Source organism: Parambassis ranga, chromosome 2, assembly GCF_900634625.1.
Source record: "Parambassis ranga chromosome 2, fParRan2.1, whole genome shotgun sequence".
Classification (NCBI taxonomy): domain Eukaryota; kingdom Metazoa; phylum Chordata; class Actinopteri; family Ambassidae; genus Parambassis; species Parambassis ranga.
Window position 1 is genome coordinate 43,186,836 of NC_041023.1, and position 288,358 is coordinate 43,475,193.

Genomic DNA, 288,358 nt, shown 5'->3' on the forward strand with positions numbered 1-288,358 from the left:
GAAAAGAACTTTTTTTTTTTTTCTTCTGCTGTTCTTCTTCGGGTGGATCTTATTTAGAGAACGACGGAGCAGAAATAGTCTCAAATCAATATCCGGAAACACTGTTGAAGAATCTGAATTTGGTGTGCCTGTCAGTTTGACGGGCAGTGAATATGGCTGTCGACATAAAGAGCCATGCTCTCATTTCACGTTGAGAGGAGCGTGCGCTGTTGCATTAAGTAGGCCACCGACACAAAACAGAGACCACGTAAACCCCCCTGACATGTCCCTCGGACCAAAATACAAGTGTTTATTTTTGATAGTAAGTGAGGGGGGGGTTGGGATTCAGTGAAGGAAAGTGGGCAGACCTTACCTTTGGAATTGGTATTTGTGGATTGGAGGATTGCTGCCAGTCCTTCAGCTTTTAAGGTTGAGTTCCATGGTTAAAAAATGATTCTTGAAATTCATTTAAAGATTTATTATCCTGTCCCTCGTGGCCAGAGATAGGAAAATGTTCAATCAGCCATTTGCACCTCTTGATCTCTGTTTTGCATCTTTATCAAGGAGCTATTTTCAGCGGAATGTGTTTCCTGTTTGAGGGTCAGGACCCAAATCAATGCTGCTTGTAGTGGGCATGTGCAGTGGAACCTTATTAGAGATTTCACTCTTCCTCTCACAGCGTATCGGTACTCATGGGTTCGTCAAAATATCCCGAGACAATTTATTTCCTGTCTATAGCCTTGTCAGATGAAGTGATTGGCATTCACAGCGTGCCTTGTGCTATCCTTTAAGGAGACATGAAAAAGAGCTACAAGGAAGCAGTAATCAGTGGAAACAAAATGTCCCATTCGAGCACAATAATGTAGCTGGATGTTGTCCCCATGTAGACAAAAAAAAGTATTTTCCAGCCAGTTAAACTGACTTAAGGTGTCTTAGTTCATCTTGTTTGCAAGTGGAGTCTTTGCACTTGTTCAAAGTGGGAAGATGTCAGCAGATTCTTCAGCGTTCACACCTCAGTATACAAAGAAACATCTTCTGCTTGTCAAAATAAAGGATTTTATGGTATTTATTCCCAAATGGGATGCAGTTTGAACCGGCACGCAAAGCAGAGAGGATTTTAAGTATAGATGTGCTGTAGTAAAAACAACAAGAAAAGGAAGTGGTGAAGAGTGAGATGTGACTCGAACTGTCAAAACAGTGTTGTTATCATGCTTCTTTAATAATGAATGTTTTTAATTATGGTCATTAGAGCCTTGAACCTGCCCTTCTTGGCACAAGATGTGCACCATAGGCTGGGTTGATCCTTTCAAAAGAGCAGGAAAAGACTCTCATATGACACTTGGTGTGAAAGAGCTGCTTTCAGTGCTATTGTGGTGTAAGATCATTAAAAGCCTGAAGTGGCCAGCCTTCAGACTGCATACACCTGTCACTGAAGGGCTGTGATTGTTCCAGTGAAAAGCCTAAAGGGGGGGAGAACTGCTTTCAACATGTGCACTCGCGCTGTAGGTTTTTTTATGTAAGACACAGAACAACATGAGAGAATTAGAAAGGTGGTTACCAGCTGCTTGTTTACCGCTAATTAGCTTAGTAACCACAGCACAAACACAGACAGAGTAAGCCTTACAGGCTCAGAGCTATCTGCCCAATTACTGAGTGAGAAAAGCCCATTGTAGCCAGAGCTATTCCCACTGAGTGCAGCACTGCAAAGCATGCTTTATTATTATTATTGTATGCAGCATGATTCTATTGAGAAGAGTAGACACGGTCACAACAAGCAAAAATGAGAGAAGGTTGTCAGTGGTTTAGCCAGTGAGTAGTTTTATAGCTCATAATAATCCGGCTCGCCTCCTATTAGAGAATGCCCAACGTCTACTTCAGTCTGTTTATCCTGCTCACTGCTCATAATTACATACCCCTGTCTACCTAAATATTACAGCCTAGCATCTACCCTGGAATCTGTGGAATTCTTTCATTACAGCGGTAGCATCTACTCACCTTATGCTCCCCTTAAACAGCATTGTTTTTTTGTCAATCACTTTTACAACCAGGGCCGAGCAGTGAATAACACCCACACTGTATGATAGGAGTATAAGCACAGTGCGTCTGCGTGCCGCCAGATGTTGCAGCCTGCAGCTGCTGCAAGATTGATTAAGCTTCTTAACATAAGCAGATGAATCGTAGTGAAAGTAAAATACAGCAAGACGTTGTTTAACTTGTGCTATTTCCCCAGCGTCGATCTGTTCCTCCCACCTCAGTAACACAGACGGTTATATTATTATATAGTTACATTTAATGCAGCATCTCCTGATCAGCATTGAGAATACACACAGGGGCAATCCCATGCATTGTTATTGCAATCACTGATCCCTTAATCGTGTCAAAAACAAACCCTCAGACATTTTGGTTTACATGCCTGGTCCTAAAATAACATGGAGATATATATATATATATATGTATATATATATATGTATATATATATATGTATATATGTATGTATATATATATATATTTCTCTCCTCTCCAGCTGACTTTTTTTTTGTGGATGGGCATGCTGCCGTAGTCAGAGATCAGAGTGCGTTTGGTGAACCTCGGCTGCCTTTTTGTAGCTGTACTCCTGCCCGTGAGAGAGAGAGAGAGAGAGAGAGGGAGAGAACAGGTTGTGGGTGTTTTTGATTTGCATCAGGCGCTTACTTGTTACTGAAACCCTATGGAGACTCTGAGCCGTCGACGTGACCTTCAGGAGTCATTTTTTTCTCATACTTCTAAAATTGATTTTTACTGTAAGCAAAGCGATTTAATTAGCAGACCTGTTTTCTGGTTTTGAGGTTGAGCAGTAATCACAAAGTGGTTCCAGCTATCAGGGCTGCCACAAATCAGACTTAATGAGAACACAAATGGTTGATAACACCCTTCTGCGTTCAACTGTCTGTCTACACAGAAATAAAAGGAGCATTATTTATTTATTTTAGAGGAGGCTACACAGCCAGGAAAAAAAAGAAGTTTACTTTGTTGTTTAAATATTACATGAGTGCTCCCACGCAGCTTAGTAGAAGATCCACAGAATTTTGTGAGTCGCCTGCTGTTTTCCATCACTTTCACTCAATGTTTGGTGTAAGCTACAAAACTGCTCTGCAGGAGACCGCCTGGGTCACGATTCCTGCCCCAGCAGACTGGCGAGAGATAGCTCAGAGCTGTTAGTCCCGGCTCCTGATGCTATCAGGAAGGGCAATTAGGCTTCCAGGTCTGGGCATTTAAATGACGGCAGCCCTCTCCTGCACTCTGTGCATTTCACATATGCTGCCACATGCAGGCAGACACCGTCACCTGCGCTCAATATGTGCATCCAGCCTCCACGATAAAGCATCATACTGACCAGAACTTTTAAAAAGAAGGTTACCAACCTGCTCAAGCATGGGAAAAATAATGAGATTAAAGTGTCGGTGAAGGAAAAGGAAGGAGAATATAAAAGCTACAAATCCAAAAATACTGAAGGTCAGTGTGAAAGTAGAACGATTACAAACCATTCTGCCTGACTGAGCTCTGCTGAAACATTATAAAACAAGCAGCATGAAAGATTTACTAATTGGTATCCTGTGCAGAATGACAGCTGTCTGCGTGGTCATTCTAGAGTAGACGTCCAGGTTGTGTTCTGATTGTATTTCTCCCCTCCCTGTATTAAATCCTATTCTGCTCTCAGCACTTTTCTGATTCATTTCAAGATACAGTGGGTGTTACTCATGAGCTCCGTCTCCGTGGCCCTAGGCAGAAGTCATCCAAGCTACAAACGAGCCAAACCAGCCCACAACTTGATTTAACCCCGACACTCAATTTCACTATCGGCTAATCTGTGGAGTCAGGCGATGATGGGGACCTCAATCTTGTGAAGCAACGCGCTTAATGGGACATCTCGCCGTCGCCGAGGTGACCTCAGGGTGATCAGAGAAGTCATGAAAAGGGAGAAAATCAGAGGAATACACGTAAAGGATATAAAGCATGTTGTGTACATGCAAGTCCTTCTCTGTCTTATTCCTGGTCCCAGCAAGCACCACCACTGACGGAGGCTGCAGCGCGGCAGCCACCTTTTAAATAAGTGGAATGCTTTCAATTAAAGTGTGCTTTAGAGCTGCCTAAGTGGGATTTATGCTTCCGGGGCTTCATCAGTTTGTGTGCATGTGTGTGTTTGTGTGTGTGCTCCAGGAAGGATTAAAGCCCATAGCACAGTTTTAATCTCAGATACAGATTATGACTTCTACGAAAGGCTTCACTACAGTCAGATACAGTATCAGTGGTAGGAAGATGTTAGCTCGGCGTGCATACCTTTCATTTTTCTGCTGCTGCTTTTTTTTTTCACAATACAAAGCAGGAGTGAAAGTGACAACTCTTATTCAACCCCTATTAACACGTTCTTGTTAACATGCTCTTGTAGCTTCGGGAAAGATTTTCACACATTCATACACTCACTGCTACTACTTGTCTGTAAAACTGAAGTAGCTCTGAGGAAACTTTCCATTTCATGTTATTGATATATATACTCAGCAGCAGCTGATACTCTGCATTCATGCCACCTGCTAAGGTTTTCCTCCCCACCCTGGAGCTTCAGGCTACAGCAATTGTCCTGTCACAAGCCCACTTTTTGAAACCCCCCCAGCTCCCAAGTCACGGTCTATTTCCTGACCGCTTATAGAGATTTGCTGGTTGGATGGAAATGTACTCAACAGGCTTTCAGTGCAGGCTGACCTACTGGCTGCCATGGCATGTGGAGGAAGCTTAGCTGTCTGATTGCTAAGCCGAATTTCCCCTACCTACACTGGATTTGGGTGCACAGGAGCATTGCTTGTGTGTGTTTTGGTTGTAGTTTTAATGGATGGTAGTGTCATCTGTTTTGTCCACATACATAAAGTTCAATCGCTTCACAGATTTGAACACATTTCTGTTTCTTGATGTGTTTATTCTACCCACTCCTACACATGTACAGACACATTTATCAATTTTATCTCAATTCACCAAGCAAAAAAAAAAAAAATGGCTTTGAAATTGATAAATCTGTCCAAAATAATTTGTCCCAGGCAACACTCCACATATCTGCAGTGTATATATGTACACACTGGATCCAGGAGTGCACATGACGAGCAATAATCTGTCTGCGATCATCACTGTCATCTATGCTGTAGAATCCCTCTGGGGCCGCACACACACACATGTGCACACACACACCAAAAGGCACAGGGGATGAGTGACACAGCTGCTTGGGAGAGGCAGGGATTATGCGTGTGTGTGTGTGTGTCTGAAGAATGGATGTATTTACCCCAATATAAAGATTTGTTGTTTTTCCCCCTTCTCGCATGTGTGTGTGTGTGTGTGTGTGAGACCTTGACCTGTTAGGATAATGTGTGTTCTCTTAGCCCATCCATCATGATATTTACAGCATGGCTCTTCAGATAAACACCTGATGAGATGAAATATTGATTTTTTTCCCTGCTCACACACACACAGCGACTCCCACCTAATAAAACTAACCCCGCAGCCTATGTCACAGCCTCTGTTTACTTAGGAGTCACGGAGGATGCAGTTTAAATGATTTGTGTGCGTCGGCTGCACTAATTCATCACTGGTTTATTTTCAATATTTCTCATACAACAAACTGGAAGATACTTTACTCGGGCAGTTTCTAAAACTTTACACAGTCAGTTTCTGTGTATTTAAGGACACCTGATGTGTCTTAAGAGAGTGTAGACTGCCAGGAGCCCTTGGCATGCGGAAAAATCTAATTTAAGGTGGCATTCAAATCATACAAAAGGTACATCTGGGGTCCGGAAAGGCTCCAGTTTACTGACATTATAGGCTGTATCTGACACTGTCCTTCTGGCACCAGTGAAGCGGATTTGTTGATGTGAGCTGGAACATTTGTGTGGATGTGGATCAGCACCTCCAGGCCTGTGGTTCTGGTTTAGTCTCCTCCAGATGTCACTATCATCGTGGCTATAGTCCAAAAGACAAGGGATGTCTGAGCAGACAGCTAGCCTTTAATTACACAGTACTTGTTCATTTTAAAGCTGTTCAGTTCAGATTTTTATAGGCCAATACCTGCTCACCATCACATTTTTGCATATAGATGTATACCTGAGCTACATACACAGCCCACATGCTGGTTATATGACGCCTCTTTATCCCCTCATCTCCTGCTCCAACCGTAGATTGCAGCATCTTGCTAATATGAAAATGACTCATTCGCCCTTCATTCACATCTCCTCGCAAACAACAGGTTGTACAAATATAGACCTGTTTAATCTGTGTTATTAGCTTAGCAATGCTAGTGTTGCAAATTGTTTTGCACTTTAAAGAAAGCCCACTGAGACCACCAGTCCTTCCATTTCCTGGTGAGGCATGTGCATCATTGTAATTGCGGCAGTTTGTGTGAGTAACAATGCACTCGGAGGAATTCACATGCTAAATATTATAGCGATGAGCAGCAGGCCCACCATTAAGATGTCACTGTTTAAGTTCTGTTTTTTTTTCTCTCTTCAGTTTGGTTAAGCTAGGTGTGAGAACCATGATGCTAAAAAGCTCAGATGTGTGTGTGTGTGTGTGTGTGTGTGGATGCCGTTGTGTGATAAGGTGATAGATGCATTTAATTGAGCATGTAATCAGGTCATTTGGAGCTTTTTGAACATGCAACAGTCAGAGAGAGTGACTTTACCTCAACAATCATGATGATGATGTCTGTGATCAGAGCACAGAACAACATGCAAATCCTACCAGAACCTTTTCCCTCATGTGAATAAATGTATATAGTGTGAAGAGGATCATGGTGTTTGGGGTGTGAGCTCTCCAAGGTGTTGCTTTGTGACACCAATAAGGCAGACTGTGGCTCTGTAATGAGCTGAGAAATGGCATCCCACTCCTTGGCTCTCTGGTGGTTGGAGTGTAGCAGGACTCGTGCTATTTTCTGACTGGAACTGACAATACATGTCCATTCTGCTAAGGGAGGAAGGGAGGGGACGGCAGAGACTGTGTGCTGGTAGCTGGGGCTTGGTGTTTTCTCAGACAAACACTGCCTGTGGACATTTGGTTTATTTGCAGGCATGACAAATATAACCACTCGCTGTTTACTCTCTTGTATATCTAATAATGCATTATTGTTTGGTGGTTTGAGCAGCAACAAGTCAATTACCTTGAAGTGGTCTTGAAAGTGCTAGGTGCGTCATGTTACTCCTATTTGCTATAGAACAGGATGTATATTTATTGTAAATGCACTCTGTGTCTATACACAAGTATGTTCTCTGTCCTCCACTCATCATCGTGTTTGATAGATAGGGTTTGACTTCAGGTTTACACAAACAGAGCGCTGTCTAGTTGCTCCTGCAGAGGCGATGCTCTCCGTGCAGACTGCAGTCTGTCTTGTCAGTGTTGCCGGTTGGCTACAGATCAGCCGGGTCGTGGCGGCTTGCTGTTGTGGGCGAGTGAAACTCAACAGCTGATGTTTTTTTATGATGCAACCGCAGCATAAAGTGGGAAAGCACATCGTGAGCCACTCAACAGTCTCTTTCATTTAGTTATTATTTACTCAGCAGTTCAGCCTGTGGGTGCATGTGCATGACTTCGCGCTGTTCAAATTTGATCTGCACAGGCGTTCAAAACTGTCATCTCTAGTAAAATACAGTTCTACACTGAGAAAGTCCCAGCAGCACAAAAAGAAGAACATTTTGTTTTTATTGAGATAAAACCCTGAAACAATCGGCTGCTGCGTTCTCTGTTTACTTGTATTGGGTGGTAGCTGTTGCCCTTCGTTTTAGTCTATGTTTTATTTATTCCTAACAAACCACAAATGTAAAATGCATCACTTCCTGTAAGCTGAAGGACCCGTTCCTGGGAAATGACCCAACCATTCCACTGTCGGGGAGTGCAGAAGCTTTTATGAACCTGGATATGGACTGTATCATTATTGTTTTATATCAGAGGGCAGAAAAAGACAGAGGGCCAAGTGAAAAAGTTAAAGATTCTGGTTTACAGTGACACCTGTGTCCAGTGGGGGAGCTGCAGTTAGCCACAAATAAAGCACAAACAAGTAGCTCCGTGTTTTGGCTCAGTCTCACCGGCCTTCAGGTCATTGTTAGTTAAATTAATGGAACAATTAGCAGCAAAGTAACATTGATGTTTTGAGGCAAAGTTACCAGAAACCAAACTTATTGAAAAAAAGTTGTGTGGGAAACAAAAGCAAGTCATACTCTGTCAAATCCATAGAAATTCTGGGTCAGTCCTTTAAAAAAAATACAGAACAACAAGCTTCAGGAAAGCCAAGAGAAAAATAAATTAATTGGCATTTACTTCTCCCCGAGCACCAAAGCAGCATATGACAAAAACACAGAGTGCACCCAGTCATAGCACCGTATTCCGAAGGTTTCCAACTGGCATTTTGATTTGCATGCTTCCTCCTGCCAACAAGAATGAGCAATTAAGGCACGTTGCACTCAAGGAAGACGGGCGGCGCTTGGTGAAAATCACACACTGTGGCTCAAACTGGGAAAAAAAAAAGGCAATTAACACCTGCTCCCCCCACCCTCACTCACTCACCCCTCCTGGCTCTCAGTAATTATTTGCAAACCTCTCACACTACCCCGTTAAATCCCAAAACTCAAGCATGTGTACATCATGTATGACTATGTCTCTTGAAAAAAGAGAGAACTGGTCATATGCTGGCAGAGTTTAAAGGGCCAGCATTGCAGAATATTAGCTATATGGTCTGCCCTTGTTTTATTTATAGAGTCTCAAACAGACACACAGCCACAGTGTGGGAAGGCCTCTTAGCTATTCCTGCTTCTTCCATTACGCAGCGGCTACATAGTCCATTTGCTGATGCACTACACTTAGAGGCAGAAAGGTATATGCTGGCTCTGTTTCAAGCAGTCAGACGAAGACATGGACTCACAAAGTGAGTGATGTAAGAGTCTACAAAGGAGATGAGCATACATTTTTCTTACCTATTTGTCATCAATACACCATGCGTATCGGTAATATGAAGCTGCAGACTGTATGTTTTCTGTGCATTTCCTAATAGTTCATTCTTTTTTTAAAGAAGAATTTACAGCTAATCTGTAGATTATTGTGTTTTTCCAGTGTCAGGCATGGAACCACTTTGGCCCCGTTCACACTGGAGAAAGTCATTCCAGCTAGAGTAGGATTGAGCCCAGACAGCCTTTAAGCTGGATGCGTTCAGACCTATTTTCAAATCTGGCTAGCACACACTTGTGTCCGCACTCAATCCGGCTTCATCCAGCATGTTTGCTGTCCTCCAAACCACTAGGTGGCGCCTCGTAATATACAGAGTCCGATCATGCCGCGGCAGGACCGTGTGTGCGCATGCGTCATGCGTTTTTTTGTCCCGTGTCACGCCCTGTGAACCGGAAGTAGCATGTCGCTAGCCGGATTCACTCGCCACATTTGCGTTCACACCTGAGCCACATTTGAGCCAATCCAAATTGAAATCAAACTGGATACAGCCAGATTCGAGGTGTTCACACTCAGAAAAAAACACATCTGGATTGATCAGGATGCGGCCGAATCCTGCTTAAGCCACATTTTTTTCCCCAGTGTGAACGGGGTATTAGACTTCAGCACTCTAGCTGCTCTATCAGTTGTGTTTCGGTGATGTTTTGTGCAGCTTGTTTGCTGGCGCTCTGTTACATTTCTTCTCCTCCGCTGGGAGAGTAAACAGAGATAGCAAGGAAGGGAGGAAGAGGAGGTGGAGTAGGAAGAGGAATTATCCCATACTTTTGTCTCTGCTGTGAGGCATTAAGCAGCAATGAGTTGATGTGGCTTCAGCTGATAGATATAACTATAAAGAGAGAGAGAGAGAGAGAGGCAGAGAGAGAGTCTGAGCAAGGACTTCCTTTCTGTGCCCAGCTGAAGCTTGGGAAATAGCACAGAGCCTTTCAGAGCAGATATAATTTATTTAAACCCGTTTACATCAGGGAGCAACATCACGCAGTCCACCACTCTTCTAATTCTACTTTTTTTTATTTAAAAAAAAAAAATGCTCCAAAAAAAGATGCACTAGCCTCACTTTCATTTTTATCTGCCCTGCTCTGCTGCCTCAGAAAATGAGTTTTGTTTCAGTCGTCATGCATGATTGAATTAAGCCAGACAATAAAAAAACAACAAGCGCAACAACATGCAGAAAAACATGGCAAAAGTTGTTCAAGCTGGTTGATGATTGATGCTGTGAATGATTGCTTATCTGGTCCACTTTGCTGCTGTGTGTGCTGAAACACACCTGCAGTAAAAGTGTAAGGTTTTTTGGGTGTCACTCCTCAGAGAAGGCAAACATACCAATTTCTCCACTGTCAGCTCTCAGTCAAGTGTTGAGTGCACAGCCAGAGTCAAGGGTAGTTATTTGTTTTAGGGGCTCGACCCACCATGCACACCTTTTTATTGATGCTGCTAATACAGTGGTTGGAGTCTGCAGGTGGATGCATAGACTATTACTGTCAGGGGGAAGCCACGCAGGAACGAGGACAGACTGGTGATGTTGAGTTTCTCTCTGACGCGCCTGCGAACAGACAAACATGTAAACACACACACAACAGGCTTTCCCACTAATTGCCCTCTTTTTGTATCAATAGCACTTTGAAGCCAAGCCTGATCACACCGCTGCATGATGAATGCCCCTGTCTAAACTGCTCCTGCTCCTCTAAACAATTGCGTTGTGGTATGTCTTCACTAAGCTAAAGCTGCTTCAGTTCCTTAAATTCTGTGTTGTCTTTGTCAACCAATCAGTCTGCAAAGCTGAATTTAAACAGCAATTATGAAACCTCTCTAGTAGGGCCGAACGATGTATCGTTTTAGACCGAAAATCGCGATCTCAGACAACGTGATTTTGAGATCGTCAAAGCCACGTTTTTTTTGCACTGCTCCTAACTGAATCAGGTTTTGTTTTGTCAAATGCTACGGCTGAAAACGAAAAGAAAACGGATGAACTGGTCCCTAAAATGAACTCCACCTTTATGTTCGGTACTGTTTTTGCGTCTTCTATTTGCGTCTTTATTTTGTTCTGTAATTGTTTTCTGTAATTTTCATGTTTATTGAAAACTAATACTGAGTGCACGTTATCAGAGTTTACTTTTAGATCTACTGATAGTTTTTGAGAGGTGACAGAGTAGGCTACCTGAAGTCATTTACACAGAAACATGCAAATTAGTGTCAATGTAAAAACAAATCGTGATAAAATCGTGATCGTGATTTTATCATTAAAGAATCGTGATATCAAATTTTTGCCATATCACCCACCCCTACTCTCTAGGAAAACAACCTCTTCTCCTTGTGTTTTTATACCTTTCTAACTTTTTTCAAACTGTTTATTTTAAAGTTTCATACACACGTTTAAACTTTTTGTTGTTGTTGTTGTTTCCATTCCGGCTGCTTTATGTGAAAATTCCCAATAAGCATGAAAACAGATAGCTGGAAACCTTTTTTGATGTCAGGCCATCACAAATGGCTTCCCGCTGGGCTAAAGGGGGTAATCAAGACTGCTCAACCACATTAATCTGTCAACTTCTTTGATGAACAGCTAAGAGGGGATAACATCTTTTATCTTTTAGTGACTAGATTTGAAAATGCATGGGAGGAAATAGCTGTCTCTGAAAGGCTTTCATTGCTGGTTGAAATCCAATAGGAGGACAGAATGCACCTTTGAATGATAGTAGATTTAATTCTTTCAGAAATAATTCCCCCAAGCAGGGGGAGTTTCTGTGTTTAGACATGCTTTCCTCCAGCTATCCACATCAGCAGGCTGCCCCTGTTAACCGCCAGTCCTTATCGCTCTCTTTGTGTCCTTCCTCCTCTCTCCATCTCCTCCCGCCTCCCCCTCCTCCCCTGCCTTATCTCCCACTAAGACTTTTCTCCCCTTGCCATCTCTCCCGTCTCCCCCGCTACTCTCTTCCGCTCTATTTCAGCTCCCTCACCCGTCTAGCTTCTTCCCACTTCCCGCAGCATCTCACTTTCACCTCAGTCCCCCTATTTTAGCCTCTCATTTAACCCCTAACTCTCCATCTACACCCTCCTCAATCACATCCTCCATATACACTGTATCTCCATTGTGTCATCTGTCAGTCACAGCGGGAAATGTTTGATCTGACTTTCACTGTTCCGCCCCCCAAACTTTCTGACATCTCAGTTTCAATGATAGGGTAGGAAGCCTCCAATTCTTCAGATATAATAAAAGATCCTCGTTGTCTATGTAAATGACTTGGTACTGTCTGTAATTAATTACAGAAACGTCATGCTGTTTCCGTCAATCAAAGGGAAAGCGACTTAGTTTGGAGTAGAGAATATCAGACAGGAAATCTCTCTATTTATCAAACATGTACATACAGTAGCTTAGTTTTCACCTCTGTCCAGTGCAGCTCATATCTAAAGCACAACACTCCATCACAGTCTGTGCTGTGTTGTTTCCTGTTGTCCTCTCCAATGTTTCTGTTTGTCTTCTGGAAAATGACACCATAAAACATAACTTCACTGTGGGGACAGAGGCTTCCATATATATTGGCTGCATTTTGAGGTCGACCTTCAGTGAAGCAAGCTGTATCCCCTGGAGGATCTCAGCTTGGTGTGAAAAAAAAAAGAGTCTAAACTAAAAAGACAGCTTTTCTCATTCTCTTACTCAGGGGTGGTAGCCAGCTCTGCTATCAAGCAGGAAAAATGAGCAGATAGTGAAGAGGAGGAGACGTGCTGAAGATTAAACTGCAAGTCCTGTGAGAGTAATCAGCCTTTAGAAGGCAGTTTAACAGCTCCCTCCTTGAATGGAAAAGAAAAAGCAGTTACACAGGCTAGATGGACGGTATCCAGCATTAAATGATGATTTAGTCCCTGCAGGCTACAGTTTTTTGCACTCATACACGTAAGTGCAAAGGAGGGCCATCGCAAGCATAGCAATAAAAATAGCAGAGAAGTTTGTGGCACATGGGAGAAGTGTGTAACTAGGCCGTTTTGAAATAATTTGAAGGAGCGTTTGTCGGTCAAAGGAGCCGGAGTGGTCCGCATCCTGTAACAGCAGTACTGTCAAAGCAGTGACTTACAGATCGCATGAATTATAGATGGAGGAGTCTGATGGAAATGAGGGTTGTCTTTTTTTTTTCTTTTTCTTTTTCTTTGCCAAAGGTTCAGTGAGCTTGTGTAGCGTTGAAAAATGGCACAGTAGAAATACACAGGATTTGTGTGCTTTATGTTATATTACAGGTTGAGTGTGATTATATGTTACTTTCCCACAAGTTATACTGAACATTTTGTGCCCTTGGGCAGATTTGTGCACTCAATTCTTGGTGGAGTTTGTGCAAAACATGGCCGTTCAGCACTGATGATTAAATGGAAAAAGCTTCTCCAGTCCCGGCAGAAAGTCTTTGACCTTTGCCGTATGTCATCTGTTTCATCTCCCAGCTTGTCTGGCACCATCAGAAATGCAAAGACTATTAAAATATTCAACATTCAAACAAGCACCGTCCCCTTCAAGAGCTCATCCTATTGGTCCTGAATATAAAACAGTTTAGAAGACATCCCTGGCTGTTTTTTTTTTTTAATTTTTAATTTTCATAATTTCGATTTTTTGTTTGTCAAGTACAGTACAGCCAATTTCAGCCAGTGGTCTGTTTTCCTGCACGTCCTCCTGCCTCATTCAATTTTAATTACAGCTCCTAGGATTTATACCAGCCTCTGTCCCTCAGATCAGCCGTAGCACCTTGTTTACGGCCGTATTTTTAGATGTTGCCGGATGGAAATTACAACGCAAGCCATAAACAACGTTCTGTCATGTAATTTGAAGGATTTAACTGCAGCAAACGAGAACTTTCTCTCTCTCACATACAGCACAGTGTTTCTGAGATAGTTAATCACAGAGAGAGGTGCAGGAACGCACCGTCCCATTCTCCATGCAGCGCTTCTCACAGGGGTGTCCACATTATGTGAGGCTCACAAATCAGAGCGTGATTGATGTGAGGCTTGCTTGTGCAGGAACTAAAGCATTTGATTGATGTAGCATGCCAAAGAGGTGCCAGCAGGGTGTTGACGAGGTGTGTCAACAGCACTGAATTTTGTTGTCATAAAATTATAAAAAAAAAAGAAAAAAGGACAGCTCTGCATCAGGCAGGAGCTGGGGGAAGAGTTTTTCTGTTCTGTTTGGTTGAAATTCTGGAGTCTGCAGAAATAGAGTGCAATTTTTTTTTCATCCCTGCAATTTCCCCCGGCTGTGACACCAGTATTTACATGTAATAATAGGGCCATTAGCCACCGCTGATGACAGTGGTCAACCTTGATGCATGGCTTTCACCATGTAAAGTCCACTTTCCTACCTCTTTCCCTCTCCATCCTCCTGCTATCGATGTATTAAATGCGTCAGATCTATGGAGAGGCGAGCCACTCTCCCTGCCATTTGTAGTTTACAGATGATCACAGATCTGTGCTGAACAACTCTTCAGTGAAGAGGGATGTTTCCCATGAAGCAGGTGCACACTCGACCAGCATCAGGCTCCTCTAATCCATGGACTACCAACCCAAAACTCATTTAGATGAAAGGAAGTCATCTTTTTATTCTGCCTTTGCGAACATTTCTGATGTTGCCTGTGTGGGCTTTGTGTCATTACATAATATTTTTTTTATAATTTACTCTTTGCTATATAAATAATATTAATCGTCCAGGCAGCAGACTGATAGTATGTTGTTCCTGCCCTCTAGTTAGTTATTGTTTAGCTTTGTCAAACTCTACTGAGAATGAAAGCTTGGGAGGATATTCATCCCCCGTCGTCCCTCTGTGTTTACTTCCAGCGTAGGTACATGACTTCACTCGTCAGCTTCAACATCACTGATGATCAGACGCACACACACCTGCTAGTTCCAGTCACCTAGCACTGACAAAATAAATAGCAACACTGGCGCTCAGTTCCTCGGGAAATAACATGCATCTAACAAGATTTCACCTCAATGTCTGCCATCTGGAATTACACATCTTGACTTGACAATGCTGATTAGTGGCTGAAAGAGCTGTACAATGCCACGTGCATACGTGTGTGTGTGGTTAATAAACTTAGAGGTTTGATGTGATCAGGATTACCACCTGCGGCACACTCAGGACATATACACACACATACATGTTGACATGGCTAACATGGATCTCACGTGATGACATGTTGATTTAGAAGGTTTTAACATTCATACAGAAGCAAAGGCAGAAACAGTGGAACAAGAAGAAAAGGCTGAATACCCATCTGATTGGGTTATAAATACTCTCAATGGGGTCTCTGCCTCATAAAGATTATCTGTAGCACACAGAGCACACAGGCAAACAGTGTATGTTTGAGGCATTGGAGAGGGGGGTTTGAGTGTGTGTGTGTGTGTGTGTGTGTAAGAAGGGGGAGAGAGAGTGTGCATTCAGAAAAATTCCATCCGGAGTGTCTTCTGCTTGGAGGGATGAAGCCTGAATATTTTATTTGACTCGAGCAAGTGCAAAAGTAGACACGCAAAAATTGTATTTTTTTTTATTATTTTTTTTTTTAAAAGACACCGGCTTCTAAACGAGTCGAGTGTCTGAAGGTGCTCCACTTCACATGATTGAACCCTTCACACATCTTCTCCTCTATATAGGTTTTATGGCATGGGCCCAATGATGCAATCATTTGCTTGGAATGAAAGCTTTAAAGGGCACTCCAATCAATATTGAGCGACATTTCAGCCCAAAGCGTCACAAACTAAAATGTTTCTTGTGGCCAACAAAGCAGCGTCAGAGCCACAGAGGGACATGTTGGCTATGATACAAGGGCAGGTACATACCACTGGTCCCTGAGAGCTTTGTCTTAGGACGTGTCCCACTAGGACTGTGATACAACTTCCATATACACCTCATCTTCCTACATGTGAGCTCCTTCCCATTCATGCTGGGAAAAGCTCTCAACCCCCCGAGCAGCCCTGAAAATGATCAAGCTTATAGGTATTTCTGTGGTTCACATCATATTCTAAAGCCTGAAAATGTTTTTTCTCCTTCTAAATTCCTGCGGTTAGACGAAAACTGTGCCACATGGGACTAAAGACTGTCCATAAAAGCATCAAGCTCGCAGAGCATCCAGGTGCATTTCACAAAAAGCCACACTCTGGCCCAGTTACTCCTCATCTGAACATTGCGTCGCTGCACGCCGTCTTTGTCTCAGGCCTCTCCTCTGGCATTTGGCCTCGTCCTCGCCTGAATCCAATGAGAGCACTCTGCACGGTAGCAGCTGCCAGAAGATTGGTGTTGATTCAGCCTCGGGTTTTTTTTTTTTTTATCGCAGTTTGCTATTTCAAATGCAAATAAAAACCCTCGGCGTACTCCTGTAGATTGCCTTTCCGCCTGACTTGGTGCATTACATGTATGTGTTTATGTGGAAGCATGTAGCGGAGGTCAGATATAAGCACATTTCTGTTCCATTAAGACACCCCCTGGACTTGCTTGTGTGCTGTTTTTATCAGGCTCCGAAGCGAAATCACATGTGTGCATTTTAAATCCTTTCGTTCTATAAAAAAAACATGAAATGAGTGAATAGATGCAGGTCAAGCCAAAGTGGGACAGTGATCACAGTTTGTTTTTGGCTGCTGATTTTTAATCCGCCTTTGAACAGCCAGTTGGGATGTGACTTTGTGAAAGCCTATAGGATTGCATTCCTATTATTCTACAAGATGGTTGCAATCCTGCCAGCTTGGAACTGCGTTAAACTTGAAGCCACAGGCGTTAAAATGTTAGACTAACAATGTTAAAACACATAGTGTTTGTGTGACTCAAAATAATAATCACAATGGCCGTCCTCTGGGGGGGGTGTGAACGCCCGGCGGTGACAGCTGGTGTGCATGATGACTTTGACTCAGGTTCCCCCCCTCACAGGATCCAAAAAAGGCTAACAGGAGCTGTCACAGATGTTTGGATGGCGGCTGCTCATTTCTCTTAATCACTCCCCTGTAATGACGGTGATGGTCAGAGGATTTCCCCTGAGCCGCCATGAAAGGAGAGATCAAACAGAGGAGAGGCCAAAATATAAAAGAGAATGATCCGACAGGTTAGAACTTCTGGTTTAGTGGAGTTTAGTCTGCTAACCTGCCATATGATCAAAATTATAATAGCAGTGGGTTCATGGCTTTGAAATGCACACATGTAGTCTTGATTTGATGACAGCTCCTTGAAACATGAGGGCGTTTTTGGTCAGATTTCCCCCGAGCTCCTATTTGTTACTGTGGGCACCTAAGACAGAAACAGGATGCATCTTTAATCAAGTCGTCAGTGGTGGGCATCGTAAGATGAGGCCCACTCACTCACTCACACACATATCCCCACTTCCTCTCACCATTGCTCACTTTCTGCATATGGCTGAAAGTCAGACAAACCTCGCCAACAAACAGATTTCCCTTGAGTTTCCATTAATGAAAACCCTCAGATGAGGCCCAAATGTTGCGCGAGTTGTCGGCGTTGTGTTTGTGTTTGTGCATGCAGCACATGCCTTCATTCCACTCTCCAATTTGCCACTGTAATGAATCCGATACTCTGTTTTTATTTTTAAGCTCCTCAGAATATCAGATTGCTTTATTTAGACAGACAGGGTTCCTTGATCCTTGAATCACAAACATGAGACCTGAGATGATGGTATTGAACTGCAAACTCACATTAACGTTGATGTCTTTGACTTTCATGCTTACCCTCTATTAACAATTAAATATTCTCCGCTGGTCTTTGAAGCAACAATTTTCTGCTTCTGTAGCCCTCAGGCTCTTGCTACCCAACCATCCAGCGTTGATTGTTTTTTTTTTTTTTTTTTTTTTTTTTAGGATTATTTTAGCACCAGACGGCGTAAATGATTCACAATAAGTGTGCCAGATACCTCAGCCCATGCAGACAGTGTCCCCGATGCTGCCATCTGAATCCTTTTTAATGACATTCAACCTTCTCAGACACCTTGAGGGCAGACATATTGTTACAGAATTGCTCTGAAATGTCCACTAATGCCTGTAGACACAATGAACAACCATTCATAAGACTGTTCCTTTATCTGTAGTCATGCAAAACACGGTGGAACACAGAAATCTACCATTACAGCTTATTCAAAGTTTAATATTACAACTTGTAATATTAAATACATCCTCTTCCTCATGGCAGCTGATGAATGAATATCTTGTTGAATTCATTTAATACTGTCGCTGATCACGACTCAATCTCAATTCAGCGTTGCGTGACTGTAATTTTGTTGCCAACAAACGAGATTGCAGGCACAGATTTGTAATATTTTGACTATAAGTCGTCCAGATCTTGGATAAAATGAGCAAAAAGTGGCCGTTTTTACTGACCCTAAGAATTTACCATGCTGTTCTTTAAAATCTTCTATCATCAATATGAACACTGAGAAAATGTTCACTGCTGCTCCTACTGCTGGGGAAGTAAAATCGTATGGTTAAATTGATCGTGTCTCCTTCCTATTACCAGCAGGAAGGATCACATCACCCCCATCATGATTCTGGGCAACCAGCAGTGTGCACTTCGTCTAGTTACCATGAACAGCAGACAGGCGTCTCTGTAATATATTGCACAGCTTCCATTTTTCTTTTGCAGTCATATAAATATTTCTTTGACCTCCGACAGAAATCTATTGACGTGGCGATGAAAACTCATTAGGACTTGTGTGTGCCTTTAGAAAAGTAAAGTACATAAATGAAAGCAAGGAGACAAATAATGAAACCTTACATTTCGAAGCCTGACATTCATAAACGTCTCATATAAGCCTCTTCTGCAGACATCTACGACAAAAGACATAAAACCTTGTGAACTTTAAAGTTCAGTTTACATTTTTGCTCTCTATCTGCTAAATGTTGGCTTTTCAACCTGGCTATTTGTCAGCGTCGTGGCCTAAAATGATGATTTAATAACTGTGTTTTGAAAGCACAGCACTATGCTGTAACAATCCTGCTGTTTTTGTCATACATACACATTTTGACCTCAGCACTAATTTAGCTTTCAGTCTCTGTGTACTGGAACTCATTCAAAGTCCGCCCACCCTCTTCAGTGGTCCTTAAAACCTTCCAGCTGACCATTTCTGCGCCTGTGATAGCAAACACTTTTACTATGATTGGAATGGAGAATTGATCTAAATGCTTGTAAACGGATGAATTTACACCAAGAAATACAGCAACCCCCATCTGAGATGAATATTTAGGAATGCAATCAGCTCCTCACAGAAGCTATTTCCCAAGATGTGGCCCTGCTGGAGGAAGCATCGCTACAGCTGAAAGCCCTCTATTATCACAGTGACTGTGACACCTCCGCCACATCCCGGAATTCCCAGAAGTGTGGGTGCTTCCAAGACATTTGGTCGAAGCAGGCAATAAAATGCTCAATCTTCCATCAGCTTAACACTGTTGCATCGATGTATTAAGGAGTTCCCTCGTTCCCTTCTTATTGCACCATGAGATCAATATGCATGAAGGCTGCACGCGTGCAAACCTGCCAGTGTTTATTCATACGTCTGTCACACCTGCTCAGATCCGCTCAGGATCATCGATCGAAGTGGAGTCAAGTGGGTCAAAGGTTAGCTTGTACCCTGTATGAATGTGAGAGAAAGTGCCATAGATTTGAATTATTTGCAGCCCTTTGTATGGACACACACTGAGCTAACATGAACATACACATACCAAAAAGAGTTTCCTCTTACTGTGACACCAATGCAGCTGTGCATGAATACATATACACATCACACACATGCATAATATGCATTAATCCCCAGTAGCGCACTCTCACTTCATCTCGCAGGCAAAGCTGTCACTTTACAGGCAAGTTCATGAGTTCAATCCACACTCCGCTCAGTTATCTGAATGCTTTTCTCTGCATATATCTCCTGCATGCCATCATACGTCGCCTAGGTAGCAGGAGCTCTTTCCAGTTCCGACGGAGGAGGAGCTCCGCGCTGTAACGTGCACCCTTTGACTCCACTTGTCTGCCTCTTGCTTGTACTTTACTCATGCCGCTTGCTGCAAACTGGGTCACCAAACTCGGGGTAAAGCAGTGATGTGCTCACGCATCTGTCACTGGATATTAGGCTGGCAGGCTGCCTTAGGACAATTGTAATTGTATCACTCATTCTATTGTCTGCAGAGAGCTTAATTTGTCGGCTTTCTCGGCCAAATATTTTTTTTTTTTGTAAAATTTGAGTCATTTTAAGATGATACTGCCTAGAGTGTGTATCTGATTAAACTGCCTCATACTTACTAATTATGAGAAGATGGAGCAGTAGCCATGAAGGTGATGGTCAGCAACAATATTTAGATAAACTTTAGAGGCCCAAAATGTGCCAACAAATCATTCCCCACACTATTACATCACCACCCCAAGCAGCTGCTTGGACTGCTGACACAAGACGTGCTGGCTCCATGAATCTATGCTGCTGTTGCCAAATTCGGGGACGACCATCTGCAGCTTCAAAAGGCCATGTTTTCCCAGTCTTCAACTGTCCGGTGCCCACTGCAGCCTCACATTTCTGGATGTGTTCTCATGCTGTTTTGCGACTAAGCTTCCTTTAAGGTTAGACGCGTCGTGCGTGCTGATATCCGTGTTTTTTTTTGTACTATATTGTGTAAACTCTAGAGACAGCCGAACTTGACAATCCCATGAGATCAGAAATTTCAGAAACGATCAATCCAGCCTCGATGAAGTCTCTTTTTTGCCCCCTTCTGAACAAGAACTGAAGCTGCTGTGTTTATCTGTGCTGTGCTGATTTGCGAATATAGTTGCATATTCCTCTGTGTATTCAAGCAGAAATCCATGTCCTACCTCTCATGCTCCCCTGTTTGTCTTTGTTAAAGCTGTTTTTTCATGCACTAATCATCTCACTATCGCAGACAGTATGTGAGGTGGCCATTTTGGCAAGAGTCAGTATCAAAAGCCTTTTAAATCCTGTTCAAATGAGGAAAGGATCAGAACCGAGGAGGCTCTGAAGTCAAGAGAAAGGATATTATGAAGGATATTGACTAGATACACTTGTGTGACGGAGAAGTAAACCCCCTCAAATGATGGAATTTCCCGCAGAATAATAGTGTTGTGTCCCAAAACCCTTTCGGATCAATTGCTCAACACCACATACCGGAGCTCTGAAGCAATTCACCAGAGGCTCATTGCAAGGTAACCTACAATTTATCCCTCTGAGTTTCATTTTTTTTCAAACAAAAAGACTTCACAGTAGCACTTGACCAAAACTTTATTTATTAATATAAGCAATGAACCACGCACTAGAAAAAAGATACCTATTCTTACTTTAGATCCTGTTTTCATAAAATAGTTCCCCTCGGAGTGCTGATCCAAGATCAGAGTGGCGTCTTTTTTTTTTTTACCAGCCCGCCCTCGAGAGGTCTCTCTGACAATCAAAACAGAATTGGTTTGAGTAATACCCGATGTTCTGACCCATTCTCTGCTTTTCACTACAAGCCGGGAAACTTTAATGGGGGTGATGAGGTCTCCGGAAGAGACTCTCAAACATCTTCATTATGCTCGCCAGAGCTGATCCTGGGTTAGTACTCTGATATCAAAGAGGCTTTATAAACACAGGTCCCAGTCAGTTGAAACACACAGGTGATTTCATTAAGACGTAGAAAATAGTGATTTTGTTTTATTGAAGTATCTCAACGGACTAAGACACTTATAAAGTGTAGTAGAAATATCAGAGGTGAGGAGAGTTTACTGCGGTGTTGGCCAAGCTCTGGTCAATTCAGTCAGTTCTCGGGTTAGATAGATACACAGATAGATAGATAGGTTGAATACTAATGATGCTTCACTGTCCCCTACAAGCTAATGGGTTAAATCAGTAAGTAATGGTCCACAGGGTAAGGGCCCTTCTGTTGTTCCTCTAGCATCACTTGAGGCAATTTGATTTGTAATTACAAACCTCTGGGCAGGCCTTATGAATATGTAGGACCCCTAAATATAAACTCATTTTATGCAGCTTGAACTGACTGAACTGGACCCAGATCGACTCCGGCCTCGCTACTGGCCTAACATACATTCCATATATAACGGTATGAAAATAGAAACATTAATTAGATACATCTTACATAAAAGCTTTTCTCTCAACATACAAATACCAGGGAAAAGTGTGTGTGTGTTGGAGGAGGAGGAGGAGGAGGAGGAGGAGGAGGAGGAAAGGGGTTGATTGTTCTACAAAGCCAAACGACTGCATAAAACACCATAGAACAGTAAACAAAACCGAAACGCTATTAGTACCGTCCATGTGTTTTTTCCAACGTGTGTGTGTGTGTGTGTGTACACCCTTATATACGGCATCAATTTTACATGTTTGACCCCATCAAGAGTCATCAACAAGAATCATGTTTCATCCATTTTTCAGCGCTGCTCTATGTACTGTAAATGTATATATATGTGTGTGTGTGTGTGTGTGTGTGGAGTATAAGAATATATAGAACCTATTTGTGACAATGTGCCTTGAGTCCCTGTGTGTGGCAGGATATCAAATATTTCTTTCATTTTTCATCAAGAAGCTAAATTGGAGGCAATAATTCTATGTTTGTACTTTACTGGATGGCATAACTATGCAGTATATGCATGTTTCTATGTGCTTTAGAGTCAAGTGGACCAGAAGTAATACTTCTGCAGCTGAGTTTCTTTGGGGTTACTATATGTTATGCTTTAAAGTTCCCAGCCATCCATCCCATGGGGAAAGTTTGCTTTACATTTAGAGAAGTTCTCTTTGGAGTGGATGGCAACATCTGAATCATCCAAACTCCCAGGGCTGATATAGCCACTGATTTGGCTGGTTTTCAAATTACTAGTCCAACAATCTGGCATCTGTTAATGAAGAATATACATTTCCCAAAATGTCCATCTTTTCTTTCAAACAAAACAATATTTATTAAAATAAGAGTAAACTAAAATGTGAATCTGTTTTCTGTTCTCAGGGGGACATCAGTAGCCTAATTTGCCCTATCCATGTACATAATAATCTCGGGTAAGACATTTGCATGTTTAGTGTTATATTGGTATGTATTTATGAAGTTGGTGGTACATTTGTTGTGTAGGAATGTAAACCAGTATTCATGGAAAACACCCAGATCTTCTTGGCATCTACTGTAAACTGGCACCGCCTGGTCATAAAGCGTAATGAACAAAAGCTCACTGACTCAATAAACAAGATTTTACCAGACAACCACGGCCCCTGACACTAACCCATATTTAACAATTAACAGCTGATGTGTGAGCTAGTTGACTTGCTGTGAAAGAACAACCAATTCTAATAATAAGAAGAAGAATAATAATAAGAAGAAGAACAAGAAAACATTACAACTTTTAGAAAAGAGAACTAATCCTAGGGTACAACTAAAACTAATGTGCTACAAAATGAACGGTGAGTGTTAGTTTCTAACATCTCCAGTGGTGAGAGTGATGTTCTGGGTTTGTTTCTTCAAAGAATAAACAGCTCAGCATGCGGCGGTTTGATGGATGAGGTAATAAAGATAATGGAGGGAACTCTGAAGCTGCTTCTGTCAGTGCCGCACCCTTTCTAAAGAAGGCACTATGGGTGCTTCGCCATCTCGACGGCCAAGATTCAGCTATGCAACCCCCGTCCCCGACCGCCTCTGCAGTCACAGCTGTCTGTTGTTTGGCTTCACAGAGGGGTCAGTTAATGCCGGCGGCCTGTTGTTCTACTGCTGAGCGGCTTATTCACCATGGAGCAAAGTATCATGGCCTTTACACGTGTTGTTTCACATGTCACTCCGTCCTTCACAGTTCCCACCGAGTGGATCCGCCACATTTCCTTCTCTACGCTCTAGCTTTGACCTTGAATCTCGAGCCGCAGTGCAGAGTGGCGGGGGGCCATCAGTTCCATCAGGGCCCACAGATCACGCCCCCTGACTAGAGGTAGAGGTAGCTGACCCAGTAGACGATGTTAAAGAGCAAGAAGGACGTGGGGAAAAAAACCCGGGAGTAGGAATCCAGCTCGCGGATGTTGACGTGGATGCGTCCTCTCCTCCAGCCGCCTTCTTTACACTCCTCGTAGCAGCAGAAGAAACTCTTGCAGTCTTTCCCGTCCAGGCACTCGTACAGGCAGTTGTCATCGTAGTCGTGCCAGAACAGGGAGTTGCCCATTGGCATCATAGTGCGGGGGGTGCGGCCCATGTTGAACGACGAGTAGGCCTGCAGGATGTAAAAAGAGAGTCATGATGACTGAATTTTCCTTAGCTAGATTTAAACACTGAGGACAAACTGTGTCTCCAAGATGATCGTTATGATTGATTATTCTGTGTAAAATGGTGAGTCTGTAAAGACACCTAGCCCTGACGTGTGTTATTGATGTTTTTGAAAAGGAGAAAACACAATCAAACTGCACCACTGACGTGCTGAAAGTGGCGGGTCGTTCTTTGGGTGTGTCCCGTGTGAGTTACCAGCATGTTGCTCTGATAGACTGGCCATTGATTATTGTTGCTTATTGTTTTATTGATTTAATTCAACATATTGCAGCTAAAGCCGACATTTTTAGAGCACAGTGCTGAATAAGTTTCTCCTGAAAATGAATTGTGTGACATCCCTCCCTGATTTATAAAATCACATGGACAACCTAATTGGAAGAGTGGTAGGCGACAGAAAGAAAGAGAGAGAGAGAGACTTAGATGTGTCATGTAGAGTAAGAGAATTGACTTGAGTGGGCGGCACAGTGAAGCCACATGGATGGCGAGGAGAGTGAGGAGGGGTACGAGGCTTCCCCATAGACAGAGCTGTAGCCAAAGTACAGCAGAGAGCCACAAACGCAGAGGAAGGGGACCGAATGTAACGCAACTTAATTGTTCCACCAGAGCTGACAGTCTTTTTTTTTTTTTTAGCCCTGAGACACATTCAGCAGAACTCCTCTACACTGGGAGGAAATAATGAATAAGGAGGGGGGGGAAATGACAGCAGCAGAGGCTGACTCAGTCTTCGGAGATGTGTGCCACCGCCATTAAAGCATTGGCGCCAGGTGCAGTCTTGAGAACGCCCACACAGAGCATTAGGCTCTCGCACAGGAGCGACTGCAGGAGAAGAAATGTTTTCAACTGCACACATGTGCTCATAAAGGACCGTCAGGCTCCTGGGAAGACATTGTGCACTGTATGCTGTATATATGTTGGCTTTCCTGTGGATACAGTCAATAGCAGCTTCTGAAGGCTGATGTTATTAGGATGAGGGTACGAAAAGCAGAGAATGTAGTTAGTGCCCATTTCATTTCTGATAATATGACACCAATAAGACAGCCATTTGCCTCCTTGTGTGGTGTTTTCTCTGTCTGGACAACAAGATAAGCGTCACAGGAGCTGATCCCATGGGGTCCTGATAGTCCCCCCCAAGGTTGCCATGGCACCCGTGAACTTAATCTAATGAGATATTTGTCTAAAGCCGCGGGTTGTCGTGCCGACCGCGGAAACAAGATTTTACCCTCATGTCAGTTTTTAATTTATCATTATTGATACAATAGTGTACATGTGAGCCTCTGGGCACAGACAGAAAGACACACACACACACATGCCTCAGCTGTTGTGTGTAGCTTTCCTTTGTGGTCTTCTTTATAGTCCCTTACTTTCTGTGTGTACAGTTGTTTTGCATCTCTTTGTGATAATTTTGCCGTTGCTCTGCAGATGTTTTGTGCATCCTTTGCATCTTTTTGTGGGTAATTTATGTCTGACTGTGTTATGTTTCATTTCTCTGTGTGTCTTCTTTGTGATAGTTTGCATTAGCTGTAGCTGTTATTAGATCTGTGCTTGTTGTGTTCTTTGTGTCCGAGTTGTTCAGTAGTCTCACTGCATTTAATGCTCTTACTAAGAGCATTAAATGATAGACGGCGTTGCTTCAGGAGCTCTTTTTATGTAGCCGTCCTCAAAGAAGAACATTGGATGTAGCAAAGGTGGATTTAATGTAGACAAAGGGCAAACACAGAGCTAATATATAATTCCAACCCCACAGGCCCCGCTCATGCACCACAGGCTTACCATTCTCTGGGTCTTGGGAGGAGGTTTGTGCATACTGTAGGAGTAGTAATTGAGCATGGCGTACTCAATCATGGCAGCGAAGACGAACAGGAAACAGACGGTGACAAACAAATCCATGGCGGTGACGTAGGACACTCTGGGTAGCGAGTTTCTGGCCACTGTGCTCAGGGTGGTCATGGTCAGCACCGTGGTGATACCTGTGGAGGAAATGCATACTATATGAATGCTGGGCATAGAGAGTCTAATGTGACTGTGTGATGAATAGCTGGTCAGCAGCGGGGTGACCCATGTGTCAGTGATTATATAACATGTGGGCAGAGGTTTATTAATCAGCATTAATAATGCATATAGGGTGTATTCTGGGTAGATCTCCCTGCTCCTGCATCAGTCCTGTCTGCTATTAAACACCCATAATGCGGTGCAGAAGAATTATTAAAAGATAAAAGCTCATTTTCGATTATACAGCAGAGACACATCAGTGTTATGAAGCCTCATGACTCATTCGTTCAATTGCCGTATATCTGTGCAGGAAAAACCATGAGAGTAAGGAGTTATACAGTGTATTTTTTGGACATATTTTAGTGACTTTAGTGCGACCAAAGTGGAGGAAGAATTATACTGTAATTACTTTTAGAGGTTTGGTACTGCCGCTGCTACGCGGAGGCTGCAGATAGATGATAGAAGGACACTCTGCTGGAGGCTGACTGACTCTCGCTGTCATGCAACCTGTTGGCTGCCGCTTCTGCAGCCCCGGGGATCGTTTGCTCACACATTGCTATGCGATCAAACCACAACAGGGGGGGGGGGTGTATGATGTACACAAGTACACAGGTGCTTCAAAGTCATTTTACTGTACTGTTTTTTTTTGGACATCGTGTTGACATACTGACTGACGTACAGACTGCAGTCATTAGGTGGCCTCTTGAGAGGTAAGGCTTTCATTAGTCCACTTGTCTTTTAATGGCACTGATGAATGATGGAAAGGAGCCTTGAACAGCTTGACCTCTCCAGTGAACACTCACATTGAGCTGAAAAGCCAAGTTCCCTGACAATCACCTGTCACCTGCTTGTTTATGAACGTTTTTTTTCCCAAATAATTATGCTGAAAATGACCCGTCATGGTGTTAAGTAGCCTAAGTTATAATTGCAGATAAGTTTTAATTGTATATCATTGTGTCATCAGTGGCATTGTTTGAGAAAATGACTCCCCGTGGTGTCCCCTAACAGAGAACACTGCGTTCGCTTGGTGAAATGAAATCAATTCTTTCAGCGAGAGATGAACCCAGTGACAGCAATGCCCACTGGGGGCATCGATATCCACCGCTGTGGCACACACACACATCATTCTCGTAAGCGCTGCATCTTCCCCTCTCATCCTCCCCTCTTTCTCTTCATGCTGTGTCTCACTCGTCTCCTCCCTTCTCTCCGTCCCTTTCTCTCTCTCTCTCTCCCCCCTCTCTCTCTCTCTCTCTCTCTCTCCTCTCAGTCTCTTTCATCCTCATCTCCTACATGTCTTTCATGGCAGTGTGTGCCACTGTTTTCGCCTGTGGTTTCCATAGAGACGAGTTGCTCCCATCTATTTCAAGCTACCTCTTCTGGTCTAGTGCTCGTCTAGACTTTCTCTTTTTCTGCGCTCATTAGATTTAAGCGCCAGTCTAAGTACATGAACTCTCTGCTGCTAATACGTTAAATCTTACTATGCTCTCTAATCTTAGTTTACTGCAAACATCGTGATGTCAATGTAACAGATAGTGCACACCCTTTTTCTTTGTATTTCTTTTTTTTTATTTCATCACAACTCCCTGCTATTTCGAATCAAGGTCATGTGTTTTCCCCCTGCACCGTTTAATTCAGTCTGTGAAAACTGTTGCTACATGGTGCCATAGCAACCGGGTGATTCCTGTCTGTGCAGGCGATCTAAACCACACAAAGTCTCACATCTACCGACAGAAAACAAGGGGACTGCCACATCCAAGTGAGAAAAGCTCCAGTGCATATGCCTGTTTGAGGCCAACATGCTCCAGAGTGCAAAATAATCTCCATGGTGTGATCACAGCAGCAACAAAAACAGATTTCCTGTTTTTCTACGTGTTGTTTTTTTTTTATTAGTTTGCATAAAACAATTTTATATGTGTGTAGTTGTGATTGAGCGTTGCCACAATATGTTAACAAAGACCAGAAACTGACCTTTGTTATGAGTCCAGAGGTAAATCAGGTGGAACAGACCACAGCTCGTGTCTATAAATAGCACTGAGGACTACCAGTCAAGGTTCGGTGGCCAGGGCACCAGGCAGCATGGATCTCACTACAGGCTGGATGACTGTTTGTGAGGCTGTATTGATACATTTGCTTTGGTTCATCTTCCACCATAACTGCAGGCACATGGCATGCATTATGGACTAACACGTCCTCATCTTTTTTTTTTTTTTTGGAGCTATGCTATTCCACTAGCTGACAGTAGGGGGCAGTGTTAGTAACATACATTGCCAAGCCAATGAATTTTTGCAAATTTTGCATATTTCCCATAATCTCGTTTAACCGCACCATTTGAATAAATGATGCCAATGTTTCAGTATATTTTTTTTTTCCAATAGCAAGAGAAAGGATTAAGACTCACAGCAGCGTAAATGTGTTGTGAAGCTAAATTGAAATTATGCAGTTAAATGAGTTGAAGTGTGTATTATTTGTAGAAATGAAGCCATTTCTGTATTGGAGCTGTGAAGCAATCCTCCCCCCCACCACATCAACACTCAACGTAAAATGTCAATAAGAGCTGACAGTCTCCTCGGCAAGAGCCGTGTTTGTTTATAATAATTATGCTGATGTTTTCAAATTAGTGTGCTGGTGATTGAGGTTAAAGTGCTACACGTGGCAACTTCAATCTAATCTGATTAAAGGTGTTTCACGCGTTGGTGAGGGCCTCGACTTAAAGCCGCGTCGTGTGCATGTAATCAGTCAGATGGCCCTACATGAGTCCCCTCTGACCAAGGAGACACTCGGGACTAAAGAGCCTGAAGCGAGTCTGCTCTCTTATTTATTTACTCAGCCACACATTTTCTAGCATAAAGAAGTTTAATTACAGTAAAGTTCCTGAAACATTAGAGCACATCCATGACCTTGTCTTTATTCTCTGCAGAGAATGAAAATCATGAGCCCCATGATTTAGATTCCTCCGTCTCTTCACAGCACATTTCAAGGGAGTGATGTCTCTGTACCTGCACCTATCTTTAACTCGCTGCCTCCTCGGTGGAGCTCTCCCATGAGGAGTGTTGTCAGCTTTTATACCTAAGCTGACATATTATCATTGACAAGCTTTTGTGGGAAGCCTTTTAAATGCTATCTCTCTTATTTATTTATTTTTTTTGCTGACCACACCCATAAAATGAGGAATAAGCTGCAAGCCAGGATGTAGTATTTGAGACAGTTAATGAAAACCTTTCCACAGTGGGTCTGTGGGTAATTGAGGCTGCCCAAGTGAGAAAAATAACAGTATGAGCTGCATTAGTAAATGCCTGAAAAATGACAAATGCTCTTGTTCTAGTGACAGATTCTCTAGTGGTTGTATGAATTATGACTATTTTATTAATATTTTCCATCGGGAGCAAAAAGGAGGAAATAGTGTGACATTGACATAGAGGCACAAAGTCTGCAGAGGGGTTGTGGTGGATGGATGGGCCATCAAAATGCTGGTCAGCATGGCTTATTTTAGCCATGGCCACAGTACGTTTTTGTTGTAATTTTTACTGCAGCATTGTAAAAACGGATAAATCTGTGCAGTCAGATTTTCCAGATTTTTTGATGTTGGACACAGAGATTTTCACCCCTAACTAACCTCCAACCATGGACCTTTGTTGTATTATACAGCTCTGTAGGGTGATGATGGGGCTTCCACCAGAGCCACAGTTCTTTTTTTGCACTTTCAAACTCTACATTCACAACTTCTGCCTCGGCAACAGCCCCCTGTATCTCCATCAAGATCCATGCGAGGTCTAATTGAGGTCTAATGGGAATCAACCTAAGCTAAGCTCTCTTACTTCTAACCCGCTGCTATCCCAACCTGCTGCTGAGGTAGTAGCGGGGTGAGTGACAGCTCTTTGGAAATGCCACCTGGAACATGTTAGCAACTTGTCAAGGCACACAGCAGTGAGCGGGTGGGTTGGAGGGTCTGGTGGCAGCAGCAGCATCACCTGCCTTTTACAACCTTTCAGTGATCCGACTTGGTCCTGTGACATTTTCTCCCTGCCAGAGGCCTTCACTTTGCTTTACACTTTGGTTTTTGTCCCTTTCTTGTGGCCAGCTTTACCTCCTCTTATCTCTCCTCTTGCCTTTCAGCCTTAGGATGAGGTCTCAGACAGACTATAAAACAGAGGTGATGTACTATAAGAAAGGCTAAATCACTTTGTGCTGTTGGGCTGAATGTGGATGTTTAATAGGAGTTGCTTCTTTGCAGTACCTGTTGTGAGAGGGCGATCGCACTGCCACCCACATACTGTAAGCCTTGATTGTTTCTTACTGTATGCCAGGTGCAGACAGGCCACGCAATAAATAGCAGCAGCAATTGTATGGATGAAGTAAAGCCTCACACACACACACACACACATATATATATATATATATATATATATATATATATATTGATTGACTAGATCTAAGACATTTGGTAAACAAAAAATCAAAGAAATAAGCAAAAAACAAATCCATACTTTTTAAGCTGGATCTCCTACAAATACACTGTGAAAATAAGCCTTCATGTTGTTGTGCCTCTTCTGATCTCATCTGCTTCACACTGTTTTGATGTTCAACTGTCATCGTGTCAACTTTCATCAGCCTAAGAGCAAGAAGTAAGCAGAGCCGATCACAATCTCTCATTATGATCAGCTTTCATGAGGAAATGCTCCAATAATAAGACCAGCTTATTACTGAATTCAACACAAGACGACTTCTACCGGTTTTTTTCTTTGGACTCGATAATGAATAGGGAGGAATAGAACTCCAATATAACTTCTTTATTACCGCAGAGACGTTGCGGATGACCTTCTGTGATATTGGCTTGACTAGCTGGCTGATGAAGGGCAGGAGGGACTGCGTGGAATTAAAGTTCTTCAGATTTGTGTGTGCAGGTGACAGCTGAGGTGAAGGTGGCTGGAGGTTGGAGAGGCTGTATGGGGGTCAGGTGAGAAAATTTGGGTGCTGTAGGTTAATTAGTTACAGTGGAACCTCCTTCAACAGGTATGACCAAAGTGCCAGAGAGCAAGGCAGTTTAGACTCAGGTACTGGAAGTTACATTTGTAGAGGAAAATGAGTGTGAAGTCAAACGCACTTACCTTCAGCACCTTGCACAACATCATCATCATCATCATCAGCATCCACAGGAAAGCACATAAACTAGTGGTCGGCATGCAGTGGAGAGGAAAATAATTCAACACAGATGTCAACTCATGCAAAGAAAAAGTATGAAACAAGCAACACTGATGGCTTAATGCACACTTTAGCACAGACACACACAGTATAATCTTCTTTCACTCCGAAACAATGGTGAGTGATGCAAGTATTACAGTGATGGAAAAGCTTTTGTCGGTGACAAAGACTCAGTTATAATAGTGCAATTACAAAAATCAGAGTGCAAACACAATTACCAGTTATTAGCAACAATAAAAAAAAAAATTTGTATCACTGTTGTGTACCTAGGGCCGTCCTCGCAGGTGTGGCGTCGCTCTTAATCCAGAAGGAGACCCAGGAAAGAACCACAGTCAGGATGCAGGGGATGTAGGTCTGAATGGTGAAGTAGCCCATTCTCCTGCTGAGGTCAAAGTAAACTGTCATCAACACGTAGTCGCCTGTAGAGGGAGGAAGAAAAAAAGAGTCCGTTAACCATCTAAGTGCTCCCTTACCTTTGTGCATGGCCCCTTTTTTAATTCAAACACTGCACTTCAAGTTTGATTATGTTGTCTAAGTGACCCTGCTGTTTTTAAGTTTATACACTTTATAATACACTCGTAAACTACAGATCATCCTCCCCGAGGATCCTGAGCAGCACACAGGCTCAGGAGTAATTAAAAAGGTCTGCTGTGCAGCTGGGATCTGCATCATGCTGATCTCTTATCTTCATCTTCGTCATCAAAACTGGGGACTGAGCCGCATTTTGCTGAGAGATTGTTAACAGCAGGCAGACTAGAGTAGATTTGTCTATGAACTGACAGGATCTAGGTGAAGCAGCCAGGGGCTCATGTATAAGCCCTGGGGAACACCAGCACCCAACAATGAGGCATTTCTGTCATGTGGGGTTTATCTGAAAGAGTGAGTGATATCAGCCCAGTGATCTAATGGGATCGTCAGAAGTGCTGAAGGGCTCTGTGAAGACCTAAGACCCCTTCTGTGCAGCAAAAGACTTCACTGGAATCTGTCAGAATTGTTATTATTGGTCACACAAGAACAGGATATAATTGCTTGTAATCTGTGTAAAATGGAAAAGGGAGGCGGACAGAAAGATAGCTGGAAAAAATAGACAAAGGAGATTTATCAAGTGGACAGAAAGAGAGCAGAAAATGGAAACAAAACAAAAAAAAAACGAAGTCTTCAATGGCTCTGTGAGGCAGAGAAAAACAAGGAGAAGGACAATAGTCCAGCTACAGCAGGATGCTTGTTTTTCCAGCCGTTAATTGTCACCAGCCGGGAGATATAGAGCCACAACTTTCGGTGAACAAAAAGCCATTGTTCCGTAACCTTGACAAAGTTCTCCGAATCAGAGGAGCATTACCTCAGATATGACAGAAGAATGCTTTTTTGATAATCTGCTGCTGCCACTCAGGCATTTCCATGAAAACCATGTCAGATTGAATAAAACATGTGTAGAAGGAGACCTTTTGTCCTCTTCACTCGCAGCTGAATCTCACCTCAGAATGAGAATTTAATCGCAGGTGGAGTGAATAAAGAGAACGTGGTGACACTGGTGCAGAGGAGTGTTTATCGCTTGCACGCCTCCTCCAACACCTATACAAGTACAAAACAGTTATCTGCTCTGCCCTTTTCCAAAGTTCTGCCTTTTTTACTTTTGCACAGTTATGCCTGCAAATGTTTGACTATGTGGAGGACACCCACATCCCTGTGTATCGCTGCAGTGTGGTGACGTCTGCTGTGCATCGTAGGATACAACCCCTGTGTTTACATTTTGTTAGGACAGGAACAACCCCTCTGTTTACACACTCGCGCAGAATACTTATTAGTCCGAGTCGCCTGCTCTACACTTGCCTGCAGAGACTGTAATGCCATCCAGGCAGCTCAGGAAAATCTTTGCTTTGTGAAAACAACATGTATACGAGTGCAAATTGTCCATGAATTTATGAAGAAGTTAATAATTTAGTGATGGATTGCACCGTCAGTGCAGTTTTTTTTTTTTTTTTTTTTTTTTTTACATATGTCTGTTTCACATGCAGCAACACTTCAATTACGGCTGCATGATTTCCAGCTGAGATTTTATGTGACAGTGGTCAGCCTCAGGTTAATGAGCATCTCTTGAACAAGTGCAGCATCAAATGGAAATATCAGAATTGAGAGGCATGGGATGGCAGGCCTGGGATTTCTAGCTATTTCTCCAGAGATGGAAGACTCTATTCAAAAAAACAGGAACGACATGTAAAGCGAGAACAGGAGGAACATCAGCAGTTTTTACAGTGTTACACCAGAAAGTGGCATAATGGAAGCTTTCGGGGAATTTGCAGTGGGATGGGAGAACAAAGCACTGAAGTGTTTAGGACTCCACATCAGGGCTTTTTTGAAGAGGACGTCGCTGAATTGATAACGACGGTGGATTTGTGGAGAAGGGGGGTCCCCAGCGGCATCGTGGCCGGGAATCTGTCCACTCTGTCCTCATTAAAACAGCCCCCATACCTCATGTGTTTATGAGAGATGAAGTATAAAGCGAGCAGAGGGAGAGGCAGAAATAAGACGAGAGAGAGAGAGAGAAAGAGAGGAAGAGAAACACAGCACTTTGGAAGTTTGTCATGATATAAATTAATGATAGGTATTTTTAGCCGGAGATCTAATCATCATGCGTGTGGAGATGGAGCTCCGGCAAGTGAAACAGGAAAAAAGAAACGAGGTAATAAATGAGAAACGGCTAATTTTCTTGAACAGCATGAGGTAGATGTGTAGGTTTGCCGTTTGCTTTTGAGCATCTCAGCAGAAAATTAGTTTGGCTGTGTTTTTTGACGATGCAGCGGGAGTCCAGGAAAACGTATAATTTAGAAGGCCGTCAGCATGACTCGGGATGAGAGTTCTTTTTTTTCTTTTCTTTTTTTATCAGAACCATAAAGATGCAACGACAATTCCTCATTATATATAAACAGGATGCTTGATCAGTATTCCCAGTGGGGGATATAGTTAAACAAACAAACAGGGCAAGTTGTTGGCTGCAGAATGGAAGAGGAAGGCTACAATGAAGCTGTGAAACTAATTCAGACTGAGCTGTTTAAAAAATGGGATGCCACTCCCTGTTATTCCTCTCCTAATCACACTCCTGTTCCTCGAATATTCATGAACGGGAGGTTCAGCTCTTAGAAAGCTGAATCAGGTCACATTATGCAGATCTGATCACGTCTCTTCAAAGACAAAAGACCGTATGGCGCAAACTAAAAGGAAACTCATAAACAAGGTTAAGAGGGGTTAACCATCACTGCATCTCTCTCTCTCTCTCTCTCTCTCTCTGCATTCATTATGCTTCACTGTTACAGCCATTACACTCTGTTTCTATCTTCAAGGGTCACGTGGAGGCATTAAAAATGGATTAGTCAAATGGACTTGTCAAACCCTGTGCCAGTTGAATATAATTACCGACACCTGTTGGGGCAACAGCTTCCCAAACAACAGCCGTACATCAAATCCTCAAAATACACAAAGCCGTGCTGAAAGCAGGAGAAGAGAGCGAAGGAAGAGAAGTGAATAATTAAACGTCTTTTTAATCTTTAATCTTGGTGATTAATGTCAGTGGAAAAACCTATTTGCCCTCACACCTGAGGGGAATACTTATGAGCTTTGAGCTTGTAATTGTATGATTACATTTATGGGCACGGTGCTAATGTTACCCTGGTCCAAACCTTCCGCCCAGCTCCAGCTAACAGTGTCACGACCTGGTGTTTATTTATGGTTTTGTTTTCCTTGTTTTGGGTTTTTAGTTTGATCTGTGTTTAGTTATTGTTATTTTCCTGTAGTCCTGGTGTTTTGTTTCCCTGGGTTTGTGTTTAGTTGTCTTGTCTTGTCTTGTGTTTCCTGTTTTACTTTGGTAGTCCTGTCCTCCCTGTGTATTGTCTTGAGTTTTGCTTCCTGTGTTTTCCCTGCTTGTTGATTACCAGCCCTGCCCTCATGTGTGTCACCTGTGTCTCGTTGTCTTCCCTGGTCCCTGTGTATTTAGTCTTTGTCTTCCCTGCACTCTCTGCCAGTTTGTCTCATCGTCACTCCTGGGGTTTGTTCTCGTCGCTCACAGATGTCTGGACACTTAGCCACCGTCTTGTCTCCAGGTTATGCCATGTGTTTTGACCTTGTTAGCCTTTTTCCTGATTTTTGACCTAGTCTTGCCTCAGGATCTAGTTTATTCTTGTTTTGCCATGCCATGTCGTTTTTTCCACAATTAGTGTGAATTTTAGTTTTGGACCTTTTGCTTTGTGCCCTCCTGGCCTTTAAATAAAGGACTGCTTATGATTTTTAAACCGCTCTGCTATCTGCAACTGTGTCCTCCCACACCACAAACCCTGACAAACATAAAGTTTTATATCCTTTTTTGTCATGTTGTTTGACTCAGGTTGTCGACCTTTCGTCGACCTTTCCGTGGCATTTTACCTACCTGCTGTGGTGGTGAGCACATCCGTGGAGTTTCGGAGCCCCATAAAGTCAAACTGGTAAAGCCTCCAGTATTTCTGATTCGACGTCTCCACTGAGTTTCGTTTCCACTTGTACACAATCTCGTCTCGGGGGTAGCCATCTAGAAAACAGCATGGGGAGGTTTGTTATGTGTGAAAGAAAGAGAGGAATAAAAAGTTGAAGGCAGAGAATACAGGAAGGATTAATGCAGCGATGCAGTTTTTATTGTATGCATGATTTATACCTGAGCTATGCATCATTTATTCAGATTTATACAGTAGGTTTTTTCGTTCAAAGGACCGCAGACCAGATGAGCAATTACTGCTCACTTGTTTGGCTGTATCAATGACAAATATTTATATTTTCAGCAGAGGATCTTCACCAGTTTCACCAGGACAGATTTATTGCTGCAGCCACACTCCCACCTCTGTGACACTCTCTCACACCTTTAGCACAGTTTTTCAACTTGCAAGGCAGCAGTTAAAGCCCCTAAGCGAAGGATTCATTACTGCAACAGATTAAAAAAAATAGAGGGCCAATGTATGATAAGAAAAGGCTGCATTTTGTGCCTAACTGAGCTGCAACTGAAAGCAAGATGCTATTGTCACCTAGCAACCACAACTAGGAAAAAAAAAAACAGGGTTTCAGTGTGCCCAGGAAAGTGCAGCCTGGGATCTTTTGCCATGATGGAAGCCATCCTAAGAGAGTGATTGCGGTCACACATGGAGCTCCAGCGGCTGGTGATTAGCTTACACTTGTACCGACTGCAGCAGCCAAGGTTGTAAAGGCCAGAAAGTGGAGGGTGGTGCAGTCCCACACACACACGCCTGTGCTTCCACATGGGAATCAAACTCCTGCACCAGAGCGCATATTGGACATGGTCATTTCCATAAGAGCTGATACGTGAGTCAATGAAGATGAGCTCCTGTGACAAGTTGAAGCCATTTTACAATGAAATATGAGTGACAGCAATAATGAGCAGAGTGGCGAGCCTTGTTGTGCCCTGTAGTGGAAAGCAGACTAATTATGTAAATGACTTCATTTGGAGGAAAACCATTTATAACCAAGAGGAGCAGCATCACCATGATGCAAGAGGAGTTTTCTTTTTTCGAATATTAACATAGTTGGCGCATGTTATTGCTGTGACATTTCTGCAGACAGTGTTACCAGTGTTCATAGCTACAAAATGTGTTGTGCCTTTAAAGGCCGCCTGAAGCCACATGTTCTCTCACACTGATATAAATCACACCCTTCTGTGGACTTTTCCACCATGATGCCCCATTTTACATTAAATAAGGCCATTTTTTTGTGTCCACTCATCTCTATCTGAGACATTTCCGCATTTTTCCCCAAGCATATTATTTTATTATCTTAATTGTGTTAAATGTGCTTATCTGTCTACAGTATATGCATGCATATGTGAGCGGAAAAAAATCCTCCTCCTCGCCTTGCCTACGGTGTGCCTAGTAAAGATAAGTTATGATAAAGTAAGGGAACAGAAAACAGCTGACTGCAAGCACATTTTTTTCCTACACATACCTGACAGCCATACCTGTATGAAAGGCCAGTAACAGTTTCTCTCCACTGTCAGCTGCTTTGGGAACGAGTTTAATGTGTAAGCATTTAGGATGATTTCCCTTGTTCTCGTAGTTACACGCAGAAGCTTTTTGATGAGGTTTTCAGACTGCGACAACTTGTGTTGCCTGACTGCTCGTGAACCCCTGCAGAGGGTTTTTAAATAAAGCCCGCTGGCAGCCATGATGGAGGTCCTGTGCTTATCTGGGCGAGAGGGAGTGAGAACTGCTGATTAGTACTGAAGCATTTCAAGACCGTTAGCAGTGTAGCTTTGGGACTCCTCGGTATATTATCTGATTAACGTGTCAAAAAATACGTTTTAATAACCATTTCAAGTGGAAAAGGCTCCGTTTCCTGCGCAGAGCCTTCCGTCATGTCCGGCAGCTGTAAGCATTGTGTGGTTAAAATGTAAATATCCTACCAATATGGCAGCACAGAGGGTGGCCTTTAAGGGCTATGATTGCAGCATGTCAGTACTGTAGATAACCACATGAGTGCTAAGTGCTTGTAATCATAGTTGAGGCTTTTCATGACTTTTTATTCTGAGCTCGTTAGAAATTAGATGCTTTAAAGAGAGACATGGTGGCTTGAAAGCTTCTTTGTCAGAGGACTCTGGCTGCTAATTCAAAGCATGTTTGTAAGGTGTCAGATTGCTTGCATAAATGTCTGCCAAGAACACATCTGCTAACAAAAAATGTGCAGAATTAATAGGAAAGATTAGCAAGACCATCAACGCATTCATCAAGTTTATAATGCCCTAACTCAATAAATGGAGAAGTGAAGTGATTGCAGCCATAATAGGGGAGGCTTCTAAATTGCCTCGTGATGAAGAGGGAATATTTTTAAAGCCTGCCACAGTATTAAAATGCATTTACAACCAGGCAGCTTAAGTGGTTAAGAAAGACATGCAGGTGGGTTAGATAGCATTATGTGTTTGGACTGTGAGGGCCAAATATCAGATGTCATGTGTACACCAACCCCCTCCTCCTCCTCCTCTACATCTCGCCGACCATCTGCTGTGGAATATGCCGCTCATGGGCTGGCAGCACATTTATGCAAGACAACCCTGTAAGAAACGCTTTGCTGCTCAGTTAGTTTTAGACTGACTGTGGAGCAGCTTTACATTTTCCAAAACACTTGACTCATACATGCAGACGTGGCCTGTCTGCAAAATACGATACAAAGCACACATACGTAGAGCAGATGTTATGAAACTTTGTTTTCTTCAACCTAGAAGGCTTTGGTACACTCTGAAGTGTACTTAAACCTCTTAAACTCCGGCACAGTGGCCATTTTGAGCTTGTCATTTCCGTTGTTCCTTAATTATCAAGAGATCCTGCACAGATCAAAAAAACCTGAGTGAAGCAGTGAAATGTGAATTTTACCTGAGAAAGGGGGTTGATTGGACTTTATTTGAAAAGACAGCCTCATTTCTGCAGAGACAGAAGTCTGAGCTGAGAGGCCACGTTTTAAAAACACACACCCTGAAATGATGCAGTGATTTGTTTTTTGGTGTAAAAACAGATCTATTGCTGCAAATCTGTTCAGTGAGAGCAGAGACATAATGGAAGCCTATTTACAGTCAATACTTTACTTTTCTTCACTAACTACAGTACTGTAACATAAAGCCTCATCGCACTGGGAACAAATATCACATATGTTTCAGTAGTCAATGGATTCTCTGAATATAATGCTCGAGCGGAGGTTTAATAATGGTCAGTGACACATGCTGCTATCTGTGCTCCCATCAGGTAATGATTACTGATGAAATTAAATCATATCTCACAGAATGGGATGTCTGAGACAACAAAATGACCTCCACACAAAAACCAAATGTAATTTTGATGCTTTTTAGGTGGTGACTAACCTAATAAGGTGATGATGAGGCTAATTTCACAGCAGCAATAAGACATTTGTAGTTTATAATATCGTTTTCACCAGCTGACCCCCCCCCCCATCCTTACAGCCTCTCTGTCATCTAAATCTGCCAGAATGTAAAAACCTGTTTTGCTTATTCTCAGGTGGCTGCAGCCTAAACACTTCCTGCCGCTTCCTTTTTTAGTATTTGTAATTTGATTTTATGGTTTTAATAGGTTTTCCTTATCTGATGACTTCCTTTCTCATGCATGAATATCTGTGTGTGTGTGTGTGTGTGTCAATATTCACAGCTGGAGAAGACGAGGGGACAGGAGTGTTCGTCCATTGGGAAATTATGGAGCTGCAGCTGGCATTCTGCGTTGATGGTCATCCTGCAGAGAGACAGAGAGACATTGTAGAAGGCGCGCTGAAAACGCTTCACATCTTCATTTCTCGGACCACGAAGCACACAGTATTCATCGCTGCTTATATCACACAATATGGCTTTAAAACCAGATGGTGCGGGATCACACTCCATTGCCTGGTTGATGTGTGAAATCCCTTAAAAATGACAGAACTGTTTCATCATCAGCGTCCTGTTTTTTGTTTTTTGTTTTTTTTTACAGTCGGGTCAGGGCCCAGAGGCACGTCCGCCTCTAAAAACAGGACTGTTTAGCTCTGATCACTGGACAAGTCAATACACCAGCTGTTTCAGAGCAGGCATCACAGAGGCACGGGGGGATTCGCTTTGCATGTAAAATCTTAACTTGGTTGTGCTGCTTTAATATTTCATCCTAAAATTCATTCTCAGTGGATAAGGCCTGCGAAAATGTGACTGTCATGAAAAGTGGCTGTTTTTCCTCCGAGTTGTTGTCGCGTCTTTGTCTCTTGCTACAATTTCTCATTAATTGACTGACTTAGAGCACAAAAGAGGAGGCTGGGAGGAAGCGGGAGGAGGCCTGTCTCACTCGTCTTGTCTGTAGGTGAACAAAGTGCAGATGATGTACAGTTCCAATTTGCATAACACGCTCGCTTCCATCCCTGTCAAGAGCCGGGAAATCCAAATTTGGACGAGAGAGAGGTGAAAAGAGCGAGCAGCAACAAACACAGGAGAGATGTGAGCATGAGAGAGAGAGAGAGGAGGCAAATATGCCCCCGAAACATAGGCCTCTTTAAGACCTCATACCCTTTTAATGAAACAATAATTTATCACAGAAACACGCATTAGCAGAAGTGAAATTAGCGAATAAAATCCAAATATTTTGGGGCAACTTTAAGACTGCAAATAGATTCTATTCTCTGTATGTTGGCTCCTTTCTCTTTACACATAATCATTAGGCCCGTTGTTAATATAAAAACAATTATTAGTACAGCTCTGAACTGTTTAAGTACAGATAACAGGCATATTTAAGGCTCAACCATTACAATCATTCCCCTACAATTACGGGTTAGGGTGGAGGTAATAATTAGAACATTTTACGGAAGCCTCCCCTTCCTAAATTAAGAAATAAAAGCTGGCTGTCTGAACAGCCACACTCCTCCCTTCTGTGTATTTGGACATCAGGCAGGCATCACAAGCAACTCAGACAGACCTGAAATTTGCCAGTCAAGACAAATACAATGTAATGCTGGAGTCTGATTTATTTGCCTCTTCATGACAGAGATGCCCTGATGCAGCAGGAGCGGAGCGTCTGGCCTAAAAAACAAGCACTCAGTGCTTTTTTGCTATTTGGCCGAGCTCTAGCTGGATACTCAGGTGAAATTGTATTCAGAAGACAGAAAAAGCCGATGTCAGAGCTTGAGGATTCATAAACCCAGATGCCACTCAGATTTAAAAATGTCCACTGTGGCTTTTTTTCAGTTTTTCTTGTTTTTATTTTGTCATAAGAACGCTCACATGAATGCAAACACACACACACACACGTTGTCTGTTCCACTGAGAAGCTGTCAGAAGGAAAAGAACCAAATGAACAGAAACTGACATGTTGGCACGCAGGATGTCCAATTTTGATCCTGTTGTGCCAAGGGTGAGTCAGGTTTTGTTGCTTTGTGCACATTTTTCCTGCATAAGGGTGGATGTTATTCTAAATAAACGTTGCTCCATTCACACATGTATGCAACCAGTGGGTAGCTATTAACACATTATGCAGTCATTCACTTTTTCTGTTTTCAATAACTTCCAAGCGGAAACCATCTACAGTGCAAGACCAGACTATGGTCTGTCATTATGATTTCAGTTTAGTTCTTTTTTTACCTCAGCGTGTAAAGTATTTTTCCATTGTTCCAGATCCGCAGCAGCTGATTGGGCGTCGTTATCCAGTGAGAATCGGCGTTCTTGGAGTTTCTAAAGATGGTGTCGGGCAGCCAGATCAGGCCGACCATATTGCTGGTTGTACAAGAGGGAGACATAAAGAGAGAACGAGAGGGAAATTGCAGAAAGGTAAGACGTGACTGCTGTGGCATTTCTTCACATTTCTGCAGAATGCACGGCGCTGCGCCCCTTCCCAATAAGAGGATAATAAAATACTCGTGCGATTTGGGAGAAAACAAAGCACATCAATCAATTTGTTCCATTAATTACAGGCCTCTTCCCGAGAGAGAGATGAATATTGTTCTCAAATGAGATATTCACACTGTGAAAATGTTCAAACACAATAGTTGCTTCGGTGGAAAGAAAGACGGGAGTCACAGCAGTGTCTTGGAGCTACAGCATTTCATTTAAACATGGCAAACGCTGTAATTATCGGCAGTGTGTCTTCAGCGTACCTGTTAAGGGTTAGAATCCGCATGCTGCTGCTGTTATAGCGCAGACGGGTGTCCACCCAAGTCTGGGCGAAGATTATATCGATCTGGTACTCCTGGGGAGAGAAAGTAGAGTCAATATACTGATCTGACAACCCTTTTTAGAGACAGAGAGAGAGATGTGCAGTCTGTGTGCTGAGCAGTCTGCGCCTGGTCCTTCTGGAGGAGCTGATAATGTGTTTGTTTGAACACAAATGTGTCCACATCAAAGCAGGTACTAAAGCAGCACAGGCACTCGCTGAAACATTCAGATACATATTATGCTTTTGATATGGAAATTATATGGACTCCATCTCACAGACTGTTTACCTCAGCACATTTTCCTCACCTCAGCAATGACCTCTCTTCTTCTAATTGTGAGATGTTTCAGCGTGAGAACACTGAATCTGAGTTTTCCCACTTAGCAGGTAAAGTGAGTCAAAGAATTTGCCTTGCTGGCATCGTTAGAAGTTTCTTTATAAAACGCCATATTTCCCCAAAGTGAGTGTATGTCAGAATCAGCTGGTAAAAAAAAAAAAAAAATACTTCAATCAAGCCTGAAGCATCGCATAAAAAAGTGTAAAACTCTGTCGCAGAGATTTTGGCAACGCACGTGGAACGGAGCCCGCGCAGATCCCTCTGGAGAGTTCGCATCCAAATATAACCGGGCAAAATATAGCTGACAAAGGCTGTCAGTCACTGATCTTTGCTGTCTTTGAGGCTCTAATTAAAAGCATCTGGAATACCGGTATATATGGGTGGAGCTGACGGCACACACAGCACGATGGCTACAGATGGTGCAAACCCATGTGGCTGCAGACATAAAATCTTAGGCAAAGTGTACTTACAGGAAGTGATGCTAAGGTACATGTGCTCTGTGGGGTGTGGGGAGAGAAGCTCTAAACTCCTTGCTTAAAGATTGGATTGTTCCACTGGAATAATACCCCCTCAAATAAAAAAAATAATATCTTCCCAAAGATTTTAACTCATTTTAATCCCCTTGAGCCTCACAGTGAAAAAAACACGAGCGGCTTCCCATCGCTGAGGTGCTGAGGACCTCCAGCATGGCCAGCAGAAGGTCAGTACATCAGCTGGAAGTCCTCTATAGAATGTAAACAAGGCGGGCACTTCACTAATAAGGTCAGACAGTGAGAACTCCTGAGAAGCCATTCACAATCCGCTGCTGATAGAAAAATGGGGGAAAATATAATATTGGCATCTAACTGTCTGTTTTGTTAGAGCGTCTCCATCTTCTGTAGGTTTAAAGTCAAGGCGTCTAATCAAAGGAGGATTTTCTGCTCAGGCTGGTTTTGCATTTTGAAACTTTTGTCTTTCCCAAAAGTTTGTAAGGTGGCAAAAAGAGATTTTCTGGCACCATATGTTTTACAAGACCCTCAACATCCCCGTTTCACACATACTGTCAGTCACTCTCTGACTTTGGCAACCTTTCCCACAAACAAACAGATGAGACCTGAGCTTAGTGCGTCTGTCACCAGAATCCCTATCGTTAGCGGTGCCGCCACGCATGACCTTTGCCGGGTAAAAAAAGAGGAGATGTGACGCAGCTGTAATTCAAACAGGAAAGTGTCGCTTTGTGATGGCTGATGGCAAACCCCAAATGGGATCTACTACTTTGAGAGGACTGTACCTACAGGTCCGGAGACTGAAGCGTGTCGTAATAATCATGGACAGAAACAAATGAAGCAAAGACCTGTAGACAAGCTAATCAAAGGTGTGTAGCCTCTGCTGGGAGAAGATAGTGTAAAAAAAATCACAGGCTGGAAGTTCATTATTTAGGGCATTAATATTTAAAGATTGTAGGTGTTAAAATATTCAGTGTGATAAACTATTTCCCTCCTGTCCCTGACTAAGTTTTACACAGCAGGCAATAGGTACAGGAAGTACCGGGAATGCCGCACAACATGAAAAATTCATTTTTTTTCCGTGTGAGTTGTGGTGCGTCCATGCTCTTCTTTCACACATAAAGTCCTCGTCTGTGTGACACAGATCAAGGACTCCGATTGTTGAGGTTTGAAAAGAATGTGTACTTAGCTCACAAATAACATTTTGTACCTGCAAGGACAAGAGGACATACAGGCATGTATACTGAAGCAAAAAACTCCCAACCTCACCATTCAAGCCTGCCACACCGCATGCAGGAAAAGTGTGTATACATAGTCCCACTGCTTAATTATGGTGTGCTGCATGGTGAGGTTCTTGTGGTGTAGGTTAACAGAGTTCTTGAAACGAGCTTTGCAAGCTTAAAGAAAGGCTTCAGTTCAACAATAAGAGCAGTAATCTGGCTTTAAATCTGCCAATTTACATCTAACACTACCAGCTTTACATTGCTGAAAGCAGCTGTTAACATGACTGCAGCTTGGCTGTGGCTCAAAGAGTCAAAGGATCTCCTCGAAACTAAAAAGAAAACCCGCTGCAGTCGTCTCAAAATCCAATAAAACCGAAAGAAAGATGGCATTTGCACAATCTGGACATCACCAAACAATAAACTAAGGTGGTTAAAAATAAACAACTGTGGCCCTGCTCTCTTCAGGAATGCAAATATCAGTCAGAATCTGATTACATAAAATCCATTATTAAAGCCAGAGGATGTTGACAGCAAAGCACGTCTGACTGAAATTAATTAGCTTGACTTTAACAAATAGCTTCCTCCTTATCCAGCCGCATCATTTTTTGCATGGAGGCGACTCGCTCCTCAGCAATTACAGATGTCTTTCAGCCATATTTTTCCACATTCACGTAGCAAAACATGTTCCCCCCGAAAGGGCAGATATACTATCTTTATGAAGGTGTGTTTAGTCACAGCAGCAGCCTGAAAGTTTGCCACACCACAGACTGAAGAAGTGTAGATCTGGATTAACACTTTTCAAATCAGTAATTACGGTGACTCATCCATTGTTTACCTCATAATGCTTTATTCATTACCTGATGTGAGGTGAGAATGAAAATTTAAAACGGGAAAAATATGTTACAGACTAGACTAGAGTCATTTTCCTCCTTCGCTGAGCAGACACGGTCCCCTCCAAAGGTTAAACTGCGGGCTGACACCTCCCTGCATGCATTACATGCTTCACATTATAACACCTTCTCATTAATGAATGCATGTTTACAAAGAGAAAGGGGTCCGTGCACCTCCACCCCCCCCCCGATGACACACTCGCCTCTGGTTTTCTTAATGAACCAAAAAAACTCAGTTTAGCCTGCCATAAATATTTCACCATCACAGCTCACTCATATGGCCTCTACTCCGCTCCACTGCTGATCAAGTACAATCCACTGGCCTCTGAAATATACTGTCTTGCACTTTATTATATTACGCTGCGCAGAGAGGGGGGATCGCAAACTTAAGCACAGATCACTGACTAATGTGTTTCTTCAGGCAAAACCGATGCCGCATAGTTGGTATAAATATTTATAAGTGAAATATTTATATCTCCCAGACCTTGGAAAATTGGTCGTTGGACTACATTTTCAATCCCTCAAGAAGAAGAAGAAGAAGAAGAAGAAAGATAAACACGGGCAGCGTTCGATTTCTCTGAGTCATGTGTCCACTTGCTGTGCTTCATCATCATCATCATCATCATCATCACAGGTGATAAATATTCATTTTTCTCTCCTCCTCCTCAGAGATTTTTCATCTGCACCACCCACAAATAAACACTTTCACCCAGAATGCATTGCAGGCAACGGAAATAACAGGGACCATTCAACCACTGCTTAGGGGTGATGATGAACTTCTGTCACGTGTGTAATAATAAACAAAACTGTGCAGTACCTGCGGATATGAGTGGCATTTTAAAGATTGCTTGTGTGTGTGTGTGTGTGTGTGTGGAGCTAATTTCACAAACATGCTTTTGTCTTGTTTATTCCAGAGAATCAAATGGAAAGACCTTTGAAAGAAACAAAAGAAAGTCATTTGCATACCTGGCTGTTCACTTGAAGTGTGTGTGTGAGAGTGTAGGAGGCACACTGAAAAATGAAGCAGACTGCCGGCTGTGCTTCACTGAACACTGATCAGGCCTGAGGTCCAGACCACACCTGTGTTTCTTTGTCTAAGACGGATGATGCACTTGTGTTCGGCCCGCACTTCGCAACCCTTGCCGAGCAGCGGCATTTGTGTCCAGAAGCAGTAAAGTCACAAGGATTGCGGTGCATTAACCTCTGCCCTCTGCATGAAGAGTGCAGTGATTATATAATTAGCAAAATATTAGCATAAAGCGGCTAGTGTTAGCTGCTTTCCTGTAACTCCTGGAGAAGATGGCACCAACCATGAGCTGGAGCTACCTCGCCAAGTTTTCATTATGAGTGCCTGTGAGGCAGCAGATTATGACTGAATTATTATTATATCTTAACTTCTATATCCTATACTATATAACTATATCCTAACTTCTTAATTTTCAAATATACCTTTTATAGATATTGGCAAACTGCCCCTCAGCGGCCCCCTCACTCCAGGAGTCCAGTTTATGATGTGTAGATGCAAAAAAAAAAGAGGAGCTGCCCACTTAAAAGTTATAATTTACAGACTTCTCTATGTTGGTTCCTTGAGCCTTTTTCTAAGTTTGGGAAAGTGATCTTTTAAAAAACATAAACATTACATAATTCATTTATGATGGTAGCTTCAGACGATACATTTCTTCATGCATTGACTCTGAGTGGAAAACGAGCAGAAGGAAAAAAAAGGAGAATTGAATTAGAGAGTAAACAGAGGAAGCTAATGAAATCTAATGAGGGCCAGCGCCAGGGAAAATGATGGGGGGGGGGGGGGGGGGATTTAAGAGGAAACAAGAACATGTTGATGGAGTAGGGAGGGGGGCACAGACAGGAGAGGATTCAGTGAGCCTGCACTTATTGCTAATCAATATCTGCTGACTCCCAAAAGATGTATGTATAGATAGATATTAATATATATATACAGGTGACAGCTCATGTGTGCTCACCAACAGAATACATTGACAATTGTAATGCCACACACCACTGTTGTGTGATTTTACAAATCCCCGGATTACACCGATAATTACCAACAAATGTGTGAAACCATTTAAGCACAACAAACAACATGCACACAAGCACGACTTATCACACGGCTTTAGTTTGTAGATTCACACTGAGCTGAGGTGAATGGTGTCGGATGTGTGACTGTTTTTACATGCAGGTGTGTCACGTCTATTAGGTGTAGCTGTGTAGCTTGCATGCAGAGTGTTCCTCCTCCTTCTCGGCTGTGCTCTGGTATCAGAAAAAATCAACTGGTAGTGCAAAAGCCTGCTGCTTATCTCAGCAAAAATATTGACAATATTGCACAGTTAAAGCGAGCCGAGCCGCCAATTGATTTATTTCATGGTTCAGTTGGAGAAAATGCAGCCTCTCTGGCCTCGGTGCTGCTTTGCTGTGGGCAAGGAAACAATAACACAAAGCGTGGAGCGACTCTGGAGCTGGATGTTCCCCTGCAGTTTCAACAGGTGTCAGCCATTTTGAAAGGTCACTTATGACAGTTGTGTAAGACAAAAATGACTTTTAATTTCATTACTACTCTTAGCAGGCGACAGAGGCGTCTCGTCTGGCTGGAAGAACGTAATTAAGCGCAGTGAATGCCATTTCATTTTTACTAAATGAACTGGTGGAGCTGTCTTAATGCCGTCTTGGTGCAGAAGGCGCAGAACGCCGACCTTCTGCTCTGCTATCAGATAACCTTTTCTTATGAATTTTCAGTCTCACTCTCCCACCACCTAAATATGAGTCACATCACTGAAGGTCAAGGATGGAAAAGCTACAAAAAAAAACGTACACACAAAATCTTTACAAGCACTCCCACGCACTGAGACGACTTTAATAGGCGCTTGAAAGTGACGTTTGACACAAATTCTCAACTTTACATGGTACAAAGAGTGCTTATTTTCATGTGAGTGCTTAACTCTGCTGCTGCTGTCTGCCGGCAGAAATGAGTGAGGGAAGCAGCACCAGGGGGAAATGCACTGGAAGATAAATCAGATCCTATAGATGTGTGATTTCAGGAATTAAGGGGGCTTGAAGAAGTGCTTTTAGTTCTTTATAGTTAGTGGGTGTAGAGCATCATCAAATAAACACAGCGACTCTGTAGTCATCTTGAAGCTCCTTGACACTGTGTCCTGAATTGATTCACCCTCTTACTGATGTTAAAATGATTACAGTGCCATGGAGGTGTGGGGACGCTGACTGAGACAGTTTATAGTGTCATTTTCTTGTATTATTTGTCATACAAATATTGATTGCTCTGCTTTCAGCTCTCCAACCCTGCCCTGGTCACATGACCCCCACTCCTGCTCACCTGTGCCTGCTTCCTCTAATTACCCAGCCCTGCACACCTGTCCTGTAATCAGCTCACACTGCACAGGACAAGCACAGGAAATCCAGTGGAGGAAGGTTTTCAGGTATAATAACAAAAAAAAACTTAAATGTAAAGTTTTCTTCTGCTGTCCTGACGGATATAAACATTCAGTTTTTTTCAGAACTTGCTCCTCAAGTTCATCTTAAGCCTGCATGCATGCATGGGCCTGCTAGCCTCCGGGACAGCTCAGCCTTCGTGGTCGTCAGTCTGAACTGCTGCAGTATGTAGGTATATCAGCCATTTTCTCTGGTGTGTCTGGATACTGAGTGTCTCTGGTTTATTTCATTCCTGCTATCTTGCTTGTGCCGCATGTACTTGACTTCCTGTACGTTTTAATAAAAGCCTGGCTGCCTTTCTGCCTCACAGTTTATTGTTTACATGCACGCTATTATTCCACTAGCATTGGCCAGCTTGAATTTGTACAGTAAGTAGAGTATGTCATGTGTGTTCTCTTGAGTTTTTACCACTGAATCTTGTCTGTTTTGTCCTTCAGCTTCATTAGCTTCATCATCTGGAAGGAATATTGTGTGCATGTACATGTGAGGCAGTGACAGGTGCAGGTGAAATAACAGGACAGTTAACTTTAAAAGTAGAAAAACGGCAGCAAACACTTTGAAAATGCATCTTTTTGTGACAGCAGAGCAGCCACCCTGCTCACTCTGTAAAGCTCAGTGCCGGTGGATATACAGTAGATGACATCACTGAGGTCATTATATGCAGCGTGGCTGTCATTGTCTGTCAGTGACTAGCCAATGGTAAACATTATACTTGCTAAAAAGGGTCAGAATGGTCACAATGATATGGAGTGTAGCTTACGGCGCAGCCTGTTATCTTACTGCTAGCAAATCAAATCATATTAAAGAACTCACACGGACGTGTCCAGTCAAAGAGGGAGGGGAGGTTATTGTACAGTTAGCTCCTTAGCTTAGCTTCCACTTCATCACGTTGTCTAGTTGCCATTATAAGGAGGGCGTTTGACATGGTGTGTGCCAACCTGTGGTCATGTGAGTGTGCTGCACGTTGAATGTGCCGGTCAGGGCTGGTCTTCACTTTGTAACCATGGTAACAGTGATGGAAAAGCTTGCCTTCCGTATGAGGATGTGTTGCTTTAAAGTCCAAATTGTGCTTTTATGCTGGTACATTTCCTTTTTTAGAAGAAGACTCTTGGTTAGGTAAAAAAAAAAGATACTAGTGTCTTTCAATGAATCCCCACTCTAGAATCCTACTTTATTTCAACACAAAGATTCAGCTAAATAACCCCTAACAGATTTATAAACATTATCAATAGTGCATAAAGCAAATATGAGCAGCGGCTATTGAACAGAAAATGAAAGGAGAAGCAGAGGGAGGGACGCACAATGTTCCTTTTTAAGTGAAGAGTCTCTTCAGAGGAGGGCCGGATCCTTTGATGTATGTTGCATTCGTGTGTTTATCATGAATGGATTGGTACCGTAGCGTGCGCATCTGCTTTAGTGCGTGTGTGTGCACGCTTGTTGTGTTCCTTGTAAGTGTCACAAAAATAGCCTCTTCTGTCTTTTCAGAGAGGAGGGTCAAAAGTCCTTCATTCTCTATGGACTCAATTATTCAGTGACTACGTCCTCAGCTGCAGGTTGTAACAAGAGTACACGCTTACTTCCATTCTGACGAGGTTTAAGTGCAGGTTGAGTTCGTTTGTTGGGGGGGAGAAAAAAAAGTTACAAGGGGAGACTCACTGACTCCCTGAAGGGTCCAGTGCGCACTTCTTTCTTCTTCTTCTTCTTCTTTCCCCTCCCATTCATAATTCTGCCTGTGATTCAAAATAGGGGGGGGGGGGCGGCATTCAGGTCCCTTTGCTGATTTACCTTTATTAGCATGCAGTGAGCAGGCTTTTATGCAAAAACACACCTGTTTTTATCAGCCTTGATCACATAAGTGGAGCTGCAGGATGTGGAGCGTCCCATCACCGCTGATTGAGATGTCAAGCTATCTGCCAAAATTAGACTCAGGTCTCCATTTGGAGGAGGGATTTAAGAAACACTATAAAACAATCAGGTTAGATTCACTCCAATTGTCATGACAGCCTGTCTATAAGCTGTCATAGTCACACAAATCATCCTCAAACTGGACTGTTAAAATACTTACTCACAGTTTTGCATAAAAGTACTGTAAACAGGCTGACTGTATTGGGCTGAGCTGTGTTGCAGTGCCCTGCTGTGTGTTTTAGGTCAGTCATAACATTTTTTAAACACGCGTGCTGACTAATAGATGCGAGATCTCTGTGCCAAGAAGACTGAGGGCTGTGCTAGATTGATGGCATGCCAATGAGAATAATAATCTGTCCTCTCCGTCTGTGAGTCACTGTCCCTCTTTGTCTCTCTTTTTCTTTTAATTATAGAATGATAAATGTGTTCGCCGTCAATATGCCGGGGACTCGAGTATCGGCTAATTTGGTTGGTTGGTAATTTGGTTAGCTCATCATTTTTTGGAAAAGGACGCCCTTGATCTCAGACCTGGATGAGTGAGGATTTGTGAAAACAATAAATGGAAATGAGTTCTGAGCCCCCAACCGACGGCACAAAGTGAAAGTAGAACAAAAAAGATGCAGAAGTGATCAAAGCAGAGGGAACGGAAGCACACTCGCACAGAACTTCACTGGGCACAATACAAAAGCAAAGAAAAAAACATGTTCACACTCACGTGCAAGGCACACACGTGCACACTGCTGTTTTTTTTGTGTCTCTGACACACACACACACACAGAGCTGCTTTGAAATATTGCATCTGTCAAACAGGAACATTTTCTCAGCTCAAAATGACGTCTCTTCAAAGATTATTCATGTAAACAGCTTTATCTGGACTAATGTGGACGGCTGTCTGTAGTGAATGTATCAATCCCTCTCCACTCACCAGAGACCAATTTGGACTGACATGAAGACACAACAATAACAACAACAAACGGGATACTCATACAGTAACTGGAGCTTTGTCTTATTTGAGTCCTGTAGTTAGCTCTCTTTGTCTATTAGCATTCATAACATACAGTAAACTGCAGCACTTGTAATGATTTTTTTTGTGTTTTCTGTTAGGATCTGATTTCCTCCCCCTAGTTGGCTGACACAAACAAGACATCCTTTTTAGGGAAGTCTGTTTATTGCCATCCACACCCTTAATGTTGTGGAATAGTATTTCCATATTTTGCCCCTCGTTCGTACGTTCCTCTTTAATTAGTTGTTGTCTCCTTGCATTTATATGAGCCTTTGGCCTCTGGTGCATGCGGCTCTTCATATACTCCGTCAGCTGTGGGCTCCCAGCCATCCGTGTCACCTCTGAAAAAAGGGTCATAGCACATTTTTACATCATTAAACCCTCACTGAATAAAGCCCAGACATCGAGTATGTAGTCAGACCAATCAGGCCTCCAGCACCTTCCAGTGTCTATATAAAATTATGGTATGTTTTTTTTTTTTTTTTTTTTGTTCTTTTCATAAAAGCCGAGCTGTGACAACACGCTGACACCTTAAATAGCAGGCTGCCACATCCACATAGGTGAAAATGATCTGCTTTGACACTTCAGTCAGATGTGAGCGATGAAGAGTTCCTTTATGGCTGATGCTAACAATGGATGCCCAGGATAGGCAGAGCAGATGTACCTGCGACGAACTCAGTCTGTTTCATGGCGGTGCTGATAACTCTCCGCTGATATGCAGATTTTTGTTTTTTATTTAAGGTGCCACCCACAGACCACAGGAACATAGTGTCGGTGTCATCGGGTGTCCATCTTTGTCAGTTCATTTGCTGCCTGTGTATATGTATATGTATATGTATATGTATCTGCCTGTGACTCTCCCAGCACCAGCTATAAAAGGCCAGCACTTTCGCTTGACTTTAATGCAGCTAATGCCATTTAATCACTCAACCGTTCATCACAGTATGTCCTAAATTACTATCGGCTTCATTTGGCGTTGCATCATCCCAGCCAGTGCCCATTACCATCAGAGCAAATGAGGAAAGATAATGTGTTTTGTTCAAAAGCAGATGAGGAGCTTCCTGGAGTTTGGTCGCCGGCTACTTGGAGAGAGTCATGTCTGTCTGTCTGTGGATCATGAATTTAATAGACCCTGGAGCTTTGACCTGTTTTTTTCAAGTGAAAGTCCCAAAGAGTGCAGGGAAGGTCTCAGGACACATGATGGATTGGAGTCAGGCAAGAGGAAGAGTGCAGTGTAGTGTGAAAGAAAACACAAGGCCAAGCTGAAGAAATCAGTTTTCAGAGAGGAGAATGGGAATAAAAGAGTTGTGATTTTGCACTAATTTCAGTCCGGTCAGCCCCGCGGGCAGCCGGGGACTCATGTTCGACTGACCAGCATCCATCAGCCCTGACAGAGTATAATAGGGACGAGTTAACACTTCTTCGACAGCATTCCTTCATTATAATGCAGCTTTGTTGTGGTTTTGGTTGTGAAGGTAATCTGAGGTTTTTCTTGTGACATTTAGCCACAAGCGTCTGTTCTGTTTGGTGGATTCACCTCAGCCGCACGCTCCCATCCTGCACGACACGTTTTAGCGGTTTATCAGCAGTGTCAGTTGATTGATGTCTTTTGTAAGCAGCCATGTAATAAGCAGAATCCTGTGGGGGAATGAAGACATCATGGTGGAAATAAGCCCCTCCAGTCTTATCTGGAGCCTCAGAACTGCTGAATCACCCTGCAGGAGCTTCGGTTGGAATAATCACCAGTTTGCTATACATTATTCCTTTAATGTGCAAATCACAACATATATGGGGGCGGATTCAATAAAAGCACCAATGTAGTACAATCAGATACAACACGTAGCTCTGCAGCTGATTGTGTCTTTGTCAAGATTATCTTCTCGCTGAACATGTTTACATATTTAGTGAGTTATAATCCACCTAACTCTATCAGATATCACTATTGATGGCAAATGTCATTGAGGAACTTTCCTTTGGTTCTTCGATAGGTGACGGGATTCTGTAATCTCGCGAGGGATTTAAGGGGAATTATTAAGATGTAGATCGCTGTTTGAGTGTTTTCTCACTGTTTTTTTTTATCATAACATCATACGAAGCGTGTGATATGGTGTTTAATGGCTTTCTCTGGTAATTACAGTGAGCAGTGTTTGCCTGTGCCTGTAAAATCTTGCTGTCCCGGCCGGAGTTGGGTTCATTTGTGGTTGAAAAAAATGGCCGACAAACCTGCTGCAGATGAGAGGAATTTCTTTAGTACACACTCAGACTATTAAAGATTGTGTTGTAGTAAAACTTTAGTAAAGACACCTGCTTTATTTCAGTGGCTTCATGATTGGTTTTCAGTCGGGTCACAGCTTAGTAATCTTCATAATAGGTCTGGATATTATTTTCATCTACCATGATAACCGAGCTCTTGGTGTTTATCATCATAACTGTGCTTTACCGGCTGCTCAGAGTCCAGAGTGCAAGATTGACTTAATGAACCGTGAGTTCAACTGCAGTATTTTGGCATCTCAAATTAAATATAGGAGGGAATGTCCTCTGCAGAAGGACTGGCACTTAATTAAAAGGGTACCTTTTTCAGATGACTTCCTGGATTTTAAATGTATTCCACTACATTTTAATTCATTCCTGCCAATAGCATTAATAATAATATCGCATTGCAAAGACGTGCACAGAATTCCACATTATGTGGTTAAATGGCAGTCAGTGCTAAATGTGCCGATGGTATCTTAACTAATATACACAGTAAGCCGCTGCTGACAGTGAAGGAAACTGCAAATACTTAATGTTGCCAGGCAACGGCTGCAAATCCACATTTGTTTCAGAGATAAAACACTTTCATTATAGTTAATATTTGCACAGCAATGCATTTATGATGTTGTGAGGGAGCATTTTTAAACGGGAAAAAATAAATATCACATTCGACTGTATTGACAGGAACTGAAGAAACCCTGTGCAGCATGAATAATGGAAGGATGCATCCATTTAGTTACTGTGCTCCACTCGAGGCCAAACCACAGTCTGCTTATGCTCTCAGTTGTCTGAGATGTAGCTATTTTCTCATTACCGCTCATCAAGCTTTCAATTTTTGGCTTTTCATATGTTATATTGCAACTCATCAGCCTCTCCATAATGAAATATGCATTGATCCACATCCTGTTCTTTTTCCAAAAAACAGTTTTCAGCCTGCTTCCACTCAAACTTTGTTCTTGTAATTTTTATGCTGGTGCAAAAGATCCAGTTACTAAATAAAGAAAACATGGCTGCTCTCCTCTCCGCAGAGACACACACTGCTGTTTAACTCAATAGCAAAGAGCTTTCATAGCATGATTTCTATGGCTGTTGTGGGTTTTGTTTTTTTTTTAAATTCACTCATTTGCTTAATCCGAGCTGATCCACAGCAAGTGAACAAAGAGCATCCACACCTGTCTTTCTTGGCTTCCGCTGCCACAGAAACAGCTGTGGCAGCCCGCATGACCTCCAAATACAGCATGAGAGATGACAGCGTTCATGTTTCATGGGCAAATGGGCGCGAATAAGGATAGAGATATAACAGCACAACTCACCATGTCGATGGATGAAACAGGCCCGATGCTGTTGACATATATGCCCACATCGATGACTGTTGGCTTCTCTGCAAGAGTCAGAAGGAAGAACAGTGAGCACATGGTGTAGGTGGGGGACACATGAGACTTATTCGTCTTGATGTTTTCATCCTGCAGCATGTCCAGACCCTCCCCTCCAAAAATCTAATAAACAATCAAGTTAAAAACAGTGGTTATCATCATTCACAGTGTCACCTTGGCAAATAAAAGGAACTTATTTCCTTCCCAATGAAGGCAGAGCCATCAATCCTCCCGCGGAGGAAAGATTTACGCTTTCGAAATCTAAAAAAAAAAAAAACTCTGCCGTGCTTCCTGGAGCAGTTCCGGTGTTGCCATAGCAACTAATAGCATTTCCCGTCAGTGTGTATGTAAGATCTTGGCAACAACATTACAGTTGGTTCTGCAAAGTAGAAACCGGAGCGTCAGAAACGTGGAAGAGCAGCAGACCTAAATGCAGCAATTATGTGTCTGACAATGTGGGGGAAAAAATTACAATAAACAAAAAACGCCATGTCCTTGAATTATTTCTGAACACCAACTAATATTTTCTGGGACTGAACGTCCCTCAACAGGTTTTGATGTGCTCAGCTTGACCCCGGACTGTCTTCTTTTGTCATTGTGCTGTATTTTTTTTTTTTTTTTTTGCACTGTATCTCTAGGGAACGCACACAGACACACAAGCCTCTGGGGGGGGGGGTGCTTAGCATGACCATTGTTTCAATGTTTTGTGCTGACATTCATGGTACCCAGATGCTGAATCCTCCTCCCTTGACTTGTGAATCACCTCACAGTCGCTATGCTATATGCAGATCAACACACAATTTTCTGCCTCCTGAGTGCTATTGAATGTGGCCTCTTTTCTGACAATAACCACAGTTGAAACTGTTTTGGTCGCAACACCTATTATAAGGTTAAATATAGAGCGTGTGTGAGAGCCCTTGTACATAGAAAACCAGTGAGATGCTATAATAGTTGTTGTTATTTTCGCAGGTCGGTCCAACATATCAGATTCGTCTGGAACATTTGGGCCTGGCCGGAAGATTAACTCTAAAGTAAGTGCTTCTATAACTTCCTCTATAAGTGCAAATTTGTGTGAGTACAATATCAGCTGTAAGTGGTGCTGCTTCCTCCATTCAGTGGCCTTGTCTGTAGAGGTACTTCGTTTCATTATATTAAAAGCTTGCATCATCAAATCACTTCTATTCTGTCTGTGTTCCAAGTGATAAGCGGAAAAAAAAAAACCTCAAGCAAAGTACAGTATAAAGGCTGCAATTGAGCAGCCAATATGAATATGTTGAGTTTAATAAAACAGAACAACAAATATACAAAGCCTGCAATTTCTTCTGCAGAGCTGGATGGAGAACGTTCTCCACAGAGAATAATGGAGCAGAAAAGCTGAACCCCTAAAGCAGACTGCAGAGGAGTCATGGTCACAGAATGACACTCAGACAAGTAAGTTCAACAACAACTCTGATTATTTTCCTTTTTATAAATTACATCTGCTTCCTGCTCACAGCAGAATAGCAGCACAAATGTCCACCTTATAGAAATTGTACACACTGCTCTTTCGATTCTTAGTCACATGCACTTGCCAGACTTTTCTGAACTGTTTAAGAGCAGAAACATCTTCTTTGGTACCTTTTTCTTGTACTGCACGATTCAATGATGGACGTTTTCCATACTGCCACGCTTGAAGCATTGTTGAATTTATTTAAAATAAAAAATAATAATAGAACGTCACCAAGCTCAGCTTTGCATGTTTCCAGAAGGAAAGGTGCCTTTAAGCCTTGATCAGACATGCTGCTCACAATCTGACAAGAGTCTGTTTAGCTGAGCAGCTTCCAGGTGTGAGCCATAATGAGTATGAAGCAGGCGGATGCTGAGAAATAACAACTATTCCAAGATATTCTCCTCAAGCTGATGAGAAAAGAATGGATAAAGGAGCTTGCTGCTTTTTTTTAAAGAAGTAGGTTTTAATTGGTAGCTTTTAGTCTCACTCTACATATCTTCAGACAGTAGTGCTATCAATTAAGAGCACTAAACAGATGGCGGTTTGTGTGTGTAATCTAATAATGTCAGTTGTCACGTCGCTGAAAGTGCTACTTAATGAATCCTCGACCTGCATCACGCTCATTTCAGTTGTTCTTTATGGTTCGCCAACGCTTTATTGTTAGGTTAGCAGCGTCTTTGCAGTCATGTGGCTTTTGTGTCTTCTTTCTCTTGTTGATATGAGGAATGGAGTTGAAGTGTGTGTGTGTGTTCATGTGTGCACATCTGTGTCCCTGAGGACCTGCCGTGCTGGTCCACTGACGCACACTGTTTCGGTGGGTGACGGCCCGCTGGGAGGCTTTGATTCTATTCCTGCAGCATGTTCTGCTCCACCAACTGGACAATGAGGGATAACGATGCTGTAGCTACTGAAATTAGTCATTTTTTTTGAGGGAGGGGGCTGCAATTAAGCAGCTGCTCACACTGAAATATCTCTGTTTCCAGAGACTATATTGTAGATGTGTTGTTGCCACTGACAGGAGGTTTTCTGGTGTATTTATATGATTGTATGAGAGGAAATTCTCTGCTTGTGCTTTGTATGACCACTTCACTTGCTTCCATCAGAAACCCACTGAAACCTGGTGTCTTTAGTGGAAAACAAGCATTTGACCCTGTAAATACTTTGAAGTGTTCTGCTTTGAAGTCCCTGCAGGGTTTCCCGCTGGCCAGCATCCCGAACCCTCTTTTCAATATTATCTGGAGCTATTACTGGGCATCAAGCCCGGGTTCAGTCTCAGAATCAAATCTTTATCGTCCATTTGGAGGACCTGGCATTGGAAAGCATGCAGAACAATACACAATCGCAGCGTACAAATCGTAGAGGAATGGTGTGCTCTCATTGTTCGTTCAGGATAATCAGAATGTGTAACAGCATGCATTGGGGGAAACCCCAGGACAGGCTGCCAGTCAGACAGAGATAAACCACATACACCACATCCAGCAGTGAAAACCTGATCAGGCTTGACCAAACTAAAGGAATCTGTCCTCTATCTACAGCTCAGTGGATGACGATGATAAAGGTAGATCTATATGATGTGCTTTAAATATGAAAGTGCTGCGGTCCAGTGCTTTCTGCCTCTTTTATTTCTGAGTGCACCTGACAACTGTCCAAATAACGCATGCCAGACTCATGTGTGATGGTGCACACTGTTGTTTATTTCTTGTTTTGCTCAATTTTCAATCTCTTTTCACTAATGTGAGATTAAAAAAAAAACACCCACACGTCCATCCATCCATCCATCCATCTATCTGCTTGTGTGTCCCTAACACCAGTTTTTTTTTTTACTCCTAATGGAGAAACCATGATCCACAGAGGCCAGATGATTCTTCTTCGTCCTCTTCATGTTGCTCATCCTCCTCCTACTTGTCTTGCTTTTCAGAAAAGCATGACAGGCCCCATCTGTATTACCAAATTACCCTGTGGGCCTTGATTAAGAAGAAAAGGCTTTTATGCCTGCTTTGCCTGGCTGCCATGACAAATGCATTACGCATTGTCAGCCCGGGCAAACACTCTTATGTGTACATGCAGAGGCACATATCCCAGCTGGCCATTCAGCTCCCATATGTTCAGTATCTAAGGAGCACTGTACTGGGAATAGTGCCGGCCTCAGTGGGCTGTCACATGCACTCCTGAGCTTCATATCATACTTTGAAAATAAATTAGTTGTAAAATAATTAATCACGTCCTGTTAAAAGTCATCTACAGTGTCGTGCCTTTGAGGCTACTCACCTCAGATGTCTGCATCAGAAAACACTTCTAAGAAAGGCTTGAAATAGTGTTTGTCTCATGGTCAGGTGGTGGCTAATTATTATGAAAGAAAAAGAAGGAGACAGGAGGGATGACTGGATGAAACAACATTTAGTCTGAACAAAAAAAAAATCAATGTTGCTTCTCACCATGACCGCTCCATAACCTAACACTCTTTGTTTGGTAAAAAATATTTCATGTAAGTTCAAATAGAGGAGAAAAACAGTTAAAAGCACTTTTCCGGGAACAGAAGGAGTCAGCACGTTCCTGCAGCCTTCTGTTAATTTATCCCTTCACATCAGTTATGGCACATATTGTTCAGGTCAATTATGGATCCACACACACTGCCATCCATCAGTCCATGCTGCACTGGTGCAGCCATGTCATCCACAGCGATCGCACATCACATAACGCTTGACCTCCCTGTCTCCCTTGTTGGTATGTGTAAAGCCCTACAGCCCACATTGCCTTTAGTTTGCACGGGTTGCAAGATGTTACAGTGCTACATGACTACAGTCCACCAGGGGTGAACATACAGTCTCAGTGGCTTTAGTTTAATATTAATGAATGGTATGAATTGCTTGTCTAAAGTTTTGCTGACAGTTGGATGTGGGAAGTTTTCTGGCTTTAAAGTGCAGGTAGATGTGGTCTCAGTGTCACTCTTTGACTTTGACACAAGAGTGAAAAGTGTATTTTTCATCCTATACCCCTGCTTTGACGCCTGTAGTCATCAATTAGTGTTGTAATTTATAGCCACGTTTGTCACAACAGAACTCATGTAAATAAGAGCTGACAGCAGGAATATTTGTGTCAGCCCTGTAGTGGTGATCACAACTAGGCCATGCAGTCCTTCTGTAGGGTCCCCTTTGGCATTACGATTGATTGATGTCAATCAGTGAGTCCTCCTCAAAGGATGATTACAAAATAAACTACAGTACTAATGTGGTCATTCAAGTTAAACAAACAGGAATCGTCTAATAGAGAGCCAGAAGTAAACAACATAATAAGCGTGCAGCACTAAAACTGAGTTATCGTTATCAGGGCTGGATGTGGTGGAGGGGGCTGGAGGGGGGGGTTGCACAGTGCCACCTAATCTTTATGTATGTGACTGCAGCAGTTCCACTTCCAAAGAAACTTCTCTCTGCTGTCTACTCGAGCACTTCTCAGGGCTCACCTACATAGTGCTGCACCACACTGCAAGTTTTACAGAACACACACGCACACGCACGGAATGCTGATTCCCAAAACAGAAAGCACAAACGGAGGTAATAACAGACTTGATTTAGATAAAACGCTCTCTAAACCAAGTCTTAATGGAATTGATCCAGTGAATTTGTAAGATAATGGATTTATTTACTTAACATTTGAGCCAAATGTCAGCTCTCTTCATTTCAGAGTTTTCCTCTTGCTGGTGGAGAAGCACAACATAATCAGAGGGAGGACAAACTGCTATTTCTGTTTTGTGTGCAGACTTATAATCTGCATTTAATAGAAATAAATTCCAGTCTAATGGAAATTCTCTTTGCGTCCCTAACATGAGCTGCTCCGTTTCTTGCCTACTGTAAAAAAAAAAAAAAAAATAAAGATTTCAGGTTTTGATACCATAAAAAATAATAAGTCTGACAGGTGTTTCTGCACTTGTTGAGGAAAAGTTACTACATCTGAAGTTTTAGCCTATAGACTGTTTATTTATGTTTTGGCAAATCTGCATCATGATGCTGCTTCTATACTAGCTGTTCCAGCTCGCACTGTAACCATGGAAACAGACGGCAGCCTGAACCAAGATCTAAAGTTAAATGGGCACTTTTTCCCTATTATGTCTGATTGGATTACCTTTATAACTTTATAGTGACCGCCATGTTGGCCACGCCTGGAAACCTGGCAGACATGATCTAATTGGCCATCCAGACTGCTTTATCTTTGTTCTTATTTTGCCTTCAAGACATTTTTACATAGCTAAAATGGCGTGGTACATGTGATGAAGATGAACAGCGGCCATCTGGTTCTACCAAGCAGGAAGAAAATTACTGGCAAACGCTATTTGACCCACATCTGTAACATTTCAACAGCTCACTCCAAGGACGGGCTGCAGCGAGCCATCTGCACTGCTGAGAGGGACATCAGCTGCAATCACCCGACCACTGTGAAACTGCTGTCCTTCAAAAGTAGGCGATGGCGATGCTACAGCCTCACCTCTGGCAGAGCGTACAGGTCCAGCAGTAGCAGCTAATTTGTCTTAAGTTGGCCTGCTGTAGATTTCTAAAAGACAGCTGGAGTGTGAGTCCGGCCTAATTTGACAAATTTGATGCTCCACAGCAAAGAGGAAAGACGTCGGGAGGTGTCTCGATTGTCTGTGTGTCTAAACCTGTAAGTTCAGTCATTTAAGCATCCAAAACACTTTCATGAAGTTTTTTGTAAATGAAGCGTAGCTTGTTAAGTACGCCCTCCATTATAATAGTTTTCTGTTCAGCTTCATTGCGCTGTGTGAAAACAAGAAGAGCCTGACATTTTGGAAAGCAGCCTTACTTCCCCGTCCTGCTGAGAGTGAAGGGAGAAGATTGATATCTTTAATATTTGTGTTACAGGCAGCCAGTTAGCTTAGCATAAACAGCTAAATGTGGCTGCTCACTAGCTGTGAATAAATGTAGAACCGACAAATCGTCCCGATATTATTTAAATGGACGAGCACAGCTTCACCGGGTGACCCTCCAGAGAGTGTTTTATGAGACGCGGTCGGCAAATATGTCGCAGGAACACTTGTTCATTTCAGAGATAAACATCAGGTGCTCCGTGGATTTGGTAAAATCTCATATATTCCCTTTATGAATGCGTAAATGAGAAAAACAAAAGTCTTAATGAGAAGTCTGTGCTATCAGACAGATATTGACTGGCTGCGTGGGTGTGTATACAGTGCTGGTGTGTTTGTGGTTAGTACATGTAGGTGTGTGTGTGTGTGTGGGGGGGGGCGGCCTAAGCGAGCACATACTGTACTGTGTTAGATTGTATTGTGCTCCCTGAACCGAATATAATAGATCTGGGAAGCAGAGGTATTTCTCTCTCCTTCAGAGGTTTAATGAGAACCAAGCAAAGGGAGAGATCTCACTGTTTATGAATCGCCGCCAGGCAATAACTCAGCAAAATAAGGGAAGGGGTCGGGGATGCTTGTTACGCACACACACACACAATGAGGAGGGCGTTTTGTTAATTATCTCTAAATGTAATGCTGACGCTAATGATGATGATAAAATAATCACAACAACCTTTGGTACCTGGTATCACCAGCACACCAGTTGTACGTTAGACCTTTATTGTATTCATTATTTGGTGAATAGTGACTCACAAGCCATCACTTTGTTCACACAGTGTTAAAGATTATGGTGCAAACAGGAAGCTTTTTGGACCCACTCATGCTAATCCCAGAGCACTGTGTGAAAACGGAATAAATTTATAATTATGCTAATAGGGCTTGGACGCCTGCCACAACAGAGGTTAATGCTATAATCTCTTTGATTGGGGGGGGGGGGTGTTAGATGCTATACTGCTGAACTGACATAAGATTGGTAGAAGAGGGAAGAGAGGGAAGGTCCTTGCCGAGCAGCAGAGCGACTTTTCCACAAGCAACTTTGTCACTTTAACTTGAAGCAGCGAAAAACCAGAGACACCCGTCACAGCTGGAGACATTCTGCAGATTTAATTAGAGTTTGTGTCCATCAGGTAAACAATGAATTATGCATTATTTTTTTTTAGCTTCCCCTGGCGGAATCACAACAATACAGACTGCCTGATACCAAATGTGCAGGGAGGGAGATCCACATCAGTGAAGCCTAAACATACAGTGAATAGGGTTAACACAAGACGTATGTCCAACACAGCTTCGCAGCGTCATTTGGAGGAGGCTGACAGTAGCAGATATGAAAGACAGATTAAAGTAACCTGTTAATACTGAATGATATTGGAGAGGCTTGAGAAATAAACAGGCAAAATGGAAATACGAACCACACAGATGCAAAAGCCGTCCCTCCTTTCTCTTCCTGCATTTTCAAAGTCTGTCCACACCTCCCCAAATCCCTGGCTAACCAGCCGGTGCTTTGGCTTGGAGTGGAGCAGACATGGGAGACACAGATGGAAATCGATTTAATGGTTAGAGCTCACAGGGATAGGAAATGTGTCAGCCATGATCCGAACCCAGCTTGGTCTTATTACCACCTAATGCACTCCACTGTGGTATCAGCCCAGCGCTTTAAAGCTGTACATTGGCCGGCCCTTCCTTTGTGGTTTCTCATTAACTCAGGAAACGCTGAAGGAATGAAAGGTGAGGTTTTACCGTCCCCACTGTGGAGATGAATTAAACATTTAAAAAAGAAGCTAAATTCCCGGTCAAGGCCCTCTTGTTTGCCTCTGCAGACACTGTACACGTTTATTAAAAATAGCACAGGAGGCTGCATTAATTTGCAAATATTTGTGTCGGTACACTTGGCAGGTAGCTCACTATTTTAAGCATTAAAGAGGCAAAAGTCTGAAATAACACCCCCTTATTAATTTGCTAATTTATGCATTAAGATCTAATAAGATCATCTTATCTGTAAGTACAAGTTATGATCGCAAAGCCTGCCAACACACAGGCAGACATCACCATGGCGACACAATGTCCCACATGCAGTGTACCATAGTGGCAGATGACAATGCACGACATGATATGGGTATCAGTGAAAGAATGTCTCCAGCATCTCATGTGCTTGGATGATGATGATGATGATGTCTGTTTTACACCCTAGTTTAAAGATGCAGAATTCGAAGAAGAATTTATTTACCGACAAATAACCTCAACTGATTGTTAGCAGTCTGGTTGCATTGTGGGTAATGTAGGCACTTGAGGACTAGTACACTGGTGATTGTAAACAAGCTGAAAAGTTAAACACACGCACACAGAGCAGACATTTGCATCTTAGAGCTTATAAAAGGTTACAACATCTGCAGGTGTGTGTGTGTGTGTGTGTGTGTGTGTGTGTGTGTGTGTGTGTGTGTGTGTGTGTGTAGCTGCAGCACCTCCTTCCCGCAGGTGACTGTCAGCTCGGCTAACCTGGCAGCATCTAAGATGTGAGGAGAAGCATTTGCCAGGACTCTAAACTCCTCTTCATCTAACGAAATGTCAGTGGACTTGAAATATTGAGGAGGCTCATGTGAGAATTGTCCTTTCAGCTGGTGAGGTGTCACCGCTGTGCCAAATGTCAGCTCTGTGAAGATCAAGGAGAAGATGGCTGCCAGGGCCTGAGTCAGTCTCAAAGCCAACAAAGATCTGAGCCCCGAGGTCCAAAGACCAACTATCTCTCTCTCTGAGGAAATGCTGTAGTTTTGCAGTTACTCCATTATGCAGCTGTTTTAATGTTGCCGCTGACAGAGAGGTAAACAAAGTTGTGTAGCTTTTGTGAACAGGATTTTAAGGGTGTGACAGTTGGAGCAGCGTTTTGCCTGGAGTTGCTTTTTAGGGATGCTAAGCCATGCTAGCAGCTCAGCTAGCTGTTTGTGTTTTAGACTCTCTGAATGGGCCTCGCTGCCGTCACTTGCTGCTACACTCAATCAGTTGCTCATTAACGATATGGATTAAGGTTAATCAGCGGTGACCACGTCAGGAGCCGCCATGTTGGGTTTGATTTTAATTGCTACAGCTATTAGTTTGAAATTCCTCCCCACTCTTTGTCGCTGATTTTGATCCAGCTGGGTAGTCACAATGATGAAAATGATACTCTGTTAAGGGAATATTAAACCAATTTAATTAACTCTATCCAATCATTTGAATGTAATGCTGTTAAAGGGCATTTCAATCAGAAAATTGGCAATTACCAAAGAGGGCCACTGAGTTTTTGTAGACTGAGCATGCATTGTTTCTATCTTTTAAATCTGGATTAAGCTAAATGTGTCTTTTATAAATTGTAGATCCTTTGCTGGAAAGTGAAAAATAACATGTCAGGGTCCTGACTGACACATGTTACTTCAAGCTTTTAAAGAGCATTTCTCCTTACTCGGGGCATGACTTCACCTTTACCCTGTCCATTACACCAGCACACACCAGGGTCAGGGATTGAATTGCTATCCTCATATTTGGCAGGCAACCAGTCTACCAGCTGAGCCGCAGCCGCCCAGCGGTGTCTCAGTTTCCCAGAGTACTGGTTGTTCTGCTGTTGCAGGCACAAAAACACATTGAAGAGTTTGAGTGCCAGGACTAATAGGATGTCATAGTGACGGTGTGCTTGGAGGAAGACCATTAAAAGGGGATGAACTGTGTCATTCCTGCAGTCTTATGATGTCAGGAGTTTGTGTGGTGTGTGGCTTGATGGTGTTATTCACTTCCCTAGTTCTCATCAGATTCAGACTTAAACGTGTCCAGATGTATTTTAGAACTTCACACAGTGAGGAAAAGATAAGACAAGAAGAGACGGGAGCTGTAAAACATGTAAATATATGCTAGCAGAGCATCCACACATCTAATTTCCTGAAATATAGGTTACTTCATGCAACAGGTTTCCATTATGTCTGAGCTAATGTGAGGAAATAACTCCCACAAGCTGGGGGAAACAGTTCTATCTGCAGATTTTAGAAGTTTGTGAAATGTGTCCAAGTCCAGAGATTGTTGTTTTGTTTGATATTTTTTATTGTGTGGCTGATTGTCTCTGCGTCCTGCGCCCTGATGTGATTATCCTCTCCTGGGAGTGCATTCATGTCAGTCAGTCAAAACTACTTGTAGAATGTGGAGACTTGAGCTGGCTTACAGCACACAGCGCTCCTGACTCCCACTTCAGGGATCACTGGTTCTATCCTGATACTATGACCCACATGTACGCTCCCTAAGCTCCCTGCCTGAAGGGTTGGTTTTATTTCTGACAGGACACACAATAATGCAGAGCGAATAAAAATCAAGCAAGGTCAGTAGTAGAGATGCAGGCTGTATGTGTGAAGAAGTTTTTCATTTGTCATCCCTATTCCCTGATTTTCACACTTGATATCGTACAGAGCAGGTTTATACACAGCTTGTATCTAATATAATGGCTGCTGAGATATTTCGGTCCAATCAGAATATAAACTCAGCCTGAACCTTATTAGCAAATAATGTTCTTATCTGACATCTACTAGATTTATGCAGGAGTGTGGATACAGTGTAGTGCGCTAAATTGTTGCAGTGCCTCCATCCCCTCCGTCCTCTGCACTTCTTCCGGAGTGATTGAATCTGACACGACTTCTGAATTGGATCTATGAGATTTTAATGTGCGATCAAAAGTGGGTCAAACTTCCACCGGGATCCTTAAAAATTCTGGAGCGTTAGCATGGACGTAAATTACACAGCAGCATAAAGTAATTGATAGTAAGCAGGCAGGAGAGGCGATTGAATGAATGAGAGTGAGAGACAGATGGAGAGAGACAGGAAACAGCTGCAAACCAACAATGTCTGAGTGGCTTCGGTTTCTATTTCTGACACACACACCTGGCTTTTATCCGCATCCTTCTGAAGTCCTTCTCTGTAGTGACACACACACACATTTAGCTCACGTGTTAAGAAAGCCAAAAAAGAAACGAAACTAGCGCTCACACACGGTAACCTGATATTTATATGCACATGCAGTACTTTGCTTTCCACTCCTACTCGCAGACTTAATTGTATGTGCCAGACATATTCAGGGAGGCAATAATGGTGGGTATGATTGCAGCGACCTGGTCGGTCAGTGTGAGATCAATAGCTTGTTATCTATGGACAATTACAGCCTTCAGTCACAGTCGACGCCCGCGATCGCACACACAAGCTGCAACTGGATTAGCTGCCCGGCTATATTGAAAATCTGTCAGTTTGGCTGTGTTTTCGTGCAGGCTGACACTGAACGCTGCACACGATGTGAGTGTGAAAAGCAGCCAGTACAGCGGCGCGTTTAGAATTAACTTCTAGATGGGAAATCAGGATTTCTCTCAAGTTGAATCTGATAAGGTTGCATTGTTTTGCAGTGGTTTCTGAACAGACTGAGAGTTTCTTGCAGTGGTAATGACCTAATCAGATGTATTGTCTCCACACTATGTGCTGCCAAGCAGTAATTTCTCTTGACATCAGCACTGCGACTTCTTATTAGTTTGATTGCCATGGCAATCAAACTCTTGTTCTTCTACGTCTTTATTATTAGTTTGATTGCCGTTGCTAGGCAATCAAACTCTTGTTCTTCTGCGTCTTTATTAGTTTGATTGCAGAGCAATCAAACTTTAGTTCTTCTACTTCTTTATTTTTATTATTATTATTATTATTATTATTATTATTATTATTATATTTTCTTCCGTACACTTTTTGGCTCAGCGTATCTTGGGCATACTTTGTGCTATTGAAACCGTTCAAATGTCAAAATGTTCAGCTTATTGAGGACATGATGGGTCAACTTTTAGTTTTTTTCAGCTATTTATAGTTTTTAAAATATTAAGCGTTTTATAAAATTAATTTAACATTAAAGTCAATGAGAGATTTTTCAACTTTTAAAAGCTTTCAGCGTTGGCATACTTTCAGCTACAGAAACCATTCAAAGATCAAAATGTTCAGCTTTTTCAGGTCTTTTCAGCTATTACTTTTCAGAGTTCAGCTATTTATAGTTTTTAAAATATTAAGCGTTTTATAAAATTAATTTAACATTGAAGTCTATGAGAGAGCCCTTCAGAGTCTTCAACTTTTAAAAGTTTTCAGCGCCTGCATACTTTCAGCTACAGAAACCATTCAAAGATCAAAATGTTCAGCTTCTTCTGCTCTTTTCAGCTATTACTTTTCAGAGTTCTCCTGTTTCTAGTTTTCAAATGGTTAACAGTTTTATACCAAGTGGTTTTGAGGTCTCCTCTGAGTTTAACATTAGTGTGTATTGCGTGGGGACTTCAAAGGTAGAGTGGGTGATGTCATCGCTTAGAGTGCGGGAGGGAAAAAAATTAAACCAGTTTCTGCGTTTCTATCCTGCTGCCATGTCTGCACCTTTTATCTGACAGGGATAATTTGGCCACCAGTTCGAAGGAAAAATGGTCTGGGTTCTGATGGTGTCACTCTTAAAACTCAACACCAAACAGTTTTGCCTGTAGATCGAGCTGATCGGGGGGAGTGCCGGTCATTCTTCCATTAAGACATAATGTAAAACCAAAAACAGAGAAGCAGAGCTGCCATATTTTCTAACTCGCCGCCATCTCCACATCTTCGACATCCCAGACATAAAAATCGTACCAGTTGTAGAGCAACTTCTTGGAATTCTGACGGTGTTCTTATTTTTTGTCTAAAGTCTTCGGTTTGGAGACACCGAGGCGTTGTTCGGAGGGTGCAACCCCCATTAAAATACATGGGATCTGCCTGAGAGGAGTAAAAGGAGAACCACACAGGTGTCTTAAAGAGGGCTTAATTAGGCAGGCAGGGCTGTTACCATGGTGACAGGCTGACACACAGAATTGGCATACAAAGCAGCCATATTTGTAGTCTTTATCCATCATTACGCATGATATGTGCCATATTCATTGCTATGGAGCTGTTTGCTATATATCTACATCAAAATCATTTAGTCTCCCTAAGCCTCAGCTATTATTCCAAGATCAGACAATTCATCTGCTGTTCAAAGCAATTATTCAGCTCCTATTCAGATTAATTCAGCTGTTTTATGACTGCTTCAGATATTATTTAGATTAATTCAGCTGTTACATGCAGATTTCTTATTCTCAAAGAGTTCAAAGCAATCGTTCAAATAAGCGTTCAAAGCAATGCTTCAGCTTCTGCAATCAAACTTGCATTTTCTTCAGGAAATGCTTTTTCTAGTTATTAGTTTGATTGCAGAGCAATCAAACTTTAGTTCTTCTACTTCTTTATTTTTATTATATTTTCTTCCGTACACTTTTTGGCTCAGCGTATCTTGGGCATACTTTGTGCTATTGAAACCGTTCAAATGTCAAAATGTTCAGCTTATTGAGGACATGATGGGTCAACTTTTAGTTTTTTTCAGCTATTTATAGTTTTTAAAATATTAAGCATTTTATAAAATTAATTTAACATTGAAGTCTATGAGAGAGCCCTTCAGAGTCTTCAACTTTTAAAAGTTTTCAGCGCCTGCATACTTTCAGCTACAGAAACCATTCAAAGATCAAAATGTTCAGCTTCTTCTGCTCTTTTCAGCTATTACTTTTCAGAGTTCTCCTGTTTCTAGTTTTCAAATGGTTAACAGTTTTATACCAAGTGGTTTTGAGGTCTCCTCTGAGTTTAACATTAGTGTGTATTGCGTGGAGACTTCAAAGGCAGAGTGGGTGATGTCATCGCTCAGAGTGCGGGAGGGAAAAAAATTAAACCAGTTTCTGCGTTTCTATCCTGCTGCTATGTCTGCACCTTTTATCTGACAGGGATAATTTGGCCACCAGTTCGAAGGAAAAATGGTTTGGGTTCTGATGGTGTCACTCTTAAAACTCAACACCAAACAGTTTTGCCTGTAGATCGAGCTGTTCGGGGGGAGTGCCGGTCATTCTTCCATTAAGACATAATGTAAAACCAAAAACAGAGAAGCAGAGCTGCCATATTTTCTAACTCGCCGCCATCTCCACATCTTCGACATCCCAGACATAAAAATCGTACCAGTTGTAGAGCAACTTCTTGGGATTCTGACGGTGTTCTTATTTTTTGTCTAAAGTCTTCGGTTTGGAGAATACGAGACGTTGTTCGGAGGGTGCAACCCCCATTAAAATACATGGGATCTGCCTGAGAGGAGTAAAAGGAGAACCACACAGGTGTCTTAAATAGGGCTTAATTAGGTAGGCAGGGCTGTTACCATGGTGACAGGCTGACACACAGAACTGGCATACAAAGCAGCCATATTTGTAGTCTTTATCCATCATTACGCATGATATGTGCCATATTCATTGCTATGGAGCTGTTTGCTATATATCTACATCAAAATCATTTATTCTCCCTAAGCCTAAGCTATTATTCCAAGATCAGACAATTCACCTGCTGTTCAAAGCAATTATTCAGCTCCTGTTCAGATTAATTCAGCTGTTTTATGACTGCTTCAGATATTATTTAGATTAATTCAGCTGTTACATGCAGATTTCTTATTCTCAAAGAGTTCAAAGCAATCGTTCAAATAAGCGTTCAAAGCAATGCTTCAGCTTCTGCAATCAAACTTGCATTTTCTTCAGGAAATGCTTTTTCTAGTTATTATTATTATTATTATTATTCTTCCGTACGTTTTTTGGCTCAGCATATCTTCAAAATGCATGGGCCGATTCAAACCATTCAAACATCAAAAGATTCAGCTCATTAAGGACATTCCCGGAAACCTTCAATAATAATTACAAATATTATAATATTAAAAATATTTAACATTTTCCACCCTCAAATTAACATTGGAGTCAATGGGAGAGCCCTTCAAACCATGCATTTTGCAAAATGCTACTGCTCCTACAAATATTAAGTTAGAGAAACCATTCGAGGCTTAAAATACTTCCAACGTCTTGGTCTTCAAAAGTTGTATTCAGAATTTGGAAGTTCAGCTCCGTCTTCAAATGATAGGGGATTAAAGATGAAGTGGTTTTTGAGGTCTCTTCTGAGTTTAACATTAGTGTGTATTGCGTGGAATGTTGGGAGCTAGAGTGGGTGAGTCATCGCTCAGAGTGCGGGAGGGAAAAAAATTAAACCAGTTTCTGCGTTTCTATCCTGCTGTCACGTCTGCACCTTTTATCTGACAGGGATAATTTGGCCACCAGTTCGAAGGAAAAATGGTCTGGGTTCTGATGGTGTCACTCTTAAAACTCAACACCAAACAGTTTTGCCTGTAGATCGAGCTGTTCGGGGAGAGTGCCGGTCATTCCTCCATTAAGACATAATGTAAAACCAAAAACAGAGAAGCAGAGCTGCCATATTTTCTAACTCGCCGCCATCTCCACATCTTCGACATCCCAGACATAAAAATCGTACCAGTTGTAGAGCAACTTCTTGGGATTCTGACGGTGTTCTTATTTTTTGTCTAAAGTCTTCGGTTTGGAGAATATGAGACGTTGTTCGGAGGGTGGTTTTACATAGGAAATGCATTAGGAGGGGGAAAGAGAGCTGCAGTTAGGGGCAGCTCATAAACATTCCGGTTGCCATGGATGCAGGCAGGCAGGCAGGCAGGCAGGGCTGTTACCATGGTGACATGCTGACACACTAGAAGCATACAAAGCGGCCATATTTGTAGTCTTTATCAGACTTTAAGCATTATATCTGTCATATTGATCATCCTTCAGCTGTATACTACTTTTCCACTTTCAAATCACACAGCCTGAGCTTCTTATAGTCTTATGGTATTATTCCACCCTCAGACCTTTCATATGGTATATTCACAGGCTATTCTTTAAGGTCGTGACTTCATACTGTTCTTGTCTTCAGCTGTTTCTCTTTCATATCTTCATAATATTAAAACATTTTCTACTTTTCCAGATAAGAGCTTCATCTTTCTAAATTCTTAACTGTGTTTCAGCAAATTAAGTTCAGATTGCAGATTCTCCAGCAATTCAGAGCAATCACTCACATCAGCGTTCAAAGCAATGCTTCAGCTGCGGCAATCAAACTTGCATTTTCTTCAGGAAATGCTTTTCTAGTTATTTCTTTGTGAGACTTTTTTTGTCAACGGGGCTAATTTTGGCTTTTTCAGACGAGCTAATCTCTCTTTGAAACTTTCCCACATTCGGTGCCAGCAACAGATGCACCGTCACGGCTCAGGCCAGGCGAGAGGAAGCAAGTTCACTTCCATTATTTGCTCCAATTATCAACAGGCTTAACAACTGCTGGTGTCTAATTCAGCATGCTTTTAAAAAGGGCCATTTGCCAGAGTGCAAACAAACAGTGGTGTGTTTGTAGGAAACTGTTTTCAGTCATTGATTAATACTCTCCTGTGTAACAGTTTTTGAGCACATGCCTTTCAAAGCCTCCCTCAGGTGGTTCTCTATGAGCTCAGTTCTCACTGGCACAAAGACTTGAATCTGTCTTGAATGTGTCTTATCCAAGCGGCAACCTTCGGGGCTCAGACTTGAAGCCCATGCGGAAGTGTCAAAACTTGTAATTCACGCCGCAACCACGGGGGGCTGGCTCCAAAAGCGAGTGATTTCCCATAGACTCCCATGTTAAAATGGCCGACTTCACAGCAGAAAAGAACATGTTTACAGCCTGGTACAAAAAAACCACTCTGGTCTCAGATGATAGGTTCTCTTCTAGTGTTGATTGTACGTGGGTGAATTTTTTTACAACTCACTCGTTTCAATTGTATTCGGACTTAAAATTACGCATAATTATGGGCGTTGCTGCTTGAGTGACAGACAGTTGACGTGTCACAGCGTGAGTTTCCTCGCTCGTGCTCCCCCTCTTTGTTCATATTTGGAGTTTTGGCGGACGTGACGCTGCCAACATGGCGGCGGTCATCACGTCCCGGAACCTCCCACTGAGCCTCAGAACGGCTCTTCAGAAACAAACGGGTGACGTCACGGAAGCTCTGTCCATAGTTTTTACTGTCAATGGTCTTATCATTTGTTGGGAGAACTGGTTTATTTTCAGACCTAACTTTAATTGAACTCTCTGAATCATCCCTGACTCCTGAAGTCTGAAATGTGCATGGCTGCTAAAGCGCTGGCAGCATACAAAGCTTTTCACTCCAGCCCTCTTTGTCCTCGATTCCCTGGTGAGCACTGACACATACACCCATGCACGTCTTTGCACAGTACACGAGGATCACCCAGATCTCACACAGCGATCACACTCTGAATCCAAAAGGACAGTGACACAATAGGGACACAAATGCATCTCATCTCCATCTAAGGCAAACTGCTTCTTATCAGTTATGGTGAGGCTCAGCACTTGTTCTGCTCGGGGGAAATGTGGGTCGCCAAGTGGACCGGTCACCCACTTTATATGAAGATTAGGCTGCCGCTGACTTCACAAGACTAGAAGAGACAGGAGGAAAACAAACAGGGCAACTAAGATAATAACGCCGTTCCACTGTGCTATCTTGAATTTCTTGAGTTTCACTTCACTGCCGAGGAACTGAATTGTACTTTTCAAAGATCCCCAACTGAAACAACTTAATAATTAAACAGATAAAGGCAGCGCAGCACTGGTGCCTTTTTTTTGGCAGAGTGAATGCACAGATAATGGATTGCACAAAATGTGAGGAGTTCAAGGGAAGACTGCAGCAAACGAGCATTCGAAATCTCACTTGATTTCATATGTATAGCTAGTTGTCATTTTACCAGCCTGTACGATCTGAAAGCTATACGCTAAGCTAATGAGACAGTAAAGAATATCAAACAGTGTTTGATTTCAGTTGGTTAAATGTTATTTTGGCAGCATTCTCCACTGTATTTTAGCCTCGAGAGTTTGTGTTTTTCACTTGTGAGATACAAACACACACATTTTAAATTAAAGGCCAATTAATCCTGGAGTCTCCTCCCTGCCTGCTTAAAACAATGTTATGTACTGTGGCTGGTTCCACAGCCAGCAGCATATAAACAAGCTCAAGTACTGAAGAGAAGTCGCTCGCATTTAAAAAAAAGAGGCAAACTGAAAAGCATTGTTTGATACTGTGTGTGTGTGTGTGTGTGTGAAAGAGGATGACTTTGATTTAGACTAAATCCAGGTGTATCTGGGAAATGAGCCACACTGCTCTGACTTCAGTAGCTGCCTGTCTGTGTGAGTGCACTTGTTATCCTGTGTGTGCATGTGTGTGTGTGTGTTTCTCAGAGATTCATTGCAGTTCTCAACTGAACCCACTCTTTTTTTTTCTTCTTTTTTTTTTTTACAATGACTTAAATGTCCCAGATCTGTCTTTGACTCAGCGTCATCTCAGAGTATGTTCCTCTTCCAATACACACACAGCCGCGTGTTTCCGCTGCCTCACATTATCCTGCTAAGACATTAACATTTCATAGACGACACTGAGGTTTGTCAACTGGATCTCATCAAAATTTCATCCCCAATTAGAGAAGCAGAGCTGGAGGGAGATTCCCCGTCCGCGAGGTGAAATGCCAAACTGAATTGAGCCCGGTGAGCCGCGAGCGAGAAAAAAACATCTCACTTGGTTGTTTTAAATATCCCAAGGAGCACAAATAATAATTATTATTATTATTATCAAGGATCTGGAAACAAGTGTAATTCAATGCCCAAAAGTTTGATCGCCCCCTGGTGGTTGGTTGCAGCATAGGTCATAAACCAGTCCCCCTTCATGTTAGCAGTTAGGCTAAAAAGGAAGATTATCAAGTGAGTTCCTATATTTATCTAGACCTAACTATGGAGTCTTGTTGCCTGTTGTGGATGTGTTGGTGGTGTCTTAAACGACTGTAGATACTGGACTTAATTTAGTGTGAGACTTGTATTTTATAGTATTTCTGTTTTTGTCTAGTTATGAAAAAGAAAGAAAGAAAGAAAATGTTCCTGTGTCTAGACCAAAGGCACCAAACTTCTAATTCATTGAATGCTGCTGCAGCTTTAGTGAGGTTAATCACTGATGATCATTTTGTGTGTTTCCTGTTTTAACATGTCAGTGAATTGGGACCTGCGTCCACATACTTCTGTCCAAATAGTGTGTTTTTTAGCCCAAAGCTGGGAACATGCAGCCCTACAAGAGTCATATGTTGTCTCATTACTTTATATAACAGTCACAGAACAGTCTACTTTGGTTGGTGAAAAATGTCTTCCCTCTCCTCATGTTGGCCTAACCGCTAAGAAAAACATGGAATATTTCAGGGACCATTTACCTTTCTGTAGTGGAAGAAGGGAAAAGAAGAAAATATCACAGCGAGCTGCAGGAAGCAAAGCAACGACAAATGCAGGAAAGAAATAGAGTAGAGCAGTTCCCACATGTATTGCTGATTGAGAATGCAAAAACTGAGTCAGGGGAAAGAAAACAAAGAAAAAAATGGTACAACGTACACAGACAGGCTCCAACGGTATAGAGCCAGAATATCACTAGTAACCACACTCTGCAAAATATGCTGCCTTGATTTCTCCAAAATCACTAACAATAAGTGGGACTTGCATAATGATGCATCACAAGGAAACTTTTTTTAAATTCTTTTTTCAGTCGGCAGCCCACCGGTGAGAACGCTGTGGGGATCAAAGCAGTAACCTTTTGATTAGAGGCCTCGGTGAAGAGGCATATCCAAGAAGCTCCGAGCTTTGATTGCACCGTGAGCATAGCCAGAAGTAACCTGAGTGCAATCAGAGGGAGGGTTTGGCGTCGAGCTCCCACCTTCAGCCTCTTCCTTGCTCTCACTCACATGACTTCCACCTGTGAGGACCTCCACTCCTGTTTTTTATCTATATTAAAAGTGTGTACTAGTCATCGTATGAGGATTTCCGATCCAAGATTAGTTCATTTTGTTTCTCTAAATGTTAATAATCTAAAAAAATGTACTGGTTTTTGGGTTCTGAGTCTGAATCAGGCTCCTGCAGGCACAGCTTATAAAATCCTCTGTGCATTCTTTTCATGTAATAATAAGAATAATGATTAGTACAGCTGCCTGTTTCTTTGTTTGTAAGAAAAAATGAATAATTACTTTTACTAAATGTGTGTTCTTAGAGCTTAATGTGGTTAACATCAGGACCCTTTAGGACAAGATCAATCCATAGTTGCCCTCAGTCATCAGGTGCACTTCCTGTGAGGATTTGTTGCTGTTGTTTTAGCTTTCTGCATAAGTAATCTGAATATGTAGCCTTGGATACTGTATTGTCTCCACAAAACAAGCAGCTAATCAGCATAAACAAAAACACTCATTAGTCGCAGGCCTAGCTTGTGCGTAATCACACAGCCACACTCTCAGTAGCCTGTATTGTTCCATTACACAGAACTTAAACGCAGAAAATGCTGCACAAGTTTGAATCTATATCAGACACGCTATGAAAAAAAGCTTCACTGCTGCTGTGTTAGAGGGGCTGGGGAGGGATTCCTCCTCCTCCTCCTCCTCCTCCTCTTCCCCATCCTCCAAACGCGTCACCAGGTTTAGCACCGCGGACAGGCTCCGGCACCGAGCCAGCGTCCATCCATCAGCAGCACAAGTTTCCCAACTCATCAGTGCGCTCTGATCTTACCTCCGATGTCTGGCCGCAGCGTCTTGTCATATTCCTTCAGCAGATTGTTGAGTATAAGTGTGGCATCCTCCTGGTGCGACCTGGGCACCAGCATTTGATTGACAGTGGTATCGTGGTGATCTTCTTCGTCGTCGCCATATTCCAGTAGATCAGAACTGGAGGGGGGTGGGTGAAAAGAAAGGACACACGGGGGTTGATAATAGGCTGTTTTTATCTGTCATAAAAAACTTTGTCGCAGCAGCAAAATCTGCCAGGAAGCAGTGATGCATGCGGCTCATATTTGACTGTCAGACTGTGGATTTTGGGCGCAGCTGTAAATGGTTGCTGTCATTTGTGTGTGTGTGTAGGAGTGTGTGTTTGGGGAAAACCCTCAGGAAAAAAAAACTGAACATGCATTATCCCTCATATAAAATGCGTAATTCTTTTATGTATCCAACTTTTAAAGCGTCATAAAACACCTCTGAGCTGTTGATCATGCCAATAACAAACAAAAAGCTGCCAGTCAGACTCACCGAGCACCCCCAGCCAGCAGAAGTAAGAGGATGACCACAAACTTGATTGTCATTTTCCCATGCGCGGATCACCTCTGCTCACTGGAACTGGTGGACGGAGCTGCTGCCGCTGCTGCGATCAAGTGCCAGTACAGTAGGTGTGTAACCATCAATCCGAGCTCTGAACTTCCTCATCCGCCCACACGCACTTTCTTTTGCGCGTCATGTGCGGCCAACAAAACAGCGGTCTTCCCCCCCTCTCGGTCCTCCTCGCACCCTTCAGCAGGAGGGCTTTCCTCCGAGAAGGCACCCGACGATCAATCAGTGTGATCAGTCCGGCGGATGGGCTGGGAGAAGGGGGTGTGTATATGTGTGTGTGTGTGTGTGTGTGTGTGTGATGGAGGTGGGGAGTCGGGATCCAGCGGCGCCTCCCTCCTCCCTCTGTAACGCCTGTGTGGGCAACAGTGTTTGCCGTCTGCTGCTAGTGGAGGTGGTGAACCTTCAAAGTGTGACTCATACACCTGGATCGCAACTGCACATTACCCCCAAATGGAGAAGACATGCAAACACCCCCTCTTTTTTTTGCGTCATTATTTATTTATTTCATTTGCATCTGCCGCACGTGTAAACATCCAAATCTGCGCAGGAAGAAGAAAACTCCAGTTTTACAGCGTGCTCCCTTAAAAAAAAAGTGTCTAATATATGCATAAAAACAGCAGGACGTCAGTTGTAGTGAGTGATTCTTGTGTGTGTGTGTTTGATGATGATCACCACTGGAAGTCGTATTTAGACTTTACACACCCGTTTATGTACCACAGAGTCGCAGCCAGCCTCCGCTCCGCACTCGGAACAAGTCATTTTTTTGAACAATAGGGCAGCCCAGCGCTCAGCCAGACTTTCATCCACACACCACCACCACCACCACGAGCAGCAGCTGCTGTTGGAGACTGTGTGCGAGAGGAGAGGCTTCACTGCCCCCTGATGGCGGTGGTGGGTAATACAAGAGAGCGAAAACAAGCAGGGCTGTTGATGCAGAGTCACAGCCAAAGCTATTAACCTCCTGACCAGCAGTGACCTGCAGGCTCAACTCAATATTAATGATGCATTTAGAAACAAATCATTAAGGAGCTGCAGTTTTTCCCAAAAAATAATGAAAAATTCTTGGTAAATATGTTGCAAAAAACATCATTTTTTTTACCTTTTGTATGATTTATGTGTACATTAAGTTGGAAAGTGAAAGTAGAAGTAGCACAGACTGAATTATTTCAAACTTGTATGTGTTAGGTTAAAGTATTTTATTTTTTCCATCAAATACAGAAGAGAAAACTTGCTCTGAATGAGCAGAGAAATGAGTGGCTGTAACTGTCTGCGACAGAAATACAGTATAATGTTGTATCCACTGAAGTGTCAGGGTCAGTTAGCATCGTCCTTTTATTTGATCGTTTTAATACACAAAACAGGTTCAGTACATAAAACAAAGAATGTGTGACACAGACACATGGTTAAGCTGCTCCATAGCTACAATGGCTGTGCTGGATTTCTGCAAAAATTGAAAAAAAGTTTAATTATTCCTCCGAAAATGAAAATAGAAAAGAATCATGCATTTGAATAGCCTTCCTGCACACAACTGTTGCAGCCTCCCTAAGCCTAAGACTGCTGGATGTGCATTACATTCCCCAGTTGAAAAACTTCAGTCAGCTTCACTGGCCATGAGCTAGCTTTGGATCAAGTACACATAATCAATCCTAAATTTGTCTCCAACACGCAGCAGCCACAGCTGTGCAGACACTGAGGAAAAAAACAAGTGTTTGTCATTGGGCTGGGCCAGTCGCGGCTTAAATTGGAGGGAAGCGCTTTGCTGTAAGGGGCCCCCCTGAACGGGTGAAAGCAACTTAAGCGGAACTAAATCCCTTTTCTAACAGATGTATGGCAGATGAGTCTGTCACAGTGGCTGAAGGAGGGAGGGGTGGAGGGCTGCCGTTTCTTGGCTGGTAATAGAGAGAGATGGTTACATGGATGGATGGAGGGGCACTCGATTCTTGGATGTCAGGAAAAGCTGTACGTGGTCGGGAGGGAGTCTACCAAGTTTTAGCAGCACAAAGGGCATCAAAAAATGACAGCTGCTGTGAACAGACACTTCAAGGGGCTTTTCAGCGCCTGCTTTAGCACGTTAGCATCATTGTTGTGTGAGTTAGGGATGCAACAGAACATTGTTGACGTTCAGTTTTTTTCACTTCTTCACTCCCCCTCACCAGAGAGGTGATGTCATTTGTTGATGTAAGTGTTTTTGACTGCTGCTGGCCATCAATAGACTGACACAGCACGGCCACATTTGCAGTGAGTTTTAATATAAATAGGCTAACAGCTGCTTCATCAAGCCTTACATTCAGCTTCAACAGATAGGACTACATTTTAAAGGACTCGGAGCATGTGCAGGCTTATCTGATGATGTGAATAAGCAGCAGAAACAAACAGGAAGTGCAGACGCAGACAGAGAGGTGGGAGGTTGTTAACAGGGGAAGGAGTGTCCGGTCTGGTAATCTGCACTCGGCTGCCATGTTGACCCTGCACAGACAGATGTATTGCCTTTTAACTGCACTTCATTGGGCTTCCTTTTACACTGCCGCTGCGCTATAACAAGCACGCAAACATCATCTTAGCTGACAGATAACGGCACTGTAGATTCCCCTAAACAAAGCTTCAGCATCAATTAAAACCAGCACAAAAATACTACAACATAAACACGGATATCTTAAAGCAGATATAGCAGCAGCTGATTTTTTATTTACATGTTTTGTTTTGTCAACCAACATCTGCTCAGCGGCCTAAAGTTATCCAGGACAGCACTCCCAGCAGCAGGTGAGACAGACCTACACTGTGATTAAAGGAGCAGTGACTCTTCTGCTGGGAGCCTGGGTCCTTTTTGTTCCTGAGTATGTCTCACCATAGAGCAACAAGTCACACGTGCTGTGCTACGGTGGGCTCGAGCCATAATGCCATCACATGTGCTCATTGCTTTCAGTTTAATTAAGTCAGTGTAGAAAGGAATTACAAATCAGATTCAGTTCAAAGATCAAGTTTGATCAGATGTAAGCTCTTCAACAAGCGACAAGAACACAAGAGGCTAACACATGTACACAAGCATTAGGCAAAAGATATTAGACACAATAAGTTTTTTTTTTTCTTCTAAACAAAAAGATGCTCCAACATCGTCTTCTTTTCTGTGTCAAAGTACAGCTGGAAAATAAAAAGGCTATTTACATGATTCCCTTATGACACTCGGCCTAATTTCCCAAAATCTGTGCAGCTTAAAGGCCTCATTCAAAATGGAGGAAATTCTTAGAAAAATCAATACAATCCAATAACAAGTGGTGTGGGGTGAAGTGAACCATGCAAGTCTACCCCGAAATTATAGGCCATCATGAGAGGACTGGAAAAGGAGTCCAAAATATCTCAGTTTAAGGCTAATTAGTTCAACTTCAGTCAGTAGAAGCTGTGCAGAGGATGAAACAGAGGACGCCTTTCTGCATTGACAGGGTGGATGTTTGCCTAAACAGTGATTTGACCTCCCAGTCACCACACTGAGTGACAGTCTCCAAGCTCTCCACATCAGTCTGCTCATTTCTGTGTGACGGTGTGCGTCTCAAGCACCGGTCTGTGTATATTAGTTTCTAGGCCGAGCGACCCAACTCTAAATTCAGTTAAATGACTTATATCCAGTCCCAAACATCACTCACAGCTGTCCTGTGGGCCGTTTATTTCAATTTTATTGTCAGCAAGCTGTCCTAAATGATGACTTCTTAATTTGAACATATCAGGATGATAATGTAATAATTTCAGACAAGGCCACTAAGTCAAGCTCAGGGTAAAAATCCTGCTGGTGGCTCAGCTCTGCCTGGTCAGTTCTGCACCCTGAGGGCTCCTTGCTGCTGCTCTCCCTGCCTTAGGCTTTCCACACATGCACCCCAGTACATCAGAGCCAACTTGATGGAAACTGACCTTTTCCTCCTTGACTGAAGTGGCCCTGACTGAAATTCTCTGTCATTTTTCCTTCAGACTCTGACTGCCACTTCTTTTGGGAAACCAGGCCTGCAGCAGCAGGCTTTGAATCTTCAAGTAAAGACATGACACAAAAGCATCCACAGCAATAGGCGAGGAAAAAAAAGCAACTTCTTAAAAAAGAGACATAAATTATTAATACACTTGCAGCATTAATCCAGAGAGATGTTCATCCACATGGTGTGGAATTCGGTACATTTTTCTATTTTTCAAATGCGTGTTAGAGTTCTTTTTTTTTTTTATAGCATAAGCCCAGTGCCTGCATGGTAAGAATATGAAGCGTTTAGATGTAGGGAAAATTGTACATTAAATTCGAAACAATTCATCGTAGCGGTGGTGAGGACTTGGGTTCTCTGTTAAGGTATGTGGCCCAGTAGACGAGGTTAAAGGTTCCAAACAGGACGGGGAACACTATCCGGGACACTTTGTCGATCTTGCTAACGCTGTTGTACGTCTTCTTGGGGTCAGCCATCTTGGTCTCTGAGGCGCGCACTTGCACCGACGTCATGTTGGAGATGGTGGAGATGGACACGTCCTTAGTGAGGTTGGGGGTGTAGTTGACGCTGGCCGAGCACACGTTGTTGGGCTTTTTAGAGAGCACCATGGGGTCCCGTTTCTACAGCAGGACAGGATGCAGTCGGTCAATTTTTCAGAGCCGTATGTGACGGCATGCAAAAAAAGAGCAGCAAACATGTATTCAGATATGTTACCTTAGGGTGCTGAGCTTCAAGGGCTTTCTTGCCATCCCAGGCCCAGCTCCTCTTGGTGAAGTAGTTCACTGTGGCGAACTCAATAAGAGCAGAAAACACAAACGCATAGCAGACGGCAATGAACCAGTCCATGGCTGTAGCGTAGGCCACTTTGGGGAGCGAGTTCCTGGCGCTGATGCTGAGGGTGGTCATGGTCAGCACAGTGGTCACCCCTGAGTGCAGACAAAGGCCGGGAAGTTTAAATTGAGTTTTTGCCCTCACTCAACAAAGGTGGACACTTAAATAACTGGCAGATACTTCAGTCCTGCTCTTAATATTTTCCCTGGTGGGATTGTACATGACGGGAATATTACAAAGATAAATAAATAAGTTACCAAAGACAGTCCTCGCAGGAACTGACTCTCTGTTTAGCCAAAATGACACCTGGGACAGGATTACAGTCATGAAGCACGGCATATACATCTGGATGACAAAATATCCGATCTTCCTCTTCAGGTAGAAGTTTGCCATCATCACTGTGTACTTTCCTTTAGGGGGGGAGAGGGACATAAAAAGAATATAAAGTTAGACAGGTGCAGTAATGACACAGAGCAGACACACCAGAGTCAATGTGACCTCCTTACCACACAAAAGACTTTTGTGAGGCAAAGAATACTCAGATGGTGTCTAAAATTCGCTCAATAGCAGAATAAAACGGCTACAGTGTGTCTTTTGAAAATGGTTGTAAACTCTGTTCACACCTTCCTCCAGCTAATATGTCCCCTCCTTCCTCCCATTTCACTAATGAAATAATCAGCGGTGGTGGAAAGTGCAGAACAGGAAGCGACGGAGGTGGAACAGTTAAAAATGAAGCCAGGAGAAAGAGAACATTTCATATTCAGCTGAACATAAGAGCCAAACGAACCTGACTTCAAATATATTATTAAACTGAAAAATGAGCATGAGCGGCGTTAATTATTGCAAGAACACCACAATAGATTATTACGCACTTAATGCCTGGGATTCGACAATGGGCGACGGCAGCAGGAAGTGAATTCAGAGACACAGAGTGTGGTGAGAGAGAGACAGAGAGAGAGTGAGAGGGAGGACACAATATTCAGTTAAACTACTGAAGATTGCATTTGAGGCTTTAAAAAAATCCTCTCGCCAGCAGCCGTTTGTGACTGCAGCCGCTGGTAAACTATAAAAAAAATCCACTGACTATATTCCACACACTAAGGCACATGTACACAAGCAGCTCTCTCTCTCTCTCACACACACACACACACACAAACACACAAACACACATGCACACACTCAGAGTAATACACAAGGCTTTCTCCGGGCAAAATCGGATTTTTGAACCTCCCTAATCCCTGGTTACAATCTGCATCCTGCCATCAGAGAGAGAGAGAGAGAGAGAGGGAGAGAGGGCGAGCGAGGGAAGGAGGGGGTGGGGTAGTGTGAGGCTTCCTGTCCTGGGATCCTCACAGAGCCCCGCCCATTCCAGCCTGCCAATCGAGGCACACACATACACACACAGTGGACACACACTTTAGGCATGATTTCTAACTGTTGACACACACCTCAGCACACACTCTAAGCCACAGAGAGGGACACTCACTGCTGCTAATCACTGGTGGGATGGAGGGGGGATAGCTGCGTGGACATTTCCTCTCTTTTCCTTTGGATTTTGTGGGGTTTTTTGTTTTTTTTTGGTGGAATAATGATCAGACATTTTTGATGGGACTGGCTGGCATGAGACAAGTGACAGCTGGCTGAGAGTCAAGGGAATCTGTGTGTCTTTGCAGGCGCTCTGTGCTGATCATCAACGTCACTGCCACTGCCATGCATCGATCAGGAGATCCCCTGCACCTCCACTTCTCACTGCGACCCCATCTCCCGGGCCCTCTGACGCCCTCATGACTCCAGCCCGCCTGGCCCACAGCTACCCTGTCGACTTCTCCTGCTGTCGGAAACATCCGGACACATCTCGGCCCCTCTGACCTGGGACCAAAACCCAGGGTCTCCTTTGCCCTCTATGCATGGATCCCGACAGGACCGGGGGCAGAGGAATGAGCAGGAACATGATCCTCAGGTGGATTTTACTACTCTTCTCCCAAGGATTTGTCTTTCACTACGTCCAGGGAGAACTTCCTTTCATGTCTGGGAACAATGCTGCCATGCTGGTCAACTGGTGAGTAAGCTAAAGAAGCCAATGTATATTTCATTGTCTCTTCTACTTTTAGTCTTCAAGAAGTTATTTAAGGAAGGATAGTGCTGTCCACGACATGACCTTAAAGAAGAGAAACTTATGTCCTCCTCCAGATCCTAAAATGGGAGCTTTGTCTTAGATTAGATCTGCTAATTAAAGACTCACAACCATCCAGCATCTTAAGCTATGGACACGTGAGGCTTTAACATTTTTGTTAGAGATCTAATCAAACAGAAAAATATCATTCAAACTGATGAGTTGGCGAAGTAAAAGAAGCAAAGTTGTGCACCGTTTTGGCCTCTGCAGCGAGAGCTTGGAGACAGATTGTTACTGCACAAGAAAGGCCAGACCATCATTAACTGAGCTGTTTTGAATTTTGGGGTTGCAAGTGCTTCATTAGTTTGTCTAGACCCCAAAAAAAACTGCAGGAGATTGCCAGGCTTCTTTTTAATCAAGCAGAGAGATGACCCAGCAGCGACTGTCCTTCCCTGTCTGAAGATGGGGGACAGACAACCTTTGTGTTGCACAAACCACTGCTCACATCTGCTAACATGCTAACACCTGGTGCAGTCCTGGTGTGTCTGCAGGTGTCATATTCAGTCTGCAGAAGTTATTAGTGAGCGAGTCAAACACACACACACACACACACAGTAAATTAGCCTACTGGACTGAAAGTGACCTCAGAGCTCAAACTCATCAGCGATCTCCACCACTGATTTGGACAGTTTCCAGACAGAAGCTTTGAGCTGCATGAATGATGATTTTCTGCTCAGTGGAATCCTCAGATTGTGTGTTTGTTGTAATAGTTAAAGCAAACAAGCTAAACATACAAATACAGACACAATGACCTTTATAATGTTAACTGGTGGTATTTATGTGTATGTGAATGTGTTGGTGCCAGATTTGGTAGAATGAGGCTGAAAGCTTGAAGCCGTGTGTCTTGTGTTTTTGTTATGATTTTGGCGTCTTGGCGTGCTCCTGTTCATGGCCATTACAGCGATGACTTATTTCTGGTAGCTCTGGAAGTCTGTGTTTTCAATGCCAGTTAAAAATAAGAATAATAGAGCTGGGAATACCTAGTACCTAGTAGTGTCGATTTGTTTGTATTCTCTTTTTCAGCTATTCCTTTTAAAATGCAAAGAAGAAGAAGAAGACTGCTAGCTAACAAACACCGATGTAAACAATGCATTATTGATATTGAACAAAAACCTGTTTTGCACGTGTCTTATGGGTACAACACGGAACCAGACAGCTCTAATGTTCAGTACGCTACAGTTTATTTCAGCAATTTGAACGGCCGGCCAGCCAATCTTTGATCAACCAGTCAGCTAACAAGCAAATTGGTCAATTTGTCAAACCAATCAATCACACAGGCAGTCTTCGGGGCCAGACGGCAAACCCTTTAACCCTTTGCTTAAAGCACCGAGTCATCCGCCAAAGATGAGGTTTCTGCTGTGTCGAGCAAAATGAAAAAAAAAAAAAAAAAATCAGGGGAAATCCACACTTTTAATAATGATTCTACTAGAAACCAGAGGGAAGTGTATTACAGTTCAGATTTACATAAGAGTATTAAGCAGATGCCTTTCAACGCCCCCTCCCTCCCCCTGCCCCCCCACCCCCCCACTCCACACGTCAGAGCGAGGCCGTCCAATCCCAACAGACACACACTTTTCTAGTCCTTTCAACCACAGCTCTGCTTCCTTTATGCTAAACGACCTTAAATCAGATCCATGAAGTCCACCTTTTACTTCAAGGCTAACAACAGAAGCACCTCCAGATCAGTGTCTTAGTGTGTCTGTAGTCTCTATTGTGAGGACATTCTGCACTCACTAAGACACATACCCTGCAAACACACAGATACACTCAGTGACAGCCACCCAACCAATCCCTCACTGATCTGTGATGTCATCTTCTTATGCAAAAGCTGATGGGTGGTTGGATGGAGGGGGGGGGGGGGGGGGGGATTAACCCGAGGTCTCAGGTCTCTCTCTAGCGCGATGCGTGTGTGTGTGTGTGTGTTTGCGTGCACGCGCACATAGGCTCATGCAGGGATAAGTGTTGTTTGACAGGCCTGTCCGGGCCTGTAGACAGCTGGTTGTGTGAGGGATAGGCTACTCTCCTCCACTAGCCTCCACTCATTGACTCTGATCTCCCGATAATGTTTCCCACATTTACTCTGCGCCTCGCATGCCCGTCTTTCCTAATCTAGAATTAGTTACATCACGTTTTTTGGTATTAGAGTTACCATGAATCACATCCAGTATGAATTTATAAGGGGAAGAGTTAAGCTTGATAATTCTGCTGGAAGGGTCCTGGTCTTTCAGCTTGAAGCTTCTTTGGGTAATTGAAAAAAGGATTGTGGAAGTTTTTAAACGGTAAATAAGTTGCACAGCTTTTTTAGTTAACTGGAAACAGGGAGGAATTTATTGACCTGCTCTAAGTTTTCTGACTCACACACAGACCTCTGCTTGTGTCAATGTCCTCTGTGCCGGCCGTTTGCCCGATGAGGTGGTACTGGTTGAGCCTGGAGCCGTCCTCTGCCACCACCACAGACGTGGCGGCACCTTGAGTCCACTTGTAGACCACCTCTGACACAGGATAGGCATCTGAGTGACAGGAAAGGGAGGGAGACGAGACTTCAGAATGACATGTGCTCACTTCATTTTCAGTTTTGTTTTGACATGTTCGCTCACATTATGTGCTGCTGCCTGCTGTGTGTAGTTTTGAGTCTTTGTAGCACTTTTTGATTAGACTGCAGGCTTTAAGCCTTCTTGCATGTCTGCCTGTGTGTAGATATTTGAGTGTGTTTTTGTTTAGACCACACTTGTAGGTCAGAGGTGAGCTCCCCTGTCAGCAGGAACCAGACTGAGTCAGATTAACTAAAAATGTGTTGCATCACACTTATGATGAAAAACAGCACACACTGCGTGGTCTCTCCTGTGCTGTGATTTATTCATGCTGAATACTGGGCCCACACTGGACAGTGATCCATCAGCTGCTCCCTTCTGGGCGCTGAAATGTGGAAAGATGGAAATTGTAACTGGCAAGGAGAGAAGGATTCATCTCTGAGCGCGTTTATAAGAATGCAGATTTACATACACTCATAGAGGAGAGAATGCAAATATTGTCACAGGCACAAAACAAATGAAGATGGAAAATATGATTTAATATTGAAAAAGGAGAGGGCTTTTTAGAGTAGCTGCTCACATTCATGCAATGTTTGTCTTTTTTTGTTAAAGGCTGATATTTGATACAGAAGATGGAATTTCTTCCGCAGCTCTCGCCTCAATTTCTGCAGCACAGTTTATTAAGACAACCCAGCACCCAGCTGAAACTGCATTTTGCTGACTGTCACAAGCAGTATTTAAAGCTTGAATTGTTCTTGTGTAACAGGTCTGCCATTGTTTATTTCTGGCCTAAAGGATAAGTTCTTAACCTGTCATCCTGGGGCGCTCACTTGGCAGCTGGATACCGGTGTCACTGTATGAGGTGGTTAAATTTGGATGCTGTGAGGCCAAGGGCCAGGGCCTTAATTGGAGGGTAGTTCGATTGCAATAAGGGGTTATTATTACGCAGAGGAAGAGCTGAAGACTCACTGGCAGCAGAGACAGTGCACCTGTGCCTACTTTTCAACACTTAATGGTTTGCTGCTTCTGACTAGAGTGTGAGCTACAACTCAGCCAAACTCATCAGTTTCTAGTTCAAGAGTGCAGGTGTCTGAAATATTACAGGGAATAAATGTGGAGCAATTCATGCGTCAGACCTGTATTTGCAGCAGTTTGAGTCAGATGCTGTCCACACTTGATTTAGGCATGCGTGAGCCTTCTCTAGCCACAACTATGCCACTAAAAATGACATCCGATAGCTGCCATGTTTTGTCCTGACTCAGTCAGCAATGAGTCTTGCTGGCCTATCTGCCACCCAGATAATCACAGGCACGATTCGGTTACTGAGTTCAAACAAGTAATGTAGACATTCATATTTCACAATATGACCAAAGAAAGGCTCCAACAGTCATAATGTGAGTCACCGCTACATATGTTCTGCAGGATCATTGTGGGTAGAAGGCAAGACAGACTGAGAGATGAGTCATTAGACCATGCTTGATTGTTTTCTCTCCGCTCAGGGGCCATGTTCACACCCTCATCTGCATCGTTATGCTCGTTTTTGGAAATTGTGGTTTAACAGTGGGTATTGAATGACTAGTTCTTTTGTTACAGGTGTCAGTAATGGTAATCATGCAGCAATTTCTGAGGTAGTAGTTTTCTTTGTGTGTGTGTGTGTGTGAGCATGCTCCGTTCATTGATGCAGATGTGATAGTTGCCATGGAGTTTTTTCACGGACAGCATGTGAGTCTGGTGCACAGACTGTAGTAGTCACTTCAAATTCAGCCTGGAATACAGTACAGTTCCAACACTACATGTGACCGGGCTCACTGATCACTACAGTAGGGTAACTCCTCAGTGTATATTTGAGAACCGTTGGGCCGAAGGCCAGCAGCTAAATTGGCCAGAATAAGGGATTAGTTGCCCTTTACCTGGGCCTACTTTACAGCAGGCCTTCATGCTTTAATTGCATAATAAATCACTGCTCTGTCACCCAAGTGTGGATACATGAAAGATGGCTGCATATATTTTTGACCTTCATAGCTGGGCCTGTGCTTAAAGTTAACTTAATTATGGCTGAAAACTGAAACTAATGTCACAGAAAAGAGCAAAAAGCTGAACCAAATGCATCCTGCTCTGAAGCTTTACAGTCGACAAGACAGCTGAAGCTGCAGTAGATCAACTGAAAGCTGGTGGGTGAGAGGAACGACTGTTATCTGTGATTGAAAAGTGTCCATAAAGCTACATTTTGTTGGTTACAAAACTGAATATGTAGTAAATCGCAGTCCTGCCAAAGGTGACTGCATTTCTTTCACCTTACAGTCAAAATACTGACTGATGACACAGACGGCTCTGTCAGGATTGCCCTGTCTGGAAACATGGTGTCATGTTGTAGTAATGACTAATGGAGGTCAGGTCAAACAGTGAGGTCACAGAGAAGACACCTACAGCTCTTTTTTTGTAGTGAAAAACATCAGTCAGTGTCGCCATCGACATTTGATTTCTATTATACACCATCACCTTTCACCTGCAGGGCAATGCACTGAGGCGATTAGATCAGAGCTCGCCATGGGAAGACATCCTTACACTGTAATTGGATTGCAGTCAAATGTGCTGCTTTTATATAGTGAGTGTAGGCAGGCTGTGTCTCACTGAAATCTGGGGATAAGAGCATCATCCTATTAGCCTTACAGGCTCCCAAGGTGTGGCACTTGGCCAGATCGCTCTTTAAATAACCCCAGGGACAGTTTCTATACATGTCCTCCCTGGTAGGACACACACACAAAGCCATCCTCTGAAGAAGGCAGTGGGAACCACCCTTCTGTTCACTGGCCTAATTAACTCTTGGAACATCCTCTCTTCTTCTTACGTTTTTACTAGTTTGATCACAGAAGGAGGGGCCTACGTCATATATCATGAAAATCAGATCACAACAGAGGTTCTACTCACAGCTGCCAAACTTGAGAGGGCAGGCATGCGCGTCCATGGGGAAGTCCTCCAGCTGCATGGGGCATTCTGCAGAAATGGTCAATCTGAGACGAAACAACACAATATGGCTATTAATTAACAAAGGCTTTCTTTAGCAATAATTCATTCTAACAACACAAAAATGCTCCATTTTCTCTTACTGGTTAAAATTAAACTGAGCTTAGCTGTGCGAGCAGCTACAGCTGCTACATCACCATAATTATAGTAACTACAAGGAAAATGGTGGCTCTACTGGCCTTATAATAACATTAATTTTAGGTTTCTGGTTAAAAAGAATACATTAGAACAAAGAAGAATCTAGAAACAAATGCTCTAAAGCCTTCCTGTAATGACTCATCCAGAGATATAATTAACAAACATCCAAAATATTACATTAAAGCAGTAAAGTTTTCAGTGTTGCATGCCTTGTAGTAATACTGAAGTAACAACACTACCACCTGGTGGTCACAGGACGTCTCTGCTATTTGTCCATCCAGAAAATGATGTAACTTCATCTTAAACCTCTGTCTCATAGCGACCATCATTTGATTTGTGTATGGACATTTGTCTGCCTTGTTTAGATTGATCTAATCGTCTCTATATTTGATGTCAGTGATTCGTCCTCATCACAACAGCATGATGATGATGATGAAGTAAACCAGGGATGCAGACATCATAATTATTCGTGTTCTCTGTCCTAGATTGAATCAAATCCCATTGGGTTTTTTTGCTCCTTGCATGATATGCAGTGATATGATGATGATGTGAACTTAATGGGCTGGATGAAGAATAATGTCCTCATAAGGTTTTGCTGGTTACCTATGTTGTTTTTTTTTCCCTCTTAAGAGAGCTATATTATAATCTTACTGACAACTCTGTCACCGAGGATGTGACCACCCGGGACATGTTTTTTTTTTCTTATGCTCAAGTAAATACATACTGTATCTACTGCATGGAGGATTCCCAGTTGTATCATGAGGATGAATGAAGCATAAAAAGTGGGATAAGAGGCCACTTCTGGTCCCCCACAGAGACCACTGTCTGGGGCTCAGCTTGCTTTCCACATCAGTGCAGTATTATCCAATTGTGTCTAAACAGCTCAAGGATTTAGTGTGGAGGAGAGGAAAAAGTGTCTCTGGGATAAATAAATGAGAACATGGCTGTCGGCGATTATACCATGTTCTAATTATTCCTGTTAGCATAGAGAGAGAGTCGGTAACCTTAAAGTCACATTCTATCAGTGTCATGCAAAGCCCCAGAAACAAAGAAACAAAGGGAAGTCTGAAGTTTTAACAACGCCTGGCAGTGCAGAAATGTTCACCACTTCAGAATCCACTGACGCACACTCCTGGTATTTATTGGGTTAAGGTGTGAAACAAGGTGCAGTTTATCCCATTTGTGTGTGATTGCACATCTATAGTAGCATGAGCTTGTGCAAAGCACTAACAATACAGAGGTCTGTCTGCTATCCGGCTGTAATGGCCGCCATCGAGCCTGCTTGCATTAAGCTTGTGGTGTGTGGTGAAAAGTGGCATTTTATGAATTATCCATGGAGACAAATGCACAGAAATTTGCTCTTTTAAAACCAAAGCGCCTCGACTCTGAGTAATGGTTTTCAAATCAAGTGATGCAGCAGTCGTATTTACTGGAGACGAGGTTACACGCAGACATGATGTAGAAGATTGGTTGTAATGGCTGTCCTGTGCACTTTAGTGAGTGTGTGAATGTGCCGTGTCTACATGGCGACTAGCTTGTTTAATCCATTGAGAGTGCATGCCATACAGTGTGCAAGTTGTGTGTGTGTATCTTTATTGTAGATGAGTCTGTGTCCTCTTCTGATTACACTGTTGTGCATTTTTTTAAAAGGTCAGAAAAAAAGACACAATCTGTGCACGTTTGTCTTATTTCCACGACAAACTCGTGCACCAAGATAAACAGAAATGCACTGCTGTTAGCTGTGACCTGCAAGCACCCAGATGGTGGATGTGTGTGCAGTTGTGCGTCTGTGTGTGTGTGTGTGTGTGTGTGGGGAAACGACATCAGCGCTGCCTGTGGTTAAGCTCTGCTGGTAATGACAAGCACAGTACTGTAACAATCAGACGATTAAAAGCAACCTACTGCTGCTTCGTTTCTACTGTGGCAGAGGCTCTGATGCCATTTTTAGATTGTGAGAACTCTCCCTTTCTCTCTCACATACACAGTTGCATATTTTTTTGTATGTAAACACGCATAGATTGAGACAAATTTACACAATCCCTGATTTGTTAAGCCGTGAGGTCAAAGGTTAGTGTCACTATAAGTGATTAGGGCGGAAAATATGCTCGACACACACACCCTATGTGTATGGTCTGTGTGTGTTTGACACATGTCACACAGAGGTGCTTATAAATACGGCCTGCGTTGGATACGTATATATATGTCAGGGTGGTTGCATGTGGATAATCTGCCCTCTCCACCCAGCATTATTCTCCCTGTGGGTGGCATTGCTATCAGATAGAGTGCTCTCAGCCGTGATACAGTCGCCGTTAGCCCCGCAGCTACAGCATCTCCTGAGGATAAGCACAGAATTATTCTAATTCTGTGGTCGAAAGGTCGCTCCGAGATCTGGTGGTTACACTCAGAACAAAAACAGTGATTTAACAGTCTGTCAGAGTGCCACTTTGAGGACTCATTTAATAGCATTCTTCCGGTTTTTAATGCCGTGTTTGTGTGGTGTAGTTTGTAAAAATCGCCATCTGGAGATCATAGCTGGCCTATTTCTTTTCTTAGTTCACAGCGAGGTTGCTCTTCATAATAAATGATCTGCAGCTTTCTTCAAATTTAAAGAGACATGTCATTGGTTTTATACTGCACAGTATCTAGATATACATTAAAAAAAACAAGGAGTATGTGTTCTTTCTCTATGTACAGGCTTTCCCTTAATGAAGTACCTCTGATGGCCTCTGGGCGTCACTATTATCCTGCAGTCTGACTTCCTTTAACTGTATTTTCTCCCTGGATTCTTGGCTGCATTGTTCTGCTGTGGCCTTGCTGTCTCTCCTTGTGTTTCTCGTTTCTTCTTTTCTGCATTCCATCACCAATGCACCAGGACTGATAAATGGAAGGTATTCACACAGAGGTGCTTCACCTTGAACCTTCGCTCCTCTGTGATGTGTGAAATGTTTCTAAATGTACGCCACCCATGGATACAAACAGGCTTTTAATTAGGCTTGCTGCAGAACAAAGTTTGTCAATACAAGCCAAAGGCAAACACCCTCCTCTGTACCTCTTACCTCATGGTGTACAGCAATGTGCCGTCATCCTTCAGTCTCAGCAGCTTGTTGGGCGTGGTCATGTTGTGAGCAATAGACTTCTTGCCATTAAGGAAGAAGGTATCAGGGGTCCAGATGTTGCTGGCCAGCAGGTTGTTTAAAGGCAGCATCTCCATGGGCCCTTTGAAACACAGGCGCTCATCCTTCCAGCTCTGACGGAAGAACACGTCTATGGTGTACTCCTGAGCAGAAGAAAGAAAGCTTTAAATTTCCTGTATGTTTAAATGGGAGCTTTTTAGTTTGCATCAACTTGTTTTAGTTCTAGTACGTGTGTTTATTGGTGTCAGTAAGCAGCTCCCATCTGTCTGCTCTGTGATCCCAAAAGAAGCTGAAGGCGAATGATCTCCCTCTGGCTGCATTTTGAGAGATAGCTGTCGATTTCACTGCAGCGTCTTCTACTTATATGGGGTAGCTTTTTATTATCATGGTTAAACCTGAAAATTAGCTTGTTGACAGTGAACTAAACTGCACCGTTCCTCCTATATGTCCCTATAAATCAGCATAAAATATACAGATACAGTGATTAAACATCCATCATAAATTAGCTCATGTGTGAAATATCGACTGGCTTCCACCGCAGAAAAAACAAATGACCGAGAAACATATACAGTACACCAGCCCACAGAACAATGATGCTGTTAGCAGAGTGACATATAAGGGTTTATGGACCGCAGAAACATTCAAGCCTCTTGCCACCATTCATTTATCAATCGTGCTTTCCTGACGATGCCTTCTTTCGTGTCGATTATCACACAAGTGGCAAGTTTGGTCACTGCTGTGTCACTGAGTGTGCCCGGGACATGGCAGGGTGTAATAGAAGATTTAATGAAAGAGGAGAGGATTTAATGCATTGCAGGTAGAACCTCATACTTCATCAGAGATGAATCATTTGGAACAAGTTAGAACAGGGCAGCCACGTTGCATTAAATCTGGAAAGTTTAAGTCATCCACGTTCATTTCGTCTCATTTGCAAGCAGCCAAAAAAAAAAAAAAATCTTCAAAGACGCAACTAGGACACGAGTCTTCTACCAGAGAACAGCAGGAGCAGTGGTAGCAGGCTCATGAAATGTAAATATAATGCTTCCATCTAAAAATTACAGCTGGTTGTCTGGACAGGCTTGGGTTTGTCCAGCTTAGCTGATCTTTCTCTGCGTGTCTCCGGTGTTTGCAGCGGATGAACTCACCATCTCTGTGTCAGACACGGGGCCAAAGCTGGTGACAAAAATGTTCGTCTTGATCTCTGTGACATTCTCTGTTAAGAGAGAGAACATTTTAAGATTAGTTTGTCAGCTGAATCCTTTTCATGTTCATCAGGGCTAAATCTGGCCCCCTCCCTGCAATGGTCTTTGAATGCATCACAGGTGGCACTGGGAAAATAATCGTTTGCACTAACAAGATGATGTAAAATAACAAAAGAAAGTAGGAGAAGGATGCATCAGTGTCCTCCTAATAGACTGCTACTGGATACTGTGATTTCTGTCACTCAACCCACAGATGATGTGACCGAGGTAGCATCTTATTTCTGTCATCTGTCGCAGCCAAATTACCAACCACAGACCTCTATGAATATAAATCTGCTTCTGGGTAGTGGGGATGGGTCGCTCTGTGGAGAGCAGCTTGTTGAATGGCGAATGAAGGCCTTGAATGTTTTTCTGGTATATATTTATAGGCCCTCTTGTCAAGGGTAGCAACCGTTACCAGGTTGTGAGAGCTGGCTGTGGCCATGACACATCAGGCATTCGGGTATGAAAAAACAAAAAAACCTTGTTTCTTCCTATTATGGGGCAAGTACTGCACGTACATGGCAAAACAAAGTGGATCAGTGTCATGAGGAAAAAATGCAGTAAGTGTTATTAGAGAAGGAGCAAATTAAAAGAAACACATCTCCATTTTTGAGTAGCAATTTGTCGGCTCTCAAAGTTATCTCCTGTTGCCAGGGTGAAGAGCGAGAATTAAACACCACAGCACGCTGATATCAGGCTGTGCTGAGGATGGCTTGATTGAATCTCTCGCTCTCCTTAAGACTGTGTATTTAAGGTCCTCGCCCTGTTACAAAACAAAAACAACATGTGTGTGCCTTCACCTCAGCTGACATGGGAGCCAAGAACACATCTGGTCCCACCGTTTTTACTCCTAGTCTGCCAGCATCATCCCCCCCCCCATGAATCAGTGCATGAAATCGCAGCAGGAACCCAGGCCTCCCATGGCAGAGTTCACGTTAGCATGCTGGGAGGCTCGTGTGGTAATAAAATTTTTGAATTAAAATGTTTTCAAACCTCCGAGGCCTGGCCGGAGCCTGTTGTCGTAACCGTCCAGGAGTCCGTCCAGGATCCTGGTGAACACTGTGCTGTTGTCATTGCCGCCCGTCTCCTTCTGAGCCTCTGAGGAAGTCTGGCAGAGGCTGGAGGAAAGAAGAAGAAGAGAGGAAGTAAAGGAATAGAGAAAAAAAAGCCATCCTGGCATTAGTTAAGTTGCAGGATGTCAAACATGATATTATTGTGATTAATTAGCTTGCTGCAATAAGGACACGCTTGTTGTGATTAATTATTAAACATAAGTAGTTCTTACAACTACCAGTAGAGATAATTAAGACTTTGACATGTGATCCAAATACAAACAAATGAGTTCTTCCTCTAAATATTACAAGAAGCACGGTGTTATGCTTCAGGAAGAGCACAATGGAAATAAGAACGCTGTGTTCAAGCACAGAAACAAAGGTTAGGAACTTAACATGTGAAGTAAAAGCCATTGATCTACTCAGATGAGAGTGGACTATTCCAATGATTTACTGACATCTTTGCCAAAGATCTGTTCTCCTTCTTTTTTTCTTGAGTGCAGGACAGCCACTTAAGCAGTGCTGTAGCAGAGTGCAGCTCAGATATGCGATCAATCAGACAGGATGGCAGAGCTGGCAGCCACAGCAAAAGACATATAAAATTCCAGGAGTTTCATTTACAAAATGAGACGATAAAGCAGTCAGAATCGGCGACAACACCACTGAAAATTAAGCTTGTGATATGTTTTCATCGTAGCAAAGTTTATATAGCACATAAATAGGTGTAGGTATCTCCGAGTTTACCTTTTGTGGCTTCCACACAGGAGCAGGAGGGAAAGGATGAGCCGAGCCATGGCTGAAATTCTGCTCACTTTGTTGTTAAAAGCTGTAACGCACATCCACATACAATAAAAGGCCACAAACAACACAAAGCAAATGTTCTGTCAGGCACCAAAGACCCATATAAGCAAACTCTTTGCCTTGGTGCAAACAGAGGTGGACCATTACAGGAGCCACTAAATCAAGCAGCGGGACCATTTCTGCAGTGTATAACTCTCCAACAGGCAAAACACCACAGAGGCAAAGACAAACTGACAATTCAACAACACAAAGAATAAACAGGCTAATAGTTTCTGCAGTGAGATTCCCATTGTGTAAAGCTTTCATTGTATCCAGTGCATCACAATTCATATGCCACCTCCCCCCCTTCTTACCCTCTCCTCTCCACCATCATCACCTTTTTCCATTCTCTCCATCACCACATCAAACTGGATCTTATCCCTGTTTGTGACGCTGACAAATTATTTCTTAAAACATAATTTAAAAAAACAGCAGGAGGAACAAATATGGGCTGACTACCTGCACGCAGATCCATCTCCAACAAGGCTTTTCCTCCTTACAGAGAGCGGCTGGAGGCTGGTGCTGAAACTGGACGATGGAGGGTTCAATCACCTAATTCCCGTGCTTGTCGGTTGTCTCCCCTCCTCCTGTTTAGCTTCTCCACCATGGGCTCTCTCTCTCTCTCTCTCTCTCCCTCTCTCTCTCTCTCTCCCTCTCTCTCTCCCTCCCCCTATCTCTCTCTCTCTCTCTCTCAGTCAGCGGTGTTGTAGTAGTCTGTCTGCTCCTCTCTCCTCCTATAAGCTTCGCCGTCTTGCTTCTTTAGTGCCTGCTGCACCGCGTCCCCCGCATCGCCTCCAGAGGTGTTGCAGCAGCAGCAGCATCACTCGGGCTGCCTCCTCGGTCTCGTCCGCCAGCCTCGGATTCAGTCCACATTTTTCCCCGTCTCTTTTGCGCTACCGCCTACTGCCGGTGCGAGAGAATGAAGTGCTGCAACAGAGGCTAATCATGTTTTAAAATTGGTGCTCTCCATTGGTGGGCTGAGAGGAGGAGGAGGAGGCGCACTGGCAGGGCAGCTGATGTTAATAAAATCAGGTGCGGGTGTTTTTTAACCCTGTCTCTGAATTCGGGGGCAACAATGATATTTAATCCACGGCTGAGTCTGTTAGAGGCTGTGTGTGTGTAAGCTGTATAGATCTTTTGTCTAATTACATGAGACGCTGGAAATAAAAGTACAGTTGATTGGCTTCTACGGAGGCCGAGAGGTTTGAGGGAAGAAATTACTTTTGCGCACGAATCCTCCTGTTGAAGCCGTGACTGACACACTGTGTGTGTGTGTGTGTGTGTGTGTGTGTGTAGAGAGAAGGCTTATTTTAAAAAAAGGGGGGGAAAACGGGGGCGTAAAACAATGAAGAAAGTGTCTTTATTTAGCTGTTCTAAAAACAAGAGCTCCTCAAAGTCCTGGTGGTTGCCATAAGAGGGTAGCCGAGCTCCATGTTTCGTAATTAGTGTGTGACGTTCAGCCTTCCTCCACTTTATTTAAATCTGTGTGGAGATGGAAGTGTGCGCAATGTAAAGGAGCAGTCTGCGCCCACGGGAGCCTGATTTCAGCACCACGCCTGGTGCGGACAGCTCCCGCGGAGTGTGTGTGTGTGTGTGTGTGTGTCTGTGTGTGTGTGTGTGTGGAATATTTGCCCTGCAGGCAATTCCCCCTTTTTAAGATCCCTGCTTTTCCTGCAGGCTTCCACACAGATCAATCATCTAAAAATAACAATAATAAACTTATAGATCTAATAAACAGGAAGTCTGGTGGCTGCGTGTGTTCATTGGCTGAAAGCTCTTTTATAATGAATGATGTCATCACTCTTTTTCTTTCAGGAATGCTGTTGACGGAAACAAGAAGTTGTTCGCCATCTATGAGACCAGGTAAACGTCCTCACCACCAACACACACACACACACACACACACACACACTGCGTGATTCCCTAATGAGCCTCTCCCCACTGCCGGGTGCACGCGCACACGCGCTTGCGCGCTCCCAATTACCCACGGAATTTCTAAAGCTCGACTTCAACATTATTTCTCAAGCTCTAAATAATGGATGGTGTACAGCCCTACTTTTTTTTAAAATCCAAGAAATAGACCATTATAGGCGATTAACAGGCTAATCAATCACAAGCATCGATTAATAGGTTGATAAATGCAGCCTGTCTGCATTCGATAGTGTTCAGGTCCCGCCATTTTTATAGGAAACACAAGGGAAAGGGGATTGGCACGGATGGTGCGGGGAGCACTGTAAAAAATGTCCATTTCTATAAGGGAAGTGTGTGCAGTGCTCGTCTCAATATTAAACTGTTTACATTAAAATACGGTCCTGGAAGTGACGTCATGTCACAAAATAAACTCTGTTGCATTAAAGGAATCTGGATTACAAATTTAAATTAGAAAATGTCCCAGTTTCTCTGTTTTTGTTCATTTCAAATATTTTAGTTTTGCACCTTAATAAAGAAGCCTTTCTAAAAATCAGCTGGAGTGGTCATTTATACATCAACTCTACCAATGTAGCTTAAATAAGGATAATTAAAGGGCAAATTAAAGAGCCCCATATTGGCCGTTTCACAGACTGCAGCTACTGGTGGCTGTTTTTTTTTACAGTGTGTTAAGTGTTGGTCTTCGTCTCTCATTTGAACAAGCCGAGTGCCTTCACCGCCACCAGCAGCAGCAGCAGCATCCCCTGCATGTACCCTCCTCATCAATATGCGCTTCAGCTCCTGAATGTAACAGCCTCTCGCACTGTCAGAGACGGCAAAGAAAAGCGGAGCCAGTGTTGACGCTGGGGAGGCGATGTCAGCCCATGTTCCACATCTGACTCCATCCACAGCGAGCTGCTGACTTTCCCGAGCCTCAGTCCACTTTCTGCTCTGTGATTTGTTTGAGCAATCAATGGATTTACTTTGGATTTGAGGAGCGTCCGGAACGACTGTTGATTTAAAGGTGGTGGGGTTGGGGGGGACATTGCTGCTGTGCGTGTAAACAACGGAGACACACAGTAAATTAAAAACAGAAAAAAGGGGGTGATGTTTGCTCTGCAGAGGGTTCGTCAATTGCGCGTCTTTTCCGCACTGGTTGTCGGTTCGATTGTGTGTTGCGCAAAAAGGTGAGTGCTTTTTGTCATTTTTGACAAGTCAAGGTTATTGGCCGGGCTGATTGGTACAGGAGCCAAGGTGATGGTTTCTCTTCTGTCATTTCAGCGTCAATGAACCGGGCAACATGTCTTTCGTGAAGGAGACGGTGGATAAACTACTGAAGGGATATGACATCCGACTGAGGCCGGACTTTGGAGGTATGTGCAGCATTTTTTTTCACCCCCAATATATTAATCCCCAGCTTTATTTTTGGCGCCATTCACAGTGTTGTGGTCAGGTGTAGAGGTGTAGGCCTATATGCATAATCAGCTGTTTAACCTCTTCCAGGGCCTCCTGTTGCAGTGGGCATGAGCATAGACGTGGCGAGCATAGACATGGTGTCAGAAGTCAACATGGTGAGTGGATTTACATCAATTCTGTGTGTTTACTCAGCCGCATAATGCAGGATACATCCATCAGGATTCCCCCCTTCGCTGTTATAGCAGCAGGCATGCTCTTCTCCTCTCAGGCCATTAGGTGATGGTCTGATGGATGGGGCTGGGTTTCCTGCAAGCAATAAAAGGTCTTTATCGCACACACTGCCAGCACCTTACATACACAGAAGAACAACAGGGATTAAAGCTGCAGACATGGTTCTAAAAAGTCTCCTTTATCCTGAAAATCCTGTGCTCTCCCTCTGCTTTGCTTGTTAACCTCTGGTGCCAGCGTCCTCCCAGGAGGCTCTCTGAGCAGAGAGAAGACTCTGGTTGGATTTGCTAATTCTTGAGCTGCATGCTTTTTTTTTTCTTTTTGTTGACACGTGTACCCGCATGCAGGGAAGTAACTTCAGGCTATTCTATCTTAAAATATCAGCTGACGATGACCCAAATTGCAATGAGAGAGGAGCCGCTCCGCATTGCCTGCCGGGCGGCTGTGTGTTCAGACTCCAGCTCCAGATTGAATGGCGAACAATGTTTGTAATCGTTATAGATCTGTGCTGCCTGATTCCCGAATAACACCTCTGCTCTGACATGATTCACAGGCCACCGCCTGTGCAAGGTGTGACCATTGTGACTTTCTATTAGAAGTGATGGCTGCTGAGCCTGTTGTGCACTCTCAACAAAGTCAGGTCAGGTCAGTTCAAACTTCAGCTTCTGTAATATGTGCACATCATCAAATGTTATGACAGCATACAGGATGTTCGGATAACTGCTCTGCTGCACCTTAGAAAACTGCCATTATTTAGTGGGAGGTGTGTGAGGGTGGTGAAGATCAATACTAATGACTTGGTGATTACTTCACCAGGTGACTCCTGCACACCTCAGAAGACTCTTTGTTTGCAACAAACACCTGGTCACAGAAGGATTACTTTTCTTCTTATGTATTAAAGAAGTGTGATTGTCCAGGGTTAATTAACAGCAGATATTATGATGATTGACTGACTTATGATGATTTAGAGGTTAATTTTGTCCTGGTTCCACCTCTAACTTGTGTGTTAAAAGTAGGAGGATTTAAGCACATCTCTCGAGCTGGTATAAGACATTTATGTTTAGGAATTTTGTTCTATTGTCTGAGTTTTGTGTGGTCAATTCTCCTCAGGTGCCTGTCCTGTGTGCAGGTTATCACCTCCGCTCTCTCTCACCTTTTGTGAAATAAAAATAAATGATTGAATGAGTTCATTTTAATTGACTTACTTATCCATCCCTGACTTTATAATCCCCAAGTAGCTGCTCTCTTGGCCGATACACTCCAGAGGTTTTTGAAGTTAGTGTCCCTCTGTAGTAAGTAAGAAAGTGAAAACATAAAGCAAAAGTCCTCCTTATGTGACAGAACAGCTCTTTTCATAGCAGATCTTGTTCTTTTAGCCGAGTCTGTATGACCCCTGATTGCCAACTGCTAACGTTAGCTAGCTGGCCAAGCAGGCAATTCTCCACAGAGCAGATGAAGGCAGCTGATCAACGAGGGAGTTAGACAGCTGAGATCACACTTAAACTGATAATTAATTAGGTCCATGTCTCATTGCCACCAATTCACAGAGGGACTGCATCTGTGCTCGGTAAATGGACAATTCCTGGCTCTTATCCTGCGTTGAAGCCAAAACAAGACCGGTCAAGCTGTTTGTTATTTTCAGTGCTTGACATTTGGTGGATGACTTTCATCCAGTGCTGGGACCGTCTGTGATTTTCAGCCAGGGGGGGGAACGTTGCTCCTCAGAGAACTGGATAATGAAGGCTTTTGTCCTGACCATTGATCAACACTAAGCAGCACAGCCCAGATAATTGCAGCTCTCTCTGTTTTGTTTTTGTTGGAAGTGGGGAAATATGTTGAAAAGCTCCATTCTGCATTCATTTTAAAAACATTTCAGCTACGGAATCAACTCCACCAGCTGAGAGGAACACCCCACGGGCATAATTGTGGGGGGACTAGTCTTGAAAGTTGAGGGCTTATTGAGAGAAGGAGTGCTGGCTCTGCTGAAATGAGGCTCTGCGTGTTCTACAAGGAGAGCAGATTTGCAGATGAATGTGGAAAAACAATACCTTTATATTTCAGGCTTGTGGCGTTTTCTCTCCTGTGCAGAGACAAAAAGAGTGCGCAGTGAAACAAACACGGAGAGAGCCTAAGGTTTTGGCAGATCGAGAGTAAAGGTTCTCTTCTTGCAGCTCGAACGTGGGCAGGTGAGATGCAGGGACTTCTTGTAGAAAACTGACACTCCTCTAAAGAGATATACCCTTCTCAATGTTTAATGTTCAAGTCAAAGAGCACTGCAGGTTAACAGAGTTGCTGATAAATCAAAGGGTTATGTTCAGGGCATTGAATGTGAGGGGAAGAGTCAATAAAATGTTCTCTAATGTGTATCAGGTATAAGACAGGCTGATATTTGCTTCTAAATCTTACATGACTACCTGTGTTTGCTTTCTATGAAGCTTCCCCAGCCTCCTGTACACAGCTCCACTCATTTTATTTGATGTTGAAGGAGAGTTCATTTCATCAGCCCAGTCCAGGGAGGTCTGTGCAGGGCTATGAGCCCTCGGGAATCTGCAAGACACAACACACACACACACAGGCAGTCTGCACATCAAGAGTCAGACGAGAGGAGAGCTCCAGGAGCTAAAGATTTATTGAGTGACGGAGCGAAACAGAAAGGAGCAGAGAAAGCGAGGGATCAAAGATGTGAGAAAGGCAGAGAGAGAGAGAGAGAGAGAGGAGGTGGTAGCTGATGGAAACACAGCACCACGGTGTGAACATGGCATCTGGTTTGTCCACAAATCCACCTGGAAGGGCAGGTCAGCCAAGTCAGTCTCTGCTAGTCTGAAGTCTTAGCGGAGCGCAGGATCGTGCACTAGCAGATGCTAAAGTGTTTGAGAAAAGCACACTAATTACCTCTGAGGTTTGTTTGTGGTGTGCCGGGGGCCTCGACTGATGAGAAACACATACTAGGACAAGATCAGAGCGAGTCAAAACAGATTATGTGTGCTGAGGCAGTGCTTACTTTGAAACCAGTGCTACACTTATGGCTTGAAAACGCATCATTTGGGTCTTTTTGTTTTGGTGCAGCATTGTTTGTCTAATGTGGGGATGAGATGAGATCAGTGTTTGCATTTAAATGTCCTCAAGCTTGCTGTTATTAAGAAAGTTTATTTGCAAAATAACGGCGCGGTGCGTAGGTGTGTTTTTATCATCACGACCTTCTCTTGCAGCGGCGGACAATCAGGTGTGATTCTCTCTGGCAGTAACAGCCATCAAGGCCATTATCATCCGTGCCTTATGAGAGTCATCATAATTTTAGGAAATTAAAGAGCCCCTCACACAGGCAAATGGTCAAAGTCTGCAGCGGAGTTGCAGTAACAGGCTGAAAGAGCTAGTCATCCATACACCCACGGCTGTGTGTGGGTGTCAGAAAGAGAAAAAAACTGTCATTATGGAGAGGTGAAAAGATCTCCCTCTCCAGCTCTGCTCCTCCAAATGTTCCTGCTGCCTGGTTTGTTTTGTACGTTCTTTGTAGCGGCTCCCAAAAGATAGCACTCATTTGTTTACCTGAATTTTGTTCCCCTCTGGTGTGTGTGTGCGTCCTCTGAATAGTGCAGTGTTGTTGGGGTTAATTAAATACACAGCCTGGTGTGAGGCTGGTTATGCAACAATCAGCAGCCTCATCCGTATACTGTATGCTTAAAAATGCATCTTGGAATCAGATGTTGCCAATGCACTAACTATGTCACCCTAATTATCTTATATAGGTCTATGCAAAAAGAGCACATCTTTTCTCTGTGCTTCGAGTGTGGCTTAATATACCCTCATGTCTTTTATCCGGCATCCGGCTTCCTGCCTGATGGAATGTAATTGGCCTCAGGAGAGAGCACGCTGTAGGATGAAGTGATGATCACTAAGATTTAGAACGAGCCCGCTTCCAGGTTCGCAGTGCCCATTGAAAGATGATCAGGTGCCACAGTCCCTCTGTGATAATAGAGTTACTTAGAGCAGCGTGCACCTTTAAGATACTACTAAGTATTGTCTTGGGGTATGTATAAACTGACAGGCGCCGGCCTCATTTCCTTTCTCTGTGCCAGTCAGGCAGTCGTTATGTTGTGGCAAATAAAAAAAAAAAGGGGCAGGAAAACTATAATGCAGGGGGGCGCTTACTGCAAAGGTCATCACTCAACGCTGTGGTTCTAATAGATTTACAGGTTTGGTGCAGGAGTAGAGACGTCTGCTGAAATATAGTGCAGGAAATCAATGTGAGTGATTTAGTGATATTTTAACTTATTCAACACTTGAAAAAAAGCGTCTTGTGCCAGCAACCCCAATAAAACAAGAGCAGACGAAGTCATAACGCTGTTCACGGAAGAGAGAAGTGTTTGTACGTTATGTGTTCCCCATCGTTCCTCCCTCTGTGCTCGCCCTCCTTCCTTGTTATGAGGTAATACATCATAAAATATTAGACAGTGAGGAAATTATCCAATATATCGAAGGCCGACACTGTCACTTAGAGGAAAAAGCCCAATTCAATCACTTCCCCCGCGTTTGCTCTCAATAAGGGACAGTGCTATTTTTACCTATCTATAGCAGCAGCAGGAGGTGGGTGGGTGGGTGGGGGCAGAAACCCACCCAGGGATTCCCCTGCAGTGCGGTGATATACCGCCTCAGGGCCATCCCAAGGGAGAGCTCTGAAATTACACTGATGTGACTCAAATTGCTTTACAGAACAGGGGGGGGGTTCATATGGAGAACACTGTTATTACATAGCATATCATCACCCCCCCTCATTAGCGTTAACATGTGAAGTTACGCCAAGGAACTTGTAGAGCGGCGGCCATTTATTTTTTATGAGAATCATGTCAGATGTGGTAATGACTCCTCAGTTTATCCTCTGTTCTGTTGTGCTGGTCAGAAAACAGGATATTTCCTCCATACTGGTGGAAGCTGCTCTATACTGCAGAGAGAGAGAGAGAGAGAGATTAAAATGAATGTGGGTCAGTTCACAGCCAAAACTCTGCTTATCTGAGTTCTTGCACACCCTGAATGGAAGTGATTATCCAGTGGAGTTAATTGAATAATTGAGGCTTTCTGGCAGTCGTTTCCACTGGTCAGTGTCATTATCTCCACTGAAAACATATGCTAATTACCAAACAAACACTCAGTGCAGTGGGAATTGGTGTGTTGTGGGACAAGTGGTCAATAATTCATAACACACAGTCCTAGTTTGTAGAAAATCAGAACCCACCTCCCTAAAAACAACACACAACAACACACAGTTCCAGGGCAGGTAATGCAAACCCGCGCTCGTCCTCATCTGAAATTCATTTTGATTGTCTCCATGCAAGATTGATGAGGATTCCTTGGCCGCGTGTTTGCACAAGGCTACGTGGTTGATTTCAATTATTTATGTCTTACGAGGCGCTCGCTGGGCTGCCCACCTGCTGACACTCCACAAAGCATGATAGTGCTGGAGGAGGAGATAAAAACATTAGTCATTTATATAGGGAGTGATGGAGAGTAAAGTTACAGTAGTAATGGAGGAGAGGGGAGGGGAGGGGGGGTATACAGTACTGATTCATACAGCAAATTAAATTTCCACCCCATGCTGGGATCAATCCATGTTTTATTGCAGCTATGACTGATTGCATTCCTAGACAATGGCAAAGATTTGTTCTCCTGTCACTTAAAGCAGCGTAAGAAGCATATCACTGGGAGGATCAGTGTATTAGTCTCGTGTACAGGATGTCATGTCTGGGTCAGCCCGTACCACATGAGCACATATCGCAGCACTAATGATTTCCTCACCTCTGAATGAGAACATGAATAATTCTATGTCATATTATTAGATTATAGTTAATGGTAATAGAAGACAAGTGCGACCAGATTCTTGGCCCATGTTTTCGGGTGCTGCAGGCAACCAAACAAGCCGTGGTTCCGCCACCATACATTGATGGCGGTGTGCCAGTGCTTCCTTGTCATGCTGTGTGACCAATCTGGATCCTGTGCTGACTAAGATCTTCCATTTCACATCTCTGTGTGCTAACCAAACCGTGGACCATATATCGGCTCAATTATTAGCAAAACAGAAAAGGACCCTTTAATACTCTGTGTTTGTGAGTTTGCACGGTGTTGTGTTTTCGTGTGCTCTTTGGTAACACAATGTTTTTTAGGTTGTGCACAGAGACAAATAACTACTTTGGTTACGTAACAGTTCTGTCACAGATGAACATTTTTTGGGAAGCCGTGCTCATTGCAGTGGTCTTTTTTTTAATCTCTCTTTTGTTTCTGAACCTAAAAAAAAAAAAAACTACCGCACCATACGGACATGCATGCGCCTCCACCAGCACCAGCTTGGTGCAGGCTGGTTTCATTTCAACACCACAGCGGGCAGGGGGGGGGGAGATCATGGCATCGCCCCTAAAGAGAGAGAGAGGGAGGGGAAGAGAGAGAGAGAGAGAGAGAGAGAGAGGTGCAGACAGACAGAAAAACAGAAATAGAGGAAAGAGACTTTTAGCTTGGGTAAGTGGATTATATGATATGGATGGAGGGAGGGAGGGGCTCTGTCCTCCATGGCTGCTGCTGCTTCTTCTGCACTGGTCAAAAACTACTTGAATCCAATCAAAACAAAAACCCTGAAAATGTTGGTCAGTGCCCTCATGACCTCACTACTTCTTTGACTTAACACTCATAATCTTTTTAACATCCCACTTTAACAAGCCTGCTAATACAGCAAAGCCTGCCTTCACAAGAGGAGGTGAAAGAACTGCAAGGCTCTCACAAACTGCAGCAGAGCCCCTGAGATGAAGTCCTTTTGATTTTGATTGCATTTGGGTAATGGGGGAAATACCTATTAGACTTAACAAATTAGGTATGACCTCAGAGGAGAGCACAATAAAGTGTTACTTAAAGCATGTATTTCCATCTCAGTTCCCTATGGAGAGGAAGTAAGCGCAGCTTGACTTTAAAAAAAAAAAAAACAAGCTGCCCTTGGAGTGGAATCATTCACAGTACTCTGAGTTAAACGGACATATGTTTGAAAAACCTTTGGGCGGCTTTACTTTGCAGCACTGTGAATCACAGAGTCTATGGAGGGAGAGACATTTGTTGAATATCAGGTAAAATCCTCTATGGAGATGTTTTCGCTCACGCCGCAGCTCCGTGAGTCAGCCTTCCCACGCGCGCCGGCGTACAATGCCACAGCACTGTACGGGTTACTGTTTTCCAAAAGGGAGGGCAAAGACACTTGTGAGGATTTGGCTGCAGTGTGTGAACCAGTTGGCCCACACTCCATCAAGCTTGTGGGATGCTGCGTCATGTCATGTAAATATTAAGAGCACCAACAGCAGGGGATATTTCAAAGCTTTTTTTTAATGAGGGTGAAATGAAAGACGTCTCACTGCATGTTGTTTTTGTTTCCTCTGTGTCCACAGGACTATACGCTGACCATGTATTTCCAACAGTACTGGAGGGACAAGCGTCTAGCCTACGTCGGAATCCCCCTCAACCTGACTCTAGACAACAGGGTCGCGGACCAGCTCTGGGTCCCCGACACCTACTTCCTAAACGACAAGAAGTCTTTCGTCCATGGAGTCACGGTCAAGAACAGAATGATCCGCCTGCACCCGGATGGAACTGTTCTGTACGGACTCAGGTGTGTGTTTACTCCTGGTTCTTGTGCAGCTCCAGTATCTCTTCCTCTGTTCCCTAACAACACCTTCACACACACACACCTCTTCCCACGTGCCCAAAGTTTGGAGCAACAAAAAAAAAAATGACTCATTTTTTCCAGCCTGCTTTGACCAAGAGTAGAGGTCAGATGAGCAGATGAGTTTATTTGTGTTGCCGTGCAAATAAACAAGGCTTCACAAAAATGTTCTCGGATGTTTCCCAGTCTATGTGTTTTATTATGATGCCCCGGCTGAGCAACTGCCCGCCGCTCAGCCGAAGCAGTGTTTGTCAGGCTTTAAGGGCACGCCAGCGTTTGATTTTGAGTGGAGTTGCGGTCTGAGATGATTCATGAGAAGATGTATGAACAGGATAAGCATGATGCAAAGTGCAGCTGCTGTTTGATATTTGCCTCACGAAAGCCCTTGTTTTGAATTTCCATTCATCTTTTCCACAGGCAGGTTCGCGGTGTGACCTATAAATATGGATGCAGAGCAGAAACCGTGTGTGTGTGTGTGTGTGTGTGTGCATACTTGTGTTTGCATCTGTCAGTGTTTATACTCAAACAGCCATGGTTGATTATGCAAGTGGAGTCCATAGCATTTAGCCTTGTGGGCTACTTCAACATGCTTTCAGGAGATCAAAGGGCGAGGGAGCTGTGTGACCTGGTGTGTGTGATACGACTGTCAGCTGAAGCTGATGCTGAATGCAGATTAAAGACCGCACACTTTGTCCTCTCATCGAGGCTAAAACAAATGAATTACGATGGCGTCGGTACGCTGCAGACCCTGTGTCGATTTGCTGTAATTTTAGCTGTATAATATCACCTAATGGGTTTCCACAGTCTTAACTGAATGAAGACATCCAGTGGCTGAGTGCCAGGCAGCCGGCTTTTTAATCAGGACAGACTTATTCTGCGTTTCACTTTGCTGTCTTGATGATCAGCCGTTTGAGCTCGCACATCCCATAAACAATACCTCCTCATGACCCACTTCAGATGAGCTGTGCCAAAAACACCTTGGTATCATTTTGATTTTCACCGCTCTATCACCGGATGGAGGGCAGCCTGCTTTCAGCCAAGGCGACCGACAGCTACTCACTGGACTGTGATCTATAGTGTAATTATGTATACAGTTACAGAGTCAGCATTTTAACGTGGAGGCGGCGCAATAATCTTATTTTAAGATGACAGTAGTCTCCTGTAATACGAAGCCAGCTGAGGAACTTGGTGAAAAGACAAATGGACATTTAGTTTCCTTCAAAGATGACGGGCAAAGTCAAGTGCTATCACCTTAATGCTTTAATCTGATTATATTCCCGCAGTCCCTTCTGTTGTTAGGTAACTGTGAGCATCCCTGACTTCCTCACTCCCTCCCTTCAACATAATTTGTGTAAATCACATACAGTGTCTAAAATACACTCTCCATCCCTGTCTTCTTTCCCAGGATAACCACAACAGCAGCCTGCATGATGGATCTCAGGAGGTATCCCCTGGATGAACAGAACTGCACTCTGGAGATAGAGAGCTGTGAGTAGACGGAGAGAGAGAGAGAGCTCTAATGGCTTCAGGGCCGGCCGCGCTGCACAGCACACTGACTGAAGGTCTCGTGTGTAAAATGTTACAGCTTAAATAAAGCAATATGAGACGTGCTGCTGCTTCTTTCTGCAGACAGCAGAGAGTTTTTTCCATTTTACAAGAAGCTGTGATAACCCTAATGACACCACCAGGGTTGGTTTTTGTCAGAAGACCTCATATAACAGGATTTGCTCATTCATAAATTCACCATCCATCAACCTCACTGGTTCTTTCTGTTCTAATTAGCAGCACTACATCAAAAACATATCACATGACGCTCTTCAGCTCCTCAGCTCCTTTTGTATTTTTTTTGTGGCTGTAAACAAGAATGAATGAAGGATGCTAAAACGCCATACAGACGTTCCTCATGAGCATTTTAAGGTAAAGCCAATGACCTCTTCAGAGCTCTGCCCCGTCTCCTTTTTAGCCTTCTAATCAGGCACTGATTTATACCTGGCATGCCAGCTATATGTGAGGATAGAAAACAAGGATTAGGATTATCAGGGACACATGTAGGTTCAGCTGAGCTGCAGCCAAAGAGAGTGAGAACGCAAACACGTTTTCGTTGCAAAAATTACACCGTCTGATGTCCAAAAATAACGCAAGAGCAAAACAGTGGAAATGTCAACTATTTTTGAATCTTCCGACATTTTTATGAACTCGATCAAACCTGACTTGCTTCTCAAAGCAGCGTCTGGTTGGAAACAACTTCAAACATGTTTTTTTTTTTTTCTTTCCTTCCCAAATGACAGCCCAGTTGGATGATCAGCAACACTGCATATCTTGGTCTCCAGTGATGCTTTGACAGATGGTTACACCTTGTTGTGTGTGTGTGTGTGTGTGTGTGTTCTTCTACAGATGGCTACACCACAGATGACATTGAGTTCTACTGGAAAGGAGGCGAGACGGCGGTAACGGGGGTGACACGGATCGAGCTGCCTCAGTTCTCCATTGTCGACTACAAGCTGGTGTCCAGAAACGTAGTCTTTTCCACAGGTATGCTGCGTATGTGCTGCATCTTAGATGATACTGCTCATGTCAAGCATTTGGCCTGTTTTCAAGCTGGTTAGTTCATCAATTTCTGCAAACAGATCTGTGCCAAAGCTTGATCTGTTGATCTTAAATCCTCCGAGTCAAAGTTATGTTTGCCAGTGCTTCTAATTGGGTTGAAATGAGGAAAAGCGCAGCCTTTGAAGTATCCCTCAAGTAGCAGCGACTGATGCAAGCAGGCTGGAGTGGTGCTTAGCCAAAACACGCCGTAAATTAGGCAGCAGATGACGCCCCCCGTCAGGTGCTTTGTGGCCCTGAGAGGTGACTTTTTATGGATTCATTTGAGTTATTGTGCTGACGGAGACAAAATGCTAAGGACCTAATCAATACAATCAATCAGTGCGGCAGCAGGAGTGGGACCTTTAAGGCACTAAAAACTTGGCTTCAAACTTATGTATTATTGTCTAATGGAGACTACAACCACCACACAACTGTCCCCCAAACCTCTAATGTAATGTGAGAGCCCAGGAAACAGGGAAGCGGTGCACAGACGTTGGCGTTGTCATTAACTGGTGTTGCAAAACACATCAATCAAGTCTTATTTATAGGCTCACAACAGCCAATTTCTGTGGAGCGTTTCACCTCTCAGGGGCTCTCGGGGTATTTAGAAGACATGGTGTCATGTTAAGTCCATTTGTGTGTACGTGGCGAAAACATTTCCCATATCACATGTCATGTTGTGATTAATTGGTGTTGGAGCAGTGATGAAGAGTAATTCAGCCCTCCTTATTTCCCACGGGGGTGTTTTAATATACGCCCTGATCTTCGGTGTTTAATGCGTCGCACACCGAGGTTCTACATTTATCAGATTTTAATGTGTTTACGCTGAGATTCAGAACTTTATTGACGCTCCCTAAACCAACGACCACATAATCTGGTCTGCAGGGACAACTTCTCCGGAGCTGCAGCGGGAAAATGAAATCTGTGTGACATTTAGTAATAACTAATTTCTCACAAAAGTTATGCTCATGAGGAAGAGCATCGCCTGGTCTGAAAAGGACAAAGTAAATCTCTTGTTTTTGCTTTCTGGGTATTTTTAACATCTGTATTGTCTCAGTGTGGTTTACCGTTTCCTGTATTTGCTGTGTGTGTGTGCTGGAATGTGTTTACCATAACTCATGTTGTGTGTACAGTGCGCTGTCTCCTTCGCTGTGGATACTGTGTGAATGTGCTGCAGAATCAGAGCGCACTTGTTTGTGAGAAGCGGCTTGTCCCCTGCGGGTGGCGACTATTAAAGTTTAGTGTCCAGTAGTCTGCTGCTGTGCTCTTGGCAGGATGTGTGAAGCACATCAAAGGGTCCCTGCAAGGCTGGCTAATGACCAGGTTTCCTTCATCACATGTACCACTAGCCAGCCTTTTACTCCCGTCCCCCTTTTTTCTCTCTTCTGTCCCTCTTTTCTGTCTTTGTCACTTCCACTACTTGTATTTTCCAACCTTGTTTAATATGCTTTCCGTCCCGCTTATAAAAGGCAGTGGATGCCAATTACCCTGCTGTCTGACAGTCTGAAACAGCCCACAGGTTCAGGGCATATATATATATATATATATATATATATATATATATATATATATATATATATATTTATATTATATATATATATATATATATATATATTTATATTATATATATATATATATATATATATATAGCCCTTTCTGCTGAATATGTTAACATTATGTGTTGTAGATAAGCAGCCATTTTGCTTGTGTTTGTCTTCATTCTGAGGAATACATTTTAACCCTCATGCACTGTTCGGGACATTTTTGTCCTCTGAGAGAAATTTTTCTGTTTATTTTGGCCATAACTTTGTCAATATGTGCGCAAATTGAATCATTTTTGCTCAACAAGCTTAATTTTACATACATTTTGTTAATATGATTTTAAAATTTTTCATAGGTCAACAGTACACTGTGGGCAAATTTTACCCCCTTATGTGTTGTTCGGGACAAAAACGTCCCCTAACTTTAACGGTTTTAAAAATATATCAGATAAATATTTTTTTGAAATTTTTTTGCATAGACCTTTTAATTAACTTCAGTTCTAATCAACAGTAGTGAAAAAATCATTTTCCCCCAGGAATGGTCATTAAGTTGTTAACTGTAAAAATCACATATTTTACCTCCTACCAACAGGGTAAACCACCAACAATCAAGAATGCATGATTATGTAGTGCCATGGCTGTGCAGTCAAAAAATGTGGTTATAATGGAAGTCTATGGGACAAAATGGGAGAAAAAATGAAAATCCAGTGCTGTGCAAAAACTAATAATGCAATAAAGTCAGTTTTTTTACTGATGTTTGACATGACCAAGACTGTAATAAAGGTTTAAAAAAATCCAGTCCACATTCACCTTTTCTATTAAAAATGAGCCATTTTGTGTGTTTTTTTCCAATTTTCAGCACCACCCCTTATAAAATTGGTGATTAAAGGGTTAAAATCCTGGGAAATGATTTTTTCACTACTGTTGATCAGAACTGAAGTTAATTAAAAGGTCTATGCAAAAAAAATTCAAAAAAATATTTATCTGATATATTTTTAAAACCGTTAAAGTTAGGGGACGTTTTTGTCCCGAACAACACATAAGGGTAGTGTTTGCGAACAGTCCATGAGGGCTAATAAAAAAAATATCTATCTCAAAATCTCCTAAAAAAGAGTAGCCACTTCGTAATGGAAACAGCTTATATTGGATCAATGGATTCATAACATTTATTGTTGGCTCATCCAGAGCACCGTCCCAGGTTGCCTGCACCCCTGACAAAAGACACAGAAAAGCAAGACACCGACATTTCGGTGCTGCCATTCCAAACCGTCCCCTTAGACTCTATTAGTAGTGCTGTCATCATCAGCACAACTTTCCCCCCTCTTCATCTTCTCTTCTTCCTCTCCTCCATGGCCTCACACATGGTGTGCCTCCCACTCGCGGATGTTGTTTGGTGTAGCAGTTACAGCCAGTCCAGTTCTACACCCACACACAAGTAAACCTCGGCCTCCTCCTTCCTTAAGCCAGCTCTGCATCTGTGGAGATACTCAGTTTTGATTTAGGCAGGAGGAGCTGCCGTTACGGATGCATCAAAAGAGGAGTGAATGGGCTATTTTAGGAAGTGCGACAGTCTGTTCCCATATTCACCCTGTAATGAAGCGTACTGTATGTTCAGCATGTGTCGAGTACTGGTGCCAGAACTGTTTTATCATCAGCCAAATATAGGAGGATCCATCTCATGAGATATAAAAAGAATCCTTTATGTATTTATTGGAGTGTTTGAAAATGTGTTATATATGTCTTTAATACAGTTTCCTGTCAATGGAAACAGGTTTTTTTGTTAGGCCGATACGTCTTAGTATGTCTAAAACATGGAAAAGAAGACAACAATATAGGAGTAAGTTCAGTTTTATTTTTATACCGTAATTTAAGACAACAAACAAATGTCTCTCTCTAGTCATTTTACAAAAGACAGCAAACACTTGGCAGGTCATAATAGAGACAGATGAGAGAAACAGAAAAAGAGAAGGCTTCAAAGCTCATTAGATGTCCTCCCCAAATAAGGCTAGAAAAATGACATCATCCAGTGGAAAAAATACATGACATTTGTCAATGTTGTATTGCAGAAATGTCAAAAGCACTATATATTTCCACAAATTTTTTTTTTTTGGGGGGGGGCAATAAAAATCAAGTTTTTATACACCATAAAATCATATGGTTACTATATATTTGTACATCAGTGTGTGCATCTTAATGATGATGATGGTTTTTAAATAGAAACCTAGTGGAGTGATTCAATCTACATCTCTATTGGAGGTCCATGCACACACACACACAGTGTGTGTTAGAAAGCAAGTTGGAGTGTGCTTGTGAGTGTGCTGAAGGAGATGCTTGTTACCATGGCAATAGATGCAGCCCATGCTGCCTGGGTTGTCATGGAAACTGAAACAAAAACACAAGGTGTCCCTGCATGTCTGTCAGTATAACCGAGTTAAAGACTTTTTAACTGGTCGAAACACGACACCCTTCATCGGTTTCACTTTGCTTCCTCCTTCCTCAGGTGCCTACCCTCGACTGTCTCTGAGCTTCAAGCTGAAGAGGAACATCGGCTACTTCATCTTGCAGACATACATGCCATCCATCCTGATTACCATCCTCTCCTGGGTCTCCTTTTGGATAAACTATGACGCGTCAGCAGCCAGAGTGGCTTTAGGTAAGAAGCATAACCACTGTGAGAGATGGGGCTTCCTGAATTTTGTAGAGGAGTGGAGCTGGGCCTTTTTCTGCTGGGGCAGCATACAGGACAACAGTAGGTCATACCTTGTGTTTGTAGTTGTTGTGGTCAATGAGAGGCCTTGAGGAGCTACGAATACATCACATCCCTAATGAGCATTAATTCACCTGTCATTGAAGAGTGCTTACCGCGGGGCCACTGTGAGAAGTAAACAAGTCTGAGACAGACACAGCAGTCTGCTGGATTCTGCACCATGTGTAATATGAAACAAAATCCTGATGAATGAGAGAATAATGCTTATGATTCTGTAGCTGTGGCTTTAATTTATGCAGCAGCAAATGAATTTTAACGATCATAAGAGGAGCGACTTATAATAGGGATGATTTCATGTCCATCCCTCCTATGATGCCCATTAAATAGCTGACTGATGATTATTTCTGCTAACTACTGACCATAGCTTTGATGGTGGAGAGCATCTCTGTGTGTGTGCACATTCTTTGACGTCACTTTCATTAAGGCATTTATGCAATATCCGGTCATTATCGGATGCCTCGGAGCTGCTGCTGTTTGTGACCTCGCTGCAATATCCGGTGCAGCTTCTCTAAAGCCAGAGTTCCATTCTCTCCACCCTGATGGACCATTTTGAGCTTTCAAGCAGGTATCTCTCTTGCACAAATGTGTGTGTGGGGGGGGGGCTGCTCCTTTGTGTGTCCGAACCTGCCAGTAAGAGCAGTGTTATGATCAGTAGGAAATCAATTCCAGGAGGCAGGAGGCAAACAATTGAATTGTTTGAAGCAGAGCAATTTTAAAGGCCTGCATAGTTACACATTACCTGCTGGTGTCCTAATCTGGTTGCAGCCCATATCCCCCAGTCATTCCCTTCATTTATAATTGTATTATCTGAACAGTCAAAGTGTGGGCATTAGCTGGTAGAGGAGCACTTTCAGTGTAATAGTACACACACCTTGAAAAGCTTCAAACAGAGTGCATGCTAACTAGATAGCTGACAGTTTGAGCTGTCTGCAAGTGATGGATTGAAGTGTTCAATTAGCACAGCTTTGATGCTTCCTGTCTCACAGTTAACATCCATTGCCATTCCACGCACGTTATTGCATCCTACATGATACCTTTTCCTTTTTATAGTGCTGAGCAGTGTTGCTAATGGTCTGTTGGCTTGTGATTAGAGGAGATTTGATTGCTGTGCGCCTTTGTTCTAGCTGTTAAGGTGGAAAAGAGACTCCGGGACATAGGAACAAGAGGAAAAAACGGGGGAGGGGAGGGGATGGAAAGAGGGAGACCACTGCTAAATGATGGTGAAATCTGGTTGAGGTAAAAAAGCGTGAGGGACAGAGATAACGAGGAAGAAGCCGAGAACAATGAGGGAACAGACAGAGAGTGGGGGTGAGGGAGAGCAGAAGAGATAGAGAGGCTATGAAACTGTATTTTTCCCCAGAGAGGGAACAGTGTGATGAAAAAGGAGGGAGGCCCATGGGCGAACGGCCCCTTTGATTAAATTGTCCGAACAGCGAGTGAGGGAGTGAAGCAGGAGAGAGAGAGAGAGAGAGAAAGAGAGAGAGGGGGGATGAAGGATGGAGAGTAATGGTGCACCTATAAAGAACAGGGCTGTCGGTAAAAAAAAAAAAAAAAGATTGCAGCATCCAGCAGGGGCGGAGACAGGGAGCATGTGCACGTGTGGGTCACACCTGAAACACACATACACGAGTGTTGTTAGCCTTGTAATGTGCCAATAAATCACACTAAGAGCTACACTGACCTTAGCTATCCTGCTCCCTCCTTCCAGCCGCAGACGGCTCCTTGTCTTCTCACTGTACTTTATGACACACACACACACACCGAAAGCATCGCCTGTGTGTGTTATGTGAGCATCCCAGCTACTGATAGGCTCCATTTATTTCCAACGCTGGCAGACAAAGAAGTACAGATGCTGTGTGTCTGCTGTGTATCTGTGATGAGATAAGATAGAGCATTATTGCACCGCAGGAGGTCAGGATTTGCATATATATGAGGCTCATCTATTTGCAAGGCATTTCTATAGAGAGGTGGTCAATGGTGAGAGATAATTTGGTGTTCAATTGTGTCATTAATTACTGAACCAAATGGGAGGTCACCCTGTTTGAAAGATAGCATGTTAGCAGTTCATGTTTGCTATCTTTTGTGAGGACATTATGCACTTTTAGTCCAAATAAATAGAGAAGAAGCATGACTACAAGAGGTTTCAATTGTTGACCATTGTGAACCCTTTCAAGCCCACACAGGTATGGATGAACAAACAGTTCATGTAGAATGTTATGAGTTGTCTCTCACTGTCGGCACACAAGGTGTGAAGGTGCCTTTCCTGGAAAAGCGAATAACCACACCATTCATTAGACCTAGTGGTTAAGGTTACCAAGAGCTGGGGGCTAGATACATGCAGCATTATTCTAATGAGTTATTTCTGCTTGATGACCAAGGGCCCGTTGGATGTTTTGAGGCAGACATTTGAATTTCAATGAAGCAGAGGTTACGCAGCTCCTGCGCGTATAGGTGTAATAGGTGTGTGTGTATGTGTTTCTTCATCACTTCAGGATGGCAGTCCTGGTAGTCATTTTTTCATACACTGGGTCAATCCTGTTCTGAACTAGTAGAAGAAGCAGCTGCAGTGCAAACAAGGCTTCTGCATAAGTATCTCTGTTTCTATGGTAACGTCTAAGACATCTGTTGGAGTTGTGTGGCCATCAGGTTAGAAAAGAGATGGGAGCATCTGCCTAAAAATGGTTTCGGTTTTCCTGGAAGACAGACTCAGGTTATGATCAGGGCACCGTACCAAACTAATTGCCAAGACACTTGACATATATGTATCCTTGATTATCTGACCTGGGTCGTATTCTCTGCAGCTTTGTCTATGTGCAGTAATTGACAGGATGCAGACGAGACATGAGATATTTCCCCACTGCTGGAATGTGCATGTTCTTGGCAATTTGGTGATCGATGAGTTGTTCTTTTCCAAAGGAATCACCACGGTGCTGACCATGACCACTATAAACACCCACTTGAGGGAGACGCTTCCCAAGATCCCCTACGTTAAGGCCATCGACATGTACTTGATGGGCTGCTTCGTCATGGTCTTCCTGGCTCTGCTCGAGTACGCTTTCGTCAACTACATCTTCTTCGGGAGGGGTCCTCAGATGCAAAAGAAGCTGGCAGAGAAGGCAGAGAAGGCCAACAACGAGAGGGCTGCCAAGTACGACGCTGCACGGGTGAGACTGAACTTGACCTTCATTCACTGCTTAGGTGTACTATTTTTATACAGAGTGTACAATTGGCCATAGTTTTTATTGTTACTCAGTCAGGTACTGGAAGGAAGTTGTGCTGAAGAAATAACCCTAAATAGGTTGAACCTGGTTAGACACTAGGTTCTACCCAGACCTTAATGGCTAACCCGAACCTGTAGAACCTGCAGGTTCCATCTACAGTGAACCACCTGTAGAACTAGAAGGTTCCATTGACTAGACTAGCATAGATGTATGTAGCCTGTTTAATGTAAACACAAAGTGTAAAGTGTAGTGCAGCACTGATGTGGCTCTCTAGCTGTCCTTAATGGTTGTAGCTAACGCAAAGAGTTATGGCCAGTTAATGACTGTCTTCATTCCCTCAGGAGGCAGGTAGTAGGACTGCGTCCCTAAAGCGGTCCAATCAGGTTAAAGGTCTTCGACACTCACGTTCGGTGAGTCTGTTCCGTGAGACAACTTCGCGTTTTCGCCATCAGTTAACATGGATGTGTCGGATTGAGCAACTTCAAGCATCTCCATGGCATTGCTACATATACAGGCTGAATGCATGCTGTCTGCATCTCATCGATGAAATCATTCCTCTCATAGCGCATGTCAGGATGTGTTGAACCGGTCTTAGTAGTCACTGCACAGTCCCCATCATACATCTGCATACACTGTGAGGGTGCCATTACAGTGCCTGATTAATGTAATGCATCATTACGTTATTCAGGATGCCACAGCCCCAGTCTACCCCTAACAGACCAGGTAACAGCAGTCTGAAGAGCTCAACACACTAAAACCTGTACAATAACTACACACACCTGTTTAATAGTGCACTTGCTCCTCATTGGTCAGATGTCAGCCTCGTGGCTTCATGACCCCTTAGCCTGGATTATTTAAGGCAAAGAAACGATCATGATGCTAAGAAGACTTAGATCATTCGCCACCGATGAGTTGCAAACATCTAAAGTAGTCAACATGCACACACTGATGTCAGCTCAGATGATAATCAGCCAGCTCTGTTTAGTCAATGGGATCAGAGGTGTGTCGAGAAAAGTAAGAAAACTTGGCCTTTGCAGCAGGTTGAGCTGCAACATGTCACTGTTACAACTATCTGAGCTACACAAACACAACAACCAAACCACTCCTGCAGCTGAAGGAACACGATGTTTGTCAGGACTGTGTCCGTGTCAGAGGTCTGTGCTGCAGAAGAAGCACAACACGGGAAGCCATTAATGACCTGTTAATGCATTACTGCACCAAATGACACCAAAAGTAGTTGAAGGGGAATGTGGGACTTCCACAGTTGCTACATGTGCATGAATAATCGCTACCTATCATCCATGTTGAGTTGTGTCGTGGATACACATCATAAGCATGGATTATGATGTATCACATCCTCAGTGTGTGATTCAAATGTTAGTTTAATGTGATGAAGGACTAGAGTTACATGTATGACCACCAAACAAACAAACACCAGGCTAATGTTGTGCGCAATTACGCACAACATTAGCCTGGTTGCGCCAACTTATCCCAACGTGGAGACGGGCTCGAACAACAAACGACCCTCACGTCACAAACCAAACATGACATCACAGCAAAGTGAGACAGATCTCAGGTTTCGCCGTGTTCTTATTAAAGATGTCTCCGAGTCTTTCTGCTGTGACTTCCGAGGTGATTGACTGCAGCGTTTTCTCATAATTAGACACCAAAGTCCCAGCAGTCTCTAAAGGCATGCATTCAAAGTCCAGAAGAGCATCCCCAAAGGTGGTGTTGCGCATGCTCAGTCTGTCTGTCTTTGGTGTTTTGTGGCAGCTGGTGTTGCATTACTGCCCTCTGCTGGCTAGATGTAAGCACCAGGCTTCATCAGGAAGATATCATAAAACATCTCGTTGATTATTTTTGATTGTTTTAAATATGTTTTCTCTTCTTTATGCTTTTACAGGCGGAACCACACGGCCATGGCAACATCCTGCTGACCACCCTGGAGATTCACAACGAGGTGGCAGGAGGCGAGATCACCACCAGCGTGGCGGACATTAGGAACTCTCAGTCCATGGTGCAGTTGGACAGCACGGCCTCATCCCACATCCAGTACCGCAAGCAGAGCGGCGGGGTCGGCCCGCGCTCCACCAGCCGCCACTCCTTGGACCGGTCTACCCAGATGAAACGCAGCCGTCTGCGGAGGCGGTCCTCCCAGCTCAAAATCAAAATCCCTGACCTGACGGATGTGAACGCCATCGACCGCTGGTCACGGATCATCTTCCCCTCTGTTTTCTCACTGTTCAACCTCATCTACTGGCTCTACTACGTCTGATCGGACTGTTCTGTTGCAGTGTTTGTTGTTGTTCTGTTTGACTGTTTTTCATTTTGTTTTTCTTCCTGTTCTTTTTATACATGTCGGAGTCTGACTGCAACACTTCACCACAAAAAGACTGAGAAAAGACTACGTAGTTCTGGACCAAGTTCTCATCACATTGTTTTTATATTTGCGGTCTTGGATCCTTAGTGCTGAGCTCTTTTTATTTTCTTAAGTACGTACTGTAATTGGGACTTGTGGCCGTCATTTCCCAACATTTGCCCTCTCAGTCATGTGTAAATAGCAAGATCCAAAGCCAGCAATTGAATAAATAATACAGTGTTTGCAAAAAAAAAAACAACAAAAAAACAACACAGAGTGAAGGCAGAGACTTTTCTAAACAAACAATAATTCTTTATACTACAGAGACGTCCTAAAAACACTGGTACCCTATGCACTATTAGTATACTGATGATCCGCTGCCTGCACAGCTGTATTTATCAATAAACCCTCTAACTGCAGCACATTATGCATTGATCCGTGACCCAAACAGTACAATAACTTAAATCTGTCCTCCGTTCAGGATGATTGTGACTCAGGTTGTGAACCTTTTCGGCGTCTTTTTTTCACTAAACGTTTTAGTCATTTGTTAAAAAAGGAGGAGGAGGAAAACAAAAGAAGCACAACTATGAATAAAAAACTGCCATTTTTTTCCACGTCTACCGCCAAGCAGCAAGAGCGCTTGGAGTGACAGCACCACAGAATTGCACTCAAAATTTAGCAAAGTTCCTGTGCTTTTATTTCAAACTACTGCCAAGGGCCTTTTGGGCGACAGTTCCTACTTAACCCGTGAAATATTCCAATATTTTTGTACTCCGTGTCTTCAGGTATTCATTTAGTTTCCTATACTTGTCCTTGTTTTTCTTCTGTTTGGCACCGACTCTGTCATAGTGATAGAAAGGAGGAGGATGTTTTTGTACATACGTGTGTATATACATAAATGTATATATCTATATATGTAGATATATATACTGTGTGTACAACCCAAAAATGAGAATGATCATTTTGTGATTGTCATACAACCCGTCAGATTATTTAGAGAAAACACACACACACACACACACATAGAGAGACAGGATTAAACTAAGAGGCCAAGCATCTTTTGGGTTTTGGAGCACTTTGTGGGGCACTCTGAATACATTCCTACTCCACCACCCCTGACACTGTATGTATGTTCAGCTGCTGTACACACAGCGACAAAGTGATGCAAATGGATTTCACAGATGGAGCCTGATAACCGGTCTGTCCAGTAGTTATAAGCACATACTAGCCATTGAATGTATCAGATCCATTCTTCAGGGAGAGGATAATGAGCCATGGTCATCATTTCCCCACCAGAATGTAACACCACCCATTCTTTAAAAAGGTTACAGAGAGAGGGAGAGAGGAGGGGTGTGCGCATGTGCATGGATAAGGCGCTCTTGATAGAGTGAAGGGCGTCGGCAAAGCAATTTATTTTCCGTGCTGCTTGCTCGATTACCGACAAATGTCAACGTTTAATAGTTTTGTGGATAAAAATATTCGTCCCCCACCTTCCTTTGACAAAATGTGTGCCATTCCACCTAAGGTCACGGAGCGATCAGCCATCTTCTTGTGTATGAGAATACATGTAGAGAAAAAACACACAGCACTGACATCTGGGAGATAAATGACTAAAGAACTGAATGTACTGTACTTGGGATTGTCGCTGCACAGATTTGCTCAGCCCTGTTTAACGTAAGGGCTCCACATTCAAGTGGCCCCCTGAGTCTTATTTTCTACTGTGTAGACTGGAAAGCTGCAGAGGACTGCGAGGGCCACTGTGAGCGTGGAGGTTTTCGTGGCCCTGATCCTCTTCTGTGAAGGTGTGCTCAGACATGAGCTCGCCCCTGAATCTGCACAATTTTTATAGACTCCCCATCTAACTGGCTTCGCCCTGACGTTGCACGATCGCAGCACCTCCTTAAAGTAACTTTGGATTCTGGAAGCAAGTCTGTCCAAAGACCTTTATTTGTACTTATGAAATGTAAAAAGTTTGATCCTCCTGACTTACTGGTTCATGTGGTGACATTTAAAATCAGTGAATCATTGTATGAATGATTTTTTTTTTTAAATTTTATTTAATTCAACTACAAAGTGCAGTTGAAAAGTGAAGTGAGGGCGAAAGCAACTGTTACAAACTCTAGCTACTTGTTGATCATGCATGCAACTACAGATTCGGGAGATTTTTTTTATGAATATTATCATTATTATTTACTTATGAGAGCTGCCAACCGCTCATCTTAGAAATGACTCTATGCCATGTGAGCCTATGTAAAGAAAAAAATATCTTAAAAAAAAAACAAAAAAAACAAAACAAAAAAAGACTTCAGGTGTTGTATGGCCTTGGTCCCATAATGGAATGTGAAATGTTCTGTGCTGCCACAACAATGTATTTAGGCTTAGATTTCTACTGTATATCTCTGTATGTTTCTCTTCCTTTTTCAATAGATTACCATGTTAATCCATCAAATAAATGATATTACATTGTATTGGTGTACTACTCGTGTTGCCAGCATGCGTGTACACGCTTGGTGTACATGATCACGCCCTCCAGCGCAGCACCTGACCCCCGTCTCCTTCCGCTGCAGCTAGTCCAACATGCTACACATGTTACTGTACTTGGCAACTCCCACTTGAATTACTTTATGTGTGTGAAATGAATGTGTGACAGAGTGATGGTGTATACGAGTATAACAGTAGCTCCCTGGATAAATAAAGGCTGGGATGTAAAAGACACTGTGGAGGTGGAGGTTATTTTTCAGCTTTGATGATGCTTCGCTCCTCTCTTCAGAGTGACATGTGAACCTATTGTTTTGTTCTGTGCTGCTAATTGTGCAGATGAAGCGCAAGCTACAGGCCGTCAGTGAGCCACGCTAACACACCGAGAACAAGATAATGTGTATTTACAGAGGCAGGTTTCCTGCTTTAATGCTAATGATCATAATTAGGCCGTTAGAAGGAGGTCGGGGCCGCTGAAGGGACCTACACAGCCTGCACACAATACTCACCTGCAGGGAGGAATGCAGTGTGTGTCTGTCACAACAGGATCATCATCACCTCCCCCTTCATTTCAAGAGGCAGCACAATATTAATGCAAAATGCTGAGCTTGGATTTTCAGTCCTGAGGTGGACTCCCATGGGGGTCGTCGGCCAAAGCCCAAGATGCACTGCTCAGTCTATCATTAAACGAATCATTAGGGAGCTGACAGAGGGGACGAGCGGGCCTGGTCCTATCACACCAGGTCCCCTGAAAACACTCTTCAACTTTGTCAGCTGCTCTTGGAAGCAAAATGTCTAAACAGATAAACCCAGCGAGAAAGACGGACAGATATTGTGATGGACGACCTCGAAGCAAAGCAGATGTCTCTCTCTGTCTCTGCTGCTATCACTCACTTTGATCTGGATCCTGATGCTTTAAAAATGAACAAGCTGTTCACACATCAGACATCATCAGCTGGAGGATGTGGATCGCTGTGCCTCGAAGAAAAGCTGAGAAAGCGAGCCGGAGAAGGAGCCGGAATGACCTGCAGCATTTGCTGCAAGCCTGCAAGTTTATCTGCCCAGCAGCAGTCAGAAGTTTGATGGAAGTTTGTTCACTGCTGGCAGGCCTTTCAGCAGCCGTGCAGCAACAGCCGTCCACATGTTTGTGTGGACGGATCCAGGTGCGTTTCCAACCCTGACCCAGAAAAGTCTCGCTGAGAACTCGCTGAATGAATTCTTTCTGATGTCTTCTTGGGTTCTTCTCTCCCCTCCCTGCCTGCCAGCTGACACACTTTCTTCTAATTCATCAGCAGAGAGAGCGTGGGAGAAGGGATGGATGGAGAGAGAAAGAAAGTCTGTTCAAGCATCAAAAGACTTGTCTTGGAGACTTGGGGGAATACATTGACTCTTGATGATGCTTTTCTGTTTTATGAGCTCAATGATACACAGCAGCAGCAGCAGCAGCAGCAGCAGCCTACTTCTCCTTTCTGTCTCGCCCGCTCGTCTTGATACACTCTGTTGCTCGTTACTCCCTCTCTTACCTCCTCTCATCATAACCTGGCATCACTTGCACTGCACTAAACAGCCCTATGATGATGCTGGTGACGCTGCCACGCTCCCCAGACGATCAACTTTTCTTCAAGAGGCTACTGCAGCTCCCTAAAATCATTAAACATTTAAAGGGCTAATTCCCCCAAGTGTTCAATACCACAGAGAGTAACACACACACACCATGACCCAGAAACGACTCACTCATATCTCCAGTCACATCAGCTCACTGCAATAATTATTATGAAAAAAAAACAAGCTCTTTGGAGACACATTAAAGAGGCTTGTTCTCATCATGATACAGTGGAAGAGCTCCACATTAGTGGCAATGATGGAAACCTGATTTATGTTAGCTTTAATTGAACATGACTGCATCTCTGCATCAGTCCTTGTTCGGCTAATTGAATGAAACACGTCTTGCAAAAAAAACACAGGCTTTACAGCAGCTGTCTTTCAGGAATCATTTACATAAATGTGGTAAATTGGTGAAACCGTCACTGTCGGCGCGAGTGTTGATCCTCTTATCTCATCGCCAAGCATCAGTGGGATGATGTTGTGTTTTAGGTTTGACCTCCTGTTGAATTTTAACGCTCCTTCCTCCTTGGCTGCAAGTACAAAATAATTTAACATGATTTAAAAAACTATTTAGAAATGATTATTTCAGGAAAAAAAGCCTGCAGTTCATCCAAAAGCTTGGAGTGTTTTTTGTGAAGTGATTGTTGGTCCCAAGTGAGTCGCTCATATGTCACTAACTGCGTAGAGGAGTGCAGAATTTTTTGTTTTTTTCGTAATATTTTTACAGCAAACGGCTTATTTCTGAGCCCGTTTTTAATTTGGAGCTTCATTTGAATGTTGCAGTCTATTAAGTAGTGCAAGTTTCAGTCATTATGCAAACTTCTCACACTGCCAAAAATGACCATCCCATATTCAGCTCTGCCAGATGCAGAGGAATAATTTAAGTCTTTCCACTGCTCTCTCTCTCTCTCTCTCATTCATCAGCGTCTGGTGGCAGATTCTGCCTCAAAATAACTTTACATCTTTCATGAAATCTCCATTTTTATGACACAGATTTATGTGCCTGTTGTTTATTACTTTATCAGCTGCAATCCACACACTCTCACTATGGTGGCCTGTACACACAAAGGCTTTTTTTGCATTTTAAATGTCACCGTCCATCTCCTGGAAGTCTGTTTTATGGCCGTTGGTTGGGTCAGCTGCAGACTGAGGCTCTGCCTGACGCAAGGGACGTGTCTTGTCTTGTCTTTCCTGCACTCTGCTGGACGCTTTGAGCATAAACTGAACACATGCACTGATTTCACCACGTTCACACGCCCACGCACTCATCCGCAGACACAAACAGAGGCGTGTACATGTGATTAATGCTCTTCGTTTTCACATTTCTTGCTAATTAGCAGCTCCTTGCAGCTCACAGTGACGCTTATTTAAAAGGCATTTTTTTCATTACAGACGCCATAATTATACATTTAATCACTTGGTACAGTGCAGGGGCCAATTTCATGAGCAGAGTTCCTGTTTATAGCCAACTCTCTGTTGATTTAAAGGCAATACGGCTGTATGTAATATGCTAGAGAGAGTATTACTGAGCCACACAGTGAGGAATGTAAAATGTAATTTAACATATACAGATAGATTCATCAGTTATATACACATGAGTGATAGAAGTCAGTAGCCTATATGTTGACCTCTTGCTGGTAGATGAATGGTTGTGTGTCCTCACCATGGCAACCCAGAAAATGTAGGAACGGAAGCATGACTGTAGGGCCATTCAATGGATTAATATGCAGGTGACACATGGATCTGAAGCAGCTCATTGAGCAGAAAATCTGTCAGAGAAGCCGACGTGTTGTAGCTCGCGGCTTGTATCCGTGCAGAAGTGACGATTGATTCCATCAGCTTCTAAGAGAGCGCTCACCTCCAGTCAAACAGCGACGGCGTCACAGCATCAGAATGAGTCTGCCTGGCTGGAAAGCTGCAGCAGCTGACAGAGACGCACACTGTTTCTTTATATAAGGCCTTTTTATAGCACCTATTTACCTTGAAATGATGTTGCCAAGTAACAACATCCCACTTCTGTGTGTGTGTGTGTGTGTCAGTGATGGATGTCCTAAAGTGCCATTATTGGCTCTAAAAGTGGGTTCTCACAGCAGCTTTGTTACTCTGGTCTGCAGCTTTAGAGAAGGTGCAGGCAGAGACTCGTCCATCATGGCTGCACCTTCATCCTTAATGTCTTGCACACATGCAGCAAACTGCAAAATGCAGCATAAGGTTGCTGTTATGTTTTGATATTTTCCTGTAACCTCCTTCACTCCCTCCATCCCCTTCCTTCTCCGTGTGAGCTGCTTAACTGATACATGTACTACAGTAATCCTCTTCTTAGTGAATGGGATTAATATTTAATTCAAGAAGAGCCTTTTATCAATACTTCACTCTGTTTAGGGTGGGTCTCTGCACATTCTGGCAAACTGCAGGATTAATGTGATGGATCAGGGCAGATCGGAGTGTATATGGGGTCGCTTCTTTTCAGCAAAGTGGGGTTAAAAATGATAAAAGTCCTTCCTACGTCACCCTGCTGTGCTGCCTGCTCATATACATGTCTAAAAAAACACCATATTATCCCTTTAAAGTCAACAGTTTCTGAGCCTCTTTGTGCTTTATCCTTGAAACTCCCATTCAGAGCCTATTATGCACTGATCCACTGCAGTGCTGATGACTTCAGACCTGCAGACATCATTGAAAATGTATGTTATGATCAATACACTGATCTGCCTCTGAGGAGGTGGAACACGCTGCAATAAGACATTGAATACAGAAACACCTCTGAAAACATGTTCTTCAAAATGCACCTGGTGAACATTCTGAGTAATGATTACACTGCAGCACAGCACCCCCTGGTGACCACAGTGAGTAACACCACTGCTTTATGTGTTCTGATGGGAGCTCAACCCCAAACTCTGCCCTCCTGTGGACCGACCCAGCATTGCAGCCTCTAGTTCTGGTTCATATTGCTCTCTCCTCAGCTTTCAGCAGCACATCCTCACACACGTGTTCAAATCAAATATTTAGGTTTTTATATTTAAATTTACAATGAATGAGGACAGAGTGAAATATTATCAACGTATGAGCCTTGGTGTAAAGTATGAAGTGTGTATTTCAGCAGCGTGAAGAGTAGGTCTGCGCAGGCTGTCACAGAAGTGCAATGTTCGGGTTTGTCCACTAGATGGTGCTAACATACATACTAAAATAAAATCAGCACAAGTAAGCAGTGCTGACAGTTATCGTTTGCTTGTTTTAGGTTACAGTGAAGAAGAGGAAATGAAGATGAAGATGATTTAACAGTTTTTTCTTGTTTATTCAGTAACAATAGCATTTTAGTGCTTCCACACTGAGAGTGAATGACTGCAGATTATGATTACAGAGATGAAAATAAGAAGCAGTGTTGATTCCTCTGTTTGTCCTACACATGGTGCAGTTGATAATAAAAAGTCTCTTAAATGAAAATGCTTCATAAATATCAGTGTAAAGTGAATGCTTCCCAACTAAGAACGTTTGTTGCCATCTAGTGGTGAACAGGGGAAACTTGCAGGCACAAGTTCCAGAGACACACCTGAAAGCAGTGATAATCAGACACAGCTGAAAGCAGTGATAATCAGAGCACATGGCACAGAGCTCAGGAACAATGCACAGACTGCAGAGGTGGGTCCAGGCTGTGTGAAGACAGGTACTGTCTGCTTTGTTTTAAAAAGCTGCATGTAGTGACTTTATCATGTTTGATGTTTGTCCTAGTCAGGCCTGGAAGGCCTTCGTTGGTGCTTTCTCAGAATTAGAATCAGAATCAGAATCATGTTTATTGCCATGTAAGTGAAGGGGGTTCACATTACTAGGAATTTGCCTTAGTGATTGGTGCATACAAAGAACATATAACAATTAACATGAAATAAGATAAAAACTAAGATAAAATTAAGTAAATAAACTAAAGTAAGGCTAAATTTACATGACATAACAGACATGGCATAACAGACATACACTGAACAGAACATAAAATGAATGGCGCATGTAATGGTACATAGACCCTTATATGAACGAATGGAACAGTGTAATGATGTAGTAATGTAACGGGTACCACATGGATCGGTGAGGTGGTACTAGTGTGCAAGTAGTGCAAGATGGAGTAAACAGTGCAAATAGTCATCATTGTGCAGTGACTATACTAAAGTGTCCTTGTGCAGAGCAGTGCATTAATTACAGTTTAACAGTCCAACAGCAGAGGGGAAGAAGCTGTTCTTGTGGCGTGAGGTTCTGGTCCGAATGGACTGTAACTTCCTGCCTGAGGGGAGTGGCTCAAAGAGTCCGTGTCCAGGGTGAGAAGGGTCAGCTGTGATCCGACCTGCACGCCTCAGAGTCCTGGAGATGTACAGGTCCTTGATAGATGGCAGGCTGCAGCCGAGCCCCAGCGTACCACACTGTGATGGAGGAGGTGAGGATGGACTCAATGATGGCCGTGTAGAACTGAACCATCATTCTGGCTGGCACCTTGAGTTTCCTCAGCTGCCGCAGGAAGTACATCCTCTGCTCTGGGCCTTTTTGATGAGGGAGCTGATGGGCTTCTGGGCTTCTGGGAGAAGCTGCAGTAAGGTGAGCTTGACAAGGGGAGTGGATGTCTCCTGGCAGGTAGGACACACCAACCTGAAGAATGTGCCGTTTGTCTTTCAGCTACTGTCCTGTGAGGAGATCAGCCAGAGGTCCCTGACCCCCAAACTGCTCCAGGCCCTCCTCGGTGATGACGGGTGAGTGCAGTCAGACAGCAGGAGGCGGGCTGTGGGTGATGTTTTGGGTGTAATGGTGGAGGACTTCAGGCAGGGATGGAGGACGGGTCGAACATTGGGCAACACATGACCCTCGTCTGTCTTGTTCTCCACAGCTCACGGCCACCTGCCTGCGGTCTGAGGGGACGACATCTCCACGCTGGACTATGTCAAGCTATGTTTTTTAATACATTTCTTTATGGCTTATGTTTTTTTTAAATGATTTTCACCCCTTAACCTGTAGGTTAAGCAGCGGGTAAGCCTTTCTTTCATGTCTTTCTGGCAGCAGTTACATTTTATATATATATATATTATCTCACCAAATAATTACAAATATGTAGGTCAGGACTAGTTTAAATCCTGTCAGTTTAACCATGCAAGTTCACGATTATTGTAATTGGTAATAGGAAAGCCTGAATAATAAAACTTAGATGTTGTGTATCAACGGTAGAACTAATAACAAACAAAATAAAGAATAATAATAAAAGTAGTTCAGGTTGTTATGAGATCTAAATCTTGCGAAGCGGGGTTGTTATGACGATAGCAGCGGGATTATGTCACCTGATAAGAAATATGGCAATAATACCTAAAACATGATAATGACTTTAAAGTTAGTAATAGATCAGTTGATGTTAAAACAAGTTAGACTTTAGTGTTTTGCAGGATTTACTGTAGGCGGCGGTGGTGGAGGAGGCTGTGGGTGTGGTTGATGTTTAGGATGTGGGGATGCCGGCATCTTGTCTTAGTGTTGTGGTTTTGTGGTAGAGAGCTGTTGGTTGGTTTGTGGTTGTGTCTTATCATGAGTTGCTTTTTTTGGTGGTTTTGGGATTGATTGATTGATTGGGTTTGAATCTGACTGCGCAACATAAAAATGAGTAATAAAGGAAGTGAACCACTACAAAAGTGGCACCCTGGACCCGTTCATAATCCAATCAAAACAGCAAAGGACACCTCAGAAGGAATCCACGTGGACGGATCCTCTAACGGCAAAGGATGCTCATGGAATGGAGCAGCTCACAGCTGCTGAAAAAGGAGTTTGAACTCCGAAGGGTTGAAGACTGAAAACACCAACGTATGAAGGCTCAATGAAGGCTCAATGAAGGCTCAATGAAGGCTCAATGAAGGCTCAATGAAGGCTCAATGCATTTAGCAACTGTCTGAAACTGAACCACAGACTCGGTTTGTGGCACATCAACGCTGCTTTCTTGGCTGTTGAAGAAGCCAATCTTCCATTCAATCAGCAATCAATAATGAAACCCTGAAGGCTTGGAGTCCATTTGTCAGGAAATGAGGCCTGAAACAGAGGAGCAGGGACTGCTGCTCCTGGACTGCTGCTCCTGGACTGCTTCAGGAGTTCCTGGAGGTGTCGGAGTCTTTGGCGAGGGTATAAAATAGGACGATGTATGTATATTAGCTGAGGTGTTAGAACTTAAAATTAAATATTTAGTTTAGAATTTATATTTAGTGTATAAACTTAACAGGTGACATAACTTGTGTCGTTACTATGGCGTAAATCTAGGCGTCAGGTTTTGATGTGATGGAGGGAATAAAATGTAGAATAGAAAAACTGACAGTTAAAGGGATCTTCTCCCAGCAGGCCCCAGGTTGTAGTCCAACTTATATCAGTTCTTTAAAAAACATAGCTACAATATAAACATAGGACATAGAGCAGTTAGTCATTTTGTAATTTAATGCACTTCTTCCTCCTTTTAATCTCTAAAACCTGTCTCTGTCCAGTCCTCGGTCACCATGGGTGCCTTTTAAATAGCATAAATAGGCTTTTTTCCTGTTTCCTGTCTGAGCACTGGAGGGCCTTTACAGAACAGGGGGTTGTTTGAGCCAATGTGTGTGTGTTCATGGCTGTTTTCATCTTCACAGGACCGCAGATTCGTCACTTTGAAGGCTGGGTTTCTGCAACTAAGGTAACATGTCTGCAGCTCACCTTAACCCATGCTTCCAGTGAAGATACTTGCTTACCACTCTGTGACTTTATTGCTCTGCAGAAGCTGCTGAGTTGACACCTGGACTCCTGCGAGTGAGGTAGTATGTCTGCACCTTAACACATCCTCCCAGTGAAGACGCTTACCATGCCGTTGTGACTGTTTTGCTCCTCAGAGCCGCTGGGGGTTGGCGCCATGAAGCCTGGACTTCTGCGAGTGAGGTTGTATATGTGTAGGACTCACAGATCCTACCTGAGCAGCTTACTCACCATGGTGCTGTGTGACCTTTTGCCCCGCAGGCCTCCAGGAAGTTGTGATGGACTCGGTGGCTGATGCAGCGTTTTCAACCAGGTGCAGTGAACCCTGTGATGCACATTGTCACCAATGGCAACACAGAAAGGAATGTCATCGTGTTAAAATTGTGTCCTCTCCTCCTCCTCCTCAGGTGACGATCGCATCGACGCCATCGTCGCCTCCTCCGGGTCGTCGAACAGCCACCAGGATGCGACCTTCGGGCATATTGTCAGTAGGGCTTGTTTCTTTTTACTATTTCGTCTCGGCGGTCAAGGTAACGTGACACCTTTTGAACCTTCCGTTCTCGTGTAACTTATGTTGTCGTGGGTTCGTTTTAATGTAGAAATTTTCATTCGTTCGGCCCCGTCTCTGGAACTGCGGCGTGCGGAATTTCAAACAACCAATCGACCATCTCCTTTGGAAATCTCAGCAGGAATACCGGACGGATTGGGCATGCACCAGACCCTGACTGACCATCTGACTGACTGAGGCCCTGGGTGGCATTGTTGTACTCTTTATAGTCTTTAAATGGTAGAATGCCGGCATGTTAGGTAGTTTGGGTTGAGCCTGTGAGGGTTTGTAGGTTGTCAAGTTTGTGTTTTTCTGGTGGTTTAGGGTTATTTTGTATGGGGATTTGACTGGGACTGACACACAACAACCAAAAGGAACAAGCAAAACCAAATGTGCTGCCAAACTGCCACAGACAATTTCTCAACGCAACATTCAAGTGGAGCCCATTTTCAATAAAATAACATAAAAACATGGAACAGCGACAGCAAAAGGAGACGTTGTGGACAATCAAACGGAAACTGACCCAAAGTGGGAGTTGACGCGGAGCATGAAATGCACAGTTCAATGAAAATGGTCTTAAAGGACACCCCAACACATGCAACTACATCCACACCTGGATCAAAGTCATGATGACTGGAGAATCATTTGTAGCATTTCAAAGCAACGATCAATATTTCATTCAATCATGTACCTGCAGGAATTTGAAACAAGAACTATGAAACGTTCAAATACAATCTGTGTGTTTGGGAATTTCATCAAAAATGCGCTTGCTGCTTTTCACCTGGACAGGTGAGAGGCAAAGCGAGCCTCTTCCGGTCCCGCCTCTTCCGGTCCCGCCCCTTGCATCATTGCATCGCTACGTCACGTCTTGGCTCATGTTTCAAATAACCTGCCGCCATCCTAACACCACAGGAGTCAAGGCCACTAAACTTTTCCTTCCTACATAAGCCATTCTAATATAATAAGTCTGTTTCCTTTGCTGAAAAGTCCAGTTACAGTGTTTCAATGTGTAAAATTAAACCGATCCTTTTCCCTCAGTAGCTGCAGCAGTGACCAGAATTTGTCTTTGCGGTGTGAAGCGCTGCTGAGTTTACAGACTGAGGTCTTTCACAGGGAATGGTGAGTGCAGCCTTTTAAAACACAGTCTCTGTTTTGACTTATTAACTGATGCTGTATTTAACCTTTTGTTTCCTTCATCTCTTCCAGGTGTTCCAGGGCCCTTTCGGTGACGTCACGCCACGGTGTCATCGTGTACCAGCCAACGAAACTTTCCTTTTGTACTAATGTCATGTTGTGAAATAACACATTAAAACTGTGTTATGAAAATTTCAGTTTGGTCTTGTTTGTACATTTAAACCTTGTGTGTTAAAATTAGATTTTAAAGTAAAGTATGTGAACATGTCTCTTAAGGACTTTGGCTTGAGGACCAAGATGCAAAACAATTGCTTGCTTTCTTCTCTGCTAATGTAGAAAAGAAGGAAGGTAAAGGTTGAGTGTTTTAATATTGGAGAAAATGTTAAATCTATAAAGTAACAATTTCCTCCTCTTTGGTATTAAAGTATATCTAAGCAGAATGATCAGGGCTGGTTTGGTTGTCAGTAATAAACAGTAGTCAAACAGTCTATATGTGATTAAATACATGTATATGCAGTTTAAACATTAGTTTATATTCATTGTCTGTCTAATGTGTTATCAGCCAAAGCCAAAAATCAGTGTGGAGTGACAAACAAATTAAAATTAAAGCTCGTATTTAGAAATGATCCAAACCCAAACGGGTGCACCTGCTGGAAAGATGATTAGGTTAAAGTCTTTTAGGCCATGTCACGATACACAAAAAATATATATATATATATATATATAGCTCAATATGTTTAACAGTTTGATGCAAAAGTGAGCAAACATCAGGCAGAAAGGATGAGAGCAGAGACACGGTCTGTGGTCAGAACCACAGAACCTCTCCTTTATTTATTTATTTATAGGGGCTGTCTTGATAACTGCCGCATTTCCACCATTCCATTCCATTTGCACAACCTAAATCCAATCGAGCACATCCATCCACTAACTGCTGAGCCTCATTCTGACTTGTCTTGAGAAACTTCCACTACAGTTCTATCAGCCTGTAATGTTGTTTTCCACTTTTACTTTGAGTATGGTTCCAAATCCAGACCTCCATGGGTTAATAATTTAGATTTACATTGATCATTTTAATGTTATTTGGTTCTCACTATGTAATGAATGAAGATTCACCCTTTACTTCTTTGAGCAGTGTTTGTTGTGTTGTCTTAAAGAACGGAACGAGGCGATTTACTTTAAACACGTAAAAGGAAATATATTTTTTTTTAAAAATGAAATAACAAAAAAAGAACAACATTTCATACAGAAGAGCTGCTTTTGTCATTTGCAGAGGTAATTTACACAGGACTTGAAATGAAAACACTTCACTCAAAGTGGCACAACAGCAGCCTCACCACAGGTTCAAAGATTTATTGTCTGAAGCCTTTATCAGATGTGGAGCACGCTGCAGGAGGGGAGAGTGTTGTGCCTCTTGTAGTCAAGTGTCAAGAGGTTATGTCACATACTGAGCTTCTTTTTAAGGGTTAATATACACTGGCTCTTGGTATTTCACTCGTATGACGTACGCACCATTGAAACATTTACACACAAAATTTTGTTATTTTTCTCTCCTCCAAAACAAGAATACTCCTTATATTTTTAAAGACAACAGTTAACAGTTCCAAAATGGTGGCTCTAGGATTGGATTCATCCCACCTACGTGAGGCCCTACCCTTCCACACAAACATTCCTATAAACACTTTCATTTTAACAAGCATGGCTCACTGTCTGAGGAGAAGAGAATGGTCGTCGTGGCGTCTGCCTGGCAGAATCCAGGGGTGTGCATAGGTGTTACCGACTTCTTCCCCCGAGGCTCTGAAAAGGCAGTTTTTCTCCTTTGTGTTTTTTTTTTCCATTTTTTTTTTTGTAATCCAGTTCAGGAGCCATGTTTAGTGGTGGGCGTCAGTGCTTTTTTTTTTCATAGCAAGAACGATGTTCCTGGTCAGTTGATTAGCATTTCATGTATGAGGGGGAGGGGGGGAGGGTAAAAAGACAGCCAGAGAGAGGAGGCCAGACACGATGAAACCCGAGGCGACACGATGCGTTTTCTTCATTGTCCATTTCTGTGCAAACTGAGATGTAAACAAAGACCATCAGAGGTTGGAAAGAACAACAGGCTACAGCAACACAGGGAAAGACAGCATAGAGGGATGCAGTGTGCTCCTTCAACAAACTGAAAGGCACAGAGGGCCGGTGAAATAAATAACAGCAGGGAGGGAGAAAGAAACTGCCAAGTTTCCTGTGCTTTTTGCTTCTCTCAAACTTGCATCTGGAGCTGAGGGAGTTACTTGTCGCCACTATAGCAGCTTCTAATGTGCTTCAAAGTTCGGCCTGTTTGTCACAGGAGCCGAGGAGTTTGGGGGGGAAGTCGGAGAGGAGGACACAGAGTACCACAAGAAGTGCCTTATAAGGGTCAACACACACAGGCACCCCCATAAGACTGTATTACGGTCATGCTCGCTATTGCCTTTCCAATAGTACCATCCATCCATCATTTACAAAAGAAAAGTACAAAATATCTACTACACTGCCCCGACACTCCTCACTCGTCAACTATATGAGGACAGAACCATATTCACTTAGTTTTTTTTTCATTTATATATATATATGTATATATGTACACAACAATATGCCTTTGAGGCTGTTGAGAAAAAGGGGTGGGGGCAGGATGAGTCTTCATTTCCCTCTTTTTCAACAGTTTATCTACAGAAACGTGATCCTGATGAGAGACGTGATTCCACAAAGTTTAGATTCTGCGTTAGCTCGGAGACGGATGGTTCTGGATGATGAGCTCATTGCTGTTGATTGTATGTCAGTAGACCCAGGAGACAGGGACCCACTGAGGAGTGGTGGACACAAGGTCAACGGCCTCCTCCAGCAGGCGAATAGTGTCGTCGATCTCATTGTTGATGATGGTCTGGTCGAAATAGTGAGCGTAGGTCCTCTGCAGCATCTCGGATTCTTTCTGCAGCCGCTGAAGAGACTCGTCCTTGTGGTGCGTTGGAAACAAAAACAGTGGATTTAGTGATGGGTTACGATAGGTAGGAGGTAGGAGAGATGTTGGCACAAAATGCGAAAGAACAAGGGGGAAACACAGACGCCACAGACATGCTTCTCTACCATCTGCAACTATGAGCGGTGAAATTAGTACTTACAGGCAGTTTCCTGCACCACTTTGGGATCTTGGGTGCAAATGAAAACAGGCATGCCAAAGAAAATAAAAAACAGGCTTAAAGCAAACAGGGCACGTGCAGTGAGAGAAACAGAGAGGATGACACAAAAACACATTAAGGCAATTCAGACGTCATGCAATTACAAAAAAAAATGAGCTTGGAAAAGACGTCACCAATTAGCCAATGTGACTATTAGTGTGGAGTTAGTAAGTAAGAAAGTAGAAATAAAGTGAACCTGAACCAATAGAATGAGCGGGAGAGGAAGCAGAGTGTGTGGGACTGTACCTCAGTCATGCCAGGGGTGATGGTGGGAGCTGCGATGAAGACAACATAGGGGGCAAACTCAGCCGTCCTGAGGATCTTCAGTGCCTGGAGGATATAAACTCAATAAGGTGATGCCACTTAAGGCTGTTCCAAAAAGAAGAAAAAGTTCTTTTCGGCACGGAGGTACCATACTCCGCGAGACGTGTGTGTGCAGAACTCCTCATACGGCCCTCCTACGCAGCGCACATCACACACAAAAGGATGACAATGCAATTGTATTGCAAATTGTGAGCACAGTCGTGGTTACCTGGCCTAACGAGCTGATAATGTTCAGGGAAGAGGGCGCACAGCATGACAATAGATAGAAGATCAGTGTAGCTGACTGTAGCAGACCTCTGGTCTGTGTGAGTTTAACTCTGTGAACGTGTGGATGACTGTCTGCAATAATACATCCCGCCTCCTGGTGTTTAATGTGCGCGAGCCACTGTAACGCCGTGATCGATACTGGGATTAGTTTTTATATCGCCACCTTTTGGACAGACGCTCTCCTCTGTGCGCCGTGTTTCTCCTTCCAGGAGCTGTTTGCCAGCTGCTCATCTAAACTGTCCATCGTCGCTGTACTTCCTCCTTCTGTCTGTGTGTTCTGCACCTGAAACCCTTGCGCTTCTCCACATTCATCACGCCCACAATAAATTCCGACCAATCACAGCATGGTTGCCGCACAGCCTTGAAAGAAAAAGTTCGGCCCGGACCCTGTGCACAAGAGTGCGGAACAGCGGGCGGTCAGAGACAAAAAATGACGTCATTTTGTGGGCGTAACGTCTGCACGGGGGAGAAAGTTCTTTGTCTCGCGGAGTATGGATCCAGCTTTAGACAAACTGTTACTGTACTAACCAATTACCAAAATTAGGTACAGCTTCCTTTTACCTGTGGTTCCACGTCTAGGATGGAGATCATTCCCTGGACATGAATCTGCCTGATAGTCTCCAGCCTGGTTCCGTACATGGCGTCTTCATGGCTGCCATACTCAAGGTAGTCGTTGTTACTGATGTCCTGCATCATCTGGTCATGAGACACAAAGTAATAGTTCTTCCCGTTCTCCTCATCTTTCTTCGGAGGCCGAGTTGTGTCTGTGCAGACAGACAGACAGACGAGGATTAGGGATGTTATGTAATCAATCGAATGAAAGAGTCTGCTTTGGCTACTTGTGTGTGTGTTCTTACGAGGGATGGGGTAGGCAAAGCGGTCAGGATGTTTGGTGATGAGTGTGTTCTTGATGTGCCTCCTACCAACTCCATGTGCGCCTGCATGAAAGCGGACAACATGTCAGTCCAGCAGTAAAAACACGGAGACATATCCGTGTTCTATACCAAAACGAAAGTGTCCTAGTGTAGTATGTGTTGGAAAAAAAAAACCCTGTGAGGATAACAACAATAAATCGAACCCTGCACAACCCTGAACTTCACTTTTCATGTGGTCATTACCCAGCAAAACCAGCGTTTTCCTCTTGAATGACGGGACTTTGACCACTTCCTCGTAGGTCACCAGATCTAGTTGGTCAAACACTGCATGACAAGAGTAAACACAGAATTAGCACCATAAAAATCACAGTGGGTGACATCTATTCTATCTTGAAGCATGATTTATTTACAAAATAAATAGAGCATCAGAGGCTAAGCAGGCAATGCTAATGCTGAGGTTAACATTAATTCCAATGTTTTGTCCCTGTGGCTTAAATCAAGCCTAGAATTCTCAGGCATTAAAGTTTGGAGCTGAATTATTCAAATAATGTATGGCAACTGCTAGTTCAAGCAAGCACAGAGAAGACCCGATGAAGGCCAAACGCCTTAAGAAAGCATTGAGCCTTCTTATTTGCACTGACCTTGGTCAGACAGAATCAAGCTGACAAGCATCTTGTTCCATTTGAATTACATTGTTAGTAACAAACCAGAGCAAAGCGGCTCATAATGAAGACTCTAACAAAGCGGCCGTCATTCACAAGTCAAGGAGACGTTGAGGAGGACGACAGAGGCAGAAAAAAAGGAGATAAGGATAAAACACAGAAGCTGAAAGCCAGCTCTCTGGAGTTACTTACATGCAGCCATGTCAGTGGGTAAGAGACAGCATGAAATATGGACAAAGGGCAGGAGCGGAAGGGTTAATAAAAACACACCATAGAAGAAGACAAATTCAACAAAAAATAAGAGAACAGTACAAAAACTTGTTAAAGCCCAAAAGCTGTTAGTCACTGAAATAAACTGAGACAGTGGTCTGTCTGAGGGAGAACACACAACATGCAACAGTTAGATCAGATCATGAATATTTATCCTGAACGTCTTACACTGTTTAGCATTAGTGGCTGTGGTTAGCGCATCTCTGCTCTCCGTCAGCATGCGGCAGTGTGTGCTGCCTTACCTGCGTTGTGCTTGGCCAGGTATTTGTCTTTGTACTGCTTCTTCTTCTTGCCAAACCAGGTACAGCTGGCCTGCTGTTCCTGTTTGGTCTTCTCCATTGCTATACATGCCACACGCCTGAAGATGTCACACACGGTGTGTTACATCACAGATGGAACTGATGTTTTCTGTCATTTAAAAAAAAAAAAAAAAAACTCACCACTCCTGCAGCTCAGGTGAAGGGATGAGGCCCGCAGTGCCGTTCTTGGTGTTCTCCAACTTTCCCTGCCACCAGTTGTGGTCGTCTTTAGAGATGATCTGAATGATGTCACCCACCCGGAAGCGAATGCCTGCCTCCTTACATGGGATGAGGTCATCCTTTGCCGGGTCATACTCAAACTGAGCGCGGACATAAATCTGAAAGAGCAGGAACATGACACAGAATATTTATAGGTGCTGACTCGGTGGCACAGGATTTTGCTGTGGCCATGAGAAGAGGCATCATCAAGACCCCAAGGCACACAAAAAAAAACTCATTTAGGTTGATAAGCAGGAGGATGATAAGTGTCTGTATTCTGTCTGTGTCTGTGTTTTATTGACACATTTTTTGTTCCCCTTTATGTGCACTGGTGAGCCAGTATGAGTGCTAAGATCTGATAGTTGAGATGGGAACTAAAAACCACTAAGATGAGGAACTGAACTTTTGCAATGGCAGGGTTGGGAGGAATTGGGAATCTACTTGTAAATAGGGGGCCACTTGGATACATCTTACCTTAATGAACAATTTGTCTTTGATAGCAGGTCTGGAGATCTATGGGGTTGAGAGCATCACACACATACACACATATATATCATGCAGTAGAAAATGTAGGGGGGTATAAACAAAGGAAATGTGATGAGGGACCCGTATCTGGATGCTGGAGTAATTATACAATGTCTGCATTTCATGTGTGTGTGTGAGATGTTGGAGCATGATTAACACATCATGCAGCAGACAGAAATCTGTTCGCCCGTCATTATTTACCATTGAATCACAAGGCCCTGCTATGGTGGGTTAATACTGGATGTAAATAATACAAACAGAATAGCGAAAGTACATACACGTCATACAGACATGCAGACCTGACTTGTAGGGATGACCGCAGCAAAATTTTCGAGCAAAGGAAACAGCAGACACTTAAAAGTTGGTGGAGTGAGGAGCTGGGGGTTCTTACCTGGCGGCCTTTGGGCTGGATCGTGGAAGGCAGGTCCTAAAAGGGACCACAAAAACATCTTTTCAGATAGTGTAGGGTTTTTATTTTGATGGTTACACATCTCTATCTCGCTAGCTTGCTGTTATGTCTTTGTCAGGTGAAGCAGAAACATACCAGGATGGAGCTGGTGACACTAGCGTGACCATTTGCAGGCGACTGTCGAGACACATCCGGTGACTCCTTCTGCAAAAGGAAACACAAAATAAACACTTTATAGTCCAAACAGAATATGAGGAAAAAAAGCCAAACGTTTGGTGACGGGTTCCCACCTCGCAAGACATCGACTGGGATCGGTAACTGGGTACAATCTTGAAGGTGATGCTTCCTCTCATCTCCCTCTGTCGTGAAAAGGGGAAACAACGTATGAATTATGACTGAAAAAACTCACATCTAATAAAAAACTGAGAGACTTACCAGCATCTTCTGAAGCTGTTCTACTGTCTGATTAGCAACACTGATGCCATTAATCTCTCGAATCTCATCTCCTACATGCAGAGTCCCTGGAGTGGGGAAATAATGAATTAATAAAGGCTACAAATGAGGTTCATGGGTGTTCAAACATTAATTCTTCACAAAGAAATAGGCGCCAACGAGCTGCTGAGATGTCATCCTTCTGAATTCATTATTGTGTGTGCAATCGCTCTGCGTGCCTCCCTCTAGATGCGTACCTTGTCTATGAATCATGCCACCGTGCATGATACGGGCCACAATGCAGTGGTTGAGGTCGTTCATTTTCAGGGTAATGCCCTGGAACAGACAGAAGGTCAGATTATAACAGCATGTTTACAACAGAATCTTGTGTGTGTGTGTGTTTGCCTGTTACACACCATAGGCTCGTCTGTGTTCTTCTGAAACTGGACAAGGCGGACCCTGGTGACGTTCTCCAGGTCCATGTCTCCGTTGGTGCTGTCCGGGGAGTCTCCGTTCAGGTATGGCGAAGTAGGTGGAGGGGTGACCCTCAATGCTTCGTCGCTGTAGACCTCATGGGCCACCACATCATGGGTCTGCAGTAGAGCCTGGATGTGCATAGTCAGCCATCACAGAGCATGTCAATGTCATCTTGCGCATGCATGACAATGTTTTCAGAGTTGTAAACATTGGCTGCGGGTTGTCGGAAATCCGACTTGTGAATGGAATCCCAAGTTGGCCTGTGTTAGCCTAGAAAACTCGCCTGTGTGTATAACCCGTAAATACTATCAAATCCCACTCGAGTGGAAGAAGATTCCACACAGTGTCACTGTGTGTGTGTGTGTGTGTGTGTGGGGATAGTGTTACAAAGAGTGTGGCTTACACTAATCCTCTTTGGGCAGTAATCATGACACACAACGTGTTTTTACAAACACACAAAAATGAACTTGTCAAATGATCACATCTGCTCATCATGACAACAACCTGCACAAACTGGGAATATCTGTCACTAAAGATGCATGGCAAACATATGTGTGGTGATACAGTACACAGTCAAGGCTGGAATACTTCCCCCCTGGGTGCTACTATGCTAAACCCCTCGACAGGCATTCTGCTAGCAGCAGCGTTAACTGTCTGGCAGCGTGGAATTTCCAGCCGGTCAGGTCAGAGAGCGCGGCGGGCTAATTGGATTGAATCAAACAGAAGGCGTGACAGCCTCAGTATGTGTCACAGCCTGAATCAGCAGCACCTCCACTTCTTGTGTTACTAACCCAGCTAAATGATGCCAGTATCAAAATGACTCTCAATAAATCAAAGCAGTAGAGCTACAGCCAAAATAAGCAGTTCATACAGAAACACAATTTAAACAATATTATACCTTTTCACGAAAGCCACCACTGATTCATCCAACTTCAGGTCTTCAGGTCTGTCAATAGTATCCCTCTCCATCTGTTCGTCTACTACACTCTACCTGATCAACATGGAGGTTTATGCATCCATGCTGCTCTGATGCTCCTGCCTCTTGACTGGTTTTTCCTGCATGTGCCTAACCCTGGCTGTTGGCTTGCCAAGCTCAGGTGCTAAGCAGCTTTGTGGCCAAGCAAGTTACGTGGGACTGTCAAAGGAACCCTGCTTCTGACGTAGTTAATTATACTTACTCACATAATCCCAATTTAAAACCAAAAGTGTGTGTTGTGCTGTAATATCTCACCATAAAGTGCGGCTGTGTGAGGATCCTCCTGAGCTCCTTGGCCTCCATGTTCTCTGGGTAGCAGGCGATGGTTTCCAGTACCTGGTGAGGAAAATATTATAGGTGTCGTAGAACTGTTTCTTTCTTTGGTCATAGATCCGCTGAGCGACATTTTCCCCCCCTCACCTCTTTGGCTCTCTGCACTCCATCGCTGGGAGGATTTCTGATCTGAGGGGATGACCTGGTGTTGATTTTGTCATAAAGCTGAAACATAAAACATTTGTTTATTAATAACATGGTTTTGTCATGACATCTGCTGGATACTTTCTGCATGGCAGGTAGCCCTGTGGTCTACTCACGTCTAACAAGGTGTGGAGGTGCTGATCCTGAAAGACACTGTGCAAAAAGTCCATGTCTTTCTCACTGCAGTCTGTCAACGCATGGATCTCCTCTAGACTATCCAAAACCTGCGATACTGCCCCTACACACACACACACACATGTGAATTATACACACATAGATGTAATCATAAAAAAAAACATTAACAAGCATACCAAGCAGTGCTACACAAAATGCAAACACAGTACGAACTTTTCCCACAGACACATCCACAAACAGGCAAAAAGGAAAGAAACATCACACAAAAAAAATCACAAACACAATAAAAAGACACACACAAACACTCAGAACTATTATTTAACCCCAAAGTACCTGCTGCATCGCCCACACATGCAGCAAAACCAGAGAAACAGCGGTACATGGTATCAATACAGCAGAAAGTCAGAAGAAAGTCATTTCAGAAAATCACAGTGTGGAAGATGGGTTAAGAGCAGTACACCCCAGAACAATGCAATCAAAATGTAAATATGATATATGAAGTTAAGGTGCTGTATGGTCAGACTTTTACTCTCTGAGGCTGAGATGTAGGCAGCAAGTGGATCAACAATGTTGCTCATTTAGGGCCCAAGCTAGGTTAGGTTAGCTTTTATCCCACAGACAGTTTGAGTAATCGTTCAAGCTGTCAGAAAGGGGAAACAAACAGTCTGCAGTCTGTGTAGTTTGCATGAAGAAAATGAGCTTTAGCCCATAAACCCTGATGAGTCAGCATGCTCTGTGAGTAAGAATTGTACCCTATGCATACTGAGCTTTGTGGTTTTTAGTACATGTAATAGATTATCATGTTCACAGGTTAAAAGGAAGCATACACATCAAATAAAAAAGGGTTTCTTAAAAGAGAGACAGAGTTAGATTAGCACCCACGCTAAAAAGCAACTAAAGAGCAAGTGACGTCATGACAATGATATTACATATCAGAAATCTATGCGTGGGGCAAGGGATACGTACTTTCAGCAGCTAGCAGTCCTAGAGACAGCAGAGCAGAAGAAAAACAGCACAAAAGAAAGAGATGCTGAGATTAGAAGAGGTTTACAGCAACTACAGATTTAACACCTCAGAGTGAGAGAGAGAAAAAAACGAGAGAACAAGGAGTAAGAAGGCCAGCAGTGAAGGAAGGCATACAGGCAGGCAGGCAGTAAAAGGACAAGGAGGGGAAATAAAGAAAGAGCAGCAACAGAGACAAAGTCAGCAACTAAAGCTAGACCTGAGACTGATGAGGTCTACTACACTACTGTAAAGTCAATGACAGCAGCATGTCTGAAGTGCAAAAATAAACCAGGAAGCATGACTGCAAGAGACTGCCAGCTTCAGCAAAAGTACATACACAAAAAAAAAGTCTGGCCGCAGCCGCTGCATATAAAAGCAAACACAAAGTGTGAAAAGCCACTTGCTAAAATGCACTGCGTACAATTGTTAATGACAGGTACACAGAGTGGTGTTTATATGCTAATAGGTGTTGACAGCTACAGCCTGTGGTCTTCTTATCACAGGAAATGAAAGTATATGATTGAGACAGGGAAGTGAGCCTGTTGGGCAACATCTGTCTTCGTTTAAAGAGGGGAAGTTCTGCACCGACAGCTGCTGTTACACTGACACACTGAATCATAACCCATTAGAGATGGAACATCCTGGTTGTGCTCTTTGCCACATCAACCCTGTACTTACATTAATATTAATACTAAACGGGTCATATTTAATTTACACGTTTGTTTACTTTGCTAAAACATTTTGAAGTAAAACGTGTTGTGTCACTTACCTGAGGAGGTGGGGTCATCTGAGAAGTCATGGAGCTCCTCGGGAGGGTCGCCGTAATAGGAATTAAACTTGTGGCTGGAAACAGCAGCCAGCACGGCACCCTGGGATACAAAGCAGAGAGGTGTGTGTATAAGTCTGTGGAGCCTCAAGAGGACAGGCCGCGCTCTCTCCACAAATGGATCTAGGTCATCAGAAAGGATTGTACAGAGCGATAGGAGTGAATGTGAATCAACACTGTGCTGACCTTCAGCTTCCTCCTGGCGTTGAACTTCCTCAGCTGTTCGACAGTTTCGGGCAGGTGGATCTTATAGGCATACCTGTCCCTCTCCTGCAGTTGTTGAAATTATATACACAAAACATAAGGAGACATAAGCATGTGTGCACACAAACACACACACACACACACACACCATAAAGCAGTAGTTGAGCGGATGTGAAAGTGGCGCTGTGGTTTCAAGCACAAGGAAGTGTGTTAGTGTCAGCATCAGTGGTCTAAAGGTGACTTTGGGCTGTCAAATATGAAGCCTTTTTTCATATCTAAAAAAGACAAGTTGAAGTAAGAGCTCCTAACTTGTACTTAAAGGTAGGGTAGGAGATTTTATTCTGATGCACTTTTTGTTAAATTAGTGTAACTTCTCTTTACAATCCGATAGCAATCGATTAGTTCGGCAGTTTCGCTTCAAAACGAAGAATATTAATCATCTGTGGAAGCTATAAAACACTAAAAACATCAGCCAATCCTCCGGGTGGACCCTGCGTGGAGTATTGGCTGGTTGTCACTCTCTTCCTACTCTGCGTGCACCAGAGAGGTACGTGCATGATGGTCGAAGTCACAGACGAAGTCGCAGCTCGTCTTCAGGTAATGTGCGGCGTCCATGTGATTGGGAGGCGTGGCTTCGGGGTGAGCTCCGAGAGAAAGGGGCGTGTGTTTACTTTCCAAATCTGGCTGACTCTCACTGAGTTTTCAAAATCTCCTGCCCTACCTTTAACATACTAACACCATGTACATTTGTGTTTCTGTGATCTTGCCTTCAGCCAGGGATGGTTGAGGGCCTCGTAAACGGTGATTCTCTCAGCAGGGTCCAGCATCAGCATACGTCTCACCAGATCCTTGGCACTCTCTGAGATGTGGGCCCACTGCCGTGGGTTCATCTGGACACACACACACACAGGAGGAAAGTTAACTAAACTAAACCAAAGTAAGGTTGTACTTACATAGAGAGAGACAAAACATTGGTATAGAGAAGACAAGAAGAATAAAAAAAAGCAGCTAATTGATGCAAGATAACTACTGCTCACTGTGTCAGCACACAAAGCAGGAAATTAATACTGAAGACGCTTGACATTTGTCTTCATTCATCACCTCACTGACATTTGACTGATTGTCAAAAGAGAGAAAAAGAACAGTCACGCCATGATTCCTTTTGTCTCTTTTGTCACTGACACACATTGTAAAACCTCACTTTGTATTTCCCCTTAATGATGGCCTCAAATAAGCGCTCCTTGGTGCCATAGAAGGGTAAGCAGCCAGACAGGAGAATAAACAGGATGACACCACATCCCCACACATCCACCGGTTTTCCGTATGGCTCCCTCTTGACAACCTCTGGGGCCATGAAGTGGGGAGTACCGACTCGACCTGAAGACAAAATAGGTACATGCTTATTCTATAAAATACCAGGAAGTGGTGAAAAGTGTTTGTGGTCCCTTTTCTCTGGTCACCATAAATGAACGTATAATCTACTTTTTGGTTTTCTTAAGTTTCATGAAGCAAATGCCTTGATGTACCTCCAGCTACTAAACCAGACTCTCCCAGCTGGATTGCCACTCCGAAACCTCCCAGCTTCACTGGAGCAGAGTTCTCCTTCGAGGCCAACAGCACACAATGAGGCTGGAAGAGAATAACACATATGTAATGAATGAAATCAGTCAGGTAAATGAAGAACTATTCCCTAAATCACAAAAAAATGACTGATGACTGAAAAAAAGTGCAAAGCAATTGCTTTGCTATGTGTGTGTGTGCAAAAGTGCAAGAACCCACATGTGGAACCGCTGATTAGTGCAGTGCTTTCACAATGAGAAGAGAACTTGCACAAAGCTAACCACAATTTTATTATGATGATGATGACAAACAGGAACTTACCATGTACATGCAGGGTCATTAAGCACTGTGGGAGATGCATGATGTTAGAATGTCATTGCTTTTACAGCATCTTTGTGCTACTGTGTAATCGAATCACATTATCTGGAGTTTATGTAAATATATCAAAGTCTGCATGTGGTTGAGAGTGTGTCTGCTTACGCTGCTTTCACAACCTATTTATACAGGATTAATATCGCAGTGTGTATTTACGCTTGCAGTTGTTGGTGTTTAGGTTGTAAGGAGAAAATTACAGTTCAGACATGGTTAACTTTACACTCATTTGAACTTTGATCCAAATGATACAAACAGAGGAAACTTGGAAGGGTTTAAATTATGCAACCCACTAAAAGGATATATATATAGTTTTTACGTGCAAAGTTCGAAATGTCAAGTTCTTATTTCTGAAGACAAATGTGCTGCAAAAAATAGAAGAAGTCAAGTTGTCTAAAAGAAAGTCTAATGACAGAATATCAGAAACTTGATGAGTAGCGATGCTTGGTTGTGGTGGGCACATTTCCTGTCTTCACATTTTTGAACTTCTCGTAACTAGAACGTAGGGGTGTTGACTGAGATGGGGAGAGAGGGTGAGATAGAGAGAGAGAACAAGAGGCAGAGCCAAGAGCAGTGACAAACAAGACTATCTATGGGAAGGCAAGAGTGAAGACTGAAGGCAAGCTGCGAGCTAAGAGCTGGACTGGGAGGAGTGCTAAAAAAAAAAAGACGAGCCTGCAGGATTTATGAGTCATTCTGAGACGGCAGGGAAGGTGAAGATAGCAACAAAAAAAAAAAGATTTTAGTTTTATTGTTTATGCCTCTTAAGTCTATGTAATTCAAAAGGTCTTTGCATAGACTGGATGGAGGAGAATACACTCTGGACTCCTGAGTTCTCACTTCTCGTTCCACATTCCTAAACATCGAAAGCGCAGCTGTGCCGAGTCTCGTACGGAAGAAATATTGAGGGTAAGTCTCCTGCCTTAATCCAAACATCTGTGCGTAGCAGTCGGCTGCAAACTCACAGCCCCAGGCTCTATTGCAATACGATGAAATCAGAATTAATGTGGAAGCATTGGACGTTTGTGGAGTTAAAATGATTCAAGCTCTCTCATAAAGTTGGGGAAAATGAGTTTTGTACAGACATCATGGAGTAACACAAACTACGGTGTTTCCATTTCACAGAAATGAGAATTATGCATGTGACCTTTAAACGTGCAGCCTACATATTACTCACCTGTCTGTGCATTTCTAGCCTACATTCAGTGTCTTTAATTCAGCCTTTTTTTAATCAAATTTTGAATCATTTAGTAACAAGGTTTTTTCTCTTTTTCCCTGCAGAGATTCCTCTGACGTCATCAAGCCTTTGCCACAATGACTATGTTCCCTTCTGCTTCTCCTTTCACGCAAACTTTTTCAGCTTCCAACTCCTCATATCCTACTTTTGCTTCTACGCCTTTTCTGTCCTCTCTTACTCCTTCTCCCTCTGCCTTAACAACAGGCAACAACGGGACAGACTGTCTACAAAGGCTGGATGACAGCTCCCTCCGCCTGCCACTGGCATTATTCTACTCCCTGTTCTTCGTCTTTGGGCTTGTGGGTAACCTCTTTGCTCTGTGGGTCTTCTTTTTTCTGCATTCTAGCCGGAACTCAGTGAGGGTGTTTCTCATCAACTGTGCAGTGGCGGATCTGGTCCTCCTGGCTTGCCTGCCCTTCAGAGTGTTCTACCATATCAATGAAAACAAGTGGGAGCTGGGAGCTGTCGCCTGCAAAGTTGTGGGGAATTTATTCTACATGAACATGTATATCAGCATTGCCTTACTGGGTTTCATTAGCTTAGACAGGTATTTGAGGTTGAAGGGGAAAGGCAGAACACGGAGAGGCATGAGGATGAGACTGTGGGGGCACAGTCAGCCATGGAGCTGGGTGGCCTGTGGCACTCTGTGGGGTCTGTCGCTGATGGGGCTGGTGCCTATGATCGCCACAGCAGAGGACAAAGAGGATGTTAACCAGTGCTTCCAGTACAAGCGGAGACTCAAAGCCACAGGAAAAGCCTACTTCAATGCAGTGCTAGTGGTGTTCTTCTGGTTTGTCTTCATCATGCTGGTCGTCTCATATGCCAAAATTGCCTCTCAGTTGCTGAGGGTGTCCCGGGACAAACCTGACCTCCCTAACTCGCAGAAGTACAATCGCACCGCCAAGAAGTCCTTCTTCGTCCTCTTTCTGTTCACCGTCTGCTTCGGGCCTTACCACGCTTTTCGCCCCATCTACATCTTCACCCAAATCAGCGACTCGGTGCGGTGTGAGACCCTTCAGCAGGTGGACACCATCAATGAGGTGATGCTGCTATTCTCTGCCTTTAACAGCTGTTTGGATCCCATTATGTACTTTCTGTTATCTGGCTCTGTGCGCAAAACTGCCCTTCAAGCACTTGGACACCGGCTCGGCCACCGCTTTCCCTTCCTCAATGACGCAACATCGAACAGCTCGACGATGGACTCCAGACGGCAGTCTGTGCCAATGGCTTTGCCTGACCTTAACAACCCTTCACTCACCCCACGAACCAGTATCTGCGTCATCAACTCCAACCTCCGCCGCATAGAACTGACCACACTGCCACCTACTGGCAAACAATGAACACAGGCCTGTCTTACTGACTACAAATCAAGTTAGCACGAAGAGTGTAAAAATACATATTTGTGTCTTTTATAAACACTGTAAAAATGTATTTTTTGTTTAACTTTTGCATAAAAAAATAAGTAGTTTGTACTGTACTACCTAAGACAAAGAAAAGTAAATGTGTATATTTTTTTTTATTATTAATTGTGTGTTAAATAGTTCAAATCTCTCCCTCTGACACTCAAAAGGTTTGACACACACGGCTACATTTGCACTTTTCTGCTGCAAATGTAGCTGTGTTGGATCAAAAGCCTGGTTCAGGACTCCATCTGGCCTGGTTGTGTGTCACCTGTGTTGGATGGCTAATCCTGTTGGGAGTCACTGGTTGATAATCTGGCCATAAAACCCCCTAACAAAACCAGATGGCTGCTCAAATCTTTCAGAGACACCTAATTGCAAACCACAAGTTGGTTTGCAGAGGGTGAAAAAAGGCTATACAGTGAATACCAAAGATGTCAACAGAGAGTTTCTTGGTATGTTGTTTGACCTTTATATCACTCCATTGATGCTGTAGATAACCACCTTCTCAGAATGAAAGGCAATTACTGTGGTATAGGCGGATTTATGTCTATACAGCCCCCTGGTGTGAGCTCAGTGAAACATTTGGAAGGTTCAGTGCAGAGTCTCACCTTTACATCACGGTGAATCACATTGTTGTCGTGGCAGTACCTAAGAGCCTCCAAAATTTGCCTCATATAATGACTGGATGGACAGAATGCAGAAACAGGAAGATCACTTAGTACATCTGCAAGCTTCATTAATATCCAAACACGTTCCCAGAGTGCGTGTCCTACCTGGCCACTGCTTCACTGTAGACAAACCCAGCATCAGCTCTCTTGACAATTTCGAAACACAGGTCTGCTCCATCCATACTGAGAGGAAGAGGAGGAAGAGAGGGCGTGTCTACTTATAATACAGAGCGGTTTTTACCAAAAACAATGAGCCAGCAATTCAGAAAATACTCTTTAACACTGTGAGCATAAAACGTCACTCATCAGGGAGCAATTTTATGACCTGCTATCACTTGCGTAAACAGAGGAAATGCATTTTCATTATAGCACTTTTCAGCCTTTTCATCCCTGTGGAGGCTTTCAGAGGGAGAGAGGAAGATTTACAACATAAAATTCCACACTGAGGTACACAAATTAACCAGGCAATTTAATTCAGAAATATATATAAAAAGACGGGGGAGTAGAAGGCTATCACCTAAACGTAATGTGTCCTTTTTTAATATATATAAAACGTACATACTTTACATTGTAGGTGCACAATAACAAGGGAACTGTCAAATTTTTGTAAAATCTGGATCCATGGTGCACAATAATCTGTTTAGTTAGTATATGCATGATAATACACCTAGCTAAATCTTCAAATATATAGTTATCGCACATATTTTGTTTCTGTCAATTACACTAATAAGTCTGCAACCACCCCAACAAGTGGGTGTATAATGCTGGCGTGTGAAATTAGCAGTAAGAGCCATCTGCGAATCTGTGGCTGGTTATTTGTCTACTTTCCGGCAGGTAACCACAGAGTGTCTATTTTCTCATCTATTCTTGAAAGCAGCTTTAGTATCGTTGAATTGATCAGCAGCTGTAGTGGTGGTGGTGTTTCCTGCTGTGCCTTTTACTCGCATATACAACATATCAAACCCTGGTTGTGTAATGTGTGGTGCACACTTACAATTCAAAGACCATGTAGAGCATGCCATCGGAGCTGTAGGTCTCCAGCAGCTCCACGATGTGGGGGTGTTTCAGCATGTGGCAGATACTGGCCTCTCGTTTCAGATCTGGCAGAACAACATTACATTGGTTAGTGCACCACAGTACAATTACAAGTTTGTGAGGTTTGTGAGGTGTGAACATAAAAAAGGCAATTTTTGCACACAGGGCTATTTGTACTTTATTCTACTGCCAAAAAAAGTGTAGAGTAGTATAATGAAAATATTTATTTTTTAACTAAAATTGACCAAACTGCACATTGTGGTTGTGTTTAGTGTTCAGTTTAGTACTGTGCACGTGAGCCTCTGTTTTTTGCCACCAGGGGGAGTTACAGAGCGGTTCATTCAGGGAGAGGAATCCCCTTCTCGGTAGAGTGCAGGGAGTTTTCACATGTTGAGCTGACAGATAAACAAGCTAACAAGCTGGTTTTCAACATAAATACAAGCATCAGCAGATGGTAGCACTAGACTACAATTTTAAATGCACATTTAAATGCACATCTGGCTTACTCTCACCAACATCATCCCCTCTCATTATCACAGCATCCAGATCATGCTGCAAATACAATTAACTATACAACTCTGTGGAACTCCTGATGTTTTGACTGCCTCATTAAATATAACAATAGTGATGGGAAAAGACTGCTATGGCCTTCTTTCTTAAAAATTGAGATTGCTGAATCAAGCTGCCACACGTAATGTGCTGCTGTTGAGCTCCTCGGCCCATGAAAACCTCATTTATACACTCCACTCCCCATCTCCAAGTCGACTGATCTTGAGTGTGTGTGCATGCTCTTTGTGTCGTGACAGACCAGTATCATTATGCAACAGAGAGAAATGACGCTGTGTCCCCGCTACAGAGCCCCCTATTCTCTTGTCCCTTTGCTTCCATTATTTCTCTCCTCTCCTCTGTACACTCGTCCTAACTCGTCTCATCGAGTATCTGTTCTTGAGCTCGACAATGCTGCCCAGTGTCCTCACACTGACGAGGAAACCACTCAGACAGAGGGAGGGAGGGAGGCAAGAGAGACTTGGAACAGTGTGAATGAAACCAAAGCCGTTTACTGTGCCTACTCCAAATCAATTGTTACAATGAAGGCTCGACTAGGCTGTGTGATGTAATGTGAAATAATTTCACCCAGAACTTTGTTAGGGGGTTCAAACGGCACAACAGCAGTCACTTTGTCTGACGTACAGATAAATCACATTTTCCATTATTTTTCATTACCTAAACTTTCAATACACATCTAACCGATAATATCGCAAATTGCACTATTGCATTTTTCCCTGAGACTCAATACATTGGTGATTTAGGGTTCGTGCTAGTTCATGCTTGACATTCATCAACAATGTACAAACTCTCACCCATTTTGCTTTTTGCTCAATGCTCCTAAATTCTTAATTACACTATTAATCTTCCATCCACTCTCTCAGACAGATCTCCAAATGTTAGCCTGCCAGCTTGTAGCTTGGCCCAGCCTGGCGCTCCGTCTCCTTCTCACTCACGTTATGCTGATACAGATTTTTTTCTTTAATAAGCGAAGGTATGTGGTCTCAGAAAACCGCTCTCTCAATCTGGCAGGGTTCCAGTTCTCTGCGAGAGGCCAACTTGCTTACTGTACCTTTTTAAAATGGGTGAAATGTTCACCATGATGCACTTCAGGACTTTTAAATATTGGCCATGGCATGCTTTAAAAAGAATATGCAATTAGCAGGTTATATAACGATGGTAAGACTGCATATGTTATTATTATTATTATTATTATTATTATTATTGACACTGTCTATTTTAAGCCTTCCACACCTACTCATTATCACAAAGTGTGGAAAAGCTAAATGTTCTGGGTGACCACAGGGGACGAATGCCTGAAGTGGTTCAGATATTTCTGAGGTAAGAACAACCCTTTAATGTAGGTGGTTTATTTGTCCATGTGAATAAATTTAGCACCAAAATTAGCCGGGCTGCAGACTTTGGTTTGGGAAACACTGGTGTAGAGCTCCTCTCTTTCTGTTTTTCCTCCCTTGGGTCACTTCCTCGTCTTGCTGTTATTGGCTGCCAGGCTAATCTCTGACTGGGGTGTCACAGATGGCACAGAGTGAACGCCAACACCACCACCACCACCAACACACACACACACACCTATGAGCTCTTTTTCCTTTTAAACTCACAGCCCTCAGCATGACAAAGCACGAAACCACACGGTGAGACATGGCACGCAACAACAACACACATATCTACCATGACAAGCCAACCACCACATACTGACACGCGCACACACACAGACAAACACATGCAGTTCCAACATATTACTCATCTGGGTACAGTTTGTGTGACATTATGCCTCATTTATTTATCAAACACTCCGTGTGGCTTGGTGTTTGATATCCGAGCCAAACTGTATTTGCAGATCATTCTTCACATTTGTTTTAACCCATGAGATGGGTGAGCTTTACATAACAGCAAAAGTCTGTTATCCTTTCCAATGTACAGCAGTTTGCATGTGTAATTCCCTGTGACAGAGATGCTCTCCTGCCCTGATTCTGTTAACCCCACCCATATGGTGTCCCAAGTGCACAACAACACAAGAATTAGCCGCTGCCACTGTGAAAAGCAGGTCTGCCGTGTTTCTCACCTTCTGTGCTGAGGCCAGGGCTGGAGGTGAAGCTGGCCACATCCACGATCTTTACAGCAAATTGCTGGCCAGTGTCCCTGTTGATGCAGCGTCTCACCACGCTGAAGGGACCTCTGTAACACACACAGACACACACAAGCCAAGTTTGACACAGACTCTTACAAAATCACATAAACACAGGAATCGTTGTGAGTTCATTTAGCACTTAGTGTAGAGACATGTACACATAATAATGGACACACTCCAGCCAAGTGCAATGAGCAGACATAGCGTTGTTTCTGAGAATATTCTGGATTTACAGTGGGTGGTTAGCTACGCTTCGTAGCATTCATGCTCGTGCCAGTGGGAATTACAGAGCAGTGTGGTGCAGCGCAGCTGTAAAAGCTAAAATAAAAGCTTTAATATACAGACCTGTGCAAGTGAGATCTACCCTACACAGTTTATTTCTGGCAAAGGAGGTGGCATATACTGAAAATGTGTGTCTCCTTATGTAGCTGCACTGTGGCTCACGTATAGAAGTCGTGTTTTCCACCCATGTTTCCAGCAGTAACTCTATCAAAGGTTCATATCAATGATGTATAGAGTAGCCCTTAATAAATTGGTTTAGTGCAACAATTCTTAGACATAGATTCATTTTTTTTCCAATATTAAAAGCAAATATAGAATAAATGCTGAACAAATGCTGGACAGTAACCAATGATTTTTTACATTTTGCCTGACGATGTCTTTTGTTAAGTCTCACAGAACTTTATGGCAATGCCGAGTAATTAAACTTTATTAAATCGGTGGCAGGAAGAGGCACAGAAAGTCGAGACATTCACACACTTTATGTCTCCTGGCCCACTGAGAGACACACACCCCTGCTGTGTTACAGCTGTCTCTACATCGCTTTGTTCTACAGTCCTCAGTGTTACAACCAATGCTACTGGAGACGTCACACCAATTTTCTGAAGCAAAGCGGCGGTCATTACCGGGCATTACTTTAACTGAATTAGCAAATTAACTTCCCTCACAAAGGCAGTGTTTAAAAACACAGTAAAAGCGTTGCAGTTCGAGTGTCTGCGCATGTGGCGGGAATTGTTGCCAATTTGTTGTGCACATCTGTTGCAATGATTAGCCCATCCACACAAACACAACCAGCATGTGCACACTGGGTAAAACTGCAAAATCACAACACTCTTCCCTTCAGAGTCCACAGGAATCCTGCGGATAATGTCATCACCCCGCTGACCTTTGCCCTCCAAAGGCTGACGTGCTGTAGCAGCTGTGTTTGTACGTTAAATATGGGAGGTGTGGGTGGTGCTGCTTGAGAGGCATGATGGAGCTTCTGACACCCCCAGTTCTAACCCTACAATCTTTCCAGATCTGTGCTTGAAGGGTGGAAGTTCAGGTGAGGGAAATCAAGAGGCTGCAACCACATGAATACAAATGATGGAGTGTGGTTAGGGCTATATTAGCACTGATCTAATGTCTGTCAATAAAAGTCGCTACCACCATTAAGCAATGAGGTAGGGTTGGGTAAACCTGTCAGATTTTATGCATCAACTTCATCTGTAATCTTGGCTGTCTATTCAACTGAGCTGAACTGAGAATTGATTCCTGAAATGTTTTTTTTAATATTAGGTTGGTTGCAAGGGGAAAAAGTTTGCAGCTGTGATTTAATTTAATGAAACAGAATGAAAGTCATCTTATCGAGTGGAATAAAAAACTCATTTTATGCCAATTTATCCATGCAGAATAGATATAGCAGGGGCATTAAAAGAGAGCGATTAACTGTAAGTGACAAGAGACAATGTGGGTGAGGACATTTTGCCCAATTAATTCTTTCTGACACTTTTTATCTGAGATCTCAGATTTCATTTTAAGGTTGTGGTTCGGCAGGGGCTCAGGGATGCATTCAAGTCAAGGAGTGTCCTCACAAAGACAGTAGAAACGTCTGTGTGCACTCGCTTGAGTGTGAAGGGGAAGGGAGGCCACATGCCATACTGACATCACCGCAGCTGTGCTGAGTGGGCTCATACAAAACGCCCACACATGGCTCACATCCGACAGCAGCAGTCATCAAACATTAGCCCGAAGTGGCAATCTTTACAGACTGCTCCTTAGATCATCTCAGCTCCCTGCTGTATGTAAATCAAATGCTGAGTGTAAGGTACATTTTAACATCAAATCTGGCTCTGAGGTGTCCTTTTTTCCCCCTCCCCCCCCCCCCCAAAAAACAGGGACAGAACACATCTGTAGGTGCCGACTCCATATCATCACAAGTACTGCTCTCCTGAGAGCAACAATCTTTGCTTGAAGCAGCATTTTGCTCTTAGACCATATATCTCTGTTAGCTTGTCCTTAAATTTGGAAAATAAGTACAGGATGGCTTACTCTTGGTGCTGGTCAGGCCTAGGCTCTAATACCCAGGCAGGTAAATTGCATCTTAGCTGGTTCTGGTAATCATCATCATCATCATCAACAAGTCTGCACTTCTAATTTTCTCCACACCATCACGCCTCAGTGCAGTGAATACAAAACAACAAATGGCGGCCTAAAAAGGTGATTCTTAAATAGTGTCAACAAAGTTTTTACTGATACTAAAAGACACACACAGATCAAAAATGATCTATTTATATATTTCCACAGTTTTATGCTCTCAACTTAATATTAATAGTTATGATTGAAATATCATGTTCAACCATAATCTGTGTGTGTCTTAGCATCAATTATCCAGCGTGCTTCCATGTGCAAAAATGGTGAAACAACCGTAAATATTAGCACGAGTAATAACAAACTGAAATTCACAGCAGGGATAACCTCAAGAGGTTTAAACACAGAGAATCCTTTTCCTTCACATAAGCATAGAAGAGGATCCAGGATTGTTGTAACCTCCCCCCGTAGAGTCTGCACTGTAGTCTCAAAGAAAGCTTTACTTTACACTATCCATTCACAACTATTGATCTGCTGTGTGTGTGGGCAGCTATGAGGAGAATACTTAACAGTACTGAACATTAAGAGGATGATCTAATGTAGACACAAAGGAATACTCATGCTCTAATAAAAACAAAAAAACACTACAAAGAAGAAGCGCAAACATTTTACGTTCAAGCGTTCAAGCGTTTAACGGCAAAAATGTCTCTGAACAGCTGATGGCTACATGACATACTGTAATGTGATACCTTATTGATCCCTGCAGGAACTGCAGCAGTGTCCAGTTTCAGGACAATGAAGTGGTTGCTTCCTACCGATTCATAAAATTTATGACATACTAGTAAAAGTTATTTTAATTTACTGCAAATTTTATGCATTTAGAAACAACAATATTCAACAATATTAACTGATGTTGCACATTACACCTGATTTAGACCTGATAGGTAGACAATATGGCCTTCCTGTGGCAAATTACTCTGGTTTGCATGCCAAAAGTTGCATCTGTTTGTGGGCGAATCATCATTAGACCACTGAGAACTATACAGCAATCAATGAAAATTTAAGATCTAAATGTTGCCCAAGCAATTTAATTATCCAACTCAAAACAAGCCAGAGGACAGATCACTTCACTGGTTTAGCGTGAGTCTCACATCCCAATATCCTTGGCTCTAATGAGCACCCCAGGGCTGAAATAAAGAGTGCTGTGACTCCACACTGCTACTCGACAGCCAAACTCCTATTCAAACTGAATGTCTGCAGACAGAACTGGATTAAATCGCCAGAGTGAAAGGTTTCTGTGTTATGTTCATCACATGTCCATAGTGTAAACTACAACCAATGAACACATAAAGCACCGAGTGGAAGTGCCTGTTTAACAGCCTGTGTCATTTTTCACCGCAGTTAATCTAGTCAGAAGTTAAACTGACACCTGACCTGTCTCTGCTGAAATACGTCTAGTATAATCACAGTAGAGCTGAATGAACATTTACATGCATGAGCTGTAAAAAAAATTGTCTCTGTGTCTTTATAGGAAGTCGACACACACATATGTGGCTCTTACTGTTGCCATGCAACAACATACCCTGATGAATTAGAGGTCTAAAAGTTGGAATATTTTTTGACTTCTTGTACTTTGGCTCTCAGTTCTAAAACCTTTATAAGCAGAAACTACTGTCTACTAACTGTCTTTCGGAGGAAATCAAGGTAAACATGGCTCTTTACACAACCTGCATTTAGAGGAGATGATTGGACAGTGATGGCCTCCCTGGTGCTCTCAATCCCACCCAACCAGACGGCTCTTATCAGACACAAGCTGATCAGGGGACAATAATAGACGACTTCTCTGCACACACAATAGAAGTCTTATAGGCGGTGGGCTGGTTAAAAGGGTTTATGTACAAGTTCGAAGGGAGGTGAGGTCAAAGGTCCTTAAGAGACACGCGTGTATACAACAGTAGCAAGCTCAGCCAATGAAGTGAGACCAATCACCATGACAACTCTTACATCATATAGCCGGAGAAGATCAGGGATGAATTGTTATTAGGGATCAGTTCATTTCACCCACTCATACTTCTAGGGATGTCCCGATCCGATCACATGATCGGAAATCGGGGATCGGAATTGGACATTACCTCCCGATCAGGACTCGAATATATTTATTAGGACTCTCAAAGTTAACGCCTTCTGTGCAGGGTGGCTCTGTGTCCTGTAGTGTAGGGGTATGACAGTCGCTTTTGGCGCGTGAGGTCCTGGTTCGAGACCTCGATGAGCCGCTGGGTGTGTGAAATCTCGCGCTCTAGACACACACACACACGTTTTGCTAGGATCGGATCGGGACTCGGTATCGGCAGATACTCAAAATTAAAATCACTCGGACTCGGACTCGAGGGCAAAAAAACCTGATCCTACATAATTCCATAATTTTACCTCAAACACTTTTGATAAATCATGTTGATTGGACGAAGGAATAGAAAAAAAAAATCCAGGATATAATTTTGCTGCAATTTGTTTGGCAGCTATGACTCACCCGCTAATTGTAAAAATATTTGTTTGATCTACAGCCCATCATCATCCTGTTGTGTCCTTGGCCAAGACACTTAACTGGGCCAGACATTTGAAAGGAATGTGTGCTATGAAAGCTAGAAGGTGTTTCACTTAATACTAAAAAAAATTCTGCTTTCCATTATGGAAGCAATTTTTAATTAATTACTGTGCTCAGGTTTCAGCTGTAGGCCATGCTGCCCACTGCCTACAGTAGAGTTGACAATAAAACACAAGGTTAAAAACAAAAGTGGGAGATGGCAGACTGCTGCAGTCAATGTCTGCCGGCATTATTTATATCCATAGCCTCAGGGCCATCACATTCCCAACTCCACTTGTCTCCATTGATCTGCTTCAGCCTTCCGTCCTCTCCCACTCCAGGGTTGAGGAAAAATTATACCCCCCCCCCTTCTTCTTCCCGCAACACATCCCAAGACACCAGGACTCAACACACTTGATCCATCAACTGCAGTCTTACAAAAGAACTAGCTGGATAACAGGGATTTTCTGTTGTTGTTTTGTGTAACATAAATTGCATTGCACTTCTTTACAACAGCTTAAAATAAACCCTCAACTATTGTTTGCTCATTTTTTTTACCGGACTGTGTGACCATGCCTGCACAACTGCCCGCCACTGCTTTTAACTCTTGATAGAGGTTATTATAATGTAATTATTTACCTGTATGTGTGTGTAGACTACAAATATTGATAATAAAATAGAGTAAGCCACACAAATGTATGATCTGCATCCCTAAAACTCTCTCCTGGGACTCCCAAGGTAGAAGTCCTGGTCCAACCATCAATTAGTAACCAAGGCAACAAGAAAACTCCGGATAAAGAACAGGGCCTGAGGGTCTGGAGAGTGTGTGTGTGTCTCTTTTCCCTTCAACAAACTTAATGGACCCTCAGACCTCCTCAGTAAGGGAGGCTTTGCAGGGGGGAGGGGACTGACGGGTAGCACAGGCATGTAGCCTTCCCGCCTCACATCCAGGAGAGTGTGAAAGGGCCATGTCTGAACACACAGATGTATCACACATCTGTGTGTTCAGACATGGCCCCTGGACGTTATGTGCAAGCACCACACCTGAACAAAACACCACAGACAGAGGGCTTTGCCCGACAGTGTGTCTGCAATTATATACCATTTGGCTACAGTTAAACAGGAGAATTTAGGGGAAGGGAGGTCCTGCCTGCTGTACATTTTTGAACATGCAGCCTGATGATTATTCCACATGTCCTGCTTCCAGCTCACTATCAGCACAATCTGGCATCGGTGTGCACAAGCAGCAGATGTTTTAAGCAGATCACATTTTAACTTGTCATCAGGAATATGTTAGGACTCATTTATTAACTTCTCTGCACAGAGGCCATGATGTCAATACAGTCTGTGTCTCTGTCATTAAAAATACAGGTTAGTAACAGCCTCACTTCATCCATAAACATAGGGACATCTAAACGTTTACAGCTGTGATGTGTGTGGAAAATGGGATGATAAAAAAAAAAATATGCATACCCTGCCCAAAACAATAAAAGACACGATACTTACTTGCCAATAACCTCGCATAACTCGTAGACATCCTCGAACAGCACGTCGTCGTCCGCCATAGTCATACAGGTAAGGGAGGATGCTCTCCTCAAGATAGCCCACTTACACAGGAATCAATGACAACCTATATTGTGGCTAAATGGGGTTACTATTCAGCCGCACTATGCACTACTGGTAATTAAAAAAAACTAATGTCAGGAAAGGAAAAAACCAGTGGCCACTCAAGAGTCCCAAGTTAGCCGGCTAGCCACATTAGCTAGTGTCCAAAACTGTCACTCTGCGGCCCCACCTTCTCTTGAGCGACTCCTGGAAGGCTAGCTAGCCAGAAAGCTAGCTAAATAGTAACCACAGAGCAGACCCCAGGGCGTGGAGATTTCCTCGCTCGTTTGCTGAAAAACACCCCCCCTTGCATGCCTCGGGTTTGAATCTCACTGCTGGATATTGTCTGGTGTGGGTCTCCCTCAGCAGCATCCACGGACACACTTCCCGCAACGATAAAGATGCTCCTTTCACCGCAAGCTAACGGGTCTCTCGAAAATGGTTGGCTAGCTGGGATAATATGTGCTAGCTATCGATGGAATCACCGGTTGGCTCTCGCCGTTATTGCGCTGTGCACACCCAGTGTATCACAGATGGCTTATCCCACCGAAATAACGTAATGTGACCGGGGCTGCAATATGCTTCAGCTTAGCGAGCCCAAATGGAAGACCTTCACGCTCATGTCCACAGCGGCTCTGTTGCATCCACCCGTCTGTGCGTGAGAATATTGAAATTATATCCAAACACAAGCCGAGTCTTCGTCCACCGTTGCTCCAGTTCTTTACGCTGGCTCAGATGCTGGCTGGCTCTGACTGGCTGTTTCTCCGACTTCCAGAAATGCCCAAAGCTCCTCCCTCTATCGTCCAGGAAACTGCTCCAGCCTGGATCCGAAATGGCCATGGACGGGACCGAGGGGGCTCCGATTCCTGAGAGTTGCGGTGCTTGAACCAAGATGGCGTTCAGTGGGGGTCCGATTTAGGCGCAGTTTCCTAATCTCCTCCAACCGTTGCATCCAGTGAATTCCGCGCGCAGGCGTCAACCATCCCAGCCTCATCACCTTACGTCAGCCTTTTCCTTCTTATCTTTATCATTTTAACATGCACTTTATTTCATTCTGACATTAATAACAAGTTATTCCTCTTATATTGACAGCCAGCCATAAAAAGAGTGAAATAAAATGAGTCATTACACAACATAACACAACATAACACTGCAGTTATTCCCAAATTCCCATGAGTCCTTAGGGACTCCTTCGAATTTGGAACAATTTGATTTATTAATATATATATATATATATATATATATATATATTACTTCAACAGCATTAATAGTGGCACAGCTGTGTCCATCAGGGTGTTAAAATTAAAATTTCCCCAGTGGAATTTGTATCATCTAGCAAATCTAAAACCCTTTTATGGCTTGAAATGTGTAACATTTTGGCAAAACACCCTGGAGACGTTTAGAGATGTAATTACGTTGGGATTAAGGCTCATTTCCATTTATGTAATCCTTTTGCAGGTGTAGGAGTTTCTCTGGTGCAGGTGCTAGGTGCAGCAGACCGTGACACAGGTGGAGTTTCTTTAGGTGTGGAGAAACTAGCGACATCACCGACAACTAGATGATGTGTCGGTGATGTGATGCCCCCTGGAGGTGATGAAAGGGATCGTATATCTCCCATTGCTCCATTTTGAGTATTCTCCAAGGAATTGATAATACACTTGAGAGATAAACAAATAATTATAAAGATCCAAGTGAGATTGTAATGTAGAAAAAGATCATATATCAATAGTGTTAATATCCGTGTTTACCATATTAGTGTGAACACATTGGCCAATAGATTCCACAGCATTCATCAGTCACATAACCTGAATTAAATATTATGTGTTCCCCTACAAACTTATAAATGTTATTATTATTACAAGTAAAAAAAAACTGATAAATAGTTAGCAAAGGATATACAGAAGGAGGGTGGACTCAGCCATGCAGGCGAGGATAAACAAAAGGCATCTGGCGCCACTAGAGTGCGCTCTTCTGACAGAGCACTCTGCAGTCTCCATGGCACTGCACCCCCTTCTCCTTTCACATCATCTGCAAGCATCCCCCATTGGTTGAAGCCCACCAGCAGCTACTGATCATGTGATTGGCTGTTGATGTGGTCATCATACTGTCTTCTTATTGAACAGCTCTCCATGCAATACTTGCACGCGCACACACACACACACACACACACCACACATATACACACACGCTCGCACAGGTTTGTGATTTGAGCAAATTAGAAGCAGTAAATGTTCCTAATATTGCTTATGGTATAAAAGAATGAATGACAATAAGATGGGAAAATGGAAAAGTAGTAGAAGCTAAAAGAAAAGAGCGCTGTTTCCATGGTAACAGGGAGGGGAATGGTTTTAGTGGTTGCATGTGAAACAGGCAGCTACAGCGAAATATGTGCACACACTAATATACAACACATACATATTTGTTTTTATCTGCGGAGTCTGAATAATGTAAAGGGGAAACTAAGGTTGTAGCAGTTAACTCTGTGTTTTAACAGAAAACTGTTATATAAACAGCTATTTAGCATTTACGTATATATTTATAACCAGACATGTCGCAGATTACTAGAAAAGCATAAACAGCTATTTAAAAAATCTTGAGTCTTAATCGTTGTATCTTCCTTCTCTCTTATTTTTTCATTTTTGGATATTGCATATTTTATTGTAAATTCGTATTTTAATTAATAACGTGTGTATGTTTGAACACTGATTTATTGATTGTTTATTAATTATAACTGTAAAAAAAAATAGCGAAAAGATCACTTCCTGTTTGGGTTGCGGTGATTGGCTAATCCTACCCGCGCTGACTCCTGGGAAAGCGCGATGTTCAAATTTGTTTCCGGTTTCCTTAAATCGTTCTGTACGCTGGACATGGAGCAACATCAAAAGAGGTACAACTGTATTTTACTTTATTACAAACTAAGTATATCATTCAACACAGAATTTAAATTTTCGCGGCAACAAAAACTGTATATTTAAAAAAAAATGTCGGCTCACGGCGTTGTCCGTATGTCGAGACGATCATGCATTGCCAAATGTCTTTCAGTAATGAGCTATTTTAACGTTACTTTGCTAAAATTAAATGTGTAAGACCTATATATTGATGTTTAAGAATATTACGAATGGTTGGCTTCCATTATTCAATTCTGCTTACATCCAATTCCCAAGAATCACTGTGCTAAATTTCAATTTAACATTTTAGTTTGATTACGCACATTGATGATATATCTGATATGTTAAATGCCACTTTATGCTATCTATAAAGGTAATCATCAGAAGAAACTTATGATGTGTTTGTTTTTTTTAGTGTGGCGAGGACTCCTCCCACCAGTACTATAGCTCAGAGGAAAAGCAAAAGCATAGGCTACCGGCAGTCCTATCACAGCTGCTTGAGTGCTACATCAAGGCTCGGCCTAACTTCAGCATTGACTGTCCGGAGGCTCAACACCACAAGAAGAACTCCAAAGTCGCACAATATCACTGTGAGTCTCTGCATACTGATCATCACATATTCATTTTTAGATCTGATGGTCATCTTTTCCATTCTTTTCTTTCCTTGACAAAGGATAAGGTGAATCCGGAGCACCTGTCCTTGCTGGTGAAAACAGAGTGGCAGCTGTCATATGTCACTCCTCTCTACCAGTTTAGACACACCCAACTCAGGAGTTACTCCAGGCAGCTCTCTGCATTTATCGCTGCAGAAAAGCAGCAAGGTTTGGCAGTGGAGGTGGAGGGACTGCACAGCAGTTTCAGAGTGTTATTCTCTGTGGTGCAGGGGTTATCAGAGTCTGATGATGACCCCGAGACTGTCCTGATACAGGTAAGCATAGGGATCTGTAGAAGCAGAGAATGTTTGGTGTTTTCTGTTTGACTGACACTCGTCAAACTGTTTGACATGATAACATGTGACATCTTTGCCCTCACAGATCCATTCAAAGCCATTATTTGGTAAGCAGGATGAACCTCAAAAGCCTATATGGAGTGGCTGGCTAACCTGCATCAATGGCAACTCTGAATACCTGCGCTCCCTTCCTGAAGATTTCACCTGTCTGCCCCTCTTTGGAAGTAATGGGTCAGAGGATCTCACCTCTGCGGTCAAGTCCTGGTTCAAGCAGACCTTTGATTGCTGCTTTGGCCCCCTGGAAATCAGCAACACAAACCTGCAATGGCTTGTAGCATTATGGACTAACTGCCACAGAGAGTACGACATCCAGTACCTCAAGATGATTTGGACTCTTCCAGTTGTGCCACCACTACAGGTCAGCTACACTGTTAACTCCACAGATGCATGGGATCTATGGAACAGTGTGAGACAAGAGATGAGGGCAGGAGAAGACGAGGCCGAGAATGTTAATAGTATTGATATTGAAGAAGTGATCCATTTCTTTGAGGGGCTGAAGAACCATTTTTACAGACACTTCAGACTGGACCTGTCAGGTGGAAGTCTAAACCACATCTCCAGCGCACTAGGATCAGCCAAACTTAGTGGGAGGATCAAGGTATTAAAGCGTTTGTCTCATGAGATTAGGCAACACAAAAGGAAAACTTCACATCACTAATTATTGTCTCCTTTCCCTCTTTCAGATTGCCTATAGCAGATACATGATCACCACCCTGACACTGCTGACAGAATGTGCTCTCCTCAAAATGCCCGTCTAGAGTTTTCAGCAACAAGGAAACATTTTAGTTTGTTATGAAATTAGGATGTCATGCCCCCCACAAGATGAGTTGCCAACATTGTATATACACCATTTTGTCAAGATTTATATATATATATATATATATATGTGCATGTCCGTTTTTTCCTATAGTTTGTTCATTTATAGTTGTAAATAAAAGCTGATGAATCGATCAAGCATTTATTAATTTTCTACTATGGAAAAGGGGTTTAGACGGTCTCAAAATGTGTGAGCTTGTGGGTTTTTATTAACTTGTTCACAAAAAAATATAGTCTTTGATTCACACAAAGTATTTTATTTTCGCTTAAAAGCAGTCAACTTTCATCCAAAAGAAACTTAAACCAAAACACAGTTTAAATAAGTGTTATCAAAACAATATTAAGGAAATATGAGAATACAAAACAGCAGCTGGAGACATACAACACATCTGAAATCTTTCTGTATATTGCACTCGTAGAAAAAAATAAAAATAAAACAAGCAACTTGTGATCAGTTCAAGTCCAGTGATTGAATGTGCTATTTTAAAAAAATTAACATAACACATGAGTTGGCAGCGATGTTGTTTTGTTATTGCTACACTGACACTAGTAAATGCATGTTGACAATAGTAATGGCGTAGGAGTCCCAATCTCTGCTCTGTTAATGCCCCTTAATGACCAGACTGGTGTCTCTTTTGGTGTATAGCTAGCGATGGTGTGTGTAATTAGTGTGCAGCAGATGCTCTTCCTGTCATTAAAGGGCATTGTGGAGCTGAGAATGCAGCATTAAATGATCTTTATTTATCCAATACTTTTGTGGTCTGTAAAGCAGAGTCACTTAAGTTAACTTTCTCGTGACATGTCTTGTATATTAATTAGGGTAGAGTAGGAAAGTGGTTTTGATCTCCCAGCCAATGTGACACCTTTTTAAAACTAAAAATGTATACATGCTTTGAATGGCATGTAAACTTGGCCAACTTCACAGTGACATAAAAATGTACCTCTAGCCATTGTACTGGGGCTGGCATTTAACTTCCATGTTGTTTAAATAATATTTCATCTTGTGTGAGTATTTACAGCTCTGTGACATATTTACAATGGCACCCACACATTCCAACTTACTTCGGAGTTCATAATCCTTCAGGCAAGAACATGGGACAATCTAGCAATCTAGACAAAAAGCTAGTTTGTTGAAGCTTGACGTATTTAGTAGTCAGGAAATGATTCATGGCAAGTCCCACAGAAACGTCCTTCACAGTACAATCTTAGTTCTCAACCAAACCACCACCACCACACAGTCTTTTCAGAATGTGCACTCAAACTAAAATAATGAAGGGGAGAGTAGAACAATGTTAATACCACTGTCACAACAGATCATGCTTTAAATGTTCAACAGCCCCCATCCTTTTTTGTTGATAGATGAATCAATAGACACATGTGGCCAGGAACTAAACAATGGCACGAAGAGTGACCTATGTAGAGCTTCACAGTAAGAGGAGGTAAGCTTTAGGAGGCCAGTCCCAGAAAGAAGCCACCAACGAATCCACTGGACAACACTATGTTCCTCTTTATAAAGTCTGTGGCCTGTAAATGATAGAATAAATAAAGAAGAAGAGATGTCAGTCAAACCACAACATTCTGCATTAACCTTTTAACACGTGTGTAAATGATAACACAAAAACAGTTGCACTAGTTTCAAATCTGCCCTGCCTTTCGAACTGTTGGGTGCGGTTCCACAAACACTACACTAGAGGGCACTGTTGGCTTGTGGATAAAAATTAAGCTCCCCAGCCCTTTTCAGAAAACAAGCAAAATACTGCTTAAATTCATGTTGGGTGTGGTGATTTTTTTTTCCAGGAGAATATTATAAAACTTTAGAAACCAAAAATAAGCAAAAGCATGAAACAAAGGCAAGCGTTGTCACAGGTACCTTTACCTCCTCAATGAATGTGTTTATTTCAGGGGCCGCTTTGTTTGCTTTTTTCTTTAGGTGCTTCTTTGCTTTGTTTACATCCTTCTCGACCTTCTTCCAATCCACCTGCACGTAGCCACTGTGATTAGCTATCTGGAAAAAAATAGATGATTATTTAGATTGGATACATGCTTTAATATTGTGATGCCCCTGCTTACTGTCATTTATATATTTTAATGAAGGAAACAGTTGTATAATGCTGCAGCAGCCAACACCAACATGTTCTGACCATGATGAAAAACTTGATATAACCTTCATAAAAACACATATCATCTCATTGAAAAAAAACTGCATCCAGATGGCAACAGACACACAATGCTTTCTATGCCTGAGAAGGACACCAGCTGAGGTTCATGCCGTGCAGCTTGTCAATGTAACTTGCAAAATGTGGATCTCACACACTTCTTTTTAACAACATAGATGTAGTAATTATTTATTGCTGTAGCTGTTATTACCTGCAAAAGGAGGAAACCTCCACCAACTGCGGTAGCTGCTATCTTCCCCACTCTTTGGAAGACATACCCAGCACACCTATCCAAGGAGAAAGAATGAATCCTTAGAGGCAAATGATATGCACATTATTTTAGGATGTTTACATTATAATTATTTATTATCAGTCACATCAATAGTCTTGTGTGTAACCAGTAGATGGATCCCCAGTCCTTACCATCCCGTCACCCCTCCCATCATGATTTGAGTAGCCACAGAATACTTCTCAGCAATCGGGCCGGAGTTGTTCCCAAACACCCTGCTCCACCACTGGTGTCTCCGGGCGTACTCTGTCAAGTCCACAACCTCATAAACTTCATCTTCACTCTCTGCGTCGTCCTGACCTGCTATGAGACAAGAATATAAACAAAAGGAGTGTGTTACAATAAATGAACTTCTCTTCTTCTCTTCCTCCTATACACTCAAGGAGTGTTTACATCATTACTAGACTTAGTTATTTAAAGCCAACAGGGACCCTGCACATCCACCTCACAGTAAAGGCTGCTATCCTGCTTTGGAGACACTTCTATTGTAGATGAAGCTAATATTAGCTTCATAGCGTCAAATGCCTCCTAATGCAATGCCGTGCACAATATTTACTCTTTTTCTTTAATGCCGTGGCGTAACTACTATATTTTATTATAATTACTGGAAGAAAGTAAATCATAATACTGTTTTGGGTAATAACTCCAGTGTTTTTTTTTACCGAAAAGAATCACCTACCTTCCCTCTGCTCCGCCGTCGCCATTTTGGACAAACCAGTTATGTCACCAGGATGTTGACAATGCTAAGCCACGCCCATACTATGATGCTTTTGCCACGTCAGTCAAAAATGCTCTCATCTATTTTGATTAGGTTCAGCAATTTTGCAACTTTTATCATGAAAATCTTTTCTTTCTTTGCAGGCAGATGTAACATAATTCAGACCGGGGCTTAGGAGGATGCATAAGAGTTTTTGCATGTTGTGAAAAGTTCTAAAGAGACGATGGACTGCAGTCACTATTCTCTCAAACGAAACTGACTCCCATGTGTGAAATAATAATTGCTGCATGAGTTCTTTTACAGTGTGGGGATTATTACGTCTTTTTAAGGAAATAAAGCTTCTGTTAATGCAGAAAATAATACTTAAGGGGAAATGGAGAATTTTATGTTTCCAGGATATTCGGCAAATTCAAAACTAGGTGGTTTTCAAGGAGAAATATGAATATTTAGGATAAAATAATGATATAGCAGGGAAGTCATATGGTAAGATTGCGGGGATCCTATTGGCTAAAGAGGGAGGAGAGGGCGTGGCTTGAGCGGCGCGTGGGTTCGCTTGGGTGACATTATAACAACTTTATCTTCGCGGCCGAAACGCGTTTTATTGTGAAATTCTCACATCTTGGATATTATACTCAGTTATTCGCATTCAGACAGCGACACAATATCACTTTGTGATGAAAAATGTGACGTTTGAGGAGCTACCCGGAGAGCGCTTCTGTCCCCCCCGAAAGGATTTACTATATCGAATCGCATCTTTTCATCCTGGGAAAAAGTTTTTGATCGTTTAGTTTTCTTCGGTTTTTCTTCTTTGATTCGGCGGAGCAACCCGTTTGTCCCCCCGTCGCGATTTTCCATGCAATCGTGCGGTGTGTCTCTCGCCGTTGCTGCCTGCGCTGCTGCTCGGAGTCTCGGCTCGGCTTCTTCTAGTGGTGATGAGGGAAAGAAAATGGCGGCGGGAAAAGCGAGTGAAACAGAGGAGGACTTTCCGACACTGACAGCCCAGGAGAGGGACAGTTTGGTCGGGATCGACAGGTCGGAATAGCAACCCTGTGCACTCACACACACGCACACGTTTGAAAAATGATTGTTTTCTTTCTTAGCATGTCGAAAATGTCCCTGATCGCCCCCCTGCAAGTGATACTGAGCCGCCTATGTTGTCTTCTTGCTTGCAGCTCACTGTTTGGATTTCAGAAGCTTCATGAAGATGGCGCCAGAACGAAGGCCCTGTTGATGAAGGTAGCACATCTAACTGATGTATTTTACAATCAAACACCACAATGATTCACAGGACACACTCTGACCCAGCGACGATCATGCACGGCTGTGAATTTGCTTGCAGGTTAGCAAGGCAGCCGTAACGCAAGTGGCCCACTCGCTACAGAGACCGAGGCCAGCTAGCCGCAGCCCCTCTTTTAGCCACTCAGCTAGCTTGCTAGTTAGCTTCTTTCATCCGATGAACGGCAAACCTGCACCTGCGGCTAACTGTCCCTGCTGGCTCGTGTGGCAAGCTAGCTGTCCTCATATTATTACTATGTTATTAAACGTTATAACACGTATGTTAACCCTCACTAGGCAGCCGCCCTTCTCTGTTAGCTGGGTTGCACATACCATATCCCTCCTTGTAATAACAACAACACAACGTCGTCACAGTTTTGTGTAGCACATACTGATAAACACGCTACGGTGCAAAGTTTTGTGTCATTGTGGGAATGTGTAATTGCAAACCTTACACTGTCCCACATAATCTTAAACGCATATGTATCCTCATCTGGCTCTGGCTGCTCGAGGACTGCTGGGAGTAACGTAAACGGTGTAGCTTTCTTAGTGCTGCACCAAATGTAGCTTTATGTTGTGATGTTAGCTAGTGCCCTTGACGTTAACAGCGACATGTTCTTTATTGCACTGTACTACATGCACACCGGGGACAGGTTGTGTTCATTTTTATTTATTTTTTTTGGTGACCGTGTGAACGAGTTGACAAACGTTACAAGTAACGTTAATGGCTGGCTGTCTGTCCAAGATGGCGGGACATGGCGGAGTGACACCGATAGCTATATAATCAATTGAATGTGTACATATTTATCAGATTGGTTTGTGTATTGGTGAAGCGTGCCTCCCCTCGAATCTTGGCACTTTGTAGAGATGTTGTTCCTCTCGCTGACCTAGGTGGTGTCAGGGTCCTTTGTTTACAGTTTCCATCGGCTCTGCATGTGCTCTCCGTCCACAAGGCTACGTGTTAAACAGGCTCAATCTACATGAACACATCGCTAAGCTAACACAAGACAAAACCCCCTTTTTTATTAATGTATTATGAAGTGTGAATCACGCAGAGAGGGCGATGCTATTGACAGCTCATGGTTTGCAGGCCCCAGCCATGAATACGTACGCTAGGTGGTGTAGGGTACCTAGGAAGTGCTAACTACTCCTCCAGCTGCACAGAAGCACTGGTGTACCATACTTGGCGTTTGTGCATGGTGTAATTTTAAAGAAAACAGATAATCTGCTGTGTTAACGTACAATGTTGCATCAGAAAATCTGCTGACTTGGCATCTTGAAAAAGCCCACCCTGTGTGTGTGTGTGTGTGTGGGTCTGTTTTGTTACGTATCCTGTGTAGTTACACAGGTGATGGTGTTTCTGCTGTTAGCACAGTGGTATGGCAATGTCATAAGCCAGGGTCTTGCTCCATGGACAAACACCACCATCAAACAATCGTCAGTCCTACTATTGACTATGCACTTCTTTATGCACGTGCCAGTCCACCAAATGTACAAACATTATGTATATGCATATAGCAACAGATATGATTCAACAATGTAGGGTGCAACATATCAGTCGGCAATGTCTTGACTTTCGGCATTACAACAGCAATGATCAGATTTGCTAAATATGGATTAGTCAGTAGAGACAGTCAACTAACACACAGAAAAATGTACTTACCCATATGTTTTTAAACACATACAGATTTAGATTTATTGATTTGTGTCTCCAAATCTGACAGCACACCTTTATTTTTTGGCTTTATTAATATCCTGTGTGCAGACTTGCATTAGGCATTTGAATCCTAAAACAAATTGAATCCTAATCGTGATCTTATTCTCACACCTGAGGAGGACTCATAAAAACAAACCTGTCAGGATGCTGCGTCTCATTTAGATCATTTGTCAGATTCCTCACAAGTAATTCCTAATGCTTTGATGCATTCCCTCTTGCAGCTTATTCCGTTTTGAGTGATAACACTGTCTGGCACTTTGTAATGGTCGTGTCTCTTCACTGTTGCTCTATCTACTTGCAGATAAGATTGGGTTTAACATTGCTGACAGAACTAGGTCACTGTATCACTACCACTAACTAGGTGACAATGATGTAAACTTAGAATAGTGATAAGTTCTCAGCTTGGTGACCTTATTTTACATAAGGTCACCACAGGTAAGGTTACGACATACGTCTGAAAGGCTGCATTTAAAAAGCCATGAATCAGATTCCACCGCTGTTTCTATGCACTGTGTGCTGCTCCAAGCTGGACTTTGCAAGGCTGCTAGAAAATAGGAGTGCTCTTGCTTTGCCCTTGACTAAGGCACGGACTGGACGCTGTGCTGTGGCTGACCTCTACTCTGCAACAGTTTGCAGGGGACAGATTTTTTTCCCACAGGGATTAACTTAAATAGTTGTATTCATGCATTTAACGTACTATTTGACACATTCACTTGGATCTTTAACACTGAAAACATTGCGTTTCACCTTATTTTACCAGTGAAGGATTACTGCAGCAGCACAGCAAGACCTCCCAGAAAGTCCACAGCAACAAATGCAAACATATAAAGTTATGTGACGACGGTAGTCTGTTCTAAAGCGTGTATTTCTTCTAATGGGTGTGTGCAGACTCTTTGATCTGATGAAAACATATCGCTCACAGTAGGTACAGTTATGGTATGTTGTATTGCAGCTCAGTACACTTTTTTTTGTCTGATTTTGCCTCATCCTCATGTGGTGCATCATCATGTCTTTGATAATGAGGTTATTAAGGACCTGTGCATTGTTTGGTGAGGCCTAGCTCTACTGCAAACCCACCTCTGGCACCGCCAATGAAATGAAGTCAACACAGTGATTGGCAGCTTCTTGGAAATGGCACAGTTACCCACCAAAGGCAAACAACCGTTTCCTTGTGTGTTCGAAGGTTCATTCTCCACATAAAAACTACGATTGACTCTCCATTAAAAAAAGCCAACGATTGAACTTGAGAGTCATTTCTCAGTTTCACTTTGAATGACGCTTAGCGTTCGGAACCTGCTGTGCTATCTTTTGATGTGATCTCAGTCAGGGAAACTTAAGTGCCTCTGTAGGTCACTTGTGTTTGTTTACCCTGGTGAAGGAAGGCACATGGACAGTATGTGCTTGATAGGCTAATATGGGTGGGTGTAGTTCAGAGGTTGTGCCTCGTTTTAGCAGGAGAACTGGAGACTGGTAATTGAATATAATTGATTTTCTCTTAACAGAAAAAAGTCAAACCATAAACGGAACTCTTTATCTACAGCAAACTTAATTTCTGGCGGGATATTTATGTGCTGAAAAGAATTTGCTGACCAGAATTTGGGCTGTGACGTTAGCCCCCTACCTTGGCTTTTAGACGCTCTGCATGACATTGCTTCCTCTGTTTTTTATTCCCTACCAAAATCTGTTTTCTTTACAGAATATAGATGTTTTTCTCGTGCATATATGACAGACTCTGTGTTATTTCTATGTCCTCCTCAGGCTGTTCGCTATTATGATTCGCTCATCCTGAAGGCCGAGGGCAAAGTGGAGCCCGAATTATTCTGCCAGCTCGGCCACTTCAACCTCCTCTTGGAGGATTATCCGAAAGGTGAGTCATTGCCCCTCTCCTTTACCTGCACATTCATCCTTTTCCTCATACATTCAGCTCCGGCGAAGCTTAGGATCATCTTCAGTTTGACAAGAATGCCAAAGAATAATGTGCTTTATTGTTTACATTTCCACACAGCTGTTCATTATGTGTTGGATTAATTCTCCTCTTGCCTCTGCTTTGTTATTACAGCATTATCAGCATACCAGAGGTACTACAGTTTACAGTCAGACTACTGGAAGGTAAGAGATGCATGCCGCTCTGCTCACTTATTGACATTAGCATGTCCTGTCTCCCAATCACTCGCACGCACACACACGCAATCTCAATCTTTCATTTTCACACACAGGATGCATGTTTGGTCTCTGCTGGGTTAGAGTCAGTGTAGAGTGTGGTTTCAGGTTTCGTGTTGGAGTCATTTTGAACACGTTTCCTTTTAATTTGACACTTTGTGGTAAGGCCGGGTGCTAGTTATCAAGTTTTATTTTTGCGTTATGGAGCTTAAGCTGCCGCAAGGTTATGCAATCAGCAGGCTAGGTGTTAACCACAGGTACAGAGATGAGCTTTATCTGTGGGAATTTTAGGCTTGATTTATAAGAAATTTCCATTTTTTTGTAAGGACATTTTAAAACAACTGTATCCTCTCTCCATGTGTTTCAGAATGCTGCCTTTCTGTATGGCCTAGGAATGGTCTACTTCCACTATAATGCCTTTCAGTGGTGAGTAACAGCTTTAATGTTTTATTTACTTAATTGTAAATCTGTGTAAAGCTCAGCATAAAGATGACAAAAAAACCCTCTCATGCTCACTAATCAACAGCTCTTGTCTTGTTTGGTGAAGCGGGAAAGTCTGTTAGTGTATGGAGTCTCGGATGCGAGCAGTTGCCAGGCAACCAGTGAAAAATTACTCTGGCACATCAGCTCTCGTAAAATAAAAACATGCACTTTTGACACATTGGCAAAGGCAGATTGTGACAAAGTAAAGGATAAAAGTAGCTGCGTACCCTCACACAAAAAAAATGGTGAAATATTTTGGCAATAAAAATTCGAAGTTGATGCCAGAGGGAACTTGACAGAACACATCACTGTTTCTGATCTCACAGAGGAGGGAGAGATCAGAATCGCACAGCTCACTTGGGGTCTTTATATGTTTACATGTATGTGGTGCTACCCACTTAAAAATGTGCTTTTGAACAGGAGCTGTCCTGTGTTGTTTCCATGGTAACGCCACAAACCAAAGTGAGGGCTAAATTATCGATAAAGGCGAAGACTGCTTTAAACCTCTGGACATTTAAAATAGAGTTGGGAACCGAACTGTTGTTCTCAGGGGTGAATGCCAGTGAGGAAATATTTTCTAGTGGCACACACACCCATAAATATTTTCAATATGTCTGGAGTATATACGCGCTTTCTCCATTACCACGTAAAGGAACGTCTTTGTACTTGGACATGCAGCATGTCTGGAATGAGTGCCACTTGTTGTTGTTCTTCACACCTGAAGTTTGTCTGGGAGTGCTAATGCTGTCCTTGTTTTGCCACCGCAGGGCGATCAAAGCATTCCAGGAGGTGCTGTACATTGACCCAGGGTTCTCCCGGGCCAAGGAGATCCACCTACGCCTGGGTCTCATGTTCAAGGTCAACACAGACTACGAGTCAAGCTTAAAGGTACGTCGTCACTGGTAAATGAGGCACATGAAGGACAGTAGGTTTTTATGTCAGGGTTCAGCTGAAGGATGTAAAAGGATGGATTCCTTCATATAAAATTTCTACGAATGTGTGCCCACAGCATTTTCAGCTGGCTTTGATTGACTCCAACCCCTGCACTTTGTCCAAAGCTGAAAGTAAGTACCTTGCTTAATTGTAGGACTCTCATACCGTGATGGAAATGTCACCTGCCTTACAAAAGAAATGACAAGAAAACATCTTAGTGTGTTGTCCTGTCTTCTAAAGATAGATCCTGGTCAGCTGCTGCTGATTCAGTCTAGTTTTAGCACTGGCAATATTTAATATGCTGCTGCCATCTCATCTCCCCCGCCCTGATACCTGTTACCTTGGCGACAGCAATATCCATTTTTGCCCAGCCTCTTGCTGTTTGCCTTTGCCTCATTGTCCCCCCCCCCCCCCCCACCCATTCCTGTTCGCACTCACACACACACACACACACACACACACACACACACACACACACACACACACACACACACACACACACACACACACGTACATACGTACGTAGCAGGGGCAGCCCCCATCTTTCTTTCTCTTCCCCCCGTCTCTCTCTCTCTCTCTCCCACTCTTTATCTTTCTCTCACTCTCCTCTCTCTCGCTCTCTCTCTCTCTCTCTCTCTCTCCCCCTCCATCTGCTGAGAGTCACTCAGGCAGCTTAGATCAGACACTGCAGCGCTCCAGACAAAGGAAGGTGCTGCCAGGAGCACAGCCACCTATCTGGTCTGTTACACTTGGCAACCTTGGGGCTTCAGATACCTATTTATTGACAACGCAGCACTACTTTTCAAAGAGTTAGAAATGCAGGTCTCACTCTAAATTGCTTTATTAAATGTTAAATAACCTCCACCTAACATTTCTTTTTCTCTGCTTTTTGCAGTTCAGTTCCACATCGCTCATTTATATGAGATTCAGGTAAGTGCTTTCTTCTTCTTTTTTTTTTACCCTGCATGCTCACAAGGACACAAGATTTGTTTTTCCTTTGCCTTTTGTAAATGTGTGAATGAGTCTTGCATGCTGATTACTGTGTACTAATACTAAGGCTCAGTAAAATCTCAGGGCGTCTGAATGCCGGGGTAGCCCCTTTTTTGTATTATGAACTAGGTGCTGACAAATTGAGGAGGGAGCGGGGTGCGTGAGTGGGTGGTGTGCGGGATGGGATGGGAGATTACGCTTAGCCGATCGACGGGGTTGCCACGGAAACAAGAAAGTCTGTCTCCCCCCTTCTTTTGTATGCTGGTGGTCTCTCTCTCTTTATGTGGGTTTCATTGGAGAGAGAGAGGTACAGTAGCACAGGCAGCAGCAGTGTTTCACGACTAATGTGTTTTTGTGCTGTGTCAGAACACAGCGCTGCAGCAAATCCGCCGAAGCAAAAGTGTGACTTAATTTTGTGGGGGAGTGAGGCGGACATATTAGAGTACTTGGGCCTTCCTGAGCTGAAATTCTCCAGAGATAGGAAGAGTGTGGACATTTTTTTTTTTTTTTTGTTGTTCATTACTTATTTCGACCTCTTTGTCCCATGTTCAGAAGAGATACCGGGCTTCCAAGGAGGCTTATGAGAGCCTTCTGCAGACAGAGGATCTTCCTGCACCGGTGAAGGCCACTACCCTGCAGCAGCTAGGTAAGAGTCGCCAAAAATAAATTAACCAGACATGACATTAAAAGAGGTTATAAGAGGTACTTAATTTGACGTTTTCCCACAGGCTGGATGCATCATACGGTGGAACAGCTCGGGGACAAAGCCAGCAGGGACAGCTATGCCATCCAGTGTCTGCAGAAATCTCTGGAGGCCGACCCAAACTCCGGACAGTCCTGGTACTTCCTTGGCCGGTATGTCACCCACCCAATACAGTAGTGATGAAGATTTGGATGTAGTGTAGAGCTGTTTCCCTGACAGCCTGTGTCTTCCGTAGGTGCTACTCAAGTATTGGGAAAGTCCAGGATGCCTTCATCTCCTATCGGCAATCCATAGACAAATCAGAGGCCAGTGCAGATACCTGGTGCTCTATAGGGTATGTGGCCTTTATCTAAGTTTTTAAAGAGACTTCTAAGACTTTCTTAAACGTAACGTCTCGTCTCCCCTCCCAGTGTGTTGTACCAGCAGCAGAACCAGCCTATGGACGCTCTGCAGGCCTACATCTGCGCTGTGCAGCTGGACCACAGCCACGCTGCTGCCTGGATGGATCTGGGCACGCTGTATGAGTCCTGCAACCAGCCGCACGACGCCATAAAGTGTTACATCAACGCCACACGCAGCAAGGGCTGCACCAACACCACGGCGCTGACCCACCGCATCAAATGCCTGCAGGTGGGTGGAATTTTCGGACAGGAGGCTGCTTGGATGCATACAGCTGCAGTTGGATGATGTTTATTAGTATCGATGCAGGCTCATGGATGGCTCAATAGGCATTAGTAGCATCTCCCTTTCCTCAACCTTTCTGAACCTTCTACTCGCATATGAAGGCTTCTTCTGCACTAGCATTCTGACTTTTCTTTAACATACCTGTGAGACTGACTTATTAACCCTCTGAACCCCAATTGGTTTCTGGGCACTTTTTTTTTCCACTCCTGCATTTTTGTTTTTGTCACTGTAGGCTTCACTGCAGTATAAAGTGTAGCATCTCTGTGGAAACAGCACAAATATGATCAGAAGCGGAGACGACTCAATCGCAGTTTTGATGCAGTATGACAGTTGTCCATTTGCAAGATAATTATCTTGGTCACTTCAGCTGTAGAAAGCCTGCAGATCAGCCAAATACTCACACAAGTTTAAGCATTTGACAACTGAAAACAGGTCAGTCGTGCTTCCTAGTTGGTGTAGTAATGCAAAAGTTGTAGTTTTCTACAGAACCTTGACGGTTTCGATGTTTTTAATGGAGTGCTGCTGGTGGCCTTTGGAGTTCAGAGGGTTCATTCTCAGAATCCAGATGACTTATAATCCTTAACCCGCTGCCTGCCTGACAGAGTAGAGTGACCTGCACAGTATTCAAGGAAGGGGAAGAATAAACATGGCAGCTGCACCCTTGGGGAAATAATAGTTTGAAGCTAATGGTAGCCTCCCACAAGTTTAACAATATCTCATGCGTTACTTTATTCATCTATATTTTTGTCCAAGCAGTGTCATTTTTCTTTACATATTATGCATGAAGGAATGTTGCATATCCACCACATATGTTAGCATAATGTCATGGCATTAAGACAAGCTCAGTGTTGCTTGTTTTAATGGAACTACTGTTGCTGAATGTCATTCCTTGTGTGGTTGAAACATGATGTAGGTTTAATAGCCAGCTCATGCAGCCAACGTGATTTTTTTTTTATTATTTTTTTTAAAGACACATGTCCAATGTAGCCTCACTTGTGTTATAACCTCTACCTATTGACCATTGCTGATCATTTCCTTGTTTTGAGGTCATCGTTTCTTTTTTTTTAATTTATTTTATAAAAAGCCTTGTGTTATATTATTTTATTTTTTTTGTTTTTCACGTCGTTTTCCATTCCCCTAGGCTCAGTTGAGTAACCCCCAGCTCAGTAGCCTACAGGGTAAAAGTAAAATGCTCCCTCTTATTGAGGAGGCATGGAGTCTGCCAATCCCAGCTGAGCTAACCTCCAGGCAGGGAGGCCTGAGCAGTGCATCACAGCAGGTGAGAGACCAGATAGATACACCTACCCTCTCCTCCCCTCCCTCTTGAACACAATACACACACACACATAGGTCAATGGGTAACGCTTGAGCCCCCTTCTGCACTCTGTCTGTCTGTGTGTGTGTGTGTCTGCACAGATGCCCAAAGAAGCCACTGCACCATGCATTCTCTTAGTTTCAGATCTTGTAAGTGCACAGTCTGTTTTTTCACTGTGACAAAAGGTGAATTTATCATGCTTCAATTTGATTGGCAAGGTAATGGCTGCTTTACGGCATCAGTTTTAAAACCACACTGAGCCAAGTGTTACCCACATCTGCACTCCTTTTTGTTTGTCGCTCGGCTTCACCCATCACGTCCAGTCCAATTTAAATGAAAAATAAATTAACAAAGGCTTTTCTTTGTTAATTCCGTCAAGATCTCTCCTTCTCTTAATCCTGTTTTCAATCTTAATGTGGTATTCAGGATTACACCCCCCCCCCTTTCTCTACCCTTCTTTTATATTTATTAACAAATCCAGTTTACTGTGGTAAACTTGTTGAACCTGCACCCACACCGCTGTTTGCTCTTAATCTGCTTTTGTTTAGACTGGCAGAGATTGCCGTTCTGACGAGATTGAAAGCTTTAATTCAGAGTCAAGTGGCTGTGTCTGTAATTCTCACAATTCTGGTTTTGGAGCCCTCTCTTTCTTCGGCTCCAGACCCTTGCATCAGTGTGATTGGTGAGGTCGTGCCCAGGCTTCCCCTCCTTCCTTTCCAGTAGCTGACCTTAGACAATCCTTGCAGCTGCTCACATAGCCCGGGCAATGCCCTCTTAAGTGTTTCATCACCACTTCATTTTAATCATCATATAGTAGATGCCAGTAGTTCAGCCATGTCCATGTTTGTGTGTGTTGTTGACTTACAGTATTGAAGTAGGTTGTGTTTTTGGGAGAATCAGTTCCAGTGTAAATATTTACTGATGTTTCAGATGTGACCATAATCATAAGATGACTTTATGTAATGCAGCATATACAAATGTTGTTTAACCCTCTGAACCACAAGCTGTTTCTGGACATGGAGTCCTGTAGCTCAATGAAAACTGCATAATCAAGGCGCACAGGTCAAGGTGGTACCAACTTTTCTCATGGAAATGCGGGTCACAAGTCAGTTAATGAAATTGTAAGTGCTCTGAGGTGTGCAGAGTCCTTCCTTTTTTCATGTAAAGAGTAAAACTGGCATTTGGGGTTCAGAGGGTTAAGGCAGTCGTATGTGCATATTATATATGTGTAATCTTCCAATAAGGATTACAGTAGATTTGCTGTGTCGATAAGAAACAGCAGTGGTAAATTACCTCATCTAAACAGGAGACATACCCCTGAGGCTGTGTTTGCTCTATGATGCAACACCTTCAGATACACAGGAATGTTTTGCTCTATGTGTCCTTTAAGCTACAATGTAGAATCACAGTACTGCTCTGCTTTGTGTTCTTCTCTTTCCTGTCTCCACAATTTCTCCTTCCTGCTTTGCTTTCTCTTTTTGCTGCTTTTATTCTTTTTTCCCCCCCTTCATTTATGTCTCTGCCCTTTCCCTCCTTTTACTTTTGTTTTGCTTCCTTGTGCCTGCACTACCTCCACCACACCCCCTCCACTCCAGGCTTGTAAGCCCAATCACAGTGCAGGGGTTGGGAGCTCGGGTCAATCTCTGCCCCCTCACGTGGGCCCGCTTGGCCAGGCGGAGGACCAGTCCTGCCCAGCCAAGAGGAGGAGACCTTCCAGTCCTGCTAAGGTAAATATGACAGAGACGTTGTCTTGGTAGTACTGCAAATTAGGCTGTTCCTGTAGTTGGCAGGTATGCATTTAAATCCCACTGTGTTCTTCAGGGCGAATCCTGGGCCAGTAATTCTTCACAGCAGCCAGTCCCCGGCTGGTACCTCTCCCCACAGAAATTACAGGTTTGCAATATTTTTTTTTTTAACTGTGAAATGTGTCACTTGAGCAGTGGTCACACAAGGGTTACACTCTTTGACTTGTCTTTTTTTTAGGTGCTGGAACAGTTACGGAGTAACCGGGCCAACCTGAAGCCAACACAGCTTCAGATGTTGGAGCAGCTGGAGGCTCAGCTCGCCATGATGCAGCAGCAGCAGCAGGTAAAAACATGTACAATAAATACCCCCCCCCCTGCAAATACATACAGCAGTTTGAATCATTTAAAGTCAAGAACCTTAATAACTTACTGTCAATTTATGGAACCATACAGAACATGAATATTTTACACACAGATGTTGATCTGTCCGTCAGGCCTCCAAGCACTGACAGTGTAGATTCAAATATGTGTACAAGGCATTTAAAAGGCTTACTCTGAGGTTAGGATAAATACACCCGCTAATCCAAAGGGGGTAAATATTGCAAGACCTATGATCCTACAGTATTATTCAGACCTGTTTAAAGCCCTGCGGTAGTGCGTGTAGGCAGACATTTTTATGTGATAGACCAACACAAAGAAGCACATAATGAAAATGACACATGGTCAAAACTTTAAGGAAATAAAGTGTGGCATGTGTACATTTGTATTCAGCCCCTGTACTCTTGATGCCACTAAATAAAATTCAGTGCAATCAGTTGCCTTCAGAAGTCACCTGTGTGTAACTTAGTCTCCTATAAATACACCTCTGAAGGCCTCAGTGGGTTGTTAGAGAACACTATGTGAACATACAGCATCATGTAGGGATAAAGTTGCGGAGAAGCTCAAAGCAGGGTTAGGATATAAAACAAAAAATCCCAAGCTTTGAACAAGGAGCTCTGTTAAATCCAGCATCCAAAGTGGGAAACGTATGAAACAACTGCAAACCTACCAAGACATGGCCGTCCACCTAAACTGACACAAACACACAGCCAGAGCTATGGATCAAAGAATGTCATGTGTTAGAATGGTCCATCAAGCATCTGTGGCAAAACGCTCCTCGTCCAATCTGGCTGAGCTTCAGCTATTTTGCAAAGAAGATGTGCAAAGCTGGTAGAGACGTACCCTCAAAGACTTGCAGCTGTAAACAAATGCACACCAAACTTTTTTTACTTGCTTAAATAAAAAATAAATAAAATACATTTAAGTTTGTGGCTGTAAGGTGACAAAATGTGAAAAGGTTTAAGGGGTATGATTACTTTTTCATGGCACTGTACAAGTGCTTGCACAGAAGTGTTGACACTACCAGGTAAAGACGTGAATGACTCACATGAATCATGTTTTGTTGGTGTAGCTTACTCATCTGGCCCTACAACTTCGTAATTGTGTTGTGGTTTTCTCTGACAGATGAGACAGAATGCCTCAGGAGGTCAGGTGCGGCCATCTCTTCCCAACGGCCCAACCGCCAACTCCCTCCCCTCCCCCAACCTCCACCCCACACGACCCCACCTTGTGGGACCCCAGCGACCCATGTGCCCGCCTCAGCCGCTGGCCAACGGGCCTGTGGCCTCTGGGACACATGGACACTCAGACTCACTCCCCGTGGGTGACAGTAGTGACAGTAGTAGTAACAGTAGTAGTAATAATCAGTCAGGGCCCACGGCCACAGGACCCAACGGAGACGTGCCTTACCTGCAACCTGCCGGCAGCGGCGATGCAGCACTGCTACCTCACACCTGCACAAGCACGCAAACACAGGACGCCATGCCGCGCCAGGCCCTGCACCTAAACTCCTCTCAGGTTAGATCATTTATTCTTCATCTCTTCCCAAAAAATTGAATTGCCTAAGGCAAGTTTCTTGTTTATTTTAACCTACTTGGCTCTGTTTCTCATTTTCCATTCTCAAAACTGCCATTAAGAAAATCCATGACTATGACCCTCTTTTCTACTTCAGGGGCTTCAGAAGGGGTCTGTTCCACATACGACAGGCTCCAGCAGTGAGGGGTCCCTCTCTCACCCCCAGACTCCTAACTCCACCACCCCTGTACACCCCAACAATCAGGTTGGACATTCCACTAATGCCCCTTCGCCGCGGCAGCAGCCTCATAACCACCTCCCATCCCCTCCCTCCCTCCCCCACTCCTCTACCTCAGGTGGAGCAGGACCCAGTGCGTCCACTACCAAAGATGGCAACCCCACAGCCGCTCTTGTCACGGCACCCACACCCCTCGGTAATGGGAGTTCTGAGGGCAAAACGCCATCCCCACTGCCGTCAGGTGATGGCAAAATATTGCAGGCAGATGGCCTAGCAAATCACGTCCACTCAGGGGATGGCGACAAGGTGGTAGAAGGCGGCGAGAAGCCGAGCCTTAGCGCAGACAATCCGAGGCTATCTGCCCTGCTGGCCGGGGGGAAGGGCCCTGAGGAGGGCCAGGGGTCGTCAGAAGGGACTGCGTCTATGGCATCCACGACGCCCGAGTCCCACAAGAAAATCAACAACATCCACCCGGCCGTCCTGCCCTCCACCCCACACACACAGGGCAGCTCAGCTGCCTCCTCGCCCATCTCTGCCATATCCACCGCCACGCCCTCACCCAAATCCTCTGAACACACCCAAATAGGTGCCCAAAGTCCCGCCACCACCACCACCACTATCACCACCACGTCTACTGCCCCTGCTGTTAATGGTAACGGCAAAGGAGGCATCTCTGAGGACTCTCAGAGCCCACTAAAGGCTGAGCCACCCACCATCACCTCTCTCAAAGCTACACCGCCACATGGACACAGCTCCTCGTCATCGTCATCTTCGATATCCATCTACCCCAGCTCCACAGACGTGCTGAAGGCCTGCAGGTGAGAGGTCACATTATTCTGCTGGTGTGCTTGGAGGTGCCATGAAGGCCTTGTTTTATTCCTGCTGGCAAGAAAACTATTGATGGAGCTTTGAATTGATAAGCATTACACCAGATTTCTGGCATGTTGTATGTACACTCAACCAGGGCTGAGTCAGGCAAGGACAGCACAGAGTGTAACGGATAGGTGCTTGATATGTAGAACAGTGAAGGTTTACACGTGGTTCTGAAACACCTCCCTCAGTATTTGCTCTGGACCGAGGAATGCAGGTGTAACTGAAACATCAGATTGCACACATGAGGGGAGAAAAGAGCAGGATCAGTTAAACCATGTCTCCTCCCAGTGGAATTGCAGCGCAACTACAGCACTAGAGGAAAATAATTACGTAACAGTCAACAACACTGAAGGTTACTGGGCAGTGTTGTTGCCATGCAGATACACATTTTTGAATAGACTAACTGCTTCGTCCTCTAACAAGAGTTTCCTGACTTATGTATGTGCAGGAACCTGGGCAAGAACGGTCTCTCCAACAGCAGCATCCTCCTGGATAAGTGTCCCCCGCCTCGGCTGCCCCCTCCACCCTCGCCAGTCCTGCCCAAAGACAAGCTGAACCCTCCAACACCCAGCATCTATGTGAGTATACTTCACAGGACAGAAAGCTACTTGGTGATAACTTGAGTAGACCTCTGTTCAATCATGCTTCAACTTCCTGTTTCCTGTCAGCTGGAGAACAAGAGGGACGCTTTCTTCCCGCCACTTCACCAATTCTGCACAAACCCCTCCAACCCTGTCACTGTTATCAGAGGCCTGGCTGGAGCACTCAAACTGGGTAATGCTTTGTTTACATGTGTGTGTGTTTTTTTTTTTTTTACATCACATTTAAATGAGTGTTCTAACTGGTTTCTGTGCCTCTGCAGACTTGGGTCTCTTCTCCACAAAGACGCTGGTCGAGGCCAACCCAGAGCACTTGGTGGAGGTCTGGACGCAGCTCTCTCAGCCCGCTGATGAGAACTGGGACACAACAGTCACCAAGAAAATGTGGCGCTGCGAGAGCGCCCGCTCCCACACCACCATCGCCAAATATGCCCAGTATCAGGCTGCTTCCTTCCAGGAGTCCCTTCGGGTTAGTGATGCTTCTTCATATTCAGATTGTTTGTGTTTGCCGTTGTATCTGTTGTATATTAGCAAATTGTGTTTTATTTTCAGGAGGAGAATGAGAAGAAGGCACTCAAGGAGCCCTCAGACACAGAGCCGGCGTCAGCAGAGAGGTACCTAATGGTGTTATTTATATTAAGTTTGTTTTTGTTTTTTAATTTGAGATTTAATTTTGTTGTTTCTGTGTCATACAGTGCTGCACGCAAAAGAAAAGGACCCTTAAAACACATCAAGTTTGGAACCAACATCGACGTGTCGGATGAAAAAAAGTGAGTTTGAATCTCCTTGGAAAAATTTCAGATTAAAAGCATCATATTGTGAACTCATGACGGCCATTTGTTTTCTATCAGGTGGAAGCAGCAGCTCCAGGAGCTCAGTAAACTCCCAGCCTTCGCTCGAGTCGTGTCTGCTGGCAATCTGCTGAGCCACGTGGGCCACACAATCCTGGGCATGAACACAGTCCAGCTCTACATGAAGGTGCCTGGGAGCAGGATAGCTGGTCACCAGGAACACAACAACTTCTGCGCTGTCAACATCAACATTGGACCAGGAGACTGCGAGTGGTTTGCGGTACCAGAGCCCTACTGGGGAGTGATGAGCAACTTCTGTGAAAAGTAAGATGCTTCTCAGTTTGTTGAGTCTTCATCCTCCATCCAAACAGACATACATCACAATGGTTTTTCCCCTTCCCCTGCTTTAGGAATAACATCAACTTCCTGATGGGCTCCTGGTGGCCTAACCTGGAGGACCTGTACGAGGCTGACGTGCCCGTCTATCGTTTCATTCAGCGACCTGGAGATTTAGTGTGGCTCAACACAGGCACCATACATTGGGTGCAGGCTATAGGCTGGTGCAACAACATCGCCTGGAACGTAGGACCACTCACGGGTACGTGAAGGATTCTGTGATATGGGTGCGACGGTATTAACTCTTTTCAGTTTTTAAATAACAATGATGCTTTTTCAGCCCACCAGTACAAGCTGGCTGTGGAACGCTACGAGTGGAATAAGCTCCAGAGTGTCAAGTCCATGGTTCCCATGGTGCACCTCTCCTGGAACATGGCGCGCAACATTAAAGTGTCCGACCACAAGCTGTTTGAGATGATCAAGTGAGTGACAGGATCCTTCAGCTCCAAGCAGATTGTTTGTGTTTATGTTGGCTGGATTTGATCCTGATCGGTGCGCCCTGGTTGGTCGCAGGTATTGCTTGCTGCGGACATTGAAGCAGTGCCAGCGGGTGAAGGAAGCCTTGGCGACGGCTGGGAAGGAAACAGTGCTGAGGCCGCGGACCAGGGACGAGCCGGCCCATTACTGTACCATCTGTGAGGTCAGTGAGCACACAGGGAACATTTCAGCGTCAGTGGTGTGAATTTTAACAGGATTTCACATTTCGGGCTTTGCAGCTCACACTTATTTTTCAAGTGGAGGATAATTGCCTGTTGTGTGTTTGTGTGTGTGTGTAGTAGATGTTGGCTTGAACCCAAAAGTCTGCTGGTTGTTTGTTTTCTGCAGATTCTGGTCTTATTGAGGATTCACGAAAATTATAATTGTTGCTGGGTTTTGACGATTGAAGCTGATTGTGATCAGTTTTTGTTTGAGCTAATTAACGGGTATGCTAATGGATTGCAGCCCTTTTTGTTAAAAAGCGTTCATATCCGAGTAAACATCTGCTGTGCATCGCTGTTAGTCATGGTCTGTGGATCAGCGCCAGGATTTGTGTTGTGTTGGTTGACGTCACGACTGCAGTGTCTGGATGTTTGTTTTTCTGCGCAGGTGGAGGTGTTCAACCTGCTGTTTGTGCGCCGCGAGCTCTTGTCAAAGAAACAGTACGTGGTCCACTGCCAAGACTGCGCCAGGAAAGGCAGCGCCACGCTGGACGACTTTGTGGTGCTGGAGCAACACAGGATGGAGGACCTGATGCAGGTCTACGACCAGTTCACATTAGTAAGTCATCGGATCTGAGGGGAGGGATGGACTCGGAGCACATGGGAAGAAAGTATGATGTGTGGGTTTCAGTACTGAAACCTAAAAATTATTGTATATAAATTGTAAATAAACAGAATGTCAGCTTTCAGAGGTGGTAGTTGTGTGTTTACTGCGGAGGTCTCAAGCCAACAGCTTCAGTGATTGTTTTCTGTCATCTCTCCCCAGGCCCCTCCTCTTCATTCATCTTCATCTTGACATTAGGTAACTCCTCTTTCTCCTTCTTCTGCTGTGGAGCCATGAAAGCCCATTTTCTTGTATTTAAAAGGACAAACATCTACATACACGGACCATTTCTGATATTCAGGAAAGCCAAGGCCGTCTCCCCCACTCTCACCACCGCCTCTCCCATACGGCTGGTCTCCATAGCGACGGCTGGAGGTTGTGTGTGTGTCTGTCTATGCAACCTGTTGTGCGATGTCGGAGCCTTTCCAGAAGGGGGCACCACTTTGCTCAATAACAGGACTTTTTTCTCTTTTTTTCCCCCCCTCCCCACCCCCACCCCCACCCCTCTAGAGACAATGGTTCAGCCCTGTTTTAATGGAGGACTTAATCAAATAGGGTTGGGAACAGGGGAGACGAGGGGGCAGGAGTGGGATTCTTAATGCGTGATAAAAATGTTTTGTAGATACTTGTTAACTGTCGCAACTGGCAAAACCACCCGTAAAAGACTACTGACTTGACAACCTTCTCCTTCTTGCTCTCTTTTTCTTGTTTTTTTTTTATTCTGGTAACAGGATGAAACGTTGGCTTTGATTTATAGATTTCCCCTTAAATTCTCTTCTGTTTTTCCCCCTCAAAGGAGCACTAGCCTAACTGGTCTTTTTCTATGGTAGATAGTAATTTTAAGACTCTTTGGACAGCAAAATCTCCAAAAAAATTTGTAATGTGAAGAGTTTAGGTGATTTTTCTTTCTTTCTTTGTTTCTGTTTTTTTACAGGTTTTATCTTTGTCTTGTTCTTTGCAAAACTATGATCTTTTTTTGTTTCTTAGGTAAAAAAAAAAATACATAAAAAATACAAAAAAAAACGTACTAGCCAAGTCACAAAGAAAATGGGTTGCACATAGACTTATGAAATTAAGTTTAATTTGTGATTTGTTTCGTTATGTTTCTAATCTTGATGTAAATTTACACTATTTATAAATACATATTTATTGCTTGAAAATATTTGTTGATGGAATGCTGTTATTTTTTCCAGAGTACCTGCCATTAAATTTGAAGGAGTTTTGTCATTTTAACACAACTCCTCTTACATTTTCTATATATAAATAAAATTGCTTAGCAAGCATTGTACAGAAACGGACATTTAAAATTGTTTTATTGTTTGAAGAATGTTTTATGATGAGTCAATAAACACAAAGTTGTCCAATTATCCGTGCTTCTCCATGCATCCCTCAGGCATACCACAGTGCTAATTAACATCTAAAGGAAATCCAAAACACAGCGCAGACTTTGAGTACAGGCCTGAAACCCAGCAGACAATGTAGCTGTAGACCGACACACACAGAAACCTACACTGTATGCCAGGTGCAGAACTTTCTCAGAACGGCAATTTCATTTTTTATTTCAAGAAACCCATGCAGCTGTGGATTATCTCCTCACATTTGAGACATTTCTTAGAATTTTTAAAAGCTGCTTGGCAGAAAAGATCACAAGAAGAGGGTGTGAACTACACACACAAAAAAACACCAGTAGGAAATAATACACTAATCTCATCAGAAAGGAATTCCTAACCTAACTGAACCATTGAAAGCAGGTATATTGTGAATAACATGGCATGTCAGCAGAGACCCAGTAGCCAGATGTAGCTGCTGCCAGCCCCACAGGATCTACACTGACTACTGAGCAACCGCTGGGCGCCCACCCCCGTGGCTCCTGGGCTCCGGCAGGAGCCAGCGATAGGAAATGACGAGGAGGAAGACAACTTCCTGCTGGGGTCACTGCTGGTAGCGGACAGGTGAAGTATACAACCTGACAATAGTGTTGACTGTGTCTGATACAATAATGCACATGTACAAGGAAACGGATCCTAACAATACAGTGCAGGCCCTTTTTCACCTGCCAATTTCCTGTGTCTGCATCTTGTGTGAAAAGGTTGTTAGCTGGAGTCAGCTGTACGCAGCGCTGGCGAGGATGTGCCCGTTAGTGCTCACAACAGGAGGTCTTCCAGTGCGCCTGAAGCTCTCTCGGACACCCTACAGCACTAATATTTGATTCTATTTCACACCTATTGATGCATTTCCTGTGTTGACTCCTATCAAAATACACTGTATTATTTCTTTAAATACAGCATTATAGCCTGCTGAACTAATTTAAAGCATTACGTCTGAAGATCAGGTCAGTTACCAACAGCTTAAAAAGACATTTACATATTTAAATGCATGCAGGAATGAAACTCATTTTCCACCCTCTGCTCCTTCTTTCAGAGGTTTACAGTCACTCTGCTCCCACGCTGAAAACAACATGGCAGCCTGCTCCACAGATGGACACTGACGGACATTTTTTTTTCTGAGCAGAAGTTCTGTTGGAAGACCCGACGGGAGCCCTGCAGAAAGAAAGATGTAAAGGTGAGGGTTTTTAGTTTTAGGATATTAGGAGGATATTAGGAGGAAAAACAGCTGACTACAACAACGTTCATACACACATTCAACACTTTGAATTGTTTGGTTTGTTTGTCTTCATTAAGACATTCTGGCTCTCCACCCACAAACTCTTATTCTCAGGAACAAAACTTGAGTGTGGGCTGAGAACTCATGATTCTAGGAAACGAGATGCCAGTTTTAATGTGAACGTCAGTTAAGAAGACGAAAACTTCCTGTTGGCTGTCTGCAACGACAAAGGCAGGAAACTTTGAGTTGTGTGATACAGTGTTAAAAAAGGTGTGTGTGTGTGTGTGTTTTCTGCCTTCATCCCATGTTTTAATGACATCAGTTGGACTCTCCTCTCCACCTATACGCTCTGTGAAATTTGAGTGGTATGTGAACTCCGCCTGGCCTGGACCACCAACCAACCCCCATACGCCGTCCTCAAACCCCGACCACCTAACAATGTCTCCCTGTGTCGCAGTGGGAGGGGGAGGGGGGGTAGAGAAACAGGCAGAGAGGAGTTAAACCAGCAGAGTGATCCATGCCCCCCATCCCTCACCCCCACCACCCCCACCCCCCCTTCTCTTCCTTCCTCGCCGTTCCCTCCATCATCCCCGCTCTGCCTGCGTTTCCGCCTTTGTGAGAGGCAGACAGGTGGCCCTGACTGCTAATTTTAAACAGGGCCGATTGTCTGCCTGCATTTCCCACAGCTATGTATAGACGCCTGCAATAAACCAAGTAGGTCAGTGTGTGAGCGCACACACACACACACACACACACACACACACACACACACCTACAAACACACACACACACCGAGCCCTGACCTCTAAAAATGTCTGACTTGTCCATTCATCCACTTCCACCTCTGTCACAAATGATCCACCCTGATTGGCTGCTGCTCTCAGCCAATGGCAGAGCTCCCTGCTGCCCATTCATAAAACCCAGGGTCATTGAGGATAATGTGGTATTAAGGCATGTGCAGAGAGGAGGGGGGGAGCCCATGCTTTACTTTGTGCAGCACAATTTAGGCACATTTTCATGACACAAACGTGATATTACTTCAAGTTAAAACAACAAACCGATGCAGGAATTCGAATGTACCCTTTAGCCTTAGAGACATTCCTGCGTGGTTAATAAGTAATGGATCTCTCTCACAGCCCCTCCATCCTTCTCTCATTGTTCCCCTGTGATTGCCACACCTGCTGGCGTTCAGACCCAGACTTACCCCCTGTTCCAGTGAGTTACACATTTATATATAGAAATGTGTGACTGTGACAAACTGAGTCACTTATGTGTGGCATTATGTGTGACATCCAGGAGGAGGGAGGGGCGACTTTCATTCATTCATGCACACCAGCTCACTGATCAATGAATGAATGAATGAATCATTTGTGTGTGTATGTATATATTTATATATGATGAATATTTTCTTTTATTTTTTGCAGGTTTAAGCAGAGATACCAGGATAAAATCAATGAATGTTGAGAGGCATGTTTGTGATGGGCTATCCAAGATAACAAAAAAAACATGAGGTGCTACCCATTGCCATGGAAACACAGAGTAATTAGCACAGAGTGCTGTTCAGAAAAAAAAAAGGAGACGAAGAGGGAGCATGATTTCATCTGTGTGTGTGTGTGTGTGTGTGTGTGTGGGATGTTGGCCTGCTTTCAAGACATGAGCGACAAGAGGAGGAAGACGAGGAAGAAGATGAAGTAACAGCGGACCCCTGCGCAGGGTTTCAGGTGTCATTACGCACACCGGCTCAGACAATAACTTCCTCAATCCCTCACTGTGGTATTATTTGATTAAGAAATTAGCAGTTTTTGCTGGAGGGAAGACAGATTTCCTCTCTGCAGCTCTGCTCGGCCCCCCTTTCCAAAGCCTCGCTGCATGTTTATACAGGAACTGTGAGTGGAAAGCTGCGTTCAGCTGTTGATCTGGCTCATGCTGCTACAGTCCCCCCCCAATGTACTACGGATGTGTCTGTCCATCTGTTGGTCATGTGATGTGTGATTTTTTGATTCTTTGTGTCGCAGCATTTGAACAAAGACAAAACTACTCCTATTTTTCTATTCGACACCGATCAATGCATCTGATGCACTCCTCAAGAGCCCATAGGTCCAGCAGTTCTTAACAGGACAATGCACACACACACACACACACACTTGGTACACAATTTTGCCGGCGTTCTTCAAGCTTCCAACAGCTCAATCACTCTCCTCTCTGCAACAGCTAATGGCAGCCAGGGGCCCCACCAGCACATATATGCTAAGAACAATTATGCAGATGTGTGTGCTAAAACCACTTAGGTGGTATAATCCAACAATCAGTCCATTATAGTAATTGTAGTTAGTGAGTGGGCGATTATGGCTTCAACAGAGATGCTGAAGAACAGACAGCTCTGCGGGTTTTATGCAAATCTGGCAAGCACCATTTAATATGTCAGATGTAATGTCAGTGGATTTCTGACATTAACTCCCAGGTAGAGTGTGTGTGTGTGTGTGTGAGGGAACACCTGAAGGTTTGAAGGCAGATGCTGCAGTTACAGTAAATAGTATTCGATAGAAAGTCTCCTGAATATATGGAGGCAGAGAAAGGAGTGTTTTGACATGGATCATGAAGAACAAGCAGGACTCAAACGCTGTTTCTCTCGTCTTTATCAATCCAATCATCTGAAAATAAAGTGTTTACAGTGCTAATCTGTTGCCTTTCGTCTGTTTCAGAATCACTGTGCTGTTTGTGCTTGGGGTTTGTAGTCTCGCTGTGTTATCACACTTGTGCTGAGGTGATCGGACCACTTTGTCCAGTTGTGAGGCATCAGCTGGGAGCTTAGGGGTGTCATGTGAGGAGGCAACATGTCAGCAGCTCCAATAATGTGGTTACCTTAAAGAGGAAGGCGAGGAATGTATCCTAAACTCAACCCCAGTCCTCCTCCTCCTCCTCCTCCTCCCCTTCAGTCATGGGTTCTCCGCAGGGTAATCGCATACCAAAAACACAAGAATTTCCCCCTCTCTCCTCTCCAGGCAGGGGCTACCCCCCTCCCTCTGTAGTGTTAAGTTACCAGGAGTTCTCAAAGACCAAACCGGAAACTACACACACTCCTGTCTTCCCTTTGATAAAAGCTTAGCTCACCTAACAAGACAAAAACAGTGTCCTGCTGCCATAACTTTACAAACTGAACTCAGTGAGTGTGGTTAATGAGCAATGAGCACTAAAAAAAAGAAAAGAAGTTTTTAGGCAGAACTTTAAGCAAATACACCAGAAATCAGTGAGTGGACGTGGCCGTGACGTCATCACTGATCAATGGATTAAGAGTTATTTGGTGAGCATATGTCACAAACCAATGGCTATACCTGTCTTGCGAGACTATTAGGGGCTCTTATTGTGAAAGCTGCGACCGGATGTGTGTGTGTTTTAATCACAGCCCGCTTGACGCAGTGGCGGCGGTTCTGAGAGCGGCTTTGAGAGCCGTTCCCAAACTGCTCTTAATGTGAAAAATACAGAGAAAAACGCCGGGCGCATTCCTGAAACCCGGAGACGGTCCATGCCCGAGACCAAGACAGACTGAACTTGTGCGCGGGCTACATTTGCGAGCATGTGTGTATACGTGCGCGCAAACCGTGCGTCTCTGCGGGGGTGGAGAGCTTGGAGACCACACACTTTGCGCATTATTCCCCCCCCACCACCACCACCACCACACACACACACACGGGACCAAAGCACCACACTTGGCCCTCAAAAGAAGCGAAACGTTGAAGTTAGGAAAAAGAAAAGCACAAGTTAAGGCTGAACGCTGCTTCAAAAACATTAAACGATTTGGTGCGTAAAAACCCCCTTTTTTAAAAAAAAAAAAAACCAAGTGGAGAGACTGAAATGTGCTCCCTGGAGGGTGGCCAGAGCAAAACCGAGATGATGAGGTGGACTTTGGCCAAAGTGTGCGTTCAGTAACGAGACTGATGTTGAAGAAGAAGAATAATAGTGAATTGTATTCACGTTTTACAGTCAGATCACACGCCGCGTTGCGCAATCTGCATGGATAGGCTGTGAACGGCGGAACGGTGCCGACGAACGAGACAAAGTCTGTTAAACTTCCCCTTCTCCAACACGGTCAACAACAACAACAACAACAACAACGACACACAGAGGTTGGAGAAAGTTCTTATACCCTCCCTGGATATAAAAGCGCCGTAGGAAAACTGGCTCCACTTACCGTGGCTGCGTCTGCTGGCCGCATGTCCCCATGAGAGCGTTGTGCGTGTGTGCACACAACCAGACGCATACCGATACTAGTGGTCGGAAGCGCAGCGCGACACGTCAACGCGTGTTGCCTCCATATCATAAGGGGGATTCTTCAGCTGCTGCTGCTGCTGCTTTGGCTCAGTGGTGCACGAAAGTGGTGCACAAACTAGGGTCCGGGGACCTCCGGGGGGGGGGGGGGGCCCGACGTGGGAAAAAAATGGGGGATAGCCTATAGTTTAGAGCGCAGGAAGCCACAAGTGTCTGTGGTTCAAAGTAATGATGGAGAGTTCAGAGGTGATGTCTCAAATCAGCGTCACTACCACTAAAGCCTGCATTTAATTAGGCTGATATTTGAAGTGAAAAGTGCATTGGTGCATTTTCCTTTTTGCACTTGCACAGGTGCCGTTATTGGCTATTAAACAACAGCCAATCAGGAAAAAGCTATATTCTCTTGACGTGTTTCAAAATACATGTGCATGAGTACACACATTTATTGCTGCCAAATGATCAAATGTAAGACATTTCAAATGTAGTTGTGATGGACTGATTGCACTTATGCTACAGTATAATGAGTAAAAAGTGTGTGTTTTTTTTGTTGCACCTGCACCAGCAGCACATTGTGCCATGTGGTGATTTATTTAATGCAACCTGCTCCATCACATCATCGTCACAGAAACACACAATTCACCTGCACAAAGTGACGGCAACTTGATGAAGCAAATGTGAATGAATGCTGCAGCAGCAGCATCCGGAGCACGCTGCTGTTTTTTTAATGGAACAGAGAACAGACTGAATGGTTTTGTCTGCAGTGGTGAGGAAGATTTGTACTCCTGCTGCTGCTGCTGCTGCTGCACTGTTAAGACAAACGCCTGGCATCTTTGACTCTCTCTCTCTCTCTCTCTCTCTCTATCCCCCTTTCTCTCTCTGCAGTGGCCGAAGCATGGGCAGCACGAGACGCAGACAGGCATACAAATGGGCAGCCAAGCGGTATGTGCACATACATTGCATATAGAAACACAGAAACATCAAGTGCTTACCACCAGGCTTCATCCACTCTGTTAAATACCAGGGCAACCCCAGACGGCGTGATCTGCCTCTTTATTCTCCATCTCTTCTCACTTTCTCTCTCTCTAGCTGCCCATCTCCTCTGTCTCTCCTCCTGTCTCTGCTCTCTACACTGATCTTTTAAGTCTACCTCTCCACTGATCAATGGACATCCGGCGAAGCAAGCTCTGCTGCCTCCACCTCCCCCAGCTTTGTGTGTGTGTATATATGTGTGTGTGTGTGTTTCACTGTGAGGAGAGGAGGCTTCCAACCCACACACCACTCTCCAGAGCTCTCAGCCTCCACAGTGCCTCATCAGTTGACCACTCCACACCCCTACGCATCAATTGTGTGCACACACCTACACAGCAGCAGCAGGACCACATTTCAGTATCACCTGAGGTTTTTTTTTTTCTTTTTGATGGGGGGGGGGGGGGTAGTTGTATCTTAAGAAGGGCAGCAGATCATTCTCGTCCAGGAAAGAGCTCTGAACACCTGTGAGTCATCTCCAGTCCCACAGAGAAGCTCATAATGGAGGTAGTTACACTCATTATAGGCATAGCCAGGTGGCTTTGCAGTTGAAAAGGCAGCCACAGGCCATTTTTTTTACAAACTTTAATGACAAGATAATCACCCGCAGGGCAGAAACACCCACTTTTTGCTCATTTTTTTTTTTAAATGGATGTTTCTAGATTCATAAACAAGGAAACAGATGTTTGTTTGACTGCTTCAGCCACTCTGCTAATTTTACATTAAGAGAATCTGAGCAACCTGCACTGCAACAAGGTTATAAATAGTGATCTAAATTCATCCTGTGCTGGTTGCTGCGTGAGGCGGAGAAGCCATCAGATGAGAATAAATGCAAGCGATTCAGCGGTGGCATCACGAGGGGTTAAATCTAATTACAGCGAAGAAATTAGTGGTTTGAGGCCTCACAGAGCTACACTTTGACCCGCAGCCAAAAAAGAAACAGACAGGCAGAGCTTTAAAATGATTATTCCATTATTATACCCTTCAAAAAAAATAAGTACATTCAGTCTGATGTTTCCAGCGGTGATTGATGGGTGATTGACACCTTTCAAAAGTGCCATAATAATGTAGTTAAAAATGAACTTGCAGCTCCTTTTATTTAATTACAGGTCCACGCTTCAGAGTCTAACATGAAGACCATTATGTGATGCAAACTTATGTTGAACGCTGCATTACCACCAGGAACCACAGGTGGCGCCACATGAACCAGAAATCGTGAACATTTTAATCGTGCTTAGACTCTCGTCTGCACCATTGACAGTAAAAACTATGGACAGAGATTCCGTGACATCACCCGTTTGTTTCTGAAGAGCCGTTTTGAGGCTCGGTGGGAGGCTCCGGGACACTCTGACCGCCGCCATGTTGGCAGCGTCACGTCCGCCAAAACTCCAAATATGGAAAAAGAGGGGGAGCACAAGCAGAGTTTAGGGGGGCGGGCGATCGTGGAAGCAGGAAACTCGCGTTGTGATACAGCAACGCCCATAATTATGCGTAAATTTAAGTCCGAATATAATTAAAACGAGTGAGTACAATCGACACTAGAAGAGAACCTATCATTTGAGACCAGAGCGGTTTTTTGTACCAGGCTGTAAACAAGTTCATTTCTGCTGTGAAGTCGGCCATTTTAACATGGGAGTCTATGGGAAATGACTCGCTGCTGGAGCCAGCCCCTAGTGGTTGCGGCGTGAACTACAAGTTTTGACACTTCTGCATGGGCTCCAAGTTTGAGCCCCAAAGGCTGCTGCTTAGTCTGAGTGCAGACTAAGCAGCAGCCTTTGGGGCTCAAACTTGGAGCCCATGCAGAAGTGTCAAAACTTGTGTCAAAACTCATTTGCTAAAATTTTGCTAAAATCGAAAGAATTGTTGACATTTTTTTTATTAAAAAAGAAAAAGTGAAATATCACATGGTCCTAAATATTCAGAGCCTTTAACTGCTGTCCGTGTCTTCTGATCGTCCTTGAGATGGTTCTACACCTTCATTCGAGTCCAGCTGTGATTGATGATACTGATTGGACCTGATTAGGAAAGCCACACACCTGTCTGTCTATGTAAGACCTTACAGCTCACAATGCATCTGAGAGCGAATGAGGATCATGAGCCAAATGACTGCAATATAACAGAGTGAATAAACAAAATCAACAATGAGCAGAAACATGTCAGGATAGATGAGCCACGACTGGATGAACTCTTGAACTGTGGTATGTGTATGTGTCCTTGTCCATGATTTAGAGATGCACATGACTGCTGCTGCTGAAAACATGTAATAATGTCAGTTGCTTGTAGCACAGCGTGACCGTAGCCTGAACAGAAGAGAGACACACACTGACAAGCAGCTATGCTACGATGCCTTGACTTTAGAGTTCCTCTAATAGTAGTTGAAAGCCGCCGTGCCTCTCAGAAAGCTGATGTTTAATTTCTGCTATGATTAGGATCAGAGTGTGGCTCTCAGCGAGGTGCAGTGTGAATTAAAGTGCCCACAGTTTGTAGCAGTGAGGACACTTGTAATAATGTTGGCTCATCTCTCCTCCGGCCTGCCCACAGGGCTGGACCTTTGGACTGGCTTCATTAGCAAACCTGCAGTGCAGACTTCCTTAGCGGATTTTTTTGCAGGGTTTTTGCAACTTTAGCTGAGCACAAGAATACATTTTATACGATGGCGATGACAGCCTTTAAGTGTCCTTAAAGTAGCAGAAAATCAAAGGAAATAGTTTAGATTGTCTCCAAAACCCGAATCCTACATTTCCCATAATGCAACACAACAGCATCTTCTATTTGAATGTCCAAATATCTGTTCCTAGAAAGAAAACTGTCCAAGAGAGTATGACTTAAGCTCCAAGTAGTGGAAAACTGTAGCTTACTAGCACGTGTGTGTCATTATCAGTAACACAACACTGTTGATGTTTGCATTATAGGCTACTGAGTGACATCATTTCCAGCTCTGACTTCCTGTTTTGAAGGTAAGTGAATGCAGCGTTTCACAGACCCACCATGGTTATTTTTATTATGTCTTAAAAGCATCATATGGCTGCAAAAATGTGCATGAAAAGTTCTTGAATGGAACATAATCATCGAATTTATTAGCCACCGTGCATAAAGTTTAGCATTGCATGTGAATTCCTGCAGATCTGAAGATGCACGCAGAGAGATTTTCCTGAACATAACCTCAGCAGGGATGTGATCTGTGTGCATGTAAAAGCGCTCATTTAGTCATGGTGTAGGAGAGGTGGTTCTGTAAACTGCCTGTCTGAGCCTGAGTCATTTACATAGGTAATGGTAGGGGTAGTGCTCAAAAATGTGTGGGGGTGGAAAATATACAATCCTCCACCAGCATACAAAAACAGCCAGGAAGAGAGAGAGAGAGAGAGAGAGGGGGAAGAAAGACAGAGAGGCAGAACGGGAGATGTAGGTGTCAGGCTCCTGAAGCACTCTGAAATGATTGGTAATTACGTTTCAAATTACCGATGGGAACAAGAGCGAACTCCCTGACTTTGGTGCGCAGGGAAATGCATTAAGAGCGCTAAAATCATTGAGCAATAGGTAATTTCTAGAATTCCTGTGTTTAGGCAGCGCTGATTTGCATAGCTGAAAATACCAGCTTAAAGGGCCACTTCACTCAACAACAAATCTGATTTACTTTGCATCTCATTTCAGGTACTTCCCAAAACTATCCGCCTCTCCAGCGAGTTTGTCTTTTTAGAGATAAAAACTCTTCAGTCTAATTATTGCTCAACAAACAGCATTGTTACAGGTGTGTTTCTACAATTCTTGGTGCATGCACAACCAGCTGCAGGCATCCTGCAGCCATGGTGGCAAGGCAAGCTAAATGCTAACGTACTCTGAATACTCTGTGCATAAGCCTATAGAAGCTGTTTCAGTGATGTCAATGCTGCATTCAATGGCATCTGGGAAATTATAGATCAGGAAAAAGTTGAAATTCCTGCTCAGTTTTTTTTTTTGATTTCTTGAATCTTTCGTTTGTTACGAAAGCAACAGCAACAAATTTGTGCATCGAACATGTGATTGTATGTTTGCACATGCTTGGTGAGCCTGCAGTAATTATCAGTCAGTCAGTCTATATTACAAACAATTACACAGCTTTAATAAAGCTGTCTTTGTTTTGGAGCCAGCCATGACTTACAGCAGTAAAACTGTCTCTTTAGGCTGTCCATGTGCAAAAGAAAAAAAAAAATATGTGCATCATTATGTAATAATGTCACGATAATAATCAAAGCGATTAATTACTTAAAATTTAGAATTTACAACTACAGCCAGGTCTGTGTTGCAGATAGCTCCTGTCTCTGTACCCTCTTTTCTATATTTCTTCTCATTTTTGCGGTTCCCTGGCGTGCTGGTCGGATTGTTGCTATGGAATGCGGTGTGGGACAAAAGGAGCGGAGATCCAGAAACTCAGTGACCTCCTGGAGAGGCCTCACTCTCTCTCTATTTGTATCTTATTCTCTCTCTTCCTCTATTCAAAGCTCCTGCTCGCTCTCTCTCTCTCTCTCTCTCTCTCCCCCTGCTGCTGCACTTTGATGTGGTGCTGGCCCAGGTACTCATTCTTCTCCCTCTACACACACACAACACATACTCAGCAACACAGGCTGGTGCATGCACAAAATACACACTCTCACAAATAGGAATGTGTGGGAATCTCCCTCTGGCTACCTCTGTAACCTGCATCTGAAGCTGGTGAGGGGCCAAGAAGGCAGCAGACCCAGGAGACTAAATGTAAATAGTGGAGAAGCTGGTAGGCCGCCTGGCCGAGATCAAAGATCCTCTCCACATAGCTCCACTCTACTAGACATGCATGAACAGCATTCGCTTCCACACGGCCTGCCTGCGAGAGTGTGTGTTTTTGTAGGTGTGTGAACACACGTGTAAGCATGCCTCCTGTGTGTGTGTGTGTGTCTGTGTGTGTGTGTGTGTGTGTGTGTGTGGGCAAGCAAGCAGGATTCATACTTTCAAAGAATTTGTGCTTTAGGCGAATGAGTCACACTAAATAAATGATTGCTGACCTCGGAGGAAGCAGTGTTGTATCACAGGTAAATAAGAGTTTTCTTTTCTGAGGAGAAATATGTCTAATTACACCCTTAACGCTTTCAACTGCTTCCAGCATTTCCTCATCAGCAGAGTTTATAGACTGAATCCATGGCGGATCACAGGTCGGACTCGGGTGGCGTTCGTCCTTCGAGATGATGCAGGTGAAACCACAGCGTGGGTGGGGGGGGGGGATGTTTTTAATGTTCCTTCCCTGCTGTGCATGAAGCTGCGAACTAAACCTGGATGCTGGAAAAAGAGGGAGCCGAGGGACAGACGGAAAATTAAATGTATTGTTAACCTTAGCTGTTTCAATTTTCGAAAAAAAAAAACCTATTGGAATATGGCGTCCACCTCAGGCAAAACTCTGCTTTTAATTGGATTTAAGGGTCTTAAATGAAAAACGTGTTAAAGTGCATGAATGGGAGTTAATTGAAAAGCAGCCAACAATTTAGATTTGCAGTGATGATAGCCTGTGAGCACAGAGGCACTCAGAGAAAAACACTCGATGTAAACAGGAATAATTACTGAGTGAAGAGGTGGCTTCAGTGCAAAGTTGGACCACCAAAAAGCCCCGATTCTCTGTGTTTGGTCAGCGCTGCAGCCATTCGCTCAGGAAGCTGTGGTGTTGTGTCTGGTTTGAGCCAGGATCCACTGACTTAAGGCCCCGTTTACACTGGAGAAAGTCATTCCAGCTAGAGTAGGATTGAGCCCAGACAGCCTTTAAGCTGGATGCGTTCAGACTATTTTCAAATCTGGCTAGCACACACTTGTGTCCGCACCATTGACAGTAAAAACTATGGACAGAGCTTCCGTGACGTCACCCGTTTGTTTCTGAAGAGCCGTTCTGAGGCTCGGTGGGAGGTTCCAGGATGTTGATGACCGCCGCCATGTTGGCAGCGTCACGTCCGCCAAAACTCCAAATGTGGACAAAAAGGGGGAGCACGAGCGGGGTTTAGGGGGGTGGGCGATCGTGGAAGCAGGAAACTCACGTTGTGATACGTCAACTGTCTGTCACTCAAGCGGCAACGCCCATAATTGTGCGTAATTTTAAGTCAGAATACCATTGAAACGAGTGAGTTGTAAAAAAATTCACCCCCCCTACAATTGACACTAGAAGAGAACCTATCATCTGAGACCAGAGTGGTTTTTTGTACCAGGCTGTAAACATGTTTTTTTCTGCTGTATAGTCGGCCATTTTAACATGGGAGTCTATGGGAAATTACTCACTTTTGGAGCCAGCCCCCAGTGGTTGCGGCATGAATTACAAGTTTTGACACTTCCGCATGGGCTTCAACTTTGAGGTTGCCGCTTGGTCCGCACTCAATCCAGCTTCATCCAGCATGTTTGCTGTCCTCCAAACCACTAGGTGGCGCCTCGTAATATACAGAGTCCGTTCACGCCGCAGTGTGTGCATGCGTCATGCGTTTTTTTGTCCCGTGTCGCGCCCCGGGAACCGGAAGTAGCACGTCGCTAGCCGGAAGTAACATGTCGCTAACCGGAAGTAGCATGTGGCTAGCCGGAGTCACTCGCCACATTTGCGCTCACATTTGAGCCAATCCGGCTAGATCAGGGGTCGGCAACCTGCGGCTCCGGAGCCGCATGAGGCTCTTTCATCCCTCTGCTGTGGCTCCCAGGCAGCGAGCTCATTTTTGGAAAAAAAAATCATAATAATGTGAATAAATAATGGCCGTTTAATTTAAATGTATTTTATTTTATTCATTTAGTTTTTTCATAGTAATAGTTGTTTCTTTGGAGATTGAGATGCTCTCGTGACATTAAAATAAAACTTTTAATATTTTGTCAAAATATGCGTCACGGTCACGTCCTGTAGCAGCACCTGGGACACCGGACAAACTGGTGTTCGACAGCCTACATGGAATGACATTCCTGACACTTATACTGTATGAACATGGAAGTTTGCATTTGGAGTCCTGTCGATCTTTGGACCCTCATACTTGTGCGAGCTGGTGTTTTCCATCATGAACTACATTAAAAGTAAACATCGCTCCAGCCTCACAGATCAGAGCTCAGTCCTTCATGAAAATCAAAGTGACGTCTTCCAGCCCTGAAATGGATACGATACGCTGTGCAGTGAAGCTCCAGAGCAGAACTTACATTAACGAGGTGAAAGAAATAATTAAACAAGCTGTTATTCTGAAAATACATATTTTTATATCGGACCCTGAACTAACGTGTTTCATATTCAGGTTGACTGTAGCCTACAGCATGGAGGACATGAATGACGGCACACTGAAATCAAAATAACATATAAACTGGCATTTTTTGTTCAGATAAATATTATATCTATCTATATTAGGCCTATACATGGATTAATATTACCTTTAATTTAGTGGTCAGATAGGTGTAGATTAGTACTTAGGGGTTTGTGGCTCCGAGTGTGCTTTATTCAGTGGGAAACCGGCCCAAATGGCTCTTTCAATGCTGAAGGTTGCCGACCCCTGGGCTAGATCCACCTCTCGTGGGTGTTCACACTCAGAAAAAAACACATCTGGATTGATCAGGATGTGGCCGAATCCTGCTTAAGCCACAACATTTTTTCCCCCAGTGTGAACGGGGTATTACAGAGGACTTTAGAGAGATGATTGACAGCCACTGAGGACCAAGATGGCAGCGCATGTGATAGAAGGATGCGGTCGGCCATGGATGGTCTTTACATTTCAAATAACTAAATAGATATCATCACCTCCCACTGTGCAGATCTTTATGCAGAGCAGGAATATCATGTATTCTGAAGCGTTTCTGCGTGTAGAAGAGGAGTGAAGAGGAACACATGGGCCGCGTGGGCGTCTTCTGGCAAAGCACAGCCATGTTGCCTCCTCTACAACAAAGACAAGAGATTTCATATCTGCCAGTTAGGGTTCTCAACGTGAAGCCTGTCAGTCTGAGTGTTGATGGATTTGTTTTTTAAAAAAAGTCGCACATATGTGAGTGGTCACCTTGTTGAAAAGTAGGCGAAATCCTCCGTTAAGCCTCCTTTATTGGAGCTGCTGTTTGACGAGGAAGACGCTGTTGAACTTTCATATACTTGTTTCTCCTGATAGGGCGGACAAACATGAAATCAGTCGACATTCTGCTTCACACACACACACTTTACACAATTCTCAGCTATTGAGTGCAAAGTGAATCATCGCTCCAGACAATATCTTTGTCAAACACTCTGGCCTTGACGGATAGACATTGGCAGATTCGCAGAGCCATGGCAACAGTCAAGTGTGAAGTGTGATGAGAAGTGTGTGTTTGTGCTGTACAGAAACTGGTTTCCTGCATGGAGTCTCCTGCAGAGAAGGCTGTCGGATGTAATAAAAAATATATTAAAGGATGTCGAGATTTGTTGCTAAATGTAACATGGCAGCAAGATCAGGAAACAGATTTTTTTTTTTTTACAGTAAAATATGTCAAAGAACATGCAGGAAAAAAAAAGAGGAAAATGTTCTAATAAAAAAAAAAAGCACACAAACACAGATACACACTGACTCAGGACTCGAGTCCACAAAAGCTGAGCGTGGGTGGAAGTGGTAAAGAGGAGGAGGAGGCGGAGGAGGAGGAGGTGGAGGAGGCAGGTGATGAACCAGAAAGGCTGCTTTCAGATCAGGTTTGAAGCGCTGAGGCTGTGGCACATTACCTAACAATCTGAGGGAGAGTGCAGTTATTAGATGAATGAATGGCCAACATTGTTATGTAAATGAAGAGAAAATGAATAAAGTTTGAAAAGTTCATGAGAAGAAGGAGCGTGGAAGGTTTGCTCCGGATTATGTTTAAAACGTGGACTACATTTCCCATAATGCCCTTTTTTCCTATACCTCTTAAGTGCAAACTTTTTGAAAAAACGTCTGCCACCGTGTTTTGTTTCCTCTCTGGGTCATTGTGTAGTTTTCAGTTAAATAAATAACAACAAAATATAGTTTGGTAAATGATGACGAGGGGCTGACTTCTGTTGGTGGGATTCCGAAATTCCAAGGTGCCACTGAATGCAGCGTGGGTTTTGACGGTATTGATATGCATTGTTACTTCCTGTTTTGCAGGAAGTAACAATATGTTCCTCATATCATAATTGATTTTATACTTTCCTATGATTATTTCAGTGCATTAACTTGTCTTGCAACTCCACACCAGTCACGACTCACTCTAAATGTGTGTGTGTGTGTAGGCTCTGCAAAACTCTCCCACCTATTGAGCTACCCACACCTGTATGTGTGTGTGTGTGTGTGTTTGAGGAAAAAAAAGGGATGTAATTTTCAGTTGGTTTGCAAAGCGACATAAAGAAATAAAAGGGGATGATATAATAATGATAATAAAAACAGAGAGGAGGCAGAAAAGAGCAAATGATAACCAAACCTGTGAAGAGATCAGCACTGCTATGAATAAACATGCACAACCCACACTTTTCTCTCTGCCTTTTTTTTAATACACGTCAGTACATACAGTACAGTCTCCATTTACACAGAACTGGGGAAAAAAAACACACATTTAAACTGTCACGATTATTGTAAATTCTAAGCTAACAGGGAAAAAAAAAATCAATGCAGCACCCAGGCCAGTGCAAATTATTTCCCTTTTCTAACTTTATCTAACGCAAAGGTCATGACATGTGCTGCTTTGTCTATTGTTGAGCCTCAAGGTCAACGGTGAGGAGTTTCAATGCGCACACACACTCACACACACACACACACTCCTCTCTTTTAGAAAATCTGGATCCTTTCTCATCAAGCCCAGCTGTTGCCAAGGCAACGGCTGGAGAGCAGTCATAGGTGGGCGGCGAGGCCCGGCAGCGATCCGTCTGGAGGGCTCTCATTGGGCCTCTCCACCGTTTCCCACAATCCTTTGCTCGCGGTCGGCGCTACCGTACGCGAACATCCACCCCTCTGTGACCTGTGACGGTGGAGGTTATCCAGGTAACACTGTGACAGAATGAGACAGGAGAAGGATGGATGAGGCCTCTGAAGCTCCACCTTTGGGTAAAACAGGTGGAGCACAGTAAACGTGGAGGTACATCTCGCTGATAGAGGAAGCCCCTGGTGGTTATTTGAGGAACTGCAGGTTCATCTGAGCTAATGATGTAGACGTCTCCATTGACTCAAGCTTGGCCATATTTTGTGACCATATTTGGACAAGTGGGTGGAGCCATGCTCAAGTAGGGTCACTGTCTCACAGCTTTCTAAATATACAGGCTCATTCGTGCCACCATTGGCATGGATTAGACCCACTGTTTGTTTCGGATGCATGTAAAACAACGAAGCTAAAACTTCACTGTAATTGATAGTGACTGCTGGAACATTTTCAATCATTTTTATGCCCAGTTTTCATCATCTGTGGCTTTGTGCTCAACCTAAAGAGGTGGGTGTCCTCTTTTCCCATCATGTAGTATTGTCCATGGTTAGTTATTGGTCAGCAGATGGAGAAGAAACTGTGCCACGGGCAGAATGTATCGCAGAGAAACACATGCTTCAGTTTATTGTGCTGTGCTGTTAGAGCCTGCTTATTGTGTGTGTCTCAGGTGAGGATGCCAGGAAATAAATTCCCAGTTATACCTTGTTCAATATCATCAGAATTCCTGCGTGAGCCCACAGTGATATTCATGGTGTTAGACACCACAAGCATGATCTAAAGTTGTGTTGTTCTGCTGGATTTCCCACAGCAGGGTGGTCGACCGGTGTCCAGTTTCAGGTAGCTCGGCTGTTTCCCAGAACGTGAGCAGGCAGGAGCGCTGGGAGCCATACCGGGACACTCTGGGATCAGTTGAATTCCCAGCATTCCTCACATAGTCCCTTTGAGGGGAAAGCAAATAGAGAGGTGGGGTTTATCAGCTCCCCCCCCCTCTCACACCTCCGTGCAGGCTGAGAAGGGGGATACACACTGCTTATCACAAGATAACAGCAGTACCATGCAGGGACCGGGGTTAATTCCCTTTAATTTGCTTTGGAGGAGGATTTTCTTTTTTAAGAAGTTTCACACGTGCAAACATTGGTTTTGTCTGTGAGAAAGTTTGTGTAATGACCTCTCTCTGCCAGAAGGGGGAGACACAAAAGTCACACATTGCAGCTTTAATCTCTGCAACAGAAACACAGGTGGCCCAGCTGCAGCTAAATTACTATTTGATGATAGTGACTTCTTTGATAAACATCGCAGAGCGTGGCCGGCTTAAAGTGTGGCTGCATGTGATTACACAGATGCAATCAGAGCCCATTGTGCTGCCCACAGGAGGACTCGTCAGCTGATGTGGGGTTACTCACTTACAGGCTGTTGAATCTGAAGTGGCTTAGCTTTAAAGAATGTACATGACACTACTTGATAGAAGTGTAGGTGTAGACTCTCAGACGTTAGGAGTTAAAGCGCAGTGGATGTTTTTGATCGGCACAGCAAACACAACCAGAAAGACAGGAGGTCCAGACAGAACAAACAAGACATATAAACACAAACAAAGAGGTGGTGAAGGTTTTCAAAAGCAAACAAGACTTGTAAACCGAGTGGAGGAGTGATCAATACTCTCTGCTGAAAGAGTCCTGAAACATCATTATGCACATACTTATGTGTTTTTGTCAGCCTGCAACTTCTCTCCCTGTTCTCTCCTTCCCCCTAGTGGCCACAACACAAAACAGCATCTCATTGTGTTGTTGATGTGCAGTTTGAGAGTGTGCACACTCATCTGAGGACACAACAGATGTGGGCTTTAGTGTTGAAGCTAATCAGAAAGCAGAGGGCTGTATGCATGAGGTTCAATATGAATGGTTGATCGGGCTGACGGGTATATGGGGAGCTGGCAAAGGGTCCGTCTCTGTAGTGTCCACAGAGGATGTGAGAGGAAAGCAGGGCACTACTCTTCCATCATCTTTGGTTCAAGGATGAGGTTCTAACAATAAAAAGCTACTTTTACACATCTCACTATCAACATAATTCATCACTGGAAAAAAGGAAAGTAGATTTTTTGTATTGATGTTCTTACAATTCACATCCACTGGAGGGCAGTGTACATCTTTCCCATCCTTGCTCTATCTCCTCCTCCTCCAGCCACTCTTTATGCATATAATTACACATGTTGATAAATACTGGCCCACCGGCAGTGAAGGTAAAAACACATCAGTCAGCTGCACAACAAAAGACACTCTGTTTTGTTTTCCTGGTGACTGCAGGTCACACTCGGTGCTTCATCACTGTGAATGTCACTCTCCATCAATGGTTTCACTTCACAGCAGGCACATTATAAAGTCCTGAGCCAGGAGGATTTGCAGAAGCTCCACTGCTGAGACTTCTCTCCGGCACTGACACTAATGGGGTCTGATAGTACTGGGATGTTCAGTTCTTGCTCTCAGCCCTTTAATTGCCTTTCTCCGATGTCTAGAGTGGCATCTTTATGAGTGATGATTATCAAGAGCAAAGCAACTGGCAGGTCAGCAGCTGATTTTTATCTCTGCGAGGCTACAGCTAATCCTGGCGCAGAACATTTCATTTCACTGTGATTTTTATGGAGCAGATGGGATGTTCCCGAGTGGAAGAACTTGTGTCATGGCTGCAGGCTTGGAACTCTGCAGGCTGCTGATTCATCACATGATATTTACTTAGCAGTCTGTGTTGCAGTTTACCTGAAAAGTGTGTTCTTTACTCAAGCTGAAAAAGGACTGTTAGTGTCTTTTTATTAGCAGTAAAGAACCAGAACTACCAAAATTAATAAAGATTTTAGCACCCTGTAGCTTAGCTTTGTTGGCATGTTACATCACAGCAACTTAAACCTGCACCCAGTGTTTGTTTTTGTGTGATCAGCTGCCTGTGTGTGTGCGTCTGGTTGGTCATGTGAGCCTCATCTCATTGTGTCTCGCTCAAACAGCTGTAGATTGTTAAGGTCAGCCGATCTATGGGAGGAGAGATAGCAGTGTGTGTGTGTGTGTGATAGGATCTCATAAACCCATTGCTTGGCCTACATTTAGGCCCCGTTCACACTGGAGAAAGTCATTCCAGCTAGAGTAGGATTGAGCCCAGACAGCCTTTAAACTGGATGCGTTCACACCTATTTTCAAATCTGGCTAGCACACACTTGTGTCCGCACTCAATCCGGCTTCATCCAGCATGGTTGCTGTCCTCCAAACCACTAGGTGGCGCCTCATAATATACAGAGTCCGTTCATGCCGCGGTAGGACCGCGTGTGGGCATGCATCATGTGGTTTTTTGTCCTGTGTCACGCCCCGTGAACCGTAAGTAGCACATTGCTAACCGGAAGTAGCATGTCGCTAGCCGGATCGCTCGCCACATTTGCGTTCACACCTGAGCCACATTTGAGCCAATCTGAGTGTGAACACCTCGAATCCGGCTGTATCCAGTTTGATTTCAATCCGGCTAGATCCACCTCTTGTGGGTGGATCTAGCCGGATTGAAATCAAACTGGATACAGCCGGTACACATCTGGATTGATCTGGATGCGGCCGTATCCTGCTGAAGCCACATTTTTTTCCCCAGTGTGAACGGGGTATCAGATTCTTTGCTCCATCATCACCTCCTGAATCTTCACCAAATGTGTTTCGGCTGTGACTAATTGCTGGGCTGCAGTTAATCCCATAGGGCCTACTTTGGCACAATTACATGAACGTTACACTTGTCTTTGGAGTGTTTTTGTGGTCTGATAATGAGAAGACAGGGAAGCATGTGAGTGTGTCTGAGGCAGAGATGACTTCTTTTTTTTTTTTTTTAAGGGAGGAGAGGAGCTGCAAATGTTTGCTTTGAGGTTAGAAACAGTCAGGATGTGATGTTCCGTTCTCTGAAACGGCAACTGGGTCAGAGCAGCTTGTCCTGTTCATTTTCTACGCCCCGTCTTGATGTGGAAATAGATAGTGGTGTCTACAGTTATACAGTGCAACTCAGGCAGCTTAATTGGTGTGAAGAGTGCACACAGATTGTCTTCCCTCTCCTCTTCTTCCTCTGCTTTTATGCATCAATGGCGTGAGTGCAGCTTCACCGATGCTTCGGTGGATCAAGCTAAACCAGCTCATCAGATACATTTTTTGCTCTGGTTCTCCTCAAATTTCACCGTTAATTTGATGACGCTACATTTGATGTTGTTAGCAAATGTGACCCTATTTAAGGTGAAGAACGAATCACACACACACACACACACACACACACACAGCCTCCATGGAAAGTTCAAGTTGGGGAATTTCCAGTCGGGAATGGCGCACGGTTCAGCTACAAGATTGGCACGTGGCCGCCTCATGTGGGTTTCTTTCCGTGCCCAAATAACTGACCTACAAATGTGTGTGAAATTTACGCACGCCGTGAATGTGACCTAGTGTGAGAGATGGAAGAAACGCGTGTGCCGCCAGACATCATTTACTATTGAAGATTGTGGGTGTGACTTAATCATCGTTGACAGGTAGAGTGAGGCAGAACAATAAGATGGTGGTGGTGTTTACATGGCAGTATCTCAACTCAGATCCGGATGTCCTCGCTGACTTCCAGAGAAACAGAGTCCTCAGTGTGGAGCTGGTTTCTTTAGGGGGGCATTAATCTGGCGGCAGGGATCACCTATTTCTGTTTGCCTTCTTTCTGAGGAGGAAGACGGCGCTGACTTTCCAGCCTGAACTGAGCACAAGCGAGGCGCGGGCTTCCCGCTGCGTGACAACGCCAGTCTGACCAAAGTCAACAAAGCCTGCTGTGTGAGTGTAACTAAAGAGCGAACGGGGGCCCGGCGGTGGACGGCCGTCGACTCCTGCGCGAGCATAGACGCCCAGAATAGAGCATCATAAGCATAAAGGCCTCATTGATGCCTCACACACACTGCCGCGTTCTTTGGCCTAAAGTGGGCGCCAGAAAAACTTCTCACAACAATGAGAAGACACACACACACACACACACACACACTGATATTTGCAGGCAGATTTGACTAGACAGGCAAGAAAATGTCCTCCACCTTGTAGAAATCTATCCCAGCTTGGCACAGCTCAACCCTCGTGCACGTGTATATGAGTGTTTGTATGCTTATGTCCAATGATGATGTATCGTTCCCCCATCCTTGAAGCATATGGCAATTAGGCCCCCGTGCACGGGCCAGTGTGCGGAAAGTTATGCCTTCAAGAAATAGTGGGTTCACCCGAAAGTGCCCACATTGATCATTTTCAGGCTTGTTTGCATTCCTGCGAGGCGAGCCTGGCCAGTGATTTACCCGTTTAAGGACTTAAAAAAAAATAAAAAATCCACTCCAGCACTTGTCTTGTTTTTGCTCTTTTCCAGCTCATTTCACACACTGACAGGCCGCCATGCGCTTCATATGAGAGGCCGGTTTAAGTGTGTGTGTGTGTTGCCTTTATTCGTGTGCATTTGTGCATCTAGTTTGCGGCACGTGTCAGCGTCTGTCTGCGTTTCTTCAAGTGTCTAGACGAGATTTGTGTCTGTGCTGTGGTTTCTCCACACACACACTCAAGAATTTTCAAGATTGTATTTATTTGAAGAAGAAGACAAACTGATTACTGGTGATTAGGTGGTGGATGAAGAAAAAGGCCTGTAATTCACAAGGCTAGCTGTGAAGCTAATAGTAGCATCTTCACTGTTTTGGACTCACTCCTGATGCTGCTTGGTTTCAAAGTTACCATGTGATGAAGTACGAACTCTTGCCGCACATGCAGTCCCACCGTTTTCTTATATACTGTACCTGATGTCAATCAGTGTGTGAAAGGTGTGTGAGGGATACTGTGTTTATCCTGCTCCAACCACACTGTTGATCCTCTGCCAAGTGGGTCAGTCTTAGTGGAGACACACACTGATGGAGCTCTATAGGAAGGAGGAGGAAGAGGAGGAGGAGGAGGAGTGGGGAAAAATGGAGGAGAGGGGAGCCCGGTGGCTGTGTTTATTCACCCCCATTCCATTCCAAATCTGTCCACGTTTTAGTGAAATGAAAAAGGAGGTCATGGGCCACAACAAGGCCGTGGTACAAAAACAATTGTACAGCGCTGAGGTCGGCACTTTTTTCAGGAAATGTCTCCTATATGTAAGGGGATTTACTGAATGTGTGTGTGTGTGTGTGTTCACATCTTAACCGCTAACAGACTCATCCCAGATGTGAAGCGGCGTGAAGCAGCTGGACAGTTTTCTGGGAGCGTCGCTGGTGGTCATGAGGGGCCACGTCTGCACACACACACACACACACCAGTGGACACTAATGAAGACTCTTTGTTTTGGGTTTGATCGACTTACGCGCTGGCTCACCTCTTAAATGGATCAAATTACACAATAATGTGTCAGCCGGCAAGTTCTGCCCTACATTTTCCAGTAAAAATGAAGGAGGGGCCAAATATAATAACATAAGCATTGTTAGAGCTCGCCTGGTCATGCAGGGAGAAATGTTTGAAATCCGATTAGGTGCTTGAACAAAACACAACGAGATACACACCAAGATCGCTCGCTTATTACTAAGAGAACATCTGAATGTAATATGTCTGCTCCGGTTTGATTCGTTCTGTGCTTAACTGTGACTCTGAATCTGGAGCTCATCCAGATGTTGACACTGTTGGACTGGATGTGCCGGTGCTGTTGCAACATGTCTGCGGTCTGATTTATTAAATACACCTGAAACACGTCTTTAAAGTCAAGATGGTGTGAGGTGTTGTTGACGAGGACTTGAAACTTCAGGGAACACAGTGAAAATATGCAGTAAACAGAACATGAAGCAACGCAAGTAGATGAAGATGTACTAAAAATCCAGCAAACACGTCGCAGCCGGGTGTCCACGTACTTTTGTGCGGAATAAAATGCAAAAAGAGATTGCACACATTTGAGTAGATTACAGGCACAGTTTCAGAATCTGCTGTTAGGCCCCGTTCACACTTCAGACCTATTTTCAAATCTGGCTAGCACACACTTGTGTCCACACTCAATCCGGCTTCATCCAGCGTGTTTGCTGTCCTCCGAACCACTAGGTGGCGCCTCGTAATATACAGAGTCCGTTCAGGCTGCGGTAGGACCGCGTGTGCGCATGCGTTTTTTTGTCCCGTGTCGCGCCCCGTGAACAGGAAGTAGCACATCGCTAACCGGAAGTAGCATGTCGCTAGCCGGATTCGCTCGCCACATTTGCGTTCACAACTGAGCCACATTTGATCCACCTCTCGTGGGTGGATCTAGCCAGATTGAAATCAAACTGGATACTGCCGGATTCGAGGTGTTCACACTCAGAAAAAAACCATCTGGATAGGCCCGAATCCCGCTTTAGCCAGATTTTTTTCCCCCAGTGTGAACGGGGTATTAAAAGAATTATAACTGACACAGACTGGATGCATTTTTTGTGCACATCCATCATGTTTGTGTGCACTTCACTGCATCATCCATCCATCCCAGAAGCCTCCAGGGTAACCTAAATCATAAATAAACACAATAAAAACGTGACCTACTTTTACGCGATCGCAGAGAGCAGACAGAGTGTCTTTGAGGATTAACACATACACACGCTTTCTGTCTGTCTAGTAGTCCACAGACTGATGCACACACACACACACACATGCTCACACATCAACTGTCTCAAGTTGCCTCCCTCTGCCCTTATTTGGCCAACATCCCACATCGCCTCACGGGACTCCCACCTTGTTTTGCGGCCTCAGGTCACAGCTCATTTAAAGGGAGGGCCATCTTTGTTTCCGTCTGCAGTGTTTTAATAGGGTCACGTGTTCTCCCACCCGAACCACCAGCCTGCAGCATGATAATTCATATGGTGACAGGTAGAAGCTGATATGATGCTTCAGTGCTGTGTGCTTTGGCCCAGACTTGACTCCCACACAGGATTATAGTAGAATACCTCCATGTCAGTTTGTATGTGGGAGTCAGATGGTTAAAACAAAACAAGAAGACCGTCCTCTGCTGTAAAGGTCTCTCTCTTGGGGAGTGATTCAGTTGCACGTGGGAGGTTTAATCTGTCAGGGACTTGAAACAACGCTAATCCATTTCTATCATCGCAGAAAGCTAAAAAATGACAAGTGAAAGACACACAGGCCTTACAAAACATCGCCCTCATCCCACTCCGCCTTTCATCTGTGAGCGCATCAGGTGGAAACGGATCTGATAAGTCATCATTCTGATGTGGAGCCTCCTCACCTGTCTGTTCACACTTAATATATATATATATATGTGTGTGTGTGTGTGTGAACCTGAAGTTATTTTGACCCTGCTCATTTTCCCAGGCCAGTCAAAGTGGAGCTGTCACTGCTGGATGAGCGCTGAGGCCGTTAGCACCGTGGGTCACTGTGAGGAAAGGCCGTCTGCAAAGCCAATTAGCCTCTCAGCGCACCATAAAAACAGACCGAGCCTGCCGCGCAGGGGGAAAACTTTCCTGGCTCAGACTCAGCAGAGGATTTTTTTTCCCAATTCGACAATTTGGAGCGATGGGTGGTTAAATAAGAAAGAAAGAGTAAAAAAAAACAAAACAAACTGAAACCCAGCCTTCCTACTCCCAAAATATTTGCACTGCTGAGGAAAACAAAAGTGATCTAATTTCTGTTTGAATCCATTTTTGGTGACACACTTCTCTGAGGAGACCGGGGGGAATTAAAGGAGCAGACACATAATCTCTCCTTGACAGGAAAATTACCCAGTGAAGCCTAAATGTTTAAACACTGTAGGGGAAATGCTGAAATGAGTCCTAAAGAGGTCAGGAGGGGAGGAGGCAGGGGATGTCACCAAAAAACACACACACCTGTCAAAATGAAAAAGTGTGTTTTAATGATGAGTTCAAGCTTTTTCTTAAATCCAAAATGAAGTGCTGCTGCTGTTAAATTTCAGGTCTTTGTCAGAGGTCAGAGGTCAGCAGTCAGACACTGGTAGGCCAGCTGTTTAGGACGTTTCCTAGCAACACAATGGGCCCAGCGTTGCTCTTATTTTTAGTAGCCTACACCTTTTTAACTGATAACAAATCACTTTCCCACACATGCACACACATAAAATCTCTGAGACTCAATGCAATGTTTGGACAACAATCCCCATCCAGAGCTCAGATCAGACTCTTGCCCTCCTTCTTTTGACTTTCTTTCCCACTCTGTATCAGCACACACACAGTTTCTCTCAGGTGATCCAGATCACAGCGCTTAAAGTGTCACGCTTGACTCTGCGCCTCAGGGCCCGGGGTTGCAGAGAGGGCTTTTCCCACACAACTTCCCAGGTTTTTTTTTTTAAACATATTCACTCGACAAAATTAGAAACACAAGGCTTATCGTCCCTGCTGACCTCTGACCAGCATGTGATCTTTGAGTAATTTAAACCTTTTGTGAGGGCACATGAACAGCTCATGACGATATTTCCCCTTTTTTCCAGGTAGATCGCATCGATTGCTTCAACATATGTGCAGAACACGGAGTTTGTCAGCTTGGATATTACACTGAAAAATCGAGTGAAGCCATAAAATGTGTCTGCACACATCTTTGTCCTGTTGAGTGCTGCTCATCGTGTGCGGTGCCTTCACATATAACTTGTTAACAGTCTCCTCTCTGCTCAGCTAATTTCTTAATTGTCCTCAGGTGTTCAGAGCAATTTGCTCCTTATAATTAATTAAATTAATATTAAAGACATCAGACACACTTTATGAAGCTATTATGACTAATAAGTTAGCCTATTATGACATAAAACAGGCAGGGTTTAATGTTACAAACACATTTGGAGCCATGTTTTCTGCTCCCCTCAGCCTAACTTATCCTTCTACAGCTGGAGACAGGCACAGGCCATCGGTGCATCAAAGGCCCCGTTCACACTGGAGAAAGTCATTCCAGCTAGAGTAGGATTGAGCCCAGACAGCCTTTAAGCTGGATGCGTTCAGACCTATTTTCAAATCTGGCTAGCACACGCTTGTGTCCGCACTCAATCCGGCTTCATCTAGCGTGTTTGCTGTCCTCCAAACCACTAGGTGGCGCCTCGTAATATACAGAGTCCGTTCAGGCCGTGGTAGTACCGCGTGTTCGCATGCGTCATGCGTTTTTTTGTCCTGTGTCGCGCCCCGTGAACCGGAAGTAGCACATCGCTAACCGAACGTAACATGTCGCTAACCGGAAGTAGCATGTCGCTAGCTGGATTCGCTCACCACATTTGCGTTCACACCTGATCCACATTTGAGCCAATTCGGATTGAAATCAAACTGGACACTGCCGGATTCAAGGTGTTCACACTCAGAAAAAAAACATCTGGATAGGCCTGAATCCCGCTTTAGCCAGATTTTTTCCCCCAGTGTGAACGGGGTTAAAGTGCAGATATTTGAATACTTGAAATGCATAGCGGCACCTTTTTTGGAGAGTGTTTTGTGTAGTACCAGGCCCACCTAATATTCACACCTTAATAGGCCACCCAGAGGTGTTAAAATGTCCCAGAACCACTGAGGCTCCCAACCCCCCTGGGCCATCCGGTCCAACCCAGAAGCCCTGCTGGAGATCCCCCTCCCTGTAGAAATCTCTGCAACAGATCTGCCAGTGATCCCCTCTCATAGCCAGATGAAAGTCTACTACCAGTAAGTAGGCCATAAAACCACAGGAAGGGGAGGAGGGGAAGGGCCTTGGTATCCAGTGCCAAAATGCAGCTACAGTGCCCTTCTCCTCCTCCTCCACTTCCAGTGCTTCCACTGTCCACACACACACCCCGTGCATCCTCCCCAAGCAGACAAAAGGGTCAGGAAGCCATTTGAAGGTGGGGTACCCCTGTGGGATGGAGGGTGGTAGATACAGATGGAGCAGAAAAAGCAGGAGGGGGGGGGGGGGGTAGGATATCCAGACTGTTGGCAGTGTCACTGCAGTTACCCTCCATCACTGCCCCACCCAGGAGAACTCTGACTGAGCGATTAAATAAAAAACGTGTGTGTGTGGATTTACAGAGCCAAAATGGAAGCTCCAGACAGCTGTTCCTCTCATCGCCATCAACCTCTCTGTTTCTGTGGCCATCTTCCTCCTCAGGGTGGATCAGACCTGAGCTCCTTGACCTGCTGTCCAGTCATGAAAAGGATGTGCCTGAAGGGAGCCTGATTCCGGTGTGTGTGTGTGTGTGTGTGTGTGTGTCCTATATCATCATTGTTTCCTGGAGCTACTAGACTCCTGGACTGCATCAGGGATAATTGCGGCACCACTGATTGTCATGGTGGAGCTATAACTGTGCTTCCTGTCACAGTTTTAGGTTTTGAGTTTCACCACACAGGAGCCCCCCTTTTTAGTCTCGACCCCTCCGTGCAGCAATATAACCCTGTTTTGCATCCTTAAGAAGGCTCCTCGAGCGGCTCGGAGCTGAGCTGGCTTTGAATTTGCAGCACTGCCTGAACAGAAAGTCTCTGTGGGAACTGAGTTACAGCAAAAAAAAAAAAAAAAAAAAAAAAAGGCTGATGCTGCAGAGCGGGCTCCACCACGCCGTCACTCTTTATCGTTTATGATTGGCCACTTGGTACAGTGACAAACAGTTTAGCCTCATGAGCGGGTAACAGGTGAGTCTCTGTCAGTTTTCCCGGTTCTTTTCTGGTGGCGCCAGGTTTTCCTGACGTCATTTACGGGACTGGGCGCGCTCTCTTCCAGTTAAGAGCAAGGGGGGCTGCACGGCGACCTCTGCCAAGAAGTGCACACACCGGTTAGGTGGAGGACTGTCAACACCTCGGCTGTTGTGGCTCAGGAGTCTGTGGAAAGCAGGTGTACTACTACTTGTAGACTGTAGTTATTCGGTCTCAAAATGCTGATTTTAGATTTTTAAGAATTCTGAAATTATCACTGAAAATTCTTCTTCTGAGACGTTTTCTCAGAATTTTTCCTCTTGATCCTTTTACTTCAGAATTCATACTCAAACTTTTTCTCTGAATATTGACTCCTTTAACCCTCATGGACTGTTCGCAAACACTACCCTTATGTGTTGTTCGGGACAAAAACGTCCCCTAACTTTAACGGTTTTAAAAATATATCAGATAAATATTTTTTTGAATTTTTTTTGCATAGACCTTTTAATTAACTTCAGTTCTAATCAACAGTAGAACTAAGTACTCACAGACAACAAGATCAGTGTGCAAATGGCTCTCTTCCTCTCTAACATACACACACAGTGTGTAGACACACAATTATGTGCTAAAATACTCCCTATAACTCCATATACAAGCCAGAAACTACACTACATGAGCACAGGCCTGCAGGTAAAGGGTTAATATGGTCATTAAGCTGTAAAAATCACATATTTTACCTCCTACCAACAGGGTAAACCACCAACAATCAAGAATGCATGATTATGTAGTGCCATGGCTGTGCAGTCAAAAAATGTGGTTATAATGGAAGTCTATGGGACAAAATGGGAGAAAAAATGAAAATCCAGTGCTGTGCAAAAACTAATAATGCAATAAAGTCAATTTTTTTACTGATGTTTGACATGACCAAGACTGTAATAAAGGTTAAAAAAAATCCAGTCCACATTCACCTTTTCTATTAAAAATGAGCCATTATGTGTGTTTTTTTTCCCAATTTTCAGCACCACCACTTATAAAATTGGTGATTAAAGGGTTAAAATCCTGGGAAATGATTTTTTCACTACTGTTGATTAGAACTGAAGTTAATTAAAAGGTCTATGCAAAAAAAAATCAAAAAAATATTTATCTGATATATTTTTAAAACCGTTAAAGTTAGGGGACGTTTTTGTCCCGACCAACACATAAGGGGGTAAAACTTGCCCACAGTGTACTGTTGACCTATGAAAATTTTTTAAATCATATTAACAAAATGTATGTAAAATTAAGCTTGTTGAGCAAAAATGATTCAATTTGTTCACATATTGACAAAGTTATGGCCAAAATAAACAGAAAAATTTCTCTCAGAGGACAAAAATGTCCCGAACAGTGCACGAGGGTTAGTTCCAGACTCTCTCAAATGTGTTCTTTGGCCCTCTCCTCCTCTGTAGTGCTGCTCCTGCATGTTTAGTTATTAGCGTGATTTCAGCGATTGTGGACATTTTAAGCCGTTGGTTCCGTGCCAGATCTTTGGGGTTGAATCTCGGGCCATTGTTATTAGCCCAGTTATACCTACTGCGTTGCTGTTATTATCAACAAAGATCCCAATCTCAGAGAGTTCTCATGGTCATGTTGTTTTGTTGCAGCACAGATAAGCAGCACATGGAAGCTATTTCTGTCTATCTTAGCTGGTGTGGCTGGGTGTTGTTGACTCTCAGGAGTGCAGCACAGGCGGAGAAACCACATGTCCCATGAAACATCTGCTGAGCCGTTGAGCTGTCATCACGTTGTGTCTTTTTAAGAAAGGTCATGATTTATTATAAATGTCCTAAACTTCCTCTACATGCCAAGAGACATTTTGTAATTCTGTGTAATTCCTCAATGCACCACATCCCTCCTCTTGTTTAAGTCATGCAGAAAATCACCACTGTTTAAGAAATAAATGAGGAAAAAAATGGTTTTATAAGATGTCAGAGGGTCATCAGCTGCTTCTGAAACACTATGTTTCATTAATTTGAGACACTGCAGCCAGGCGCTTTGGCTGCCTTTGACTTCTCTGGCCAACCAGTAGCATAAGTGCTATAAAAGCTGTGGTTTAAAGGCACTCGCAGCGTTGCCAAAGGTGCTTGACTTTCAGATTTAAATGGTTATTTTTGCACTTGTCATTAGCTTTTCTTCACATACTTTTTTTATTCCTCTGGCTGTTTTCAAACTCCTTAAAAGACTTGCCAAAGTTTTCACTTTTGATAAAGTCTGAAATTTTATGGTTTCAAAAGAAAAGGGAACATCTGAGATGTTACACATTTTGGGAGCGGAAGCCTTTTGATCTCCAGACTTTTGCCATCTTCTCCAAGAGCATTGCTGCTGCTTCTGCTGCTTCTGTGGAGCTAAACTGCAAATCAGAGACTTTCAACACCCTCAGTGGGGATCAGCTCACTTTGTTGCATTAATTTGACATTTTTTTGGCAGAGGGGAAGGAAGAGTTGTCACACCCTGACGTGTGATGTGTGAGAACATGCTACGTTCTGCTTACGCCCTGACTTCCTCGCGTATCTCACATGCGAATGACTAACCCTCCTGTGATGCAGGAAGTCCGTGTAAAGGCTGGCACAGATGTGCTGTGGCGTCAGGTGGAGGCCGCGCTGACCTTGATTATTATTCCCACCACTTATTTAATTTTTATTCTTGCCCATGGGCGTGTGTCAGGAACAGGGGAAACAAACCCATAAAATATATGGGAGGGACATCAGGAAGCACTTCACAATGGCTCTGTGGCGTGACTCAGCAACAGTACAGGAGGGAAGGGGGCGGTGGGGGGGTCATTCAGAATTCCAGGTCTTTCAAGATTATAGTATCTTTCATTGGGAAATTACAGTCCATTTGATAAGCTTATCTTCCTTATAAATGCCTTTTTAAGGTATTGTTACTCAAATGACAAGACTTCAAAGTGAAGGTTGGAGGTCCTCCGAGTTTCGGTGGCAGACTTCAGAGCCTCAGAGCTTAGGTGCAGTGAAAGATGATCCGTGTGCTGTAGGAGATTTGGTTAGTTGAGGAAATTAGCCTGCTGGGGAGTTCCCTTGATCTGCTGCTTCTCCTTTAGCCTGTAATGAGCCTTGACAATATAAGAGTACTGTGTCAGAGCACTGGATTGATTTGAGGTCCCCCCCCCCTTGCATTAATGTCACAGAGCTGAAAAACCAGCCCAGCATATGGGCTCAGGAGGGACGGAGGTATCTAGACTGGAGATAGAGAGAAATAGTAGAGGCAGATGGAACAGGAAAAATATGCGTTTAGATTCCAAAATCTGCCCCCTGCTGCTGTGGATGTCAAGGTCATGACCCCATGAGTGTTATGAGGTAACAGTGAGGCCAGTGGTCAGTAGGCCAGTAGCCTGGGGGTGATAATGCAGAAGCCACAGAGGCTTGGGGTAAAAAATGTCTGCATCCAACTGTGTGGGAAAGACAGAGGAAACTGTGCACAGACACTTGGACGGAGCCTGGATTTAAGCAAAGTCACGGTACGCAGATAAATCAATCTTCATCAGTGTGCCACAGATGGGGGGAGACTGGAGATCGCCTGCTCCAGAGGTTTGCTCTCTCTCTCTCTTTGATGAGTTGACAATATGCTCAGCATCGCTCCAAGGAGCGGGCATTGAGTTCACAAAGTCTGGATAAATACAACCACAACAACAGACGTCCATCTGTTAGACTCGCTTTATCTGCTGGATTATGGGTTTGTTTGTTGCACAAATGAGGAGCCAAGACAAAAAGTGGGTCAGCTGGCCAACTGCCATCCAAGTCAGACCCAGGCCAGGCCTCCATCTTCATCACCTGGACGTAGGGATTGGGTTCATACAGCCGAGAAGACCCCTTGCGTGCACTGTGAGGCAGGGGAAGAGCTTTTCTTGAACCGTAAAGGAAATGCTGAATTGAATTTTCATGCTGGACTAATTTAAGAAAGCCCTGTTGTTTTAACACCATTCCCGGGGCCCTGCACTGTTTGTTGACAAAAACGTCCCCTAACTTTAACGGTTTTAAAAATATATCAGATAAATATTTTTTTGATTTTTTGAGGATTAGATAAAAGAGATGCAGACACAAAGATTCTTAACCCACTGCCCAGAGGTTACCAGTCTGCATTCCAGCTGTTGGCTTGACCACAGCAGGACCCCTGCAGTGTGCCGAGTGGGAGCAGGCGCTCAGCGCAGAGGCTCCTGATGCATTTCAGCATGTTTATTTAAGAGTTTAATAGCAATAGTTCCACCTGCTGCTCGTGCTTGATTTCAATACGAGCACAGAGACGTGGAAATTGCAGAAACTTGTGCCTGCATTGTAACATGTACATGCACGTATCGGCAGAAATCGGAGTCACTTTTGGCTCTGGGGGCTCCTGCCGCCTGCTGAGCTCGTCAGTGATTCAATAGGCTGGTGGGTTTTCCCAGAGGAAGGAAGTTTGACGTGTTTTTTTCGGTGCTCCTCGGTGTGTGGGAGCAACGGATCTATGGATTTATTCTGTGCCAAAAAGTTCAAACTCGCTGCAGCTCAGCTGCCGTTGGGTGCTTCCTCAGCATGTTGGCACACATTTCAACAGGGATGAGTAGTTTCATCATATTGTAAAGTCATCAGAAGGTGGGCGAAGCAGCGTGGCTCCTGCGCCGGCTCCTGATGTCTGACTTGTTATGACTCTAACAGTCACATCCTACCCACTCACCTCAAGGGAGGGAGGGAGGGAGGGAGGGAGAGGGAGGAAAAATGGAACAAAGGGGCGGCAGAAAGATGAACAGATACAAACGTGAGCTGGAAAAAAACGGACATTTCTGACTCTTCAGGAAAACTATCATGCATTCATGTATGAGGCAGAGGTCAGTGCCTCGCTCTCATTTCAATTCTGCTCCGTCAGTCCACAACACAATGAAACATCCTTCATTACATGTTTCCAGCTAATAGCCAGCTATAAAACATTTTAACGCATCTATGTGTTATATTGCCCGTCAAGGGCGTCAAGTGTTTAATGCAGACGTTTGCACGGGATGGAGTGTGTGAGGCAGCTGCGTTTAACCACTTATTAGGGGTGTAAAACATGTTTTGAGCTTTCATGGTAGTTAATAGTGGTTATTGTGGTGGTGCTAACTGGTAAACAGCGGCGCTGCAGCCAACATTCAGAAGTCTGAATGAGGAAGAGGCACAAACGCACGCTGACAAGTGTCAATGCTGCCTGCCTCTTCTATACAGGCAACATGCACGTAGTGTAGCTGAGCATAAAGCCTGGAAACAGGGGTACAGAACTAGTCTGCAAGCGCCTCTGCTGGCAGGCCCAATTCAGGTTTCTGACTGAAAAAACAAGATCTCATTACTGTTCAGCCCCCCCGTCTGTAAACACGTTGTTATGACATATATGTAGGTAATTTGTTCACAAGCACAAAAAGATGTAGACTTGTCACTGAGCTGCTCTCCATGTGTCTGACTGGTGCAGTCAGTCAGTTAATTAGCAAGTCTAAGCATCACAAACCTCAGTCTGGTGGTTGCTTTGTCGTGGCCTTCTTGCTAAAAACATTCTTCACAGAGTTCTGCCCTCAGACACCAACTCTCTAAAATGGATTTAAAACAAATCTTACTGTTGTGGGCAGGGATAAGAAAATATTTAACTAAATCAAACTCAGCTGTTTCAGCAGTGCAGAGCCTCATCCTGCATGCAGGATACCTGGAAAAACAATGGCTGCAACATGTGCTGCTTGATGCTTTGATGGTTTTTCTCAGCTTGACAGAGGATGTGCACGACAGTAAGAGGAGCGGAGCAGGACAGCAGGAGCGTAGTTCATGTGCCCCCTACTGGCTTCAGGTGTGCTCCTCTCTGTCTCTAGGGGGCAGTGTGGTTTCATCTCTTCAGCTCGTATAGGCTCAGGTTACACGCTCTGATGGTGAGCGTTGGGAGCAGGACCCTGCTGTTTACACCAATATGCCAGCGTTAAGCAACCAACACCCAACAGATTACAGCGCACATATGTGTTGGAAAATATCCATGACGTTTGAAAAATCCCAGCCAGATTTCACTGGGTGAGTATAGGCTGAGGTCTATATGGGGCCCACGGCTTCACTGATGACACAAGCATCATATTTTCATCATCAAGGAGACATTTTGCCACATAGGCCTTGCATCCATTAGCCAGAAAAATAATGGAGACACTGATTATATTGTTGTTATTATTTTCACCTGGAGAACTGCATAGAGCAGCCATCTTGGATTTTAGATATGACTGACTTAGGGGTTTGTAGTTACAGTTAAATTTGAATGGAGTTTAGTGAAGGCCATTCTTGGTCACATGACATCATTTGGAATGAAAAGAACATCTTTAATTGTTGCATTTATTCTCTGATTAAAGCATCTTAGATTCGAATTAATTCAAAGCTGCACTTTTAGATGGTTTGGGTCTGAAAAGTTTAGAGAGAAAAGGAGGAGGAGGAGGAGGAGGAGAGGTCAGGCGGTGGTGCTGAATGAGAGGCTGTCCACAGTGCCTCTTCCAAGAAATGGACAGAGGAGAAGACGAGGGAGGGTGTGTGTGTGTGTGTGTGTGTGGAGGAGGGAGGGGTCTAAGCTGACACATGGGCAATGTCAATGTCAAGATATCCAAGCTGCAGACCCTAAAGGAGTCAATGGAAATAAAAATCGGCAAGCAAAGCAGAATGTGGAGATAATTATGTTTATTGTATGTGTAATAATGCTGCACCTGTACGGATCTAATTTGTTCATGTGGTGCACTGAAATGTCCAGTGGGGCCCATTTAGACTCCGTCGCTGGTGTTTAAAAACTTCCTGCGTTGCCCTCCGCCTGCTCATTTTCACACCCTTGCATGTTTATTACCTCTCTCGCCATCCACATGTGAAAAAGCAGTGCTGGAGTGCGGACGTGTGGAGCACAGGACATGTGGCTGGAGCTATGTGTATATTGATATTCGAGTGTGGGCGCGCGCGTGTGTTTTTCAATGTCAGTCACCTCTCTGGTGTGTTTTCAGAGGGCACACCTTGGTTCCATGTGGTGGTGGTGATGGTGGCTATGTGCAGAACCAGGCGTTAGCAGCAGCAGCAGCAGCAGCAGAATTATCCCCAGCAGATTTTGTTATGTAACAAAGCTGCATGGAAAAACCTGTTGCCGTTCCCAGTCCTGCTCCTAATCCTCCCTGCAGTTGGCCTTAAGCCCCTTTAGCCCCGTTGACAGGAGTCAGCCAGGGGTTGTCATTAGGATGAAAGCTGTGAGACTCACCTGGTTACGCAGCTGTCTGTTCGGAGGGAGAAGATTACAGAGCGGGGGCCGGTGAGGCAGAGATGAGAGGGCCAGGCCTGCAGTTGCTGCTGCTGCTGCTGTTGTTGTTGTTGTTTTGCTGATGTTGTTGCTTTTTGCTCAGAGGGTGCCGGCTTTTCAGCAGGTGTTGGTTGACCTTTACAGGCTGCAGAACACAAGATAATCTGAGGGCGAATCCAATAACAACAGTAACGTGTTCATGAAGCTATGCACCCTCTTGTACATGCAGGAGAAAATGGCAGAGATGCTTGTAGTAGATGTGTGAAAAGCAGCCATCGATCTGTGTGTGCGCAGCAGAAACATTCAAGATAACACAACCCAGATCCTACAGTGAGCTTCACATTTGATTTGGAAATAACAATCACTCAGGCCTACATCAGTGAATTGGTGCCTGGCCAACCGAGCCTCCATCCCAGAGGAGCACAATGCACACGCAAGGGTTCCTGAGTGAGGGGGTAATTTGGCAAGTGGGCGAAAGGAGATTTGGCGCTCTTACCTCTGTTGACGTGGGCAGGCGCTGCTGAGAAGGGTCCCCGCGGCCTCACGGGAAAACCCTTTTGACGTCAAAGTGCGTTCCGAGCCCACAGATAGAGTGTTTTCATACGAGATGCCTGGGCTTGGGTTACACTAAAGAAGGGGAAATTGCAACCACAGAGCTGAGAGGAGGAAAGCTTGAACTAGCTGGAAGCCGCTCGCCGTTTCTCTACAAGCTGAGCGCTCCTCCTTTCAGAGAATCATCCTCACCTTCTGCTCCGCTCGCTCCCTCTTCATCTGCAAATGTTGCTGGATTTCACTTCCATCACCCACTCTTCCACTTCTCAATTCCCTCCAGGTGTCCATACGCTAAAGGTGGTTGTATCCAAGTGGTGACAACTCCAGCTGTTTCTGCAAGGATGTGTGGCTGAAGGGTGTGAAGCTGCAGCCAGCTGTTGCCTCACCTCCCTCCTGCAAAAAAAACATGCATAAATACAGATGCATGAAACACTAACATCCACATGTGTATTTATGACTTCCGCGGGGCAAATCTTTGATTACAGATTGCATAGTGCAGGTGACCACAAATGGATGGTTAGGTGTGTTTTGTAGGTCCTGCAGAAAACTGTGTTTAAAATGAGCAAAAGAAGAGTTTCAGCCACATCTAATAATGGTCCATGGATGGAGTGGATCATCACTTTCTTCACTGTAAACCTGCAGCCAGACTTGATAAACACCAGAGAACACACGGCAGCATCGTTTGTGACACTTCCCCAACATATTAATATTTATCTCTTTAAAAAACAAAAATGATGTCAACACACAGAAGAGGGATTTTCTAAACTACTGTTTTGGATTCAAGGCCAAAGAAAAGTGGCTTTCATCAATCTGACGTCATCTGAGCATGTGTCCTTTTTCAAAAATGCCAAAAAAAAACAAAGGCAATGAGTTTAACGATGCTAAAACTAAAAAAAAACTGACTCGAGGGCAACAATGTCTTCATCTCACATCTCTCACAAATGATTTATTGATTTTTTGTTTTCCCACTCTGCTCCCCTTCAATGACAATCAGCCGAGGCCTGCTAAGAGCTGCTAAGATCTGTAACAACAAACATGGGAGCCGTGCGTTCTACCAGTTGCCCATTCTCTGCCTGGCGTCTGCTTGTTTTCTCTCTCGCCCCTGCTCGTTGAAATTTAGTGGCCCGCTGTTTATTTGACAGCTCTTTGACAGGAATGTGTGGGTGGAGATGGGGGGGGGGGGGGGGGCACCAAAAAAATTGCCAATGAAATTCATCAATTTCTGTGTGCAGTGGGAGTGGAGAGAGGGGGGGAGGGCGCGCCAGAAAGGTGAGCACAGGCCAAAGTAAACACACCTTTTCACAATAGAGCCCCTCACTGCTGGTGGCTGGCAGGAGAAACTGCTGCCATTGCTGGGGCTCAGGAAGTGCTGCTCAGGTGTCACAGGGGGTTAATTGTGTTTTTGTGTTATCTTAGAAACAGGACCACCCCCCCCCCCCCATAAACCCCCTTTAACATACCCCCACAGTCTCATGGACTGCCGCTACACACCTGGACAAACATGGCATGTATAGATTTGGATAACTCTCACCAAATTCTATACATCGTATCCTTTATTTCACTCTCTCACTTCCTCATACTGCAGCTCAGTGGGACTGTGCTCCAGCCGTAATGATGGCCTCTGTGTGTGGCGTGTTAAGACAGCCGGCCGAGCAAAGAGAGGGGGAAATTGCTGCTCTTGCACCTTGCATTCTTGGGCAGGGTGTTGGGGTTCTCTGTGGCTTCCAGGATCCTCGACAATCACTGCTGCCGGCCGAAAGGTTTGCGTGTGGTGGGGAAATTTCTGAGAAAGGTTGTGTGTGAAGGTTGTGATGAGTGGGAGGAAGAATTTATTGGAAATCTGCTCTAATTGCAGCAGTAGAAGCTTTTAAAGGAACAGTACGCAGGATTTGTAGGGAGCAAAAATGAAATTATGTGTCCATGGGTGCATTCTGCAAGTTAACCACTAGATGCCACTAAACCCAGCACACAGGCCCTTTAAAGCATTGATTGGCAGTTGTTGGTGCATCCATCAGTCTCGTTTGAGCTTGATTCAAAGGTGTCCACACTAAAAACTTTACTTTGTAAAGTACTTTGTATAAATGAAGGCCGTCCCACTGCAGCAGGAGACAGCAATAACTCCTCACTCTTCTTGGAAAGACCTCCCTCTGCCAAGGATTAAATATGTTTTCACAGCGGGTAGGAGATGTGCTGAGTGTGTATAATAACCTGAGCGGGAGCCAACTATCTGCACATCTTCTTGATTATGTGATGGCAGATGTACAGAGAAGCAAAGGCACAACAATCAATCACAGAGCAGCGAAGATCCTTCTCTTTGTCTCTGACGTCGACTGCGCTCCTTCACAGTCGAACAGACGTCATCTCGTTGTGTTCTATCTCAGTCTGCGGTTCACACGTCTCGTTGTCCTCCTTTGCCAGGACATCTCTCATTCCTGTCTTGGAGAGACTCTGCGCTGGAGTTTCTCGATCTGCGCTGACGTAGACGGATACGAGATTCCCATCATTACCTCCGCCCATTCATCATCCCAGGCAGCACAGTTACATAACCCTGTTTAGAGGAATGGTAGCAAAACACAGAAGGAGCTTTCCGACGCGCTCGCTTGCGTATGTGCACACGAGTGCTCTCACACTGGAACACAAATATCACACATTCCCAAAATGTCAGTTCACTTAACCTTAACCTGTTTCAGCTCGACCCCCATTCATATTACCATTAAAATGAGACACTTTAACGCGCCTGTTTAACTTTTTGACATCGATGAGTGGTGCCATCTGAACTGTACTGTAGTCCCTGTAACTTCATAGCTGTCCTACTTCCTTAAATGAGCAGTTCTATTTAACCCTTTACATCTGGACGCCTGTGTTTCTGCATGAACGTGCCAGAGTCGGACCGTTTTGATGGCCGACAATTGAAGGGGAGGATTTTAAACTCAGGAGAAGAAACGTCTTCGGTAATAATTTGTAGCGCTCCCATCTGTTGTGCTTCCTCTCTGGCTTTAATGACACATCCTCAGTGTTTTTCCTAAGCGAGGGTTTATACCTGCACTCGCTCTGAGTGCACCGGGGACACATTTCAGCTTTTTCCTTCAAATACCTCACATAATTTGAAGCATGGGAAAGAATGGGGACGTCTGCCCTAGACACTATATCTTCCTCTGCAAAACATACCAGTGGGTAAATTTGCTTTTGTGATGGTCCTGAAGGTGGATATAATTGACAGAATTCAGTGCTGAACAGAGCAGAGGTCACTGCTGTCCTGTGTGGAAGGCAGTAAACCCAAACTGAGTGTCGGTGGGAGCTGCTGGCCTCTGATTAACTGAAGCAGTGTTGCATTAAGGCCTCGACAGGGTTGAAGAAAGTGCTGAAAAGCTGAACAAACATCCCTCTGCACACTTCAAGTTTTATTAATCGAATAAAATGCAGTGCATATTTGTGTGAGAGGGCGCTCTGTGCTGCTGTTATTTTAGGTAAATATGTGGCGGAGATATACAGCTTTCACTATGTGACATCAGAAGTCGCCGCTGAAGGCTTGAAGCGTCGGCCACTTTGGGAACAGAGGCGAAGGAAACGTGACGCTCGCAGAGACGCTTCATGTGTGTGAGGATGATTTAATGTTCCTCCCACCTGTCTGTGTCTGTATGTGATGCTTCTCTGCCAGTACATAAACATTGCTCAGCTATGTCCTATGAAACTCTATCTGTGACGGATTTCTTTAAAATCCTGTTCTTTATCAGCCACCAGATCTGCTGTCCTGCAGCCATATGGCCCAACTTCCTCGAAAACAGCTCCTTACATAAGAAGCAGCCATGTTGACCCTGGCAGGGTGTCCACCACCGAGGATGCCAAGTAATGGGGCAAGTTGTCACCACTCCTCACCACTTAGTGAGCACTTGGCTTCATAAATCTTTAACTGCCATTTAACCCCAAACATTCTGTTCCTCAGGTTGTCTAGTCGGACTGCTTGATGAAGAAACGCACCCGAGGTGACACCAGGTCAGAGATATCCCACCTGGTCAGACGACCATCCAACACTTTGACCTCCACATGCTACACATGCACGTTGTCTTCTTCTTTTGTTTCCTAAATATGCATGATACAGTGATACAGCCTTTGCAAATGGAGACATTTTCACAATTAGCCAGACAGCTAAGCTTGCTAATTTATTCATTCAACTCAGTTGAAGTGTTTGTGCCGAGACACCTGCAGACAGGACCTGAATCGGGTCCAGACTGTGGTGGTTTTTGATAGAACTATGGATCTTTTGTGATGGTAGTGACGAGGATGAAACGTCTCACCCACAATAAACCTTTCCAAGAAATGACGTCACGTTTATTCACACAGATCCTGCCCCAGGGCACGGAACAATGAAGCTGTTAACCAGGCGCCCGACGGCTCCTTTTGGTAGATCATTACTTAAATGACGTTAGTATTTACGAAGAGAAAAGCCACGTTGCTTTATAAGACCTTTTTTTCTGTGTGACTCAAGCCCATCCAAGCGTGCACCCCCAACTACATCACAGCATTATGACGCTATAGCTGCCCTGCTGTGCACCCCTGGGTGACTCGTGGTAAAAAATAAAGGTGACCTACTATCAGCCTTTTTTGTTTCACACACACACACACACACACTGCATTGTTTCCCTAGTCCCTGCTGTGGCTCCCAGCTGTTTATGAGACCATTTCCCAGGGAAAGTCAGAATACTAATGGAGTCACCTAACCACTCTACCCTTTAGAGACAATCCAAGTCAGAGACAGAGAGATAAAGAGGGGGGGAAGTAGAGTTTTATAGTAGATCCTGGAGGATTTCTTGAAGTAATTAAGAGCTCCTATCAAAGCCATATTTTTACTTTACAGTGCTGATGTTTTTTTTTCAGAATCAAGTTTTATTGCCATGGATTCTGAGAAAAGCAGAAAATGGGGAATCCTTCTTGACATAAAAATAAACTTCCCCAAAATGAAATAATCTCTGAATTTGGCATGTCCTGAGGGAAATACCCCGCCTCCTCCTGCAGTGCCATGACTGCCCGACCACAACTTCCCCTCTGACATCATCAATGATGTCACAATTGAGCCCATCACACCTGTGTGCTGCCCTCTGTTTCCCTTAGAGCAACTCATTGAGGGCAACAAAAGAGGAAGTAATGAGGGCTGACTAATGGCTTTGGTCAGTAACAGGGGACAGTATGACTCTTCCAGTTATTGTTTCACATTTTCCGGATGTGCTCAGAAACTCCCTCTGACTCCCACATTTAAACTTTGTGAAAGAGAAATCACAAATCCTCCCGAAACCCTTTACCCAGCATCCTTAAATCTGGCAATGATTAAAGCTGTGGTTAAGCTCTTGACTAATCAAATGTTTTGCAACATGTTTTCCAGTCCACTAGCAGCCATATTTCAGTAGTTGATTCAAGGTTCCTATTCCTCCTATATGATAGGAGGCGGAGTCAGGCACTGGCAAGATGGTGGCAGAGGAAAATTGCACCACCACTGATGCAATTTCAATCATGAGAGACTCAGCGAACTGAATGAGAAAGAATTTATTAATACAATATTTGTAAATGTGCATTGGCATCCTAGACCCCGGCGTGAGGACCACGTCCGAAAGGGGGGAAAGCTCGAGCTGAGAGGCCGCTGATCAGAAGACCCCCCCTGGTCTAGACCTGGTGGTGGTGTAGAAGCAGGAGAGCAGGAGAGGGGAGACCTTAAACTGCATGGATTGGGAGGTGCTTGGGGTGGAGGAGGGTTGCCGGATTCGATCAGGAGACAGCTGGAGAAGAGACAGAGGCTTTTAAATTTCTTCCTAAGCTATGATTGGGCAGGAGAGGGACGGATCGACAGCTGATTGGTGAGGGAGGTGCCATCTATTAAACACCTGACTATGTGGGAGGTCACTAGAGGGAGTGCAGTACAGTGAAAGAGAGTGCGAGGACGGTGAAGAGGGAAGCGGATAGAGATAAGAGGTGGATGATGTGAAATAGAGTCTTCATGACTGAACTTACGCTGAGAGCTACATGTCCTGAAGCCATGTGTAACATCTGGTGCAGGACTGGTCAAGTGGCAGTGGAGTCTGTGAACCTCGGCGCTGATATTGTATCTAATCCTTTGGAAATGTGACCACTTGTACTGAGTGCTGCCTGGAGCCTTTAATTTTCTGCAAAGCTGAGGTCAAAGGTTAGACAAGGATCTGTACTGATGGGCATTGTTGAACCTGGAAGGTTTTTTTTTTTTAGAGTGCGTGAATCCACAAATTGCACTGAGAGAGTACCCCGTTCACACTGGGGAAAAAAATGTGGCTTAAGCAGGATTCGGCCGCATCCAGATCAATCCAGATGTGTTTTTTTCTGAGTGTGAACACCTCGAATCCGGCTGTATCCAGTTTGATTTCAATCCGGCTAGATCCACCCACGAGAGGTGGATCTAGCCGGATTGGCTCAAATGTGGCTCAGGTGTGAACACAAATGTGGCGAGCGAATCCGGCTAGCGACATGCTACTTCCGGTTAGCAACACGCGACTTCCGGTTAGTGATGTGCTACTTCCGGTTCACGGGGCGCGACACCGGACAAAAAAACGCACGACGCATGCGCACACGCACTCCTACCGAGGCGTGAACGGACTCTGTATATTACGAGGCGCCACCTAGTGGTTTGGAGGACAGCAAACATGCTGGATGAAGCCGGATTGAGTGCGGACACAAGTGTGTGCTAGCCAGATTTGAAAATAGGTCTGAACGCATCCAGCTTAAAGGCTGTCTGGGCTCAATCCTACTCTAGCTGGAATGACTTTCTCCAGTGTGAACGAGGCCTCATTTAAAACCTCAACAAGTTAGTGTCACACGTTTAGTAACATGAGAGCTTTCTGAAAAATGTCTCAGAAAGCTGTGAGGATGTACAGCACAGCACTGAATATTACAGTGACGGACAAATTGACCTTCAGCTGGCACGCCTCAGCCGGGCACCTCAGCGTACAACCCCGAGTGCCAGCTCAGGGATGCCGGGAAGAGGAAATGGCTTTCCAAAAAAAATCAATCGAAAGTGAGCGAGCTTCTTTTTGCTCACGTTTTTCTGAGCTGCACAGACGCTGGAATGCTTTTTGGACTCAAAATGGAGGCTGGCAGAGAAACGAGTGTGCTGCTCCAACACACACTCCTTCCAAAATTTCAATACAAAAGCAGCAGGTATGATATTGAGAAAGGGAGAAACATCATCTGGCAGTTTGGATTAACCCCTCTGCTCACTCCAAGGTTTATGTTATCTTAATTGCTAAAGTAACAGTAGCTACTCTTTGCTGTCAAAAACAATGCAGCTGCTCTGACTTGACTGCATTCCTCCAATTAGTGGCTAGTGTCAGATTTGTCTTCCATTACGGCCTCTCTTTCCATTACAATCTGGAGGAGGAGGAGGAGGAGGAGGAGGAGGGGACAAAAAGTGCAGGCTCAGCATTAAGAGGAGCGCTCGCACCTTCCCTAAAAGATCTATGTCTTTTTCTTTTCTGACAAAGCACACACTGCACAGCACATACGGGAGGCCCCTGACAGGAATATGAGTTTAAAGAGGAAAAAAAAAGAGCTGATGCACAGACTTACAGGAACAAGGAGTGCTCTGTGTAGTCCATTCATTCATGGCAGGTAGCTCGGTCTGCAGCCAAACATTAAATAAAGGAGGCGCTCACTAGTTAAGCATCCTAAACTTCATTTCTTTTTGAACAGTGGAAATATTTACTAATGGTGTGTGACACACAGATCTGGGTTAGAATGTGACTGAAGTGAATGGGAGGATGAATGGATGTGATGGAGGCCATGGCAAGAGATGGATGGGGGGGGGGGGAGCCCCACGTCCCAGACCAGGAGGATGGATGCCTTTCTCGGCTTCTTGTAAATGGGACATAGCTGCTCTGCGTTTTCTCAGACTCCACTCTGGGATCAAGACAGAGTCTGGTGTAGATTAAAGGAACTGACAGCAAACGACAACTAAACAGCTGTTTGTGAGCAGAGGTCAAAAGGTCACAGACAGGTGACTGCCCGGCACAGAGCGCACTCAAAGAAAGGTCCTCTAGAGTTCAGTGCTGCTCATCAGCATGGAGGGCGTCCCAGACACAACAGCGAGCCTGGCTCGGTCTCTCTTTGTCGCCGCAGTGGGTTTGATCTTCATTTACGGCTCGCTGCACCCGCCCAGTGAGACGCTGAATGATTAAAAGGACTTTGAAGCACCGAAAGAGGGCAAATTTGGATTCCCACATGTCCAGAGACACCCCACAACATCCCAGCTGACAAACAACAGGCACCAATCAATCAGGGAGGAGACGAGGATCCAACAAAGAGCGTCTCTGTTTACTATCTGCCGTCAAACAGAAGACACAAGGGACTTGTAACTGCTAATTAGCACGAGAGACTTTTCTGTGTGTGCAGGCCATGCTTTCATTTCGACTTCTCTCCAGTAGCCCTGTGGAGACTTTCCGCTCTAAATACCCAAGAATTGCATCCACATGGATTGTGGAGGAGTTTTGTGAGGTATTTGCTCCCTGAGCCTCGATCCCTGGCACCAATTTGTCAGTCCCTTTTTGGTTCATGTAAGTCCTCTTCCCGCCACGTCTCTACAGTGGCTCTCAATGAACAAGCACAACACTGTCTCAGGAGATGCTGCAGTCTGCAACCCCACCATTAGATGTCGCTCAGTCCTACAGGCTGCTCCTTTAAGTGTACTTCGAATTAGCATCTTCATCTTTCAGGACAGTGTTTACTGTTGCTGATCATCCCTTTAGGATTTTACTGTTTGAAAGGAGATTTAGCAAGCAGGCCTTTTCGCTGACTGGCTCTTTCTTCAGTCTGTAAACATGTTTCTCTCAACATAAGCGACTGGTTCATTGGAGCCAGATGTCTATTAGAATAAACTTAAGAGAGAGAGAGAATACGGCACAGCTCTTTATCTTTGTTTCACTCCTCGCTCCGTCTCGGTCTGATCAGACATCTCCCTGGTCATCCAAGAACTGGAGTTAGTCTTGAAAATCTGGTTGCAATTATCCACAAAAGATCTTTTCTTTTCTTTTTTCCCCCCCCCTTGCAGGAATCTGTGGAACGTGTTGGCTTTCCACAGTGGCTCAGGTGGACATATTCTGTTCCCTGTTTAATAGCACCCAGTCGTATTCAGGGTCACTCGTGAAAAAGCAGCTTAATTTAGATATCATAATAACATAAAGCTGTAAAGATCACTTCCAAGATCAATACTCGGGTACACGTGGTGGTTTCAGGTTAATGTTTATGATATTTATATCATGTTCATAGCCATAAAAGTAGGTTCGGAGATGCATTTGTGCTCAAAAATGTGCTGCCGACCGCTGAAGTTTGAGTATAAAGACTCTGCATGGTGATGAATAAGTAAAAAAATCATTCTGAAAAGGTGACCTCCACCTCCTGCTGGATAAGTTATGGTTTTCATCCAGACGTGTGGACTCCATCTGAGTGAATGCACTGCGAGAAGACTTTCTCAACAACTGTTTACTATTTGTGGTGTGCAAATGGATCCTCTATTTCCCCACACAAAACAACAACAAGTCCCCAGTTTGGAGTGGAGATGTGGCTGCACACATCTCAAATTTAACCTCCATTGGTGTATCAGTTTTCGGGGAAAAACTTTGCTTTTGTAATTATTATTTTACCAAAGAGAAACAGAGGATCTTAGCTAAATGAAGGCTAATCATAGACATTTATGTTTGTGGAAGAAGCTGACCCAAAATTTCAATTCCTCTTCCTCATGTTGACGCTATAAATAACATGGAAAAAGGTGAAGATTTGACACCTCATAGTAATGTGGGGGCATTCCACCCAAAGGGATTGTTTTCTTTACCTTTATTACTCGCCCAGGCATTCCCATTTTGCTCAAACAGCTTCATTAACACTTTATGCTGCAATAAAGTCTGCAGTAAATAAACAATAACTTGTTTGTTGCTTCTAAACAGAAAGACCCTGAAGGACCCTGGATACACACTGCTGAGCTGGTGAGTTTGCAAGCATAAAACTTAGAGGTGGGGGGAGGGAAGGGGAGAGGAGGGGCGTGCACGTGTACGTCTCCCCATCCAAATAATCACTCCAGCCTGCATCTCAGCTGTAAGTGCTTGGGGGCCCTTGGAAAGGAGGACAGGAGGCCCCTTATCTAAACAAGAGGGCTGAGGGAACAGGGGAGGGGGGGGCCTACAGAGTGTCAAGGACCCCGGGAAGCATTCAATCCTGTTGTGACATGCTCACCTCTGTGCATAAATAAAGCCTGCCCAGATCCCTCCCCACCATGCTTTCTGCTTCACATATGGAGCCCGCCACACCGTGTCCAAGGAGACAGTCGAGGTGGATGCTGACACCTTCATCTGCACGTGTTGCACCAGATACATGGATCTCTGGATGAAAAGGTGGAAAGCTGGCTCTGTGCCATCACTAAGCCAGCTCCTCGAACGTCTGCTGCCTGCAACCATCCCACACATGTGGTTTAAACATGTTCACACACACACAGACCCAAACCCTCACATGACTTCTCCCTTTTTATTTAGAGGGAAAACGAGGCCGCCGGGACAACTGATTCTGAAGACCGCATGGATTAAAACTTTGCAATCAAAAAAAAAAAAATCAATACCACATCTGCTCCTAAATAAACATCACTGCAAGGATGCAAATTACAGCCTTGGCAAGGATTCAGAGACTGAAACGCAACAAAGCGTAACATCCAGCACTTTTTCCATCCTCGTGAAGTTAATTAATTTTTATGGGTGTTTTGCTGTGTTGCTCTTATTTTCTGATTTGAGGGTGGCAGATTGGAATATGCACATTTTTCACCTTTATTTTTCACTCAAGACACTTAAACTTGGAAAGTGTGAAAACGCTCCGCTGAGGTTTTCATACCTGGATTCATCAACAACATGATGCAACAATCTCAGGCCTTGGACACCTCGACGTGCCTATCTGTCATCCTCACTGAATGACAAATGCCCCCCACCCAACCACCCACCCACCACCACCACCACCACCACCAAATTTCATTATTCCATCTCTTGCCATTTTCCATTTCCAGCTGTAATGAGGACCAGGCCTGTGAGCAGGAAAAAAAAATGGGCCAGCAGATAAGTGATGTGCGGCGGTAGCTGCAACAGCTCATACGCCTTACGTTTTTGCATCGCACTCTAGGTGAAGCCGAAGCAAAGCCACGGTCTGCTGTAGGCCTGGAAGCAACTTCAAAGTGGAAGAAAGTCTTAAAAACCTTGAACAGGGAAGAGGAGACTTAATTGAGAGCATATCATTTCCAGATGGCCCACAAAAAAAATCGGCGAGAGATGATTAAACTGCTAAAAAGCAATGGAAATCCCTGGCAATTAAGCCAGATAGCTGCCATATGCACCAGACGATGTTAAACTGCTGCAGGCTCCCAGTTAGTTTGTCCTGTAGATCCCAACATTTATCCTGTTTCATCATCAAAAACAAGACACACAACTGAGGATTTTTATGGTGCACTGTCCCTTTAAAGACCAGGTGTGAATATAGAGGTGAGACAGCAGCCTTAGGAATAATATTTTTCTGTCACCGAGCCACCTGACTTTATTTTTTACAGCGAATTCCACCATTCTTGAGCTCTGTCCAGGTTCAAACTAAAGCCAAGTCTAAAATTATTTGACCCGAGACTTTTTCCAAGGACATATTATGACAGGCAGCGCACGCTCTGCACCTTTTTACGCTGTTGCGGTATCAAATATAATTTACATGGATTTTGGAACTGGTGTGCGCACATGCAGGTCTCAGGGCACAATCCACCTTTTGGAGCTGTGCAGCAGTCATGGAAAAATATGGCTCCCTTCAAAAAATTTCATGCAATCACGCTGGCTTTACTGTACTTAGTTATTCTAAATAAAAGAGGAGGTTATTTGTATTTGTCTAATCTGATTAACTGGAAGAATTTTGAAGATTTTTCCGTCCGAGCTGTTCCATTACATGGCATTAAACACGGAGACAGTGTGTCCTAAACTAAAAAGCGTCCTGTTATTTTTACATTCATTTGATAATACCTCTATCAGCCCTCAGACAGCATAGCTGCCACATTTTGCTGTCTCTGGACTTTGCGGTTGCCAGGAAGAGCTCAAACAAGAAACAAATAAAACTGAGCACAGCAGACCACAAAAATGACACACCACTATTTGAAGAGAAATGCTCTCTGTGTTTCTCTCCCCTCCCTTAACCGAGATGGCTTTAACGAGGAAAAAAACACCCTCAGACAGTCTTTAACATCATCAGTCCGTGGCTCTTGACACATTCCCGGAGTTACTTTACGATGAAGTGGTGGAATTGTTTTGGTGTACCCACTTTTCCCCTTAATGTCTCCAAGATATTCTAGATTACTCAGACTGACGGAGCAGGCCTTTTTGTCAGTTTGTGTCTCACAATCCGCCTGGAGTAAGACAATGTAGTGACCACAAAATCTGAAAGATATCACTTCTATAGTGTAGGTTGTAGTGCCAAGCAGCTGAGTATTTTTAAGGCACGGGGATGCAGAGTAAGAATTGGGCCGTCTGTGCCCTCCGAGGGGACTTTTGTGCCGCTGCAGTGCAGATCTGTGGAAAAATCCACCATCCCAGCTGGAGGGGAAACTTTGTTGACAAACACAGAGCTTGGCGATCCTCTTTTTCTCTCCCCCTCTCTTTGTCGGCTCCTGTCTCCGTTGGTCCGGAGGATCCCACACTCAAAAAAAACCAGAGCTCTGTGTTGGCAGAGCCTTAAGTGGGTCACGACTACTTCTGATGTCACCCAGGAAGAACATGTGCTTCAACATGTGCGGCCGAGATGGTGTTGATGATAACATTAAATTTCACAGCACTTCTGTACGGCCAAGATTTTCTCCTTTCCAGCAGCGATTCAGTCTATAAACGGAGGTGAAAGGTAGTTGGTATGAAACTCCTCAGGGTTTTTGTTTATGGTCTGACAGCTTTCCTGCTTGTTGTCAGAGTAATCAGTTACCATCAAAGTGCAGACGGAGATGTTGTCCTGCAGCTCTCACAGGGGCACAGTGCAAGTGCATCACTTTCTGATCATTGTTCTCGAGAATGCGAAACACTCAGGCTCTCCTGCTGCGACGCTCCGTCCAGGTCTGGTGCCTCTCACACTGTCCGTTCACGCCGCGGTAGGGCCGCGTGTGCGCATGCGTCATGCGGTTTTTTGTCCCTTGTCGCGCCCCGTGACCCGGAGGTAGCACATCACTAACCGGAAGTAGCATGTCGCTAACCGGATTCGCTCGCCACATTTGCGTTCACACCTGAGCCACATTTGAGCCAATCCACCCACAAGAGGTGGATCTAGCTGGATTGAAATCAAACTGGATACAGCCGGATTCGAGGTGTTCACACTCAGAAAAAAACACATCTGGATTGATCAGGATGCGGCCGAATCCTGCTTAAGCCACATTTTTTTCCCCCAGTAGTGTGAACGGGGTATATAAGTGCTTTAATATGGCTTCTTGATGGCAGGCCTCAGCGAACGGCACCAGAGGGCAAACAGGGGTCCTTTGAGGAAAACAGGCCCAGCATGGCACAAGCATCCCCGCTGTGTCTGTCAGTGTGTGGCTCCAGAAACTTCAAAGGTACCTCACACACATCTGATTCAAGAGTGTGTGTTTGATTTATCAGAACGTGTGCAGCCCGTATGGCTGAATGGGCTGAATTACCTGCACAGAATTGTCACCACACACAATTGCCTCCTGTGCTAGGATACACAGCAAGGATTTGTTAACCAATGTTGAATGAATCAGGGACGAACAGGACCGGGAAATCAGGAAGCAAAGGGGTCCCGTATGCAGAATACAAAGGAGAGTGGAGGTTGTTGAGTGGGTAGGGGGGGGTGATGTTGATGGGAGCCTGGCACCGATCGTGGTGGGGGTCTGCAGGGGCGGCATGTTCACAGAAACATTCTCTGTGGCTCTTTATCTGCATGCTGGCAGCACTTCAATGGAGGCCTTATCGACATAATGGACGCAGGGGGAGAGGACACGACACAAGAACACACTCGAGCGTGGAAGATGAAACACACACAAACACACACAAACACACACACACACACACACACGGTGCTTCTCATTTTCTTCTTCTTGTGTGCTCCTCATGTTTCGCTTCCTTTTTTTGTATCCACTAGAAGGTTTTCACCTCACTAGACCTAATTGCTTTACAGGCTTTGCATCCACCTCTTAAGTGTGTGCATCAAACCTCATGACAGTTACTTCAGGTTGCACTTCCTCCCAGCTGGTCTTGTTGATGTCGCTCTGGGGGGTCCTTGTTGGTGTACAGCTGAAGAAAGTTGAATTTAAAGTTAAGATGGGGACAAAACGTGAGGGAGACAGACGAGGAAGAGGAGCTCGAACATAATGCAACAGGAGGAGGAAGTGAATAGACGAAGCCAACATAAACTGTTATGCTCCGACCCCATTAAAATCCCTGAGTGTACAAGACGAGTGTACAACAAGCACACGCCTTTGTAAACAACTGAAAGGGAAGAGAAGGTGCATAGATGGAATTGATGTACTCAATAACATGCAGTTTTATGTTATGGAATAAATCACCCAGTAGAAATGGTTCCCTGGAGGAGGAAACCAGGCCGCTGGCCCCCCCCCCCCCAGGGAGGATGTTGAATTCTTACACCAGCTGGGAACATCTGAATATGTGAAACCTTGTTGAGAAAAACCAACAGTTTTGCCTGCATGGTAAAATAAGGGGTTAACACGTTTGTGGCTTCACAAACTAGTTCTTAAAAGACTGTGGAGACAAAAGGGAGACCAGGAGCCACCCAGGCACTGGTTGTTTACCCCTGTGGCAAACAAGTCCCATCTCATCTGGAGGCTGGTGGTCAGCGAGGATGGGGCACTTCAGAGAGTGCAGGAGGTTAAAAAAAAAATACAAAATAAAGGCTATGTGACTTCTTTGATCCAACCTGTCCAAAGAGTCATTGATATAGTTGATGCTTGGTGGTTGCTAGGCAACAGGAGTGATGCCTCAACCTCCTGAGCTCCTTTCTATACGGTCACCAGACAAAACGTTCTAGGTTCTGACAGAATTTCCTGGAATAATGCACTAAAAGCTGTTTTGTTCTGTTCTACTTTGTCAGAAGCGATTATTACATGAAGTGTAAACTCCCATGGAGGATGAATCAAACGCTTGACTCAGTCTTCACTCTTGGATTCATCCCCTCCCATTTCCCAAAGGACGTTATGAGAAATATTAATAGTCAGTGAATTGATGTGTCTTAAGTCAAACTCAAACAGTAATAAAAAAAAAAAAAGGTCAATAACTTCCAGTTGTGGTATATTTCTCTTCTTGAAACATGTCTGTCCTCATCCTTGTTTATCTTTGCTTAAACTTGGCTGCAGTTTGGGCCGTCCGGTCCAAAATACACTCGACAGCTCAAAGCTGTTGTGACGTTAGCAAGATACAGATTTGACGTTAGTTAAAGACGAAACAAAATATCCCAAACCTCGTCCAGAAGTGGTGGGATCGGTGAATCATTACGAAAAGAGGGAAAGGCCTGTTGTCCTCTGAGTAAGAGTGACGTCCAAGTCTGCTCCATCTTTATCAGCTGGGTCTGAGATCAAGAATATTACAATATTCCCAAACTTTTTTTCCCTGTCAGGCCCCCCTGAATCACAATGTGACTGCAATCAGTTTTTGTTGTTAAAGCCTTTGCCTGAGATTTAAAATGTTGGCATGCGCTCTATATTTCCACTCCCGCAATCTGTTTTCATTAAACCCATGTCTCCCTGAAGGAAATGGAGCATTTTTCACTGCCAGAGTGCACTAATCTGTGTCAAATATGAAAGAGGACAAAAGCATTGTTGCTGGTGAAGTCGCTGCATTAAGTTGTTTTGTTTGGATCCCACTTCAGCAAAAGAAAAGGGAGACAAAACACAACAATCTTTTGCCAAGCAGTTTATCCATTAACCACTCATAAAGAAATGTGCAGTAAAAGACAACAGATGCTCCAATAGGAGACACATGGTCCTCCATTTAAATTTTTTAATGTGTTGACTTTATATTATAGTCATTTACCACATTACTGAATGGATCCATAATAATAATAATAATATTTCATAGACGATTAGAGCCAGTAAATACTGTGTGCATTTTGATTGGCTGCGCTGCTTCTCATGGTGGCATCTGATTGGCCAGTTAATCTGCAGCAGCGGGTGAGGTCACGGCCTAACTGCGAGCGTTAGCATGCTAGCTACTAGCAGCTACGGTTCAGAAGAAGGAAAAGTACAAAATAGCGTTTTTTTCCCCTCCGAAAATTAAACGACTTAAAAACAGAGAAGACCACAAGAGGAAAGCAGGTGCGGACACTTTCGAAGGGTAAATCGCTGCTTTTGTTTGCTTTCTAGCTTGCTGCACAGCTGTTTTTGTTGTGTGTATAAACATCGCTGGTAAACTTTGTAGTTTCGCTTAAAAATGCATCATGCTATGTTTGTGTTCCTCGGAAGTTGCTGTGTCAGCAGCGGGGTGCGATTGTTTTGTTGGTAGGGATAGATGAGTTGGTAAACAAGAGGCAAAGGCAGGCGGGGATACTGGTCTAATGGACGCCTGTTTACTGGAAAAGCACACTGGGGATTTCTGCAGCGCTACCGTGTGTGTGTGTGTGTGTGTGTGTGTGTGTGTGTGCACCAAACTCCCTTCCTGTCAAAGCAGCGGTCCTGTGGTGTGTCTCCCGTTATCTCTGACTATTGTGCCCCCAATCTTTATCTAATCCACTCTGTCTTTCCTTATGTCTCTGTCACCCCAACGGGCCCCTCAGGTTATTATGATGTGCTTGATCTTGAAGGCCTTTCATCCATTTACATAGGAGATAGGGTCGAAGCTGGAAAAACAACCAGGGGGGTGGTGGTGGTGTGCATTCCCTCTTAGATACTGGAAAAAAAACTTCTGTGTTTTTGTTTTATGTAGTGAAAAGTCAGAACTATTCATCACCCCTCACCTTCTGGCTTCTGGAGGGGCTCACACACGTTTTCTTTTGACTGCCACCATTCGTCAGTGTCATTTGCATCCCACAGATTATGTGTCCCGATCACTTAAAGTCATGTTTTTCCCTCTTTTCTGGTAAAATAATAAAAAAAAACAGCTTAACTGTCTTTAAAAGTGCACTCATGAATTGATCCTTTGTTGACTTAACTTTTTCCCTTTCAGCTGTAAGTAAACTCCAGCGGTCCACCTTAAAAGATTTGTGCGTGCAGGCCTTCATTTTTGCCTGCTGGTGTCAGTGTTGCTCTGTGGGAAAATCCTCTGCAGCCCGGCTTTGCTGCCAAGAGGAGGGTCTTGTTGTTAAGGTGGTTTGTGAGGATTGAGAGACATGTGGAAAGATAACATGGTGTGTTTTATTTTTTAAGTGTTGATCAGTCTTTCAGCTTTTATTGTCTGATTTGTTTACAATGTGTGTGCATGTGTGTGTGTGTGTGTGTGTGTGTGTGCATGTCCTCTCTTGACTGCCCAGCTCCAGGGCTGGCTGTGTCTTGGCGCGCCATGTGGTGGCTGACACAGAGAAAGCAGCTTACAGCTCCTGGTCCCTGCTTGGTCCTGGCTGGGCCGGGTGGCGACCGCTTGGGGGGCCTCCCGGATTGCCACCAACAGGGCTTTATCGGCCCATAAGGATTACTGTAATTTAATCAGGCCCACACATACACACACACACACATGTACAGGTAGTGGATCACTTGACAGGTATCATTCGAATGTTGGTGCGTCACCATTGCAAGGTCGCTGGAGCAAAGGCTGGCTGGCTGGCTGGCTGGCTGGTGGTGGTGGTGGTGGGCTCTGTGTGGACTAAGAGAGGCCAAACAGCAACAGTTACTATGGTCTTATGTGTGTGTGACTGTGAGCGCAGCATCAGAGGTCAAGGGCTGAGTTTGTAACTTTAAATACAAGTAAAACACAATTCTGTCGTCTTCTCTTCATGTCTCTTCACTTCCTATGTTGGTTACATCATTGCTGTGTTGCATGGCACTGGATCAGTCTACGCTATATACTAAACAGTATAATACCTTGTGTTGTTTCAGAAGCAATAAAAATGTGGCGTTGTTTTATTTTCTAGAAGTGAGACAAGCACAAAATCACCCTAACTCTCAAAAAGACTTGGAATCAGTGGATTGTCCCTTTAACTACTACTCTCTTGCAGGCTTACATATACATATTTGGTCAAGCTTTTCTCTGTTTCTTACTTCAAATCAGTCCAACTTGTCTGTTTCCCTCCCTCCCAAGTGAGCTCTGGCATGCATTGTGTGTAGTGCACTCAGGCCTAAAGCAGATGAAAAAGCCAGGAAAGTTTGCACTGAATCAAACTGTATTGACTGTATTTTCCCAGAGTGTTTTTACGTAATATACAACATTTTTCTTTTAGATTAATACAAAATAGCTAAATAAGACTTGACAAAAAGCATCACAAATCCTCGCTGGATAAACTAAATTCAGTTGAAAACATGAAATAGGTAAAGTCTGACTGCTCACTTGCTTGCACACAGACATGTAATGCATCCCCCTTTTTCAGTGAAAATCTTTAACCCATTCTCTCCATGACTGGAAGTTTACTTAAGCTTGAGTTATGCCTGTGAGTGCTGCATGTCTGAACCGGCCTGTCTGTCAGGCTGCTCCTTTCACTGAATGTTTTCATGCTGCTCTTGCAGTTGACACACAGCCTGCGATTGTAGCCCGCAGATGACCATCACAATGCCTGGACCGGACAGTAAAAATCAGCAGCCATGTGGCAGAAACAATAACAGTGACTGCCCTGAGGCTTTAGTGTGTCTATGGTTGTGTCTGTGTGTGAATATGTCTGTGTTTATGGAGGAGTGTGTCTAACGTGTGTCTGTATTTTTATGGCACTAGTGTACGAGACTGAACGTGTGTGTCTGTGTATTTATGTCTATGTCTGTGTTTGTGTCTGAGTCTGTTTGTGTGTGTGTGTGTGTGTGTGTGTGTGCGCGCTTGACTTTTGCTCTCAGGTGTGACCGTGCTATTTGGCATTGTGTAGCGCTCTACGTGTCTGGCTTGTGATGCAGTGATCAGTCTCTGGCACAGCATTTCCATTATAAACCACTAAAAATGTAGTTATTTATCCAAAAACATGTCGTCTCTTTGAAAAAGTTACTGCCACATTATTCGAATTTTAGGTTTTATGCATTTCTTCTTAGCAATTGTGAAGTTTAGCTTGCATATGATAGTTGCACATCAGTGTCAACAGTTTTGACAGGCATCTTTTTTTTTTTTTTTTTTTTGCAGTCGTCCCATTAAAGATCATTCCCTGCACCCTGAAGCTGACATCTGAAAAACCTGAGCATCAACCAAACGATGCTGATGCTGATGCTGATGCTGATGCTGATACCTCTCGAGGTGAGTAAGAAAATACTTTTTTTTTTTGTCGCTCTTTCTTTTTTGTAACCCCCTGTAGCCCAACAGCACAATATTTCCATGCATACCAGATGCAAACAGAAGCTCTTAAGCCCTAAAAAAATGCAGATGAAATCAAAGACGTGCAACATAGTTAATAGTGTCTGGTAGCAATTTAACTGTGATATTTGTGAGAATGTGAGGCCATGGAAACCCTAGCTATTTCCATTAATACTTAGTGAAAGATGAACGCTTTGTAATCATGGTTTTTGGGGATTTCCTGGCTTTATCCATTGTAATCAAATGGGGGTAATAAAACATTATCTCTTCCTATTTAATAGGCAATTGCTTTGTTTGCACTGTTTTGCCTGTGAGAGCCTGGAGCGCTGTGACGAGACACATTCATTAAAAAGAATTACTTCCTTATTGAAAGACATTTAAAAGGAATGTCTTGACATCCAAAGTATCTTAATCACAGACTGCTCCCATCTTACTCTATGCTCGGTTCTGATATAGGCTTATTGTGTCTTTTTATTCAAATTAAAAGTGGCTGCTCTTTGATGTGATTATGGTGATGCAGCTAGGTGCTTTTAGTCTTTGTCTGGATCCACTTATTGGTGGATGAACATAGATCAGAATAAAAGGCGAACTCCTTTTTGTGTTTGCAAAAAAAAGCTGATTTTTTTTTTCCTGCAGCAGTTGGAACATGTCTGCAAACCAAACAACTTGTACAGTATAATCCTTATTTACAAAGTGTCATTATCAATTAGAGTTGTATCCTAGCCAAGTGTACACTCCGTCAGTGCAATCTATACAAAGCGTTCAAGAACAGCTGCTAAATAAACTGTCCTCTCTTTAATAATCCTGCCTCCCTCTGCACTCTTTTTTTACTCATCAGTTTCTCTCTCATTCATTTACTTCATCTCCTCTCACTGTTTCACACTCTTCTGCCGTCTCAGACTTGTCCATGGAAGACAATAGCTGCATTGTGGTGGATGTTTCATAGATGTGTATGTGTGTGTTGGACCACACAGAAGAAAATGTGTGTTACGCCTCCTCTTCTCTCTACCTGTCTTTATAATCATACCTCAAATCACCAGGCTCTGACAGCCCGTCACCTCACAGCTTAGACAGAGGAAATACCTCAGGGACTTACATATCCTTTAAGATGTGCGTACGTGTCTATATGTGTGTGTCTGAGATTGGGGGAGACAATAGGGGCATTAGGTACCTGTCTCATCGTGGCACTTGAGGGGAGAGAGGGTGTGGTGCTACTACTGCACAGATAGATGTGTGTTAGTGGTAAAGGGAGCACTTTTGGCTGAATGGCTATGTCATGGCTTCTTAATGTGAATTTACAGATTTTTCTTAACTTCATTTTTAAAGTTAAAATGTTTAATCTGCTAATTCCACTAAAGTCTGGAAGAAATAACAAACATTAATGACCTTTACTGAATCTGCAGAGCAAACCCTAACTGTCTTAGTTGGGCTTAACAGGACTGGTCGCATATAATCAAATCAAAAGACACTTCCAAGCAGGTTGGAGATTAGAAAATAGATTGAACCTTTTCTGAAATTGCTCAACTGGCACACCTGGTTGTCAGACCAATGCCAGCTTTGTGATGGATGACTTTCATCCCCTCCATGCTAGGCTTTACAATGGACCACAGTCCAAAATAGCCCAGGTTCAAACCAACAAAACCCTGCCAAATCTGGCAGCTACATATGAGCACAGCTCATTAGAGAATTTCACTATGCAGAAGTAATACTTTAATATTATCTTATTATACTGTAGAGTAGCCTTACAAGTAATAGACAAACATAACAGTGAGATAGGATTGAAAATATTGAGCATATATTCTTAGTGTGTGTTTGTGCACGTGTGTCGTCTCTGAAGGCCGTGCGACCATAAATCATACGATACATTGCAATGTGTTAAAGCTGAAACAACAAAGGTTCATTGTGGACCTATACTCAAGCTGCATGACTTTCAAGGAAGGGGTTCAATTTATAACAACAAAAAAAACGTCTTCCTGAGTCTGGATTAGACCTAATTAGGACCGCACCGCTAAGTTAAAGAGCAAAAACCAGTATTATTGTTTAAAGTTGTAAAAATATCTCCATTTCTGAGAAAGCTGCCACAGAAGAAGCACTTTATACTTAAACAGAACATACTATTAACCTGCCAGCACGGCAGTGGCTTTACGGGAGCACAGCTTTTCCTTATATAGGCATGGCAGCAACCTACAACTCCTAGCAGCTTTAGGGCTACTTTACTCTTATCTCAGGTCATGCACAGTATATAAATCACTGTGTATATGTTGTAAATTCTGCATTTAACTGCCACTTATCAGATTCTACTCACGAACTGATTTCAAGGTCTAGTCTTGACCAAGCGGCAACCTTCGGGGCTCAGACTTGAAGCCCATGCGGAAGTGTCAAAACTTGTAATTCACGCCGCAACAGCTGGGGGCTGGCTCCAAAAGCGAGTAATTTCCCATAGACTCCCATGTTAAAATGGCCGACTTCACAGCAGAAATTAACAGCCTGGTACAAAAAACCACTCTGGTCTCAGATGATAGGTTCTCTTCTAGTGTCAATTGTAGGGGGGGTGAACTTTTTTACAACTCACTCGTTTCAATGGTATTCGGACTTAAAATTACGCATAATTATGGGCGTTGCCGCTTGAGTGACAGACAGTTGACGTATCACAACGTGAGTTTCCTGCTTCCACGATCGCCTGCCCCCCTAAACCCCGCTCGTGCTCCCCCTTTTTGTCCATATTTGGAGTTTTGGCGGATGTGACGCTGCCAACATGGCGGCGGTCATCAACGTCCTGGAACCTCCCACCGAGCCTCAGAACGGCTCTTCAGAAACAAACGGGCGACGTCACAGAAGCTCTGTCCATAGTTTTTACTGTCAATGGTCTTGACCAGGGTCAAGTGACCTCAAGTTCAGCAAAGATGCCACATCTTTTAAGTTCACACGCAGAGCTTCTGCACAGGCATGACTCTTACATAACCTTTTACATCACAGTGAGAACTTTCCCATCAAGCATTGGGTGTGTGCGTCTTCTTTGAGTCTAGACGTTATGTGTGTATCCATATCTCTATTCCCCATCAGGGAGTATATGAGCCCGTCCATCAGGACTATTTCCTAGTCCTGGGCTCACTCCACCCCCTCTTTATTTTGTCCCTCTATTCCGTCTTTAAACCTTTCATCTTCCTCCTTTTGTTTGCTCAATTTAGTGAAAGCTGCATGTGCGTCCACGGCGGAGCAAAGCATCGAAGCATGTGTGTGAGCAGGTTCTCATATAGATAAGGTATCTTAAACTAACAGAAGAGCCTAAGAGCAGGTGAAGCTATCAGCTGAAAGAGACCATGCAAGAGACGAACAGATTACATTTACATGCCTGCTTGCAAAGACGCACACATGCAGCAGGTAACACGAGTCAGGATATGTAAACATGGACCCTTATTTGCATTTGCAATACAAACAATACCTCTTTATTTTAGACCGTCGGGAAGCTTTGGTTACTGTTAGCCTCTATTTTGAACTGCCTTAAGCATCTTCAATGTGCATATCATCTGTCAAGTCATGTAAGCTACCTGTCACATTTTCGATGTGTGCACTTTTTGGACGTCTCCTGAACTCCAAACACGCATATCTGCCTGTGGGACATGGCGAGGTGAAGATGCTGTCAGGTAGTGTTACAGTGTCTCGACTCAGGTAAAGAAAGCCTGGAGCCATGCTGAGCGAGTGTCCTGACAGCACAGCTGATCTGCTGACTGCATCATTGTGTGTGTGTGTGTATGGTGATAGCATTTAAGCAGTTGATATATTGAGTTTGGTTTTGCAGTGCAGTGATTTTGTGTGTTTTGCGCATCCCGTTTCCTCACACGCTCGCCGCAGCTGACACTCAGGGAAATTCTCACTCAACAGCCCTGAGGCGAGTAAACACCGCACTAAGCCATAATGACTACTGTCTTGTTTCCCTACCAACGCAGTCTGTTTTGGTCGCAGAAACCTGTTCATTAAACGTCTCTCCTCGGGCAGAAGGATTGGTAACAATATCCCATTGTCCAGTGGAAGCATGAGGAGAACAGGCAAGCTGGAGGTGTTAATAATAGACTTACAGTACGACACAATAGTGGTATTATCACTCCGGGAATGTGTGATGGTCTATGGATCCTTAGTTACCTCTAGGAAGGGAAACCACCAACCACCACTGTGCACATATATCTCAGGTTTTTGCTCACTGTTTACATTTTCTGGCAACATATTAAATCTCTCGGAGGACAAGACACTGAATATGATCTTATTACTTTTGGCTCTTGGCTGTTTTTTTGTTGCTCTGTTATGACATCTCTGAGGTCATACAGCTTGCTCACCTCAGCAGCTATGCAGCGGTCATTACTGCACAGTGTGTGTGTGTGTTCTTCCCCAAGCAATATTGATGGTTTCTTTAAGATGCAATAGCCTCCAGACTTGTCAGGGCAGACTTTAAAAAGCAGGGCTTTGAAGTCCTCTGCCATATGGGATGATGCTGGAATGAATTTTAGTGTACCCGCTGCATGACGAACTGTCAGATGAGCTCAATAAGCTTCTTCACTTTGATGAGCTTTTTGGCTGTTCAGTACAGGCGTCATAAAGGTTTTTGTAGTGGCCAGAGAGCGGGAGAGCACAGCGTCATCGCTACGCAAATGTGGAGACTGTCTTTTTGCTGTCAGCACTGCTGTAGTTTTTATATATTAAAAAAAAAAGAAGAAAACATTCTAAGGTGCTGTTATGAAGATCAACAAATCCCTGTTATGGTTTAGGCCATGATGCTGTGATAGAAATTAGCATTATAGCCCATGTTGCCGCCATACAGGTCATGAGTTGAATCTTTTGAATGTAACAGAACCCTTCAAGGGACCATAGTAAGATGCCTTTACTCTGTAACTTCCATTTCCTTCAGCACATCATATGTGCCAATATCAATCCCCTGTCAATCAGCGGAGTTCCAGAAAATCAGAGCTGCACTGTAACAGCTTCAAATCTCTCATAATTGACATGTGAGCCAGCAACACTCCATTTAAAAACAAGCCGAGGAGTCAATTCAGCTGTGTCTCCCTGCCCACAAAACCGCAAAATATAAAACAAGACTTTAATAAGAAGCACATGGAGCAGTGACATAAAGCTTTGACTGGCTTCAGCACAGTTTCTCTCCTCATTCATATGTACGCCACATCATAATCAAATCCCTGCTGAAAGTAACAATGCCTGTTTCCAAATTCAACACTTGCTTACAAAGCACATGTTAACGCTGGCGCCAGGACACTGTGGGCCAGCAGGCTTTTGCAGCTCCAGTCACACACACACACACACATCATATGCACACCATAAAATGATATTCATTAGCAGCAGTGATTGTTGTTTTGTTTCTTATGAGCTGTTATGTAACACCTACGTGCCTGTTTGCAGCCCCCCTGTAGAGAGCCACATTAAAGAATATACAACAGACACACATCTGCAAAAAGCACGTGTGCACATACACACACGATCGCACCATATCATCTGCATTTAATGCTCGGCCTACATACTTTATCCCTCATGTGTTTTATTGTATTTTCATTGCGATCTTGAGGGACTTATATATATGAAATGAAATGCCTCCAGTTAATCTATGCAGCAGCAGCACCGGTGCTCATGTAAAACTGCAGCTAACGCAGAATTTATATGGTTTTCTTTTTTTTGTGTGGTCATTCTTTGTCACACATGCACGGGCCTACAGGTGCCGAACAGTCATTACAGCCAGGAAATGATTTAAAGCCGCGCGGCGGAAGGAGAGATGGGATTGATATCTCACTCAGCGTTCAGTGTGTTTGGTATTACAGGTGGACTGGGACGCCCCCGTGGAGTCGTATGTCCACTGCTGACCCCACAAGTGTGCCAGAGACGGTGGTGATGGTGAAATTTGCATGTGTGTGTGTGTGTGATGGAAGCCCAGAAAGACTTTTACAGAGGCAGGTTTTTGGAATCCAGCTGCTTTAAAAGCATCCTTTAAGATTTCTTCTGCAGAGAGTAGAATTGAACGAATTAATGATGGAGAGTCAGATGATGGCTGCTCCTGTGGTTCTTTTATTGAGTTAAAAAGAGCAGAGGAATGGCTTTGGAAGAGGAACGTGAGACAGAGGAGGTTGGGGTACTGTTGCCAGATGGAGATTTTATTTTATTGGACAAGTAGAAAATGTGCTACTTTTTATGTTTTTGGGTTGTTTCCCTAAACAAAGAAAAAATTGTTACAATCCAGTGAAACTTCAAAGTAATTATTGAATACATATGATAAAATATAGTTGCTAATTTTACGACGTTGGCATCTTCCAATAGTAAACTATAAACGGTGTGATTGGACTTAAAACTTCCAAGTGAAACAGTTATATGTGTGAGTTCACAGCTCAGAGACTTCAAAGTGGGAAATACGAGGTGTTAGAGACACCATACGGTGGAGTCCTTCTCTGTACTTAAGTGTTGCATAATGCTACTGAAGCCCCTCTCTAACTATCAATGACCTAGTGAGTTACATAACAGCAGTGTGTGTGTGTGTGTGTGTGTGTGTGTGTGTGTTACAGATGAGAGAGAGTCAAATAAGAAAAGAGAGCCACACAGGGGAAACAGTGTATTAACCTCCAGAGGCAGAAGCACACAATGTTCAGTATTGACCTGCTTGTGTGCTTCAGTGATTTCAGCATCTTGATATTTGTACCTCTTGGCCGCGGTGTCTCCATCTGAACTCTACGGCACACACTGGGCTGGCTCAGCTTCATGTCACTGGCGTGGAAACAAAAGAGATCTAATAGCATTTGCAAGTGGCGAGAGTAATCATCTGCAGCATTCTGTGTAGATGTATTTCACTAAACAGATAAAGATGACAAAGTAGTAGTACAAATAATATCAAGGTGCACATTAGGAGTACATTAGTTAAGTTGTGCAAAAGTTTCATAACACTGTTGGCTTTTTATTGCAATTTAAAGAAAGCAAAACCATCAAGCACAAGCAAGTAATTTTCATGGAAGGCTCCCCTCATAAAGTAGTACTACACTCCAAACTTGTCTGTGTGGCTTGTTAGATTGCCCCGTTCACACTGGAGAAAGTCATTCCAGCTAGAGTAGGATTGAGCCCAGACAGCCTTTAAGCTGGATGCATTCAGACCTATTTTCAAAGCACACACTTGTGTCCGCACTCAATCCGGCTTCATCCAGCGTGTTTGCTGTCCTCCAAACCACTAGGTGGCGCCTCGTAATATACGGAGTCCGTTCAGGCCTTGGTAGGACCGCGTGTGCGCATGCGTTGTGCGTTTTTTTTTGTCCCGTGTCGCACCCCGTGAACCGGAAGTAGCATGTCGCTAGCCGGATTCGCTAGCCACATTTGCGTTCACACCTGAGCCACATTTGAGCCAATCAGATTGAAATCAAACTGGATACTGCCGGATTCAAGGTGTTCACAAACACATCTGGATTGGCCCAAATCCCGCTTTAGCCAGATTTTTTTCCCCAGTGTGAACAGGGTATTAGATTTCCCCAGTGGCAAATCCTACTGACCTGTTTGGCACAAAGAGGTTTGCAGTCAGTCAGGACAAATCCAGATGGTGCAAGCAAGACAGACAAGAGGGGTGGAGGAAGCAGATGTAAATATACTAAAGAATTGTTTGCTCTCATATGTGTAGCTTCTAATCGGTCACCTGTATTTGTGACACTTGCTTTATAAAATACCACAGGAAAGTGGCAACGAAGAGATCGGGAGTCATCTGTGGAAACACTTTTGCTGATTTTTGTAAAAGTGGATCCATCAGTGAAAAGGATTGAATGTCAAGAGTTGTGACATTTCCCCATTCATTCCCAGATTTAATTAGTGAAGAGAGGATAGGTTGGAGAGTGTGTGGAGCTTTTCTGACTCACTCACTGCCACTTTGGCCTTCCTGGTTTGACCTACATTTCGCATCACCATTTGTGTGTATGTAAACATAGCTTAGAGTACAAATCAGGTTGTGGGTTTGGTCTGACGGTGGAACATTTTTCAGTTTGTGTTTGAATTAGAGTGCTAAATCGTGTTTTATGTGTCTAAACTCATATGATTTGAAATGATGGGTGTTTAAGGGTCCAAGCGTGTGCAGGGTTTTCATGTTTCTTCTTGTGTGTTTGTAAGAAATGATAGAATCTTGGAGTGGCGCACTTATTCTTGAAAGTCGCGTTGTGATGAATGAGTGGCAAATCCGTCATATACCATGTGGTCACTGGGGGATAGCCGTTTTGGTGCATTGTGGGTGAGAAGAATTCAACCAAGGTCAGGGCCTGCAGAGACAAACCACACTGCCAAGTTGTATGTGAGTGTATTTCTCTCAGCAGAGCCCGCCTGCTGTTATCAGCCTGCCGTTGACTCCCTTTCTATCTCTCCAGCTCACCAGAAAGCGTATGCAGAGCGGCAGATATGATTATGTATCTTGGCAGGAACTGTGTGCATACATCATTGTGTTTATGGCTGCATGTGCATGCGTGCATCGCACTGTGTCCCGGCTGGAGGGGAGAATCGACTCACGGAACACTTGACAGAAGATATATACGTTTTTCCAGAGTGAAAGGAAACAAAGGGAGACTCCAAATGATACACAGCTCCTCTATGAGGCCCACGAGAGTACTCTGCTCCTCTGGCGGTTCCTCCTCTCCAGGTAAACCCAGCTGTGAACCCATGAGCTCTGCTGGACCCGTTTCTTTCATTTTTATGGTCCTTTTAACGTGACAATAATCTCACACAGCCAGCCTGTCTGCTATCTCCCAGCATGTGCTGACTTGATTTGAACTCTCTCCTCTTTTTCTCGTCCTTTTTTTTATTTTCTCCCACCCTTCCTTCCTAGAGGCCTTCCCTCCTCCTTCCTTCCTTTCCCATCCAGGTAGGTCTCCGGTGCCAGACAGAGGAGCACAGTGTTCCTTTGTTATTTCCAGGGTTAGGTCTAGATAACAACCGCAGCCACTCAGGCTCACCAGCACATCAGCAGCCTTGTATCTGAGGCTTTCCATAATTGGGATTTGAGAGGCAAGTCCTCACAAAAGTAGCACATTTACAAAGTGATATCTGTCCATTTTGGTAGCTTCTCAGTGCTGCGCAAGCAAATCGATGGAATGAAAACGTTTTCATCAGCTATTTGCACATGCTCACTTGGTGCGCTTCCATCCAGGACAGAGGGATGATACATTACCAGCTGGTCCTGCTCCAGTTGGCCCCTCCCCTTGACAACAGTTGCCTAGTGCCACAACTGGAGCCCATCACTAGGACGGGCTGACAGCCAGCCTGCCAGATGTGTGAGGCCTTCTCCATGCTGTCTGTATTCCAAGCAGAAAACTGCAGGTACACACACACACTTGCACGTACACAGATAGCGAATACCCACGTAAAGTATCAGTTATCACGAACACACGTTCTGGTGTATAGAGTAGAACATGAGAGGCAGCTTTAGAAATGGCTTGCAGGCCTCTGTTTTCTATCCAAACCCAGTAGTGACCTTGTTGTGGCCACAGATTCCCTCTGTGTAAAGCAGCCTCCTTCAGGACCCTGCTATTAGCGGCTTTGTGGGGCAGAGTGGCGACATCTTAATGGCACGCAGACACAAAGGAGGCTACAGACCCCTGTACATCTGACTGCAGGGAGTGTGGACTCTTAGAGATATATGTTGACAACCAGGGGACGGTTGGGATTTGTAAAGACACAGGGATTACATGAAATATTTCATCCTGTTTTTAGAAGAATCTGTGTGCAGCTACATGCCAGCATTAATGATAAGCTGTAAGGAGGGAACATCATTTAAAAGAGCAGCAGACTGGGTTTTATTAGTTTAGTGTCATATATTTCTCATTGTCAGCAAAACCAACATTGTCCTAGCCTTTCTTTCAATTCTTTCCTATGCTCTGTGGGTCTTAGCTTAGTCTACTGGTTTAAAAATAGGCCACAAATAAACAGTATATTTTCAGCTGTAAAAATGACTCAGCACACACAAAATATAAACTGTAGCAAGAGCAAATGCTGCAAATGGCATTTTTGGTGTGCAAGTTGAGTATTTACTGGGATGGTGGGATTAAGAGTAAACAACAGTGGGTGCAATCACAGTGAGAAAGAAACACGTCAGTCAACAGGGCACCGATGCCACGTCTTATCTTTGACTGATCAGTCAAAACATTTTCAGTCTTTGTTTAGGATAATAGATCCAGTTAGGAAGAAACAGGATGACGACATAATCTTCAGGCTAAAGGTCAAGATGATGTGGCCACTGGGCAAACCATCTGGTCTCGTAAAAACGAGGGTTAATAGGTTAGTTAACCACACATGCATGCACTCTACCTGGTCCCAAAACCAAACTTTTTTAACCGTACAAACATTAGTCCAAGGTTGATGGAGATTTCTACTCTCCTATCAGCACCAACCAAGAAGAGACTGACAGTAGACACAATGGCGGCATTCAACCTATACACAGTTTGACCTCCTGCAAAACATCATCTACCCACCCGAGACCTCTTCCATGTGCCTCATTTTCCAGAAATCTTTGTGTTCGCTCACAGACCATGAGCGGTAAAATGTAAACAGAGCGCCATGATGAGTCACAGGGAGCCCCATCGTCGTAGCAACATGGCAGCCACAAAACTCAAGAAGCAATGTGAGGCAAAGTACCAGCATTTACACTGTTGACTCATCAATAACAGACCTGTAGAATATTATTATTTTTTATACATATTATAATTATTTTGTTATTAAAGGGAGCTGACCGCTTTAACGATGCACATGCTCCATATTTTTTGACCATTTGTTCAAGGAAAGTTGGCTGCAGTCTTAAGAGATTGACAGTCATTACATTTCGCTTCAGTTGAAATAAACTTGTAAGCCAATTACACGCATAATAAAAGCCTAACTCTATTTCATACTGTAGGTATATATCCCACTCTGGGTGGCCTATAGCTTCAGTATCATTCTGCGTCAGAAACAAGTCCCGAGGTATTGCGAACGCATCGATCGACTGACATCAAAGGCTTCCATAAGTCAGCTGGTGTTTGGCTCGGCGCTCATCAGACTGGCACAGGCCCGGTATGAACTTCAGAAGCTCTGGCCTCGGTTTCACAAAGAAAGCAATGATGTCAAAGTTTCTGGACACATTGCAACATCACACCACTTTGAGGCTTGAGAGGAGCTAAACGTTCTGCTGAAATTTTGGAGACGGAGGTGCGATCATAAATCAGAATTCCCTCACACTCTCTCACTCCTCACTAACTTCAGCCTCTTTTTTTCTCTTCGCTCATGGCCTCTCGGCCAAAGACGGCACATTTTAAACCCATTAGCAAACGGCCTGCCAGCTGTACATCAGCAGAAAACCATAAATTGTTTTATTGGATGAAGTTTCTGCAAAGTGATGAGCTCAGCATTACCGATTCCCGGTATACCACTAGCTTATTGTGTGAGGGAAAGTGTGCCTCTTGTCAAATATTCAAGACAAAATAACGGTTATTTCCAAGCTTCTGACGTTTGCATAGTGTCTCTTGTGCATTTGTCACACCTCTCTCCAGATCTGTGTCAGTAGGCTAGGAGCTTTATAGCATTTAAATTGAATTTGCTAGACAAATATTGGACTTTTTATTTATGATCTTGTGAGAGGCCATCCATTATTCCTCCAGGCATGTGCTTAGTGAGCCTAATATCATCAGTGCTTTTAGTAAATGTTTGTCTATACACTGTACTGCCTTCTGTGCAAAAAAATGAAAAAAAAATTGTGGCATCTCATCTACACGTCTGCACCGCTGCAGGCTGGCTCTCCATCTTTATCTCTGTGGCTGGTGAAAGAAGGAGCAGCTTGTGTGAAGTTGTTGACATTAGTACCCATCCCTCCCCCCCCCCCCCGCTCACACTAGCCCCTCCAAGTCACACAGCCATGTGCAGTGCAAACACTCCGGGCCCCCGGAGTCTGTGTTGTCAGGGCAACCAGGACCACAACCAGGTATACGTACCATCCTCCTTGGCCCCTCTGTGAGTCACATGCTCCGCTGTACATGCGTTCTCCAATAATGTCACGGGCAATGAAAAAGGGGTCGAGGCTTTACAAACTCATGCCCAGCAGAGGATGTGAAGGGTGACAGCGGAGGGGGATTTTGGGGGGGGTTTTGGTCAACCGGCACCCACCAACTCATTGTTGGTGTTTTCCCTCGTTGCCATGGAAATGCGATTCCTCAAAAATGGGAAAGCCCCGAACCCTTACTTACCCTCTCACCCTTCCACGTGAACACACACACACACACCCACCACGCATCCACCTCCTCTGTGGAATAACATTTCGGTGCGTCAGCAGGATTGTGGGCTCCAGGGAGGAATGTTGTCTCGGAGGACAGGTGCGTCACACCTGTATGGCCTGCAGTGTGTACGGGAAATAGTCATTCCATTCTCCAGTCCACTCCTTCCTCCTCTCTCTGCAGACCCCCATAGCCACACTTTAGTGACCAGTTTCCACTCAAAGAAACCCCTAAATGAACAACGGTGAGAGTAGTGGGTGTGAACTGGAATATAAAATTGTCATTAGTGTACTCTGTAAGCCATTCATGGAGTGTGGAAGAATATACATAGCAAGGTGGAATCAAATATAACTGCATAAAGGGTGCTTTTAACACACTTCAGCTCCCTGGCTTTTAACATACCCATTGACTAAAGTTTAGCCACAAATTCATATCTTGTTGTTGATTTTTGATTTTGTGATCTCCAGCTGCTTGTGGAGCTTTTATTGTTAAACCTAAAATGTTTTTTCTTCCTTGCGGTCATATACCAAAAAAATGTCTTTAATTCTTCTCTGTCCGCTCAGCGGAATGGAGAGTTACATTTTTATGATGATGTACATTTATGAGTTTTGAATTTGAACCGGATGGCACATACATTCCTTCAGTTCTACATGGACTTTCACATATGTGAAATTAAAAGCCCTGCATCTGGCTGGTGACAGCTGTCTGACTTTTGCTCTCTGCTGGAGGGGGCTCCATGCAGCTGAATTGCATCATTTAAAATAATTAGTTGGGTGAAGGTGAAGGAGGGTGCTGGAGGGTGGATTTGTGGCGTTCAGGGTCTAGTGTTGAGTCTGGGCGACCACTTATTGTTCCACGACTTCATCCAAGAAATACAAATGCTGTGCTTAATGGACTCTATGAAATGCATTATTCCCATCCCAAGATAATGTCTTACTTCAAGGCAAATTCATGAAATATGAATAGTATGAAAGGTTTTTGTGTGATTGCAACTTTAAGTAGTTTTTTCTTTGAAATAATTACATAAACACCTTAATGTGTCTGCATGTCAAACGAGTAATTGTTTTTATCCTTAGATCTTCTGAACCAAAACATGTTTGTGTGCTGGAGTGAACACATTCTGACAGAAGGAGAGTGGGGGGTAATGAATCAGCTGAGGTTTTAGGAGAAGCATACGTACAGTCTGTAGCAGAGCAGTTTGTGATTTAGGAGGGCAGACAAGTCCGATCTGTTCCTCATCAGTAAACGATTACATCTCCCTCCACTCCACAAACAGTCCATGCGTACACCCCTCCCTCCACATTTCATAATCTTCCTCTTACACACACACGCTTACGGTTTAGGCTCTTCTTTGACGTGGATGGATCGCTTGCTGGAGGACACAGAAAGGGCTGAGGGATGCCTGGGACTGGGAGTGATAACATGATTACTCCAAAGCAGAACAAGTTCAAGCTGTACTCACAACTAAATAAAGCAGAGACAACAAAGGGCAACACAGCAGGCTAAATATAGAACAAAAATGTGATAAAGAGTGAACAAGTATCTCAGCCTAGAGGCAGAAAAACAAATAGAAAAGGAGATGGAGAAGATTTGACCAGAACATATGTGAACATTACATGTCTGAGAAACAGGGCACCAAGTCACAACAACAAACGCGCAGTGCCAAAACACACGCCAAACACAACCACATGTTGGAATTAGAGCTGCGGAGTTGGGGAAACAATGTGCAGCTGAGGTGGTTGGCTAAGGTCGGGCGGCCCAAAGGTCAACCGCAGCTTTCATGTCTGATTTGTCACATGGTTAGTCATAATCTCACACGCATGTAAATGATTACTGCACAATGAAGAGACATTAGGAGACGTCAGAGGCGTCATTTAGTGACGTGGACATACGAGGATGCAGTCAATGCTTCACGGCACACTGCTGGGAATAAAAGACAGATTTATGATGGTGTTTCATTTCTTTTGCGCTATTCAGGCTGTAATTAGAACAAGAAGTTTCCTGTTTTTGAGTGAACAAATTACGGTTGTAGACATAATCTTTTTGTTGTTGTTGTTGAATCGTTGGCTGATTGTGCAAACCAGAGAAGTCGCAAGGATAGAACATCTTCAAATAAGGTTCAACAAGATGTCTCAACAATAAACTGAGAGCACAGACTATAAGGCTGTGTGCCAGAGAGGCCTCATCCAGGCAGCCCGCTCTGTCTTTCTAGTGTTAGAGTTTTAATGGGAGCATGGTGCTGCTAACTGTCAATGGTGCGTTAAACAAGTGTTGTTATCGGGGTTAAATCTGAAGTTGAAATGAAGTGGAACAGAGTCCTTGAGATCTAAGAGGAGAGAGTATAAAGGACAGAGAGATGAGGACTTCCAAATATGTTCTGTCCTTCTTGTAAAGCATTGGTCACAGCACCAGATACTTTACTATAATAATACATTAACTGTTGTGGTTTTCGTGTTCCTTTTGCACGTGTGCGGGAATGCCTTTGTGTGTTTTGTTTAAAACTGTTGATTTGGCCCTTGTCACAACCCGCTGTATTTATTTATAGTGGAGTGCGCCTAATCTAGCATGAAGACTTAATCTAGATGTAGGATTATCTGGGGGAAATGTGTGGTAATTCTTACGGTCTCCACTCCCATCTCAAGGCAAACAAGCCATAGATTTTCTCTTAGATGTTCTGTAGAAACGCTACAGAGGCCAAGGCCGACCATCTCAGTCAGGTAACACTGAGGCGTGTGCACACATGTGCAATGTGTGTTAGTTGTTAAAATTAATTTGAGGACATTACTTACAGTTGATAGTATTAACAAGGCACATTTCGATGTCAATGGCAGATCTCATGATATATGGTGAATAATAGGCGTGTAAGAAAAAATCGGTTCTGTGAAATATTGCGATATTTTATTTGGGGATACTGGAATCGATTTAAGTTGTGGCCAAATCTATTTTTTTTTTATTAATTATTTACGAGCAAACATTAATTTCAGCATCTTACTTTTGTGGTGCACACTGTCTCTTTAAGCAGATCTGCTTAAGCCACCACGCTGTTTATTCTTTAGTCTCGCGGTCATTGTTACACAGCTCAATGTTGACACTGAACATGGCTGACACCGACAACGAGATATGAGAGGTGTGTATACATACACACACACATAATCGCAATATATCGTCTTTGTTACAGTATCGGGATATATCGTATTGTATCGCAACATGTGTATGGTGATATGTATTGTATCGCCAGATTCTTGCCAATACACAGCCCTAGTGAATAATGCCTTAAATCACTATTTCCATCATATCTGTGATCATAGGTGCATTTTGGGAAATGTTTAGTGGCTGCTTAAGCACTGTAAGAATAAATAGTGGCAAGGACTTATGGTAAATCAGTTCTAATGTAGCGTATCTAACGTCTTACTCCAGTATTTCTGCTCAGTGTCAACAGGCCTGCGTCATCACCATTATCTAAAATAACTGGAATGCTTAGGTTCTAAATGAGAGACTGGCACTTCACTGATTGGTGTTGTTAGAGAGCCAAAGCACGCATGCCATAAGAGCTGAGGTTGGTAATGCCAAAAAAAACAAATTATGCATCCTTGAACTGCCAGTAATGGGATACATACTCTGGAAGTGGCGTTACGGTCTAGAAAATACACCGTCACCCAATATGTATGACTCAAAGCAGGGTCCGTCTAGTGATGTGCGTTTTTTTGTCATTCAGCTTCTCCCAAATTTCACTTGAGTGAGCACAATCAGCTGCAGTCAGAAAGAAAGTCATGCCTCTGGCCTGGTAGAGAACTTAGAAATCATGAAAATCCAGATTCTTCCAGTTTCTCTCCCATATTTTTCCCATCCTCTTTGATTTGCTTAGGGTTATTTTGCAACAGGCTGACAGGGCCGGCTTCAGACGCGGTCACAGTGGCGCAGAGAGTTGTGATGATGTCCGTATAGACTTCCCAGCACTCGAGGAGGCAGTGTGGCGTCCTGTTCAAAGTGCTCGCTTGCTGGTGTGGAATGTTTGGCGGGCGAGGTGAGTCCGTTTGAAGTGTGCGCACGTGTAAAAATAGCCGCTGCAGTCCAGATGGGCGTGTATGTTAGACAGCACAGTGGCCAGCGTTTTTTGTGCACACTGGCCGGCCTCGCAGCCAGTTCGCAGGAGGAATCATGGGAAACAGTTTAGATACAGATGGCACATCCAGGGCATGGCTACCTGCTGGAGATGCTTATCAGTCTTAGCACATCTGTTAACATCACACAGGGAGTCAAAGCCAGCCAAATACATAAAATCAACACAGCTATTCCAGGTATACATACCTTTTTGCTTTGTTAAAAGTTGTTTAAAGCTAAATCTTGTGTTTAATTTATTGTATTAGACTGCATGCTCAACTACATTTGCATGCATATTTTTTCAGTCATGGTAGCAACAGGTGGCGCAGCTTCCCCTACTTTCTCCTGGGGATCTTTAGCCACTTTCAGGCCCACCACAAAGGTGGCCAAGGTAGCTCCTAGGTAGACATTGTTAGAGCCAGGGGGCACCTTAATGAGGTGCACCTCAACTGTCTCCTCCACAGGGTGTCTAAGGTAAATAGACACCTTCAATAGGGGTGAAGATCCAGGTGACTACTCATCACCACAGACTATACTATTGTTTCAGCTATTTGCATGCTTTAACTGTCACGTGTGCTGTTACATGTAACTGTTTTTCTGATACAATCAGCAACATGATCTTAATCACAAGAACAAAGGCCTTAAAGCCTGTACTGCACACAGGTACTATAAACTGCATAAACCTCTGTGCAGATTGGAGCAGCAAGGGGCTAATGGGAGGGGAGCAGCAGTGTTACACAAACAGTAGCTTGGTAACCAGGTAACGCCAGAGTGAAGAGGTTGACAGGGACCATGAGGCCTCACAGTTAGAGGATGATTTCAAGTGGAACCCCTTGTTGAAGAGGGATACCTTTGCTTCGATCTCCACGTACTATATTCCACACATCCGTCTAAACATGCACAAACATGTGTACCCACACTATTGCATGTGAGCGCTCTGCTGGCAAAAATATGCACATCTCAGTACCGCAAAACCCTGCGAGTCATTTCTAGGTACCTCATTGAAAACAAACAGTCCATGCCATTCAATTGGCGGATTCAAATTTACCTTGGACAGCAGCTGTTTGAGCAGCGCCAACTTTAACACTTTGTCATGAGATTTGTCAACATGGCTCAAAAAGAACACAAGAAGCAGCATTCTCTATCTGCCTCTCTTCTGGGGTCCAAAGTGACTACTAGTCAGTGTGCAGCAGTTTCTGGGAATGGGTGGACCTGGAGTATAGGCTCTGTATGTTTAGTACGTATAGCCATGCAGATACCAGCTAACTCACAATTCAAGCATGCATTTAGTATTATCTGGTGTTTATTAACCATAACAAATAAAGTAAAAAAACACAAAGGCATTGGTTAGGACCTAAAATACCCCGTTCACACTGGGGAAAAAATGTGGCTTAAGCAGGATTCGGCCGCATCCAGATCAATCCAGATGTGTTTTTTTCCGAGTGTGAACACCTCGAATCCGGCTGTATCCAGTTTGATTTCAATTGGCTCAAATGTGGCTCAGGTGTGAACGCAAATGTGGTGAGCGAATCCGGCTAGCGACATGCTACTTCCAGTTAGCGACATGCTACATGCTACATGCGGGACAAAAAAACGCATGACGCATGCGCACACGTGGTCCTACCGTGGCGTGAACGGACTCTGTATATTACGAGGCGCCACCTAGTGGTTTGGAGGACAGCAAACATGCCGGATGAAGCCGGATTGAGTTCGGACACAAGTGTGTGCTAGCCAGATTTGAAAATAGGTCTGAACGCATCCAGCTTAAAGGCTGTCTGGGCTCAATCCTACTCTAGCTGGAATTACTTTCTCCAGTGTGAACGGGGCCTTTGGCTTAGTTCTACATGATGTTTGTTGTAATTGAAGCATATATTAGCAATAGTTTAGTGTCATGTAATGTGAGGCAAGACTCCTCATATGCAGTAGTCTATACAGCTGGGGCTTCTAGCTTCTTTACACTAGTAAAGTACCTTTTTAAATGTACATACAGGATGAGGCTTTCACAGCTGTGTGTCAGCACTGTAATCCACGCAGAGCATTTGTGTGGCCTGGCTTTAAATGGGAACTCCTTTGGCTTTAGCTTATCATTATTGTATAAACATGCAGAAGCACATCATTGCTTGGCTGGACAGAGCCAATCCAGGATTGAGTGTTTGACCCTAGATAGTGCATTTAAAATCCCTCTGCACAGTTATGCTCATAGTGCACCAATATAGGCAGATACATACAGTGAAAATGCTCCAATGATAAAGATGCAGGAAGAGGTCTGTCTGTTGAGTAACTTTTCATGACATTACACAGAGCTTAGTTCGATGACATCACAGTCGTGCGCTGTGTCTGTCTGTCTATATAGAAGTCAGTTGGGTTCAAAAGGTCAAATAGGACTTTCCAGGTAGACTGCTTTGAACCATGTGGTCCAGTTTGCTTAGGCTAAGGGTCAGAGGTCAACTATTCTGATTACATCACACAGAAACACACATAACATTTTGCGGTCTCCATGGTGATGGTGCAGTGCATGCACACCTCATACAGTCACACATACTTTCCAAGTAACTTGTTAAAGCACCAATGCTACCCCAATACCACCAGGGCTACCACGGCACAATCTTAAAACAATAAGGATGTAAGTGGCCTGTCTCCATGTGACCCCTTGCCATGGCAACACCAGCATTTGTCCGCTAAGCATACCAAAACATTTTTGCCGAGATTTCAGCCACATTCCACCTGCCAATCAGGGGAAGATGGATGGAGGCATTCCAGAAAGAGTATGAAGATGTACATGTTTGGCATCTTCTGACACAGTCACTTCACTTTGAATGTTTAAATCTTGATCATGAGCGCGTCTCGAATCCATAACCTGGTTCTGCTGCTGCACTTTAAAATCTGTGTTTATTTCTTCATCTCCAGCACCAATCCAAGATATTGTTCCTAATCTGCATCTTCTAAGCCTGAGCACCACTTTTTGCCCTCATGCCTCAAATCTGAAAAACCCTGCCTTTCTTCTTGAAGGTCATTTTTCAGTCTGTTATGAAAGCATGTCCTGTCAGAGGAGAGTTTAAAGGTTATGGTGTCACAGCCTCAGGGGTCAGGAGCTGCTGGGAAATGGGATGGGCAAACCTGCCCTCGGACATCCCGGCGCTACTACACTTCACACATTCCACCTGTGCCACCTCCTGTCCATCAAGATAGACGTTGGGAATGTGGAGGGAGGGAGGTAATGCTGTCTTCATGGCAACAGGGGTAAGCGGATGTCAAAACACTGCAGTGTTGGGATGCCACATTCTGCCTATGGACTTCTTTAAACTGGTGTATCATGCATGGAAAGTGACATGGTTTCACATGCGTGCAAGATGAGAGAGATGAAGTTCAATGAGCTTGTTTTATGTCTACAACTTTTCTATGTATCTTCTATATATTAAGGTCTGACTGTAATGCATGATTTGAGGCACACTGTGCCATGCTGCCATGCCCTTAAAAAGCGTGCACTGGGGTGCCAGTTTGGTTTGTGAAGGAGGAATCCATGCTGCATGTGCACTTATGCTGCTACAAGTGGGCTTGGAGTCCACCAATGGCATATTTTTTTCATGTGGAAATCTGTTGATGAGGGACTGATGGAGTTCAAAAAGACAAGGAGGTAGAGGGCTCCTTTTAGCATCAGGAAACGAGTCAGGATGAGATGAAAGGAGGAGTAAGGAAGAAAGAGGGGCCACACGTTCATCAGTCTCAGCCTTTGTGATCACAGGGTCCCGCAGCAAAACCATAGAACAATGGCCCCTGTGTGTACACGTATACATGTGTGTGTGTGTGTGTGTATTATCTCAGATAAGGAGACTTACTCTCCTCTCCATTTCTCCTCATCTCCTTTCTCTCTTCTCATGCCCCCTTGTTGCTGCTCCTTCTTTTCGCCTCCTATGTTCTCTTTGTCTGTGGTGCTCTGAGGCCTCTCCCGAGATGAAAGGGAGAGGAGATAAGGGCAGGTAAGAGAGTGCAGGAAGGGAAACAGCAGAGAGGACAGTGATAAGGAGGGAAACAATGAGGGCTTTGAGAGCATGAGCTGCTGTGTGTATAAGACATGTGTGTATATCATTGTGCCTATATGCCCTGCTATGTATAATCATATATTTTGCAGGTTAAAGCTGCACTGAGGAGTTGATAGCTAAAAAGAAGATATAAAAATGGGCTTCCTGTTGACCTCTTATTAGCCTCCTTTCCATCTTTTTTTATTAGTGCTCACTCACCCTTTGAGGCCAGCGATCTCCTTTTGCCAGTCATTACCTTGGACAAGAAGAATCCAGCACACACACACACACACACACACACACACACAGAGTAACTCACCTGTTTCTCCCATTTGAGGCTCTGCTGCCTTTTAGCTGCCCTGGCCTTCCTCTCCTGTCCCTGCTGGGTGTGGTTTTCCAATCAGTCCTGCTTTAGACATTACAGCCTCACCCACCCAAACTGTTCATTTCAGGCCAAACATCCACCTGCCACCACTCTCCACTGTGTGTGTGTGTACCTTGGCCTTGGCATGTGCGAAAAGATTCCTAAATTTCCCAGAAGGGTCATTAAAATTTTATCTCAGTCAAATATGTGTGAGAAGGTGTGAGCGTAGGTGTTTTTTTTGCGTGTATGTGTACGAGAGAGAGAGAATGCCTGCTCGCCAAAACTTTGTAATAAAGAAATTTTGAAGGCTGGAACATCTCAATAGGAGGTTTGTCACAATATCATTTCCTTGACCTGTGCTTTGGCCCGCATGCTTGGTTGTACATCTCGTAGAAGACAATGGCATCTCTATTGCATTAGAGTGTTACAGGTGGCATACACAGTTGGACATTCCTGAGGATATGGAGGCAGAGAAGCCCCAGGGTTAAAGCTGACTGTGGGAAATGAAAACAGATTGAATCATGTCGTGTATAATAATCATTTATTGGATGCAAACATCTGTGGATAATGTCCATTAACATCTCCAGTTGTTGACATCTGTGATAAAGAGTCAGGGTAGAGTAAACGTGTGGAAGGGAAAGTAAAGCAAGGCCTCTGGACAAAGTTTTTTAGCATTGGCTGCCCTACTTTCAGGCAACAAGCTCCTTTATGCCGCCTGCTGTTTCTTGTCCAGTGCAGCAGGGTTCATTTGCCTTAGGTGCAACAGTTTGATGCACTTCTACTGCCAAGCTGCAGGAGGCACTATGAGCAAAGAGATGCTGCAGGAAGCTGATGGGTAGAGTTCGGTGGCTGCACAGTAGGTGGAGCTGACAGACTAGAGGTGCAGTAAGGAAAGAGAAAACACTCAGAAGTTCAGTCATGTAGGAGACCATAGCATGGACGGATTTATGGAAAGAAATGATGAGTTGGTAAACAACTGAACCTCAGTTTGTTTCTTAGTCTTTGTTGAAGTTTAGGCCACACGCAGCCAGTACTAGACAGCTCCAGCTGTCATCTCTGTTTGTAGTGTCTGTCATAACATTTAAGAAGAGTATTTATGGATAAGTGGATCCTCATGCAAGAACAACTTAGAAAGTTTAGAAAGGATGCAGAGTTGGACTGAAATGTATTTGTAGTCATATATGTTTTGGTAAACTTGATTACACACCTACAAATACCTTGGCAAAACCCTGCTGCCTCCACCAAACCTGCTCTCTTTTTCTTCCCACTTCAGCTTATGTTCCTATCATATCTATTGATTCCTGGTCATTCTCAGCTCGGCTACTACAAACTCTGCGACCTTCCTTCCTTCCTTCCTTCCATCCCTCCCAGATCCACAGAGGCTTCCTGTGTGAACTCCTCTGTTCTCTTATCTGCACCTTTTCCTCTGCCTCTTCTTCTGAGATATCTGCCTTCACTCTGAACTTGACTGTGCACTCCAAAAGAGTCCCTTTCCGTTGCACATGAATGTACTTAAGTGTTTTTTTTCTGTCTCCATTTGATGCATGTAATAATTAAGACAGAAGTTCAAATAGAAGACTCAAAGGTGAACCTTAAAAGATAAGTTCGGCCTTTTATAAGGATAACAGTAACGCTGCATTACAAATGAGCCTCACAAATTTGAAAGCGTCTGTCTGCTTGTGGCCTGGTGTGACCTGCTATTTGAGTTGCATGAGGACATCTTGGCAGCACATTCCATTTCCAGCCCAGTTTCTCATATTTCTTCTGACAAATATAAATGTACTGGTGGCACAAAGAGAAATGCTGGATTAACCAATCATTCAGGCTTACTTGCCATGCACAGTATATATCTCTTGCACTTCTTTCACAGTTTGAGCAATTGAAAATGTCAGTATATGGTGAATAATGCTGAGCCTAGCCTCAGTCGATGCTAACAAGCCCCCCACAGATCTGCTGACAGCTGCAGTATGTGATCAATATGCCTGTTTGCTTTTCTTTAAAGAAGAGTTCATGAAGTGCGTTTGTATTAACAAAACCTAGTTGCCTAGGACTCATTAGAGCCAGAAGCAATGAAGATGACCGAGACAGGAAGTGAAGAAAGAATTCTGCAGCACAAACTAGATTCTTATTATCGTTGTAGAGTAAACAGAAGAGTCAGAGGTGTAATGTCACTGGTGACAGCACTGGACTTCCTGTGTCTGTTGCCTCACAGGCCTACTGACAGACTTACAATCATGTATACAAATACAAATCCTTTGTGTCCATTCAGGCCTTTTTGTGGTATGTCTGCCATTCTTTACACCTAACAGCTCAATTTGTTGGTGGTTCACGCACACGACTGAACTGTTGTGGGTATTTAAAAATAGTTTACCAGATGTTTACCACATGTTATCTCAGAAAAAAAGTTGTTTTTTTGCATGATTGACCTCAAGGTGGAGCACTTGACATGGTGCGACATGCATTGATACTAATGTAGGTGTAAGGACGACTAGCAGAAAAGAAAAAAAGGATGTGCACGTTTCCTTTGGTCCTTCATTTTTGACCTTACTCATAATACATCATCTGACAGCAGCCCATAGAGAGAGAGCATTACAGCATCACTTCTGTTCCTTTTGTCTGCACTGGCCATGGAAACTCATCATTGTGTCTCGTGAAGACCGTCACTGTTCTGAGCACACCACTCAGGCCTGCAGCATAAAGCCCCGTCTCATTGTCATCTTGCAGTTCATCACGGTGACGTAGCCTCGCAAAAAGCTGCAGCCTTCCATTGTAGTGATGTAAGGAGCCAATCTGACCACCATTCCTCAGTTAGGTCACGCCAAAGTCTCCCATGTGACAGTCGCTTCTGGGTGTCCCATTATCTGTTGGGGGGGGGGTGACGACAGTGTCTCTCCCGCCTTCTTATCCCAAGGGAGCAGTGACATAATGGGAATCCCCATCATGCCAGGACTGGATGATCCGCTGGCTGACATCAGATGGCAGGGAGGGAATGCAGAGGGTCCTGTCCAAGATGATGCTTTTACTGCTTTTGTGTACTTGTTGCAGTTGTTTAACAAATTACTAATGATGATGCCTGTGTACTTCTCGTAAACTCATCCATAGTTGACGTTGTATTTGGTGAAAGAGGAAGTGAGTATGAAATGAGTAGAGTGAGTAACGCCACAGACCACTAACTTCTGCTTTTTACAAAACACCCAAGTCCCGGCAACATGCACATTTTCTAAATACTATCTACAAAGCGGTGAACCACATCTTATGTTGAAGAGCATGTAAAACATCCCGGCATGTGAGTTCCATCTTTGGCCATGCCAACAAACACACCTCCATATACATGAGACATGGCCCTCAGACATAAACATCCCTCCACACACACTTCAGTCAGTCGCACACACACACACACACTGAAGCGGAAGAGAGCTGCAGTGTGAGGAGTGGGCAGCGTTGGCACCGTGAGCAGCAGCTGTGAAAACAGGCAGTAAGTGATGTCAGAGCAGCAAGGGACTCTGGGTAGCAAGGCCACTTTGAAATGTTTTGGATTTTTATGGCAGCTCTGAGAGAGGGCGGCGGATTTGAGGTCCAAGCTGAGCGTGTGTGTGTCAGACACAGAAATATGTACTTGAAAGGGACACTAGCCAAATCTCTCCAGAGGAAAAACAGACAAATATATGGAAGGTGGGGGAAACTATTTCAGGTAAATTCCCTGAATTTGCAACAGTTTGGCCTCCAGACATTTCTCAAGCGCTACAGGTGCAAAGTTACAGCCTTCCCCTTTCTCCCCTTCCCTTTTTCACCCCCACCCCCTCTCTCTCTTTGTGAAGGGAAAACACAGGAGGAGGGCAACAGGGGCATAGTGCCAGATGTGCCAAGTCATACCAGCAGGCTCAGGATCAAAGGGAAGTGGATATAGGAGTCTCACATCATTTTCTTCAGATATGCAACATTTCTCCACCACAGTTTGAAGAACAAACATTCCCACTCAGGCTGGCTGCATCGCATTTTCCATTCCATTAGTTGATGTTAATGAATATCGGATTATTCCACACTGAGGTTTTATCCTCACTCCGACTGCTGACTGAGCAAAGTTGGGAGACTGGGCATTGCTCTAGTTGGCTGATAAACCTCGTGTGAAAAGGGTCTGCATGCTGATGGGGTTTTGTAAGCTGCCGCGTCTGGCCCCATAGTCCTGTTTGAATCCTGTGTTTTTTATAGACGATTTCTTTCATCATCCCTCATCCCTGGTGTCTGCTTTCTGCATACAAGCCTGGGTTACACATATCGCACATCCATGCTCTGAGGCTTGAGCAGTTGACCTTGTAACCTTTACTAGTAAGTGGGTGGACATTTTCTAGAACACTGACAGAAATACAGCCCCGGTGTCACCTTTTTGTCCACCACCAGCGGCTATCAATAAATGTCAAAACAAATCATTCCCTCTCTCTCCTCTCTCTCCTCTCACTCCTCGTGACAAATGTTGTGGCTAAATTCTTCAAGTTCTGTTTGCAAGTACAGAGCCTGCTGTGACTTGATAAAGGGACTAAATGAGGAAAAGTATTTTGCGTTTCGTTCAAAAAACAACGTGACTCTGCCGGATCTGCTCGGAGCTATATTTTTCTCTACTCGCCACATTTACATATTTGCAGCACAGCTGGCAGTTGATGAGCATGACAGGAACCATACATAGTAAATGGATTATACGTAATATATGGATTATATATGTGGCAGAAACTTAAGGTATTAAAATGTTCCTTGGCTTGCGACCTAGAAACAACTAATGCAGGCAATGTGAATGAATGATGACATAACTATCACCTACATGCCCTTGAGGCAGAGCATTTAACTCTTAGGCCCCGTTCACACTGGAGAAAGTCATTCCAGCTAGAGTAGGATTGAGCCCAGACAGCCTTTAAGCTGGATGCGTTCAGACCTATTTTCAAATCTGGCTAGCACACACTTGTGTCCGCACTCAATCCGGCTTCATCCAGCATGTTTGCTGTCCTCCAAACCACTAGGTGGCGCCTCGTAATATACAGACTCTGTTCACACCGCGGTAGGACCGCGTGTGCACATGCGTCATGCGTTTTTTTGTCCCGTGTCGCGCCCCGTGAACCGGAAGTAGCACATCGCTAACCGGAAGTAGCATGTCGCTAGCCAGATTCGCTCGCCACATTTGCGTTCACACCTGAGCCACATTTGAGCCAATCCGGCTAGATCCACCTAGCTAGATTGAAATCAAACTGGATACAGCCGGATTCGAGGTGTTCACACTCGGAAAAAAACACATCTGGATTGATCTGGATGCGGCCAAATCCTGCTTAAGCCACATTTTTTTCCCCAGTGTGAACGGGGCCTTTTGATTTCAAGCCGGCTAGATCCACCCTCGAGAGGTGGATCTAGCAGTATTGGCTCAAATGTGGCTAGCGAATCCGGCTAGCCACATTATTAGCCATATTACGAGGCGCCACCTAGTGGTTTGGAGAACAGCAAACATGCTGGATGAAGCCGGATTGAGTGCGGACACAACTGTGTGCTAGCCAGATTTTTTTCAAATTTGGACCACACACCTGTCTGAGAGCGAGAGGCTTTCCTGCACACACATTCCTTCTCTCATTGTGTCCCTTTTATTTCCTGAAATGTACCATTTCACCTGTTGTTCCTTCCTTTTCGCTCTCAGATTCCTCCATTTGTCTTCCACGATCACCCTTTCCGTCTTGTGTTATGCCTCGTCTTTCACCGCTCTCCTTTCTAAAAACTTTCCTTGTAGGTGTCTTAGCTGTGTTTTCCTGCCCCCGGGGGCTTGAGAGTGAAAGGGAGTTGTTCTGTGTTTCCAGCTGTGTGCTAAGAGGACGTCTGGCACGTCAACCTGTCAGCATATACCCACCAAGACCTGATGGGAGCAAGCAAGCAAGCAAGCACTTGGGGGGATGGGACGTCATTCCTGGATTATCCATCCCAGGCCTCCAAGTTTCTGTCAGAGACTTGCTTTTGAGTTTTACCACGTTTGGATGTTTTATGAAGCTGTAAATCCACTTCGGGTCCCAGTTTAATGACGTTGGTGTGAGCTCTGTCAGCTTCAGTTGCTAATTTTGCCTTCATCTTCTTTTGCCTTCATCTTAAAGCTTCAGGGGTTTAGAGGATATTCAGACACATATTGAATAATCGTTGTTTATAAATAAAAAAAATTTCAGGCTCTTTGGAGCAAAGCCTAAACCGTGGGTTCATTCACCAGTGACCTTATTATGCTGTCAGTGTAAGAGTAACTATTTGAACTTATTTAGACAGAAGGGATGAAAGACACAAAGGTCAGCCAAGATGAGAGGAGCTGCAGGTCACTCAGGCATCAGTCGTCTCCATCTTGGAGACAGACAGATGTAATAGTGACAGGCTGTCACTACAGTAATGTCAGTAATTACAGCTTTTAGCTTAGTTGGAGGTCACAAGGTGCTTTGCTGATTGTGTCAGATTGGGGAGAGTCCCATGTGTGTGTGTGTGTTGAATGCATACACTAGTATGATGGCCGGCCGGCTTGCTATTGTTTCTGACTTCATGTCTGGCCTGTGGAGAAAAGGGGACTTTTTCTGTCTGCAGCAGCTGCTCAGTCACTGCAGTCAAGTGTGAATTATAATATCGGGGATGTGGCGTGATGCCACAACGAACAGCCCTGCGTAGGAGTGACGGGCCATATGTTTTGTCACCTAGACCTTCTGTTTGTGTGTGTTGTGTGTGTTTGGGAGAGCATGCATGGTCTAAACTCACATCTTTCTCTCACACCTTCCACTTTCTCAGGTCCCTTTGTCCGGATCATATTTTACCGTGAGTGCCAAGTGGAGCAGAGTCACTGGAGGAGGCCCCTGTGGTTAAGATACATTATGGTATAGGCATGCTTGGGGAATATTAAAGAAGAATAAAGCACATGTTCTTTTTATTGTCCTGCCATGTGTACAGCCTTCTGATCCAGAAGGTTGTGATTACACCTCATGACAGGCCGGTCATGCCCGATCAGTGTGCGTCAGTCTGATGTTATTGCATATGCAGTTAGAGAAATACTGCTGCGAAAGCAAAACTTAAAGGCGAAGTGGTTGATGTGGTTAAAGTGTTTTCGAGGTACATTTCTGTGGGGAGCCGTTTTATCAGATGCACACAGGAACCACAATTCGTGCCCTACATCCGTATTTTTTGTTTTGATTTGGCTGCTGCATTTCAATTTGTCAAGTGTGAGGGCAGCACTGGAGAGAGTCCAAGCACTGCAGCTGTGACGGGTTGAGAAGAAGTGAGAAAATGGCTTTTTAACCTTGGGAGGTTTCGTATAAAATACTCAAGGGACAAAGGAGGAAGTTTTACTTGCAGAGATTATTGTCTGCAGTTTGCGGCTCGACCTCTACAGGCCCTGTAGTGTTTGTGTAGATGGCGGAGGTAGATTTATTCTCATGTGCTCTGCATGTCGTTGTGTTTGTAAAGTCAGTGTCTTTTTTCATTTGCACCCTTCTTTTTTGTGTTCTTTTGAGAGATGACTTCATTTATGTGACCACAAAAACGTGTCAAACCTACAGGGTCCAGGTGATTCAGCCTGAGATCTAAGTACCCTGCAGTGTGTCACCACTTCCCCTGCAGAGCCACATATCCTTACACAAAAACAAGCATCCACAAATACACACCAGACAGACAGACAGACACCGTCTGACTGCACACAGTTCAGAGCCGGGCCAGGGCCTGTTGTGGTGCAAGGCTTTCTGGGAATTCTGTCTTCCCCCCTTGCCTCTTAATTACCCTGTTTACTTTTCCAGGTTGACTTAGAGTGGTTTGGTGACTGAAAGCGTTTCCACAATGATGATGGATGGCTTGGATAGGACATGAATAGTCACCACAGCAAGGATGAGTAAATTCCTGTAAGGTTCAAGAAGAGAAAATGATCACTGCTTGAGATCAGAAGACTCCTAAATCATCAGAGAACACAAAGTGTAAACAGGAGCAGATTGGTCTGTGTCGAATAAAAAAATCTGGGTTATGAGTATCACGCAGATGAAATGGTGTTTTTCTGTAGGGAGAGAGCAAAGCAGTGACTTTAGAAAGACTAATGGGTTGTTATGAAAAAACACACACACACCTTCGAGCTGGTTTATGTCATCAGAAAAAATATGGAAAGTATGCTTAGGGGAAAGTATGACTGCAAACCTCTGGTGGGTGGTGTTTGTGTTGTGTTATTTTCTTGCTTTTTTATGCCAAATCACCCAAAAAAAATAAATAGTAAAATATGTTTCTTTCAAGACTAAGGTGTAGGTGTAGTTTGTCATGTTTTGTCACGTCCTCTCTTGTTGATCTGTTCTTGTGCTCTTGGTAGAAATACTTGTTTCCAAGAAACTCAAGAGGACAGTAGAACTCGTTGGTTTTGAAATGACCCCACGCTTTTCTATGAAGAAGTAAAACAACTGGAAAGATGCAGATTCCTCTTCTTCTGTTAAGGTCGTCATCTTCCTGTGTTGCTGTGCGAAAGTTGTGTGTGTTCTTTCAAGCTGTGGGAGAATCTCTCATTTTGACTAATGCTGGAAATGACTAAGAAAATTAAAGTGCTTTTTTCAAGCGTGGTGTAGACATTACAGATGTGTTTCTTCTGAAGCCTCACCTTGTTGAAGTTTCCGTATTACCACATTAAAGAAGAGAAATGTGAACTTTTATTTTATATTGAACATGAATCGGTTAACTTGATGTTAGTAAGCTGCTGGTGTTTTACCTCTAGCTTATGTTTTCCCCCCCCCCATACACACACCACATAATCACAAAACCACATGTGAGGCAGAGCTCTAGGAGAGGGTGTGTGTGCAAGCAAATGAGAAGCAGACTAAAGGGACAAACACCATCTACTTAACCCATGTTAAGTAGATGTTTCTCTTTGTTTTGTTTTGTTTTGGTCTGCGTGCAAGCAGGTAAATATGGCACGGCTAATATTTGCCATCTTTCAGTGGACCGGCTTCATGCAATGCTGCGCTTGACAAACACATATGGGGTTTGAAAGGGACAAAGACAAAGCAGGAATGCTTTCACATGCACATGTTTTTCCTCTGATGAAAAACATATGTCTGCTTAGAATGGATGATGTTTTTTTGTACATATATATTCACCATACTCTACAGGAGTATGGCAGTGGTTAATTTTGCTTAAAATGCTGCCACATGTGAAACGTTTTCTAGCAGGACTCGCAGTGAGGTGACCTTATTTAATTTGCAGCCAAGAAAAAAATAAAGTGATGCAAGAAATGTCTTTTTTTTATGTTAACCCAAGCTGTGGTCAGAGTCCTGCAGTGTGAGCCTGGTCTCTGTCGTTCACTGTGGCCTCGCAGCTTAAAGCTACAAGGACTGTCGGCTCGGATCTGCTGTGCAGTCACATTCTCCAGACTGCAGACACACACACACACACAGAGGCTAAAGAGTGGGTTAGTAGGACAATGCTGTGTGTGTGTTTGTCTGGGTTTCAGTTTTATTTTGATCCATAACCCCACCGGGGATCTGATATCCAGCAGGATACGGGGAATGGATGATTGCACAGTTGGCAGTGCTTTTAATGGGGATTTTTCATTGGCCTGCGTGATAGGAAGTAGCAAAAGAAACGATTCAGCACGCATCCACTAAAAACATTCACCCACTAAAAGTGTCCGTAATCCCCTAGACTGCTGTACATATATCATATGCTGCAGCTTTAATGTGCGTTTTATTGTCCAAAGGGCTTCACAGGTACATACACATTCCACATTAACCCATGCAGTATCACATATATCTTGAGTAATGCTCCGAGAAATTAGATTCTGCAGCACTGAATCGGCAAGTAAACCAACACTGACACCAGCCAATTCCTTGTGCAATTTGGCAACCGTTCAGTGTCTTAATTTACAGCAAAACTTTCCATGAGGTGCATGCAATAAGATGCCACGGACACAAGTCAGAAGTCCTGTCCCCTGCAAAAACACAGCGTACTAACTAACTGGAAATGTATAATGTTTTCTTTTCTTTGGAAGACTACAATGTCCTCTCTTAAGAAATGTCCTTTCCTTTGAAAAAAGAATCCCCTGTTTTCAAAAGGTTCCACAAAGAGTCAGTGGTAAACGGAAACAAAGGAAGCGGACACTTGAAAGGACATGAATCTTTGCCAAAGAAGTTTAAAACAACACAGCCGAGAGAGAGATGCTGACAAAGACCATGAAAAATGCCTGGTGCGGCTGTGCACATTATTTCTCTACATGTGTCAGAACTGGCCTTTTGGTCCTTTTTTTTTCAACAAATTTAAATTGAGCATCATGTCTTAATCAGCCTGTCCGTGAAATGAGCTGCTTTCATATCAGTGGCTTTTATTCAATTCTGGCATGCCTCGGGGGCCACTGGATGAATTTCCATATGCAACCATTTTTGGGGCGTTTGTGCATACAAGTCTCTTCATAGTTTATCTTAACTCTACTGTATGTGAAATGATCCATGGAGCCACCGGATCGGTTCCAGACTGAAACATGAGGAGTTTGTTCAGCCGAAGAAAGACGATGTGGTGCAAGTTTGGAGGCTGTGTCCGGAGACTCTATAACATTCTCTTATGAAACACACAAGGCCTGATCCATGCTCACCCTGAAAGTACCAGCAGTGTGTGCATATACTGCAGTGAGAAGGCTGTGAAACCCCAAGTGTGATGTTATCTCTTCTTATTCAATAGCCCCATACCGCAAACAAAACAGCTCAGACACTCGATCAAAGAGACACAAACCGACACAGCCTGTGGATTGCCATTGTTACCGCAGCAAACACTGCGCCAAATGACATTCTTGTGACACAAGAAGGCGGTGTGCAGACTTTGGTGAGGCAATGAAGGATCAGCTCGTGCCTGTTTGACACTTTTATGTTCAGCACTGATTAACTGAGCCACAGAAGCATGATCCAATTCAATATTTTACAAATGATCACAAGAGAGACGTGTGTGTGTGTGTGTGTGTGTGCAGCATTTCTAGATGTGCTGAACAGCAATGACTGGTCCTCAGACAACCCCCCCCCCCTCCAGTTTATGAAAAGTTTAATTTCTTGAAGTCTTTTGAGCAAAAATCCGAAACACACACCCACCCTACATTCCCTTCCTCCTCAGCTGAGCCCCACCCAGGCAGGGTAAACCAGGGACTAGGCCTCCTCGGAGCTCCTCACCACCATCTCTGGTCACCAGCAGGTCAGCCACACCACTAGACGGCAGGTCAAGGGCTTTAATGTTTCCATCAGAGCTTGGAAAAACAGCCGAGCCAGGTTGCAGAGAGAGTCTGAGAATCTGGCCTGTCCCTGCTGCAGAATGGAAAACGAGACGCACACAAAGTGAACCTGACATTTTAACAAGTCACTTAATCTAATATTTGGTCTTCAGAACTTGTTTTTCTTCAAGCGAGTGAAAAAATGATAATGGAGTGAGATAAGTTCATGTGGTTCCAGTACAAATCTTGGTGAAAGGCTTTGTTTCAGGCCAGTGTTTTTCTTTTTATGATCCACCTAATAGGGTTTTATAGAGTTTTTTGTATCGTTTAATTGAAACAAAAGGTGTTTACAAGTTGAAAGAGTGTGTTTTTATGTGATAAAAGTCTTGAGATTTAATTTGAGAATTAATTTGGCAAAGCAGAGACGCAGTTAAACTGAAATGTGTGTGCACACTGGTCCAGTTTTTCCTCTTTCGCCCAATTCTGGCAGTTTTCAAATTCTTCTGGTTTCATCAGTGCCATGTGGTTTTCAGCTGTTTGGAGGTCAGAGACATTGCAGTCTTGTGAGTGACTGGAAAAAGTGTGCTCTTTGGAAGTTATTATGTAACTTCCGCTTCTCTCCCAGTGACATCTATTAGAAGAGTCCCAACTGAGTCAGGGTGTTATTGGAAATATGCAGCTGACTGAGGCAATAAGATACAGCAGAAAGCCTTCATCTGCTTCTTTATGTCTTCTTTGCTGTCGGTTGAGAGGTTTGAGAAGATATAAAATGCTCACAAATTAGTGCTTTTACTACAAGTTTGAGCCATTTCTCCCAAGGCATGTACTTGGTCAACATTCCTGTGTAATTAGGGGTTAAATAGTGGAGTATCTGAAGAGCTCAAAATAGAATTTTTCTAAGGAGTTTTTTTTTTTTTTTTTTATGAGAAGAAAATATACATTAGAGATAAATGTGACTGTGCATGCTCACACACCCATGCTTATTCTCAGGGTCATACCTACAAAACACACCCTCAAATTACTGTTTGGCTTATTGCGCAGGAAGTAGGTAAGCCCACTCAATCTGACTGTTGTCATAGTAACGGCCAATGGGAGCCGAGGTTAATGAGACAGTCTAGTCGAGTGGGATTGTCAATCATTCTCTAGTTGGCATGAATTCAACGAATGTGGGTGAAAGAACAGCGGACAGTCTGAGGAAAAAAAAAAAAAAAAAGAGAAGATGAAGGAAGTAAAGGAGAGCTAAGCCTGGAAAGCACCTGAAGTGTTAGTCAGTGGAGGAGGAGGAGGAGGAGGAGGAGGAAGAGGGCCAGTTGCAGCTGCAATAACACTGTCTAGCAGTCCAAGGGGGGAGCTGCTAGACGTACAGTGCTGTCCACACACACATGCACAGCCGTCCATATGCTTTAAAAACATTTTGTCATCCGCCAAGACTTTTCTTGTGTCATACTGGGCAAGTGTGCCTCAATAAACACATTAAACAGCAGCTGCGTCTTCACTCTCAACACAATGCAGGAAAAAAAGGGCTGTACATGTCATTATAGGTGTATATACACACACACACACACACACACACACATGTACAGGGTCAGCTAGTGCAGCCAGCCACAGGCATGGCCACAGCTGCCGATCCACACCCCCACATCTGGCAGGCTGGGTTCTGGCCTTGGCCTCGGTTCACAGCCTGCGGTGGTCTGGGCTTCCCAAAAAGCATCGCAGCATCATGTCTTCACATCCACTGAAACGAAGCTGCACTCTGAGCCGAGAGGTTGAGAAAGCGGCCAGCAGGCCCCCCGACAAGCCGAGGCTCGCTGCCCTGTTTACTTTGGTCACAGCAGCACTGCACAAATAAACTGAGGGCTTAAGTGTTGCTGTAATTTGAGGTCACGCTGGTAGCAGACACATCAGAGATGGAAAGGACACAGATCAAAGAACATGTTCAATATGTGATGATTTATCGAGACACAAAAAACGACCATGGAGAGTGCAACAAAAAGGCCTTTTACTGTACAGCTGCAGGTTGAATATGACATGTTATTACTCTAGAGAGGAAATGACATCATCTTACCCTCCTCACTTTACTCCCCTTGTGAGTTCACGCACATTTTACACTTTACTAGTCTGAACCTTGATTTATATTTGTATTATGTTTACTACTAACGTTCACACGCTGAAAAATAGGAGATAAAGACCGGAGAGAAAACACATTGGGGAGGTATGTTTATGACTACAGCTCGAGATCATAATCATGAAAACACAGGCTAAAGGGAAGGCCTGGACTGGCTGAGCGCTGAGCCCCGTCTCTGAGGCAGGGAGCTGCCAGCCTCTCCCGCTGTAACACCGAACTCCTCTTTTTCTGCATGCTCAGCAGATGTCTCCCACTGATGACACACACAGATGCGAGCATTAGCTGGCCTCAGATCACCGCTACAAGAGAAAAAGTCAAAAAAAACAAGAGGCTGGTTGAATGTGGTTTGTGTGATACTTTGTGTTGAAATATCTATTACAGCTTGTGAAGAGCAGTGGGGATCTTTCTTGCTGACACAATACACTGACTCCACCAGTGCCACCAGACTAGACATTTTACCTTGCAGTGCAGGAATATGTTCACATCGGCCTTATTTCTTAAGTTTGTGGGTGTTTTTGGTTGGCTACATGTAACGTAATGTAATATTGGTTTTTTGTTTCCTTTTGTTTTAGACGGCTAAACTGCATTTTGTCCCCAACAGTCCATGGTTGGGCTTCTGTGCTCCTGTTCTGGGCTAACTGACCATCAGCTACTGTAAGTGACCCTCATAACAGTGTTAATTTTGGCAGCAATTTCTGATTTAGTTTTTATTTTAGTCTTGTGACTGAAATGTCATTTGATTTTAGTCCCATTTTAGTCATCAACATTTTTCAACTTTTAGTCTAGTTTTAGTCATTGACAGTAAAAACTATGGACAGAGCTTCCGTGACGTCACCCGTTTGTTTCTGAAGAGCCGTTCTGAGGCTCGGTGGGAGGTTCCAGGACGTTGATGACCGCCGCCATGTTGGCAAGGCCACGTCCGCCAAAACTCCAAATATGGACAAAAAGGGGGAGCACGAGCGGGGTTTAGGGGGGCGGGTGATCATGGAAGCAGGAAACTCACGCTGTGATACGTCAACTGTCTGTCACTCAAGCGGCAACGCCCATAATTATGCGTAATTTTAAGTCCGAATACAATTGAAACGAGTGAGTTGTAAAAAAATTCACCCCCCCTACAATTGACACTAGAAGAGAACCTATCATCTGAGACCAGAGTGGTTTTTTGTACCAGGCTGTAAACATGTTTTTTTCTGCTGTGAAGTCGGCCATTTTAACATGGGAGTCTATGGGAAATTACTCACTTTTGGAGCCAGCCCCTAGCAGTTGAGTCGTGACTTACAAGTTTTGACACTTCCGCATGGGCTTCAAGTCTGAGCCCCGAACGGGTGACGTCACGGAAGCTCTGTCCATAGTTTTTACTGTCAATGGCATTTACGCAGAGAGATCACTTCTGATTGGCTCTCTGCCAACTGCCGTCTCCTGATTCGTCCCTCCCTTCCACAAACAAAATTTGCTCTGATTGGATCTCGTCTCCATCAATAATTTCGTCTCGTTTTTATTTAGTTATCATCTGATTTTTATCAGCAAAAAATAGGTCTTTAACGAAAACTATGACGAAAATGATTCGTCAACAAAATTAACACTGCCTCATAAGCTAAGCATTGTCATGATATGATCATCAAAGATGCCACCTCATTTTAAACTGTTTGTTTTTGAGAGTTTCTTAATGCAACACTCTAAATACTGCCCTCTTTTCTGGTCCTCTTCCTGTTGCAGGAAGTGTATCTGTAGATTAAATGACAAGTCATTTCTTCCTGGAAGGATTTTTTTAACCTCAGCCCTTGTAAACACTTTCCATCCTCTCCTCATACTCATTTAGTTTTCGTTACTACTTATTCCTATATGGCATCCATATCCCAGTATGTACTGGACAAAAGGCAGGGAAACACCCTGGACAGGTTGCAGGGTCATTTGGCAGCTAGGATAGAAAATATAAAGACAACAATGCCGTCCATGTTTGCCCGGCTAGCTTGTTAATGATGGAGTTTACAAGGCCTCACTGTGGAAAGGTTTTGCAGCTGTTTGGGGGCTAATCTGGACACAGTAAACAGGCTGCTTATTCAGTTTATTTATAGGGTGCATTAACTCATAAGAGGGCTCTTCCTGTGTGCAGGTTAGTGTGCATAACCACAGTGTCCCTCTCTGGTTGTGTGTCTCTTCCTTACTGAGGTGCATTTTTTTTTTTTGTTTTCTCCCATGAACTGATAATAACGTGGCGACTGGAAATTCAGTTCCTCTCATAAAAGTCTTAATTGCTCCTCCTGGTACTTCCGTGCGACCCCTTCACTCCCCCCGTCACACAATCACACACTCACATTAAATTTTGACACCACAGCGCCAAATGGAAACACCTTGAGAACAGAATCTTTGCATCACATCCTCCGTGTATTTAAACAGAAAAAGTATCATCCCTCCGTTAAAAAAAACCCAAATACCAGCCATTAAACTTCACAGGTATTAAGGTCCCAAAATGGCAGCACAGTGGCTGTAAAATATGTGAAATGACATAACAGAATATTTAGCCTGGCCTTGGTGGAGGAAAGTCATTTACTAAAAAAAGACCTCTCAGTTATGGTCCACATGTCGTCTTGAAAAGAGAGGTTTATTCCAGAGTCCTGCGGGGTTAAACATGTCACCACTGTCACAGTGCAGTAGCTTAAAAAACAAGCCAGGCGCACAGAGGCACCTTTTATGCCGTGCCAACTTAGCAGGACGTTTGCCACCACGTCTCGGATTGAAGAAAGACAGAAAGTGAGAATGTTTACATCAGGTGTGTTTTTCTGATGCTGCTTTGGTGGCCAGAGCTCATTTAATGCGTTAATAGTAAACATACAGCCTGCTTGTCTGACAGTGTTATTTATTGTGTCTTCTACAATCTAGTCTGTCCTAAAAATTAAAAATGACATATCAAAAGCGAGATTCTAAAGAACATGGGAGCAGCTGACGTCATCGCTAATTGCAGTAATTATAGTTGCATGACTTGGAACTTTGTCTTGCATGTACAATCACAGAGAGCCCACTACATTCCTTTATGAAACATGAGAGTGAAGGAGTTAGAAAAGTTAACAAATAACGCCACAGCCCACACCTGACAGGCGAGCTGAAATGACGGACCACACAGTCTGTGCCCCGAGAAACTGGGGCTACAAAGATCTATTAACACAACAAACCACTGGGTGTAATTTCCCCCCACAGATGAGCCAGCTCCTCGCTCCCAGGGAATGTCCTGTGGATGTCAGGAATAAACCTCAGAAAATGCTCTGTGCTGCAGGTGTAGGTCTTTCTCAGTGTGAGGGTAGTGGAACAGAGAGCGGACAGAGTTCCACACCCATCCTCTGAAGCCAAGCTTTTAGAGGCTCCCATTCGTTACATTTATGATCACACTCCTGCTCCACCTAAGAGTGGAAGACGAACGAGATAATAATCACTCGATGTATTCCAAGTGTTCTACACTTAAAGCTCCAGTTTTCATCCTGTGAGTCCCAATCCACAACATGTGTTGGAGTCATTGACAGTAAAAACTATGGACAGAGCTTCCATGATGTCACCCGTTTGTTTCTGTAGAGACGTTTTGAGGCTCGGTGGGAGGTTCCGGGACGTGATGACCGCCGCCATGTTGGCAGCGTCACATCCGCCAAAACTCCAAATATGGACAAAGAGAACCTATCATCTGAGACCAGAGTGGTTTTTTGTACCAGGCTGTAAACACGTTTTTTTCTGCTGTGAAGTCGGCCATTTTAACATGGGAGTCTATGGGAAATGACTCACTTTTGGAGCCAGCCCCCAGTGGTTGCGGCGTGAATTACAAGTTTTGACACTTCCGCATGGGCTTCAAGTCTGAGCCCTGAAGGTTGCCGCTTGGTGGGAGTACTGTGTCTGGACTACAAAAATGGAGAATAAGATGAAGGAAATAATAGTTAAGTTCCTGAAACATTCTCTCATGTCTTGTGTGATGGCTGATCAGGTCAGATTGTACTGGTGATACAGTGACAGAGCCCACATGTCTTCTATTAACAGTGAACTGTGAACTCATGAGGGCTGAGATATAAGCACATGGTTTGTATTTTTGCTTCCTCTGCTATCGTTCATACATCATATGTGGTTGTGGGAGTATTCCTTACACACACACAGAGTCCTGGCACAGATTTAAGCTTTCAATAGAAATATGGATTGTACACTGGGATATGATTTTTAGAGGAAGTTCGGGAGTTTTTTTTTTTTTTTTTGCAATACATCACAGGCTATCCTCACGTTTTCATGATGAAGATGCCCAGAAGGTATTGTCCCATTGTTCCTAGAGAGGAAAATGTACCAAATGGGAAAAAAAATCATGAGCAAAATGAGGCTGTCCAACTTTATGGAAGTGCAGTAAAGTAGATCGGAAAGACTGGTGGATGATGCAGATGATGGAGAAACCTGAAAGCTGGCTGTGAGCACACATAACTTGGAAACATTCAGAGTAATTTAATAGTTTTGACCCATCAGTTCTGACTGCATAGTTTATTTTTGGCTTTTACTAGCCTCTATAGAGCTTCTTAGATGACACAGTCAATTTATAAGCAATGGTTTATATTTAATGAAATATAATACTAGATTACTCAAACTTTGCCTTAAATCCCACCTGAAAGTACAAATTGTATGCATTCGAAAAACAGCAGTAGAGCCTACAGGTAATCCTGAGCTCACCCCTGTCTGTTGACATTTCACCTAATTGTGTGTTAGGAAATAAAGTGAAACCTTAAAGCCTTTGACACCTTTTGGATTTTCCACTTCACCTTGGTATTTCACCGCCAGCCTTTGAGCTTTGAGGGCGTTTCAAAGCAGAGTGAGATCATCCTGAAGTTAAGCAGCGGGACAAACTTCTTACAGACATGGGCCACAAGATTAATGCTGCGTCTGTGGTGTGTGGGCGTCCCAGGAGATATGCAAAAGCTCGGTCGATATTCCACGCCTACTTGATGTCAGAATTACATGCAACTCATGCAAGCATGCTGTATAATTATGTTAGTACGAGAGTTGTGGATTCAGACTTTTGACGGACTGTCTGTTTTAAAGACGCCATGCTGAGGTGTTTTACCGCAGGTGACAGTAAAGCGTGTCCAATCGCTTTGCTTTGTTCCTCTTAGCTTCCTGCTGTTAATGACGCCCCATCTCAGCTAACAGACTGCTTTGAAAAGAGGTCCGCGTCACACACAGCCAGGATGCAGTCCGGCCAGCTGAGGCACAGACCAGAGGTCAAGAGTCAATGTCAGCCTTAGTGTCCACATCAGACAGTATGCGGGTTGCAGGCTGACATTTATTTGTTATTTATAATCTGATTGACTGACCTATTATCAGAGAGACAGGTTCAGCAGTTGTTTGTCTGATGCTTTGCATTTTAATGTGCTGCATTACTTACAGCAATAATACTTGTTTCATGGATTCAAAACTCGGAAAGCTATCTGAGAATCAGAGAGGGAACAATAGTGTAACAAAATCTTCCTGTTTTGAATCATTAATTGCTTCCTCTGTGCATCTAAAGTCACTCAGCCATCAGGGTCTAATGGGATAAACATCTCTGTTTTTCTGTTTTATGCACCTGCTGGTTTTGGCTTTGTCCTGTGGGAGGCTGCCCATTAGAGCAGATTAGATTGCACACATGCGCGCAGTCATTATTCAACCACAGTATCACTTTCAGTTCTGGGCCCAAAGAGACAGAAGAAGGTTGGGGACAAACCACAAACTTTTTGGTTTCATCCCATTAGACTAACACAGAAGAGCTTTGAGAGAATAATTCAGGATTATGAAGAGTCCTGACTGACATACTGACATGTGTGCACGTTACTCTGCAGGACTGCTTCAAGTGCTTTTACTGTTCGATTCCATTAAGAGTGCCATGAATCCAAGTGGACCATCAAATAGAAGGAGTGTGGGTGCATCTCTTTTCTAAAGCTAAATAGTCTAGTTACCTAAATAAATGAGCATGTTCTGTCCTTAAAGTTGTTTTTTGAAGCCTAGTTCTAGTTTTATTCCTTCATAAACATTCATGAGAGCGATGTATAACACACACTCCACCCACCAACACCCATTGTGCAAATTGCCTCGTTTTCACCCTGCTGCTTCCTCCTGCTCCCTGTTTCACTCTGTGTTAACAAGGCAACAATCAATCGGGGTCGTTTCCTGTGCACACTGGACGTCCTGTCTCACAGGATGTGGCTTAAGAGGGTCCTGGGCACTAGAGACTCAGTGGGCAGGATCATGCTCAACCCACCCCACTCCCCCTCCCACAAAACCCTTCATGTCAGGAAATCTCTACATGGCTACTAAACATTGAATGTAAACCCAGTCGCCTGAGTGCAATAAGGAAATGTCTCCAGATTAGTTCTAGTTAATATAAACAATGTATGCAGTTGCTAAATTCATGTTTAATGGGATGGGAAGTGAAGTCACCATACAGCCCACCTCTGGCTTCTTCTTTCTTGTATCTAACTGCCAGCAATACCAGGGTGAGAGAAGGGAAACTGTATATTAGTGAGTGTGGGTGCAGGCGACGCCTTCACCGTGTGCGTTTGAGAGGCACAGAGACGTATGTGGTGCTGTGCAGTGCCAGCATCCAACCACATATTCACACATACGCGCAATACAGCCGTAGCTAACTGTCAAATACGACAGGGAGCATCTCCCTGACAGGCCAGAGGACTGTAAACATGTGGAAAAGGGCTGTGGTATGTAGATAGGTGAGAGATTTTTATTTCAGGAGCTGTTGAAACAAACCTTATAGGCTGGGCCGTGGAAACTTACATAATAATGAGTGAATTTACACCCGTTCTGAACTATTTTACAACATTTCAAGCAGGGCCGAGGACAGGCTGGGAGGAAAAAGTGAATGCAGCAACACTGGAGTGATTCACGTAAAGCCAAATAGGTGGTTTTAATGTGGAGATTTGTGTAGTTTAGGATGGGGTTGGGTTGATTTTGAAGATCACATCTGTGTCCCAGGTTTACCCAATGCTGGCGCTGGCCCTGGAGGTATTTCCACACAGTGGAGCTGAGGGTTAACGCTACCGTTTGCCTTGTATTTGTTGGTAAGGATGCAGTGCCTGAGCCTCCCTAATTTGGACACTTTTTTTTCCATGCACCACTCAAGCACTCAAAAGCCAACTCAACAAGCCAACAACAGTTTTCTGCCAGAAAAGTCAACATACTCCAGTTACTTATTCAGACAAGTTGATGTGCAGGTTTTTTTTTTTTCAGCAGTGTGGGTGCAGCTAATGAAGACACTGACAGTGTGTCCCACACAAGTGACTCAGCAGCATGCTGATTAAGGGATCCGCTAACGGCGGAGCCATCAATCAAGTGCGAGATCACTCCTACTCTCACCCCGCAGCAGACCGCGGCTGTTTATCCAGCTGTGTCGGACATGGAGACCCCCGCTCCTGTCCTGGCTATCTAACCAAAAGAATAGGGAGGAGGCTGGAAATTCAATCCACTTCATATAGTCATATGTTTAAAGAATTACTGCAAGATCACAACCTCCATGCACTGAATGTATATAAAACAATCTGAGCGCCATGCACCACTGCCCAGCAAGGAATAAACATAGCGTGGGAAAGCAAGGATGGAATCTAAACTTACCTATGTCGTTGGGGATTTTGCAGCTCAACACCCAGCAGAATAGACATATGGCTTAGTGGTTTGGAACTCAAACACGTCGGAAGCGATGGAGACAAAAAGAAAAAGAATGACTAGAGATGACAGATAGAAGACAGGATTAAACCAACCAGGAGATTCATTTTTTTTTCTTTACTTGGCTTTTTGTTTGACAAATAAAAATCTGGCTAAATGAGATGTATGTAGACTAAGGAGATGCTTCAACCTGAGCCAAGGAGCTGGGAGAGACTTCTTGGTTTGTCCACTGGGAGATGAGACGAGAGTTAAGTAAGAGAGCAGCTGCAGGATGCAGGGCCAGCTACTCCCATGGAATCCCCCAAACTAACACTCTCACTCCACTCTGTCCATCACACAGGGCAGCCACGGGGTGTAAACATGTTTAATTATAGTCACTTACACTTTTAAAAAATGACCTTTTTTGGCTGATTAATTCTGTGGCTGTCAATCAAACTGAGAGGCCCAAGGAAGCTCTAACTGCCTCACAACCAGCATTAATTATGAGTGGCAGTTTGAAGGTTGCAGCTTGGCTAGAAGCAGCATTGAGTACTTTTTCTACAGATAATACAAGCAAAATTAAAGATTTAGTGGGATGTTGTTTCCAGTCTTTAATCTTAGGCCCCGTTCACACTGGAGAAAGTCATTCCAGCTAGAGTAGGATTGAGCCCAGACAGCCTTTAAGCTGGATGCGTTCAGACCTATTTTCAAATCTGGCTAGCACACACTTGTGTCCGCACTCAATCCGGCTTCATCCAGCGTGTTTGCTGTTCTCCAAACCACTAGGTGGCGCCTCGTAATATGGCTAATAATGTGGCAAGCCGGATTCGCTAGCCACATTTGCGTTCACACCTGAGCCACATTTGAGCCAATCCTGCCGGCTTGAAATCAAACTGGATTCAGCTGGATTGGAGGTGTTCACACTCGGAAAAAAACACATCTGGATTGATCTGGATGCGGCTGAATCCTGCTTAAGCCACATTTTTTCCCCCAGTGTGAACGGGGTATAAGCTAAACTAAACCCATCCCCAACTCATTTCCTATCAACTGCTTTCATGGGGAAGCTGTTTTGACATCAATGCCAGTTAGTGTTAACTTTACACACAAACTTCTTATTAAAGGTATTTTTAGTGGGTGTAAATGGCCGTTGGCCTGTAATGGCCTGTAAACGTATTTTGTAGGCATCAGGTTTATGCTCGTTTTTCAGTTCATTAATAGGTAAAGGTAGACGAGGCCCATCTGAGCTTTGAGGGCTCAACCCCTAAGCACTGTCAGCAAGTTCTCAGCTCAAACCTCTGTTGTGTCTTTAGACTCCCCCAACTGTGAAAAGCCATTTCCCTGCAGCCAGCAGACGGACCGATGAGAGGTGCTCTCAAATCCCACACCAGCCTGAAAACACACATCTTTTTTTTCCTGTACTTCTGTAGACACTTTTCCCAGCCTTTAGTGGGAATAGAGCTGACATCACTCATGTTACACATCAAGACAGACAGCTGGTCCCACAGGGTTTGTCTGGTGTTTCCCACACACACACACACATATACTGACATCATCCGGTGCCAGCCATGGCTAGAGAGAATATAAACCGAATGTGTGCAAAAGTGTGGTGCATATTCATGTTTGGTTTTCTCATCAAGGAGAAGGTCAGGGAGGCCAGCTGTTAGCGGAAAGGTTGGTGCTTCTGAGTCATGGAAGGCTGATGCTCTTAATTGTGATATATATTAAACAAATGAAGGCATAAATCCTGGCAGAGGGAAGCATATTTATAGGGATAACTAAGATTGTTTTTGTTTAAGTTGCCCAGAATGTTATTGGTGTTGTAGAGGTATGTGTGTGGCCTCAAAATGTTTGCTCACAGACTAAAGTCGTAAAGCATCATTTATTTTCATTTCTTTTATGTTATACCCCTCTATAATACGACATAAAACACTATTTCATAGACTCAGATTATGTATCTGTCCTCTCCCACTGCCTGTGTAAACAAGCAGACAGTATATCTATGCACATTTTCAGCAGTGTAATCAAGTTAGCTTAAATTTAAGTCCGGGGGGGGGGGGGGGGTCCTCCGAATCCCTCCAGTCTCGCTTTTCCTCTCCCCATCTCTGTGTTTATCTTTTCCTTTGTCATGTCTGGAGAACAGATTACAGACACAGAGTATGGAAGCAGTGGAAAGAGGTCACATGTGTGTGTGTCTTTTTTCTATTTCCTGTCTTCCTCTTGTATTTTTCTACGCGTTTTTTTTTTCCATCACTCAACGCAAACATCTCAGCGGACTCATGTAGCGGCTACCGCTTGGGGGTGGGGGGGGGCGGGTATGCAGTTTTTGGCTGCAACTTTTCACACTGTGCATACTGACCTCACTGACTGATACCCCGTTCACACTGGGGGAAAAAATGTGGCTTAAGCAGGATTCGGCTCAAGATCCAGATCAATCCAGATGTGTTTTTTTTCTGAGTGTGAACACCTCGAATCCGGCTGTATCCAGTTTGATTTCAATCAATCGATTGGCTCAAATGTGGCTCAGGTGTGAACGCAAATGTGGCGAGCGAATCCGGTTAGCGACATGCTACTTCCGGTTAGTGATGTGCTACTTCCAGTTCACGAGGCGCACGGGACAAAAAACCGGCTTAAGCAGGATTCGGCCGCATCCAGATCAATCCAGATGTGTTTTTTTCTGAGTGTGAACACCTCGAATCCGGCTGTATCCAGTTTGATTTCAATCTAGCTAGATCCACCCACGAGAGGTGGATCTAGCTAGATTGGCTCAAATGTAGCTCAGGTGTGAACGCAAATGTGGCGAGCGAATCCGGCTTGCGACATGCTACTTCCGGTTCACGGGGCGTGACACGGGACAAAAAACCGCATGACGCATGCGCACACGCGGTCCTACCGCGGCGTGAACGGACTCTGTATATTACGAGGCGCCACCTAGTGGTTTGGAGGACAGCAAACATGCTGGATGAAGCCGGATTGAGTGCGGACACAAGTGTGTGCTAGCCAGATTTGAAAATAGGTCTGAACGCATCCAGCTTAAAGGCTGTCTGGGCTCAATCCTACTCTAGCTGGAATGACTTTCTCCAGTGTGAACGGGGCCTGACTGACTGTCTGTGAGGATCAGCACTTTGTTTTGGTCGGGGCCAGCCGGCCAGCAGATCGGATAGAACGCAGAACCAGGAGACATAGATCGGTGTGTGCTCAGCACAGACACAAAGACCAGTTGAAGTGTGGTTGAATGCTCTTCAAAGAATTTCAAATCTTTGTCAAACATGTAAACCTTAATCTAAGGTGCTGACAGAGGAGTTTATGTTATGTGTGTATGGGTATGTTAAGAGAAAAGAGCCTGTGTGTGTGTGTGTTTTGAGGAGGAATTAATGGGGCTTTACTGACAGACAGGGAGGAATCTCTGTCAGGGCTTATAGATGTGGAGAAGCAGGAGGAGGACAGAGACTGAAAACACACCCGTACATGCGTTAGACACACAAAAGAGAGTTAAGATTACAGTACATTCTTTTCTTCAGCTTGTGCACAGTGATCTAACTCACTTTATTTGAAGGAAATGTTGATTATAACGGCTCATTAAATGTCGAAACGATGTCAGCATGGAACCAAGACAGACTTTACGAGATAACGAGAAAAACGTGACCCATTCTGTTGAAAAAGAACGCACACACCCGGAGCAGGACGTCATTGGCTAATATCAATACAACTCATTTGACTTTCCATGGATAAATGAAAGCTAGTGTCCAGCACACACATCTACACCTCTTCCATTCCAAACACATTCCGTCTTTTACTAGTGCCAGCCACAACTAACCTCTCACCCTGAACAATCTGTTAGGACACTCCCTGCTTGATTAGATTTCCTGCTGCACAGGAAAATTGACAGAAATATGGAGCAGGTCAAAAGGATAAAGGCAAGGAGGGAAAAAAGGTAGAAGGGGAAAGTATGGGAGGAGTGTTTTTAAGGAAGACACACACTGCTGCAGTACATGTACAGGTCCGCTGCCTTGCCCTTTCTGTTTGTCTTTCTGTCAGGGAATATGGGTCACGAAAACACATTCCAGCTTCTGACTGTTCATATGATCTCTGTGAAAGCAGATGAGAAGCAGCACAGTGGAGAGTAAGTGTATTTAAATGAAAAATAATGAGACAGGTGATTTCTCTTTAGCTGATACTCTAATGCTTGGATAAATCAGGCCAGACTCCCATGGAGCTTCAGAAACCAGAAGCAATATGGAGTCCTGCTGTTTTAAAGCAGCTTTGTGCAGTGTATCACTTCAGTGTATCCGCACATGATGGACGACAGGTTCCATAGCACTCTTGTTTTTTCTTTTTCTTGGCGTTTAGTATTCTACAGCATGGGGTGGATTCTCAGTTTTTCCACCTGCGGGGTGGACCGAGCATGTGTTGTTGCACGCCAGACACTCATTTCTCTTTCAGCCTGCTTGCAAAAATATACATGCATATGGTATATGCATGATTTGTTTATGCTCACATGTACACTTTGAACAGTCTGTGTTTGTGCTTTAAGCTCCTTCCTGCGCAGATATCTCATTTTTGTGCCGCCTTTGTTGCTACTGCTGACTGTAAAGCTTCACCGGACGGGACTTTGTCGTCGCTCTGTTCACAAATGCATTCTGACATGTTTGACAGTGTCAGAGAGCCGATAAAGACATGTGCCCATGACCCTTCCCTTTATGCACAACCAGCAGACCAGTTGACATTGACATGAACCATGTAGCCACTCTGACGTTTGGTTTTCACTGTATGTAATGAGATTACATGTCGGGGTCACCGTGCTCTCGCACTTCTGTGTGGTGTAGTGTTAGTCGGAGATATTGTGTGTCCTACACGCAGCTGTTTTCATTCAGAGTTTAGTTAATCAGGAAGGTCGGATGACAACACTGAGTGAAGCTGAAAGTCATAATCACTGGCACCAGATTGCCAATAAACACATTTAACTGGGTACAGGGTGCTCCCTCATGCCAGTTTAATTCGGTTTGCAGTGCAGAATGAATATAGACATATATATATAGTGGTATTTATTTTGGAGAATTTTATAATTTTAAGGTGGATTAATTCATACTGATGTGTCCAGATTTATCCGACAGGATGTTGTGGTAACGTTGGTGCTATATTGGCATATTGTCTGGCCTTGCTCCAGGCCACTGACCCACTTCTCCGAAAGCTGGCTGTCCTTTTCTTATTCTCATAATGATTTATCTGTGACCAGTGTGCACAGAGCTCGTGCATTGGCCAGTGTGTCAGTGTGTCAGTGTGTCAGAGTGCACCACAGCCATGTGAGTGACACAGTTTACCCACAGGTTCCTGTCATCAATCTTTGTCTTACACACACA

General features: G+C 43.8%; 8 protein-coding genes across 20 annotated transcripts; 4 read left to right on the forward strand and 4 right to left on the reverse strand.

The window, feature by feature from the left end:
• Window positions 1-23,342: 23,342 nt before the first annotated feature.
• LOC114427563 (gamma-aminobutyric acid receptor subunit gamma-3-like) lies at window positions 23,343-76,714 on the reverse strand. Its single transcript, XM_028395701.1, has 10 exons — window positions 76,403-76,714; window positions 75,891-76,045; window positions 54,967-55,034; window positions 42,040-42,131; window positions 41,528-41,659; window positions 39,583-39,665; window positions 35,825-35,962; window positions 31,674-31,826; window positions 25,990-26,186; window positions 23,343-24,166 (listed from the first exon to the last, which is right to left on the reverse strand). The coding sequence occupies exons 1-10, from the start codon at window positions 76,453-76,455 to the stop codon at window positions 23,885-23,887; spliced, it is 1,353 nt and encodes a 450-aa protein (XP_028251502.1). The 5' UTR covers window positions 76,456-76,714; the 3' UTR covers window positions 23,343-23,884.
• A 1,553-nt stretch (window positions 76,715-78,267) lies between these two features.
• Window positions 78,268-95,993, reverse strand: LOC114452333 (gamma-aminobutyric acid receptor subunit alpha-5-like). The gene is made up of 10 exons (XM_028431593.1): window positions 95,863-95,993; window positions 95,308-95,389; window positions 94,505-94,629; window positions 93,413-93,480; window positions 92,190-92,410; window positions 88,900-88,982; window positions 85,807-85,950; window positions 81,525-81,677; window positions 81,151-81,362; window positions 78,268-81,056 (listed from the first exon to the last, which is right to left on the reverse strand). The coding sequence occupies exons 1-10, from the start codon at window positions 95,876-95,878 to the stop codon at window positions 80,763-80,765; spliced, it is 1,398 nt and encodes a 465-aa protein (XP_028287394.1). The 5' UTR covers window positions 95,879-95,993; the 3' UTR covers window positions 78,268-80,762.
• LOC114452305 (gamma-aminobutyric acid receptor subunit beta-3-like) lies at window positions 82,905-121,271 on the forward strand. Of its 4 annotated transcripts, XM_028431558.1 has the most exons (11): window positions 82,905-83,326; window positions 97,219-97,266; window positions 98,593-98,684; window positions 98,815-98,882; window positions 106,371-106,591; window positions 108,051-108,133; window positions 109,040-109,177; window positions 113,273-113,425; window positions 116,456-116,703; window positions 117,102-117,170; window positions 118,664-121,271. In XM_028431558.1, exons 1-11 carry the CDS (start codon window positions 83,175-83,177, stop codon window positions 119,033-119,035), a joined length of 1,644 nt encoding a protein of 547 aa, XP_028287359.1. In that variant the 5' UTR covers window positions 82,905-83,174; the 3' UTR covers window positions 119,036-121,271. The 4 variants fall into 4 exon arrangements, with proteins under 4 accessions (XP_028287359.1, XP_028287367.1, XP_028287375.1 ...); XM_028431566.1 differs by lacking the exon at window positions 117,102-117,170; XM_028431574.1 differs by lacking the exons at window positions 82,905-83,326; window positions 97,219-97,266 and adding an exon at window positions 98,377-98,498.
• Window positions 121,272-133,399: 12,128 nt separating this feature from the next.
• On the reverse strand, window positions 133,400-159,564 carry LOC114447795 (peripheral plasma membrane protein CASK-like). 6 transcript variants are annotated; one of them, XM_028424271.1, is made up of 29 exons: window positions 158,589-159,564; window positions 152,087-152,199; window positions 149,417-149,522; window positions 148,528-148,605; window positions 148,363-148,435; window positions 144,709-144,811; window positions 144,384-144,559; window positions 143,950-144,072; window positions 143,165-143,248; window positions 142,922-143,021; window positions 142,114-142,131; window positions 141,481-141,483; window positions 141,129-141,250; window positions 140,956-141,033; window positions 140,791-140,871; window positions 139,499-139,687; window positions 139,340-139,418; window positions 139,086-139,171; window positions 138,941-139,009; window positions 138,786-138,854; window positions 138,633-138,668; window positions 138,191-138,229; window positions 137,639-137,835; window positions 137,441-137,556; window positions 136,510-136,575; window positions 136,249-136,329; window positions 135,953-136,155; window positions 135,047-135,130; window positions 133,400-134,577 (listed from the first exon to the last, which is right to left on the reverse strand). In XM_028424271.1, exons 1-29 carry the CDS (start codon window positions 158,651-158,653, stop codon window positions 134,401-134,403), a joined length of 2,814 nt encoding a protein of 937 aa, XP_028280072.1. In that variant the 5' UTR covers window positions 158,654-159,564; the 3' UTR covers window positions 133,400-134,400. The 6 variants fall into 6 exon arrangements, with proteins under 6 accessions (XP_028280072.1, XP_028280064.1, XP_028280099.1 ...); XM_028424263.1 differs by having other exon boundaries at window positions 136,510-136,590; XM_028424298.1 differs by lacking the exon at window positions 138,191-138,229.
• On the forward strand, window positions 145,691-147,828 carry LOC114447825 (probable G-protein coupled receptor 34). The gene is made up of 2 exons (XM_028424319.1): window positions 145,691-146,023; window positions 146,396-147,828. The coding sequence occupies exon 2, from the start codon at window positions 146,429-146,431 to the stop codon at window positions 147,689-147,691; it is 1,263 nt and encodes a 420-aa protein (XP_028280120.1). The 5' UTR covers window positions 145,691-146,023; window positions 146,396-146,428; the 3' UTR covers window positions 147,692-147,828.
• A 1,950-nt stretch (window positions 159,565-161,514) lies between the features above and the next one.
• cenpl (centromere protein L) lies at window positions 161,515-163,413 on the forward strand. Its single transcript, XM_028400725.1, has 5 exons — window positions 161,515-161,574; window positions 161,991-162,165; window positions 162,249-162,503; window positions 162,610-163,182; window positions 163,268-163,413. The coding sequence occupies exons 1-5, from the start codon at window positions 161,555-161,557 to the stop codon at window positions 163,340-163,342; spliced, it is 1,098 nt and encodes a 365-aa protein (XP_028256526.1). The 5' UTR covers window positions 161,515-161,554; the 3' UTR covers window positions 163,343-163,413.
• A 223-nt stretch (window positions 163,414-163,636) lies between these two features.
• LOC114432611 (FUN14 domain-containing protein 1) lies at window positions 163,637-166,762 on the reverse strand. 3 transcript variants are annotated; one of them, XM_028400728.1, is made up of 5 exons: window positions 166,525-166,762; window positions 165,980-166,145; window positions 165,768-165,843; window positions 165,271-165,405; window positions 163,637-164,924 (listed from the first exon to the last, which is right to left on the reverse strand). In XM_028400728.1, exons 1-5 carry the CDS (start codon window positions 166,547-166,549, stop codon window positions 164,847-164,849), a joined length of 480 nt encoding a protein of 159 aa, XP_028256529.1. In that variant the 5' UTR covers window positions 166,550-166,762; the 3' UTR covers window positions 163,637-164,846. The 3 variants fall into 3 exon arrangements, with proteins under 3 accessions (XP_028256529.1, XP_028256527.1, XP_028256530.1); XM_028400726.1 differs by having other exon boundaries at window positions 165,980-166,148; window positions 166,525-166,610; XM_028400729.1 differs by having other exon boundaries at window positions 165,277-165,405; window positions 165,980-166,148; window positions 166,525-166,609.
• Window positions 166,763-167,068: 306 nt separating this feature from the next.
• LOC114432609 (lysine-specific demethylase 6A-like) lies at window positions 167,069-186,027 on the forward strand. 3 transcript variants are annotated; one of them, XM_028400722.1, is made up of 29 exons: window positions 167,069-167,595; window positions 167,736-167,799; window positions 171,314-171,422; window positions 171,615-171,664; window positions 172,083-172,141; window positions 172,966-173,086; window positions 173,208-173,262; window positions 174,027-174,061; window positions 174,674-174,767; window positions 174,850-174,976; window positions 175,060-175,158; window positions 175,235-175,454; window positions 176,650-176,787; window positions 178,419-178,550; window positions 178,645-178,716; window positions 178,807-178,911; window positions 180,072-180,464; window positions 180,619-181,517; window positions 182,021-182,150; window positions 182,241-182,346; window positions 182,435-182,640; window positions 182,724-182,785; window positions 182,867-182,941; window positions 183,023-183,286; window positions 183,373-183,560; window positions 183,639-183,780; window positions 183,872-183,998; window positions 184,445-184,615; window positions 184,823-186,027. In XM_028400722.1, exons 1-29 carry the CDS (start codon window positions 167,417-167,419, stop codon window positions 184,850-184,852), a joined length of 4,452 nt encoding a protein of 1,483 aa, XP_028256523.1. In that variant the 5' UTR covers window positions 167,069-167,416; the 3' UTR covers window positions 184,853-186,027. The 3 variants fall into 3 exon arrangements, with proteins under 3 accessions (XP_028256523.1, XP_028256524.1, XP_028256525.1); XM_028400723.1 differs by lacking the exon at window positions 176,650-176,787; XM_028400724.1 differs by lacking the exons at window positions 167,069-167,595; window positions 167,736-167,799 and adding an exon at window positions 170,943-171,025.
• The last annotated feature ends 102,331 nt before the right edge of the window (window positions 186,028-288,358 follow it).

What these genes read in the sequence shown, in the direction of transcription:
- LOC114447825 (XM_028424319.1), top strand. Translation starts at nt 146,429, where the DNA reads ATGACTATGTTCCCTTCTGCTTCTCCTTTCACGCAAACTTTTTCAGCT.
- LOC114452305 (XM_028431558.1), top strand. Translation starts at nt 83,175, where the DNA reads ATGGATCCCGACAGGACCGGGGGCAGAGGAATGAGCAGGAACATGATC. An exon ending in TTCGCCATCTATGAGACCAG is followed by an intron (nt 97,267 to 98,592) that starts GTAAACGTCCTC and finishes CTGTCATTTCAG; the next exon opens with CGTCAATGAACCGGGCAACA. An exon ending in GTCTTCGACACTCACGTTCG is followed by an intron (nt 117,171 to 118,663) that starts GTGAGTCTGTTC and finishes ATGCTTTTACAG; the next exon opens with GCGGAACCACACGGCCATGG.
- LOC114427563 (XM_028395701.1), bottom strand. Translation starts at nt 76,455, where the DNA reads ATGACAATCAAGTTTGTGGTCATCCTCTTACTTCTGCTGGCTGGGGGT. An exon ending in GCTGCGGCCAGACATCGGAG is followed by an intron (nt 55,035 to 75,890) that starts GTAAGATCAGAG and finishes TGACTCTTGCAG; the next exon opens with AGAAGCCAACAGTCATCGAT. An exon ending in ACCTGCGAGGACGGCCCTAG is followed by an intron (nt 26,187 to 31,673) that starts GTACACAACAGT and finishes TTTCCTCCACAG; the next exon opens with GTATCACCACGGTGCTGACC.
- cenpl (XM_028400725.1), top strand. Translation starts at nt 161,555, where the DNA reads ATGGAGCAACATCAAAAGAG. An exon ending in CAAAGTCGCACAATATCACT is followed by an intron (nt 162,166 to 162,248) that starts GTGAGTCTCTGC and finishes TCCTTGACAAAG; the next exon opens with GATAAGGTGAATCCGGAGCA. An exon ending in CCGAGACTGTCCTGATACAG is followed by an intron (nt 162,504 to 162,609) that starts GTAAGCATAGGG and finishes TTGCCCTCACAG; the next exon opens with ATCCATTCAAAGCCATTATT.
- LOC114452333 (XM_028431593.1), bottom strand. An exon ending in CCGTGTCTGACACAGAGATG is followed by an intron (nt 92,411 to 93,412) that starts GTGAGTTCATCC and finishes TCTTCTGCTCAG; the next exon opens with GAGTACACCATAGACGTGTT. An exon ending in ACATTGCTGTACACCATGAG is followed by an intron (nt 88,983 to 92,189) that starts GTAAGAGGTACA and finishes GTTTCGTCTCAG; the next exon opens with ATTGACCATTTCTGCAGAAT.
- LOC114432609 (XM_028400722.1), top strand. Translation starts at nt 167,417, where the DNA reads ATGCAATCGTGCGGTGTGTCTCTCGCCGTTGCTGCCTGCGCTGCTGCT. An exon ending in CACTATAATGCCTTTCAGTG is followed by an intron (nt 172,142 to 172,965) that starts GTGAGTAACAGC and finishes TTGCCACCGCAG; the next exon opens with GGCGATCAAAGCATTCCAGG. An exon ending in AAGCTGTTTGAGATGATCAA is followed by an intron (nt 183,781 to 183,871) that starts GTGAGTGACAGG and finishes GGTTGGTCGCAG; the next exon opens with GTATTGCTTGCTGCGGACAT.
- LOC114447795 (XM_028424263.1), bottom strand. Translation starts at nt 158,653, where the DNA reads ATGACTATGGCGGACGACGACGTGCTGTTCGAGGATGTCTACGAGTTA. An exon ending in TCAACCATCCCTGGCTGAAG is followed by an intron (nt 143,249 to 143,949) that starts GCAAGATCACAG and finishes CAACAACTGCAG; the next exon opens with GAGAGGGACAGGTATGCCTA. An exon ending in AAGACAAATTGTTCATTAAG is followed by an intron (nt 137,836 to 138,190) that starts GTAAGATGTATC and finishes CTGCTCTTTCAG; the next exon opens with ATTTATGTCCGCGCTCAGTT.
- LOC114432611 (XM_028400726.1), bottom strand. Translation starts at nt 166,549, where the DNA reads ATGGCGACGGCGGAGCAGAGGGAAG. An exon ending in ATGGGAGGGGTGACGGGATG is followed by an intron (nt 165,844 to 165,979) that starts GTAAGGACTGGG and finishes CTCCTTGGATAG; the next exon opens with GTGTGCTGGGTATGTCTTCC. An exon ending in GAGGTTTCCTCCTTTTGCAG is followed by an intron (nt 165,406 to 165,767) that starts GTAATAACAGCT and finishes ATTTTTTTCCAG; the next exon opens with ATAGCTAATCACAGTGGCTA.